The following is a 288,358-nucleotide window of genomic DNA, read 5'->3' as shown; positions in this document are numbered from 1 at the left end:
TGAGTGTCTGGAAAAAGTCTCTCAAGGCGGTCAATGTAGCGATCAGTAGGATGAAAAAGGACTTAGGTAGGCAACATGGTTTTCCAATAGTTGTGTTTGTCTTCAGGTTGAATCTACGGCAAAATATCATTCCCAGTTACCACCTGGAAAGAAGATAATGTGATTAAAACCGCAACTCCATTTTAATATACCCCCTACCACCCACTCAAGTTTAAAGATCTTTAAAAATAAGATCCCTTGACCCTACTGGGCGCTATGAGATGAGCAAGTGATGAGCCATGGTCCCATCCTGGGGGCTGCAAGGAGAAATGAAGTGACTCACTTATTCACTAAGTTCCATGGGGAGTCAGCAGGCACCTAGATGACCAGCCAGGAGCCCAGCACCTGGATGACCAGCCAGGCTGACCCCAGCTTGCCCTGCACCGTCTCGTGTCCATAGGTGTCATCCCATGGCTGCGGCTCTTTGCTGAGCAGCCTGGGCCACAGGAGGGGCCACGGGTTTAGAAGTGAAGGACTGAGTTTCTGGCACTTTCCTCCGGGAGGCCTCAGGGTGTCAAGACGGTTGTTGGAAGCAGCCAAACACGGTGGCCACATGGAAGACACATGGCCTGGTGTGTTCAATGTCTCTGAGAACTTTTCCTTTGGAATTCCTCTGGAGCCCGATGGCAAGCCACAGTTCTTTCATCTGACAGTTGTATCTCAGCTGGGATGAGAGAGGGGCCAGAGCCTATTAAACTAGGCAGCGTTTTCCCACGAGTCCTCATCAGAGAATAGAACCCCCGACCAACCTTCACGAAGCCTAGAGGAAGACACACATGTTGAGGGCCACAGCCGAGTCGGGGTGACGCATGGCATTGTTGCCAGAAGTAGTGGTTGAGAGGGGACGCCAGCGAGCCATGAAGATGATGACTTTTGAGTTCTCGCGGAGTTCCCGTGGAGTTCCGCTTGAGCTCTCGCGGGGATTCCTGAAGAGTTCCCATTGGTGGGGGAAGTGCAGGAGGAGGGATTTCCGGTTGGTGGCTCCTGGAGGAGCCCCGAGGCGTTCGGGAGAGTTCCCGGGGAGCGTGTGTGGAGTGTGCTGGTGGAGTTTGGAAATCAAGTTTGTTCCTGCTTGAGTGGCTCGTGATTTGTGCCCAGCCAGACTGCGGCACACACAGAACAGACTTTCCGTTTATAAGCACTTTCCACACACCAGGAAACATGTATTTAATCTTAATAACCCCTTCAAAAGTCGGCATGGTGTTTTCCCATTGTAAGATGAGAAACTGAGACTCCCCAGGGTGGTCCAGTAGTAATAGCCAAGGTGGAGTTTGAGCCAGGCCTCATACCCTTGCCCGTTGATCTTTACAGGGCCTCCAAAAGGCTGCGAGGGGGCCACCAGAAGCTCAGGTTTAGGAGGGTCCTTTGAGCTCCTGGATAAGACTGAGCACACAGAGCAGAGGGGAGTGGGCTGTGGTGTGGGCCCCAAGTCCCATACGAAGCACCATACCATTAGGGCCAAGAACCTTGACCCTGGTAGGAACTTGGCGGTCACTGAACCCCACATCCCTTGGAGGAATGAGGAAACTGATGTTCAGAGAGCTGACGTGCCGCTGACCAGGGTCCACCTGGGTCAGACAAGGTCTTGTGAATTCCAGGCAGGCCTCTGCTCCTGCCCCGCATCCTGTGGCCCCCTCTTTGCCAGTGTTCTGCAGTCGCGGGGACCCTGACTTGCTCCCTGCTTTCTCTCTTGCCTTCCTTGCAGCTGGGGAGGTGGGTCTGTGTGGGTGGAGGACACGCCGGGGCAGGTGGCCGCGGGGAAGGAGGCCACCCGGTGGAGCCAGGAAGGAGAGTGCGGGGGCCTGGAGACAGAGCCTCGCTGTTGTTCCTGGTGCTTCTGCTGGGTTTGGTTGACCCTGAGAGAGAGAGACCTGGGCATGGCCGTCCCCTGGCCTTTCCCTACACCAACACGGTGCCCGCTGCTAAGTAGAAAACACCTTCCTCCCTGTAAACATTCAGCAAATATTGTCCAAAGGAGAAGGACGCCGGGAGTCCTGGGTGGGAGGTAATCCCCTGAAGACTTTGGCCTGAGGATGAGATCATGGGCCTTGGAAGCAAATGTATTTTATAGCTCCAATAAATCAGACACAGCTGGCTATTACATACTGTCAGGTGTCATGGAACCCGGCCCCGAGCGCTCCCTTGGAGGAGGAAGCAGGAATAGAGGCAGAACTGGGTTTGGTGACCTGCCCAAGGTCACTAACCAGGTAGGAACAGTGTCAGGTGAGGACCCGCTGCACTGAGTCATCGGGCAGCCTCCCTCTCTGACACACGAGGACCTCTCAAGACTTCTCTCTCTTGCAGGCAGAGCTGGGGAGAGGGGGGACTGTCTCCCCAGTCTCCGGGGGCGTTGTTCCAGCAGAGAGGTCGCCACATCTGAGCTCTGATTGCATTATAATGACGGGCTCTTACAATGTCCCAACATATTTAGTGACATAATCCTCTCAGCTGCTCTGAAGCTACACACAGCTAGGTCCCCAAGCAGAGATGGTCAGCCATTCATTGCCCAAGTCATGCAAGTAATGAACGCCCAGGCTGGCGGGAGCCACAGCTGGTGGAGGCCGGTGCCCAGCTGTCCCTATTTCCAGTGCGGGAATGTGCAGGGCTCTTTGCAGATCATGGCACAGGGGTCGTGTGTGGAATGCGCAGTGGGGGCTCTTTCTTGCTTTCAGTCCTTGAGGTATGGCTTAGAGCTGTCTAGGACAGGTGAGGGCAGTCCCAGAGTGGGACTGTCACCACCCTGCAGCTGTATCTCAATGAGCCTGAGGGTTGGGGGTGACTGCTATGAGGCTCCCATCCCTCTCCAGGTGCCCTGGGCATTCAACACTTTTTTTTTTTTTTTTTTTTTTTTAATCTTGGCTCTCGTTCCTTTTCTGGTCTCCAAGGTCCCTCCTCTTCTGGAAGCCCTGGCTCCTTCCATGTGGCCCTAGATGGGAGCCCTAGGTGCTGCCCCTTTACCTACCAGGGCTAAGCCCAGACAGAGACACAGACCCCACAGTGCTGGGGCAGGGCCGTGGGTCCCTGATCTGTCTTCCTCTAGGATGCAGGTGATTCCAGAATCTTCCCTTCATCCCTCCGCTTCCATCAGCCCACATGTGCTGAATGCCCACGTGGTACTGGCCCTCACTGGGTCCTGGAGGGTTCCACACATGAAGAATCACTGCCCTGGATACACCCTGAAGGCCACAGCACACTCCAGCTGTTGGACAAGTCCAGCTGGGATCCGTGTGATGACCCTGGTGCTTCAAGAGCTCAGGGCAGGGCAAGATCAATTCCCAAGCTGGAGGTCAGAGGGGAGGAGACGGAGGGAACGCGGTATTTGAGCTGGGCCCACAGCATGGTTGGGATTCTGAGGAGCCCCTGGACAACACAGGCCTCACTACCCCATGTTAGAATCCCTCCAAACCCAGCTTCCCTGAGTCCCAAAGTTTTCTTAACTCCCACTGAGAGTCCATGGTAGGGTGACCGCCCTTGTGCTCCAGAGTCCTGCCGTATGGACAAATCCAAGAGGAACAGACACTGCAGACACCATTGAAGAAGTGTTTTTTGCTAGATATGGTGGCATATGCCTGTAATGCCAGCGATGTGGGAGGCTGAAGCAGGAGGATCGTAAGTTTGAGGCCAGCCTCAGCAACATAGCAAGGTCATCTTGCAATTTAGCAAGACCCTGTCTCAAAATAAAAAGAAATTTAAAAAAAGACTCGGGGTGTGGCCCAGTGGGTAAGCACCCCTGGGTTCAAACCCTGGTACCAAAAAAAAAAAAAAAAAAGTGCTTTTGGTGATAAGGATGATGGCCATGAGGCTTCTTCTCAGGACACATTAAGGAGCAGCTGACTCTCCCATGTCCCTGCATGGGAAAAATGGCCTTGGGGATTACTTGAGTGACTCAACAGCTGAGTCTGGGCCAGTCACCACAGGGCCAGAGTCTTCCAGTAGAAGAGAGATGGAGGCTCCAGCCCAGGGACGTGGGTGTGCGGCTGGTGTCCGCTCCTCCTGGGCCCGAGGACTAATCTCCCTTGTGCTTGGGTTTGGTTTTGGTGTATTTTGTTGTTGTTGTTGTCGTTGTTGTTGTTGGTTGGTTGGTCTCGGTGGTGCTGGGGATCACACCAGGGCCTTTTGCAGGGTAAGCATACACTGTCCCCCTGAGCCAGACCCTGGGCTCACCTTTGTGCTCTGGATGACACAGGATAAGATCAGCCCCACCACCAGGCCTTTCTGAGCCCTGGGTTTAAACCATCATGGCGGCCCCAGCTGCTCATCTGGAGCAGGTAGCCAGACCCTTGGCTTTTCCGGTCATTCTCTTCTGTCACAGTGCAGCTCATCAAGGTCCTTCCTGGAAAGTGGGTCCCAGGCCTGAGGACCCTGGACTGCCCCACTGGGCCTCATTTCAGTACCACGGTTCCAAGAAGGTGGCCAAAGATGGCGCTTTAGTAGCCATCTTTCTGGAATGAATTCCTCCATTGACAAGTGGGAATGACTTTTCGTTTCACCTCTCCCTTGTGGCTGAGACAACATGAGTGTGGTGACTGTCTCCAAAGCCATATTTTAGGAGAGAAGCTGTAGCCAGAGCTCAGCCCACCGTGAGCTGGGAGAACTGGCAAGGGTCTGGGAGGGGCTGCGAGCAGCAGGCACCTTCTGCAGCTGCTGACCCAGCCCCTGGCTTCTGTTGTACTGGGATCCATCTTGAATAGGCGTGGGGGAGGCTTCTTGGCTGTCTCTCAGCGGCAAAGAAGCAGCCCTTCGGGCAGCCCACCCCTTCCCTCTCCTCCCTGAGGATGAATCAGCTGCTGGGAACCGCAGGTGCCTTGGGAACAGGAGGCGCAGGTGACCAGAAAGCCACAGCTGAATGGAGCCACTGTTCTTTCTCTTGGGGCAGCTTCCAAAGCTGAACCATCACATTTTTATCCCAGCGTACTCAGACCCACATTTGCACTTGCCCAAACTGGCCAAATGGTTGTCTCTGAAAGCAGCAATCTTCTCAGACAGAGGGGCAGCCATGTAGGGCACGGAGGTGATAAAAACGTAAATGACTCTACGTCAACAGCTTGGGAAAGAAGTGGGCCCCATTCTCCTTCCAAGGAGGCCTTCCTTGTCCTAAAACAGGATGGGGGCTCTCTTCCCTGGTTGTCCACAGCCTGAATGCCAGGGTGAGCGGGCACCCATCTCCCTTTCTGCCCAGTCAGCACCCTGGAGAGCTGCACGCACCCCCTTTCTAACCAGGGAGGCCAGGGGCAAAGCCCGGACCTGGTTCCAAGCGTCTGGCATGAACCCATCAACGGGGACTCTGAGCAGCGTCCTCGCTGACGGGCGATGCCTTGATGCCGCAGGCTTGTGGCAGGGTGTGCCAAGCTCCTGGTGGCCCTGGTGAAGGGTCCCTGAATGAGCAGACTAGGAAGGCTGCCCAGGGCCATGACCCCTTTCGCAATGGAGTCCAGTTGTGCCACCCACCGACCAGGAAGCCAAAAGCCCCCTTTCAAAGCTCTGGCCCAGAAGACAGACATCCATTTTCTCCAACAGCAAGAATATTATTTTTGTTTTCACTTAGGTGACCCAGTGAGGCTTAGAGCAACTTCACTGGGAGACATTTGTGGATGAAAAAGGCCCAGGGAGAGGTCAACCCTGCCAACACCAAGTATGAGCTCCAGGTTATTGCCCCACAGATGCTGAGTAGGGGGACTGCAGACCCACTGTGCTCGCAGCCTAGTTTTAGACAGCACTTACTAAGTAACCAGGTGCATGTCAATTAATCACATTGGGGTTATATATTTGATGCTAGTAGGTGTTTGGGGACATAACACGCACACAAAGCTCTGGTATTTTTTGTAAGGTCTGAAGCATGAAATCAAAGTTTAATGAGAAAGTAAGAATGAGTTGAAATTTAATGGAAAATTCTTATCAACTCACCAAATGTCATCATTGTCAGAAGGGAGGTGGAAGGTGGAGGATACCAATGTTTGGAGGCAGACATTCATGAATTCGTGCACCTCAGAACATGAATTAAAAGTTCTATGGAAGCTGGGTGCAGTGGTACACGCCTATATTCCTAGTGGCTTTGGAGGCTGAGGCAGGAGGATCACAAATTCAAAGCCAGCCTCAGCAACTTAGCAAGAGCTTATGTCTAAATAAAAGATTAAAAAATGGGCTGGGGATATGGCTCAGTGATTTAGTGCTCCTTGTTTCAATCCTTGGTACAAAAAAAAAAAAAAAAAAGAAAGAAAAGAAAGAAAGAAAGAAAAAAAAAGTTCTATTGAAGTATTCCAGAACCTCTCCCCCAACCCCCCATAATACATGGATATGCAGAATCTCAAATGAATGGTTGGGAAACCAGCCATTTTTAATTGAATCTTTGGGAGGACAGCTGGAACTCAGGTTCCTTGCAAAGGCCAAGAAAAGGGCTGTGGGGCTGCAGGGGTGGGTTGTCAATCACTCTGGGCACAGCAGTGGTACAGAAAGGAGTTTGGCCTCCCAATCTGCTTATAACCCAAGCCAAACCAGGTTCTAAGTGTCCAGGGATCACGCAGCAACTCACAAACGCATCGCCTACTGTCTCACCTGCGGATGTCTGAGCAGGGGTGTTCATTCCTCCAACCCACTTTCGGGCAGAGCAGGAGGTCCTCTAGAACTAAAAGGTGGCATAAAACCCGAGTTTGAGGTATATCTTACCCGTGATCCCCTCCTTTAAAAATATGCACCAGCACTGCATTTCCAATGAAGCAACACCTCCCTCCCTCTCTGCTCATTCCTGAGCTAGCCACAGAGGTGAGCTGTGATTTCCCAATGGCTGTCCTGAGCCAACTTGCAGGAGGACACAGGAGCAGATCCAGACTTGCCGGCCCCACAGAGATTACACAAATCCTGGCCCAACGTGGACTAACGCAAGCCCGTAGGAGGCACAGAACATTCCATCGCTGATCTTTGGGTCAGACGCATGCAGCATCCCTACAGTCTGGCACAAAGCCCTCTTCCGGAGCCCTCCACTGCAGGCTTGATGCCTGCTACCTATACCAAGAAGACACGCTGCCAACAGCTTCATTTTGGCTCTCTTCATTTTGACTTTGGAGGAAAAGACTGCCCTCAACTCTGGCATCCCATCCCTCCAGGAAATTAAACATCTTCCCTGCGGGATTGTTGAGGACGTATGCATAGAAGAAGCTGAGATAAAACAACTCCCATAAACAGGAACTTTATTAAATTACCTATACATAAAAGCCCATGTAAACGGACCTTTAAATATATCCAAGTTCATCTTAAACAAATTTCTGTAGAAACGTATTTACATTTCTCCCCTGTATAAATCATCTTTCCAAGCTTACTGCTGACAAAAGGCCATCCGGTATCACCTGCTCACACAGATGCGCAGACCTCAAGGCTGAGGAGAACACTTCTTCTTAGGAAGCTCAGCCTGTCCCCTCTGACAGCACCTAAACATTCTGTGGAACTTTCTTCTCGCAGCCCTTGAGTGAGGTCTGTTTTAGGGAGGCTGGGGGTGGTTATTTCTGAGAGCTGATCCTGGGGCAGAGATGGGTCCTGGCTTGTTCATGTGACCAGACCCTTGAAGCTGGAAGGACCCCTAGAAACCATCAGGGAGGCCATGTCCCCACGTATATGGAGACATGCATGACAGATGCTCAGGAAGAAGCAGTGTCTTGCCACAGACACAGCATCAGGACAAAGCAGGGACAGGGACCCTGGGGGTCCTTCTGAAGGGTCCTGATACCCATCAGTTTACACGCTTATGACTTCCTTCATTGTTTCCCACCCACACATGGACCCCGTGTTTGGGATGTTTTGACTCTACCTGGTTAGAATGTGACATCTGAGTCTTTCTGAAACAGTGAGAAGCTGCTCTGGGCTCCCATCCACCTCTCCAGGAGCCCAGGACAATCTGCTCAGGGCTACCTTTACCAGAGGTCTGCGGTTGGAGCCCTAATTCTCCAACCATGACTTTCACCTTTGCAAATCAGTTTCCAGTTAATTTGGGTAAAAGGCAACATTCCCCAGGAGGGACCTGTAACATGAACCACAGGATTCAGCACAGATGCATCCATGTCCCCAAGTCCATCCAGCTGCCAATGCTGCATCTAAAAGGTTTCACCAAGCCACCCAAAGTGAAAGGAAGCAACTTTTAAAAAACAAAAATGTTCCAAGAATTCCCCTAGTTCCCAAATCTCAGAGAGGAGTGAGATAGACATGGGGTAGGAATGGAGCTTTCTTCAAAAGAAAGGAAGCCTGAGTTGTTGTTTTTTTTTTTTTAACTCCCAAGACTTGAAATCAATTTCATTTTTTTCTTTTTCTTTCTTCTTCTTTTTTTTTTTTTTTTTTAAATTTGGTCTGCTTAACAAATTAAAAAACTTGATTTGGGTTTCTCAGGACTTAAATACCACCCAGGAAGGAAGAGATGTCAACATTAGAAAGTATTAGAAGGAATCAAGAGGAGGAGCTGGGGAGAGTGGGGGGCTCAGGCTCCAGGTGACCTTAGAAATGACCCGAGGGCTATGAGCAGGCAAAGCGGAAGCGGGGTGGGGGAGCCCCGGGGGACACAGGGTTGGTTCTTCCCGGTAACCAGAGCGAACACAGGTGACAAGCAGGGGAACCAGGATGGGAAGGACCACCCTGGCAGAGCGATGCTCGGCTCTGCACCAGCCAGGATTCTCTCAGGGGCTGCACCTCGGCAGCTCCCCACCACAGTGCCCCCAACACACAAGAGCACCCCATTCCATCACCTAATGGTCCCACACAAACCACCAAGGTCACACAAGAAGGCAGAGGCCAGAAGGCCTTCCAGGAGACAGAGCCCATCGACAGCCAGGGCCTGCAGGCCAGCTGCCAGTGGGCACTGAGTGGTGCTCCAGGTGGAACCTGAGGGGACGCAGGAAGGGACAAATATTTTCATGTTAAAGATGAATTTTTACCCCCGGGAGGTATTTCACTCTGCAAAGGGAACCAACGAAAACATCATTTTATTTTTATATTAAAAAATAAGTCTTACATATATAAAAACTGGCCAGAAAAAAAATTCACTTGTTACATAAGAACGTCATCTTCTAGGTGGAGTCCATCCGTCAAGGAACCTCTGTCCTGGGGAAGGAGTCAGGAACAGGGTCCGGGTGTGGTCCCGCGCTGTACCTTTAGTGATTGGATCCTGCACAGTGGATGGCTCAACGTGTAACAAAGACATTCAGTGTTGGCCTCTTCCCAGCAGTCAGTCCTCACCCTCTGAGTCCCAGAGGCGACAGAGACAGACACCCGTCACTTGCGCAATGGATTCAGGACCCTCCCCAGTGTGGTCCGACCCGAATCCTTCAGTCTAAGGGAGGCCCTTTCCCCGAGCCCTCTGCCCTTCAGAGGGGCCTCCGCGTCGGCAGCGGGACTCTCGGCAGATTCGGGGCCCCTCTTGGGAGCCCGGGCGCTGCTGGCCCGCCTCAGGCTGCCGCTGTCCTTGGAGGCCGCGTCCTCAGGGCTGCCCTTGACCCTCAGCTGCCGCTGGGAGACCGTCCGAGTGATGCCGGGGCCTTTGGCCACGGCCGGGGGATCCGTCCTCTGGCACCGAGAGGAGGAGGCCACTGTGTTTCGGGCAAAGCTGGGGACAGGGGGTGGGACGCGGGGGACACTGGGGGCGGGCGGGGCCTTGGGCTCTTCCTCGGGGCTCTCGGGGACCTTACTCTCCTCGGGCTTCTGCCTGGGGAGGTTCCTGAGGGGTTTGGCGCTGGGCTTCTTGAGGGAGCCCCTGGGCTGCAGCGGGGGCTCCTTCCCCAGCCGGGTGCTGCTGCCCCGGGACAGTCTCTGCTCCTCGGCCACTGTGGCCCCGGCCCCCGTGGAGGCCCTCCTGGGCGACGTGTCTGAGGTCCCCTTCACGGAGCTGCGGCGCGACAGTGTGTCTGTGCTGCTGGGGGCGTCCCGCCGGGACGGCTGCTCGGGCCGCTTCCAGCCCCCGGGGGCCCTGCTGGCCCTGGAAATGGGCACCACCTTGCGCATGCTCTCGCTCTCCGAGGCCGTCAGGGTGCGCACGGGCTTGGGCGCGGCCCCCGGGCTCCGCCGGGCAGCTCCAGGCTTGGCGGCCCCCAGAGACGCCTCTTTGAGGGAGTTTCTCTTTGGTCCTGCAGCGTCCTTCCCTTTGCTAGGTCTGTCCCTGGGAAGGTCACCCTTGGAGCCCGGCTCGCTCTTCATGGAGAGGGGAGAAGGCGCCTCCCCCGGAGTGCTGGGAGCAGGGTTGGAGGACGCCTGGCTGCCCCCCATGTCCCCAAGTCCGGAGGACACAGAGCCGTCCCCTTCCCTCTCCTCCTCGGGCTCCCCCTGCCCGTGTCTGGAGTCGGCTCCCTCGGAGCAGTCCAGGGTCAGCGAGCAGTCGGTGGGGTCCGAGACACACAACGGCGGCCCGGGGTCCTTGCTCTCGGGGTCACTGCTGCCCACAGACGCCACAGCTGCGCCGCTGGGCTCCTCGGGGGCAGCCCGGTCATCCTCCGGGGCTGGGCGGGGTCCTTCCTGGGGACCTCTGCCCACAGGTGTCAAACTGTCACGGCCAGCACCGAGGGACGGCGGGTTCCCGTCACCCAAAGATGCGAGCTCCACGGGGCTGCAGTCACTCAGGGTCAAAGGGGATGTCTCCTCCGGGACCTTGGGACCCTGGAGGCTGAACTGGGCCAGCCCTGTCACCAGCTCATGCTCCTTAATGCCCAGAGCCAGTGGCGGGAGTAGAGGGGCCCAGGCCGGACCCAAGCCCACGGGCTCGCTGTTCCTCTTCCGGAGGAGGCCGGCCCCTGCGCGTGCGGCTCGGGGGAAAGCAGAGGCGGGCTCCTCGGGCTGCGGGGCTGGAGGCTGGCTCTGCCGAGCGGAGGGCAGCTCGGTGGCTTTCTCTTGGCCCTCTGGGGCCCGAGGTTCTTGTGCCCCACTGGGGCCTCCACCCCGTGGTTCTCCAGGCTCCATCCAGGCTACCAGGGGCCGGGGCTGCCGGGGGCTCCTCCGGGGCAAGCTGTTGAACTTGTTGAGCGCCTCGGGGCTGTCGGTGCCGCTCTCCAGGAAGGTCAGCAGCTCGCGGTCAGCAGAGGTGCCCAGGGAGAGGCGGGAGCGGCGCGTGTTGGGGGGCCGGTAGGAGGGACTGATGGGCCTGGGGTGCAGGAAAGGGCTCAGGTCCTCTGCACCCTTCTTGGTCAGCAGCTCCACGTCGTTCTCACTGCTGCTCCGGGCAAAGCCGAGCTCCCCGCTTGCCCAGGAACGCCTTTTCTGTTCCTGCTCCTTCAGCCGCTGCAGCTGCCTCAGCTCCTGCACCTCCCGGTCCTGGTTGTCCTGAAGGGAGGGAGGAGAAGGCAGCGTGAGACGCGGGGCCTCCTGCAATCGCCAAGCCACCTACCCTAAGACTCAAAGAGAGGGACTTGCGTGGAGGACAGCCCTGGGTCACATCCCACGCTGAGAAAGACTGTGCACTGCTTTGTGCATATGCAGGGGTGCAGGCGGGTTGTGCATATGCAGGGGTGCAGGCAGGTGGACGAGGACCTCCCAAAGAAACGCAGGGATCTGGCCCAGGGACTCGCCACCCTGCTCCAGCCATCTGTCTACAGGTCTCCTTCCTGGGTTCCACTTCCAGCTCTCCAGCCAATACACTGTCCCTTAAGCACAGGCTCCGATTCCACATATGGACGCCACCTCAACTCCAAAGAAAGCCAACTTGTTCCCACAATCAGGGAAGAGGAAGAGGAGTGCATAGGCTTTACAAATCCTTCCACCTTCCACCCGGCTGCAGGCCGCCCAGTCCCTTTCAGAGAAACTGAGTCAGAACCAAACACACCTCATCCGCCTGTGCAGTGCATCTCCAGCGGTCCCTCAGCATCTGCAGGGGACTGATTCCAGATCCCCATGGGGACACCCAAATCCTAGTTGTAGGGTTTGCACATAACCCATGCACATCCTCACATATACTTTAAGTCACCTCTAGACTAATTATAATGCTCAGTGCAACGGGGGCATTACGTAGGCAGTGGTTATGCTACGCTGTTTAGGGAGAAATGACAACAAAAGGGCCTGCACTCGTTTGGCACAGATGTGCCCTTCACAGGAAAATACTTCCAACTCGTGGTTGGTTGAACTTGCAGCGGGAGAACTGTGGAGTGGAGGGCTGGCTGCATCCGTGTCACAAATCATGGATCTCTTTTGGGTTGGGAAAGCCATGTAATCATGTAATTACACGGATCTCATGACCCAATTCTGTTATTGTTAGCAGTTTTTACTTGAAAATCAATTTCCTCCTACAGTGGACTTTCCAAGTTTCTGTGAGGTTCTGGCTGGAGACTCTTGGCTCCTCCTTCAGCTCTGGCCTAAGCCTCCCCCAGGGTCCTTAAGCCTGTCCAGCCTTCTCCAAGATAGTGCATGGTGAGGTGGGGCCAGGTCCTGGCTTTCAGGACAGCTGGGCGACAGCACCACGCAGGTGGCCTCACAGGCCTGTACAACTTGGCTACCGGCTGAGACTCCTTCTGGCTGGATAGAGGAAGGAGCTAAAGTAAAGCTGGGCTTGAGAGAAATGTGACCAGTTCCCCCAGGAAGCTGGCTGGGGACAGGTCTGCATGCAGGGTAGGAGCTCCAGGCTCTGGGTTCCACCCCCAGTACCAACTAAGTTAATCAAAATAAAATACAGGGCAAGAGATGACTCAGAAGTACCTGGCTCTCCATTGCCACCTAATAAGAAGGAATGTGGGATTCTGTTTTAATCAACATTTTGTTAAAAGCCTGACTTGCAACCAGGCATGGTATTGCATGCCTGTAATCCCAGTGGCTTTGGAGGTTGAGGCAGGAGGATGGCAAATTCAAAGCCAGCCTCAGCAACTTATCGAGGCCCTAAACAACTTAGCCAGACCCTGTTTCAAAATAAAAAATAAAAGCGATGGGGACGTGGCTCAGTGGTTAAGCACCCATGGGTTCAATCCCTGATACCAAAAAAGAAAGTCTGATTTGCACAGTCAAGCTACCCCGAGCATTTCCCGGCTTTCTATTTCACTGGAGATCACTGGAGTGGGTGGTTGAAGGGACCAAGTGTGGCCCTGTGCTCAGGGCAGCAGCAGCTCCTTATGGATCTAGGAGTGACCATAGGCTTCGCTGGCCTTCGTCATGACACCAGGCATCTTCCAATCATCCCACTGCAACAAAAGTGTCCCTGAGAGTGGAAATTCTCTTCTGGGGAGGGGCTGAGTAGGACATTAGGATCTTTGGTAGGAGTGTAAACGTGTGACCTCCATCATGAAGTTTGCTAACGAGATGCTTTTACTGCGGGTGTTGGTTAGGGGCCAGACACTTGGTGATATGGACCCTGCAGGTCTAGAAAGGCAGAGCCCGGCCCCAGCCAGCCCAGCCTGGGGCCTGTCCATGCTCCCGAAACCATGGAGATGCTGAACTCTCTTTCCACCACGGGCAGAGGACCAGGTCGGCAAGAAGAAAAATAAACATCCAAACCACTCTGGAAAGTGTGCAGTCGTCACCAGCCAGCCGTACCTTAACTGCTTTGTTGAATCTGGTACAGAAATCTCTGAATATCTGGAAGCACTCATCCAGTTTCATGGTTTCTTTGTCTTCACAGAAGAAATCTATAAGTGTGTGAGCCTCGCCCTGCAGCTCCTGTTTCCAGTGCTCCAGCTCTGTCAGCTTTTCCAGCGCAAACTGCAGAAAACAAACAGGAACGCACTGAAATAAACGGGTCAGCCGAAGAGGCGGGGCTCTGTCTGCTCCCAGGGCTCGACTTCAGGTCTTGGAGAAGGGAAGGCTTATTGTCAGGCCACCGCTCTCAGAGCCAAAAGGAAAGTAAGTCAACCCAAACAAAGCTGAGCAAGCAAGGTGACCTGCTGCCTGAGACCTAGGGGCACAGAGCAGACTGAAGCTAGGTGTGCGTGGGGTGCGCCTCCGGCCCCAGCTACCCAGGAGGCGGAGATGAGATCGCCTGACCCCAGAGTCTGAGGTCAGCCTGGGCAAGACAGTGAGTGAGATGCTGAAAAAAAAGAGAAAAAGAAAAAAAGACTGATTTAAGACCTTTACTCTGTAGAATGCCACTAACAAGTTTTCACTTTCAACGTTACTGAATAAATTCCTCAGGTGTACGGGTGGTTGTATTAGAAAAACTCGCAGTGACGTACATGTCTACAATCCTAGCAAATGGGGAGGCTGAGGCGGCAGGATCTCAAGTTCAAGGCTAGCCTAAGCAACTCAGTGAGAACTGTCTCAAAATTAAAAATAAAAAGGACTGGGGGTGTAGCCCAATTGTAAATCATCCCCGGGTTCAATCCCCAGTACAAAAAGCAAAGCAAAGAGAAACTCATTCTACACCAGTTCTTCCTTCTATGGAAACTGACTCGTGCTAGCCAAAGGTTTAAAGTGAATTTGTACTGACAAGGTGTCCCTTTTGCCCTGTCGAGAGGGAGTCTAAACTTAATTCCAAATAAGATCTGTGGGGTCTGTGTTGCAGGACTGAAGCCCTCGTGCCAAAACTAGGGGTGCCACCTGAGTCAGCTGGGAAGCTCTGCCAATCATCCAGGCTTGCACTCCATGTGTGGTTAATAGGTTTGGGGAGCACCCTGCACTGATGTTTTAGCAACAGTTGCCAGGAGATTCTGGAAGGTCTCAGGGCTAGGAATTAGTGTCCCATACAAACCCCCCTGCTCACTGATTTAGTTTTCCTTGTGTATGCTTCTACAATACCCAGGCTCCAAGGCCTAATTCCAGTGTGGCAGGAATGAAGGAAGCTTGCTTTTCCCAGGGAGGTCCCAAGCCTTTTAGGACAGGATCTGCCACATCAAAGGGTCACGGGGTGCAGCTCAGGGACCTCAGGTTGCGCTGTCATGAGAAGGCAGGGTGGTAAAGGGGAGTACTTGGAATCCCACTGAAGCCTTGTGATCCTTTCTTATTTACTGGGTGTGTATGTAAAGAAGGGATGTAGGAATCATGTTACTCCATGAAATCCCATGTATCATGCTTTGAAGACAGAGTCCCATTTGGGCAACATGTTTTGGAGTGTGGGGGCCACAGGCCTCGAGGAAGGCGGTCGCTGTCTGAGCACGCCTGGTGAGCTACAGACCCAAGAGACATTCCTTTACGGCTTGCCACTTCCCACCCGTTCTAACCACTTTATCTGCTCGAAGGCCCTTTTCTTAAACCAAACACATTCTAGAGGTAGTAGGAAACCAAAACTATTTAGGAAACCAAATACCAGAGAGAACAACCGTCTGAGTCAGTAGCTCAAGGCAGTGTGTCCCTTGTGCTGTGTTTTCCTTCATGGAGAGGAGGGTATTCATGCAGGGATAAATCTCTGCCTGTCATTCTTATGCAGAGGGGTAAAAGGGAGTCCCGCCAAGAACAGCTCAGCTGCAGAAGACAGGCTTCCCAACAGGAATCTACCCAGGGGCTCAGCTCCACAGGCTCATCTGCAGAGCCTGTGGGGATCCACGGACACTGGAAAGGGAAGGCCTCAAAGTGCCCACATCACCCCAGCCCTGGGCAAATGGACCACACAGAATGTAGACCTGAAAAATCACCGTGGCTGAGCTGCACACCATGAGTTCAACATGCTTGGGGCACAGTTCAAAGTTGTGCTGGCAGAGGACAATGACAAAGACATCAGCAGTTGGAGTGTCAACCAACTTTCCATCTCTAACTTGCCTGCTATGGACCAGAGTCCCACACCAGCCTGTCTCACCCAAGGGTCAAAATGCTGATGGGATCTGCAAAAAGACGCATCCCTGTCACCTTTCCACTCAGAAACCTTGACTGGTCCCTCTGCTTAGCCTCGCAAGAAGCCCAAGGTTCTCAGACTGGTGCTCAGAACCCTGCACAGTCCGACCCTGACCTACTTAAGAATTTTCATCTCACTCATCTAAGAAGTTGAGTTTAAGAATGAAAAATCCATGGCTATGTGCATTTTTTATTTAGAGATAAATACGGCTACCAGGCCAGGCGTAGTGGCATACACCTGTAATCCCATAGCCTTGGGAGGCTGAGACAGGAGGATTGTGAGTTCAAAGCCAGCCTTAGCAATGGCAAGGCACTAGCAACTCAGTGAGGCCCTGTCTTTAAATAAAATACAAAAATAGGGCTGGGGATGTGCTCAGTGGTCAAGTGCTCCAAGTTTAAACCAACTAAAAAAAAACGGCTACCAGGACTGGGGATGTAGCTCTGTGGTAAACACTCTACCTGGTGTGTGTGAGGCCCTGGGTTCAATCCCTAGAACTACAAATCAACACCACAAAAACTAAAACTAAAAACCCCCACAACCAGGAAGAAGAGTTTAACTAGTTAAAACAAGGTTGCCAGGAGATGACGAGAAGGAAGAGCCATACTTCCTTCTAGACCTTTCTACATCAGGATTTAGTATTAGACAGAAGCTAAGGATACAGTTCAAGAGAAAGCCTTGCCCTAGCATGCTCAAAGTCTTTGGTTTCACTCTCAGCATCACAAAAAATAGAAAAAAATTGGTGTATGATATTAATATTTAAGATAAGAACTTGGGGGAACAACCACACTTTTTATTTTGTTTATTTTTTGTGGTGCTGGGGATCAGACCCAGAGCTTTGTGCATGCCAGGGGAGGGTTGATCTACTAGACCACAACCTCAGCCCAACAACAGCCCACACCAGCACGTCTCACACAAGGGTCAAATCTTTCCTTCCTTCTTCTTTTTTTTTTTTTGGGGGGGGGGCAGATAGCAGAGATTGAACCCAGGGGTGCTTTATCACTTAGCCTTGTCCCCAGCCCTTTTTAATTTTGAGACAGGGTCTCCTAAGTTGCGATCCTCCTGCCTCAGCCTCCTGAATCACTGGGATTACAGGTGTGCACCACCAGGCCTGGCCCAACAACCAGAATCTTGATGGGTGAGGGTCTCATTCTTGGATTCCTAAGCTTATTCTATGCAGCTGACAGCACTTACTACTGCTCTGTCTCTCTGTGGTCCTGCTGCTGGTGGTGGTATTCCTTTTGTTTTTGCACTTTGAGAAAAATGTGAAGTAAGGGAAAATTAGCATTTGGTTATATTTGAAAGCAAATAGAGAGCACAGGTTGAGTGATAAAAAATAAGCTTGTAGGCCAGTGTTCGCCGACAGGAGCTGAAGCTCAGAACACTTTGACAAGACCCAATCAACAAGTGCAGGCCCTGGTGTCCGGCCTTGAAGCGAGCTGCTCCTGTCTGCTGCGGAGGAAGCCCAGCCGCAGGGATTCTGCCTTGTGCAACTCACAGCACCAACAACCTTTAAGGCAGCACCCCGGTTCAGAGAATGCAAAAGCGTGAGATGGTGCCACTTTTTTTTTTTTTAATGAGGAAGATAAAAGAAGTATGTCAGACTATGTGATTAGTGAGTCACAATGAGCTGTCACAAACATGTCCACTCGGCTGTTTTCTGTTGATGTTATTCGAACAGCTCCCGACACACCCTATGGGGTTGTTGTATTTGGGTGTTGATAGGCACGGGGACGGGCGCTCGAATATGTATGCTGCTCTCATTAGAAATCATGCCAATATGCAGCTTGTCTCTTCCATATAAACAAGGGAAGGAAGAAGAGCCTGAGTCCTAAGTGTCTGGTTGAGTTCTGCAGAACTCTGTGCTGTTGTTCAAAAGCTGATTGCTTTCGAACCCAGTCTCGAGATGCCAGGCACATTCCAAACATAAGTGCCCTAAGCTGATGCCCACTCACTACAGTCAGGAGCAAGGGGGTCACACACAATGAGCAGCCATAGCAAAAGCCACTTTTCTAAACTAATACCAAGCTTTAGACCACACCAACATCTTCTGTAAGATACCGGCGTGGAGAGATGCCGAGTTCCTGTACTAACTTGGGGGGAAACATGAACCTGCTGCTTCCACAAGTACACCACACAATCGTCAGCAGCCCTGGGGGGGAGATGAGATCTGAGGGCCTGGGGACTGCCTGCAGTCCTACAAACCTGGAGGAAGTCTTCCATCTGCTGCCGGAGCTCCGCGTCGCGCTGGATGTTTTCCTTCAGCGATCGAGTCCTGACAAAGATCGAGTGCAGTTCTGCCTCCGTGTTATCCAGAGACAATCTAAAGAAGAGAGTGAGAGTGGGCAGCGGGCACGAGGAAGCCCTGGGTCAATGGGAACATCAAACAGGACCCCCAGCCGGCCAGCCCTGGAAGCAGGAGGGGAGAGCCGCCCTGGGTGTAGGTCTGGGAGTCCCCAAGTGTTGTTTCAGGAGGCAAGTCCTTCCCAAGAGCACACCCCGGCTCAGAGGAGGCTGTCACTCTGCGCTTACAGGGGAGACAACCAAAACCATAGGCCTGTGAAGAGGCTCACGAGCTGATGTGAGCACGTTCACGCAACAAACGAGAAAAACTAAAAGCCACCGGGCTCTGGAGACGCTCGCTCTCCCGGGGATGGAAAGCTCTAACCCAAGAGGCCCAGCCACGGATGCTGACAGCCCCAACGTAACGCAGGGTCCCGTGAAGACACTAAGCCCACCTCTCCCCGCTTCACACAGCGAGGCTGCCCGAGCTCTGCTTCACGGAGAACTCAAACACAGCCAACAGCCCTGCAAGAAAGAGGTTACGTGGACTGCAATGCTTCGAATCCCTAGAGCGAATGAAGATTAGTGGAACATGAAACATGAAAGAGGGTCTTGCAACCTGGCAAAGTGAACAGGTGAAATTTATAAATGAGGATGCATTCATGCTTCCGTCGTCGACACTAACTTAACTTTGTGCAATGAAATTTTCCACCTTAATTGGTCCTGGGTGCCCATCTGAGATCCAGTTGTACTTCACCTGTGTATTCACCTTCCTTTTCATATAAACAAATCTCACTGAAAAGGAGTCTTCTACTACCATGTCTAGCTAAACTTCTGATCCAACTCAGACCAGAAATCCCCTTTCAGGAAAGGTGGCGCACACCTGTGATTCCAGTGATTCAGGAGGCTGAGGCAGGAGGATGGCAAGTTTGAGGACAGACTGGGTAACTCTGTGAGACCCTATCTCAAAATAAAAAAAAAAAAGAACTGGGATATGGTGTAGTGGTGCAGAGTACCCCTGAGTTCAGTCCCCAGTACGTAAAAAAAAAAAAAAAATAATGATGATAACTCCTTGTATTATCTTCTATAGAAGGTCTCTATAGTCAGAGTAAAAATATTCCCACGGATTTCTTCTAGTAATTAAAAAGCAAGACAGTTTGTGACTTCTAAGCTATCCATTCTTCTTGGAGAATAATCAGGTGATCTGTAAACATGAATTATGAACTGTTTACACCTTTGCACTGATAATCCCCCTTTGGGAAAGACATGTAATCTGTGGTGAGATGTTCACAGAGTCAATAACAGTGAGATACAGGCTGTGAACTATGGTTCACTTGTTTATATGCATATGGCCCGGCTCTGTCACAGCTGGCTCTAGTCACTCAGGTAATAAGCACACAGTATGAACGGGGCTGATACAAGGAGCGGTGCACTGAGCCAGCTCCTGAGAGCCAGTGTGGGTGTCTCTCCGCAGCTCTGCATTCAATGACTCTGTGTCAGCAGCCTGATATCTGCCAGGTCCCAGTATTCATGGCATGGAAACAAGCAAGTGCTACAAGCCAGGGCTTTTTTTTTTTTCCCCGTAGAGAACTAGTTATCAGAAGCATTTACCTTGGAATGACTATGTCCTATATGTTGAAAAACTCAGGACTCAAGATGGTACACACACAGAGATTAAGCCTGCATTAAAGAAAGCATGCTTCCATATTAGGGTTAGAAGCAAATTAGAGTGATGTAATTAGAGCTTTGTTTGGGAGATACTTTCTCTGTAAAGTTGAGTGACTAGTTTAAAATCAAATCCTTTCAGAGTTCTTGGTATGGTTCCAAGCCCTTTTAATGCAATAGAAAATAAATGTACCATGTTAGATTCTACAAGGAAACAGCGATGTATGGCCCTGAAAGTTTGACTGATACAAACCAACTCCCAGGGTAATAAGCTGTGTTGTTTGAACCCTATCTTTTGGGTGTGGAAAGATTTAAAGTTCTTAATCCATATATATTTTTTAAACTGATGACATTTCATTAGAATAGACTAAAAAACTTTTAAAAGATAAAGGTTAATTACTCAAAACCCCCAAATTCCAAGGCACACACACATCTCTGTTAAGCAAATAAAAAGAAGGCCTGCAAGTTTAACAAGGGAAAACTTTTAAAGTTCAAACTTGAATCCCAAAGTTGTAACTGCTCAGTAGTTTCCCCAGAAGGGAGCTAAGCCAAGCAGTTCTCCCAGCTCACTGCCTGCTCCCCACTTACCTAGCAGTCTCCTGAACATGATGCAGCTTTCCAGAAAAGTTTAGAAGGTTGGCATCTTTCTTCTGGGCTTCCTGAAACAAGAACAGATTTTTTTTTTTCTTTCCCTCATTGGATGGATAAAACTGGAAGGAAATCATCTTCTGAAGGCTTAAAGGAACTGTGAAATCACTGCTCATTTTCAGCTTGCAATGTTTAAAGCAATTCACTAACATATGAACTCCGATCCTCTTAGTAAGATTTTCCAGAAGTCTCAAGATACATTTAACTTCCCAGAGCAATCGATCGTTGACATGAAATGCAATTCATGTGCACGGGGACTCAATGGAAGGAGGTGGCAGCTTAGCAGGGCCCTTTGTTTTTCAGAGAACCCAATACCTCCTGCCTAAATACCACCATACCTACGAGTAGCCTTTCCATGACTGGGATGCCTCGGCTGCTAAACCAGTTTGCAAACTGAGTTTAGTCAGAAGGTACACAGTCCTGGAGGCATGTGGATTCTTCACCTGGGGAGAGGGTGAGCAGAAGGCAGGTGGGAAGGAAGCCATTACTGACCCAGGAGACTTGCCCTTGTGGGCAGCGACCTAAGTTAGTCAGAGCCATTGGATGCATGGATCTGACAGAGCTTGGGTGAAGCACCGTCTGCAATCCGTGCCAGAGAAGGAATAGTTTCTTCTTCTTTTTAAAAATAATATGAGATGAAATGCAGAGAATTTTTTTAATATTTATTTTTTAGTTTTAGGGGGACACAATATCTTTATTTTATTTTTATGTGGTGCTGAGGATGGAACCCAGTGCCCTCATGCACACTAGGCAAGTGCTCTACCACTGAGCCACAACCTCAGCCCCCAGTTTCTTCTCTTAATGCCCTGAACTTCTGAATCCTGTACTCAGGAGTAGGGGAGGCGCTCAGGGATATAGTGCTTGCCTAGCATGCACGATACCCTGGGTTTCCTCCCCAGTGCTGCAAAAAAAAAAAAAAAATTAGTATTGAGTTAAACATGGCCCTTTGTCCTCAGAAGAACATAGCAGCAGTATTGTATGTTATTTACAGTACTCGTGTTATTTATGGAGTGCTTACTATCTGCCAGATAGTCAGCCAGGCCCTCTATGAACCTAACCTCCTTGGGTCCTCTCAATTACATGTTTTTTTAAAAAATTTATCTTTTAGTTATAGATGGACGTAATACCTTTATTTTATTCTTACATGGTGCTGAGGATCAAACCCAGTGCCTCATGCTTGCTAGGCGAGTGCTCTCTCTCTGAGCCACAACCCTAGCCCTCAATTGCCTGGTTTTGCGGGCACTGTCACTAACCTCATCATAAGACTGAGGGTCTAAAGATTTAAGTAGCTTGTCTAAGGAGGTTTAAGTAGCTTGTCTGAGGCTATTAAAGGACAGTCAGAACCCCCCATCCTATCTGTTCTATCCTGTCCTGGAGCTCACACTGCAAACATGCACAGAGCTTCCTTTCCCAGATTAAAATTGTGTCGGAACAAGGGAATCAATGGAGGAAAACCAAATCATTACAGTTAGTTGAGATCATCTAACCAAAAAGAGAGAACTGACCATGGCTGAGATTCTACAATGCGCTTAGCTATTCTAACATCACAAAGACCCTGTCCAAACAAGAAGCCAGCACCGGGGTGTAGCTCGGTGGTGGCACAGCATGTGCTTAGCATGCAGGAGGTGCTGCGGGTTCCGTACTCAGCCCCCAGAGAAGCCACGGATGGGGTCAGTCCCCATACTCTGCATTGCAGGAGGGCACTCTAACACACAACTCACAGAAGAAAGGAAAAGGCAATCTCTTTAAACACAATTGGTGACAAATCTGGTCTAGTGCACATTGGGAGTGTGTGCATCTTCAGTCCTCTATTATCTATTCCTATGGCCACCATTGTCCCCAAATAACCAATTTCCACAAAGATGTACCCCTATTTCTAGTTCTCTCTCCTCTCCAACCCAGCCTTCACAGTACCTTTTGTCCTGAAAAACAAAAATCTGATCATGCCATTTTGGTGTGCACAAACCTCTGTTGGCTTCCCACTGCCAAAGCATGAAACCCAAATTCCCCATCTCTCACGCCTGACACCTGACACCTGACACCTTCATGACACGCTTCCCAGCTCCTGGCCTCACCTGTTCCACTTCCCTCCAGCCCTATAATCCTCAGCTGAGGAATCCACACATAAGCAAATAAGCCTCCTGCAAAGAGAACTCCCTTGGACCTCACCATGCCCTTCCCTAACTCAACACCATCTCACTGCCTGGGAAGACCTCCCAGCCTCCAGGGGGGCTTCATACCCGGTCCCTCTCCATATCTGTCATTTCCACATACCTGTGCGACAAAGTGCAGAAGATTCATCCCAGGTTTGTTGGATTTTGTGTCTGCCAATTTGAGCAAAGAAGATAGTTTGAATCCTACCGCATTGCCAGCATACCTTCCCTAAAGAAGGCGAAGCAAGAGAGAGAAACCAATTATGCCTGAAACCAACATGAAAACTGAGAATACAACATTTTAACTTTTTCTGGATCTTACTTACTGCATTCATGATGTTCCCAGCCTGGAGCACCAAGTGTAATATTGAGTGTAGCTCCTCACAGGACATCAGCTCTGTCAAAAAGAACACATCAGAGTGTCTCAGAGGACGCTTCCTCCCCACCAGCACAAGACAGTGGCCAGGTCCAAGTTCAAGTGTGCCTGGAGCAAGTGCTGACCTGCAACTGCATACAAGGACTGAACAAACAAACCAAGTAGCACATTCCACTCCAAACCAAAGGCACACTTGCTACTGGCAACCCATGTCATCCTGTTTGACTAGGGATCAGATATGCACGACAGTTAAACATCACAAAAGGGCTCACTAAGGAAAAACTTCAAGCAGTGGAAAAGACAGAAGCCTAAGGAAAGGCCGTCCTCGGTGTTACAGGAACTAACTTTCTTCTCCTCTTTAGTTAGTTAATTTTCTTTCCTTCATGTCAACTAGTTTTTGAGACTGTGTTTATGGAACATGAAAATAAACAGCAAGCAGCGTTTTGCTTACCAATGAGGTAAGAAGAGATAAAAAAAAAATAAACAAGCTGGGATGACATGTAAATGACTTGCAAAGCACCAACCCCTGGGGCCCTGGCTCTCAGGGCACCTTTCCATTTTATTCAAAGCTGTGCATTTAATTTGGACTGGATGAAGATTTTAAGAAGGAAGCTACCTCTGTAATACCCCGGCTAGAGAGCTCCCTATTACCACCAAATCTCTTGTATAGTTAGGGACAGAAACTCAACAACTAAATTTCTAAAATACATTTGAAAAGTTAAAGAGAAAACTTGATCCTCAAAATTATAGTATATACAGTCAGCCAAACGTTACCTATGATATTTTAAAGTTAATATTCTCCTGTACAAGCTACTTTTGGATCACTGCCTATATTTCGTTATCTAGGAAGGCCAGTTTGGGAAGGTCACCCAGATAAGAAGCATTTCTGCCGTGCCCACAAGTTTGCAACGTTTAATATGAAAACATGCTTTTCCATCACTATTTGAACAGAAAGAACAAGTTCCTGCAACAACCTTGGTATAGGGAGAAATTTTAAAAGTCCTCTGAACTGGAGGAAGAATAATAATTCTTTTTTTTTTTTCATTCTTAGCATCCTCTCTGAAATGAAGAAAATACTGTGGGCTGAAGAAAAACCTTTATCTTAACACAGGAAAGCCAAATAGGAATAGATAGCCCTACATCATCAACTAGTAACTCAGAAAACGAGATGGAGGAAATCAGGCTGGTGCTGAGGACACCAGGAAGCGGACAGCCAGGGAGGGCTGGAGGATGTGCCTGGAGCCGAGCAGGGGACAGCTACAGTGCTGTTGTGGGCAGTGTCCCCAGGGCCACACACACCAGAAATAAAGGCCCCAGTGCCCTGTGAGACATCAGAACAACTCCGAAAGGAGTCTGGACAGGCAATGATTTAGAGTTGTTCAAGAAGTGACAATGACCAACTTGCCCCTTTCAGACTTCAGTGGCCCGCCAGATGCTGGGTCTGGAGAGGGTGTGGGTGGGAAGAGACACCACAGACCAGCAACATCACGAACCAGAGGCCCAGAGAGAAAGTCTGCTTCTGGAATAGCTAGGGACAGACACCCACAGAAACCAGAGCAGGGAGGAGACACAGCTGGGCCAGGGTGCAGGCATGTGTGTGCCCAGAGACGCTGACCAAGGAGAGGGACAAGAGCCAGTGGCAATGAGTCAGGCTTATTCTGAAGCCGAAGATGGAACACATGTTCTTTAATGGGAAGATAATAGGCAAATTATTATTCATTAGGAGAAAAAAGGTAAATGGAAATGAACTTTAAATGTATCCCTCGTTAACAGCTCATTTCCCTTTTTAGGGTGTACCAGAAATGGGACTTTCCATTTCTAATTTCAAGTATAGCTTTCTAAAAAATAAACTACCAGCAAAATTAATAAAAACAGGTTGTATGCAGATTCATGTATTTACTTACCTTTTGTAGCAGTTCTTAAAATTGTTATATCTGTGTACAGGGAAGAACAGGAGGGTAAAAATTCCTTCTTTAGCACCATGGCTTCAATCCGAAGTGAATAGCTGAAAAATATAAAAGGTTGAACTGCTGAATTCGACATCGGTTTAAAAACCTTACTCTGCACAAAACAACCATCAGTGATTTCATCCTTACTTTGGCACCTGAATTAAGCAGTGCAGAAAGGAATCTGCCAGGGAGAGCTTGGACACGTCGCCACTGAATGTTTTCAGCTTCTTCACCTGAATGACAAATGGAAAGGGAGTCGAGGAAAAAAATCAGTTATAATTAAAAGTCAAGATTATTTTAAATTTCATCTTAGAATACTCCTAAGAAAACAGGATTTCAGTGCTAAATTCAAATTAATAAAAATGTAGACCTTAGGAAAGACAGAAAAGGCAATCATCTTGGTTACCACTTTGTTCTTTCTTTCTTTCATTTATTTTTTATTTTTTTGCATGCCAGGGATCCCAGGTTTTGTGCCTGCTAGGTGAGTCCTGCCCTACTTCTTTGGTTTTTAAAAGAAAAAAAAAATGAACTCACAGACTTGAAGGACATGAACTAGTGTTGCTCGTACGGATGCAGATAAACAGCGCCAAATGAAACACAGAGCTGAGGCGCCAGAGTCCTCAGGTCGGTTACTACAGGGACGCACTGGGAAGGGGGTCTGTTCTGAGGATGAACATTCCCTGGGAGTAATAATCTGGACGTGAGATCATTGTTTGAAAGAAGAAAGAAATGACTGGAGAGTCATTACAACATTTTAAATACTAAGTGGGAAAAAATCTTATTATCTTAAGTATTTTGGATAGAATACACTTGGCTGGTTGGGGAAAGTCTAACACAGATTGCTCCACGGGCCATTTCCACTTCACTTCTAATAGCTCATAGGAAGGGACGACTGCGTCTTTTTGTTTTGTGGTCCTGGGGCTGGAAGCCGGAGCCCGGAACAGGCTTGGCAAGGGCTCTGCCACAGAGAATCCAGCCTGGATCCTGGTATCCTGAGGCAAGGGGGTACCAGCTCTCCAGCAGGCAAGTAAAAAGGAAAACTGTTCCGACTGCTAAAAGATCAAGGTGAAGACTCCCCGCTATGATGGCCCTACTCACAACAGCTAGGACACAGAATCAGCTAGGTGCCATGGAGATGGAGGGATAAGAAAATCTGGTGGACATACACCATGGAGAACTATACTGCCTGAAAGAACAAAATCCTGTGCTTTGTAGCAAAATGGGTGGAACTGGAAGACGTGAAGTGAAACAGGCCAGAGAGGATGTCTGCTATCACGTGTGGAGGCTAAAATGGGAACCTGAACACATAACACTGATTAGCAGAGATTGGAAATTGAAACTTGGAAAGGGGGATAAAGGGAGCCTGGATTTGATTAGCTCATGCTGTATACACATATCACACTGAACACCACTGATACGTATAACTAACACATCTTAGTCAAAAATAAAACAAAATATTTAAAAAAGATTTCCCCCTATGAAAAGTCCAGTATGCACCGTGGCATTTCCATTTCAATAAATTTTAAAAAGGGTATCCGTGACCCCCAACGTCCCACGCACACACCCACTACCCACACAGGAAAAAGATGAAAGCCCCTCACACACTAGGCAGCAGCCCCCAGATGAATGCCACTTTCTTCTGCTGCTCATTTTTATTACCCAAAATATATATGCATTGCTCTTATAAAAAAATCATGCTAAATGAAAATTTTAAACACACAAATATTCCTCCCACCTTAATAAAACAAAGAAGAGGAGTTCTGACATAGGTATATAGCCCCACAGCTAGCAGGAGGAGGTGTAAGCAAAGAGAAAGTTCTCCAAATACATCACAGAGAAAAATCATGCCTTCCCCACACAGAAAACTGATTGAGCCAACGGTAAAACCACTTCTAAGGCCACTGTTAATAGAGCCTGCCAACAAAATTCTTTATGGTAAGTAGTACCTTAGTACTCTTAGTAAAGTATACAGTCTGTCTTTGTAGGTACCTGTTGCCTATAAGTACCTACTGCTTTAAAATTCTTTTTTTGTGTGTGCAGGATTGAACCCAGGACCTTGTGCACACTAACCATACTTTCTTACCAAGGAACTACACCCCCAGCCCTGTTATTCCTTATAAAGCTTACTCTCTTCCATTCCCTGAATTATGATTAATAATATGATTTTAAGTCCTTTCAAAAAATAGAAAAATAGGACATTCAAAAACAAACAAGTATTTTTCAAGCCAGGCACAGTGGTGCATACATATAATCCTAGAGACGCAGGAGGATTGCAAGTTCAAGGCTAGACTTTGTAACTTAGTGAGACCCTGTCTCAAAATTAAAAAAAAAAAAAAAAAAGGGGCTGGGGATATAGCTCAGTAGTTGAGCATCCCTGGGTTCAACCCCCGGTATCAAAAAAAAAAAAAAAATATATTTTCAAAGATCTACAAACTGAAACATCTACTTTAATCATTTGAAAATATAAAATGTAACAGTGCAAAGTCACATCCTAGTGTCATGTCTAATTCTTAAGACTTCTTTTTTTTTTTTTTCCAGTGGTACAGGGGATCCCAAGGCCTCATGAATGCTATGCAAACGCTTTATCACTGAGCTGCACCCTCCACCTTGATTTATTTTTATTATTTATGTATTTTTGCAGTACTGGGGACTGAACACAGGAGTACTTTACTACTGAGCTACATCCCCAGCTCTTTTTATTTCACCTTGAGAATAGGTCTCCCCAAGTTGCCCAGGCTGGCCTTGGACCTGAGGTCCTCCTGCCTCACGTTCCTAAACTGCTGGGATTACAGGCATGTTCCACCCACTACACCTCGCTTTTTTTTTTTTCTCCCAACGAGTAGAAAATACCCATTTGTAAAACTGCATCTGCCTTACCAACAGAGCTACAAAGTGGATTTACCATTTTTAGCCTTCACGAATGTCAGGGCACAGGCACTTCTGGTTTAGCTAAACCAAATCTGTGGCTGGTTTCTGAACTGAGAAATCCCTAGGATGAATTCTGATCCCTTCTGAAACAGAGTCTAACAAATTGCTATATATGGCCAGGGGCAGAAGGAGGCTGTGCCTTTTGCAAAGATCCTATATGCAGCACGTACGAAGCTTCTGGAAATAATGGCACAGATTTTAGTCTGAAGTGTAAGAACAGGTCATGCTAAGTAAACTTGGTAAATACTTCCATTAAACATGTGCTAAACTGTATCTGAGCAATGAGGAATCCCCATCACTCATGTCAAAGGCTAAAATGTTTATAGATTTCAAGAGAACGGTGACGGAAAGACAGTCTTATTTATGCCAGGTGTACAGTCCCTCCCTCTATTTCAAAAGGAGATTTATGTTCATTAAAGGGATTACTGCACCTTCCCAACGGTAGGGAAGTAAAAGAGAGGTGAACAAACCCTATAATTATTATGCATTCTCGTCATTATCAAAAAGCATTTATTAAACACTGTTAGGCATCATTTTGTTGGCTGGGCCAAGAGACTCTCATTAAGACCCTGGCTGGGCCCAGTTTCTGTCCTATTAGCCAGAGCACGCTCCTTATGTTCTCAAGCTTGAAGTGGCAGCACTCCCCACAAACACACCCACCTGACAGAAGACCCTCCGCTTCCCCCCTGCCATCCCCTCCTAACAGCAGCAGAGTAATAAAGAAAGAGCAAATGAGCACGTCCAGGTGCTGGGGTGTAGCTCAGTGGAAGAGCACGTGCTTGGCAAGAGCAAGGCCCTGGGTTCTATCCCTGGCACTGGGAGGGGGGACCGGGGAGGGGGAGACCAGAGGAGGCAACTCAGCATCTCCCAGAGAACACAGAAAGTTTCCAGCACCTTCCAGCTCTGGACGCCGACACTGAGGTGGCGGATGGGGTATTAGCCCCTTGGCCGAGGAAGGGCTCGCCAGGCTCGGTGGGGGTGCCCATGCCTCCTCCCACCCCCTCTGGGCAAGGGCACAGGTGGAGCAGAGCCCTCGGGTGCGTGCACTCCTGGACCCACCTTGCTCTGCAAGTGTTAACCACACACTGGAGGAAAGATGAACAGACACGTCAGAGAAAAGATTTGTGAAGGGCAGAGAAATTCCTGACAACAAATTAACCTTGGCTTGGCTGGCTGGCTCCTCCGCTGAGAAGGCAGGAGAGAAAAGGGCTGTTTCCGCTCATAATTTCCAGCCTGCTGATAAGATTATGGCATTATGCGAATGACACTCACACCAGGGCTCTGTGACAGCAGGTGATGAAGAGGCTGGGAGGCCACAGGGTGCAAGGCACAGCTTTGACAACCTTTGCTCTTCCTTCCTCAGGGAGGTGGTGGAGGGCCGCAGAAAGAACTGCCGCAGGGCCAGAGGGATCAGGGTTAAGTGCACCCCTCCTCTAGGGCCCAGCAGTCATGGGACACCATCTAGCCCGTGAGAGCCCTGGCTTCTCGTTTGTAAAATGAGGAAGGAGTCTGTTAAAATGTCATTGTAAGATTTAAATGAAAAGATATATAAAATAATCACAACTATAATTGATTGACCTCCTGTGTGTGCCAGGCACCGGGCTGAGCTGAGCACTTTAAATATACTGCCACTTCATTTCATTTTGCTATGTCTGAGCGGGGCGTGGTGATACATGGGGGGGTTGGGAGGCTGAGGCAGGAGGATCAAAGTCAGCCTCAGTAACTTAGCGAGGCTCTAAGCAACTTAGTGAGACCCTGTCTCTAATAAAAATATAAAAAAGGGCTGGGGATGTGGCTCAGTGGTTAAGCACCCCTGGATTCAATTCCTGGTACCCCTCTAAAAAAAATAATAATAATAATAATAATTATTATTATTATTATTATTATTATTATTTTGCTGTGCCTGTGCCTGGCACACAGGACATTCACTAGAGGTTCAGTCCTATTAGTGCTGAAAATGAGCCCAGAACGTCACCCTGCAGCCTTACTAAATGTGGTGACACGCACACTTATGCATTTATAAGCATATTTCTGCCACATTCCTAAACCGCCTTTGCTCGGCCTTGCCTCTTCCCTGGCCTCATCCTCATCCTCCAACATCCAGAGGACCAAAGACTTGGCTCTGAGTCTGGGTGGTGCCAGGGCCACAGAGTGTCTGCACCAAGGCAATTTGTCCTTGGTGGGGGCATCAGTCACCGGGTGGCTTCAGCTTTCTCTGACAGCACAGATCCCAGAGTGTTTAGGGAGGGGCGTCCTGGAGACTGTCAGGGTGGGGAGGAAGCTCCCAGCGGAGCGTGGAGGGTGTGGTGAGCCAAGCCAAGAGTCAGTGACATAAACAAGAAGTGGGGCTGAGGGTGGCCCTGCAGCAGGAGGGTGGGGGAGAGCCAGCTGAGGTCTGGTCCCTTGGCTGCAAAGATGGCTGGGGAGCCCCAGCCAGCGTCCTACTTCAGGTGGCTAAGTGTCAGGGCAAGAGGGCCTGGGGGACTCTGGCAGACCTGGGGTGGGTTTTCCTCATCTGGCCCTTAACATCCTTCCTTTCTAATTAGATCCTACATTCAACTAAAAAATGATTTTCTCAAAGTTTTAAAAAGAGTTCTTTAAAAATGCGAGGGGTTTGACAGCTCATCTGCTTCTTTGAAAAACCCCTTTGCATTTTCTAATCACTTTTTGAATTTTAAATGAGAGATGAAGGCAAAATCGGGTTCCACCTCCTACCTCTTCGTGGCAAGAAGGCGGTACCCTCCCTCACGCCCAACTTAATCATTTAGTTAGACATTTAGCTCGTTTCACAGGCACTGTCAAATTTGATTCTTGCTTAAAAAAAAAACAAAACCAAAAACCGATGAGGTCAGTTAGGAGGGGGTATAGAAAGCAGTCCTAAGGAGGAGTCAGGGAAGAAGCCCAAGCAGGAATAATATTTCGAAAGCAAATAAATCTCTTTTTGTTTTTCTTTTTGTTTTTCTTTTTTTTTTTTGCAGTGCTTGGGATCAAATTCAGGGCCTTCTGCATGCTAAGCAAGTGCTCTACCCCTGAGCTGCATCTCTGGCTGGAAAGCAAATAGATCATCTTAAAATTCACATTAATTAAGTTCTATTTTTCATCAAAAATAAAGGAAAATATCATCATGGATTTGGAAGTTTTTATAAAATTATTCTGTTTCTTCCTATCAAGCACCTAACAAAGAATTACTAAAAAAAAAAAAAAAAAAAAAAAAAAAAAAAAAAGAAAGAAAGAGAGAGAGAGAGAGAGAGAGAGAGATTAAGGTCTGTTGAGTGTGCCATGAATTAATCTGGAGTTAGGTTAATTATACTTAATTTGCAAACAAAAAACTTGAGGTAAAGAGAATGAGCCTCAGATTATTAGAGATACCCAGATAAAACTAGAATCTGGTTACCCACTAATCTACACTTGGCATTAACTGAACATCAACCAATGTAAAAGAAAAAGCACAGTTTTATCTCTTTTCTTGTTATTAATGACGTTAAAAGTCAAGCTCCATAAATCATGTCTGGGAAAAGGAGCTGGGGTGAGGGAGGGGGACCCAGCAGTCTGGGTGAAAAGGATAATTTATAGAAAAGTCATCTCTTTTCCTTATAAAAAACATCACCCTTCATTTTTACTTACATAGAAAATATATTTGTCAGATTCTATGCTGTTTTATTTAAATGTTTATGAGCACATGTGTAACTTCCTATTGAATTTTTCATCAAAAATAAAGGAAAGTGTCATCACGATTTTGGAAGGTTTTATATATAAAATTATTCTGTTTCTTCCTATCAAGCACCTACCCACTCAATAATTAAGTTAATTTGATACAAACAAAATAAATAACCTTTATATTATGGTACTTTTAGCTACCACAGCAATTTCTACTTTTCACTAAATTAGGTGACATGATGTACTAACAGTTCACACAGCTCTCCTAATTACAGAGCATCTTCCAGAAAGATTGTTTCCTTTTTCTCTTTTTAAAAAGTCTATGTATTATAAAATAGCCCAGGTTCACCCTAGGCAAAGGTCATCTTTAGACAATGGAAAAGAAAACTCAAAAATTTATTGAGCTCCCATGTGCCAAGCACCAAGCTGGGTTTAGTCATCTGGGCAGCCCAATGAGGGAAGGGTCATTATCCTCGTTCTACAGGTGAGGAGACTGAAGTTCACAGGAGTTATGGACCTTGCCCAAGGTTCTCCATAAGGTATGGCTTGATCTGAACCAAGAGACTCTGACTCTGTGGCCTGGCTGTTTCTATTGGGTCACCTTTTATGTTTATGGGGGAAAACTCCGGCTCTGGGCAGAAGAGTACCCTTCCCACGTGAGTTCTGACACACGCAGAAATGCCAAGATTTTCTCGTCATTCTTCACACCCAAAACACGCTAAATTCCTTACCTCTTCCAACTCTGGCAAAAGCTTCAGAAATTCTCGCAACGTCTCTGATCCGTAATGCTCACTCTTTCCTTGATGAATATCTTCCACAATGGACTGGGGAGACCTTGAAAAGATAATGAGTCACATTCCATGTCACGCGCTTGGAGTGTCAAGAGGGAACAGGCCTGTGGAAATTCAAACACCTCCAGCCTCCACCCTCCTTCCCATCCCAGCTCCCTCCCAGGTTCCTGGAGTCGTCTTTGGGGGAAGTAAAACAATCCCCTTTGGCTTCCCCAGAATTCCTACAGAGCCCCCTCCTTGTGAGTGCAACAGCAATTTGCCTCCTCAGTCCAGTCTCCACTGAAGGAGCAACACTAAAGATGGATCTAGAACTTCCATGACACAACTGGCCTGAACGGTCAGTCCTGGCAATTCTCCTGACTTCAAGCAACTGGATTACGCTCTGACAGATACTAGCGGGCTCATCAGGCACTGCGTCTAAAAAGGACCAGAAGGTGTGAGGAATGCCTTTCGCTCATATCGAAGTTGAACTTCAGCTGGGTCACACCCACAGACTTTGCTGTTGACAGCCTGGATACAGATGACTAAAGCTTGAATGTGCGCAAAGAAATCTTACTTCTTAAATTGCTTAAGAAATATCCCAATGTTCATGTTCCGTTTTGCATCTAAGATGGTAATCTGGAAAAAAAAAATAGAGACACAGAAGATTATTAAAGTACAAATAAAAAGAGGAAAGAAGAGAATCAAGATACAATACTAATAAAAGAATAATTATCAACTCATCAATCTAGTGATTAATAAACTTAATAATTTTATGAATATATTATTGATATTATCATCTTTCCAAACTTTCTACCCTATATTTTTAAAATACAATAATGATTTTAATATTACATAGTTTTTTAATATATGACATATCTCACAAGGTAGGGTACCTTTTGATATAAATAAAATATGAAAAAGCTATTCTAATGTATCAGATTTAGGCTGCAATATTTAAACTGTTCAAAATTAATAATACAGTAGGATGTTATCAGACTAGAAATTGGAATCTTTTTTTTTTTCTTCTTTTTGGTTGCTGAATACTGAACCTATTTCTATCTCTGGAGGTAAATGCATGGAGGAAAGATAATCTACAATGATGACAATTTTTTCCATTTGTTTTTTGGTAGAGGGAGACTAGTTAAAATAGGAATGTTGTTATAATCCTCTTCCTTTCCAAATGTATGTGATTCATTGTGAACAAAAGAGAGTCAGGTTTCAGACTAAATCTCTGGGTCTGCTTCTAAGTTTATAAGCAACAGCGAGACTGGAGACTGTTAACCTACGTTAATGTCACTTCCTGGCTATAAGGTTAAATTTTTACATGAGTATGGGTGCCTTCTTTTGAAGACTAATCTTAAACAATCACATTATTTACCAACCTACGGGGTTTATTTCGTGTTAACATGATCACCTGCCAGCCATAAAATAAACTCCTAAGTTAAAAGGACAGACTGCCTGGAATCCTACCCAGGGATCGCAGTTCAAGTTCAGTGTGAAGGGAGAGGACGGAAAGAGGGAGAATTTTTCCTGTCAGACTTAACAAGCTTTAAGGAGGAAAGTTGGTACCAAAGAGTGGAATTTCAATTTACAAAAACAGAAAATCATGCGTTTACTGTAGGTCATAAATTGAAAGATCACAAGTATGAGCACGCATATTGATATAATTATACACACATCTGAAAAACTTCTATGCATTCACTTCTACCTACAATGGAGAGAGAACTTGTTTTATATTTCTCTAATGAAATCAATGCCTCCTGCTATATATAACCCTTGCCTTAAGCATCCTCCCACCCCCACGGCTCCAAGCCCCACCCTCATCCTGTCCGCCCCTCAACACTCTGGGGCTCTGTACAGTTGGCTTAGGTCCATAACCATTGTTGCTGGAAAAGCGATGGAGAAAATTACTCGTATTATCCCTATTTGACAGATAAGGAAACTGAGCCTCAGAGATAACATTTTATAACTTCCCTAAAGCAGTACTGGCATAAGAGTGCTAGCCTGGGTCTCTCGGATTCCTTTTCACTGTAGTTTCTGTTTTAGTACCAGTGGGCTCCCTACATAGTCCCAGTCCCAATGGGAAGGTTTCCACAGAAATGGGGGCAAATTTGTAGAAATTTGCCATCCACAGTGCCTGGCGAAGTCCCCTGGTGACCCCAGAGTTGTATCTGTGGGATTGCTCAGATACACATTCTCAGCAGGTAAGACAGCCTCCAGGGGCGCAGCCCACCATGCTCCACCCAGGGTAGCCATGGCTTGGAGGAGCAGTTGACTCCACAGCGCTGGCTGTGTTTTCAGGAACCGGTCACCAGTTCCTAAGGAAAAACCCAGGCTGGCCTTGACCGAGTACCTTACAGAGAAAACAAAGCCTTGTGTGAAAATGAGACAACTGATAACATCCAGGGACAGTCCTGCTCTCTCCAGGCATCCTCAGGTTTGCCTAGTGCCTGAGAAGTCTCTTTCTCCTACCTTATCACTCCAGCCTTCTAAGCACTGTTGTAAAAGTGTTTGTTAAAAAGTCCTTAAAGACAGTCATCACGCCACGCCACGTGTAAATCAGCTTATCTCACTCCCCAAACACTGGCTGTCTCAGAGCTGGGCCATTCAGCAATGAATCCATTTGGGATTGGGTGATGATGTTTGGGAATCGTTCGGAGCGTGGAATCTGTACCCAGGATCCCACCTTGTTGGCTGTACAAATTGCCCCCAAATAAGGATGAGGCAACTCAGCCAAGGGCACTGTTGCCCATCCCTCCCACCAGCTCCAACTGGCTCATAATCTACTCTTCCGGACACACCAGGGCGTGTAGACGGGGCTGATGGCCCCAGAAGTCAGTGCTGCACCAGCAGGTTCAGGAGATGCACAACAGAGTCCACCAGCTCTTCCTGCAGAAGAGTGAGAACCCGGCAAGTGCCCCCGGCTCACTTCAAGGATCTCCCACTAGATGGTGAAGGGGACCTGGCTTTCAGTAACAGTGCCCCTGAAACTGCCAGGGTGGCCCGGGTTGTGGGACGTCCTCTGAGGCACTGAGTGAGCAGCGCATGCTGTGCAGGGCAGGGTGTATGCTGTCTGTGAGTGGCTTCATTCCACCTCTTGCTAAAGCTTTGGAATGAGATCACCCGGTTTCTTCTGCTGCCATTCTTGCAGCTTCACTGCCATCAATCCATTGCAAAATCTGTCTCCCATATCCTCCACAGGAAGAAGAACGTGTTTAAGTTGAAGTAAACGACAAATAACATTCTCTATTGAGAACTTTTTTTTTTTTGTACTGGGTATTGAACCCAGGGGCACTGGACCATTGATCCACATCCCAGCTTGCCCACCTTCCCTCTCCCCCTCACTCTTTCTTTTCTTTCTTTCTATAGAAACAGGTTCTTGTTAACTTGCTTAGGGCTTTGCAGAGTGTTGGGGCTGGCCTCAAATTTGTGCTTCTCCTGCCTCAGCTTCCTGAATTACTGGGATTACAGGGTGCACCACCGCACCCAGCTATTGCAACCAATTTTAAGTGCTATTAAGTACCCCCACCTTGTGCAACCATGACCAACATCCATATCCAGAACTTTCTCATCTTGCAAAACTGAAGCTCTGTGCCCATTAAAAACTTACTCCCCATTCCCCGCCCCAGCCCCTCTCTTTTCAATCTGAGTCTGAGTACTCTAGATGCCTCTTATATGCAGAATCATACTTTGCCTTTTTTTTTTTTTTTTGGTACCGGGATTGAACTCAGGGGAACTTGACCACCGCTGAGCCACATCCCCAGCCCTATTTTGTATTTTATTTAGAGACAGGGTCTCACTGAGTTATTTAGTGCCTCACTTTTGCTGAGGCTGGCTTTGAACTCATCATCCTCCTGCCTCAGCCTCTCAAGCTGCTGGGATTACAGGCGTGTGCCACAGCGCCCAGCTATACTTTGTCCTTTTATGACTAACTTATTTCACTCAGCATAATGCCCTCAAGGTAGAAAAAGAAACTTATAAAATTACTTCTGTTTCAATAATTCAAAGGTGGCTCCCTTATCCTAACACTAAATAGTGGCCACTTCAAATTCTGAAAGGCAAAAACTTTTAAAAAAAAGTTTTCCTCTATCCAGATATAGAACTAGCATTTGGTCTTTGATAGTTTTTTCCTTTCTTTCTTATTTTTGATACCAGGAATTGAACTTAGGGGCACTCAACCACTGAGCCACATCCCCAGCCCAATTCTGTATTTTATAAGAAAAAGGGTCTCACTGAGATGCTTAGCGCCTCGCCATTGCTGAGGCTGCCTTTGAACACACAATCCTCCTGCCTCAGCCTCCTGAGCCGCTGGGATTACAGGCGTATACCACTGTTCCCAGCGGTTTTTTATTTTCTTTGTGGCTGGCTGTCAACTAGAAACAGTTGCTCATCCCACTTTAGGAGACAAATTGAAACCCCTGTTGAAGCACATTAAAAAATAATAAAAATTTTGAATATTCTATGTCATTCTCCAGTTCTGGTTGAGAGCAGATCCCAGAACTTCAGAACACAGAGGGATCATCACAGCAGTTGAGGAGGAATGACGGATCCCTGAATCGCAGTGTAGGAGAATAAAACGTCACTGCTTATAAATTTACAGAAAGCAACCATCCTTCTGTCCTTCCCTCCTCCTCTTCTCTTATTCCAGCTGGAGATTTTATTATTTTCTATATGGTCCTCGTACGTTCAGTGTCATGCTCCTGACATCACAAGTGAATGACAGTAGGTTTCTCAATATTTGCTTTTACTTGGGGAATCCTCATTTTGATCTGCTGTCACCTCAGAAGTGTGTCTGCTCCCTTGGTCCAGCTGACTATTCCACTACCTTTTGTTTCCTTTGGAGGATACTAACTGGCCAAGACATCTATCCTTAAGAGGTGGTCAACTTGCAGAGGGAGACACAGTGCTATTAAGGGGACCAACCAAGGGACATCTGTGACAGATGGACAGGAATCTGGCAACTTCTCATGGGATAAGATCAGCAAACTCTGAAAAAAAGGTGAGTCTGAGACCTTTTATTATGATCCCCAGTAATATATCTGTGTTATCTTCAATTACTTTATTACAGTTTAATTACCATTGTACCATCACATCTGTAATCGGTCTCAGGTTAATTTTTAGGTAACAAAGATATAAGGATGGAACTATTTCATAACCTTCTTCCCCCTATTAAATGTTCTAATTTGCTACTGTAAGTGTAGTTCTATGTTCAGCCATTCCCAAACCCAAACCTTCCCTATCTTCCAGCAAAATCTCCTTCTGGGGTGGAATGGAACTTATTTGTAATGCTTTAGAAACCCTTTAAAGTATAAGCCAATTGCATAATGTCAGCTGTTTCTGTGGGAGGTCATTACCCTGTGAGGGGACATAATCTGATCCTCTGCACGTCTGAACCTCGAGAATTACGGCCTGTGTTGAAACGTGTTGATGCCTTGATCGTAGGCTCAGGACCCGTCCTCTGCTGAACACGCTGTTCAATGTTCTCCTGTTCGCCTGGACGGAGGGTGAGGACTGTTACTTTTGACCCTGGACTCCACTCACTGCAGGGTGAGTTGGAAGGTTTATTGCTGATCTGATGTCAGATTACAACCCTGTTGAGTTATAACTTCTCTAGAAGAAAATCTAATGAGAAAAATAACATGCATCCTGTTCTTTCACTGAAAAAAGTATCTCTAATACTTCCGGCTATATTGGAGAAAACACGAAAAATAGAAAATCATGCTGGATATCCTTCATGTGCCAATGTGACCTAGCATGAACTTAAATAGGTCAATCTAAACTACTTATACCTGCACACTAAAGGGCTGAGGAGTTAAGATTATCTTGTGACACTCAGTCATGCTGATTTAATTTTCCTTTATGGTCTGCTGCCACTCAGAGTTAAGACCAACAAGTGTTGCACGTACAGATCTTGCTGGGTGCAGTGGCACACGCCTGTAGTCCCAGCAGCTCAGGTGGCTCAGGCAGGAGGATCAAGAGTTCTATGTCAGTCTCAGCAATCTAGAAAGGCCCTAAGCAACGCAGCAAGACCCTGTCTCTAATAAAATATATATATTTTAAAGGGCTGAGGATGTGGCTCAGTGGTTAAGCACCCCTGGGTTCAATCCCCCAACCAAAAAAAAAAAAAATACAGATCACATACCTGTATGTACTTCAGTGTTATTCACACAAGGCAGAAGCAACCCAATTACCCACCAATGGATGAATGGATCAAGAAAGGTACAGGAGTACAATGAAATGCTATTTGGCCTTAAAATTCGGAAAAATGCAACAACATGGATGAAACCTGAGGACATCGTGCTAAGTGAAAGAAGGCAATTACAAAAAGATGACACTAAATGAGGTCCTGAGGGGAGTCAAACCCAGAGAGAGTGGAGTGGAGTTGCCAAGAGGGAGCGCAAGGCGGACCTGGGAAGCTTCTGTCTGACAGGAGCAGAGTTTCAGCTTTGCAGGTTGAAATAACACCGGAGACGGATGATGGTAAGGGACACACAATAGTGTGGATGTCCTTAAGGCCACTGAACTATAGGCTTACAACGGTTAAGGCGGCAAAGCTTCAATGTGTTTTGCAATTAAAAATATTTTAGGGCTGGTGCTGTAGCTCAGCGGCAGGGCACTTGCCTAGCATGTGTAAGGCAGGCCCTGGGTTTGAACTGCAGGACCACCAAAATAGATAAATAAAATTAAATTAAAATTAAACTATTTATAAAACCATTCTTAAAAACAGAAGGTCAAGAAAGAAATGGGGCTTAAAAAAAGAAAAGTAAAAACGTACATAGGGTCCAGGTGTGGAGGTAAGCAAAGAGAAAGATGTTTTTGCCTGAATTTTATATCTGGCCTGGAAATGGCCGTTTCTGCTCCTGCCACAGCTGGGGAAGGATCCGCACCTGTGTCTCTTTCCTTCACCTCTCAGCGGTTCTCAATCTCTCTTCAATTCACACACATAAAGCAGCATGTTCCCCTCCCTGGAGGACCTTGAAATGCTGCAGTCCACAAAGGGCGCCAGCTGCTCTTTGGTGGCTCCTCCCTAGGGACCTGGCGCTAAACCCTGGCGTCCAGGCTCTTAACTGAGATGCATCCCATCTCCACATGCAGCCCTCCAGTGGCTACTTCAGGATCATGGATCTCAGCAAGGACAGCCAGGACCACGTACAATAAAGAACCTCTGTTGGGGCTGGGGCAAAGGCCAGGGTACTAAGGAAGTGACTTCTTGCTCCTTCCAATGCTGAAAGGATACTTTAACAAATAAAGGGACTGTGCATAAGAGGAAGAGGCAGGAAGCACTGCTGGCACCACGGTTCTCCTGATGAGTTCCTTCTCCAGTTTATTTTACACCTAAAGCTCCTAATCCCAGCGTTCCCAGCCTTTCATAATAAACCAACTCTTGGAGACCTCAACAGGGGATCATGCAACCAGCTTTCAGAGGCCCCAGTGAGCCAAAAGGAGGAGTTATGCTCCTGAGCCAGAAAGAGAAAAGAGGCCAATAGTGTTGGCTCAAGAATTCAATAATGCATAGAGCGAATGCTTCATCGGGGCCCTGCCCACTCTCTTATCTAGTCACCTCCATTGCTGACCTATTTTTCTCTGCTCCTTTACAACAGATTGAACAATGAAGGATTTATGTTATGTTGCCTCTCTCTCCCCTCTTTCCTTTTCTCCCTCTCCCTCCACTTGCTCCTTCCTTCCTTCCTTCAAAGCCTTCTTTCCTTTTAATCTCTGACTTTCTAATTTCTCCTAGCAAGGAAAAGGATTGGCTTTCTTGTTTCAAAGCTAAGAGTACTGACAAATATAATTTTTGGTTGAGTTTCTATACTGAATGGCGGTGAGTTAATAATCTTATAATTTAATAGCTTTTATTTCCTCTCAAAGTAAGGCATTGAGTGTGAACTGGAAATACACTTTTTTACAAAATCTACCCGAAAAGAGCTTTATGCTTTGGCTCTCTGGAAATCTCTCTTCCACAATGGTCAGAATTTAATTCCGATATTTGAGGAATAATGACCATCCCAAACCATGTGTTGAGGGAAACTGCAGAGGAAAATCAGGGTAAAATGCTAGCAGTTGATGTCATTTAACAAAAGGCTCTTGATCCAGTCCATCCCAGATAACCAAGTTCAGGAGCCCATTTTTTTGTTTCAATGAAGACTAACAATCCTGGACTCTGGCAGAACTTCTCCACCCAGGAAACCATCCCAGATGTGCTAGAGACAGGGTAGTGCTCAGAGGCCAGAGACCAAGGCCCCTAACTAGCATGCTCTCTGCATGAGGTCACAGTCCCCGGGGATGTCTGGGAGGACGCAGCATGCACGCTCTCAACACTTTTCCACTGCTGGCTCAGAGTCCTCATATGAGGCTCTCTCCATCATCTCCAGGCCACACCCTTGCCTTCTCTTACTTCTTAGTGACATTTGGCAACTGTTTGAAACACGCAGGAATCATACCTCGAATGCAAACCAACTGGGCATGTGGAGGACTGCCCCCCGCCGCCCTTCTTACCTCTTCCCGAGCGTCCCTGAAGGATGAATTTAAAGGTCCTCCTCTCCTGGGGAGGCAAGACTTGGTGGTGTCTTCCTGCTGCCCAAAGAGCTCCTCGATCGTCCTGGCATCAATCTGGTAGTGATGCTGCTGCCTGGCGGCCAAGGTCCAGATGTTGGTCTTGCCACGAACTTGCTCCTCCGGAATGGTTTTCCAAAAAAAGCTTCTCATCCTCTTCTTACCCAGGGAACTGTAGCCATTCATGTGAGAAGTGGGGGGTGGCCCTGGAGGGGGAGGGGGGCCAGGAGGGCCCCCAGGGAGCGGAGGCGGTGGGGGAGGCGGCGGCGAGGGGGAAAGTCCTTCCCCTGAGTACAGACATGGTGGAGGCGGAGGGGGTGGAGGAGGAGGCGGAGGAGATGCTGGGGGTGACTCCTGCCCAATCATGAATCCAGCTGCCGTGGCGATATTCCCATTTTCTTTATCACTGGCCAGGGAGACACAATTCATAACATGCATAGTACTGTTGCCTTCTAAGGAGATAATTCCTTGACCTTGGAGAAGCAGACACAAACATCAACCTTGTGTCATGCTTTTTTGCCAGCAAGTTGGCGGCCAGGAAAAGAGGCAAGTGTGCGGCGTGTCATCTTCCAAACCTGCCAAGATAAAGCAAGTTTAAAAGCTGCGCTGGCAAACGCTTTCATACCAGTTATCCCCCGTAGAGGCCAGAACCAGTCCTCCTACATGGGTGGGCATTCACGTCAAGGAAGATATTCCAAGGGGCGTTAAGAGGAACTAATACTTCTCTGAATGTGAACCAAATTGTACCAGGAAACACTGCCAAAGTAGCATCAGTTAAGTCCAATTTGGAAACCTTCCATTAATCACTACAGCGTATGTGTATTGAGAGCCTCCTATAGGTTCAGCAAGTACTGCTCGCTCTGTGAATCACTACTTGTTCACCAACTAGTTCATTCTCTTTTGGGCAATGGATACCCAACCCCTAGGGAAACTGCCCAAATTGCTGAAGCATTAGGTGTGCAGTGACCCTGCCTTTTTCCAGTCTGGACCTGTCTCCTACCAATCAGTGGGCCAAAAGGCATCTTCCACCTTGAACACAACAGGTGGGGCAGTTGGAGATGATGAAATAATGGCCTAGCTCATTTCCCCGGAGTCAGGGTCACTATGTTCCTGCTCCACTGGGTGATGTGGCCTTCCCTCAGCTAGAGAAAAGAAGGCCAGGCGTGAGCATTGCACATTCTGGGTCTAAAGCAAGCCTGACTGCTTACATTACCAGACAGGTCCCTCCACCTGGCCAGAGTTCAGTGTTCTCATTTGTGAAATCAGGGGGATATGTCAAATGACCTCTAGCATCCCCATCAACGCTGTCATCTTGCATTTGTTAGGCCACTCTGTGGAAACCATTAGAACATGTCATCTTCCTGTTCTGCTTCATGATACTAGCAAAGAAGAGATACACACAAGGGCATGCTGTCCAAATCACATCTGCCCAATGTGTGTCCCTTATCCACATAACTCACTCCGCTGGGTCCTGATGGACCTTTAAATGTTTGCTCTGGGGTTGCTATTGACCTGAAACTGGGTCAAAACAACTACGGTTCTTCTAATACAAGGATGCGCGTGATGGAGTGGGGGGTGGGTGAAGGGAATAAGTGCAAGGTGTCAAGACAGCACCCCAACTATGGGAAGTGTGAGAAAAGGACAACCTCTTCCAGATCACAAAGGGCCAAACTTACACACAGGGCTCCTGGCTGCAATTATCCTTTTATAGCATCAGTTGTCGGAGCCCAGACTTGATGAACACAAGTTAGTCAAACAATGCTGGATTACCCAGGGGTAAACTGTGTGATAACACTAATCAAACATTACGAGATGTTTTACATACAGCCACATATATTTCAGCTAGGATTGGCTTGGAAGTGAGAGAGGAGACTCTAGAACCCAGGTCTGCTACTTCCTACATACTCAACCTGAGCAGAGATAGGTTACTTAACCTGCATTTTAGCATTTTTATCTACAAAATGAGGATGTACCTGTTTCACTGGCTTGTATAAGAAATGAGCTACTACATGCACAGTTCTTACCAAGATGCCTGGCACACAGCCAGCTATTATTAAAAACAATCACAAGCTGCCCATATGTATATATGATTTTCCTTTATTTTCACAGGCATTCCATTGGCTTTGAAATATGTTTGGGGTTTACAGATGAAATGCCAAGTTATCTCTGGCTGCTAAAAAATATATTTTTAATATTCCCATTTTTGTCTATCAAAGTTTGTGGTTTATGAGATTTGTTCTTTTTCAATACTTAGAGTGATTGCATATTAAACTATTTCTTCATTACAAGAACAAATATTTTTATGAAACATTTGAATATTTAAGGATGCTGGGAATTGAACTCAGGTATGCTGAGTATGGGCTCTATCACAAGCTACCCCCAAGGCCCCTGAAAATTTAAGTTTTGAAAATTTCTTATAATGTAAGTAGGAAATGTCATTTCCAACTATTCATAGGATACTCTAAAAAAGCTATTTTAGTCATTTTTAATAAAATTTGGTGGCATTAAGTACATTCACAGTATAATGCAGCTATCAGCCCTGGATAACTTCTAAATAAGAAAAGTATGTATCCAAGTTGACTTACAGTTCACTTGAGATGCAACTGGCTTTTAGAAGGAGTTTTCATAATTATCATTAGGAGCATAACTAGGCTGTTTTCATAGCTGGCATCCCTAAAGCAATGACTCATTGTCAATTACAGTTTATAGTTATATTTGAACTCTTCTTTTTTCAAGACTGTACAGGTAATTTTGGCAGTTTATCCTTATGCATTTTAAAATACTTCTGTACATAAAATATTTCATGTATAGAAAAACTGCAAATCCTCCAGTTCACCTCCAATTCCAGATATGCTGACATATTTATATTTTATCCCTCTAAGAATGGTAATAGCTATGGAGCAATTCAGTAGTAGAATGCCTGCCTAGCACCCTTCAGGCCCTAGGTTCCAGCCCCAGGTGACAAGTTAAAAAAGTCTCCAACCTAAAAAGTAATAAGTCATTCAGTGCTGTACACATATGTCATTAACCGCCCCCATGCAAATGTAGAAATACTGATAGTGAGAAAGACTATACACTCAAAGTTTGTACAACATCACTTTTAACACCAAAGCGCAAAAAGGTGCACATCTTTTGAGTATTGTGTTTTGCGCAGAGGAAGTACCGAATTAAAAAAAAAAATGTTGTTAGCTAAGAGTTGTCACACTTCAAACTACTGCCCCATCTCTTTCTTTTTAAAAGTTAAAAGAAGATATATCACATTGTTTCTAATAAGTTGCCTGGTTAATTTTTTCCCAGAGTAACACACAAGGGTCCTAGCCCCCCAACAGCTTCTCATGAATCAGTTCACCAGTAATGATCAGCTCTGATGCTAAAGCTTTTGATGCTAATGCTTTTACTACCCATTAACTTCAATAATGCTTTCCCTTCAGGCAGTATTTCCAATGTCAAAGAGGTGGTAGGCAAAGAGAGTGCAGACAGAATTCTAACTCTTTTTGCAGTCACATGAGTTAGGAGAAAGGATTCACAAAGAACAATACAGGTGCAGTGTACACTCTCAGGTACACCTGGAAAACGCAGGTGAAGCCACAGCCCTGACAGATGACGCTCGCCACCTGTTTCTCACATCTTGCAACTGCCAGTAGGGACAATGGGATTAGACCTGGTTCTGTCTGGGACATGCCAAGTATCCCATCAATCTCCCTAGGATAGGCAGAGACAGGCTAGTATTTAACATCTCACCTACAGTATGGGGACCTCAGCAGCAGGGAGGATGGTTGCTGATGCTGACAAAGAGACTGCCCCGAGTCAAATGCAGAGCTGTCATGATTAGGCTCTGAAGCTGATAACTTGATTTCAAGTCCTATAGAGTGCTAACCATGACCCAGCAGAGGTGGGCTTAAGTGATGGATGCTCCAGGGGTGGAGGGCTGTAGTTCAGCTGAGCATCTTTTAACCATGTAAAATTTCAATAAGGCAATACTATGATCATGCATTTAACCAGAAGCATTTAATCAGCAAGCAAAGGCTTAGAATGAGAATGTTGCCAGGGGTCTTCAGAGAAGCTCTCCGTGGCCTCATAACCGCTCTTTAGCACAAGCCTGCACTGCTCTGTCCTATGCTTAAGAAACATCCTGAGGTTCCATTCTTTTGAAGGGAGTGAGCAGGAGAGAAGAAAGTAGAGTATGGAAGCTTCCTCTCACTGTGCCTTTCCTGAAAGAGGGTCAGGCCAGCACTGTTGTTCAGCTTGACACTCATCCCCTTGGCCAACAATAATCAAAAGGAAAACCAGTGCCAGAAAAATCTTTCTCCTCGACTCCTGTGTCACAGATGATGTGGGGGCAGGAAGGACTGGCCCACATGCTTCTGAAGATGAACCTGGGCAGAGAGAGCCAGGTTTGGTGAGAACAATGCACACCTATTTTAGCTGGGAGAGAAGAAAGGATGGGGAAAGTTCAGATAATTCTAAAATGCAGAATTTTTGTTCTCACTGCACTTCTTCCTTAAGAAGTCTCCTTCACCAGGACATGTCTTTCAAACCCTTTCTTAATTACTAAACAGGCAATGTCAGTCTGAGCAACCACACAGCCGATCCCATTTAGAAAGTCCAATTTAGCACTCGGGCCAGCAGTGAAAGAAAGAAAGAGAAAGGATTTCCAAGACAGCGTATGTAATCCCTCGCATCACATAAACATTCACAGCTGCCCTGACAGCAACACCCCAGAGCACAAGAACGCCTTTTCTGAATGTGCACTTTCAGTTTCTTCTCTTACAGTCCCAAAACCGAGGTGGAGGGGGGGAGCACTTGAGTGCCAAAGGATGCTCTTGAGAGAGGGAAGGAAGCGCTAGCTACTGATTCCAGGAAGACAACTGTAGGTCAGCAAAGGGGGTCACAGACGGCCGAACTCAAGGAGTCATTTCTGTGCAAACAGATGTTTGAACACTGACACGACTTCTGGACTTCCCAAAGTCAATCTGGACACACGTTTCCTAGGTCTTTGCTTGGAGAGAGGTTCACCACTTCCTCAGTCTCCAACCCGGCGCCCCCTCCCCTGCCCGAATCACTCACCAAAATGCCAATGGCTCGGTCACCTCCCTGCACAACCTCGATTGGCAGGGGCCACCTAGCCGCGCTCGTCGGGATCCCGGGGGAGCAGGGCTCCGGGGCAGCGGGAGAAACGCGAGTGGGCGGTCCCGGGCCTCGCAAGCCCCAGCGACGTCCTTATCTGGGCCTGGCGGGAGCGCGTCGCGGTACTGATAACCGCCCACAAGGGCCGCCCAGGCTCCGCGGCCGCTGCCAGGGGCCCCGGAGCCCTGGAGAGGGGCGCGCTGGCATGGCGGGGACAGGGGGCCGGGAAGGGCTCGACCCTCGCCTCCCGGGGGCGCGAGCGGTCGTCTCCCCTCCTCCCGCAGAAGCCACTGCGACGGCCGCCCCGCCGGCTCCCTCCTCCCCAGGTCCCTCTGGTCGGGGCGGGCCAAGGGGTCGCTCCGCCTGGCCCGGCGCCCCCCACCCACGCTGACCCGAGTGCCCGCCCTCTGCGGGGGCCGCGGCCCCAAGGTCCCAGAGATGGGGGAGGGGGTCAACGGGGGAGGTGTCGGGGGCTTAAAGAGGGGTCTTCGGCTCCGCGGCCACCGCTCAGGGCTACGCCCCCTCCTCGGACCTCGGCGAGAACTCTTCCCGGGGAGAAAAACCTCGCGGTCGCGCTCCGCCCGGCCCAAAGGGAGCGGCGAAGAGCCGGCGAGGAAAACGCCTGAGGGAGGCCCCTGGCGGTTCCAGCCGGGGAGGGGGTCGGGGGTTAACCCGGAGCCCGCGTCCCAGACCTGGCGACGTCCCGCGTCTGGAGGGGGGCGACCCGCCAGCCCACCGGTCTCCTCCTCTCACTTGCCCCAGCCAGGGGCGCCACTGGGGACGTGAACTTCCAGGGCCAGCAAGCCGGAGCCAGAACCGCCGCTCCTCGGCCCGCGGCGCGGGACTCGGTCCCGCCAGCCCCGCACCCACGGTCGCAGGGGCGACTCGCGGCTGCAGGCTCTCCCCGACGAGCAGGGGCACCCTTCAGTCGTGGGGAAGCTCCCTCGGCCGGCCCGGATCCGACCCGCAGGCAGCCCGCAGGCGAGCCGGTTCTCCCGCTGCACGTCCAGACCCGCGCGTCTTCGCCTCCAGCAAAGGGTCGCCGCCCTCTGCGGCCAGGAAGGGGTGGCCACCAAAGTCACCCGGGGTCGGGGACGGAAGGAGCTCGAGCCTCCCCCGTCCCCTCCAGCCTTCGCGGGGAGGCAGGAGAAAGGCAGACCGCGCGCCCCCCGCCGCCCGTCGCGGCTCCGAGTCCCCGCGGCCCCAGCCCGCCCCCTGGCCCGGTGGGCTCGGCGCTCACTCACCGCGCCCGCGCCCGGCTCCCGCCGCAGCCTGCAGCCGCGGTCTCCCGACGCCGCCGACTCCCGCGGGTCACTGCAGGCCCCGCCGCCCCGGGACCGCGAGGGGGCAGGGCGAGGCGGAGCGGGGCGGGGCGGAGCCGCTGCCTCAGGTAACAATGCTGCGGACCGGGCTGCTCCCCGCGCCGGCCGCGAAGGGCAGCACGCCCTTTCCTGCTCGGCGGCCTCCCCCGCTCCCCTCCACCCTCCGGGCGCCGCCGACGCCGCCACCGCGCTCGCCTTCACCTGCCCCGGGCTCTCGGGTCCTGGAAGCCGCGCTCGCCAGCTGTTCCCGGGGCGCGAAGACGGATGCGGGCTGTGGAGGGAGGTCGGGGAGAGGGAGACGGAGATGGCGCGTCTTGGAGAGGAGCCGGGTGTCCTAGTGGAACGGGCGAAGGAGGCGCCACGCTGGCTTCTGAGCGGGCAAGCGGCTTCCACAAAGGAGCCTCTGCCGCAGCCTCCGGACACCCTCCCCTGCGCACACGCGCGCGCACACACCGCACACACTTCAGCCAGCACGCACACCCTCCAGCGCACTCACGCATCCCCGCGCGCCGCAGAGCCTCTTTCTCCCTGGAGCATGGGGCAGCACTCGGAGGACTGTCCCAGCCCGGTGGCCGAACTTTGGCGGGCCCGAGCTTCCCCAGCGGTCTGCCCCTTCCTGGGGCCTGCCAACCTGTAAGTTTGTATTTTTTTTTTTTTTAATCTCAATGATGGTAACAGAGGAAACTTTGCGTTTTATTAAAAACAGAGCAGAAAGCAAAAGTCTCTTCCAGGCCTGGCTGAACGGACTGACGCGGTCCGGGGAGCACTCCTCCTGCTCTTCACTGGAGGAAACAGAGAAATCAGTTTAATCTTTTTTTTTTTTTTTCCCCTCCAGTGACTTGTGACGCCAGGCAGGAGAAGCGAGTCGTCAAAGAAAACTCACCGGGCAGATCGGCTGGCGGAAGTCAGCCGCCGGGTGGGGAGGCGCCCTCTGCGGGGATGAGGTCATCGCCACCTTTGACTCGGTGATCCCAGATAACCGACCAGGCTTTTCCAGGCTCAGGTGCCTGGGGACTTCCTCCTTCTCCACCTGGTTCCCGGTGCCTGAACCCAAAGGACAGAATTCCTCGCATGCTCCTTGGATAGAAAAAGAGGAACTAGTAGTGTAAACCCAGCGACCAACCCACTAGACCCCAAACCTGCTCACCAGTAGCCCGTGTCTTGGTCATGGGTCAGGTGTACACTAGTAAGATCATGGAGAGGCTCGAGAGTCGGAAAAGGTGATTAAAGACAGCCTGTGTTTTATACTGATATTAATCCCAAATGAATATTGACTCGAGTGGCAAAAGTGGACTGACAGGGTGCCACAAGTGAGGGGCGGTTGGCATCCTCTACCTTTCTGTCCCTGCTGCGAGGGGGGTCCACACCTGCTGCCTCTTCCCACTCCTCCAGCCCTGGGAACTTAGCCGCCCAGCACTGTACTGATCATGCGCTCTGAATCAGTCACCTTAGCCCTGTGTAGAGGCTCACCTGTGATCCCAGCTGCTGCGAGGCAGGGGCTGGAGGATCACTTGAGCCGGGAGGTTAGGCCAACCTGGGCAACACAGCCAGACCCGTGTCTCAAAAAAAAAAAAAAAAAAAAAGATATCACTAAGTGGTCAAGTTGGGCGACCCACCCCTGCCTTTCCTCCCTCTGATCTCTGCAGGGTCCTGCCATCTGCTTTTCTGGCCCTCCCTGAGGACCCTTCTTTTCCTTTGAGGGTGGTCATAAGCCTCTTCCAAGTCTTGATCTCCCATCATCCATTATTATCCCAAGCCAATTGCCTTTCACTCCAACCTGGATGGTCCTGCTTTGGTGGGGCTTGAAGCCTACAACTGGTGAGGGAGGTTTTTAAAGCACAACAATAAAAACTTACAAACAAATGCTAGGTATCTGTCCTTGGAAGGGCCCAGGGAAAATGAGGGACATGGAAACGGAAAGGTCAAAGCAAATTCACTCCTTATTTTCCCACTGCCAGGGACTCTTGCTTCATATTCTATTAGTTCTAAAGTCTGAACTCAGTATATAAAGTGTACTCATCTTTCTGTCAGAACTGATCCTCTTCCCTCCGTGCTTTACCTAAGTGTTCTTTTGGGTTTTATGTCTTGTCTTGTTTCTGCGATTTGAACTCTGGGCCTTACTCTCTACTACTGAGCTATGTCAACCTAAAAGCTGGTTTTTAAAGGTCAAATGCCAGCTTTTCGTTTGGGGGTCTCTTTCTCTCTCTCAATTCCTTATATCCATGCAGTTGCCAAGTTTGCTGTTCTTTCCCAAGTGATATCTGTTAGTCTAAGCTTTATATCCACTGTCACCACACTCCCCCAATTAGAGGAAGGGGGAACTGAGGTGTTTTGGCCGTTGGCCATGTTTCAGGCATCTTGAGTCTTACAATCCTGGAAACCCCACTTCCTGTATTTTTTTAGCCTAGGGAAGTTAAATTGGATGTCTGCACCCACTACCTCAGTAGTGTTCTTTCCCCTTCCCCTCTCTCCTCCCTAAATCCATCTTGAAACTGCTCTCAGATTACTCTTTTGTAATTTCATCACATGACCTACATGTTCACATCACAACACGTTCTAGAGTTCACATGGCACCTTCAGGAAAAAGGCGGCGTTCTTCAGGCTGATGGTAGTGTTCTGCCTTCATCCCCCACAATCTGGTGGGTCCCCTTTTATACAAGCAGCATGGCATGCTGCCCCAGAAGGTGTCCTGCTTGGTTGGACTCCTTTTTTGTATTATACACGTTCGGAAGACAAAAGGTACTTGAATGAAGCAAACAAAGCACAACGAGTTCTTTTTTTTTTTTAATTATTTTTTAATTTTTAAAAAATTGAGACAGATTCCTTGCCATGTTGCAGAGACTGGTCTCCAATTTACAATCCTCCTGCCTCAGCCACCAGAGCTGCTGGGATCACAGGTGTGCACCACCACACCAGGCTAGAGTTCATATCTTGATGCGCTGGTTCTAAGGCTGCAAATCTAGAAAACAATTTATTCTTCATCTACTCGTCTGTTGATTGTTAACTGTACCCTCCTCTCACCTAAGTTTGCACCTGCCAGAAAAGAGCTTCTGTCCATTCACATCATTCACATCACAAAAATGTGCTAACCTGCCACGAGTGGTGGCGCCCACCTGTGATCCCAGCAGCTCGAGAGGTTGAGACAGGCAGACTGTGAGTTCAAAACCAGCTCAGCAATGGTGAGGCGCTAAGCAACTCCGTGAGACCCTGTCTCTAAATGAAATTCAGAAATAGGGCTGGGGATGTGGCTCAGTGGCCAAGTGCCCCTGAGATCAATCCCTGGTACCAAAAATAATAATAAAAAAATAAAGTGCCAACCAGCCTGAAAGCCAGAAGGCTCCTGAACGTGAGCCTGCCCGAAGCTGAGTGTGGTCGTGGGATTTACTTCCTGGCTTGGAGGTGGCTGCTGTTGCCAGTGCTCTTGAGCAGAGGGCCGTGTGGCAGCCCTCACTTTCCCAAGCAGGTCAAGCCTCTCCAAGTGTGTGTACTGGTTATGAGCGTGGCCCAGGCAACGCGGGCCTGCAGCACGTCTGTTCCCCTCCTCCCTGTGTGCTGCTCTTCCCTCCCCTGGCTCTCCTTTCCACAGCCTGTCTCCTTTCCCCGGTTCATTTTCTTTCTTCTTGCTTCCCTCAGTCCTGAGGAGCTCTGGGTTTCTGTTGCATCAAGTATTTTAGTGTTTCTTTTCCTTTTTAAATTTGATTTGATTTTTTCTTTTTAGTTATACATGACAGTATAATGTATTTTGACATATTGTACACACATGGAATATAACTTCCCATTCTTTTAAAAAAATATTTATTTTTTAGTTTTAGGTAGACACAATATCTTTGTTTTAAATTTATGTGGTGCTAAGGATCGAACCCAGTGCCTCACGCATGCCAGGTGAGCACTCTGCCACTGAGCCCCAGCCCCAGCCCCTAACTTCCCATTCTTGTGGTTGTACATGATGTGGAGTCACACTGGTCGTGTATTCATATATGAACATGGGAAAGTGATGTCCATTCATTCTACTGTCTTTCCTATTCCCATCCTTCCTCCCTTCCTTCCCTCCCCCCAATCCAATGAACCTCTACTCCTCCCTCCCCTTCCCTTCGCCTATTGTGAGTCAGCATCCACATATCAGAGAGAACATTCGGCCTTTCATATTTTGAGATTGCCTTATTTATTTTACTTAACATGATAGCCTACCCATTTACCGGCAAATGCCATCATTTCATTCTTTATGGCTGAGTAATAGTCCATTGTGTATATATATACCACATTTTCTTTATCCATTCATTTGTTGAAGGGCACCCAAGTTGGTTCCATAGCTTAGCTATTGTGAATTGAGCTGCTATAAACAGTGATGTAGCTGCTTCAGTATAGTATGCTGATTTTAAGTCTTCTGTGTGTATACCGAGGAGAGGGATAATTGGGTCCATGGTGGTTCCATTCCAAGTTTTCTGAGGAATCTCCATACTGCTTTCCAGAGTGGTTGCACCAGTGTGTCGTCCCACAAGTATTTTGTATTTGAAACTGTCGTTAGGAGCCACTAAACAAATCCTAAGCAGAAGAAATAGCTTTAACATACAACACAACAGCATATCACTTCTTTAGTTTAGCTATCATCAAAAACAATTGTGCAAAATGCATCAAATTTCAGGATCTATTCCAAAGAATCCCTTGGAGGTTTTCAACAGACTTACTTGCTGAAGGAGTAACTCTATGAATTCACTCCAATGTGTCCACACATTGAAACCAGTTCCTTGACTATAGGAGTGAAGCAACCAATTCGTTTTAAATCTTTCTCCTTCCCTGCCTCCCTTCCCTCCCCACTTCTTTCCTCCTTTGACCTCTTTTTAGGATACAGACTGAGATTTGCTTCACCTCATCTTTTCATGTTTATTCTTCTTAAAACATACATCTGACGAGGTCAGTTTGTCCAGTATTTAGATTATAGGTTGCATTACCTCTTAAAATTGGAAACTGCAGAAAGAAACCAACTGCCAACGCTACAGTTAACAGACTCTAAGACAAACGCAAAGGCTCATCAATCCACCTTCCAGCAACAGCCACTGCCTAGAGAAACTTCTAGACTCTGATTCCTTCAGAGGGTGGAAAGCATTCAATCAATAAATCAGAAAAACTGTTACTGTCACTAGTATTGGTGAGACTTATTGGCAGAATGCAAATGTCATATTCCTGTAGTTTTCCAAACCACTTTTGAACTGACAAAATGATATTTTATTTTTGCAGGCTAAGAAATTTAAATAATAAGTGGCCTTTAAATATAGTACACAATGACTAGGCTCTGATCACTAAGAGGGTAAGCCTTTTTTTTATTTTTTCCCCTGTATGCTAAGTAGTGGTTTCAGAAAGTTTTAAATAGAAAATGCTTTCACCCCAGATGGTAATATCCATGGCAGCAGCAATAGCATCTCTCTTGCCCTAAGTTCAAGTTCTTCTCAATAACAGGACCTGAAATCCAAGGCGAACCTCGGCAAATTAGTCACAAAAATGTAAAGGGCTGGGGATATAGCTCAGTGGTGGAGTGCCCCCAACTTCCATTCCATATATAAAGGTGCCTGGTTTGTTTGAGAGTGGGAGAGATGGGATGGGAATGGGACAGTGAGATCCCTGATGACCCTTTCCCCCACCTGTCTAAATTTATTTGGAACAAATTGTCCATTTTCTCTTTTAGGATGTGGGTATTGGGTGTTGGAACCTGGGGGTGGAAAAAGAGATAAAGGAAAGGAACACTATTTATAGCAGCGAGTTTTCATCCAGAAAACCTTCAGTTAGACCTCTTTGGTTTACCATCAGTTCAGCGCTTAGAAAACCACTGATTCAGTATTAGTCACCAATGTGGGGTCTGGCTGTCACACCACTGAGCAGAAGAATAGCTTTAACATGCAACACAACAGCTTACCGCTTCTTTTGTTTAGTCATCATCAAAAACAACTGTGCAAGTCTGAGGAAGAGGAATGAAGCTAAAGAGTAGGTCAGAAGCCAGTTTCTTTTGCTACTGGTTTTAACTGTTTTCAAGTTGTTTACCCTTCTAAGAAGTTAAAAGAGCAAACAGTAATTTGAAACCCTAACCCACACAGTATAAGCAGTCCCAAACAAACCCAATGAATCAACAATATTGGTGTGTGTGTCTCTCTCTCTCTCCCTGGAGGAAGGTGCAGGGCCTATGGAGGCAGGCGAAAGGACCTGTTGTGATTTTGCAACTTGGAAGTCCTTTTTGTGCCCTTGGGAATTGAGTGTGTACTTAGATCAGTGGAAAAGCTCCTGACAATTTGGTTGCACAAAGTTTCTATTTTTATTAAGCAGGTAAATACTTCAGGTATAATAGCAAAAAGTGAGGCCAGCCCATAATAGTTTTGTGGGTTTTTTTTCTAGTGCTGGGGATTGAACCCCGGGCCTTGTGCTTGCTGAGCAGCAATGAGAATCATAATATTTTTCAAGCAGATTTATAGAAATAATGAAAATGGACCATTTTTGGAGATAGTAAAAGGGGTAAGCTGTTTGCTGGAAATACTGTTCGTCAAGTTATGACTGGCCTTGGACATGAAGAGAATCCCTATTAAACACGGTGTTGCAATTAGCTCATGTTGCACCCTTTCGTGGGCCTGGCCAGACTAAAATTAAAGGCGATTCCATTGAGGTTAAACCTAGGACTCCTTTCATCTTCACTCCTAACTTTCTGACCTCCTGCTGACAAAAAGAGGTCCCGCATTTCATCTGAGAGGTTTGGTATTAAAAACTTGACTATTCAAATTTTAACCTGGATGAAAAAATAATTCCCTCATATTTCTAGATCCCTTTTATGTAGTGCTTTTGCACATATGATTGACTTTGGCCTGTTAGAAATTAAATTCATGTTCAGTAATAAAGTAGCCTAAAATTTCTGTACAAAATATTAGATTGGTGGTGATTTCTCAGGACTAAGCTAGAAAAAAAGAGCGAACAGTTTTACATTTAATTTTTTTGAAGTGTAGCTGGTTTTCTAAGCAATCTCCTAGGTTCCTACTCACTGCACCCAGCTGTTGAAGACAAAAGGTAAACAAATTTCTGAATTTTGGTTTTGAATATGCCAGGCTTCCTGTGAGATGCCTGATAGTGTCACTGAAGGGTAAATGGCTTTTGTTACATGGCTGGGGAGAGCAGGGGCTGCAGGGGGAACCACGGAAACACGGGACATTTCACTGACACTGTAAATGGAATTATTTTTATGCTGGAAATAGCTCCCTCCCTCTGACACACACACACACACACACACACACACACACTGCAGTTTCTCTTCCCGGGAGAATTGAAAACTCTGTTGTCATAGATCATTATTTACCCCAAATTAGGGGTCACAAAGGCCCATTCTGTTTGTAATTTTGAAAGGAGTCTGAGGAAAGAAAAGCAGAGAAAATTCTAAGTGCTCACACACACATCTTCCTTCCCACCCCCACGCTCTCCATCCTGAGGATTTGCACGTACCTTCCAGCTCCACATTCTTTCTTTTGCAAGTGTGCAGTCTTCACGGTTTGTCTCAATAAGAGACTGATTTCCAAGGGTGGCTACTTGCCCACTGGGCATAATCAGGTTCACCTTATCTCTGGTTGGAGGGGAAGGCAGAGAAATTAATTTTCCTGCAGCTGCTCCCCTCCACTGACCACGATCGCGAAGCCGGGGGAGGCCTGTGATCCCATACTTGTGGTACTGAGGCTAGGGAAGTCATCCAACCAACGTAGAGAGAAATCAGAGGGGCTAAATGAGGAGGCCTGGAGGGAAAAGGAACAATGGAGAGGGAGCTCATGACTCTTCCCCATTTTATTAGCATCCAGGTTTTTAACAAAAGTCACCCATTATTCTACATTTAACCAAACCTTTGGAGAAAACCAATAAATGCTCTGTGTGTGTGTGTGTGTGTGTGTGTATGTGTGTGTGTGGCACAACAAGCCAGTTTCTTCTGCATTGGGCTGCAAAATCGATGCTGCCATAAAGGATTGACTGCCAGAATTGTTTTCAAGTTCCAGAAAGCCGTTCCTCCAGATTCTAAGGCTCCTCTGGGTGGTCCTGACACACCCACACACCCGGGTCCTCACGTGCCTCTAGTTATAATCCACACTCTGGGTAACTAGTGATTACTTTCTTTTCCTTCTAGAATATAACAGTGCTTACTTAGGCTGACTTCCAGATCAAAATGAAGGTCATCTGTTAGACAGCAAAATCTTCTAACCAAGAGTTCTCCCCCAGGGAACCTAGAAGGTTCTGAATCATTCTGCCACTTCCACTGTCCAAATACATCCTAGTGCCACTAGGTAAAAAGGAGTGAAGCTTTCTACGTTGAATGACTGGTGGAAGGCGGGAATGTGGATTGAAAGTCTATGAAGAGATAATATTGTGCTATATTGTAAGATTTGATTTTTGAAAGGTTTAGTTTGGCAGCATGGATAGGACCATTGTGACAGATCAAGTTGCTATAGCAGAATGGTAAAATGAACCCCTTTGGCCATACACACACACATACACACACACACACACACACACACACACACACACCGAAACCCACATCTGTATAGAATCAAGACTTCCTATTGTTGAGAGCCACAGCCAGTCTGAATGGCCCCTGGCATTTTGCTAGAAGTAATGGTTGAGAGCCATTAAGATGATGCTGGATTGATTAAATTGTATATTAGACCTTTATTGTCGGTATAGGGCGGCTCTTGCTGCCTTGGGTGCCTGCTACTTTGGAGTTCCCGTTGAGTTCTCCCGGGGTTCCGAGAGTGAATGCCCGCGCAGCCCGGTGGTGTTCTGGGAGAGTTCCCAGGGGGAGTTCCGGTTGGTGTGTGGGGTGTTCATAGAGGAGCCGCGTGGGTGGCGTTGGGGAGAGTTCCCGGGGAGTGTGCGTGGAGTGCTGTGGGAATTCGGAAATAAAGTTTGTTCCTGCTTGAGTGGCTCGTGATTTGTGCCCAGCCAGACTGCAGCATCCTATCTGGAGTCAAAGCTTCCATAATCAACCAGAGTATGTTCTCCAGCCAGGCTTGGTGATACATGCCTGTAATTCCAGCGGCTCGGGAGGCTGAGGCAGGAGGATTGTGAGTTCAAAGCCAGCCTCAGAAAAAGCCAGGTGCTAAGCAACTCGGTGAGATTCTGTCTCTAAATAAAATACAAAATAGGGCTGGGAATGTGGCTCAGTGGTCAAGTGTCCCTGATTTCATTCCCTGGGAACCCCCTCCCCAAAACAAAACAAAAAAACGAGAGTATGTTCTTCATACTGCTACCTCTCTCCCCCATACCATTTATTCCTATGATTTGTGTCGACTTTCTCTCCAATAAACCAAAAAGTATGAGGGTGAGGCTGTCTTCTTTATCTTCAGATCTCAGCATCCAGGACTCTAAAAGTGGCCGAGAGTCAGTGTGTCTGACATCCAATCCTGAGATCCTCATCACTAGCAAAGGACACCAATGGACCCCGGAGTTAGTCTGGGCCTGAGGCCCCATTAGTGTGAGTCATTACTGAAAGCATGGAGTGCCTTTGACATGCCGGCCACAAAAGTGTTCCAAATGGTTCTTGCCCTCCATGAGCTTTTATGGTCCTGAAGGGACCAAAGATTCAAGCTCTTTGAAGCAGCAGGCAAGTGGTGAAGACAACAGCCAGGCGTGATCACATTTTATGGTGAATGAAGCAGCATTGACCTGTACAGGCCGGTTAAGTGAAGCCTTTCATAAGACGAGCTGATGCCTGACCCAAAGCAGTGCAGCCAGTGTGGCGCTGAAGACCAACCCCAGCCTGACACGGTTTGGGAAGTGAGTTTCCTCTCCTGAAACTCGATAAAAGAGGAGAAGCACTTCAGAACCAAAGCATGTTGCTGGAACCCTCCACTTTTTTTTAGGGCTACATAAGAGTTGGGGACCTGATTTTTAAACCAGGTGAGTCTACATATGCCCTTGATAAGACAGCTGTCCAGCTCTGTCACCCCTTGGGCTAAGCAGACTCCATAAGCCAAGTTTACAAATTCCAAATCCTGATGAAAAGACAGCAGACTCAGAATTAGTCATGAACGCAGTTTTGCTTATTAACTGGGAGATCCCACTTCAATGCTAGGGAACACGAATTCACATAAAAACGAACTCAAAGGGCCAAACGGGCAGAGTTCTTCCTAGAATAAGTCAAGGTCAATGCTGAGGTCAGCGGCAAGGAAGTCTGGAGTGGCCCAGACTGAGGCCGCTTGTTTTAGGGGAAAAAAAGGGCTTGTTTCCACGACTCCAGTCATGAGCACAAATCATGACTCCAAAAGCTCGAAAACCTCGACACAGCACAACAGCCTATTAGGTCACTGTATTTTTTTTTTAAAGGACAAAAGGGCAAGTTGGAACCAAAGCCTGCTATGAAGTTTTAATGTGTTACTTTTCCTTCCCTTGTGAGTTTAGGCAATATTTCCAAGACACAAAAAAGTTTCTTTTAGGTTTTTTTTTTTTTTTAAGACTACTAGCTCTTCATTTGCAATCTCTAACTAATTTCTCTTACTTTATGACTGGCTTAATTGGAGAATGCTAAGCGTCACAAAGAAAATATGGTCTTTATAGAGAAATAAAATTTTGAAAAAATAGACATTCAGATTGTATTTTTATTATTATTAGTGGTGATGGGGGATGGGACCCAGGGCCTGGCGCATGTCGGGTAAGTGCTCCGCCACGGGCACCTTACATGATTTTTTACGACTCACACCACAGGACATCTAAATGATGAATTAAGGGTCTATCCTCAGGTGGCCAACACCAGTTCAAGGAGAAACTGTTGATGCCCACTTGAGGAGTCATCTGGACCTCTCTGGGGCGTTAGTGGCATCAGGTGATGAGAATCAACATGGGAAGCTAACCAGTCACTCAGCAAATACTCATGACCGTTTAAATTTACATTCTTAAAGAAAAACACCTCACCTGATAAGCAGTGGTTATATAGTAACCATTGCCATGGTTAAAACTCAATTCTCAAAACACTGCCTGGGCCTTTGCTGCTTCTATTATGGATATAAACTCCTTAGGAAGTTTGAATTCATTGTACGGTCCTTGTTCTTCTCTGAGATAGGGGTAGGGAACAGGAAACAATTCACTTGGGGGCACTTTAAAGATCAAAGCTATTTTATTAATTTAAAAAGTACAAATTAGGTCAGGCGTGGTGGCTCATGCCCGTAACTCCAGCAGCTCAGGAGGCCAAGACAGGAGGATGGCAAGTTCAAAGCCAGCTTCAGCAATGGCAAGACGCTAAGCAACTCAGTGAGACCCTGTCTCTTAACTAAAATACAAAATAGGGCTGGGGATGTGGCTCAGTGGCCGAGTGCCCCTGGATTCAACTCTGGATCCCCCCTCCCCCCCAAAAAAGTGCAAATTAGGAAAAACTTAGCTGTCTCATAAATTTTTTTTTTTTTTTGTACTGGGGTTTGAACCCAGGGGTGCTTTACTACTGAGCTACATCCACAGTTCTATTTTTTTTGAGACAGGGTCTCATTAAATTGCTGATGCTGGCCTTGAACTTGCAATGCTCCTGCCTCAGCCTCCCAAACTGCTGAGATTACAGGTGTGTGCCACTCACTGAGCCTGGCCTAAAATCTTTTTATATTAAAAATGGTATTAAAATGACCAGTGTGCAAATGAAATTTATTTTAAGCAGGCTTTATATGAAGCTACAATTATTTCCAAGAAAAGGGTAAAAAATTGAGATACAAGAAATCTTAAACTAAAATACAGTGTTTTATTTTGGAGCTTAACTTCTTTGGTACTTTCTCACAGCTGCTGAGAAAACATCAATTTGGAAATGAGCGGAGGAGAGAAATGAAAAGGGAAAAACCCTGAGTTTGGTGAGCTCACCTATTCCTACATGGAATGTGCTCTTCAGTCTCATCCTGAACTCCTTCTGCTGTGTCATTTGCTGTTCCTGAAGTCTTTAACGACAAGCAGAAAATTGCCTAACTTCCTTGAGTCTGTTTCCAAACACAAACTGATGTCTTTCCCATGCCACAGGGGGATCCTGGTATGTGCAGGAGTGGAGCAGAGAGGCACAGGCTCTACCCCAAGAAGCCGACTGCCACTCTGGGGAAGATGGAGGAAATCCTTTTGCCTCTCTGAACCAAAGAGCCTTTTTTAAAAAATTAAAAATTTTATAAACATTTTTTAAAAAGATAAGACTATTATTTTGAAACACCACTTTATCTACCCACCTACTTCAACAATTGCTAACATTTTGCCATATTAAGGCATCTTTCTCTTTCCTTTTCTCCAGCTTTCTCTCCACATACAGCAGAGTGTATGTATGAATTGCGTATTTTGACTCAATCATTTAAAAGTAAATTGCCGACACCAGGACACTTTGCCTTTAAATTCTTCAGGAACACATCTAATGCAGTTTTTTCCTTTTATTACTATAATATACCGTCATAGCTTAAAAAATTAATGAGCTGGGTGCGGTGGCGCACACCTGTAATCACAGTGGCTCAGGACGCTGAGGCAGGAAGGTTGAGATTTCAAAACCAGCCTTAGCAACTTAGTGAGGCACTAAGCAACTCAGTGAGACCCTGTCTCTAAATAAAATACAAAAAGGGCTGGGGATATGGCTCAGTGGTTAAGTGTCCCTAGTAGCATCAAACATACTCAAAATTTTCAGTTGATCTTCAAATGTTTTATATAGCTATTTTTCAGAGTGTAAACTGAAGAGCAGTTCATTATTTTGTGACAGACTTATTGAAAAGGCCCAGCCAATTATCTTGCAGCATGTGCCAGATTCTGCATTTGTCCAGCTGGTTTCACATGGTGTAATTTAACTTGTTCCCTAGTCCCCCGTATTCTGTACCCTGGAATTTAAAGCAAAAGGTTCAGTTTGATCAAGATTAAGCAGTTCCATCAGTGTAACTCCAAAGTGATGTTGCATAATTTATATTGAATTGTATCTGGAGACACAAATCTCTTAGCATTTTCCTCTTCCATGATTAGTACTATGGAGAACAATTCTTTGGTATTATGGAAATATGGTTTTCCTTCAATCTTTCTCCTAATGAGTTTAGTACTTACTGGTGATGTCAGTGTAAATCAGTTATTTTAGTGGGGGTAGCAAAATAATGATTCTTCCAATTATTCCTTTTGTTTATTTATTTTTGGTACTGGGGATGAGGCCCAGAGCCTGTGCGTGCTAAGCTGAGCCCTACCATGAGCTATGCCACGCCCCCTTTTATAAAATATATTTTTAAACTGGCCACTCTCCCGTAAACATTCTATTGTCTTGGGTAACACCTGATGTTAATTTAGAGTAAGTGCCCTGCCTCTGTTGTAACGCATGGAAATGAGCTAGTGGTGCAACTGAGTACTCATCTGCGTTTGGATTTTGAGCTAAAAAATTGAGTATTTCTAAACTTTGTACTTGGCTCCTTTAAAAACTATGCAAGAAGCTGGGGATACAGGGTGAATAAAACAGCATCCAACACTATGCCTTTCTCAGAGCTTAGCGTCTAGCCATAGTAAGTATATACTGCTCAAAGGAAAGAATTGTAATTATCTGCTCAAAACTCTAGGTACTTTTTTTCATAAAAAGCTTCCTTGGGAAGAACCAGAAATCATGTAGAGGGCGAACACAAGCAAAACAGCATATATAAATAATTTATCAGGAATACTTTATTCCTTATGCTAAAAACTTTCTCAGGAAGACTAACAGGATTGAAAAGTTACTTTCCCTTTCTCTACTCCATGCTCTCCACCCACTTGAAAACAAAACCAAAAATCGTTTGTTTTGCTTGGGGCGGGGGTACGGGAATTGAACTCAGGGGCACTTGACCGCTGAGCCATCACCTCAGCCCTATTTTGTATTTTATTTAGAGCAACTCTCACTGAGTTGCTTAGCTGAGGCTGGCTTTGAACTCGCCACCCTCCTGTCTCAGCCTCCCAAGCCGCTGGGATTACAGGCTTGTGCCACTGGGCCCTGTGAGTTTGCTTTTCTTAGTGGAACTTCAGACACTAAACTCTAAGACAGGATGAAGAATCATATGGCTTACATTTTTCTTCCTTTGTGCCCCCATGCTGCCTAGGGGTACACTTCTCTCCTAAGTAATTTATATAAATGACACACACATGAACCAAAAGCAAAGCAATATGAAAGTCTAAGCCAAGGAAAGTTCAAGGCCAACAGAATGGTAGCCCGTTCCTTAAAAACTTCTAAAAATCAACAAACAATTCATTGGATCACAGGTGCAGAAAGCTCAGTCTTTTGACTTCATGGCAAACCTTTACTTGGGTCCAAACAAAACAAACTGTTTTGGGGTTTTGTGGCACATTTCATTTGTAAAAATGTCACTGAAATTCCCAGCATATTAATGAATTAACTGCACAGAAGGAATTACGGTTCTCAGGCTGGGTCTAATTTCCCTTCCTTAAATGAACAGTCTCTTTTTTCCCTATCAGGGTTAATACAGGAATAACAAGTAGTTGTCAATATACATAAACTCTATGAATCAACCTTTATTTTACACAAAGATGAACTTCAGTTTCCTGTACATTAGGCGGACGGACCACTTAGCAATTTATTAAAGAACGATTTGTGGTAGGAAACCTGTTGAACAGGAAATGTTCAAGTGGGAACACAGAATTTAATAAAAGTCCTCAAAAGAGAAAAGTTGTTTCTATCGTAGTTCTATTTTAATAAGTTTTTAAAAAATATTTTCTTAGTTGTTGATAGACCTTTATTTTATGTATTTATTTATATGTGGGGCTGAGAATCAAACCCAGTGCCTCATACTTGCCAGGCAAGTGCGTTACCGCTGAGCCCCAGCCCCAGCCCTGTTTTTTTTTGTGTGTGGTTTTTTTTTTTTTTGGTATTGAGGACTTAACCCAGGGGCACTTAACCACTGAGCCACATCCTCAGCCCTTTTTAATTCTTTCATTGTGAGACAGGGTCTTGCTAAACTGCTTAGGGCCTCACTAAGATGCTGAGGATGGCCTTGAACTTTTTATTCTCCTGCCTTAGCCTCCAGAGTTGTTGGGATTACAGGAGTGCACCACCACACCACACTTAATAGGTTTTGTTGCATTGTAAAAAATAGTTAAAGACCTGTGGCCTGATGCAAAATATTACTGGCCTTTAAATCAGAATATTGCCCACTTACCATGGGACAGCCTCAACCGACAAAAAAAAATTGTGATCTTAAAGGGGAATCAGGTTTTCTTAATGTCTACATTTGGTTAAAACAGTAAAGCAGGATTTCAGGTGGTCTCAACTTTTCCAGGCAACTGAACAAGTCAAGGAAAGAGCTACTGGCAAGACGTACTTAGGACTATTACAAAATATAGGCATTCTAAGTAATACTTCACAAATATTAGGAAAAAGTACACACACATGTTGTACTGAACTAGCACCTTGGATAATTTGCTTTTATTTTCCACACCTATGGTCATCTCCATCAAAAACTAAACGAGATGGCACATTTTGAGGTAGATAAATTATTCTTCAAATTAACAATTTCAGGATAAAAAGAAACTTCATAATTTACATAATTTTACTTTATATAACACTTTTCAGGCTCACATGATTTCTTTGAATTGTCAGAAAGGACAAACGTCTTATATACTTTATACTGTATCTAATATGAACCCGTGTGGAGGTGGATGGGTTACCTTTTTCAACAGGAAAGACATTTAACACATATACTTTCCTTTAGAAGGAACTTGACACAATGCTTTGGTTTAATTATGCAGGTGAAATAGCAGGACTTAAAGAAGCATTCATGTTTAGTTGCAAGCACTCATCCGACATTAGACTTGAGGATGGTGGGCTGGCTAATTTTATATATTCTGAGGCCTTTATCTGTAAAAAAGTGTTAGACAATCTCTGAGAAACATTTTCATTTCACACTCTATGGTATAATGTCATCAGTGTACTATGGATATTAAAAAAATGCTTAATAAAGTTTCTATTTCAGATAAATTATTTCTGCAAATCCAGGTCCTTCCTAGACCCAAGATTTAAAAGTATTTGAATGGACAATACAATTTCAAGGACTAGTTTTCTTGAATGTTTGTTTTTTCTTGAATATTTTCTATTTTTATGAGAAAAGTCAGCTACTTCCATCTATCTTTTGCTCCTATACCTCACATCTGAAAACTCCCCAAATCTTGATTGTTCAGGTCTTATCTGGCCGACGGTTTTTCCTTTCCACCTAAAACATTTATAAAGTGATGTCCTGTTGATTCTATGGATTTTTTTTTAAATTTTTTGCATACTGGCTTTAAATAAAAGCTAACCAGGCACATGTGGTATGCTCTGGGAGGTGTAAACTGGCATACTCTTTCTTGAAGGCAAACAGGCAAAATACAACACAGTCTTAGGAGTGTGCATATACTTTGAGGGTCCATCTTTACTTCCAGGAGTATAACTTAGGGAATAATTAGAAGAGTGCAAAGATGAACATATGCCTGTTAAAAGTTATCCAAACCTGAGATTATGATATAAAAAATTGGTAATTAAAACATCCAATTTCAGGAGGGTTAGGTGGTTCCATGCAGTACTTATTCACTTAAGAAAGTGGTTGTTATCTTTCATTTTATGAAACTTTTCTTATTTCTTTCTACAACAAATATGAATTACTTTCCTAACAAAGCAAATGTACCTCTGGCTAGCATGTTACTTTTCTTCTTTCTTTTGCACACGTACCCACTACTCAGAGTCACTGACATTTTCAGTTTATTCTGAAAAATCATTAATCCATATGAAACTAGTTAGCTGTTTTGCTAGTACATTGTTTACTGAGATGTGGTGAGACTGGACAGGTTCAGTTTCCAAAAGAGATTCAAAATGAAGGAAAAGAAAACTGAGCAAAACAATTATAAGTAACAGAAGCATTATTTCTTGTTGCTGTTTTTTTTTTTTTTCTTTTTTAAAGTTCAGGGGGAAAATGCTATGTTCTCAGAATTTCTAAATAGTTATTTCTTATTTAAAACTCTGAGGGCAAGAGAAACAAGATACTGCAGCAAACACTTTTAATAAGAATACAAAATTCACACCAGAGGCACGTTCTGGGGAATGTAAATGAACTATCACAAGTAAGTTATTCTGCTGGAAGAATAAAATAAGGCTCTCAAGAGTACAAATATACAGGAGGGAATGATTGAAAATAAGCTGATGATTTACAATCACATTACATTGTATTAAGCACTCAAAACAGGCATATTAATTAAAAAGCCAGCTAAAAGGCATTGAACGTATATAACAAATTTACAGTCCACAAAGTTCATGGATAACAATAATTTTAACTACTTCATTTCAACACAATAGAAATGAACAGGTGAGACACCTCTCAAAATATTACTTTAAGTCTATGACAAAAATCAAAAGAACTTTACATTTAAAGAGGATTACATTATTGAGGAACCATACAGTTGGACATGGGCCAACCACAAAGAACACAAAACCAAATATGCTGCACAGCTGAGACAGTACTGGCCTTCCCAATCATCATCCTCTCCTCTTACAGCCACACTACTGTTCCATGTCACCTTTTCATTACTCACATGAAAAAGTCCTTCTGCTGCTCATTCCTTAAAAGGACTCAAGAGAAACCAAACGGCAAACTCAAATGTTGATTCCACTGTAAACCTCAAATGTGGTTTAACGAGGCCAAAGAAACTCAATCTTTATACATGTGCTCCTTCCCAAGGAACAGACACATCAAACATTATCTGAAAGGGGTTTCTTCATGGATTATGTACATTGGTTGAACAAGAATTACTGTATCTGAGAAGGCACATATCTGTGATTTAAGGCTTAATCGGTATTGTTACATATGGAAGTCAATGAAAGCTCTCTAGGAATTTACGACTATCAAAATGAAATTTACCCAAAAACTAGTGTTCTAAGTACAGATTTCTACTCTAGAAACCATCATGAATTTCCATTCTCAAGTCCACCTGTTAAAAAAATCTCTTTTAACCAGGTTTCGTTATAAATCAAAAGAAATTGCTAATATAACTGCCCAGTGACTCTGGGTGATACAAATTCATAAGCTTAAGGACCCACCACAGAAATGACAAGTGTTATTCCTGTGTCTTTAAAATAAAGATGCTGAAGAAAATTATAATGGTAAAGATTCATTTTTAAAAAGGTGTTTACCACAACTCCATGAGCCAATCAATCATTCATTAGAACTGCCACCTCTGTGTGGATGCTGCAGGAACGCCATATAATTTACTTTGCAAAATAGTTTCTCTTCTCTTTAAGACAATACATGAAAATGAATCTCTTAAAGATGTTTAATATATTCATATATAAAATATCTGATGTCAATACAAATCATGTAAACCTCCCTCTGGAAAAGTTACAACTGGTCCTCGATTCCAGGACCAAAAACCTCAAATTTTTATCTTGTCAGTGCAAATCTATATTAGATGTTTTCAAACTACAGAAATAGCCATCAACCCTCACAATACAAAAGGATTTCTCAAAAAGGAAAATTACTGTGTTTGGATTAGAGAATTTATGTTTACATTAAAACTACCAACCTTCCCATCAAATTTAACAGTTCAATTGTTAAGGTATGAAAAGGGAAAAATTAAAGCTTTGTGCAAGAATCACTACAATGGTTGTTACCCCTCACCATGTCCCCCAACTCTGCTTAATTCTTATCAGATTAGGTTGGTTTAGAAATTCCTTTTTTTTTTTTTTTCCCTCTCCAGTTGAGATTTTACTGTTCTTCAAGCCAAGACGGGGCATCCACTCCAGGGGTTTTCAATTTGATATGGAACTGTTTCAGTGTCTGTTCAAGCTGCTTCTGATTCCCAGCAAAGTAGGCGGCGATGGCATTGTGGAAAAGGACCAGCTGATTGTGCAATACTTTAACCTGTGGACATGGCAGAAGGACAAGACCAAGCATTAACACCAAGGACACGAGATGGAAGGTGACATACTACATCCCTAATGAATCACCGTCTCTCTCCTCAAGAAAAGCCACTTTAATAGAGACAGCATTTCACACATACCAAGTATTATGGGTCACTGAGCCTTTGATAACTTTTTAATTACCCTAAAGGAAAAAAGTCAGTTTTAAGATGCTAAATATATACCCTGTAAATCTTCAATATACCTTCTAGGCAAGTGCTCTACCGTTGAGCTAAGTCCCAGCTCTGTTAATAATTTTCAAACATTATTGAGAGCAGTAATTTAAATATCACTAAATTTACCCTCAAACTAAGTATATTCAAAATCATGTGAGATACCTAAAAGGGAAATTATATAATTACTGTACAATAAATGCTATATAGCAGGTATGGACACACTGAAAGCTACGGTTTACATAAAACTGTGTAGGCTGGATACTTTAAAACACTGCATTTCGTTGTAAAGAATCAAGCAATGGGAGCAAACATTGTCCAGAAAGTCAATTTATTCAAAGTTCTTATGACTTGGTTATTTCCAATTGCTTTTTATTTTAGTGATATCAAGAGTAAGTTTTACCAAGTTAGATAAGTTTTAACTACTTCTATCTTAAAGAAATAAGCAGACCACCAGGCGCAGTGATGCACGCCTGTAATCCCAGCAGCTCGGGAGGCCGAGACAAAAGGGTCAAGAGTTCAAAGCCAACTTCAGCAAAAAGTGAGGTGCTAAACAACTCAGCGAGACCCTGTCTCTAAATAAAATGCAAAAAATAGGGCTGTGAATGTGGTTCAGTGGTTGAGTGCCCCTGAGTTCAATCCCCCCGGTACCCCTCCCCTCCCTAATCCCCCCAAAAAAGAAATGAGCAAACCATCAAAAAGATTTATGAATTACGGGCTGGGGTTGTGGCTCAGTGGTAGAGTGCTTGCCTAACATGTGTGAGGCACTGTGTTTATTCTCAGCACCACATATAAAAAAATAAAATAAAGTCCATTGACAACTAAAAAATATATATATTTAAAAAAGAATATATTAAAAAAATTTATGAATCGTTTCCTGAGGTCTTATTTATAATAACTGCAAAATAAAATTATTACTATTATAATTTTTTTGGTATTGGGATTTGAACCCAGGACTACTCTGCCATTGAGCCACATCCCTAGCCCTTTTTATTTTTGAGTCAGCGCCTCAATAAGATGTTGAGGCTGGCCTCAAACTTGAGATCCTTCTGCCTTAGCCTCCTGAGATGCTGGGATTACAGGTATGCACCACTGTGCAACTGCTAGGCAAGTGCTCTGCCATTGAGCTATGGTCCCAGCCCATAAAACTGAGCTTTAATAATTTTAATGATATAAAAAGTCTAAATGAAAAAAATATATAAAATTTTATACATGGTATGATATCTGAATTCACTACCTTTCTTTCTCAATTTCCAAAAATGTTTTCTAAAACCAAGCTGCTCTCAGTTGCTCTGACACTATGACTGGTTGCCAGGGAGGCTCAAAGGAAAGCACCAAGAGTAAAATGCTTCAACCAAGGGTGGAAAAACTCCTGTTATGTCCTTGAAGGCTAAAGCATTCCTTTTTTTGGTACCAGGGATTGAACCCAGAGGCACTTAACCACTGAGTCATACCTCTTGCCTTTTATTTTTTTATTTTGAGACAGGGTCTTGCTAAGATGCTTAGGTCCTCACTAAATTGCTGAGGTTGGATTTGAACTTGCGATCCTCTTGCATCAGCCTCCCAAGCCGCTGGGATTACAGGTGTGCACCACAGTGCCTGGCTAGATGCTAAAGCATTTCTTGAATGAGAATTTTAAAAAATCCTACATCATGAAGGAAAAGATCGATAAATTAAATTACATTAAAACTGAGTTTCTGTTCATCAAAAGGGAGTGAAAAGACAAGCTATAAACTGGGTAAAGGTGATCTGCGTTATATGTAACTGACAAAGGATATGTATCTAGAAAATGCGAAGAGCTCCCATAAACCCAAAATAGCCCCATTAAAAAAGATTAGGGTCGGGGATGTAGCTCAGTGGCAGAGCATTTGTTTAGTATATGCGAAGCTTTGGGTTCTACCCTCAGCTCTGTGAAAGAAAAGAAGGAAGGAAGGAAGAGATAGAGAAGGAAAGGGAGAGAGGGAGGGAGAAAGAGGTAGGTAGGTGGTGAAGAGGGAGATGGGGAGAGGGAGAGAAGGAAGGAGAGCATAACATTGTACAAAGGAGGAAACGGTAATGACCAACCACATCCAAAAAGACATCCAGCTTCATTAGGAAACAGGAAGATGCAAAACTAAAACTAACATGGAGTACCATTTTACACCCTCACCTCAGGAAAATGTAAAACAATAAAAACCCATATAAATATATTGCTGATCAGTGGTATTAATGATATATAATTACTTTTGAAAACAATTATTAACAGTAAAGCGAAAGAAACATGCTACAGAACACCAATTTAATTCCTAAAACTCTGCCCTAGAAAAACATACACAGGTACCCCATGACACATGCTAAGCATGAGTTCTCCCACTGGACCACATCCCCAGCCCTGTTTATTTTGACAGAGGATCCCACTAGGTTGCTGAGGCTGGACTTGAACTTGTGATCCACCTGCCTCAGCCTCCTGAGTAGCTGAGATCACAGGTGTATGCCACTGTGTCTGGCTGAATTTAACATTTTTTTTAATCATTAAAAGGAAAAGAGGGGCTGGGGATGTGGCTCAAGCGGTAGCGCGCTCGCCTGGCATGTGTGCGGCCCGGGTTCGTTCCTCAGCACCACATACCAACAAAGATGTTGTGTCCGCCGAGAACTAAAAAAATAAATATTAAAAATTCTCTCTCTCTCTCTCCCCTCTCTCACTCTCTCTTTAAAAAAAAAAAAAGGAAAAGATTATAAAAGATAAAGTCTGTCTATATCATAACTTTTCTGAGGACCTGGAAGGTTCACTACAGACAGCCCCACTAAAATATTACTTAAATTCATTCATCCAACAAATATTACTGAGGTTCTGTTAAACATCAGATGCTATTCCAGGGCTGGACATGCAAGCAATCAACAAAAGGACAAACATCTCCACTTGCAATAAGTTTATACTCTTTTAAGGAAAGAAAGAGAAACAAGATAGGTCAAATGTACAGTATGTTTCAGAGAAAAGTAAAGCAGCAATGGGAAATGTGAGATGCATATGTCAGTGAGCATGTCATCATTTAAAAAGGCAGGTGGCTAGGAGACTTCATGTGAGTGGCAGCTGAGAAGAGAGGGTTTGCTTCAGGATATCTGGAACAAGAAAATCTAGACAGAAAAAATATTATATACAAAGGCACTGGGGTGGGCAGTGTGCTTAGTATGCTTAAGAAAAGGCACTGAGGCCATCTGGGCAGAGCTGAATAAGGTCTGGTAAGAGATGTGGTTAGATAAGGAGTGGGACTAGATGGTGGAAGATCTTAGAATCCTTCTCTGAATGAAAGGAAAAGCCACTGGGAGATTCTTGGAGGGGGGGGGAATGACAACATCTGACTTAATTTAATAAATATGCAAGGGTGGAAGTAGAGAGGCCTGTTATTGCCACTGGGTGACGGATAAGGGTGGCAGAGGTGTGATTCCAACACGACAGGAAGGCGGAACCAGTGGGATTTGTTGCCAAAGATGTGGGGTGTGGGAGCAAGAGAACAGCCAAAAATTATGCCAAGACTTGGGCCCTAAGCAACTGAAAGGATGACGCTGCCATATATTGAAATGGGAAGATGGAGCGGGCAGGTGTGGCAGAGGGGAAGGGGACTATTGAGAGAGCCGGGTTCTAGATGAGCAGGGCGGGCTGGAGGTAACTCGAGAGTCACAACATACAGATGATATTTGAAGCCATGTGACTTATCAGAGAGTGCGTAGATTGAAAAGGGACCCGAGGACTAAGTCATCAGCAGCACGTACACTTACACCTCAACCCAAAATGGAGCACGGGTCTAAATGTCAGAACTAAAGCAACAAACTTACAGAAGAAAACACAGGAGAAAAATCTTAATAGTCTTGAGTTTGAGAAAGAATTTTAAATAGTACACACGAAGCATAAATTATAAAAAACCAAAATAGACTTCATAAAAATATTTTTTTCTCTTCAGAAGAATCTATTATAAAAATGAAAAGGTAAGCCATATACTGGGAGAAAATATGTATCAAAGAACTTGATTGTAGGACATATAAAGAATTCTTAGGGGCTGGGGATATAGCTTAGTGACAGAATGCATGTTTATCATGTCCAAGGCCTTGGACTAGATCCCCAGTACTTTAAAAAAGAAAGAATTCTTAGAATTGAATAAGATGACAACCCAATAAAAAATGAGCAAAAGATTTGAACAGGTAGTTCACCAAGGAAATATTCAGATGGCAAGCAAGCACATGAAAACATGCTCAAAATCTTTAGTTATTACAAAAATCCAAATTAAACCCACCATGAGATGCTACTGCACAACCACAGAATGACTAAAATTAAGAAGACTGACCATAACCTATTGGCAAGGACACAGAACATAAAATGTACAACCATCTTGAAAGTTTGTCAGTTTCTTACAAAGCTAAGCATATACCTATGATCTAATGCAACCATTCCACTTGGGATCTGAAGTGAGGGAATGAAGCCTATCCACAGACTGTACATCAATGGTCATAGTAGCTTTACTTGTGGCAGCTTAAAACTGGAAACAACTCAAATGTCAACCAAGAGTGAAGAGATGAACAAATCGGGGTTTTCCCATATAATGGAACACTACTCAGCAACGAATACACCCATACATGCAACACAGATGAATGATAAGAACACTCACTGTTCAGTGAAAGGAGGAAAAGAGAGAGTGTGAACTGTTTGGTTTCATTTATATGAAATTTAGAAGATGCAACATTTCCCCCTCTGTGAAGGCTTTCACACTAGTAACCTATTTAGGTCACAAAGTCATTTTCCACCTGTTCTAACAGTATTATTTGGCTAATTTTTGTTTTGCTATTTTGGATGATTCCTGGCTCATCCAAGAATTGTTCACTGTTTTCACACGCTAATTGTTTTCACATAGTAACTAAAGGACATCCTTATTTTTAGTGTGAAAGTTCAATTTTCATAAATAGACTCTGATCAGTTACTTTACTACTGAGTCACAAAAAATTTTTGTTTCAAATTTCAATTCCCAGTGCTTTATAATTACAGAACAAAAGCAGAGCATGTGATCACGTCACATATTAGACATGTAGACAATTACAGAGAAAGAAAGAAAGAAGAAAAGGCATCAGAAAATTTAACTCTGCAAATGTCTACACAAGTCAGTTTCTTTCCTCACCCACTGAGGTCTGTGGGGGCTGAACACAGGGGGCTGGGCCAGCTCCTCTGGTAACTAAGGAAGACTTGGAGCTCGGTAATGAAGCCTCACACTGGGTGTGTTACCTGCCCCCCCCCCCAAGGAAACTTAATCCATGGGACATCAAAGACAGGGTGCTTTTTAGGTCTGGGTTCTAGTTTTCACAACAAAATGATACAATACTCATATTCACCAAAACATCCTCCCAGTAACTGTGAGAAGGTTGGTGAGTAGAGCCTTTTGAAATACACACACACTCTAGAGCAGTCCTTGGTATTTAGACAGAACAACTAGTGATTCACAGCTTGCATTTAAAATGTAAAAACACAAGGAAAAAAACTCTAACTGTAAAGTATAAAATTTCATTCCCATTTTAATATCAGAAACTGTTTTCCTTTTAATATGCTAATAGTTTTCACTCTAACACTAAAATAGATAAATCAATTCATTTTTCTATTAGTACTGATTTTGTGAATACTTATATTTGGTTTTGATGGTAATGTTTTCAAAATCAGATACAAACTTAAATAAGAATGTTGACTCTTGTTCAGTCCAAATATTACTAAATAAAAAATAAAGGGAAATTAAAGTAAGTTAATAAGCCAATTTTCAGTATGAAAATACCTTTCAAACTTCATGAGTTACAAATTAGAATACTTTTTCTATTTTAAAAAAAATTTTAGTTGCACATGGACAAAGTACCTTTATTTCATGCAGTACTGGGGATTGAACCCTCATACATGTTAGACAAGTGCTCTACCACTGAGCCACAACCCCAGCCCTTCTGCCTAGTTTTGATTTACTAATTTGCTCTATGATGTACATCCATACAATGTCCTCAATGCAGTTCTGCCAGATATGTTACAGATAATTCTCAGGATGTTTTGGTTATTAAGTAAGTAGAAATCATTGCCACTTAAAAAGAGTAATTAAGTAATATTAGAAAAGCAGTTGCAAGACTCTTTTTAAAGCAATTAATTTTTACAATCTTGGTACAGGTCGAGCATCCCTAATATGAAAATCCCAAACCCAAAATGCTCCAAAATCCAAAGCCTTGAGTGCTAACACACTCAAAAAGTGTCAAATTCAAAATGAAAATTTCTACATCTGTCCTCATGTGATGGGTGACAGTCAAATGCAGGCACACTAAGACTACTTATGAAATTACCTCCAGACTATGTGTATAAGGTTATGTGAAACAAATGAATTCTGTGTTTAGATATGGGTGCCATCCTCCAAATATCTGGTTTATGCATATGCATATACTTCAAATCTGAGAAAATCTGAAATCTAAAAGGGTCAATCTAGGAAAGATTCTGAATTCTCAGTAGAATTGGTGTAGGGAGAGAGATGAAGAAAGTGAGGTGAGAAAGGTCAGATCCTACTTTAAGGAAAAAGGACAAAAGCCAAGAATGTTCTAGGAAACATTTAAGTTTTCAGACTATGAGAACTAAGGAGCACACATAATCAAGAAAAGAGCCACATATTTTTAGTAAACTATGCTTTAATAGGGTGGAGCAACACTAACTTTTGAGAAGCACTTTCTGTATCATAGATAAAATATTATTCTTGCTGGATGCAGTAGTGCACGCCTGTAATACAGCAGCTTGGGAGGCTGAGGCAGGAAGATCACGAGTTCAAAGCCAGTCTCAGCAACTCAGAGGTGCTAAGCAACTCAGTGAGACCCTGTCTCTAAATAAAATACAAAAAAGGGCTGGGGATGTGGTTCAGTGGCCAAGAGCCCCTGAGTTCTATCCCTGGTACCCTCCCCCTCAAAAAAAAAAAAAAAAAACCAAACATTATTCTTGAAATTAGGGCTGGACTGCAATAGTTTAAACAGGAGTGTCCATTGCTCAGAACCCAGGGAAGGACCTTGTAAGAAAGGGAAGACTAGACACACTCTCTTGGCTTGGTTTTCATCGTGTAGATACCGCTACTATAAATATGGTCAATGTACCTAAAACCTGAAGGACTTTGTAAAAAGTGTGGCAAGCACCAGCCTCACAAAGTGACCCAGTATGAGAAAGGTAAGGATTCCCTTTATACCCCAGGGAAGAGGCTCTACGATGGGAAGCAGAGAGGCTAAGGTGGGCAGACAAGGCCAATCTTCTGCAAGAAGCTAAAACCACGAAGAAGACTGTGCTAAGACTTGAATGTGATGAGCTAAACTGTAGATCCAAGAGGATGCTGGCCATCAAGAGACACAAGCATTTAGAACCGGGAGGAGACAAGAAGAGAAAAAAAGGTCAAGTGATCCAGTTTTAAACTTTTTGATTTTTTTTTTCATTTAATTTTGAGGGTAAAATACTAAAACTAGAAAAATTACCTGTAGGGAATTAGTCACCTACTATCACCTATAGTAATATAATCATAAAAACATTATTCTTATATCTACTTGGTATATAGTATATTATCTCCATAGTAGAGGGAGAGAGGGCAGAGTGAGAGAGAGAAAGGGAGGGAGGGAAGGAGGGAGAGAAAAGGAGGGCAGCAGATACGGAAGGAGGGACGAACCAGACTCAGCTGAATAACCTGTCCAAGGTTAGACTGCTAAGGAGGTAGACAGGATTTAGGAAATCTGGAAGTGTCTCATCTCAAGATGGGTTCACGCTCTTTCATCTACTCATGACTTGCTGCTATTCATAGGGCAGTAAGCATTTTTAAAAACTTAAAAAAAAAAAAAACGAACAAGGGCAGCAGAGCACTTACAGGAAGGGTAGTAATGTAGAGACAGACTCACTTTAACCTCATTCCTAATTTTGTCTAGCCTTAACGTTGCAACTTAACATCCTTGGAACAAGGATCTAACAAAGGGATGGGGTAGATGAAAGGAAAGTGAATTCTTTGTATATTTATGAAGAATAATACAATACTAGGCTTTCATATACTCTTCCATATATACAGAGTAGGGAAAAAACTTGACTAAACTATTAATATCCTGACTGGGAAAATTTAAAGTGGTTAAAAGTACAGATAAAACACAATAGCAAAGCAGAGATTTCAAACAGGAGCAAGAAAAGAGGTAACAATTACAGGCAAAAATGAGATGACGACAAATTTGACAAATTTTCAAAAGCTAACACCAGAAACAATTACAGTAATTTAGAAATACACTAAATCATTGTGAGCTCAATCACAAAGAACTTTCATAAAGATCTGCCAAACAATGAACAATCCAGATCAGATATAAGCAAAACCACTATAGCAACATCTGTTGAGTGACCTAAACATACTATACAATACCTTAATTGTTAAAGGGTAAAACAAACTCCAACACTGACTCCTAAGACAGAAAGACAAAACAGGTTTTAAACAGAAACTGGGTAAGAAGTTTAAAAGGAGGACTGACATACAGTGTCAAGTGGAAGACACTGAAAGCTTCCTTCTGCCTGCATGGCACCTATCATTAGAAGACAAACACCTTTTACAAAGTCACCAACTGAAAAACTTCAGAGATAAGTAGTATTCTGTTGACATAAAAAACATACGAAAGGTCCATTATTTTTCCAAATCAAATTTAGATTATATACATTCTTATTCAGAGAATTTAAAAAAAAAACACACATTTCCCAGTTAAAGTTATTAGTTTTAATATATTCACAACTGTTAAGTTCTTCAAAGTAATTACTGCCTCTCCCAATAATTCTATGAAATAGGGGTTTTTATTAAGTATAGCAAAATATTGGGGCAACAGGTTGATAAGCATGTGGGTAAGCATGTGAGGAAAATGTAAAACAAACGGTTCTTTGGTAAGAAGTCTCCCCCTATCAACAGTAAAGCTCAACTCCGTTCTTTACACCTATTTCAAAATTGACAGTTATGTGCTTCCCTGACCCCTGCTGATTCTTTTCCCAGGAAGCAAGAGGCTGGAGAATAATAAACAGAAAAGATACTTGCCTTGGTCTTTATTAGTTTGTGGAGTATCATTTTATTAGTTCAAAATAGCTTTGGAAATGCTTGTCATGTCAAAGCAGCTACTGGTTGAGAAAGAGAAACACTATCAAAAATATGGGTGTGGGCATTGGAAAGGCAACAAGAGAAGGAAAGACAAATAGGAACTGAAAGTGGAGGTGGAAGAATAGACTATTTTTCTGACTCAGTGGGATAGGTTTCAACAAATCACAGACAGGTAGAAAATTAAAAAAAAAAAAAAAAAAAAGTCCTGTTCCAGTCAAACCACCTAGCAGGTATTTTGGGACCACAGTAACATTTTTCTTCATTAAATTCTATATTTTTTCTTTTTCATGCTTAACTTAGCTTTTTATAATGATAGACAGGATTAGGCATAATGATATCCCTAAAACAAGTACCTTACACAATGAAATGAATAAAAAAAAATGTCTTGAAAATTTAAAGGAATAAGGATAGAAAATCAGAATACTACAAGTTTAAGAGGAACAAAGAAACCTTGTTATCAAATTTTAAACTTTTAATCAAATAAAGTATAGATGACTCATGGAAGATATGGGGGTCAACATGAAAGTGCTGAGTCACTATTGAGAGAATTTCCAGGAAAGGTTAAAAGGAATACTGCAAAGTCAAATTTTTCAACACTGTTATTGTCTTTGGAGGTTTTACTCAGAAATACTAATTAATGGTTTTACTTTTAGCAAGTAGAAGCAACTGTAACCTTAACTAAAAAATGTGCAGTAACAACACAGCCACAAGCTATGGCACTTCTGCAACAAACTCAACAAATATGCATGACAAGTGATCTGTTCAAATCTCATGCTGATGACTTAAAAACAAACCCACATCACAAAACATGTTCTGTTGCGGAACACACATAGCACAGCAATTGTGGTTAGGAAGTAAATTTTTGTTAAATGAATTCTTTTCAAAGTGAAAGGCGCACACAATCTCCTCCCTACTAACACACAACAGAAACCCGAAACTACAACCCTACCATGCATACAAGCTGTCCACTTCTGACCAAGGATCAGAAAACACTTAAGTACTTAATGATTGTAAAAAGCCCAGTCAAATGTAAGGACCACCAATTCATGATTATAAAGATATCATTCTGGAAGGCTTTTAAATCTTGCGTACAAAATAACTTCTTCAAAAGCACCTTGACAGAAATCTGAATAAGAAAACACTCTGAAGAGTCAGCAAGGCTCACTCCTCCCCAGCACCTTCTCTGACTTTCCTTCCTGCTCATCCTCAGATGACTTGCAAAGTACCCTGGTTTGGGATGGTATGGCTTGGAGGAGTCTAATTTCAAAATCAATCCACAACCTGAAATTCTCCCCTCTTCTCACCGTTCTTTTGGTTTATATACAGTTAATTTCTTCTTCCGTGTAGGTTTAGAAAAAAAGATTAAAAGTGGTAGATAAGTAGAAGACAAACCAGCAGCACAGTAAACACTGACCAAATGTGAAAACACTTTCTCACATAAACGAAGAGCACTATCTCATGTTATTTGTCATTTAAGAATGTCTTTTAATAATAATGTAGGTAGCTCATGTCCTAGAAAGTTAGCTATTTTTCTATTTTCTCCAGCACAGAATTGATCATTGGATTTTAAAGCAAAGAGGAAAATTACAGACTCTGACAATGTTTGAAAAATAGAAATTAATTCTGAGCCTCATTTTGGAAAAACGAATAGGCACACTATTTAAAAAACAAACACTTAAAAAAATTAAAAATAAAATAAAATAAAAAACACTTTTCAGCTGTACTTAGTTTCCTTTCTTTATAAAAAACTTATTTTTTAATAGGTGGAACATCACATGATCCCTGATTTTCCCTTTACAACATATACCATAGCCTGTTTGTATGTAATTGTTTGGTTTTATGTACTGTGTGTAATGCCTACTTGTATGTATGTAACATCTATTTTCCCTACTTGATTTTAGGCTCTATGAAGACAAGACAATTATACCTCTATTCCCTAACCTATGGCTGGCACATAAAAAGCAATAGACGAATATTTACAGAATAAAGAAAGAAAATGTCAAAGGTGCCCATAAAACACCAACCTGCTCCTACTACTTCACATATATTTTATTTTACCTGTTATCTATTTATCTCTTGAAACCTTTAGTTCATTCCATTTCTACTATTATCACCTTAATCCGCTCTGAGCTCTTTTCTAAACTACTATATTCATTCTTAGGTCCTACTATAATCTGTCCTCTGTATTTTAGAGCTAGCATATGCTAAGAATTCTTTCAAGGGCTTTCCACTGATAATAAACCTCTTAGTGTGTGTGGTTTTAAGTCCTGCATGGTCTGCCCTCACTTACTCCTCCAGCCTTGTCCCTATGAGCCAGATATATTCACTTTTGGAACCTAATAACGACCCTGCTACCACAGGACTGCTACACAGGCTATTCTTTCTATCTGGAATATTTTCTGCTTCTCACTTATCTAGTTAAGATGTTAATGTTCAACATCACTTCCTCATGGAAGACTTCTCTACTACTCTGAACTGACCACCAGTCATGGCTAAAATTTTATACAATTTTTTTTATGTGATTTAACTAAGACTGTTTCTCTTAGTAGGCTATCAGCTCTTCCAGGGTAGAATTTGTGTTTACTTTTGTTCACCAGGTATCATCAATATCCAGAATACTTCCTAGCACAAAATATAAGTAGATACTTTGTAAATGTTTGTTGAATGGATTAAAAGACAGAACAATAATAACATCAAATTACATGATGAAATAAATATACTCAGGAAGTAAAATTGCATGAATAAGGGAACATTTCCCAGGATCCAAACATGGATGATTATATTTGACACAGTGTTGACAGATGGTATTGCTGGACACAAAAGAAACTATCTCCATAGTTACCTATTGCACTTAGAAATTTCAATCCATTTTTTTTTAAATTTAAAACTAAATAGAGTCCTTTTACTACCTCTATAACTTAATTTCACTTGACCTATACAAGCAACTATACCAAGTACCACTGTTTGTGCCTCCAGTTATGGATATAAACATGACATTAAATCATTAATATGAATATTTTGAAAGCAATCAAAAAGTAAAAAGTTAGTTAGGCTTGTTTTCTTTTGACAATGGGGAAAATATTTTAAGAATGTATCTTCTTGTTCATATTAGGTAATGATTAACATGCTCCTTAAACTTTAGCATCAATTACCATTTTTTAAATTTTAGAGGTTTAGGCTGGGGGTATGGCTTTAGTGGTATAGTGGTTGCCCAAGCCCCCCATCACTGCAAAAATAAATAAATAAGATAAAAGTAAACAAATTCAGAGGCTTATATTTTTTCTTCTCAAAGACAACTATTAGTAAGAAAAGAATATCTCTGTCCTTCCTTCAAACTTTTCCAAACTTTTACAGTGTATTTTTCAAAAAAAAAAAATACTGGGCTTTGCACCATACTTCCTATTATGGTACTTATCTGAATAAAATCTTATACAACCGTATATTGCTAATTCACGTTACATCAATATGTTTACCCTTCTTGATTTTCTATTCTTTTTTCTCCTGTCTACCAACTATATTTAATTTACTGGAGTTTTCTCTGAAAAATTAAACTTATAATAAAATACACTAGAAATAAATATGTATTTTAAAAAGGAAATGATGTATAAAATGTTAGAAAAGAAATTACAGTGTTCAGGAATATTACGGTACTATGATTATATACAGGATATTGTGAGTGTAAACCACTCTTTTCATATCAACCTAAGATTCAAAATGACTTGAATTTTTAAGGAAAAAATGTTTTTAATTAAGTAACTATACTAATACAGAATAGATCCTATCTGTTCATGACAAAAGCAGATCCTAAGTCTGTTTTTGCCATCCATTAAGTTACTAAAATATCAAATAATGAAATAAGCCTCAACTTAATGGTTATAGCTAATTAAGAAAGATTACATTAGAGTATATTTTATCAGTAAAAATACACAAAAAAAATCATCACTTTTATTTATACCCAAACTACTTTATTGGCTCTTTTGAGGCACAGGTCCCCACTTTCCCAAGATACTTATAACCCTAAAAAGAGATTTATCATCCCCAATTAAAAGGCAGTAATCTTGAGGGGAATATTATTTTTTTTCCCCACATTCTAAGTAGTTTCAAACCATATAAAAATTGTTTTTAAAAAAATCAATACCAGGCTGGGCAAGGTGACACACACCTGTAATCCCAGGGGCTCAGGAGGCTGAGGCAGGAGGATTTCGAGTTCAAAGTCAGCCTTAGCAAAAGGGAGGTGAGAAGCAACTCAGTGAGACCCTGACTCTAAATAAAATACAAAATAGGGCTGGAGATGTGGCTCAGTCCACGAGTGCCCCTGAGTTCAATCCCTGGTACTGCCCCCACCCCCCAAAAATGAACACATTGCTTCCATTTTCTATGCAAACAGTAAACTGCTCCAGACAAAAGAAGCATTTCTGAGATACCAGTGAGGTAATCAGGATCCCCCCACTACCAGTCCTGAAGTTGACTCCCACTCACTTCCCCCGACCCTCAGGTTCTTGCAGCGCACTTCTAATCTGGGGAAGAACATCAATGTGCACCTGGCTGAATGACTACTACGATATACTTAGCACCACTGCCAGGCATCAGGAGGGCTGAAAAAGAAGGCATGATACCTATTCTCACAAAGTCTACAGAGCACCAGTAATGTCGGTCTTTGTCCTTACTAAAACAGACTTGAAAGGACAATAATAAGTAAACAAAGTGCCTTTACTCACAAAATAGCTGAAGTTACATTATTTAAAAGTCTTCAAAAGGAGAAAACTGATGAAAGGAGAAACATTAGATGAGTGTAATTAACCATTTCTTTATTGCTATACAACTCAATGCTGTGTAGTAAACAAATAAGAGAATTTCGGAGATTAATAAGGATTGTTTAGGGTAAAAGCAAACAACTATATAATGGGGTGAAGAGACAGAAAATACAGATTATAAATAGAAAAGTTTTTATTAAGGGTAAAGACAAATACAGATAAGTATATCACTCAGTATTAATACATGTACATTGACAGACACTTGTGTATCTTATATTCTATCCCTCTTTGTTTTGCCAGAGGGAAGGAAGGCCAGACTAAGTACATACTATAAACACCTCAATTTCTAAAACAGAGCTCAGAAGTTACCTTAGAAAGAGCTCCAGGAACCATGCTGGGAGAACCAACAGAGTACCCCTCCCCCTAACAAAGGCTATGAAAACCTGCAAAACTAGGTCTTTAGAACAACATCAAACATAAAACAGCATTCTCAACGATGTTCCAGTTTGTTTTTTAAAAAAATCAATATATAATACATAAGAAATAGGAAGAAAATATTGTTAAAATTTGAGTACTAAGTAGATTATCTGACATCTATGCAGAAGTGACATTAAGGTACACATTCAGCTATAGTTTAACAAAAGAAACAAAACAAAACCAAACCAGATTTGAGGTATTCCAAGCTTCCAAAGAAAGCAAATAGGGGCAATAGACAGTTCCTAAGCCTAAAGGCTTGCTCTTTCTTTAAACTATTAAAAATAAAAGGGTAAAAATTGCTCAATAACAATAGCCAAAACCAAAGTTCTCTTACAGTCTTCTACAAAGTTCTCTAAGTCTTCACCCAAATTATAGTTATTGCTTAAAAACAACGGATTGACAATATCTCTTTATAGTTTTGAAGAGTTAGATAAAAAATATAAAAGACCAAAGTTTCTCTACCGATTTTATTTTAGACATAGCTGATTACTGAGTTCAAACTGAAATGACAACTTGATGACAGCTGTGGAAAGCCTAAACAAAGGATATCTCTGGATATTTCCTGCTATGATCTGAGTGCTGTGTACCCCTCCTAAATTCCCATGTTGAAATCTTCACCTTCAAGGCAATGGCATTAGCAGGCGGGGCCTTTGGGAGGTGATCAGGTCCCACAGGACAGCCTCCTCATGAGTGAGAGTAGAGGCCTGAGAGAGACTGCTTCCTCCCTTCCAACATGTAAGGGCACAGCAGGAACAAGCCGGAAGGCAGCCCTCACTACACGCTAGATCTGCGATACCTTGGTCTCAGCCTTCTGTCTCCCTATAAGCTATGCAATTTATAGTGCTTTTTATAGAGCAGAACAATTGGATTACAGAAGCAATTTTCTATTTTATAGTCAAAAAGAAAATGTGATAATGACATTATTTTCAAAGCAATGACTCCCAAACCTTTATCTCCGAGACTCTGACCCTGCTTATCCAAACTCCCAAACACACATTGTCAACTTCCTACCAACTATTTTCACTTGAATATTTGTCACCATCTCAAATTAAACACTGGGTCAAAAAAAAAAAAATCCCTATCCTTCGTCCTTACTCCCTGCAAGCTGAACCAGCTTCCTATTTTGATTTTCCAATCCTGTCATTCTGCCTCAACTTCATATTTTTTCCATTCTGTTGTTATTGCAATGACCCATGCTGAGATGAGCCAGGCTTTACCTGTTGTCTTTTGATGTGTTCATGTTACATGAACACAATGTGGCAAATTCATTTCTTGTTTTATTCCTTCTAGTTTATGCTAACTACAGCCCTACACTGAACCTTTTAGCTATTCCTCATTCATCAGTTACTGGGGAGGATGCTGTAATTTCTCCTTGAAATCCATACCTAACATTAATGAAAAAGTTTCAAATTATTCAGAGGAGCATCTGTCATTACTTATTTAAATCACATGCTACTAACATCAATCTTAAAATTAAGGGTTGAACATCAAGTATTTTTTTGCCAATTGTTATATATGAAAAACTGGACAATATAGTTGATGACTCTTCTGACAGAAAAGTAATATTTTGTGTTCTTAACACTCAAAACAGGGCAGATGGCACATTCCTGTATTCCCAGTGGTTTGGGAGGCTGAGATAGGATTGCGAGTTCAAAGCCAGCCTCAGCAACAGCAACTCAGTGAGACCCTGTCTCTAAATAAAATACAAAATAAGGCTGGGGATGTGGCTCAGTGGCTGAGTGCCCCTAAGCTCAATGCCCAGTACCCCCCAAACAAAAAAACTCTCAAACTCTGATTTATATGGAATTCCTTCTTCTAGTTGTTACAATACAGAATTAATCCAAACAAAAATCTATATATCTCTTCAGGGTAACTTTATTTTAAACTCCACAGAAAGAAGTTGAAAGTAAAGAATAAATTTACCTTATTTTCTTCTAGAAATTTCAATTTGATGGAAACATCATTGCGCATTTTATCATATTTTTCCTTATGTGCTTGGAACAGATGTTGTGACTGCTCAATTTTTGGGAGGGTGTTTGCATCGCGTGGTCCAAGATTCAGTTCTTCCAAATCAGTGCGATAAGCATCATATTCGATCCTAGAAAGAAGAGAGTATGTGATGTATACAACAAAACAAAGAAAAATATGTTCAGGAGACGGGCTAGAAAACATAATATTTGGTCTCATTATGTGATGATATATAAAGTACTCATAAAGGTTCCATACCTTATGCTTTTGAAATTGTTACTCCTTAAAAACAAAGAGCTATTAAAGTAAGAATGCGGAGGCCTAGAGATATGGCTTAGTGGTAGAGTGCTTGCCTACTACATCAGAGGTCCTGGGGTCCACTCCAGCACCACACACACAAACAAAAAAGGAAAAAAGGAAGAAAAGGGAGGGGGAGAAAAAATACCAACAATGTGGGGAAAAGGCTGCTTCCTTCTTTTTTTGTACCAGGGATTTTTTTGTACCAGGATTGCTTAACCACTGAGCAATTATTTAGGGACAGGGTCTCACTGAGTCGCTTAGGTCCTGACTAAGTTGCTGAGGCTAGCTTTGAACTCGTGATCCTTTCTGCCTCAGCCTCCTGAGCCATGGCTTCCACCATGCCTAGCAGAAAAGCTGCTTAAACTCAAAAACTATTCCTCACAGAGTACACTATTAGCTAAACAAGTAATTTCCAAAATTTAAAAACCAGTTTAAAAATATAGATGTCAAAATCTAAAGACGTGGGGGGCTGGGGTTGTGGCTTAGTGGTAGAGTGCTTGCCTGGCACGTGCAAGGCCCGGGGTTCAATTCTCAGCACCACATAAAAATAAATAAATAAAAATAAAGGCATTGTGTACAACAAAAATAAATAAATATTTTAAAAAATCTAACAGATGTGAATACAGGATCAAGAGTAGAGATGGAGTCCCTATGTTAGTTGATTAATATTGATGAGGCATAGTAGGTGAGGAAAGTAGACACTAGAATGCTAAACTAAAACCAACAGACAAAAGAAAGTTATGCTGAGAGTCAGCAGACCTCAAAATGTGGTTTAGGTCAGCAATGCAAAACAGCAATATAATGGGAGCCATAACTGTAATTTAAACTTCTAGTAGCTAGCTACATTAAAATGATAAATTAATTACACCTGCTTTTAAACAATATATTCTATCCAATATATTTAAATTATTATCATTGGAAAATGTAATCAATTCAAGAAATTGTTAGTAAGCTACTTCACATTTCAGAACTGGGAACTAAGTCTTTGAAATCCATTATGTATCTTATACTTCCATAACATCAAAATTTAGCTATGTGTTTCGAGCTCTCAACAAACACATTGGGTACTATATATAACACAGCTCTAGCTAGATTTCTATAGTATTTCTATAGTATTAAGAATGTGACAATGCCATCTTACAGAGTACTTACCACCTGCATTCTGTGAAATGCCTTACCAAATATTCTACCACCATTAACTAAACTAGACCTACTACCATTACTCTGTGATCCACGGCAAGCACCTTATAATACCTCTATCACAGAACTCTTGTTAAATAGTGATTCATCTATCAGCATTGACTATTCAGTACTCAGCCAAGAAGTAGCAGAGAGACTTCTAGTTTAATCAAAATCAGAATCACAAAGCACATGCCCCCAAACTAAAGCTTTTTATTCAGATAGTATGAGTCACATCTCCAGTTTGGGAATTAGGAATACTTTAAAGATCACAAACTATATTGTATGCATCACTTGAGAAAATCTTTCTCACTAAGCCTAATTTATTCTGAACTCATACTGAACTTAAGAAACTTGATTTTTCAGGAATAAAGGAGGATCATTTATTCATTAGCTGATATGTTGATTCATTCAACAATTATCAGGTGAGCACCTTCTGTTTCACTCACTATGCTTTAATGTAGAGCTGAAAATTTGAGCAGTGAGTTTATCCCCAAGAAGCCTGCAGTCTAGAAAAGGACAAGATTGCACATGATTACAAAAAATACTACCATGAGGGAGTAAGGAGTAATGGAGGTCAAGAGGAAGAATTAAGTAAGTATCTGGAAAGGCATGTCAGAATAGAATTAAAATGCTATAATTAAAATCTGAAGGATGGTAAAAGCTTACTTGCTTGATTAGGGCAGGGAAACTGGTAGAGTATTCCAGGAAGAGAACAGCCATGTGCAAAGGCATAGACACCATTACACATTTAGGAATTAATTCAGCATGTTACATCCTGAAGTCAGAACATAATGAGAGGAACTAAAGTCAGTCAGGTAAGTAGGACTGAGATGAAGCAGCCCTATGACCCTGCTAAACAGTTCAGATTTAACTCAGTAGGACAGTTGATGGGAGGTCACTGACGGATTTTGATCTGACGTGAAAGGAACATGATTCTATTTGTTCAGCATAGAAAAATCACTCTAGTGGTAGTCTAAGGAATTCAGGATGGACGAGAATAGATGATTAAGAACAGAAGCAAGGAAACCAATTAGATGACCATGGACACGCAGTGAAGCTAAGAAGACAGCTACAATAGATTTAATTTAATTTGTTAAATCAATGGATTCAGCAGCCAAACTCTGCCCTTTAATTGCTCTAATGTCTTTAGCTAGTACTGCATATCTTTGCGTTCGAATTTTTCATCTATGAATGGGAATAAAAATCTCCACAAAACCATACATATACATGATTTTACATATATGTATGCATATGTATACGTGTGTGTGTGTGTATGTGTGTGTAAAGGACACTTGGTAATAACAAAAACCTTCAGAATGTTTATTATTATGGCAAATTAGAAGCAAGATAGCTATGGTATAGTCATTTAGTGACATGGGAAGGAAAATGTTTATAATTGACTATTAAATAAGAAGTGAGAATATAAATCTATAAACATGAAATTAAAAAGAGGGGTTATGACCAGGAGCAAACATACTAAAGACTAAGAAATAAAAGGAAAAGATGGAACTGAAATAAATGGTATTATGTGGTAATTTAATCTAAGAAGAAACATCCTTCAATAGCCTTGGAGCCTATATCTAAACAGCAGTGATTAATTCAAACATAATAAAAGTTAAATACTGACCTTATATTTCTTAATTTTTACATTCAGAGTTTGTAGAAGGTATCAAAGTAAAAGTTCCCATAAGAGCTTCTCTAACGGTATGCATTACCACCAAGAAGGGAAGGGCACTAACTTTTCAAAAAGCAACTCTTCAAGGCTGCCGGTCTGTACTGGGTCTGTATTGGCAGTTAGTGATGGTTACTCTATGGTTTATGTAAAACTTCTAGAGAACAGGTGTCAGCATCTGAAAAGTCTTGACTACAATTGACTCCCTTGTTGGTGCTGCTGTGGAGAAGGGTTGAATGGGCTGTTATAAGATTTTCTAACACGAAACACCAGAGGGCTAGGAAATACTTGTACACAATACATAATAGGGAGCATTAAAAAGCCACCCGGGCATTCGCCTAAATTACCATTTTTTGTGCTGATCAAATAGATGACCTTTGCCCTAGAAGTCAGTAAATTCTGGTTTTGACAGAGAAGAAAATTCAGATACTGAAAATTTTTAATCTTGGATTCTTTTTGAATATTATCCTTTGGTAACCAATGTTTTAGTGTTAAAAGTAGCCAATTCCTTGGTACTTCATAAAAAGTCAAATCCCAATAAGATCATATATTGTAATTTGAATTAAAAAAGGATAAATTATGAAGTGAGATTGCTATTAGTTTGTAAAGTATACAGAGAGGTTGTCGGAGGCTTCCTTTAAGTAATCGGCTATCAAGTACATAGAACTTGATTTATAATTTTGTTTAGAAAGTTTCAAACAAACCTAAATATTATAAATGCTCAGATCTTATACCATATTATACTTTAAGTTGGGCTTTTCATTATAAAATGTGAAAATCATTTTTCCTAATTATATGCAGAATTTTATTTTATTTTTTATTACTATCTTTTTGTTGCCACTGTTTTTTCTTTTTGCTATGTTGGGTATTAAAGCCAGGGCCTTGTGAATGCCAGGCAAGTGCTCTACCACTGAACTACACTCTCAGTCTAAAATTTTAGATTAATCTAGCTCAAGCTTAACATCTACTGATCAAACGTGAAAGAGTAAAATGGGTTCCTGTCTTGGCTTTGAAATTGACTACTGAGAGCAAAGCATGTAACCTGTAGCTCCTTACTTCTCTTCTGTAATAAAATATAAATTGTTTTATGTATAAACAGTGGCTTATCTGATAATTCTTGCTTTTTAAAATAGGGGCTAATATTTTTAAAGTCATACTAGAAATAAAGCTTGAAGAAAAAGTTAAAAATATATTTAAGGTTTGCAAAAAAGAAAAAAAAGGCTAAAGAGAAAAATACTATATGTTAAGTGACATATTTCAGTTACTATTTCAGAATAGGTAGACAGATAATTATGAAGTTGAAAAACTAATCAGATTCATATAATTCCTAAATGGGAGATGGTGGAGGTTACTTTTAGAATATTACAAAATAATTTTTTACCTTCAAAACTCATAAATATAAGAATAATCAAAAAGACTAGAAAATAAGCTTAAAATGATGAAAGCAATAAAAAATATTTTTATGAACAAATTAAGTCATTATGTAAGGAAAAGATAAACTTAGAATAACAAACAGAATTTATAGAACTGAAATGTTTCATTCATGTATACAATGTTTCCTTTGAAAAATAAAAAGTGCATGAAAGGATTTAGATGGAGACTGGAAAACCAATTACTAGGAATGTTACTAAAGGGGTTTCCATTAAAGGTATCTTCTTGATAAATTCCTTCAGGGTTAATGAAGGATAATAAATTCCTTCTTTTTCTTTTTTCCCACCTTTTAATTTTAATACCATGTTAGTAAATAATTCAAACAATAAAGAAAAGCAAAAACCCAAGACCTAAACCTAAATAAGCCACAAAGTTCTAACCAATCACATCTGTTTTTCTTCACTTATGTCTAAGTCAATAAGAACTTCCTATGTTAATGTTAAACTGAAAGTTACAGATACAGCATGGGACAGAAGAATTTCTTCTTGTGAAATGATCAAAAAGCAATATTAAAGTCTGCACCCTTCTTTAATTAGGCTATGAAAAGTATAACAGAAAATAATAATTTTAAGTGTTCAGGAAGCGGGTGAACTCAAAGGCGACTAGACTGATACTTAACATAAAAGTGACAAGGCATGTAGGGAAAAAACTGAGCCTGGAATTGAAAGCTGAAAAATACTATTACAAGTTTGCTACTTTTTTGGCATTAATAAATACTTATTAATATGCATGCTGTACACCTAACAAAATGGTTGATAGGGAAATTATATACATGCACATAAATGAAATGGAATGTTGCTCATTAATCATTATAAACAGTTATCAAAATATAAAATAAAACATGAAAAGGGTTTGAAGGTTGGTCAACCTGGATAAATGAAAATCAGGAGCAGGTATTCACAATGATATTCACAAAATCCTGGTGACAGAAATGAGCTTGTATATTCAGGAGGAACTGACAGTGCAGGTCTAGCTGCTGTGGAGGAGTGGGACTGCTTACTCACTGGGAAGCACAGGTAATGCAGGTGAAAGTGGTAATGAGGATAAAAGATAATCTTAGGCCATGCTTTAAGGGGTCCTGGAAGGACACAGGGCCTGTGCTCTTCTAAGGAAGGTGGAGCTGGGAGATCCTCCATTTCCTATTCCCTAGCAGGCAAGTTTAGACACACTACCAAGGCTCCACTGGACATTCCCAAGGCAATGAATCAAGTATTCAGAGGTCTATTGGAAAGTACTTCTGGTAGCTGTGGTACCATTAAGTAGCAGGGGCATAAAAATCAGGGTACTGATCAGATACTCGTAGGCATTATTTGGCTTTGGTTCTTGCCTATTTCCAGAATTTTGTTTTCCTCCCTTTATGATAGCTCTGTGTGTTATCTTATAATCTTCCAATATATTCCTTTTTTACCCTTATTAGACAGAGTTGGTTTCTGTTCTTTGCAACCAAAATTTTAACAGAATTATGTGCCATCTGTAAAATAGACAATATGGAGAAACTTTATACCTACCTGGCACTTTCATATTGTTTCACAGTCATTAATGTATCTTCAATTGTTTTATTCACCAATGTGTTCACACTAGCAATGAAAAAATTAATGGCCCCAAGAAGAGTCTCTCCATTTTTAGCCAGCAGCTTCTGGGTATCTGCATTATAGCCAAATTCTTCCTAAAATAAAGAAGTCATCTTAATTTACCGAGTGGTAAATGAGTAGACATGACTTTGAAAACACAAACATATCACTAATGAGAAAATATTTTCTTTAGAAATCTAGCGATGTAAGTTTTTCTTTCAGTCTTAAAATATATAAGAATTTACATCACAATTAGCTATTTCATTATCAAAAAAGTTTAATAAGCCAAAATTGTCATCAGCTTAGATGCATAGCTAAACATAAATGATTTTTAAAAGTTAAACTACTTTGTACTAGAATAAGCACAGCTGTTAGGAAGAAAAATATAGCAGATTATTAATCAAAGAAACTATAACTTTTACAACCAAATTAGGTAAAAATTGGTTAAAACTTTCAGACATAAAATATATTGTAATTTTTTATGTTTTGACTGAATCTCCTCAAAGTACAAATATTAACAAGACACATTTCTGTGTAAACTTAGCGACCAGTTGACTCCCAAGCTCAAGCCTATCTATGCATACAGCTGAGGAAGGATCACTCAACACCAGATTTAGTTCATTCTCTGAATAAACCACATCAGCTCAGCAAACATTACACACGACTCCTTCAGACACGGCAAAAACTAACCCTAAATATTTAGCAGAGGAAGCTTCCCAGTCCACGTTTCATTAAAACAGATTACTGAGGAACACACATCCGACCAAATTAAAATACTGATCATATATACATGTATATACACATATACATTCATATGTGTATGCGTACGTATTTTGTGATGCTGGGGCTCAAAACCAAGCCTCATACATGCTAGGCAAGCACTCTACCACTGAACTACACCCCCCAACTCCAAAAGATCATGTTTTATTGTATGATAAATCTTCATCTTGAGAATTCTCCAGTTAATTATAAAACATTTCTCAATTTCACCTGAAAAAAAAACTAACTAAAATTATTTTTCTTATGCGAAAAGTATTTTCTATTTAAACTAGATCCATGCAACTCTTTACACTGGGTTTGGTTTTCAAAACTGTATAGACTTTGATTGCAAATATTGGTAGATATAGGATTACATTAAAAGAATGACAATTAGTACATGTAAAAACTAAAATGAAAGGTAGGACAGCTGAAAATTTGTGACAAGTTTCTATAAGCTAGATTATACATAAAGTCTAAATAAATGTTACTGGAAATAGAAGAGTACAGGACAAAACAATTTTATAACTTTTAGAAAATATTAACATGCCAGAGACAGTGGCAGATATCAGTAATCCAAGCAACTCCTAGCAACTTGGGAAGCTGGGGCAGGAGAATGGTAAATTCAAGGTCAGCCTGGGCCATTCAGAGAGGCCCTAAATCAAAAAATAAAAAGGACTGGGAACTCAGAGATAAGTGCCCCTAATCTAATCCCTAGTACTGCCCTCCACAAAAAAGAAAATGTTAATAGAACATATTACAACTCTATTTCCTTTGATATTCATTAAAAAGGGCAAAATTCAAAAATCAACAAATAAAAGGATGAAAAATATGGAAGTTAGATAAATTCAATAGTGGATAAAAGGACCCTTTCTACTCACTGTACAACAAACTATGTATCATTACACGATACCCCTCCCTGTAGTACTGTGTTCATTTCTAAAAAGTTCTCAATACCCACAATTATACATTAAACCTTCAAAATGCCACAACCCCAATTTAACCACAGGAAGATGTATATAACCTAGAGAGCTATTCTTTTATAAACAAACAAACAAAATCATAGGAAGATGAAATTTCAGCAAATTGAAAAATTATATAATAGAATTTGGAATCCTAAATTTACACATGAGAACAATGGGCCTAAATACAAAGCAGGGAGGAAGAGTAGAGTGACACTGTTTTATTTCATGAATATAAATCCCACCTGTAATTCTGGGAAATGTGTTTATAACTTAAGATTTTAGAATTGCAGATGTAGCTAGTGGGAGAGCTCTTGCCTAGAGCATACAAGGCCTTGGGCTGAATCCCCACTACTATGAACAACAAAAACAAATACTTAAGATTTTAATGTATAATTTGAAAACTTCAACCGGCTAAAATAAAAAGCTAATTTTTTATAATAAGGCACATAAGCTATAGTAGTATATATATAGCAGTATAGTATTTATAAATTATATAAAATAATTAGAACACAATAATTAGAAAGAAATGAATATACTTATGTATATACATTATAAGTAAATAAACTTTTGGCACTGAAAATAAGAGTATGACTCAAACTTGAGTTGCTGACAATTCTTAGTATTCTCAGTTAGATAGGGATATTTTATATATTATTATAAGTTGTTTTAGCAATTACAAATAAACATAAAATAATCAAGCATATTTACATCAGGAGTAGGGCTGTAGTTCTAATCTGCTACTTAAGATAGAAGGTTAATGCAATTACTAGAATTAAAAATTTAATTTCTAAATACCATGTACCAGTATACAAACTGACACACAGACCAACAGAACTGAAGAACTAGAAATAAATCCATATATCTAAGCCAAATGATCATTGACAAAGGCCTCAAAAACATATTGGGAAAACATCAGTCTCCTCAATAAGTGGTACTGGAAAAACTGGATATCCATATGCAGAAGAATGAACCTAGACCTCTATCTCTTATCATATACAAAAATCAACTCAAAATGTATCAAAGACCTCCTGAAACTAAGAAACTACTAGCAGAAACTATAGGAGAAACACTTTTAAGACACCAGTATAGAAAATATTTTAAATAAGATCTGAAAAGCAAAATGAGACAAATGGCATTATATCAAATTAAAACACTAAGAAAAGGAAACCATCAACAAAAAGAAAACCTATAGAATAAGAGAAATTCTATATTTGCCAAGGGATTAAAATTCAGAATATATGAGGAACGTAAAACAATAACACCATCACCCAACTAATCCAATTAAAAAATGGCCAAACGATCTGAACAGACATTTCTCAAAAGACAAGATGCAAATGGCCAAGGAGTACATGGAAAAAATGGGCAACATCACTATCAAGGAGATGTAAATCAAAACCACGAGTTATCATCTCACCCCAGTTAGAAATACTATAAGCAAAAAACAAAACAAACAACCCCACACAGAAATGCTGGTAAGGATGTGGACAAAAGAGAGCTCTTATACACCACTGGTGGGAAGATAAATTACTATATCAACTATGGTATGTAGCATGGAGGTTCCTAGAAAAATGTAAAAAAAGAACTACCACATAACCCAGCAATTCCACGGGGGGGGGGGGGATAAAGAAAATAAAAGTTAGAATGTCAGACTCAAAAGGTTACATATTATATAATCCCATTTATATCAAATGTCCATAATATGTCATTCCACAGAGACATAAAATAGATTAATGCTTGTCAGGAACCAAAGGAAGTAAAGAATGGATGTGCATTTTCATTCTGGGATGAGAAAATGTTCTGGAATTTGATAGTGGTGATCGATGCACATCCTTTTGAATGTACTGAGCAGAAAAAACAAAAATCTCTTAAAGGACATAAAAATGATTTTTATAAATGCCTACTTTCTGAATGCAACTTTGTAAGGATAAACTATGGTACATGAATTACATCTAAATATATTATATTATAAAATTCTGGAACATATCTGTGGAACAGATATACTACATACAAATTTGCCTTCTCTGCATGCAATATCTGTGCCAAAATTACTTCCATGTAGCTAAATTACATAATATTCAAAACTTTTTTGATTTTGGGGAAGGGGATGTAGCTCTTTAAGTTCAGTGGTAAAGTGTTTGCTTTGCATGCATGAAGTCCTGGGTTTGAACCCTAGCACTGCAAAAAAAAAGATCTGGGAACATTTTGTATTTTACATTTTCAGATTAGGGATACTCAACTGGTACACTATGCATGTATTCCAAAAATCTGAAAAATTCCCAAATCTCAAATACTTCTGGTCCCATTTATTTCAGATACATGTAATAAATATAAAGTACCTAGTCTGTTCCATTTAAATCGTGTACTCAGTAATTGTAGCTGTTATTACATTCAGTTTCCCAAATACTATTTCTGTCTGTTTAATGGCTTAGTCAAAATTGAGTTTCAGTATTTTTCATTATTGTGATCTGAAGCCAAATTTTGTTGTCCAAGGTTTTAGGACAAAGGGATTTAATGTTTTAACTTATTGAATTCTTCAAGTTAGAAGTTTGTAGTTAAGGGATGTCTGTATCAGAAAGCTTCAAGTAAGAAACAAAAAAACAAAAACACCTAGACATAAAAGAGATCACAAGATATGCCCACACCGAAAAACAAAACAAAAACAACTACAACAAAACCAAAACACACATGACTTCTTTCTAGGCTGCTTGAATATCTTTCCTTCTCTCTTACCAAAGTTCCATTTTCCGAAAACCTCCAGCTGACATACAGTCTAGGTTACAAATGGATTACTATGTTGACTAAAGTTAGTTGGACAGTCTTAAAAAATTACATGAAATACCTTAAAAGAATGTCTCAAAATTTCAATTATATAAAGCTGGGGCTGTAGACCAGTGGTCTAGCATGCACAAGGCCCTAGGTTCAATCCCCAAAACCCAAACTCCAACTGTATTAAGAATTCAGCAAATCATAAATGTAACAAATCACCTCTTGGACTATTCCCATTAACATTTTCCTCCACCTCTAATAGCTATTTTAAATAATCTTACATGGAGTTCTAGAGACTTCAAACTCAGGTCAGCAAAAGCATCTCCAAGTTGCCTTTGGGTGTGCACCATCTGGAAAAGCTGGGTTGACAATGTCTGAGCCAGTCTTAGAATGTTTTCATATTTTTTCTTGTTATCTCTTAATATATCAATCTGAGCTTCAAGTTCAAGATCCACAGTTCTTGAGCCACGGCCTAGCTTCTCAGAGATAATTTGTCGAGTACACTAAAAATGGAAAGATGTACTTTGTTTAGGAGAGGGAGAGAGAAAAGGAAAAACAAATATAGCAATCCAAAATACAAATGCTAAACATGTAGCATAAGTCTTTTTGTTTTTGTTTTTGTAGTTGTAGATGGACATCATGACTTTATTTTATCTATTTATTTTTATGTGGTGCTGAGGATCGAACCCACATGCTGGGCAAACTCTCTGCCACTGACTTACAGCCCCAGCCCGTCTTTTGTATTTTTAATTTCAAGTAAACTAACCTAACAAACCGAAAGTTGCCAGCCGTTTAGCAATTTATCAGGACACAGAGCAAATTTACCAGACATGTCTAAAAACTATTACTAATCAGAAGAAGTTTTAAGATTCATCTAATTTATATACTGTCAGATGAATTCTCACATTTAAGTTTGGATAAATTATTGGACACAATAGAGATAGTTGGCATTGTTTTAAGAATAATACCAAAATTCTATGCTCTTATTGGGTTTCAAAGGCTTTGTTTTAGTCTGTCTTCCCCATATGTAGTTCTTGTGTATGAGTGTATAAAGTAGGAATGAAGGGAAAGAAGGAAGAATGAAAAGGGAAGGAAGCAGGAGGAGGGGAAAGAGAAAAAGAGGGAAATTACAGATTACTGAGTTCTCCTTTTACTTAGCATGATGTTTAATTATGTTATTCTATTCTACACTTGAAATAATAATACAGAAGATATAAAAACCTAAAATGTTTTAAAATGTATTTAATTTCAAAGCACATGAAAATAAGTTTCCAAGTAACAATTTTTTAAAAAATATTTTTTAGTTGTTGATGGACCTTTATTTTATTTATTTGTATGTGGTGCTGAGAATCGAACCCAGTACCTCACACATGCTAGGCAAGCGCTCTACCACTGGGCCACAACTCCAGCCCCTCCAAGTAACAATTTTTGATGGAAATAGAAAATTATGATAAGGCTTTCATCATTCAATAATACATTTTAAAGGTAACTGTGTAGCGTATCAACATATTCACCATTAAAACTTACCAAAAATATTCTAAAAATATAGTATCATAATTTAAAAATTTGCTCTTTATTATGTTTTTCAAAGGTTTGATTATAGAATTAATGTTTGTTTTAGAAATTAAAACAATGCATAAAATAAAAGGTAAATTCCCTTTTCCTTTAATCCCATTAAATAGGCATCTATCAATAGTTTTGAGTATTCTAAATTCTAAACTCAACTTTAAACATATAATCAAACATAAAATGTTTGGAATAAATATGAAATTATTCTGTTACATATAAAATACTCTGAATGTTTCTTTTCTATTAAAATATCTTAAGCCCTTTTGTCAATATACATAAACCTGCTAATCATATATTTTTCCATTTAAAATTAAAACTAATTTCCTGACACATTCTCTTTTTTCATCAACTAAGGATCTTTAGGAACAAACTTTTTTTTTTTAAAGGAATTCTTTTCTTAAAAAGTAGAAAAATTCTTAACTACATAGAAAAATTATAATAAAAAAGTATAATAACCAGGTATGGGGGAACATGCCTATAATCCCAGCTACCTCAGAGGCTGAGGAAGGAGGATCCCAAGATGAAGGCCAGTCTGAGCAACTCAGCAATACTGTATCTCAAAATGAAAAATCAAAAGGTCTAGGGATGTAGCTCAGTGCTAGAGTACCCCAGAACTAAAGGGAAGAAAAAAAGAAAAAGAAAAAAAAAGTACAGGTTAAGAATAGAAGAGAAATAACACTATTACTGGAAAAACATACAAAACTGTCCTATGAGATGAAAATCACATAAAGAGAAAAGTTTAATTGGAGGAGACATGATGATTTTAAGGAGGAAAAAAAATCAGCAAGAAATAATTGCTTGAAATGGTAATAACATAAAAGAGCTAGGTCACTCATTCTCACACTTTTCTTCTAGACCAGGATGTTCCCTATCAGAGACACTGAATTTATTCCCAAACCAAAGCATGTGGTTCCTTCCATAGCAGCCCAGATTAGTATCTGTTGAAAGTTAAGAAGCCAAAGTCCATTAAAGTAGATTCATAAACTGGGCAAAACCAAAGAAATGTCACCTGTTATTTTGAGTGGCCATTTTCTTCCCCCAGAAATAACAGTTACAGAAAGGTAGGAGGGCCAAAGGTTTAATGAGGAAATGTTTTTGTTTGCTTGTTTCCAGAAAGCTAGGGCAGTGAGATACTGATATGAGGCAAATTAAGGTAAATCTGGACACCTGAAACAAGTTTTGAAACTGACCTTACAGAACCTATATTCCAATAAAGGTAATCATATACTCTTTAAAAAATTAAATAATCTGGAAATAAGAATACTATACTGGCCTACAGGCAGCTTTGTGAAGAAAGTTGTAGTGAGAAGATATAAAGCTGTTAGGCATTGTGCCACTCATTAGGGTCTCAAAAGGAGTTTTTTACATAATCCCTAAAGAGTGAATTTTTATTTAAATCAATTTCTAATGTATACTGATATTAAAATGAAAATTTGTAGACTACTATATACTATGGAGGAAGTCTAAAATAAAACAAAATTAAGAATCTAAGTTCTCTATCCTTTGTTAAAGTCCTTGAAAATGGAGATTATTTGTAATGAGCTGGTAGTCCCATATAAATTAAGAATTCATTTTGAAGATAACAGCTTCCAAATGAAGCTAAGTTAAAGGGGTAGAAGAAAAGAGCAAAGTCAATTACTGACCCATGTAGATCTCCCAGTTGGAGCAGGACAGATGAAATAAAGTGACACATGGTGTGAAAATTACCCTGCATGTTACTGCATGAACTTACAAGATAGTGACTGTGCAAGAGTATTTAAATAGCACCAAGAGCTTTTTTCAAATGCTAAAAAATAAAGACATTTAAGTGCAAGCAAAAGAAGAAATACAGAGCAACAACAGATTTTAAGAAGGTTATTGCAATGAAATATAGCGAAGGGAGCATCAAAGGAACTTGAACAGGGAAAATAGGCCAACCAATAAATGAATGAATATGACAAGAAAAACAGGCAGTTTACAAGGGAGTTTAAAAGATACTGCCTTAAAGACAACAAAGATTAATTAATAAGAGTATGAATAAAAATGGAAAATTCTTAAATATCTTAAAAAAATTTTTAATATTTAGGAAAGAATCAAACAGCTCTAAATGCTGAAACTAAGATTAATGTTAAAAAAAGACTTCAAAAAGTACTCTATTGTAGACGAGGAAAAACAAAAGACGAAACAACATAAAATAGCTTATTATTTACAATTGTTTCTACAGATGAGAAGAATAAAATAAATTCTGGATTTGAATTTTATGAATAAAATCAGGTAGATTAAAATAATGCTTCAAAAGATGGGTTCAAGAGCTGAACTCAAAATTACTCCTATTACATTAGCTGGCTTTTAATTACCAGCCTGGTCTTGGGGCTGAAATTAACAATGAACAAATGAAGAACTAGATCTTCTTTTTGACAAAAGCCTTGGAGTATTTCTAAAGGACAGAAGAAATTAAAGACAGAAATCATGAAAGCACGAAGATCAAAGTCATGAACCGAATCAAGTTATTCAAGAATAATATACAGAGGCTGAGGTGGAAGCTCAGTGGTAGAGAGCTTGCCTAGCATGTGTGAGGCACTGGGTTTGATTCTCAGCACCGCATATAAATAAATAAAATAAAGATTCATTGACAACTAAAAAATATTTAAAAAAAGAAATAATATGGATAACAATCATTGTCCCAAATCCACCCAATCAGAACAAGTTCCTAAAGCATTATCCATAACAATGAATACCCAATAACAGGTACAATTTAGATCAAAAAGGTGTAAAAGAGAACAAAGAGAATCATATAGACCCAACAGGTCATTTTACCCTGAGCTTTGGTTGAGAGCTGTTTGTCAGCCTAGACACACGGGGCAACAAGCTCCAAAAAATCATTTGAGTTAGAACCCTCTTTTTCTCTTGTGACCTAAATTGGAATATCCAAATTAAGTTCTGATGAGAATTTTTCATTAAAAAAACACAACACCTCCTTCCCATAGTATACCATATGCACCACATTTTAAATACTGGTCATTTTCATTTATATAAATTTCAGGAAAGGATAAATGTAGAATCTACATAATATTAATATTATGAGACAAATGTAGAATCTTAATAACGATTCAACTCAGATTAGTGTAGAAGTAATAAATGGAAGAAAAGGAACACATAACATTCACAAATAGGAACAATTAGAAAAGGAACAAGAAAAAAAACAAATGAAATGAGAGGAGGGTTCAAAGGAACTATATTTAATAAATAAATGAATAAATAAATGGAGTTTAGTCTGGTATGAAAGAAACAAGTGAAATAAAGGGGAATCCCATGAAGTCAGCAGATAAGCATCATAAATGAAGTTACTCAAGTATTAGAAAGCATAGATTGCTTAAGGAAATCTTTGGGTAATTTGGTATGGATAGGATCCATAGACAGAAAAGAGGAGTAGAAAAAGTTGGAAAAGTAGACAGGGTCAGATTCATGCCATTCTGAAGACAACTGGGGATTGGCTGAAGGATGTTAAAGCAACAGTGACCACATTAGGCAGATGTAGTCCAAGAGAATTTGTTGAGAAGTTATTACAGGAAGGGTGGAGTGGGGGGATAGTTTGTGTAACAAAGACAAAACAATGGCTGTGAAGGCTGGGATGCAGAAAAGAGGAAAACATGATGGAAAACTAAGGAGGCAGAATCCATAGGATTTAATGGCCGACTGAATATGTGGGATCAGTAAGAAGATGGAGGAGACATCTGTGAATATTGGGTAAGCAGTTGTGATACGAAGGAATAGGGTAATTCCAATCTTTGAAAACAGAGCAATGACTTAAGAGAATGCCCTGCATAAGCAGGCATCACTGGCATTTCTCAGCTTCTACACTGTCCCAAGCTAAGTAACTTCTGGAAGTTATGGGTTAAACATAGCATGTTTCAGGGCACGTTTACCATCTGCAGAAAAACTGTATAATTTTGTTGAGGATTTCAAAACATTTAAAAAATAATTAACTGAAAAAATAAATTCACTGTTTTAAGAAGACACAGAGAAGAGATCAACTGTATAAAGAAACACATGATTCCTGAACTGCCAACCAACAGATTGACAAACAATTCACAACTCAGAGTGTGGCTCATGCTCCAACCTAAGTTGCTGGGGCTTTCAGCCACTTACCTGTTCCATGAATTTAGTACCCTATCCACGTTGAGTTTTCAAAATTACTAAGTGAATTTAGGGCTTGGGCTATTTATAATACATGAAATATATTATAGATTAAGTAATTTGCTTATTTATTTTATGGAGAACATAAGGAAAATAACCAAATACTCAAGCTATGCAATAACAATGTGGATAAAATTTTAAAACCTAATAAATTTACTGTGCTACCTATGGCTAACACTTAGTAATTATAAGAAGATACAAGAATTTCAAACCTTAGAGAATTAATATGCTTTCCCAATCTTTGGTTACTATAAAGTATTAAAAAAAAAAAAAAGGCCTGGCACATGCCTATAGTCAGCTACTCAGGAGGTTGAGGAAGGAGGAACACTTGATCTAGGAGCTGGGGGCCATCCTGGGCAGCACTGTCTCTTAAAATTAAAAATAAATAAAGTATCCAAAATAGAGGGGCGGGGAAGGCAGAGGGGGCAAATATATCTGTAATAGCTCTATGGCTAAATAATCCCAAGGCAGTAAGTATATTTCTTCAAATATGTACTATTTGGCAGTTAAGAATTTTAATAGCTTTTCACTATTTTTACTGACATTTTAAATTATATGTAAAGACCGATAATAAAACAAGCATTTAATTTTCTAATTGTACTTTCAAATTTAGATGGTTAAATTCTTTTCTATATATTCATATTCATAACATTGCAATATAATAATCTGAATAAACATAAATGAAGATTCTTAGACCTATTTAAGAAAAATTTAAAAATTACAAACCTTATAGGTGTTTAGACTCCATTTTCTAACAAGTTCTAACTTTTCCATTGCAGGATTTTTAATTTCATCTGCTAGAATTACTGGTCCACTTTTTGTCTGTGTTCGTTGGCCACCTGCATGATCATAACAAAAAGACAAAAGCACCATCCAGATAAAGACAAGTAGGGAAAGAAAGAAAACAAAATATTGATGCCATTCAACTAAAACTACTTTACAATTAAAAAATAAAAAGGTTCTCACAAATTGTAGAACTAGAAATTCCTGATCACTTAAAAACACCTCTGTCCATGAAACTTAAATGTATGTCATGTAGTCTGTCTGTCTGGGGTGTTTTTTTTTTTGTTGTTGTTGTTGTTTTTGGTACTAGGGATTGAAACCAGGGCACTTTACCACTGAGCCACATCCCCAGCCCTTTTTTATATTTAATTTAGAGACAGGGTCTTGCTGAGTTGCTTAGGGCCTGGCTAAGTTGCTGAGGCTGGCTTTGAACTTGTGATCCTCTTGCCTCAGCCTTGGGAGCTGCTGGGATTACAGGCATGCACTACCATGCCCAGCTGTTATCTTTTAAAAAAAACTCTGCTGCAATCAACCTTCTTTTCTATATTGTTGCTATTTTCTTCACATAAAATAAAATTTTCACAACTTATCTTATAACCTGCTGACCCTTTAAAGAAACTATTTTTGTCAATGAAAATCCTTAACAGTGACCTCCTTCCACTGCATATACTATTTAGACCAGTTGCTATGATTTTGGATAAATTTTAAAAAATGATTCAAAAAGTCATTAAAAAATTAATGTTTTCGCCATGAAGAACGATAAATGTTTAAGAACATATGTTTAATATGACTTAAACATTACACAATGAATACATATATCAAATCGATCACATGGTACCACCTTAAAATGCACAATTTTTATATCATCAGTAAAAAAAAAACACATTTCATTTAAATAATAATAAAAAAATCTCACCACCAGTGTAATATGCTGAGTTGAAAAAAGACCTACACTGTACCTTTTCCTCAAGAGCCTCTCCCACAAAAATCTTTAAAAAAAAGGGTATAATTAATAAAGGCATTGGAAAGTCCTGATGATATATTGTCCCAGCAATTGAGATTTTATGACAAAAAAGCAACTCTACCACTATACAATTTCTAATCACAAAATATTTTTCATAGTAGAAAAAAATGTTTTATAAACATTTACAATATAAATGACTTGGGATAGAAACTTTAAAATAATTTTTAAAAGCACAATGAAACACTAAGGAAAAAATTAAAACAAAAATGGTTTTAAAAAATTAAATTATTAAAAATTAGGATTAAGGCTGGGAGGTGGTGGGTATATTAGTGGTAGAACACCTGCCTGACCTGTGCAAAGTCTGGCGTTGGAGCCCTCTCTGAGAAATAAAACAATTTTCTTCTCTCTCTTCTTCCTATAGCCAGCCCACCTTTAACCCAGCTTTATCACAAGCTAAGACTGAGAAAAGTATATAAAATCAAGCACATTTAGGAATTTGCAAAATTCTCATAGAAACAAAATATTGTCAACATTCCATACCAAAAGAAACATGGAATTCATTTTTCCTGTTTCTATAGTCCAGCAACATTAAAGTGCGGAGCAAATTTAAAATGCAAAGATGTTAATCCTTCCCAAGGATTTTTTATTTAATTGGGCATAATTGGCAAATTGTATAGTATTTTATTGCAATCTGAAAACTATTTGTAAGTTGAGGAAGAAAATAAGACAAAATCTTTTCCACTTCCAATATTCTGTTCCCAATAATAACCACCCAACTGTTGAAACTTCCTTTTTTGTTTAACTGAAAACAGGACAGAGCTGCAAAGCTGGAAGGTTAGGATCCAGTCAGTGAACCTATATTGCCCAGAGCAAAGAAAGAATGATTTAAAGCAAATCACATTTTACTATGATTCTAACCTTTAAAAGGATTAAATTTCAGTGAGATGCAGCTTAATTACTTTGAAAAGCCAGAAAGATAGGCTATGGCTAGAAAGATTATTTCCCTATTGTTTTTAAAAAAGCAGCAGCCACCAAAAAAGCCAGAATAACACACACCTAAGAACACAAAGCAAGTGATTATGAAACTGAGTGAGTTTTAGCTTCAGCAGTAGCAAGGAGGCTTTATCCAATCAGTGCAGTGAATACCTGCAGGAACAATTAAATCACTTCCTTGTTGCGCCAGTCGACTAGCTGCAACCCTGCTAGGAGACAGAACAGATGGCAAAGGTGGTGCTGGGGAACCTGAAAAGGGCAGGGCAGACATTTAACCGTGAATATCCTTTTCCTCCTCCTCATACTATACATTTTGAAATTAGGTTTATTGCTATTTCCTTTAAAATACGAAAACACTGAGATTAATGACTGGAATTAATATATTTGCTTTCTTTCAGAAAAGAACTAATATTAAATGGAGTTCTTATATAAATTTTTCATCAAACTATAAAAAGCAAACAAAACACATACCTATATGAAGAAATTTGGCAAGATCATATCTAAACAAGATTATTTCACCTGGACTCTGCTATTTTCAAAACCAATTAATAGAAAGTGATTAAAGTTCCACAGCTGAATGATTTAAAGCTGAAGTAAATACTTCATAATGTGCTACTCTTTAAAATGAAGGAAAAACTTTTCAAGTAAATATCCGAAGGCACACAGGGATATGAAAGAATGCTTTAATATCTCTTACAGAAATGTGAATGAACTATGTCCTTCACTCGAGTCATGCAGGGCACCCACAGCAATTAAGTCACCTGGAAGCCTATCTAGAAACACAAAATCTCAAGCCCTGTCCCATATCTGCTGAACCAGAATCCCTATTATCACAAGATCCTCAGTACCTAGTTCCTTTGTAGGACTTGGAAGTTTCAGAAGTGCTGATGTATTTTCTGACTGATCACCACTTCCATAGTTTTTAAAACATTATCGGGATACTTTATAGATCTAGTGATCGTTATCATTAGTGAAACAGGCATATGTTGTTTTTTAAAAGCCAGTTGATTTTTAAACACAATCAAGTTTGATAACCAGAGGAAACAAACTGTTGAATGAAACACAGTTTTAAATTCTGACCCTCGGCATGAAATTCTGGCTGTTTACCACATAGTGCCAGGAACATATTAGTAGAAAATTATGTAATATCTATGAGCCTTGTCATCACAGCATAAGAAATACTGACTACTTAATATTATTGCTAATGCTAAGTAGCAAACCAAAGAAAAGGGAGTAATCATTTAAAAGATGTTTTAAAAAAATAGCTGAGAATATTTAATGTCTGTAAATGTTCTTCCCTAGTTCTCTGGAAAATACATAATATATCAAATTCATAACTAAATTTTCTTAAGAAAGAATCAATAACCACTTTCCTTACTTAAAATAGTGGTAACTACATATTTCAGACACAGTAAGTTCTTTTTCTTTTTTCTTTTTTTTTGGTATTGGGGCACCTAATCACTGAGCCATATCCCCACACCACCACCAATCCCTTTTTTTGGAGAAAAGGACTCACTAAGTTGATTAGGGCCTCACCAAGTTGCTGAGGCTGTCTTTGAACTTGCAGTCTTCCTGTTTCAGCTTCCAAACTGCTGGGATTATAAACATGCACTATTGTGCCTCGCAACAGAAACAGTTATCAATTCTAGTACCATTCTGAATTTGGACTAGATCTCACATTTTTGCAATAAGCCTACATATTGTCACTACATTTCAAAATGAGAGATATGTGTGCCCTAAAGTCTGTTGTACTATAACATTTAAAACTAGAAAGGGAGATGAAAATCAACTAGGCCAAATTGTCAAATTAAACTGTAAGAGAAATGGGGCTCAGAGAGATTAAAGCAGTTTCTTATTAGAGACTGAGATGTTCTGAATCCACACTATGATATCTTCATTATTAGATTCAATGCAGAAAACATTAATTATAAGTTACTTGCTGAGTTGGAGGACATTTTAATAGGTTATCAAATCTGACCACCATTTTAAACAAAGACTATATCACTACTATCCAAGGCACAAGGGTTCCTATTATAAGGAAGCATTAAATAAAAGAAGACTACCATAGTTCATGTCTTGATGATCCCAGGAACAGAGCTGTAGTTTTAGTTATTACAGTTTATTAATCTTGCACAAGAAATAGTACCATGACACAACATGATATGTGTAATATATATATGTAACTTTCCAAACTAAAATGGCAAACCATGGCGTTGTGCTAAGGTAATTGGGATTTCCGCTGTTTGCTTTACCTTCAAAGGTAATTATCACTCTTTGCATCTTTAGTATTCAGTATTCTAATCCTTTAAACTAGTTCAAACTAACCCAGAGTTACCAAACGGGTTACCAAAAGCATTCAGCAATACCCATTAAAAATAACAGCCGGCATGGTAGTGCATGCCTGTAATCCCAGCGGCTTGGGAGTCTGAGGCAGGAGGATTGCAAGTTAAAAGCCAGCCTCGGCAACTTATCGAGGCCCTAAGCAACTTAGTGAGATCCTGTCTCTAAGTAAAATATAAAAAGGAGCAGGGATGTGGCTCACTGGTTAAGTGCCCCTAAGTTCAATCAATCCCCAATATCAATAAAACAAAAGAAAATCTAGGATCTTATTAACTGACTAAATTTGGGGAATTAGCTCCATTTCATCTCAACAACAGAAATCTAAGAAAGGAATAAATGGATTCAATGATTGAAACCCCCATTAAAACAAAACCCAGAAACGATGCACAAGTCACTCTTAGGAGCTTTGATTTATTCATGAGTTCCACTATTACTAATTCTGCCACATCTTTGTTGTTAGGAAAATTTCAATAATAATTGTTGATTTTAAGCTAAATTTAAGTATAATTTCTTCTAAACTTTCTAAAGATAGTGATAAATGGGAAAGTACATTGTTAATATTCTTCTTTTTAAAAAATATTTTTATAGTAGATGGACACAATATCTTTATTTTATTTTTATATGGTGCTGAGGATCAAACCCAGTGCTTCACACGTGCTAAGCAGACACTCTACCAATTGAGCTACAGCCCCAGCCCTATTAACATTCTTCTTATAGTAACTGTTCTGCGTAATAGAGTCACTAAGTTATCTTTCATTCTTCCAGAGCTAACACAGCACTAAAATATCTAACATTTTTCATAAGACTTATTTTCTAAATTATAAGCATTATGTCGCTCTTTATCATATTCATATATAGAGAGAGTGTGTGTGAGACAGATATGTCTGTGTGTGTATGGAAGAGAGAGAGAAAGAGAGAAAGAGAGAAAGAGAGAGAGAGGCAGGCAAAGAGGCCCTCAAAACAACTACCACTTTCCAGTAAACACTCAACTGATCCACTTATCCCAGTATGGCAGCATGATATTCTTTCTCTCTCTCTCTCTCTCCAGAATCTTGATATGTTGTCCAGGCTGGCCTTCAAATTGCAATCCTCCTATTTAGTCTCCCTAGTAGCTGGGATTATAGGCATGTGCCACCACATCTTGCTCTGATTCTCTTTTTAACACTGATCAACAATGCAGTTTAGGTTAAGAAATGTTTTATAAACACAGTTCAAAGAGACAAATTACTGCCTTTATATGAAACACATTTTCCCAGTCCTTTTCATTTTTATTCTGAGACAGGGACCTGCTAAATTGCTTATGTCCTCATTAAGGTGCTGAGGCTGGCCTCAAACCTGCAATTCTCCTGCCTCAGTCTCACAAGCCACTGGGATTACAGGCATGTGCCACCATGCTCAGTGTGAAGCACGTTTTCAATTCCTATTTGAAGGATTGGGTATATCTATAAGTAAGTGAAACTGACTAGCATTTTAATGTTCATGCACTGCCAATTAGAATGGCCAGTTGATTTCAATTATTCAATAATCCTGTTTCACTTGAGGGGAAAAAGGTTAAATCAAATGTCAGCTAAATAATTTCATTGAAAACACTTAAAATATCTGAATATTAAATTAATTTTTATTCTATGCTGACATTTAAGTTTTGAAACTGGGGCTGCGGGTGGTAAAGCACTTGAATAGTATGCTAAAGGCCCTGAGTTCAATCCCCAATCCTGAGTTCAATCCCCAATACCACAAAGAAACAATAATTAATGTAAAGTAACCCTTGTACCTCTAAAGAGATAACAATGCCATTATGCTTAAAAATGCAGAGATGAATTTTTTTTTTTAAGACCGTGTCTACATATAGTATGCAGGGCTTATGTGTATACTGTGAAGATACTGATAAGCTTGTTCCCTTTTATAGCTTTATTTTTATAAACATTAAAAACAGAGAGAGAGGGGGAGAGGGGAGAGAGAGAGAGGGAGAGAGAGAGAGAGAGAGAGAGAGAGAAAGAGAGAGAGAGAAAGTGAAACCATGAGATAGTCTATTCACTTCACTAATCTAGGACAGGGGATATTATACTGGATTATCCTAAATGCCTATTTCTAGGACCCAGTAGCAAAGAATATATTTTAAAATCTAAACTGTTCTTGAATAAAGAATTGGCCAGTAATACACTAAAAATATAGCACATTACTATGTGCAAGAGGGCTAAGTATTGCAAAAGCATGGAGATTTTTTATCTCATGAAATTACAAGGTAGTATTAAAATTAGTGTACTTCATGAACATTGATTACTTTAACTACAGCTCTGTCAAGAAAACAATGTATTTTTTCACATTCAAATAGTGTGCATGGTTTTTCTTTTACTTACATGATAATTATTTTAGGTGAGAACTTTAATGTTTTGATATAGGAAATATGTACTCCTACAAACCAATATTTATAGTTATAAATTTTATGGTTACAAACTAAAGTAATCTAAATCTACATTTTTATATAATTTTGAGTTTTTCAGTATTTAAAAAACAATTTTTAACAGTGGAAATATGCACATTGACCAATTTATATAAGATTATTAAGACACAGCCTAAAATACTTAAGTTGAAGAGAAAAAGGATTGTGTTTATTAGTGTTTTATTACAGAATTAAAGGTCTCAAGTCTTGTTCTTTGTTAATGGAAGTGCAGTCAGTAATCTTCTCCCCTCCTCCATCCCAGCCATCTTTACAAATATATGGGCTCTTACCTTGATATGCTCCTGCTTCAATAACCCCCTCTTTGGTACTGTCAAAGCCATGAGATGTAATTTGAGTTTCTGAGAGACCAAGTCCAGATGGTAATGAACGCTTCAAATCCTTAGTAACATTTGAATAAAAGAAAAAAATCTTTGTAAAAAATCCCATACCACACAACACTTCAGAATTAATTGTGCCCTTTTAATCACATCTCAGACTATTTTTCTCTCTTCTATGTATTCCCTTATGCTGACGTGACATTCTATAATGATATATAATCAGCAGCAAATATAGCAAGATTTGCTATTAATTGGTACAGTGGACATCAAACATAACATACTTTCTTTATTCTGGAAGTAAGCAGCAGGCAGATATTAAAATTCAGCTTAAAATTTTAAAACTACCAATCTACCATGAATATTATTTTAAGGAACAGAATTAAGATGACTAACTAGGTGTGGTGGCACATTCCTATAATCTCAGCAGTTAGAAAGGCTGAGGCAGGAGGATTGCAAGTTTTAGGTCAGCCTCAGCAACTCAGTCAGGCTCTCAGCAACTTAGTGAGACTCTATCTCAAAATAAAAAATATTTTTTAAAAAAAGGACTGGAGACATAGCTCGGTGTAGAGCACCACTGGGTTCAATCCCCAGTACATCCCCCTCCCCCAAATCACTAAAATATGATGTCTAATTTTAGACACCCACCAGTGTATATATAAAAATATATCATTATTATAAGCTTAGTCAATGTCCAACATAAATAAATCATTCATGTGCAATGTTAATTTCCCCTCAATTCCAAGGTGAGTTAGGTAAATGGGGGTTTCTCTGATTTTAATCATGGCTAGGTAAAGGAAAGAAATTTCCTTTAATTCAGATATATATTATAAAAACTAATATCAGTCAACCTAAATATAAATTAGTTTAACTGTAATAAAAATGATATTCCACAGTGAGTTTTACAATTTAAAAAGAATAGAAAGCCAAGGAGCACAATGTTATTTAAAAGGCACAAACCAGGGGCTAGGATTAGCTCAGTGTTAGAATGCTTACCTAGCACTTATGCGGCACTGAGTTTGATCCTTAGCACCATATAAAAAACAAAGATATCTTTTAAAAAAGACACAAAGCAAGTTAGCTAGAAAAAATGTTGTCTAGACCTTGTAAATTAAATCTCAGGGCTTAGTAAATGTTAGGCAAACAGGTCAAGATAAAAGTGCCTAAAAGCACCAAAAACTAAAACTGAAGCTACAGTTTGCTAGCTCTATGGGAAGGAAATATATTAATAATGCAGATTAAAACCTAGCCAATCTACATGATTAGCACTTCAAAGCAATTAAACTGAAGTAAGGCATTAAATCTAAAAGAAAAAAAATCACTTTTCTATTTATTTTTGTTAAAATTTCACAGGAATTTGAAGACCATGACAAATTAAAATTAAATCTACCTAACGACTAAGCTAATTTTTATACAGATTTTAGACCCATCATATCTCTTTTAATGTAATGGTAAAGCACTGAGCCTACAGCAGGGTTGAGGATATTTCTCAAAGGGAGGAGTTACACTTTTTAATTAGAATGAGATATATTTGTGGAGGATTTGGAGTGTTGGAGAGAGGGAGGGGGCAAGAGAGAGGAAGAATACATTCTCACCCTATCATAAAAACTATTCCAGGAGAAGGCAGGAAGCTCAGAGCAGTCACTGCCACGTTACTGGCATAGCATGGAGGCCAGCAACCAGGCTCCCATGGTCAATGGGGGTAAAAGAATTAGGAGACCAGATAAAATACTAAGGTAGAAATTTTGACCCTGATTGAATTAGTAAATTCTAAATTTTGAGCAGCAATTTGCTTGACTTGGTGAAAGAACTGCTTTAAGAATACTAATTTGGAGCTGGGTATAGTGGCAAAACCTGTAATCAATCCCATCTACTTGGTAGGCTGAGGAGGATCACAAACTTTGGCCAGCCTTGGCAACTAAGTGTGGCCATGTCTCAACCTTAAAGCACACACAAAAAAACAAAACACTAGGAATGTAGGTCAGTGGAAGAGCATTTGTGGTGCCCTGGGTTTAATTTCCACTGCAGAAAAGGAAAGGAAAAAGAAAAAGTTAATTTGGGACACATGTAAGAATAACTTACAGAGAAACTTTTGTTACCATTTGGTTTGCTGCTATATGCCAACACCTGAATAGCAGGTGTGTACTAAATGTGCTGAATGAATGAACAAACTGGATTTGTTGAATGAACTAAAGGATTTATGACAACACCGTGTAGATTAAGAAGCTGCAATAGCAACTGGTTTATTTTTAAATGTAATAAGTATTTGTTTACTCTTAATATGTTAGATTTTCTGGGGAAAGAAAAAGATACAGTCATTGGCACCTCACTGGAGAAATGAGATATATATTAACATAAAAGCTGAACTTGGTGTCAAAATAAAGACAATAAGTATCAGAGGAATTCAGAATCCACCATAAGAATGACATAGGAAAGGCAAAAGCACTGTTTGAGCTCTGAAACAAAAGATTTATTTATTGAATCAGCATCTACTTAGAACTAACTTTAAGCCAGTCCCTGCTGCAAATACCACAGATACAGCAGTGAAGAAAACAGATCAAGTCTCTGCCCACATCGACTCACATCCTAGATGACAGGAGGGCAGAGGAAGGAGACTGACAGTAAAACATATGTAAGGCAGTAATAAGTGCTGCAGATAAGTAATAAGTAATAGGTAAACAAGTAATAAGTTCTTTTGGTTTTTTATTTCAAGGCAGTATAAAAGGGCTAGGGAGTGACAGGCCAAGGTTACTCTACATGTGAAGGAGTTAGCATGTGATCAGAGGACTAAACAGAGTGAGAAAGAGAGCTGTGCTGTTGGAGGACTGTGCTATTTATCTAAACTGTGCTAAATGAAACTGATGTATACTGAAACTATACAAAGCAAAAACTATATGTATACAACCTCATTTAATCACAACAGCAATATTTTGTAGACTGTTATTGCTCCCATTTCACTGGGACAAAGAAGTGTGTCATTTTATTACTAGCAATATGGTTAAGGCCAAGCTTCAAGAAACAACATTAACTATAAGGTATAGGAAATGTAAAGAGCTATAAGCAATTTATTAGCAATTTATAATTCATTTTAACAGTATGTTTTCTGAAATATTTGTTTAAAAAATACATCTCAAATATTTCAGAACTTGTTTAACAGAACTAAGTTCTCAACTTGTAACTTCCTATTAGAAAACAAATGAGCAGCCTTTATTCCATTCACTTGTTTCCTAATGTCACTTAAAACCTCTTGTCATAGCACATCCTTTTCAGCTATTGTTTTGAAGAGCACTTAGAATTAAAAAGAAGACATTCTTTACACTCAGTTTTATTTACTTCCTATTTTTAAATCAAGTCTCTGAGTCTGCTCACATGGCTGAATAAGACCTTGAATTTTGCCACTTTGTATTTTAATACCTAAGTCAATGTTTTTTAGCTTTAAATGTTAGTATTCCTTTTGTTCATATTTACATTTTAACTAGACAATCTCCTCTCACCAAAAGACAAACATTTATTACAAAATAAAATCCTGTCAAACTACTGAAGTATTTTTTAAACTTTCTAAGTTTGCTCACTGAGGTCAACTATTTTTGGACTGGCTGTTTCCATGGTTGTTACCTTGCTAACTCCTAACAGCTTCTCAGAAACTTATTGTCCAGTAAACACAATAGTTCTCCTTAAGAAAAAAGTATCAGAGACACCTCTCAAAATAGAAGAAATTAAAATAATAAACATTATCTAAACACACTCAAACTATGTTCACATGGTATCTTCGATAGTTGGGCTTGCTTTTTCTTGGAGCTTATTTGAAAGCACATTAGTCAGCTTGCACGTCTGTAATCCCAATGGCTCAGGAGGCTCAGGAAGGAGCCAGCCTTAGCAACTTAGTGAGACCCTGTCTCTAAATAAAATACAAAAAGGGCTGTGGATGTGGCTCAGTGGTTAAGCACCCCTGGGTTCAATCGCTGGTACAAAAAACATATATCTATATCTATCTATATATGTATATATATGTATGCATATAATTAGTCATCTGAATCATTTTCCTGTCACGGAACATTGTGTAAATTGTTGGAAAGAGAAGTATTGGGGAGGAGGGTAGCTAATAATGGGTTAAATAATAGATAAGATAGATATCTCTGGTTACATAAGTTCTAAGGAAGTTATGGGGACACCTTCCACCTTGTCACGCATGGCCCGTAGAGGAGACAACTGGAGTGTTGAGGGTATTATACCTCACTCAAAACCCTCCCACAGTCACCAGAGTTCCTTCACTCAACACACAAAAGTTCTTCCAGAAAAGTTCTGTCCTTAACATAAAGCAGCTGTAAAATGTGAGTAGCACCAAGGATTTCCTATACCTAATCTGCCTAACAGAAGGAGCCGGATCAAAAGGTGGTGCATTATATGAATTATACTGCATTCTGCTGTCATATGTAACAAATTAGAATGTGAAAAAAAGGGTGGTGCAAATTCTGAAGAGGATTATCATTTTGATAGGCAGCTAAGTGCAACACCAAATGATAGGGACCACGTATGAGAAATGGATGAATGATTTGTGACATTACACCCAGGATTCTAAAGTGTGTAGACTTTTTTCTCCTTTCTTGTATTACTTATTCCCTAAATCATGTAATATGGCTTCACAGTTCACAAAAAATTTAAATGTGCCTTCTTTACAAAACACTTAAAAAAATGTTAAAGTGTCTCAGTCATAAAGCTGTGTTTAGCTCATTATCTTTAAAAAATATGCTATTACATTTATTTCCACAGTTTCTGGAGTATATTTCAAAGACAATTAGCCCACTTATAATCTACAATATAAAATTTCTAATTTGCATTTTAAATTGCTGGCATTCAACTCAAACTTTAAGACTTTGCAAGGCCAAGCTTAATAACTGTCTAATAAAATGGAATAAACCTGAAGTCAACCTTCTATTATAGCTAGTAAGATAATGCTGGAGTATTCAGTATTTTTTAAAAACACATTTTCAAATGACTGGGTTAAAACAAAATATAACACTTTTGGAAGAAGCTCCAAATAAGTTTCATGTATACTTTCAGAACTCTTCAAAGAATACAAAAGAATATTCACAGTAATAACTTTCATAAAGCTGTGAAGGGGTCTCTCATTTCAAACAAAAGGAACTTGTTTCCATTTTGCATATTGTTTAGAATAAGAATGAGGTTAAAATATAAGTTTGGAATTTATAATTTAGTATGATAATTTACTTTCAAAGTAACATTATTCTGAAACCAACACATAAAGAATACAAAACATTCAGCAAATTTGCTTTAAAATACACATCTTTAGTAACACTCAGGATACTGGAAATTAGTTATTCTTCCCCTTTTACTTAGGGCTAGGGGGAGAAATCTCGAATAAGGGAGTGATTCTGAAAGCATATATTGTGACAACCCAGGATCCTCCAAGTCGTCTACAAACTATACCAACTCTCTTCTCCCTTAGCTGCCTAACTCTACATTCTCCCAGTTTTATTCCTACCCGTATCTTCCAACATAGCTTGGTGTGCTTCGCTAGGTCTTTCCTTGTTGACAATTCTGGTTTCCCTTCTCTAGTCCTGTCAGCTTTAGAACGGAATCTTCAAAGTGTAGCCAGAGATAACTTTCTAAAATGGGTATCTGAGTGAGACACCCCATTTTTATACCATTGCATTTTAGGTAAAGTCTAAGTTCCTCAATATGGTTTCGAGGTTTTGTGAAATCTACTCTCTACTTCTCTCTCTAGTCTCATTTCTCATATACTTGCCCCCCCCCCTTCTTCACTCCAGCAACATGAGTTTTCAATTCTGTGGTCCTGCACCTCCATCAGCTGCCTCTAGTGGGAACGTTCTTGATTCTTCACCTGGCCAGTTTATCCTTCAACTCTCGGGTCAGACAGAAATTCCCCAGGAAACTTTCCAAACTCCTAACCGTTCTCAGACCACGCTCTACTTGGCCTTGCATATCATTTCCCACACAGTACTCAAAATTAACTTGTCTGGGGCTGGGGTTGTGGCTCAGTGGTACAGTGCTTGCCAAGCATGTGTGAGGCACTGGGTTCAATCCCCAGCACCACATAAAAACAAACAAATAAGTAAAGGTATTGTGTCCATCTACAACTAAAACCAAAATATATTTGTTAAAAAATTAACTTGTCTGTAGTCTCCCCTCAAGACAATATGCTAAGACAGACCAGGAAACTTACGTGTTTGGTTCCCTTTTGTATTCCTGACATCTGACAGAGTGCTTATTACTTCATTTACTAAGAAAATTTCTCAATTTAAACATCTCACCTAATTCTTCAAACTGGACAAAACCTTCCAAAGCTGCTATATAATTTTTTAAAGAAACAAACTCAAAATTTTCTGTTAAATGCTCTACGAATTTTGGTAAACTAAAATCCACTTCTATCTTAACAGCTATCTATAAAGAACATCTGTCAGAGCAAAGCAATATTCAAACAGGCCTCCAGATCCCATTCCACTTGCTGATACACTGCAGCATCATTACCCCCACCCAGTGCCCCTCTGCTTCTCTCCAATTACCTGAGTCAAACTGACTGTGCTCCAACTTCCTACTTACCAATACTCTACTATTAGGAGTCTGGGTCAGCATTTTTTTCAGCTCTCCACTGGTACCTCTAAACTACCAGTTTTCAAACATTATTTTCAGTAAAAAATCATCTGAGGAGCCTGTTTGAAACACAAATTCCTCTTCAATGCCCCTTGTGATTCTCATGAAGTTCAAATTTGTAGTCCAGGAGTCAGAATTTCAAGCAAGCAAGTCAGTGACTCTGATGTGGGTGAACCTTGGCCTATTTTGAGGAACTCCTACAGAAAACCATTTTTCTGTCCTTGTACAGCATGGCTCCTCACCCCAACTCCCATTTTTTATGTGTCATTCCTCCCCCCCCCCCCCCCGACCCCGCGCCCCTCCAGGCTGGGGTCTCATTGCCATCTTGTCAACCTCAACATTGCCATCTACCTTCCTTTCAGTCAATCCCAAGTATTTGTTGAGGGCTTTGGCATAACTCACTCTTTTTAGTATTCTGGATGTTTCCAAGCTTTTGCAGGCTACTGGGCATACTTTCTGGGAAGCATTATGTATTCTTTTTTTTTTTTTTTAGAGAGAGACTTTTTAAATATTTATTTAGTTAGTTAGTTAGTTATCGGCGGATACAACATCTTTCTTTTGTATGTGGTGCTGAGGATCGAACCCGGGCCACACGCATGCCAGGCGAGCGCGCTACCGCTCGAGCCACATCCCCAGCCCCAGCATTATGTATTCTGTTAGCACTTTCTTCCAAGCTCTGAGCTAAAAATTTTTCAAAGATTATCAAAAATAAAGTTCACTAAAGGCAAAGTATATAGTATTTTGCTATATTTTTAACACACTGTATAATACTTAAAATAAAATTAAATCTATTGCATAAGCCTACCTATCTATGCTGAAGCAGAATGATGGAGTATAGTAATAAAATTAAAATTAAGTATAGGTATATAATTTTTTTTCTCAGAATATTTGTAGGTATGCCTAAAATTGGCAATGTGAATAGTTGCTCAGAGCTAAAAAAGGATAAGGGTAGATTTAAAAAAAAAAAAAAGTGTACTGGTCTAAATATAATATAACCCAAATTATACCTAGTCTCAGATGTGATTAACTCCTCATCTCCAATGCCGTTCATCTTTCAAACACCATTCCACTTAAGTATCCCAAACATCAATGGCCACTCTTTGGACTTTGTTATTTGACTCAGAAGCAACACTTCTTGAATCTCATTTTAAGTGAATAAGTCTAATAACATCACTTTATGACCACACTTCTTCTATACACTATTCTACCTGATCAAGATAATAAATTTGATTTCTCTATATTGTCACTATGTATATGCTGATAACACAGATGTATGATTTCAATATCTCTCCATCTCATTCATTCATTCATTTAATGAATTCAAAAACATATTAGCACTACCTTTTGGAGGTTCTATGCCAACCCTCTTGGCATCACCCACTCCTGCCCGCTTAGCTACATTCTAAATAGTACAAAATTTCAATAAGCATGAAATAACATAAAATTACATACCAATTTTGCACCAAATGAATGCTGAATTCATTCAAAGAGATAAAAATATCAGTATGTATCTACATTCAAAATAATTTCCCCTAGAGGTCAAAAACATTCATGATAGCTTTTGCTTATATAAGTAAGGGCACAAATTTACAGATTATAAAGATAGGGCTTTAGTCTTCCATTACAAATTATATATTTCTTCACAGTTTTCAACAGGAATCTCAATCCAGAATTAATTTAATGTATGTGCATATAATAAACACAGATTTAAAATTTTCACTGTGTTTTAGCTTAAAAGTAAATATTAAAATTAACCTAAAGATTGGTCAACTGGGTAGTAAGATAGGAGGAATAAGGTCTGTCGTGCTACCACCACAGTAAGGTAACTATAATGATAATGTATTGTACATTTTGAAAGCTAGAAAAAAGGAATTTGAATGTTTTTACCACAAATGAAGGATAATTGTTGGAGATGGATATGTGTGCCTTATTGTGAACATTAGACAATATATACACATATTGAAACATTATGATATCCTACGAATATGTACAATTTTTATGTATCAATTTTCAAAAGTGAATATAGATTTGAATAGGGTTAATGAACCTTTGAAAGACATTCTCCATACCTCTTAAAGTGTCCTAGATATATATTTGATCAGAACTGGTTTTCTGAAAAAGCTAATGTCAAATCAATGTTGCCACTGACTGAGCTACTGAATGTTTTAGGTATAGTATGGACACATAGTACTATATTTCTGTATGATATGGAGACAAAAACATCATTGCATACTACTCAAACTCTAGTGTAGGATGACAGAAATAGAACATATGTCAAATTTTAAGTCCATACACTTGAAATCATCATTTTTTTTAAGCAACTGCAGCGAACCATAAACTATGTTGTGTGCACACAGTCTATGCTTTAATAGTGATTCCAACTTCTTAGGAAAAGTAGATAAATAAATGATAAATGAATGAATGAATAATAAATGAATAAAAAGCAGATAAATAAATTATAACATTGGGTTGGTGAGGATTAGAGATGAAAGTATATCCAAACTGTTTCTTATCTGTATCCTTTTTCTTTCCCCAATCTCCAGGCTGGGAATGGAGAAATTGCTTAGGTACACAGAAGCCTTAAAAGATTAAAACAATAACATTAAGAGTGCATACACATCAAAGCAACAACTAATGCAGAGAAATCAAGGACACAACTTATACCACAAAGATTACAATCTCTCTTCCCTCTTTTCCCACAGAATCCTAGAAACCTTATTTTTAATCCAAGCCCTAGCATGAATAAACATTTACTAAAAACTGGTACTATATGCCAAGCACTGTTGGCCAGGCTCTGGAAATTAGGCAATGAACGATAGAGGCATTGCCCTCATCACAATTATAGTCAAATCACATAAGCTTTTGGTGTAGCTATGTAATGGTGGGTAATTCAATCATAACCTCCAGGGCCCTTTTCCTCTCTTGTAAAATAAAGCAGTGAGAGCCAGGGTACTCCTACAGAACCAGTACCCGTGATTTAACTCAAAACTTACAGACCAAGGGTTCTTAAGCCCCAGAAAATCTAAGAACCCAATGGTAGGTTCAGTAACTCCTAAGCTCCCTCAATTTAAATGCAAATTTTGGCAGTTCTGTTGAGGGGTGGGGAGAGAGTACCCTGTTTTTTGTTTCCCTAGAGAAAAACGTTCACAAATGGAAAAACACTAAAATTATGAATTTTTGTTTTGGGCTTCCCACAGGAAAAGTTCCATTTCAGCTATGTCTAATGAGGTAATTTCTCTAAATCTGACAACTATCCCTTAATTATAAGAAGTCTCAACCATGCAGAGCTAATACTTGCTTCTTCTTTTTAACTCATGGTGCAAATGGTAAATTTCTAATTTAATATTTTAACAAACACTATAACAGCATCCATTACAAATAGAATGCAGTTTATAAGTCAAAGAGAAATTTGAAGTTTTTGATGAAACTTTACTAATCTTTAAAATACAAGAATTATTTTTTATTTAGAAATAGAAATATCTTTGCTACAAAAAAACAAAACAAAACCCATCAATAAGAACAACAATAAAACCCCCAAGAAACCCTGAAACACTGGGCTGGGGTTGTGGCTCAGTGGTTGAGTGCTCACCTGGCACGAGTGAGGCACTGAGTTAGATCCTCAGCACTACATCAAAATAAATAAATAAATAAATAAATAAATAAATAAATAAATAAATAAAGTGAAGGTATCGATTGTGTCCATTTACAACTAAAAAAAAATATTAAAAAACAAAACACCACCTCATGTCCTCTCCTCATCTAGCTATTGCCCCTATCTTTTTTTTTCTGTTTTTTTTTTATTTTTTTATTTTTATTTTTTTATTGTTGGTCGTTCAAAACATTACATAGTTCTTAATACATCATATTTCACAATTTGATTCAAGTGGGTTATGAACTCCCAATTATACCCCATATACAAATTGCTGTATCACATCAGTTACCCTTCCATTGATTGACAAATTGCCTTTCTAGTGTCTGATGTATTCTGCTGTCTGTCCTATTCTCTACTATCCCCCCTCCCCTCCCCTCCCCTCCCCTTTTCTCTCTCTACCCCTTCTACTGTAAATCATTTCTTCCATTTGTATTATCTTGTCTTACTCCTCCTTTCCTCTTATATGTCCTTATGTATAACCCTGAGGATGGCCTTCCATTTCCATGCGATTTCCCTTCTCACTCCCTTTCCCTCCCACCTCTCATCCCTGTTTAATGTACATCTTCTTCTCAAGCTCTTCGTCCCTACCCTGTCCTTGTTTACTCCCCTTATATCAAAGGGGTCATTTGGTATTTGTTTTTTAAAGATTGACTAGCTTCACTTAGCATAATCTGCTCTAATGCCATCCATTTCCCTCCAAATTCTATGATTTTGTCATTTTTTAATGCAGAGTAATACTCCATTGTGTATAAATGCCACATTTTTTTTATCCATTCATCTATTGAAGGGCATCTAGGGTGATTCCACAATCTTGCTATCGTGAATTGTGCTGCTATGAACATCGATGTAGCAGTGTCCCTGTAGCATGCTCTTATTAGGTCTTTAGGGAATAGACCGAGAAGGGGAATAGCTGGGTCAAATGGTGGTTCCATTCCCAGCTTTCCAAGAAATCTCCATACTGCTTTCCAAATTGGCTGCACCAATTTGCAGTCCCACCAGCAATGAACAAGAGTGCCCCTTTCCCCGAATCCTCTCCAGCACTTATTGTTGTTTGACTTCCTAATGGCTGCCAATCTTACTGGAGTGAGATGGTATCTTAGGGTAGTTTTGATTTGCATTTCTCTGACTGCTAGAGATGGTGAGCATTTTTTCATGTACTTATTGATTGATTGCATGTCCTCCTCTGAGAAGTGTCTGTTCAGGTCCTTGGCCCATTTATTGATTGGGTTATTTGTTATCTTAATGTCTAATTTTTTGAGTTCTTTGTATATTCTGGTTATTAGGGCTCTATCTGAAGTGTGTGGAGTAAAGATTTGTTCCCAGGATGTAGGCTCCCTGTTTATCTCTCTTATTGTTTCTTTTGCTGAGAAAAAACTTTTTAGTTTGAGTAAGTCCCATTTGTTGATTCTAGTTGTTAACTCTTGCGCTATGGGTGTCCTATTGAGGAATTTGGGGCCCGATCCCACAGTATGTAGATCATAACCAACTTTTTTTTCTATCAGATGCCGTGTCTCTGATTTAATATCAAGCTCCTTGATCCATTTTGAGTTAACTTTTGTGCATGGCGAGAGATAGGGATTCAGATTTATTTTGATGCAAATGGATTTCCAGTTTTCCCAGCACCATTTGTTGAAGATGCTATCCTTCCTCCATTGCATGCTTTTAGCCCCTTTATCAAATATAAGATAGTTGTAGTTTTGTGGATTGGTTACTGTGTCCTCTATTCTGTACCATTGGTCCACCCGCCTGTTTTGGTACCAGTACCATGCTGTTTTTGTAACTATTGCTCTGTAGTATAGTTTGAAGTCTGGAATCGCTATACCGCCTGATTCACACTTCCTGCTTAGCATTGTTTTTGCTATTCTGGGTCTTTTATTATTCCATATGAATTTCATGATTCTTTTATCTATTTCTACAAGAAATGCTGTTGGGATTTTGATTGGCATTGCATTGAACTTATAGAGAACTTTTGGTAATATCGCCATTTTGATGATGTTGGTTCTGCCTATCCATGAGCAGGGTATATTTTTCCATCTTCTAAGGTCTTCTTCTATATCTTTCTTTAGTGTTCTGTAATTTTCATTGTATAAATCTTTCACCTCTTTTGTTAGGTTGATTCCCAAGTATTTTATTTTTTGGGGGGATATTGTGAACGGAGTAGTTTTCCTCATTTCCGTTTCAGAGGATTTGTCGCTGATATACAGGAATGCCTTTGATTTATGCGTGTTGATCTTATATCCGGCCACTTTGCTGAATTCATTTATTAGCTCTAATAGCTTCTTTGTAGACCCTTTTGGGTCTGCTAGGTATAGAATCATATCATCTGCAAATAGTGATAATTTAAGTTCTTCTTTTCCTATTTTTATGCCTTTAATTTCTTTCGTCTGTCTAATTGCTCTGGCCAGTGTTTCGAGGACTATGTTGAACAGAAGTGGTGTATTGCCCCTATCTTAATAAGAGAAACAAATCTAGAAATATTCATAGATGAGGCAATGGTCTGACTAAACTGCTGACAAGGCCATTTCTAGCATGAGCGCTTCCATTATAATTTCTATAAATATGAGTGTTGAGTATAAGTCTAACCAGTGCCTTGACTAAGAAAGGAAGTCAAATGAAAATCAAACATCTGCAATGAAAAACAAAAACAATTTTTTTTTTATAATTTCATTGCCTATGCCACAGTGACACCAGCTGGCCAACCAAGTTATGGCAACTTAATAAGTACCAATTTGATTTTGTGACTCTACTTTCAAAGTGCATTATACAGTATGCATCAAATAAATCATCTTCAGATTTTAAATCGAAATACATATAAAAGATATGCCAGTACATTTATAATGTATATAAGATAGATACATAATTTATGATCCACTTTTACATATAAGATCACTTTACCAGTCTATAGTCTACTGCTAAGTAATATATTTAATACTTATTTTCCTCAATGATTTTTTTATTTCTATTAAAATTCTAAAAATTGGATTTGAGGTTAAACACAATTTCCTGTTTACTGCTCAGAAAATTTCCTGTTTACTGCTCAGAAGTCAATGTCTAGGTAAACATGGCCAATGAATCTTAATATATACAAAACACTTGTAAATTTGATTTTAATTAAAGAGTATTAAATGTTTAAGAGACTCTCATGATATGCATTTTTCTAATAAAAAAAGGTACAACAAACAATTTTTTATACTGTTGAAAATTTCTATAGGGAGAAGAGTTGGGACATACTGGTTGAAGTGGATCATTGCTTCTTTGGGGGTTTCTCCCACTGATGAATTTCATATCCAACAAGAAGAGACCTCCAAGATAACATCCTTTTCTCCTTCTCTACTTCCCAACAGAAAGTGAAATAATATTGAGGTATAATTTCTAAAAGGAGAATTTGATATGAACTAGTGAGTAAATTCTCAGGGCAGCAAATATTGGCTGCACATAAGTAAATCACTTTTCCAGTGACACTTAAAGGCAAAGATTCTTTAAAAAAAAAAAAAAAGACTTATGAATAGGCTTAAGGTACAAGGTAAACTTGAAGAAGAAAAACGCTGAAGAAATTAGTTACCAGGTATCAACATTGGGGCTGATACCTGTTCCAGTCTTAATTATTATAGTAAGAAAAATACTGTGTGGTATTATTTCAAGGATACATAAAAAGACCAAGAAATAAAGCAGAGTTCAGAAATGGGCCCAAACATATCTAATTATTATAGAGCAAAAGCCCCCAAGGAAGGAAGGATGAACTTTTCTCTCCATTTTTAAAAAAATATCTTTTAATTTAGAGGCAGGGTCTCACTGAGTTGTTTAGGGCTTTGCTAAATTGCTGAGGCTTGCTTTGAACTTGCAATCCTTCTGCCTGAGCTGCTAGGATTATAGGCATGCATCACTGTACCCAGACTTTTTTTTTTTATCCCAGATTTACTGACATATAATTGACAAATTAACTGTAATGTGTACATTGTGATGTTTTAATTTGTGTATATACTGTTGAATAATTACCACAATCAAGCTAATTAAGATATTCATCACCTCACATAGTTACCATTTTTGTGTGTGGCGAGGATATCTAAGATGTACTCTCCTAGCAAATTTCCAGTACATAATACATTATTATTGACTATATCTACCCTGCTGTACTTTAGGTCTCCAGAACTACTTTATCCTATAACTAATTGCAGTCTTGATCAACATCTCCCTAACCCTCACCTCTACTTTGTTCTACTTTGTTTCGATGAGCTAGACTTCTAGATTCCATATCTAAATGAGAACACACAATATTTGTCCTCCTGTGCCTGGATTATTTCACGTAACATAATGTCCTCCAGCCCCATCTAAATTGTCAGAAATGGTAGAATTTTCTTCCTTTTTTTAAGGCTGAATAATAGTCTCATCAGTGTGTCTGTATAATCATTCTTTTTATCCATTCATCTGTCAATGGACATATATCTTGGCCATTGTGAAGAGTACTGCAATAAACTTGAGAGTGCGATGTCTCTTTTGATATAATGACTTTATTTCCTTTGAATATATACCCATAAGTGGGATTGCTTTTTCTCTATCTTTATTATCTTGTGGTAGTTCTAGTTTTAATTGTTTGAGGAATCTCCAAACTATTTTCTATAAAGGTTATTTACATTCCCACCAATAGTGTATAAGGGTTCCCTTTTTTCCACATCCCCACCTAAGCTATTGACTTTTTGATAATAGCTATTCCTAACAGATGTGAAGTAATATTTCACTCTGGTTTTGATTTGCATTTTTCCTGAGGATAAATTATATTGAGCACCTATTCACAACTGTTGACTATTTGTATTTCTTCTTTAGAAAAAAGTCTACTCAGTTTCCTTTGCTTCCCCCACCTGCAACTACTAGGGGATCGAATCCAGGGCCTGGTGCATGCTAATCAAGTGCTCTGCCACTGCTATATTCCCAGCCCTTTTTATTTTGAAACAGGATCTTGCCAAGTTGCTCAGGCTGGCCTCTAACTTGTAATTGTCCTGCCTCAGCCTCCTGAGTAAACGAGATATATGTGCCACTGTAGCCAGTTTTTGCTCATTTTTTAATTGGGTTGTTTATCTGCTACTGAGTTGTATGAATCCTTTATATATTTGGGATACTTATACCTTTCATTATATGATTTGTAAATATTTTCTTCATTCTTTGGACTTTTCATTTTGTTGACTGTTTCCTTTGCTTTTAGTTTGATGTAGTCCCAATTATTTGTGCATCTGATGTCATATTCAAAAAAATCATTTATGAGACCAATGTCATGGGGTTTTTCTTCTAGAAGTTTTTATAGTTTTAGATCTTATGTTTGGATCTTTAACCCATTTTATATTAACTAGATAGATATTTATGCAAGGGAGAAAAAACCCTACAACCTCTACACTTCATACCATACACAAAAATTAACTTAGGATGAATCACAGACCTAAGTAAGAGAAGCAAAACAACAAAACTTTGAGAAGAAACAGAATCAATATGCTGAACAGGCAAAGCTTTTTTAAAAAAACAGGACACAAAAATCACTAACTGGAGAAGGGAAGACTGATTAAACTGGAATTCATTAAAATTAACAATTTCTGGCCAGGTATGGTGATGCACAACTGTAATCCCAGCAACTCAGTAGAAATCAGCCTCAGTAACTTAGACCTTCTCTCAAAATAAAAAACAAAATGGGTTGAAGATATAGTGTGATGGTAAAGCACCCCTAGGTTTAACCCCCAGTAGCACACATACACACAAAACGAATAATTTCTGTTCACCAGATAGTATTAATAATAGAGTAAGTACAAAAGAAAGTCACAGGCTGGAAGATAATATTGTAATATATCCATTCAAATGACTTAAACCCAGAATATACAAAAAATACAAAAGAATTTTTAAAAAGCACACACCCAGTAGAAAAAATGAGCAAAAAACTTGGAAAGCTACTTCACAGAAGACATATCCAAATGACCACTAAAAATATGAAAACATGCCCAACATCATCAGTCATCAGGAAAATGCTTAGTAAAACCACAACAGGATACCATATGCCTCCATCAGAATGACTAAAATTGAAATGTAAACAACCAGAACTGCCATTGAATGCTGGTAAAATTGTCAACTGGTTCAACCACTTGCTAAATAGTTCAACCACTTGCTAAACTCATGACCCGGCCAGTTTCACTCTTGGGTACGCACCCAAAAGAAACAGGTAATTGTGTACACCCAAGGCCTGTGAAGGTAGTAACAGAAGCTTTATTTATAATGGTCAAGGACTGGAAACAGCCTATCAACCAAAAAATAGATACACAAATGGAAAACTAAAAAACAATTAAAGGAATAAAATACTGCCATAAGCAGCAATATGAATGAATCTCAGATACAACATTCAGTGAAAGCCTGTCAAAAAAGTACAGACTAGTTGGGCGCAGTGGCACACACCTGAAATCCCAGTGGCTCAGGAGGCTGAGAGAGGACGACTGCCAGCCAATTCAAAGCCAGCTTTAGCAACAGCGAGGCATTAATCAACTCAGTGAGACCCTGTCTCTAAAAAAAATACAAAACAGGGCCTGGGATGTGGCTCAGTGGTTGAGTGCCCCTGAGTTCAATCCCTGGTTCCCCCCAACCCTGCCAAAAAAAGTATAGACTGCATGATTCTAGTGATACACAGTTGAAGAACAGTCAAAAGCAATCTGTTGATGATAGTTAAGATCAGTGGTGGTTACCCTGGGAAGAATTAGATTTAATGCCCAGTAGAGGGCATCAGGGAGTCTTCAGAGGTCCTGGAAATGTTCTTCATCTTGATCTGGATGGTGTATACTTCACATCTGTGCTTTAACTGTGTATAAGCCATACTCCAACAATAAAGAGCAACAAGAAAAAAATAGGCTGAAGGTGGCAGGTGCCTTTCCCAACACTGACTACTACAATTTGCGGGGTGGGGAGGAGGTGGGGGTGATGGGGATTGAACCCAGGACCTGATGCATACACACGCTCTTAATACTGAGCTATAACCCCAACCCTTGCAGCATTTTGTATACATTGCATTTTTCTTGGATAAAGGTCCTTAGCTTTCACCAGATTGTCTTTTGGGATATCAGCTCCCTGATGGCAGGAATTTCTGTCCATTGTTATATCCCTAGTGCCTTGCCTGGTATATAGCAATACTAGAAACATTTGCCAAATACATTTGTAAAAGAGCAGTTACCAAAAATTAAATGAAGAAACCACTAATAAAAAGCTTGGAATAATGAGTATTTGACCAGAATTTTATAATAGGTAAAGGTAATGATGATAACTTGAGTTTCCTAATTATACACGTGTGTCTTAGACTAACACCTCAAGTGTTTGTACACTCAGAATTTAAGTCTCTTTCTTCTATGAATCACTGTTTTTTTTGTTTTGTTTTGTTTTTGTTTTTTGGTGGGGGGGTCCACAGATGTTTGCAAGTAAAATAAACCACTACGGTTTGGATGTGGTCTGTCCTTGCCAAAACTCATGGAAATGTGGTTGCCAAGGTACTCGTGCTAGAAAGTAGTGCCTATGATAGGGACTAAGGTCTTTCTCAAGAAACTGGATTAGTTCACTCAAGAGGAGGTTACTGTGAAGCATGTGGCTCCCTTTTTCCCATCCCTCTTCCATATGTGTTCACTTGCCACTCATGCACGTACTCCTGCCTTAGCCATCATCCATCATATTATGACATAACATAAGTTCCTTGACAGATGCAGCACCTTATCTTGAATTTCCCTGCTTTCAGGACTGTGAATAAGCCTCTTTTCTTTCTAAATTATCCAAGTCCTGGGTATTTTGTTATAGCAATAGAAAACAGACTAAAGCAAAAGCCTCAAGCTTGAAGAGGAAAAACAAAAGAAATTCAATGAAACTTTCTAATCTCAATTAAACTAATCTAAAACAGAGATAAATTTCTTCCATCCTTGGGGATATTTAGCAATACCTGAAAACATTTTTGCTTACCAACAGAAGAGTGCTACTACAATTCAGTAGGAAGAAGATAGAGATGTACTAAACAGCCTATAATGCACAGAACAACCTCTCAAACAGAGAATTGTCTGACTCAAGCTGTCAATGGTGCTGACATTGAGAAATCCTGAACTAAAGTATCACTTCCTGTTAAACTAAAGGATTTTATTCTTAAATATATAAAGCAAAGAGTCCTATCTAAACTATAAATTAAGAACCTTTCAACTACTACTTTAAGTATCTGAATATTATTATTTTTAAATTCGTACACATGTATCAAATGTCATTAAAAAGAATGTTTAGTGTAAATACTTACAGAAATAATAACTATCACTATCATTTCTAAGAGTGTATTATTATTATCTCATATAATATTAATATCCTAATGAAAGTAAATTAAGATTTTAATTGTAGAAAAAAAGTAGAACAGATTAAATAAATACTAGCTCAAGATGACACTGCTTGAAATGATAAAGCTGAAGTTTGAACCCAAATTATCTCCAAAGCCATGGTATTCCCATTAAGATATATTAAATTTAAATTTCAACTTAGAGGGAGATCAAAATAAAAAGCACTGGGCTAGGGAAGGGGGTACACAACTTAGGGGTAGAGTGTGTGCTTAGCATGCATATGGCCCTGGATTCAATACCTAATATCCCACCTCTAAAACAGTCAGATGAACAAACAAAAAATATCCAAAGTTTTAATTTGTCTGAGTCAAGGAAACCACTTTAGAAAGTGAACAGCAAAATCAGGAGCAGCTACTTAGGAATTAATGTATTAATGACATACAGAAAAGAAATTAAACAATGTCAAATTTTAAAAGGATAATATATATTTAATATTTTTCTTATGACAAATAAAATTAAGTAGTTTTATAAAGTTATATGTTAATCAAACACACGCTTTCATTCTGGTCAATTACTGAAATAAACATCAAAGCTTATGGCCCTGGAGCTTAACCATGACAAATCACACCATGGCCAACCTAGACACCCCTAAAATAAAATAAATTATTGATGGAAACCAATTTAAGAAAAATGCCTCTATTAGTTTTTGGGGGTTTTGTTTTGTTTTGGTTTGGTGGGGGAGCTGGATATAGGGGACTGAACCCTGGGGCATTCTACCAAGGAGTTGCACTACCAGCCCTTTTATTTTTTGTTTTGAGAAATGGCCTTGCTAATTGCTGAGGCTGGCCTGAAGGTTATGATCCCCTGGCCTCTGCCTCCAAGTTGCTGGGATTACAGGTATGTGCCACCATACTGGCTAAAGTTCTGTTACTTTTCATCGAAACGTTTAAAGACTTATCATGATTCTTTGCATTAACAGAAAGAAAAGTATTCTTACCCTATTAAAGCCATGTTCATGAGAATCATCAACTTCTCCATTACTGGTCACTGGAATTTCTGCTGCTGAATTTTTGGGAGACTCTTGAGCCATGGTAGACTCCTTTACAAAAAAAAAAAAAAAAAAAAGACATAATACCAAATCATAAAAGGTAAATATTCATAAGACAATATTCATGTTTATAGCATTTACTAGTCACAAGTTTATTAATTCATTTTTATAAATGCAATAATAATAAACATGACAGTAATACAATTAAAAATGCATGGGGCTGTTTTCATCCCAACCTAAATTTCTTGGGGCTGGGGATGTGGCTCAAGCGGTGGCTCAAGCGGTGGCTCAAGCGGTAGCGCGCTCGCCTGGCATGCGTGTGGCCCAGGTTTGATCCTCAGCACCACATACCAAAGATGTTGTGTCCGCTGAGAACTAAAAAAAATGTATTAAAAAATTCTCTCTCTCTCTCTCTCTCTCTCTCTCTCTCTCTCTCTCTCTTAAAAAAAAAAAAAAAAAAAGAATGAGTTACTTGCCACACCCAATGGCACACTCCTGTAATCCTACTGGCTTGGGAGTTCAAAACCAGCCTCAGCAACTCAAGTGACTTGGCAAGACTGTCTCTAAATTTAAAAATATTGAAAAAAGGGCTGGAGGTGTGGCTCAGTGTTAAGTGCCTCTGGGTTCAATCCCCAGTACCAAAAGAAAAAAAAAAAAAGAATTACTTGTTACAGTTACCAGGAGAGCAGGCACTATCTGTGTCTCTTAAATAGTGTTATAATAGACTACCACTTACAAGCTGATAAAATATTATACAAAGTTAAATTTGGTTGTTAACTCACCACAGTGGCTCTATTTTTTCTGTTGTTATCTAGAGGGCTTCTAAGTGAACTTTTGAGAAAAGAAAATAATCTTCCTGACATAACAAAAAAATTTTAAATCTCTGTATGTGGAGAATTAAGTTTTATACCAACTTTAAGTAACAAAATCAAAATATTCCTTAACTTTATAATTGCAGGAAATAAAAACTTCTTTCAGAGAATAACCAATAACAGAATATCAATTACAGTTGGTAATATTCTTTTGACCCAATTGTGATTTTTTAAAAAACTGTATGACTACAAATTATAGGGACAATTTCAGGTTTTTAAAGATCTTGAAAATTATTTTCTCCCACTAAAATTTTTAAAACTGAGTAAATAAACTAAGTCATTTATTCAACTTCTCACAGAGAACAAGCACCTCCTTCTCTCCCAACCCCGACCTTTTTTAAAAATCATAATGACTTTATACACATATACCCCCAATTTTAATCATAGTACTCACTAGAATAAAGGTCTTGATAGAAACATCTGTTAAGGAGAGAATCAGAAACTACCAGAATATGTTTGTTGTAATGCTCACATCTAAATCTAGCTGCTATCCCAACTGCACTGCACAGAATTGCCAAAACCAGGCTCAATAACTAAAATAAACGTGTGTGTGTGTGTGTGTGTGTGTGTGTGTATTTACCCTACAGACTAGAATCTACTGCCCAAAATATTAAGAGGTTCTTCAAGTATTCTCTGTAATATTTTTTTTTTAAGAGATTAACTGTTGGGACCTCAGTGAAAAGATCTGACTCCCCATGGTTCTCCCCAGTCTAAAAAATTCCCATCCCCTCTATTTCCAGAAGCCTGGGCAGGTGGAGATCTGACAGGACTTCAGTGTGAGACTCCCTGAAAAGACAGGTCCTGTGAGGTGGATGTCCCTTCCGCTCAGAACCAGCCAACCTCTTGCCAATAGGGAGACTGTGGCTCCTTCCAAATACCTCCTACTGCTCAACCACCCAGCCACTGCACACTGCAGTCTGTCACCCTCAGTAGGTCATGACCTGATATGACATGAACAGACAGCAGCTTCCTAGTCCTGAGCACTGATAGACAGTCCAAGAACACACCTCAGAATACCTCGGACAGCAACACCACAAGCTTTGACAGCCTCCCTTAATCCGCAGGAAAAGAATCCCTATGTCCTCACTACACAGCACCTCTACAGGGACACAATGTTCACAAGTACCTTCCAAAGGCCTCCCAACTTATGGGAGTCCTTTCCTCACATGACAAGGACTGCCCAAGGGAATAAATGGCCCTTACATCTCCAAACCTGTGCATCTCAAAATTAGACTGGCACGACCATGGAAGAGCAGGTTCTCAGGCCTGGAGGGCCAGCTTATCACCACAGCTCCCAGAAACAGGGTTCAGCTTCTCAGCCAGTGCATGGTGCTTCATCCAGAAACAGGACAGATCTATGTCTCTCTCTCCATTTGGTATGTGTTGGGGAGAGAGAGAGAGAGAGAGAGAGAGAGTGTGTGTGTGTGTGTGTATACACAAAATGTTACACAAAATAAAAATAATCCCATAGAATCTTAAACACACATTTGGACATTTCACCCTCAATTGGCTGCCAGGGGACAAGAATCACCACGGGAGACCATTGCCACTTCCAAAACCCCTAGGTTGAATGCCACAACATGGGCAGCTCTCCTTTTTTGCCACCAGGGGGGCTGGTGGAGCTGGTCTCTTCACCTTAACTTATGCACACAGGATCCTCTTTTTTGTAAAATCTAAGTGGGGGTACACATGGCAAGTATGGTTGGGTGGTGGGCTGGGGACTTCCCCCCTGCAAAAGTATACGAGATGTATGAGACCTGCTATATAACGGCAGAAGTAGTAAAGGCAGGGTAACAAGAAAAATGAAGATTAAAATAACAAAGATACAGTTGTTATATCCAGCTGAAGCATGATATGTTGTACTCTATGAAAAGATGCTGTAAAGTGTCAGAAGTTTTGACGGAAAATAATCTCAGCACTACATAGAAATAGCAATTCTCAAACTTTGGTCTCAAAATCCTCTTACATTCTTAAAAATCATTAAAGACCTCAAAAAACTTCTGTTTATGTGGATTATATCTATCAATATTTACTATCTAGCATTAATGCTGAGGACTTTATAAATATTTATTAATCCATTTAAAGAAACAATTATCAAACTATTATATGTTAATAAATCCTTTAATAAAAAATAACTGCTTTCCAAAACTACAAAAATTTAGTGAGACAAATAGCACTCTTTTATACTTTTGCAAATTAATATCTGCCTTTATAAGGAGACAGTTGGATTTTCATATCTACTTTTTCATTAAATTTGTTGCAGTATGTGTTTTGACAAAATTATGTGAATAAAAATCTGGTTCATGACTATGTCTCCTCAAAATAACTGGATATTCTTCTTTGATATTATACCAAAACTTTATAAGTGGTACTTTCTTAAACCTAAGCATAATATGAAATATAGAAGCATATCAAAGGACTTTTTATATTCTGCTACATTAAAATCCATTGGTCTTCTTTGTCTTCTGAATGAATCTTCCATATGTGCATAATTTGGTATCATCATACAATGGTCATTTTTGAAAATTCTGGTTCTGAGTTGTGCAGATCTTTCAAATACTGACACATTCCTTATATTAAAAAGTCCTATTTGTTATATATGCTCTCAAAAAAAAATCTTTAAGTAGAGGGAAACCAAACAAATTGCCCAAATTTTTGCTTGAAATCTTGAATTTGATCACTGTTAACACTGTCCATGATTTAACTTGAAGTAACAGGTTTTCCAAAATGTGTCTCTCAAACATCCAAATCTAAATATAGTCATAGTTTGCTTTTATGTTATTTTTCCAAGTAAAAAGATGATATTTCATTAAAAACAAAAACCCAGCTAGCTCAGAACATAATCACACATGTCTTCTAGGCAACTGCTGAGCTTTTGGCATGCAGCAGGAATGCTGTAAGGATACTTCTCATTTTGTCAAACAGAATATTTAAAAGACTTAATAAAAAGTTTTCTGCTCCATCCAAGTCATTCTTAAAGGGGACTGGTATTTTTCTTTACTGAAAGTTTATAATGGTGAAAAGAATATGACTAGTAATTCATCTTGGTCCAACTGCCTTGATTCCTGCTAAGACATGAGCAGTTTTACCTACCAATTCTTGGGCGCAGGGCCAGTGTGACAACAATGACAATGAAATAATGTCTTAATGTTATTAAAAAGTGGTGAAGAGACTGCTATGGCTTGGATATGAGATGTCCCCCCAAAGCTCCTGTGTTAATGCAGGAATGGCTGGAGGTAAAATGACTGAATGGTGACAGCTGAAACCTCATCAGTCAGTCCTAGTTTAAATGGACAGGTGACGGGGTGGTAACTGTAGGCAGGTGGGGTGTGGCTAGAGGTGGTAGGTCACTTGGGGTGTGCCCTGGAAGAATGTATCTTCCTTCAGGCCTCTTCCCCCCTTCTCCCTCTTCCTGCTTCTGGCTGCCACATTCTGAGCAACTTCCCTCTGGATGCCTTTCCAAAATTATCAACCTATTATATGTTAAATCCTATATGTTAATAAACCTATTATATGTTAATAAATCTCACCTTGGGCCCAGAGGAAGAGGGTCAGCGCACCATGCACCAAATCTTTGAAATCATGAGCCAAAATAAACTTTCCCTCCTCTTCAGTTGTTCTTGTCAGCTATACTGTCCCAGCAACCCAGAGCTGACTATCACTCTAACCTGCCTCACTTAACAGTCTTGGTTTTTTAGATTATTTTGATATTCTGACTTTCTTACTACTACTTCAGTCAGATTACTTGTGGTTACTGGAATTAAGTTTCTGTGCCTTGAAAATAAGAGATATACATTTGGTGTCTTCCCTCTCAAGCAGTGGCTTTTACAACATATGAACTTATGAAGCAGTTTTTTTCACCTCAACTGAAAAAAAAAATTGTGGTTTGTAATTTCTTTTCCTTAATAAACTCTGAGGGAAAAATAAAAATATTACTTTAATTGTGAAGCAAACATTACTCGAAGGGGAATATTTACCCTGTCACAGAACCACTGGCGCTAGTTCTAGATTTTTAATTTTTAATTCACAAATCAAAAGTGATTCCAACACATTTTTTGATGCCAATATCCTTTCTGATGCCAAACATTATAACTTTGAACACTGAAAAAATATCCCTAAGCTGATGACGGCAATCATAATCTGGTTATATGAGAACATTTTAAAGTGTTATTTGAAAGCAGAGATAACTTAAAATGGAGTTTAAGAGGTTGCCATTAGATTTATCATACTGTTCCAGTTCCAAACTTTTTTTTTTTTTTTTTTTTTTTGCAGTGCTAGAGTCAAAACCAGCACCTCACACATGGTAGGCAAGTGTTCTACCCCTAAGCTAAATTCCCAGCCTCCTGGTTCAAAGCTTTTAATTGTAATCATAATTTTTTTTGGGGGGGTGCTGGGGATTTAACCCAAGGCTTTGCACATGCTGATCATGTACTTGACCACTGAATGATACTCCAAGCCAAAGTCATCATCTTGTAAGACTCTCAACATTTTGTTTATATTATTAAATAAAAAGCTATAGCTATTTTAGTGATCTATTTATCTGCTGCAACTAAAAGACCTGACCAGAACAATTGTAGAGGAGGATAAGTTTATTCAAAGGCTCACGATTTCAGAGGTCGTAGTCCACGGAAAGTTGTCTCCATTCCTTGGGGCTCAAGGTGAGGCAGGACATCATGGTGCAAGAGTGTGGCAGAGAGACCCAGTTCACATGATGATCAGAAAGCAGAGGGAGACTCCACTGGCCAGATACAAAATATATACCCCAAAGCCATGCCCCCAATTCTCACCTCCTCCAGCCACACCCCACCACTTCAGTTACCACTGAATTAATCCCTACTAGGGGATTAATTCCCTACTAGGGGATTAACTCCCTGATTGGGTTAAGACTCTAACAACCCAATCATTTCTTCTCTGAACTTTCTTGCATGGTCCCACATGTGAGCTTTTGAGGGACACCTCACATACAAACATAACAACAGCAGAACAGTGAAAACTGAATTTTTAAGTTCTATAAAATATAATCAGCATTGAAGTATTATTATTTCTCTTCTCATAATTCTTCTTCACTGGATAAAAGAACACTTTTTATTTTTTCTTCATTTTGTAGTAAAATAAATGTTGTATTTAAAAGTAGAGAGTCACCAGGTACCGTGACTCACGACTATAATCCTAGTAGCTCCTGAGGCTGAGATGGGAGGATCACAAATTCAAAGCCAGCCTCAGCAATTTAGTAAGGCCCTAAGCAACTTAGCAAGACCCTGTCTCAAAATAAAAAATTAAAAGCTCTAGAGATGTGGCTCAGTCATTAAGCACCATTGGGTAGGTAGAGACTCAAGCTGGGTGTGTTGGCACATGCCTATAATCCCAGTGGCTCCAGAGGCTCAGGCAGGAGGATGGCAAGTTTGAGACCAGCCCTTGTAACTTAGGGAGATCCTATCTCTAAATAGCAAAAACAAGTCTGGGGATATGGCTCAGTGATAGCACATCCCTGGGGTCAATTCCCAATACATCCAAAGGCAGGGGGTAGGAGGGACTCTCAAAAAAATAAATGAAGAATCAACGTCAGGTACCATGAGTGATGTGTTTTTAAAATTCAGTGTATTTCCCAAAGGCAGTCATAATAAAACCTCAATATTTGCTCTTAAAAAGAGTAGTGCTATGTTATTAGATCATTTGATATCTACTAGAAAATTTATTTAAATGGACTGTGACATATACATTAAGGTAGATGTGAATATCAAAGAATGTGCCTAAGGTATTATGTCATGATGATACATCAAGTAGTTCTTTAATGTAATTTTAGTACAATATAAAGTAGAAAATTAATATATGAAGTGATTGTGGGGCTGGGGATGTGGCTCAAGCGGTAGCGCGCTCGCCTGGCATGCGTGCGGCCTGGGTTCGATCCTCAGCACCACATACAAACAAAGATGATGTGTCCGCCGAAAACTAAAAAATAAATATTAAAATTCTCTCTCTTTCTCTCTCTCAAAAAAAAAGAAGTTTAAAAAAAATTAGTGTATGGTAATAATAAATTTTTTAAAAAAATGAAGTGATTGTTATCTTTTATATGAAGAAAAAGTTTTAAATGTAATAATTCCATTAATTACACTTGGAGCACTTTTTATTGTAAGCATGACAGAAATGGGCAAGGAACAATTAAAATTCTATATTTAGAAATAGTCTATTATAGAATTAATGTGATTTTTAAGATATTAGAAAAGTTGAGGGTTATTTCTGCATCAATTTTTATTTTTTGCATAAAAGATTTCTTGTCATACTTTGGTAAAAATTTGATGAATTGGTTTCATTTTCAAGTCTTTATTTTAAAAATAAATATGTATCTTTGTGTGATTTGTAAGTATACCAGCCAGTAGAAATACATGTGTTTCTTTATAAAAAGAGAGAGGGGAGAAGGAGAAGGAAATGACACCAGTATTTGGTCTCTATTCCAATCAGAAAGATATCAAGCTATCAAGTTATCATCACTTTTTCAAACTGCAAAATTATTTTCTTTCATCCTTCTAAAAACAGTTGGTATTTCACTATGTGCTTACTACCTTCTAGACAATGTGCAGAAGATATAATAGAAATATAAATCAGTTCTCTGCCTTCAGGGAACTTAAAGTTTTGGCAGGTAAAAAATAATTATAATTCAGTATGGTGAGCTCTGAGAGGAAAGCATTTATATTAACAATGTGTTAATCAGTAAGAGGGAAACTAATCAGAGGTGACATTCAAGCTGAAAGTAATAGGCTGACACTGCTGCAGTGAATGAGAGACTCAACAGAAGGAATGAAGAGAGGGAGCAGAGTGGAAACAGTCCAGTGTACTCTGGAATTTTATTTTTTCTTTTAAAAAAATTTTTGAAACGGTATATTCTGGAAATTTTTAAGTAACTTGATTAGAACGGTGAATTATCATTCATAAATCTATTCAACTAATTTCTTGTGCTCTATAATGTGTTAGGCAGAATTTCAGACTCACAGGACAATGATGATCAAAATGAACAAAACCCCCTATACTCATAAAGCTTAAATCCTATTTGGGACTGGGCATGGTGATGCACACCTGTAATCCCAGCAACTTGGGAGGCTAAAGCAGGAGGATCCCAAGTTTGAGGCCAGCCTCAGCAATTCAGAGAGGCCCTACGCAACTTAATAAAATTGTGTCTGAAACATAAAAAATAAAAACGGCTGGGATGTGGCTCAGTGGTAAAGTGCCCCAGGGTTCAATCCCCAGTACCACCCTTCCACCCAATAAAAATCATATTTGGGGAAACAAACAAGCATATACATCAGTCATAAACGTTAATGGATGTGTGTGTGTATACAGATATGTGTACATACATATACACAGATAGAAGCACATACACACAAGCTCATGCTTGCTCTTGATAGGGTAATCAAGGAAAATCTCAGAAGTGGTATTATACTTTGTGAGACCTGAATAAAGTGGCGGAGTGAGTCATAAAGGCATGTAGGAATACAGCACTCCATGCAGAGGGAATAGTGGGTACAAATACCAAGAGATGGGATCATGCTCAACCTTTCATGGAAAGACAAGAAAGCTGTTTGGTTTGAGGGGAAGAATAGTATCAAATGTCAGAGACAGTCAGTAGGAAGAATACTGTAGGTTTAGAGACCATCAGAAGAACTGTGGATTTTATTCTGAGTGAAATGAGAAGCCATCTAAGTGTTCTGAATAGTAGGATAAAACAATCTGATTTGTGTTTCAAAAGGACTGTACTTTTGCTCCTGTGTTAAACAACAGTTGAACAAAGGCAGAAGGAAGGACAGCAATTAGGAAGCTATTGGAGTAATCTAGGTAAATGATTCTACTGGAGTAGAGTGACAGTGGCTGGAGATACACAGACTGATCTGATTCCAGATGCATGCTGAGGCTAGAGCCAATAGGAACTCCTTAAAAGAGATGTGAAATCTCTCTCTTAAAAACAAAACAAAATGAGGCCAAGAATAACTCTAGGGGTCTGGGCTGAAAAAGATGGAATTGCCATCAACAGACCCAGGTAAGACTCATGGAGGAGCACAATATAGGGGAAATATCAAGGATTTAATTCAGAACTTACTATGGTTTATAAGCCTACTGTACATTAAAGTGGAAAAGGTAAGTAAGCTATTGCACATAAAATCCCAGGGGGGGCGGGGAAAGCTTGAAGCTGGGAAAAAGAAATGTAAAAGACAACAGTGTATAAATGGCATTTAAATCTCTGACTGGACGAGATCACCTAGACCAAGAAGTCAACATGCTTTTTCTATGAAAGATCAAGGAGTAAATATCTTAGGCTCTATGTACCAAAGATTCTCTGTTGCAAAATTCTACTCGATTTTGCTGTTGTAGTCCAAAAGCAGCTGTAGACAATATGTAAATGTACTAGCATGTCTTTGGCCTGACCCTTGCCTTGAAGAATTGATATAGGTAGAAAGGGGGTCTGAAGACTGAGCTCTGGGATACCTCAAGCCCTAAGAAATGGGGAAATGAGGAAGAATTAGCAAAGGAATCTTAGGAGGAAAACCTCCAAAGTTAGGAGAAAAACCTTAACAGGAAGTTTCTGAGGACAGGTTTTAAAAAAAGGTTTCTGTTGCACACTAATGGACCAAGATACTACTAAATCTCCCCACCCTGCAAAAAAACAAAACCCAAACCAAAAAAAAAATAAAAAAATAAACAAAAACCATACAAACTTCACATACTTTTAAAAACAATTGCTTTAAGGCACTAAAAGGTAAAGGAAAGCAGCAACTCTGGTGGGAAGTGCATGCTCACTTGGAGGAGGGAGACAGGGAGCTATGAGAGTCAGTTTCAATCCTCTCGGCTTTTAGTCTAAAGCTAAATACTCTATGCTGTACACCCAGCAATAGTCAGGGAGTAAAAAGAATTAGCAAAAGTCTTCCTACAGGGGAGTCTGAGGAAAAGTTAAGTCAAGGAAAAGTGAAGGGAAAAGAGAATTCTGAGGATCCCAAACTGCCTACCCACATCTCTGACAACCCTTTAACTTGACTGGGTAGAACAGACTCAAATGACCTCAGCTAATGAGAAAAGATCTGAACTAAGACTAGATGTGCCATCAAGAAACAGTTTGTAATGTAAGCCCAGGTAAGAAAATTACCACTAAATCAAAGGAAACTATCATTTGGGAAAAACAACCAATCTACAATCTCCACACATTAATGTTCACAATGTTCAGAATACAATTAAAAACTGCTAGACATGTAATGAGACAAGAAAATAAAACACATAGAAAAACAAAATCAATCTAGGCTGATTCTGAGATGAACCGACATTGAAAACAACAAAGATTTTAAAGAAGCTATTTAACAACTTTCAACAAATAAAATGAAGTAGTTTCAACGAACAAAAATATCAGTGGGAAAAATATCTCAGGGCTGGGATATAGCTCAGTGGTAAAACACTTGCCTACCATGTGTGAGGCTTTGAGTTCAAATCCAAGCACTGAAGGAAAAGAAAAATTCAAGTACAGAAATATAACCAATAGAAATGATCCAAATAAAAATTCCAGGCCATGTGCAGTGGTACATGACTATAATCCCAGCAGCTTGGGAGGCTGAGGCAGGAGGATGCAAGATCAAAGCCAGCTTCAGCAACTTAGAGAAGTCCTAAGCAACTTCTCATGAACTGGTCTCAAAATAAAAGATAAATTAATTTTTTAAAAGGGATGAGGATATGGCTGTGCGGCAAAATGTCCTTGAATTCAATTTCTAGTACCGCCCCCCCAAAAAAGGAAATTCTAGAACTGAAAAATACAATTTAAAAAAATTACTAGGGAGCAGCCTGCAGCAGGGCCCCGGAGATCCAGGCCAACTGATTCGCGTAGCCTGCCCTGCGGCTACAGAAGGCGTGGCGCCTCAGTGAAGCCATTAATTAGCAAGCAGGGAGGTTAGGGAAGGCCATTAGGTGGAATCCCACCAGCCAAGCCCACACGGACCCTTGGGCCGAGCACGGGATCTCAGAAGGGGAAGGAAGCGGTACAGTCCCATCCCCCACAGCGGACACTCCACCGAGGCAGTCAGCGGCCACCATCCGGGAAAGCTGAAGGATACACCGCCACTCTCCTTCAGAGTGCAACATCAAAACAGCGGACACTCCATCCAGGCAGTCAGCGGCCACCATCCGGGAAAGCTGAAGAATACACCACCACTCTCCAACAGCTTGCAACATCAAAACAGCCAGCAGCAGGACCCCGGAGATCCAGGCCAACTGATTCGCGCGGCCTGCCCCGCAGCTACAGAAGGCGTGGCGCCTCAGAGAAGCCATTAATTAGCAAGCAGGGAGGTTAGGGACTGCCATTAGGTGGAATCCCGCCAGCCAAGCCCACCGCCCACGCCCGGAACAGGCCCAGCGACCTGCCAGCATTGTAGTCACGACACCCCAATTGGAATAGGGACAGAGCAGAGCCGCCTTCCACTCCCGGAACAGGCCCAGAGAGCCGCCAGCGTGGTAGACACGTCACCCCAATTGGAGTAGGGGCACAGCCGCCGCCCGCACCTGCAAGGGAGACTTTTCAAGTATACAAGAGCAACATAAATAAATAGGGGGTAAATTTCAAAACACAACAGTTGCACCAAGCAGAAAGAAACGCGAGCAGTATGAAAAGACAAGGAAAGAAAGGACCACAAGCAATGCAGGTCAACTCAACTTTAGAAGAGGTAATAGCTGCAACAGATGGAATATCAGATAAAGAGTTCAGGATATATATGCTTCAGATGATCTGGAGTCTCAAGGAAGACATGAGACAGCAAAATCAGACAATGAAAGATCACATTGACAAACAAATCCAGGAAGTAAAAGATCAATTTCACAGGGAGATAGAGGTAATAAAAAACAAACAAATAGAAATTCTAGAAATGCAGGAAACAATAAACCAACTTAAAAACTCAATTGAGAATACTACCAGCAGAGTAGATCACTTAGAAGAGAGAACATCAGACAATGAAGACAAAGTATTTCAACTGGAAAAGAACATAGACAGCTCAGCAAGTCTGCTAAGAAACCATGAGCAGAACATCCAAGAATTATGGGATAATATCAAAAGACCAAATTTAAGAGTCATTGGGATACAGGAAGGCACAGAGCTCCATTCCAAAGGAATAAACAGTCTATTCAGTGAAATAATACGAGAAAACTTCCCAGAATTGAAGATTGAGACAGAATCCCAAATCCTAGAAGCCTACAGGACGCCGAATGTGCAAAATCATAAGAGATCCACACCTAGACACATTATAATGAAGATGTCCAACATACAGAATAAGGAGAGAATTTTAAAAGCTGCAAGAGAAAGAAAGCAGATTACATTTAGGGGTAAACCAATCAGGATAACAGCTGATCTCTCAATACAGACTCTGAAAGCTAGAAGATCCTGGAATAACATATTTCAAACACTGAAAGACAATGGGCTCCAACCAAGAATCGTGTATCCGGCGAAATTAAGCTTCAGGTTAGAAGATGAAATTAAAACCTTCCACAATAAACAAAAGTTAAAAGAATTCGCAGCTAGAAAACCATCTCTTCAAAAAATCCTTGGCAAAACATTACAGGAAGAGGAAATGGAAAATAATATTGAAAACCAACAATGGGAGGTAGGACAGTAAAGGGGGGAAAGTAGTCAAAGAGGATAACAAATCAGGTTTAGTAACATCAATAAACAAATATGGATAGAAGAACAAACCATATCTCAATAATAACCCTAAATGTTAATGGCTTAAACTCACCAATTAAGAGACACAGGCTAGTAGAATGGATCAAAAAACAAGACCCAACAATATGCTGTCTACAGGAGACGCATTTGATAGGAAAAGATATACATAGACTGAAGGTGAAAGGTTGGGAAAAATCATATCACTCATATGGACCGCGGAAACAAGCAGGAGTGTCCATACTCATATCTAATAAAATAGATTTCAAGCCAAAGCTAATCAAAAGGGATATAGAAGGACACTTCATACTGCTCAAGGGAACCATACACCAACAAGACATAACAATCATAAATATATATGCCCCAAATAATGGTGCAGCTGTGTTCATCAAGCAAACTCTTCTCAAGTTCAAGAGTCTAATAGACCAACATACAATAATCATGGGAGACTTCAACACACCTCTCTCACCACTGGACAGATCTTCCAAACAAAAGTTAAATAAGGAAACTATAGAACTCAATAACACAATTAACAACCTAGACTTAATTGACATATATAGACTATACCACCCAACATCAAGTAGCTACACTTTTTTCTCAGCAGCACATGGAACCTTCTCAAAAATAGACCATATACTATGTCACAGGGCAACTCTTAGACAATACAAAGGGGTAGAGATAATACCATGCATCTTATCTGATCATAATGGAATGAAACTGAAAATCAATGATAAAAGAAGAAAGGAAAAATCAAGCATCACCTGGAGAATGAACAATAGGTTGCTGAGTGATCAATGGGTTTTAGAAGACATCAAGGAGGAAATTAAAAAATTCCTAGAGTTAAATGAAAACACAGACACAACATATCGGAATCTATGGGACACATTGAAAGCAGTTCTAAGAGGAAAATTCATTGCTTGGAGTTCATTCCTCAAAAAAAGAAAAAACCAAAAAATAAATGATCTCATACTTCATCTCAAAATCCTAGAAAAAGAAGAGCAAAACAACAGCAAAAGAAGTAGAAGGCAAGAAATAATTAAAATCAGAGCTGAAATTAATGAAATTGAAACAAAAGAAACAATTGAAAAAATTGACAAAACTAAAAGCTGGTTCTTTGAAAAAATAAATAAAATTGACAGACCCTTAGCCATGCTAACGAAGAGAAGAAGAGAGAGAACCCAAATTACTAGCATATGGGATGAAAAAGGCAATATCACAACAGACACTTCAGAAATACAGAAGATAATCAGAAATTACTTTGAATCCTTATACTCCAATAAAATAGAAGATAGTGAAGGCATAGATAAATTCCTTGAGTCCTATGATCTGCCCAGATTGAGCCAGGAGGATATAGACAACCTAAACAGACCAATAACAATAGAGGAAATAGAAGAAACCATCAAAAGACTACCAACTAAGAAAAGCCCAGGACCGGATGGGTATACAGCAGAGTTTTACAAAACCTTTAAAGAGGATCTAACACCAATACTTTTCAAGCTATTTCAGGAAATAGAAAAAGAGGGAGAACTTCCAAATTCATTCTATGAGGCCAACATCACCCTGATTCCGAAACCAGACAAAGACACATCAAAGAAGGAAAACTACAGACCAATATCTCTAATGAACCTTGACGCAAAAATCCTCAATAAAATTCTGGCGAATCGGATTCAAATACATATCAAAAAAATTATACATCATGATCAAGTAGGATTCATCCCTGGGATGCAAGGCTGGTTTAATATACGGAAATCAATAAATGTTATTCACCACATCAATAGACTTAAAAATAAGAACCATATGATCATCTCAATAGATGCAGAAAAAGCATTTGACAAAGTACAGCATCCCTTTATGTTCAAAACGCTAGAAAAATTAGGGATAACAGGATCATACCTCAACATTGTAAAAGCAATCTATGATAAGCCACAGGCCAGCATCATTCTGAATGGAGAAAAATTGAAGGCATTCCCTCTAAGATCTGGTACAAGACAGGGATGCCCTCTCTCACCACTTCTGTTCAACATAGTCCTCGAAACACTGGCCAGAGCAATTAGACAGTCAAAAGAAATTAAAGGCATAAAAATAGGAAAAGAAGAACTTAAATTATCACTATTTGCAGATGATATGATTCTATACCTAGCAGACCCAAAAGGGTCTACAAAGAAGCTATTAGAGCTAATAAATGAATTCAGCAAAGTGGCCGGATATAAGATCAACACGCATAAATCAAAGGCATTCCTGTATATCAGCGACAAATCCTCTGAAACGGAAATGAGGACAACTACTCCATTCACAATATCCCCCCAAAAAATAAAATACTTGGGAATCAACCTAACAAAAGAGGTGAAAGATTTATACAATGAAAATTACAGAACCCTAAAGAAAGACATAGAAGAAGACCTTAGAAGATGGAAAAACATACCCTGCTCATGGATAGGCAGAACTAACATCATCAAAATGGCGATATTACCAAAAGTTCTCTATAAGTTCAATGCAATGCCAATCAAAATCCCAACAGCATATCTTGTAGAAATAGATAAAAGAATCATGAAATTCATATGGAATAATAAAAGACCCAGAATAGCAAAAACAATACTAAGCAGGAAGTGTGAATCAGGCGGTATAGCGATACCAGACTTCAAACTATACTACAGAGCAATAGTAACAAAAACAGCATGGTACTGGTACCAAAACAGGCGGGTGGACCAGTGGTACAGAATAGAGGACACAGTAACCAATCCACAAAACTACAACTATCTTATATTTGATAAAGGGGCTAAAAGCATGCAATGGAGGAAGGATAGCATCTTCAACAAATGGTGCTGGGAAAACTGGAAATCCATTTGCACCAAAATGAATCTGAATCCCTATCTCTCGCCGTGCACAAAAGTTAACTCAAAATGGATCAAGGAGCTTGATATTAAATCAGAGACACGGCATCTGATAGAAGAAAAAGTTGGTTATGATCTACACGCTGTGGGATCGGGCTCCAAATTCCTCAATAGGACACCCATAGCGCTAGAGTTAACAAATAGAATCAACAAATGGGACTTACTCAAACTAAAAAGTTTTTTCTCAGCAAAAGAAACAATAAGAGAGATAAACAGGGAGCCTACATCCTGGGAACAAATCTTTACTCCACACACTTCAGATAGAGCCCTAATAACCAGAATATACAAAGAACTCAAAAAATTAGACAATAAGATAACAAATAACCCAATCAATAAATGGGCCAAGGACCTGAACAGACACTTCTCAGAGGAGGACATACAATCAATCAACAAGTACATGAAACAATGCTCACCATCGCTAGCAGTCAGAGAAATGCAAATCAAAACTACCCTAAGATACCATCTCACTCCAGTAAGACTGGCAGCCATTAGGAAGTCAAACAACAATAAGTGCTGGAGAGGATGCGGGGAAAAGGGCACTCTTGTTCATTGCTGGTGGGACTGCAAATTGGTGCAGCCAATTTGGAAAGCAGTATGGAGATTTCTCGGAAAGCTGGGAATGGAACCACCATTTGACCCAGCTATTCCCCTTCTCGGTCTATTCCCTAAAGCCCTAACAAGAGCATGCTACAGGGACACTGCTACATCGATGTTCATAGCAGCTCAATTCACGATAGCAAGACTGTGGAACCAGCCTAGATGCCCTTCAATAGATGAATGGATAAAAAAAATGTGGCATTTATACACTATGGAGTATTACTCTGCATTAAAAAATGACAAAATCATAGAATTTGGAGGGAAATGGATGGCATTAGAGCAGATTATGCTAACTGAAGCTAGTCAATCTTTAAAAAACAAATACCAAATGACTCCTTTGATATAAGGGGTGTAAACAAGGACAGGGTAGGGACGAAGAGCTTGAGAAGAATATTTACAGTAAACAGGGATGAGAGGTGGGAGGGAAAGGGAGTGAGAAGGGAAATTGCATGGAAATGGAAGGCGATCCTCAGGGTTATACAAAATGTCATATAAGAGGAAAGGAGGGGTAAGACAAGAGAATACAAATGGAAGAAATGATTTACAGTAGAAGGGGTAGAGAGAGAAAAGGGGAGGGGAGGGGAGGGGAGGGGAGGGGGGATAGTAGACAATAGGACAGACAGCAGAATACATCAGACACTAGAAAGGCAATATGTCAATCAATGGAAGGGTAACTGATGTGATACAGCAATTTGTATACGGGGTAAAAGCGGGAGTTCATAATCCACTTGAATCAAACCGTGTAATATGATGTATTAAGAACTATGTAATGTTATGAACGACCAATAAAAAAAAAAAAATTACTAGGGCTGGGGTTGTGGCTAATTGGTAGAATGCTCACCTAGCATGAGGCACTGGGTTCAATCCTTAGCACCACGTAAATGTAAAATAACGATATTGTGTCCACCTAAGACTTACGAATTAATATTTTAAAAAAATAACTAGACTTAACATCCAAATGGAAATGACAGAGGAAAGGGTAAAGACAAATCAAAACAAATTATCCAACATGAAGAACAAAGAGTAAAGTAGACTGAAGAAAAAAAGAGATTGAGAGACTTATTAGATGACATTAAATGGACCAACATATGTGTAACTGAAATATAAGAGGTGGAGGGAGTATAAGGCACAGAAAGATATTTGAAGAACTAATGACTAAAAATTTCCCAAAATTAGATGACAAAAGTTGGGGTCTGGGGTTGTGGCTCAGCAGTAGAGTGCTTACCTAGCATGTTCGAGGCGCTGGATTCGATCCTCAGCACCACATAAAGACAAATAAAATAAAGCTATTGTGTCTGACTACAACTAAAAAAAAAAAAAAAAAAAAGTTGGAAAAAAAGGTTGGAAGATACAAGATGCTAAAAAAACACAATGCAAAATAAAAACAAAGAAGTCTGTGCCAAGGCACATCAGAGTCAAAGACAGTCATATGCTGCTTATAATGGGGATACATTCTGAGAAATGAATCAGGCAATTCTGTCCTACCAACATTGTTAAGAGTGTACTTACACAAACTAAGCTACATTTTCACTAACAATATAATCTTATGGGACCACTGTTGTTGACTAAAATATGTAATATTGTGGGGTATTAATAAATTTAAAGCCAAAAAATGGAAAAAGCTAACTTTAAAAGCAGCAAGAGAAAAACATTATTATCTGGGAACAATTAATGGCTAACTTCTCACCAGAATTTACAAAAGCCAGAAGAGAACAGAACATTTTCTAAAGTGATGAAAAACAAAAAACTGTCCACCCAGAATACTATATCCAATAAAAATATCCTTCAAGAATAAAGGAGAAGCAGGTGTGATGGCCCAGTCTGCAATCTGAGGTAGAGTGTCCCTTTTTTCAATTCCCAGAACTGGGAAAAAATGAAAATGAAAAAAAAAAAAAATCAAACAAGGAAGGAAGGGAAAATAAAAATGTTTTCAGATAAAACTTAGATAATTCAGCAGCAGATTTGCATTGTAAGAAATGCTAAAGGAAGTTCTTCAGTCTGAAGGGAAATAAAATCAGACAGAAACATGGATCTTCAGAAAAGAATAAGGAAGAACCAAAAGGGCAAGACATGAGTTAACACAAAAGACTATTTTAAAAATTTTTCTTCTTTTTTGCCTTTTTCTCTCAATTTCTTTATAAACCATATAACCGCTTGAAACAGATATTGTAACATCTTCTGGGGCTCATAATTTACCTAGATTTATTATATATAACAACTATATTGAGAAACAAGGAGGGAAGAGACAAGGGAAAAATGGACATTAAAAACCTGCAAGACTTTCATATTGTAAATTAAGCAACACATTATTAATTATAAGTGGAATACGAAGAGTTTAGAATATATACCACAATCTTTATAGCAACCACTAAAAGTATAATGTAAAGAAGTACAGCCAAGTGGCCAGAAAAATGAAAATAGAATTCTAAAATATTTTCAAATAATAAATAAAAAGGTAAGAAAAGAGAATGGGAGGGGGGAAAAGGAGAGGAGTTTTTTAAAAAAAGAAACAAAACCTAAAAGGGATATAAAGACAAAGCAGTAGAAATGTCTAGAAAACAAATAGCCTAGTGGAAGGTTAGATTAAATTAAAAGGAGAAAAAACTGGTGGTAGAACACCTGTTTAGAAGAATATTTTGTAGTTCAAGGTAAGTTCGACCCCGTCCCACACAGGTGGTTGGAATGGGGTTCCCCACGGTGAAATGGGCTGGCTGAGAAATAAAAGCTATAAAAAATATAACAGTGGAAAAACCACAGAACACAGAAAGTAATTCCAAAAGTCAAGACAGAACCAGCAAGCTGATATGATGGATGGAGCTTCTAGACTTTGGCAAAATGGAGCCCGTGTCTGCTTTATTTATATAGGGAAACATCAAAGGCCTTCCATAGAATGATCTTCACCAAAAAAGGTTCAAGATGGGCTGTTCAGTTCCTAACAGGTTACACCCATCTCCAGAGCTACTAAGGGATTTTCCTAGCAGAGATAAAGGTCATGTGCACTAGGCAATCTATTGCAGTGGGAGAGTCATGGATAGTTCCCAAAGCCAAACCTAAATCTACCTGGCTTCATGTAAGAGAAGATTGTCACGTATTTCCCAGATGGCTTCCCACAGGTAAGTAATAAAAATCTGAACTAAGGGTGTAGGGATAGAAAAATACATATATTCAAGTGATACCAAGAAGGTAGAAGAGATAGAGATAACTAGACTGTGGGAGATAAAAAGGAATCTAGGATGACCTACCTCCTTCTCACCCCCAAATTTGTGGCTTGGGCACCTGGAAAGATGAACATGTCAATCACCAAAGTAGGAAAAGTAAAAGGTTCATTTGGCTTGAGAAGGACAGACAATGTGTTCAGTTGTAAATAACATGAATTTGAGAATGTCTGTGGAGTATCCAAGTCCATGAGAACACAAGGAATTACAAAATGCAGGTCTAGTACCCAGGCTAAGAGGTACCTGAGAGTTATCACTGTAAAGGATGGAGATGGCATGAAATAGAAGGCAAGAGGAGAACCCAAGAAAAGCATCCTATGGAACATTAAAAGCAGAGGACACTGCAAAAAAGTTGCAGGGGCAAGGGGATAAACAGCTTCATGATGCAAACACAGCAGAGAAAACCACAGCAGTGGAATTATTACATATTGTTCTAATTTGTGACTTTAAATAGGAAACAAATGTTCTGAAAATGAAAAATAAAATGATAAACCAATACTATTTTATGCCATAGGTAATAGGAATACTCAGTTGCCAAAAGATGTACAAACATTCTTATATTACCTATTTGTTATCTTAGATTCCCTACAACGAATGACCCATTTCGGGAAACACTACTTAATGACCATTACAGTACTGAATAAATTAACAGACAATATACAAATTAGCAGGATGGGGCTTAAAACCAAAGAGACTTCTGAGAGACTACAGTATAACAGGAAGGGTAAGGTCTTTGGAATATGAAAGATGGGTTAAAATCTCAGCTCAACAACATAGCAGCTGCAATGTGATCTTCTTAATCTGATTTTTCTCATCTATAAGTATGTTAAAATATATACATCTCGAATAACACTTGAGGAAATTAAGTGAACGTGTATCCAAAGCATTTATAAAGAGCAGCTAGCACACACACAGTAGGCATCCAATGAATAAATAATGATCCTTCCAGGGCAGTGGCTAGTAAGTGGTTAACAACGGATTCTCCAAATTAAAAAAAAAAAAAAAGAAAGAAAGAAAAGAAAAGTCCTGATCTTAGTTTTCACCTATTCTGCGTTGTCAACTGGGGCCAATTTCAAGCTTCCAACATGACCTCACTGAATCCAGAGGCAGAGAGAGATGTACTGTCACACCACATGTAGTAGTTTACCACAGAGCTACCATTAGACACAAATAACCTCAGGAGCACAGGAAGATACCATAAAATATTAAGAAGCTAGTACACTTTGAGTATGTCTTACTTTTATTTTAATATATATATTTAATCTAAGTTTATAAAATTTTTGTAAAAGAAGTAATGGCTGTGTTCAAAAGCTGGCTCACAAATTCCTGAAAATTAACAATCAGTGTTTGTAAGTCATTATAAGCCAGTTCTAGCCACAAATGAATTCTTCCAAGTTAGAAAATAAGTGTTAGGAATTCTATACAGATGAATCTTTGGAAATTATCTTTTAAAATCCAATACATAGATCTTACATTCTAGATTATATTACTTGTTTGGAAATTAATAAAAAAAAACTACACATGTTCACTTTTCATTTTATAAAGCAACAACCAAATTATGTCCTTCTTTCATGCCCTGTTAATTCCAAGTACATTCTAAATCCAGTCATGTGTAAGGAAAAGATCAAAATTGATCAACTACTCTATGTGACTGAATGTTGCTGTATGCCCTAATAGAAAAAAATGCACTTATTTTTATAGACAGCAAATTGTATTTATATGTAGTTGAGTGCACTTTAAAAGCAGACTTAACCTTGTAACATGAAGAGTGATGCAAAATCAAAAATATGAGCACAGAACTGGCTTGGAAACAATACTGTATATTGGAGAACCAAAAATGTGAAAGCCGGGGAACCTTTCAACAAGCCAAAGCTGGGGATAAATTAACAGTGCACAAACTTAATAGTGATTTTATGGTGGTATTTCATCCCTAAAGTGTATGTCAAGTTCTCAAGAGGCAATGGAATGTTTCACTCAGATATGCCAATGATTCTCAAGCTTCTGCATCTCAGAACTACCTGGGGAGCTTTTAACCACTCCACAGAGATCATGATTTAATGATGGCCTCCATTCATCCCTTGTGTGAGTGGCCAGCAAGCTTTAAACTATTTTAAAAACCTCACCACGTGATTCTAAAGTGCAGCTGAGTGACAAGCACTGCTATAAGCATACCCTAGACAGCAGAGGAAGGTGAACACAGCCAGATCAGCCATACAAATATCTATTACTGAAAAGTGCAGCATGCTACACGGGGTCCTTAACCATAACCTTTGCCACTCTTTAAAACAAACAGAAAATTTCAGTATTGGGAAGTATCTGCAAAGCCATTTAGTTCAACATGTCATGCTGAGTAAAACCACAAATAAGAAACCACTATATGCTCTTTAGAATAGCCAAAATTAAGTTAGCTGTAGTGATAAATGCTTGTCCAGCAACTCAGGAGGCTGAGGCAGAAAGATCACAAGTTCAAGGCCAGCCTGAACAATACAGTGAGACCCTGTCTTAAAATAGAAAAATAAAATGAAAAGGCTGAGGATGTAGCTCAGTGGTAGAGTATTTGCCTAGCAGGCATGGAGCCCTGGGTTCAATTCCCAGCACTGCAAAAGAAAAACAAAAAATGGGGAAAAGAAAAAAAAAAAAAAAGAAGAAGAAGAAGAATGGCCAAATTAGAAGAACTGACAAACCCAGTATCACCAAGTACGTGGAACAATGAGACTAATACATTGCTGATACTGATAAAATCACTTTAGAAAACTATTGAGCAATATTATTAAATATATGACTAGCCAATATCCCAGCAATTTTGCTCCTAGGAATACACCTAACAAAAATAAGTGCATCTGTCTATCAAAAGGTATGTATGCAGAGCAGCTTTATTTATAATAGCCAAAAATTGGTGACAATCCAAATGTTCACTGAATAAACTGTGGCATAGTCATACAATAGAACAATCTACAGGATGAACAGTGAGAAAAAACTTTATTCTCTGCATATGAAACCAGAACAAAAGAGTAATGTATGATTCAATTCAAAAAGAAAACAGGGCTGGGGATATAGCTCAGCTGGTAGAGTGCTTGACTTGCATGCACAAGGCCTTGGGTTCTATCCTCAGCACCACACAAAAAAAGAAGGAAAACCAGTAATTAATTATAATAGTAGGCAGAATAGTGGTTATCACAGAATGGGCAAGTACTGACGCATGTCTTTGGAGTAGGGAAACATTTCTTAGACATAAAAGTAAAAACAATAAAAGAAAAACACTGATAACCTGGACTGCATGAAAACTAAAACTTTCCAGCTGGGTACCGGAAAGAGAATCCAGAGGCTGAGGATCCAAGTACAGCTCAGCCTGGGCAATTTAGCAAGACCCTTTTCAAAGTAAAATAAAAAGGGATAGGGATGTAGCTCAGCAGTAGCATGCCCCTGGGTTCAACTCCCGACTGCCAAAAACAAAGCAAAACAAAACAAAACAACAACAACAACAAAAAAAAACCCACTAAAAACTTCCAAATGACATCATTAAAAAAAAATTGAAAAGGAAATTCACAGACTGGAATAAAACAGGTCACACCTACACACACACACACACACACACACACACACGTACGCATACACACACACACACACTCGTGTACACCTAAGACAACTCAAATATAAAATGGTCAAAACTTTTTTCAGAAGAAAACATAAATGGCAAATAAGTACATCAAGAAAATCCAAATAGCGCAGGACCCAGGCCCAGGACAGGTCTAAGTCCGCCACACACATGCCCTTCCCTCCCACCTGGGAGCCCAGGCCTAACCCAATTCCATCTTGGAACACTGCAGACATTACCATAACCTTCCCCATGCAAAATAGCCTCCACCTTTAGACAAAAACAGGGCCTAGAAGCAACCGCATCTCAGAGCAGGCATCCCAAAGTCAGTGTAAGGCCCACCCTTTCAGCCCCATCTCTGAAAGACATTGCATCCATCTTGGGGCACCTCCACTGCTATCTCGAGATACCTCCCCTATTGTCGCCACCATCTTTAGTTGCAGTAGCATATATCAAGGGACACCTGTAAGGTCTGGAAGCCCAACATCAAGTGAGGTACAGATAAACTGCACAGATACTATGAGATTACAGGGTAGAAACTGTAACATTTCAGATCCACACTGCAAGAAAGGAAGACACATAGACAACATGAAAAAACAAGGGAGGAAAGTGCCCCAAACCAACCAGGACACCATAATAACAGAAACCATGGACAGCACAGTTGATGAAATGTCAGAGAAGGAGTTCAGAATGTTCATAATTAAAATGCTCTAAAGAATGACCTAAATAAGCAAATACAGGCAAAAACTGATCACTCCAACAACAAGATAAGAGAGCAAATACAGGTAGCAAAAGATTACTTCAAGAAAGAGAGACTCTGAAGATAGAAAGAAACCATGAACAGAACATCCAACAATTATGGGATAGCATCAAAAGACAAAATCTAAGAGTTATTGGGACAGAGGAAGGCACAGAGATTCAAACCAAAGGAATGCACAATCTCTTCAATGAGATAATATCAGAAAATTTTCCAAGCATGAAGAATGAATTAGAAAATCAAATACAAGAGTCTTACAGGACACCAAATGTACAAAATTACAACAGATCTACACCAAGGCACATTACAATGAAAATGCCTTAGCATACAGAATAAGGATAGAATCTTAAAAGCCGAAAGAGAGGAATCAGATCACATATGGGGAGACCAATTATATCTCAGCAGATCTTTCAACCCAGACTCTCAAAGCCAGGAGATCATGGAACAACGTATACCAAGCTCTGAAAGAAAATGGATGCCAACCAAGAATCTTATATGTAGCAAAATTAAGTTTTAGATTTGATGATGAAATAAAAAGTTTCCACGATAAACAAAAGTTAAAAGAATTTACAACTACAAAGCTTGAACTACAGAACATCATTGGCAAAATATTCCATGAAGAGGAAATGAAAAACAATGATGAAAATCAGCAGGGGGAGTTATTACACTAAGGGAAAACCTAATCAAAGGAGAAACCAAGTCAAGTTAAATACCAAAAATAAACAAAAATGGCTGGGAATACAAATCATGTCTCAATAATAACCCTGAATAATAATGGCCTAAATCACCAATCAAAAAACATAGACTAGCAGATTGAATAAAAAAAAAAAAAAAAAAGACCCAACAATATGCTGCCTCCAAGAGACTCATCTCATAGGAAAAGACATCCTCAGATTGAAGGTGAAAGGTTGGGAAAAATCATACCACTCACATGGACTGTGGAAGTAAGCAGGGGTTTCCATCCTCATACCAAATAAAGTAGACGTCAAGCCAAAGTTAATCAAAAGGGATGAAGAAGGACACTACATACTGCTAAAGGAACCCACACACCAACAAGACATAACAATTATAAATATATATGTCCCAAACAATGGAGCATCTATGTTCATCAAACAAACTCTTCTCAAGTTCAAGAGTCAAACAGACCACAACATAATAAGTCTTGGTGACTTTAACATACCTCTTTCACCACTGGAATGATCTTCCAAACAAAAGCTGAACAAAGAAATTATAGAACTCAATAATACAATCAATAACTTAGACTTAACTGACCTTCAACAAGTGAAGAACAACACATTCTTCTCAGCAGCGCATGGATCCTTCTCTAAAATACACCATATATTATGCCACAAAGCAACTCTTAGCAAATATTAAATACTGGAGATTCTACCCTGCATTCTATGAGATCATAATGGAATGAAACTAGAAAACAATGATAAAATAAAAAATAAAAGCTACTCCAACAACTAGAGTCTAAATAATATGCTACTAAATGAACAATGGGTTGCAAAAGTCATCAAGGAGGCGGTTAAAAAATTCTTAGAGATAAATGAGAATACTGATACAACATATCAAAATCTCTGGGACACTATAAAGACAGTACTCACAGGAAGTTCATTGCATGGAGTTCATTCCTTAAAAGAAGAAAAAGTCAACAAATAAATGACATAATATTATATCTTAAAGCCCTAGAAAAAGAACAAACCAACCCCCATTTTAGTAGGAGACAGGAAATAATTAAAATCAGAGATGAAATTGAAACAAAAGAAACAACTGAAAAAATTGACGAAATGAAAAGTTGGTTCTTTGAGAAAATAAATAAAATTGACAAACCCTTAGCCATGCTAACAAAGAGAAGGAGAGAGAAAACTAAACTCACTAACAAACATGATTAAAAAGGAAATATCACAACAGACACTACAGAAATGCAGAAGATAATTAGAAATTATTCTGAAAACTTGTATTCCAATAAGATAGAAAATATCGAGGGCATCGAAAAATTCCTAGAGTCATATGATTTGCCCAAATTGAATCAGGATAATATACACAATTTAAACAGATCAATTTCAAGGAATGAAATAGAAGATGCCATTAGAAGTCTACCAACCAAGAAAAGTCCAGGACTGGATGATACACAGCTGAGTTCTACAAGACCTTTAAAGAAGAACTAACACCAATACTCCTCAAATTATTTCGTGAAATAGAAAAAGAGGGAGCACTTTGAAACTCATTCTATGAGGCCAGTATCACCTTGATTCCAAAGATAGGCAGGGACACATTAAAGAAAGAAAACTTCAGACCAATATTTCTAATGAATACAGAAACATATCAAAAAGATAGTGCACCATGATCAAGTAGGGTTCAACCAGGGATGCAAGGTTGGTTTAACATATGGAAATCAATACATGTAACTCATCACATCAATAAATTTAAAGATAAGAACCATATGATCATCTCAATAGATACAGAAAAAGCATTCAAGAAAATACAGCACCCCTTCATGTTCAAAACATTAGAAAATTTAGGGAAAACAGGAACATATCTCAACATGGTAAAAGCTATCTATGCTAAACCCCAGGCCAACATCATTCTAAATGGAGAAAAATTGAAAGCATTCCCTCCAAAAACTGAAACAAGACAGAGATGCCCTATTTCACCACTTTTATTTAACACAGTTCTTGAAACACTGGCCAGAGCAATTAGACAGACAAAAGAAATTAAAGGGATTCGGGTAGGAAAAGAACTCATATTAGCACTGTTTGCTGATGATATGATTCTATACCTAGAAGACCCCCAAAATTCCACCAGGTACCTTCTAGAACTAATAAATGATTTCAGCAAAGTAGCAGCATATAAAATTAACACCCATAAATCAAATGCATTTCTGTATATCAATGACAAATCATCTGAAAGGGATGAGGAAAACTACCCCATTTACAATAGCCTCAAATAAAATAAAATAAAATAAAATACTTGGGAATCAACTTAATGAAAGAGCTGAAGGATCTATATAATCAAAATTACAGAATCCTAAAGAAAGAAATTAAAGAAGACCTTAGAAGATGGAAAGATCTACCTTGTTCTTGGATAGGCAGAATTAATATTTGCAAAATGACCATATTACCAAAAGCACTATACAGATTTAATGCAATTCCAATCAAAATCCCAATGACATTCCTCATAGAAATAGAAAAAGCAGTCATGAAATTCATCTGGAAAAATAAGAGACATAGAATAGCTAAAGCAATCAATAGCAGAAAGAATGAAGCAGGTGGCATCACTATACTAGACCTTAAATTATACTACAGAGCAATAGAAACAAAAACAGCATGATATTGGCACCAAAACCGACTGGTAGACCAATAGTACAGAATAGAGGACACAGAGACAAACCCACATAACTACAGTTATCTTATATTAGACAAATGTGCAAAACACATACTGGAGAAAAAGATAGCCTCTTCAACAAAGGTTGCTGGGAAAACTGGAAATCCATATGCAACAAAATGAAATTAAACCCCTCTCTCTCACCATGCTCAAAGTGGATCAAGGACCTAGGAATTAAACCAGAGACACTGTGCTTAACAGAAGAAAACTTGGGCCCCAATCTCCATCGTCAGGTTAGGCCCCGACTTCCTTAATAAGATTCCTATAGTGCAAGAATTAAAATCAAGAATCAATAAATGGGATGGATTCAAACTAAAAAGCTTCTTCTCAGCAAAAGAAACAATCAATGGGTAATAGAGAACCTACATTGGGGAGCAAAAATCTCTAGGATATGTAAAGAACTCAAAAATCTTAACACCAAAAAATCAAATAACCCAATCAATCAATGGGCCAAGGAACTGAACAGACACTTCTCAGAAGATGATGTACAATCAATCAACAAATACACGAAAAAAGTGTTCAACACCTCTAGTAATTAGAGAAATGCAAATCAAAACTACTCTGGATTTCCTCTCACTCACTCCAGTCAGAATGGCAGCTGTTATGAAGACAAACAACAAAAGTGTTGGTGAGAATGTGGGGGGGAAAGGCACACTCATACATTGCTGGTGGAACTGCAAATTGGTGCAGCCAATACAGAAAGCAGTATGGAGATTCCTTGGAAAACTGGGAATGAAACCACCATTTGACCCAGCTATCCCACTCCTCCGTCTATACCCAAAGGACTTAAAAATAGCATACTACAGGGACACAGACACATCAATGTTTATAGAAGCATAATTCACAATAGCTAAACTGTGGAACCAACCTAGATGCCCTTCAGTTGATGAATGGATAATGAAAATGTGGTATATATACACAATGGAATACTATTCAGCATTAAAAGAGAATAAAATCATGGCATTTGCAGGTAAGGGATGGAATTGGAGAAGGTAATGCTAAGTGAAGTTAGTCAATCCCCAAAAAACAAATGCCGAATGTTTTCTGATATAAGGTGGACTGACTCATACTGAGGTAGGGAGGGGGAGCACAGGAGGATTAGATGAACTCTAAATAGAGCAAAGGGGAGGGAGGGAGACGAAAGGAGAGGGCAAGGGGCAGGAAAGACGGTAAAATGAGATGGACATCAGTACCCTAAATACATGTATGAAGACACGAATGGTGTGATTCTACTTTGTGTACAACCAGAGATATGAAAAATTGTGCTCTATATGTGTAATATGAATTGTAATGCATTCTGCTGCCATGCATAACAAATTAGAATTAAAAAAAAAAAGAAAACCCAAATAAAAACTACAATAAGATACCACTATAATGGCTCAAGATAAAATAACTGGTAATAACAAGTGTTAATACATTGCTGGAGGGGATGTAAAAATGTATTTCACTTTGAAGAATTGTTTAGCAATTTCCTATACAAGTAAATACACATTTGACCATATAACTTATTCTATACCTAAGCACTGATCAAAAAGAAATTAAAACTAATGTTCTGACTTGTATGAATGACAATGATTTTGAATCTCAGAAATACCTGGAACCCCAAACTAGAAAATAAAATATCCACTAAAAGCTTAATAAACAAACTACAGCATATCCACAATAATGGAATACTCCTGAGCAATAAAAAGGAAAGACTTACTGACACACGACAGGACTCTGATTAATCTCACAACATATTGCAGGCACAAAAGGATACAGACTATTTGATTCCATTTATATAGAATGTTAGAACATAGTAAACTAACCTGTCATGACAGATCAGTGGTTGCCTGGGACAGGAGTGGTAGGGGAGGGGCTCAAGAAACTTAAAGATGATAGAAACAATCTCTATCTATCTATCTATCTATCTATCTATCTATCTATCTATCTATTTTTGGGTCCTGGGGATTGAACTCAGGAGCACTCAATCACTAAGCCACACCCCCAGCACTATTTTGTATTTTATTTAGAGACAGGGTCTCACTGAGTTGCTTAGCACCTTGTTTTTGCTGAGACTGGCTTTGAACTGGAGATCTTCCTGTCTCAAACAATCTATATCCTCTTGATGATTATGGTTCCCAAGTTTATACATTTGTAAAAATGCATTGGGCTATACATATAAAATGGGTATGCTTTTATTCTACATAAATTTTATATCAATTAACTGTTTATTTTGAAAAAAAGGGTAAAATTCCATTATATCACCTCAAACAAAAAGGATTTTTCCTGCAAGCCCCAAATCCACCCCCAGAACAACCACACCAGTCTGGTGGGGTGGGGTGATTCAAATCACAGTGCCAATCTACAAGGAGGGTCTGATTTGCAGCTCTACAACTCAGAAGCAAAAGAAGTTCCATCATTTGCCAAAATATATCCAGCTACAAAAAATAAATTATGACAATACTCATTGCAAAAATGATTGCATCAACCTGTCATTTTACAAACAATATTGCCTGACCTAGAATCTTAAAAATGTAAGTACTGCCTCCAAAAGAATATCTAAGCAATGGCAAATATCTAAAGAACAGCAGAGCATGAAATGCAACCACTAAGAAAAAAATCCCTCTGTACTCGTCTTAGATCTTTTAAAACAGCAATAGAGGCATAACTGGTTTGCCAAGTCAGACTTCAGCCAAGTACTAAGTTTATGTTGTTCTTTTTGGCTACCCAGTCCCAGCCCTCTCTCAATGTTGGGAAAAGTCTCCATATTTTGAGCTCTGGAAAAAGGCACAGCCTGCTTCATATAATATAAAACTGAAAATACCAGATTATCAAGACAAATATCTGGAAAACTGCAAAGACCCTTGCTTGGGGTTCCATTCATGGCTCCTCTGTTTTGTAGCTATGAACCTTACTTAAGTAAGATTCATAGTACTCTTTTTCCTTAGATAAATAATAATAGTATCTTCCTCATAGCATTGTTGTAGCATAAAATACATTGTTGTAGCATAGGTGCAGTGGCGCAGGCCTGTAATCCCAGTGGCTCAGGAGGCTGAGACAGGAGGATCAAGGGTTCAAAGTCAGCCTTAGCAAATGCAAGGCACAAAGCAACTCAAGGAGACCCTGTCTCTATAAAATACAAATTAGGGCTGGGGATGTTGCTCAGTGGTTAAGTGCCCCTGAATTCAATACCCAATGCCACCCCTGCCCCCGCCAAAACAGAGCTGGAGATATAGCTCAGTGGTAAAGCATCCCTGGGTTAAATCCCCATTAAAAAAAAAAAAAAGAGAGAGAGAGAGAATAAAGACAGCAAAGAATTTGGGGAAAGCAATAACTGAAGCAAGACCTCATTCAGCCATTGCAACTTCCAGCTACCAGAGACAGAGGTACAAACAATACAAACTGCTACACCTGGAGCTAAACAATGGCAGCAATGGTGTCCTGAATGGACCAGTGCTCAATATTCCTAGTGTATAGCCAGGATTCTAGTTTCCCAAGCCTCATGACACTTCTATCCTCTTAGTAATCCTTTTTCTCAGTGGATGAGCTAAAGCTGATTTCATTTGCTGTCAACTTAAGACTGGGACACCAATCTTACAAACAAGAAGTAGATAAATTTTAAAATGGTCTTCTAATATCTTTATGAATAGTTTTGATTTATTAGATAATTCTGAAATAGTGTGGCAATTTTTCAGAATATCAGAATACTATGAAACTTGTTTGACAGCTTTATGGTTCCTTTCTCTAAAACTAACAGTAATGATTAAAAGGTTGACCTTTCCTGAATGTTTATTATAGGCTAAACAATGTGCTAAACATAGACTAAACAATGTGCTAAACATATTACATGAATTACTTCATTTAGCCCTCACACCTGCTCTGTGGGATAAATATAATTTTCCCAATTTTACAGATGAGGTGACTAAGGCCTAGAAAAGTTAAGAAATTTAAACAAATTAAAATATTGGACCTTCTTACAAAAGAAGTCCTAAGTGAATAATAAGAGGTAACATTTAGTGAGTACTTACATGACACACACACACACACACACACACACACACACACACATATATTCAGGCATTTATATGAATCAAACCCACTGCTTTCTTGACTCCTAACAAAGATCCCCACTGAAGAAAGAGAAAGAAGAAAGAAGCCACAAATTTTCAACTCTAATTGTTCTAGTTATGGCTTCAGACAATGAAAGCCACAATACTTAGCGAACTGATTATGCATCTCAACTGAGACCATATTTTGTTTCAATATCAAAAAGCACAAATGCCATCTGTAATGGATGAAATTATTCAGATTTTTGTTTGCCTACAAAAAGAGAAAGCAATTCTATTAAATTCATAATTCAAAGTCTTTGAAATTTCCTTCTGTATTAGCAAAAATACAGCCTTTTGGAATGGAGGAACTTTAGATAAGGCAAAGGGAAGGGAGGAGAAATGAGGAGTAGCAAGAGGATAGAAATGATGGTGAAATGAGTTAGACATCATCACCCTAAGTTTCACTGGTGTGAAACCAGTGTCTTGAAAAATTGTGCTCTATATGTGCATTCTGCCATCATGTATAACAAATCAGAATAAATTTTTTAAAGTAAATAAATAGATAAATTGTGCAAAAAAAAAACAGCTAATCTACTAAAAAGTCAACATAGTTCAAAAGTATTAGGTAAATAAGCCTATGCACAAAGTTACAGGAACTAGCCAAAGAGTTATTACAAGTAATGATTTAAGGTCCAGCTCTGCCCCTTTATATACTTTACATAAGTCACATTACTTCTGAAACTTTTGTTTTCCTCATTATAAAATAAGATTACTAATCTCGCTTATATAACTATTGTCAGACAAATGTGTAACTACTGTATAACATGAAAATACCATGTAAAGAAGCTACAAGTATAGTTAAGTTCAACAGGACAAATACTGGAATAATTTCCACCAACACTGGTACAGGCTGAGCATTCCCAATTCAAAATGCTCCAATCTGAAATCTTTTGAGTTCTGACATGATACCACAAATGGAAAGTTCTACACTTGACCTCATAAGACAGGTCACAGTCATGTGTAAAATATTGAACCAAACTAACTTCAGATTATGCATGTAAGATGTATATGAAACATGAATTAATTCTGTGTTTAGATTTGGGTCCTATCCCCAAGATACTCATTTACGTACATGCAAATATTCCAAAATCTGAAGAAAAAAAAAAGAGCCCAAATCCAAAACACGTCTGGAAACATTTCAGAAAAAGTGGATACTTGACATGCATTCCTTTCTTAACCAGCATAGCTGTTCCTCAAAACCATCACCATGGGTACTCTGTACTTTTCTAAAACAAATTACAATCAGGATGAAGTTGGAATATGATTATAAATGTACTTGTTGTATCCCAATTTCCCCTTTATGTTATCCTGACAATTTCATAGTTTTAAGAGGCAAATGACTCTCAAACCTATTAATAAAGGAATAAAGCAAATGTGATAAAATCCAAATAATTATTGAACCTGGATGATAAGTATATGGAAATTCATTAAATTTAAATTTTTTCATTTTTTCATTTTTCTTGCATGTCTCCATCCCTCCCTCCCTCCTTCTACCAGCAATGAACCCAGGGGCACACCCCAGACCCCTTTTTTATTTTTTTTATTGCGGGTGGGATACTGGGGATTGAACTCAGGGGCACTCAACCACTGAGCCACATCCCCAGCACAATTTTGTATTTTATTTAGAGACAGGGTCTCACTGAGTTGCTTAGCACCTAGCTTTTGCTGAGGCTGGTTTTTAAACTCATGATCCTCCTGCCTTTAGCCTCCTGAGCCTCTGGGATTACAGGCATGCGCCACTGAGCCCAGCCACCTCCCCTCCTTTTTTTTTTTTAATTTTTATTTTTTATTTTGAGACAGGTCTCACTAGGTTATCCAGGCTAGCTTTGAACTTACAATCCTCCTGCCTCAGCCTCCTGAATATCTGGGAGTACAAGAGTGTGCTGGTTGTTACACATATTTCTTTCTTTCTTTCTTTCTTTCTTTTTTAGTGCCAACCCCGAACTTGTCTTTATTTTTCAATTACTGCTAACTGCAAACTGCAATTCAAATCTTCTTTAAACTTTCTCATCTTCTGCCAGTTGTTCTCATTTCTATGCCACACACAACAATCTTAGCTGCTAGTTGCCTCTTGAGCCACATTCCTCATACCTTTTCCTGACTCTTGGTTCCAAGCCAGAGTCCTCTTCACCGTTGCTCTAACACACCAAACTTTTTTTCGCCCTTGCTGTTTCCTCTGTCCGGGAGATGACATTCATCTCATTCAAATATCTGTTCAAACATCATCTCAAAAGGGCCAGCTATGAACAACCTATGTAAATTAGCACTCTTCATTACTCTTTAGCTCCCCAACATGTTTTACAGCAGGAAATATTACTTTGCATTATAAAATAACATGCAGCTGGGCACGGTGGTGCACATCTGTAATCCCAGCAGCTTGGGAGGCTGAGGCAGGAGGATCACAAGTTCAAAGCCTGCCTCAGCAACTTCGTGAAGCCCTAAGCAACTCAGTGAGACTCTGTCTCTAAATAAATCCAAAAAACAGCTGGGGACATGGCTCAGTGGTAAGGCGCCCGTGGGTTCAATCCCTGGTACCAAAAATAAAAATAACATGTCTGTTTTCAAAATGCCTCCCACGCATATGTCTACAACATAAAAGCTAACTCCTCAGCATGAAAAATTCTCCCTGAGACCAGAACTATCTTCTTTCAGATTATACTTCGTCAGATAAATCAAATTTACTCACTCTTCCCAAACATGTTTCTAAATTTTCCTTCCCTCAGCCTTGGCTCAAGCAATAAGCATTATCACTCACATGCTCAAATTCTACCCAAGCTCTACGACAGCATAATGCCACCACTGCTGATATTCCTGGTTGATATTCCTGTGAATAATCTGTATCACTCAAAAGGCATTACTATCCTGCGTTTTATTTATTTATAAATTTCCTCTATTGATCAACATAAGCCTTGAATGCAGAATCTGTATCCAATTTATTTTTTCGATCCCTGAATTACACAAAAGAATGCAAATATTTACCTACATTTTTCCTCAGTATTAGAAATTGGCATATATACTAGTGTTACTATACTGAGGGACAGACAAAATAAGTCTATAATCCCAAGCCACACTGTCTTTGCTTTCTTTTGTTGTTGTTATTAAAAATATACTTACCTGCTTGTTTTCCCAATTTCTTGCTTCTACCTTTAAATAATGTTTTTCTACTTAGTAAATAATCTTTTTCACTTTCATTTGGGTTCAAGTCATAACTCTGGTTCCTTAATAGCTATGTTAACCTTTCCAGTCTCAACTAATCTGTAAAATGGGGAGAAAAACCTCAACTGCCAAAAGTGTTATAGAGGCACTGAGATTACAAATGTAAAACCTACTACAATGCCTGGCAACCAATAGGCTCTCAGTGAATGGCTCAATTAACCTACCTTCTCTTTCTACTTGTAAGCAATCTGATCCAGAGATTTGGAAAAGCAGATTCAAATCAGAAGACTAATAAGAGGGAAATTTATTTTTTATCTTTTAAGTGATAAAAACAAGAAGTGGTACACATTAATAGAGTACCACCTGATGTTTCAATACGTGTATATATTGTATGCTCAGTTTAAACATATCTATTTCCTCATTTGTTATTTTATGGCAAAAAAATTGAAAATCCTTTCTCCTAGTTTCTTTAGATATATAGTACATAATTATTACCCAGAATAGCACACTAGAACTTCTAACTCCTACCTCCCTGTGTCTTAGTACTCACTGAGCAACCTCTCCATCCCTCCCTCTCCCCTATTCCCTCTAGTCTCTGGTAACTAACATTGTACTCTCAACTTCTATGAGATCAACTTTTATATATTTTACATATGAGTGAGATTACCCAGTACTTGTTGTTCTGTGCTTGGTTAATTTCACTTAATAATCTACATGTTGTCTAAAATGACAATATTTCATTACAAATAGGAAAAAAATCACAAAGCATTCTTAAATCTTAACTTTGGTTAATTATATACTCCTATAATGCTTTGAATTGGGGCACAGATTCAGCTTATGCTCACATACCTGGTCTGCTGTTATTACTACTATTATTATTATAGCATTCCCTTTGGACATGACATATTTGGGTATAGTTAAAAACACAGGGAATGGGCTGGGGTTGTAGCTCAGTGGCAGAGCACTTACCTAGCACGAATGAGGCACAAGGTTCGATCCTCAGCACCACATAAAATTAAATGTAAGTAAATAAATAAAAGTATTGTGTCCATCTATAAGTTAAAAAAATTAAAACACATACACACACAGAGGGAATGCCTAACATGGATTTTATGTTAACTTATGGACAAATTTGAACAATTCATTAATTTGCAGTAGTTTCCTTCAGACCACTGTTAACCAAACCTCACTCTCTGCCAAGCAGGGAATTTCTAGTTTAACATTTATCAGAGGAACATTCACACAAACAAAAGTCACATAAACAGAATACTTGCACTTATTATTATTTATTATGAATTATGAGTCCCGTCACTGGCTGTGCTGCCACTCTTTCCTGAAGCTCACAAATAAACTTTCCCCCTGATCATCTCTCAAGAGTACAGATTCAGAGATTGGGTCACTGAAAATCAAATCTGTGAAGTAAGACAAATAAGTACACATAATTCTCTACTTTCTCAGGATTACATACATCTAACAACACTGCTTTTCCAAATGATAAACAGCCAAGTTGTCATAAATTACAAAGAATTCTGAATTGTCTACAAATAATACATACTTGCCAAACAGAACTCATCTTTGATTTTCAGACTAAAAGTAAATTACTTGGTGCTAAATTCCTCACTGAGGTTTGTCACACAGGCAGTATCTTGTTCAAATAAAGCAATAATGCGCCTAGTACATCACTAGCTATATAAGTTACAAATTGGTAAGAAACACAGCTGAAGTCAGAAGGCCCCATGTTGAAAGCTACCCTCATCCATTCCTCTAGATCAGTCACCACTGCTCTGAAAGTTAAATTTGTTCAACAACAACAACAACAACAACAACAACAACAACAAAAGAAAAAAGAACAGCTGTTCTACTTACCTAAATGAATTACAGTGAGTCAATGTGGGACACCATGAAAGTGCTATGTGGTAAAATATTTAAGCACTACAAATATAATAGGCAATTATGACTGTTTCACATTCTATTTGACTTGAGTTCAATATAAAATTAATATTTCATAATATTTCTCCTTTGTCTAATGAATTAGAACAGTGGTTCTTAGTTCTACAGGTGATTCTATCAGAAGAAAAAAACTACATAAGGTCTACTGTCTACCACTCAGGTTCAACGAATCTGAAATTTGGTTTGAAAACACTATACCTGGATTCTGACACATAGCAAACCAAAGTGCTCTTGCGCAAAATATGAACCTACTACAACTATTATTTCAAGAGTAACTTATAGCGATTGTCACATTTCCTTTTTAAATAAGAACTTATACAGCTTTTATGTTTATTATTATGTGACAAGCTGTGGTCTAAAAATTTCAGATGCCTGAAGGCAAGTGTGACTTACTTGCCATTATGAAGAAATCTCTCCCTCCTCTTACCCTTTGTGTAAAAGAGTTTATTTATAGAATGGCACAAGTTTGAACAAATTAAGTTAGTCTGAAACCTTGATTGAGATGGACTGACTTTACAAAACAATATAACACCATCCAATCACCTCAGAATTAGACTTGACTTCTTCTGTGGCTGGTTTAGATGCACCAAGAGTAGCTGTATCATTGCTGCAGTCAGACATACCTAAAAGTAAAATGTGTTAAGCACATATTAAATCATTTAGTTAAAAGAGCTTTATTAGCCCACTGATATTCTTTCAAATATTCTACAGCATAACTAATTTATTTATAGTGAGAATTTGCTTTTCAAATTATCTACAATAATAAAAGTATCTATGGATTACAAGAAATAAATAATTCTAAAAACAAAAATTCAGGAAAAAGCACTTATACAGAATGATTACAAATAATTTCATAAAAATCACTTAGATATGAAACAATTCAAAAGATAAGACTGCCAACCTGATTTGACAGATGGAAAAATTGAGATCCAAAGATGTCTAAAGTTAAAATATTACCTGTGGCCTACACAAAACAAAATTCCAAACCAGAACTCAGACCTTCCCTACCCTGGTGGAGAGTGGTCTTTAATATTAATAACAGTGGTGACTGTTCATTGTCTAAGTGTAACACAAAACTCAGATTTTATTCAGTAAAAGTTTAATGAGCTATTTCTGCTTCTAATTTACTCAATAGGGAGAACATCAACTACATATGAAGAACTCTGCTAGGCACTAAGGGAAAAGAAGAGTAAAATCTATTGCAGATTCTAAAAGCAATCTCACTCTAATCAGGGAGTCATACATAAAAAATTATAAGACAATTAAAGTTACATACTATAATGCAAAGAAACAAATTTTTACTCCTGAAATACACTAGAGGGAACAATTTACTGTTTTCAAACAAAATTCAAGACATTAAGAAAATAATACAACATGACCAAGTGGGATTTATCTCAGGAGTATAGAACTGGTTCAATTAGGGAATCTATTATAGATACTATATTCATAAACCTAAAGGGGGACATTGCTTTCTCCACAAACACTGAGATGGAGTAAATCTGACAAAATAAAACACCTATTCAAAATAAAATACTCAAGAAAATATGAATTTAAGAAATACTTTCTCGGGCTGGGGATGTGGCTCAAGCGGTAGCACACTCCTCTGGCATGCTTGCCGTCCAGGTTCGATCCTCAGCACCACATACAAACAAAGATGTTGTGTCCACCAAGAACTAAAAAATAAATATTAAAAAATTCTCTCTCTCAAAAAAAAAAATACTTTCTCGGGGCTGGGATGTGGCTTAAGCAGTAGCACGCTAGCCTGGCATGCGTGCGGCCCAGGTTCGATCCTCAGCACCACATACAAACAAAGATGTTGTGTCCGCTGAAAACTAAAAAAATAAATATTAAAAAAAAATTTTAAAAAATAAGAAATACTTTCTCAACATAAAATATTTATCCACTTTAGTTCTACAACCATTATCTCAATTAATAAATAAAACAGGCATTTCCACTAATATCAGGAATAAGACAAAAACACTCACTATCTCCACTACTATTCACATTGTATTACAGGTATTAACCAATCTGACTAGTTAAGAGAAATCCCAAAGGAAATAGATATAGGTAAAATTATCTCTCTTTGCAGAGGATATGATAGTATGCTTGAAAGACCCCAAGGAATCAATGATAAAACTAAAAAATAATTCATTGAAATAGTAAAATACAAAATTAACAGATAAAAATCAAAAGCCTTCATACAAAAACTATATTCAGGGGACATAATGGCAGGGAAAATTTCACTTACAATAACAACCAAGAAGAAATACTGGGGCTGGGGATATAGCTCAGTTGGTAGAGTATTTGCCTCACATGCACAAGGCCATGGGTTCAATCCCCAGCACCACACACACACACACACACACACACACACAAAACAAAAAAAAAAAAAAAGAAGAAGATGAAATACTTAGGAACAAAGTAAGCAATGTATAAAACTTATATGAGGAAAAAAATGTTTAAGCATGGCTGAAAAACACTGAAGACTTAAGCAAAGGGAAAGACATTCCCTATTCTTGAACAAGATGACCACATCCAATGATACAAAAATACATATATATTGCAGCATTCTTTGTAATTGTAATTTATGGGAAACCGCCTAAGGCGTCTACACGTAGGAAAGTGATTGAAAACTATAGTATATCTAAACTGTGTAACTGTAAAAGGAAAAAAAAAGAAAAAGAAAAAGAAGACAATCTTCATATGATATGGAGTGATTACCAGGTCATGTCCCCTCTTATCCAGTTTCATTTTCTATAGTCAACTGTGGTCTGAAAACTTAAATGAAATTTTCCAGAAAATGAATAATAGGATCCTAAGTTTTAAATTGCTGATATCATAAAGAACGTAATGACATATCATACCATCCTGCTCCATCCTACTCAGGATGAATCATCCCTTTGTGTAGCATAGCCACACTACATACAGTATCTGTCCTGTGTATGCTGCCTATCATTTAGTCACTCAATAGATGTCTGTTATCAGACTGCCTGTTGTGGTACCACAGTATTTGTGTTCAAATAACCCTTATTTTATTTAAAAAGGACTCCATACACAAGTCTTGCTACTAATTCAGATATGCCAAAGAGATGCCATAAAGTGCTTCCGTTAAGTGAAAATACTATAATATATTTTGAGAGATAAAGGCACCACTATCATATATCATTTATTATAGTACATTTTATTAGTCTATTTTATTAAAATAGTCTATTTTATTACTATTGCTATATCTCTTACTGTGCCTCATTTACAAATTAAATTTTATCATACACACACACACACACACACACACACAAACACAGAGGAAAAAATTTAGTAAATATAAGGTTCAGTACTATCCAAGGCTCTGGGAAGGGCAGGTAAGAAAGGGGTAGAAAGATGTAGGGAAATGAAAAGAATAGGCACAGGGTAACCGAGGAAAAGGAAAAGTGACATTTCTGGACACATTTTTTTCTTTTTAAAAATTAATTCTGCCAGGTACAGTGGTGCAAACCTATGATCCCAGTGGCTTGGGAGGCTGAGGCAGGAGGATCATGAGTTTAAAGCCAGCCTCAGTAAAAGTGAGGTGCTAAGCAACTCAGTGAGACCCTGTCTCTAAATAAAATACAAAATAGGGCTGGGGATGTGGCTCAGTGGTTGAGTGCCCCGAATTCAATCCCCGGTACCACCCCCCGCCCAAAATTAATTCTGACTGTTAGAGCTATAGCAATTTTCAAATATACTATAAAAAAGTTTTTAATTAAAAAACAAACAATTAGAACCAGCCAGCATGGGGTGGGAACTCAAAATAGTACAGAGACACCAACAAATTAACTAACTGTATTATAATGAATAACCAAAAGAAGAAAGGGAAGAAAAATAAAGAAAATTAGAAATGGGTTTCTTGGGGATAAAGAAGTTATAAATAGGGTTGGGATTGTGGCTCAGAGGTAGAGTGCTTGTCTCACACTTGTGAGGCACTGGATTCGATCCTCAGCACCACATAAAAATAAATCAATAAAATAAAGGTATAAAAAAAAGATATGTTTTGCCGGGTTTCTGTTCTTGTGACTAAAAGGCTCAGGGGGTCACTCTAGTTAAACTGGGCTAACTGGGCTGCACGAAATAACCACACAAGCGACACGAATACCTTTTCTTTGGGGTTGCTGTGATGGCTCCTCTGACCTTAAGGGTCGGAAGAAAGAGAGAGAGAGAGAGCATGCGCTGACCCCTTTTATTGAGGAGAAGCTACTCAAATGAGGCTAGGGGTCAGGTTTCAGGGGGCTGAGTCTATCTTCATGATGTCCACTGTCAGCAGGTTGACTGACACCTGGGTAGGCCACACCCAAGGACACAGTAAGAGGAAGGGACACACACAAGGCACTTCCATGGAAGATTCTATCCTAAACAGGGCAAGGGGTTCTATTACAAAGGAACAGGTGAGCGTAGCTCCACCCATGGGGCTGTAGCAAGACACACCCATTTCTGTGACTGAGCGCCTTAGCACCCAGCTGGGGAGTATAACTCAGTTACCTGTAAGGTTGGCCTCCCACAATGTTTGTTTAAAAAAAAGAAGTTATAAATAAAGAAAGAAGAAATGCTAAAATTAATTCTGTGGTATTGGACTGGAATCAGAGACATCAGTATAAATTCGTATTTATTATATTTGTAGTATATGCACATAAATATTTATGTGCATTAGTTTACTTTCCTAGCTCTGTTCACTAAGGAGCCTAGAAGCAAAGACTGTATAGTGATAATAAGTGTATCTAGTGCCCAGATTTTGGTTTCTAAATACTTCAATAAAAAGAATCAAGGCTCTTAGACAAAGTAGCTGATTCTAAGACTGAGGCAGGAAAATACAAAATGGGCTGGAACATCATCTTATGTCAGAAACTAAGAAAACTCTAAAAGAAAACAAAAAGGGTGAGGGGTTGTCCAAAGAACACAGGAGCCATTAGTGCTCCTTAAGAAACTGAGCAACAGGGGCTGGGGATGTGGCTCAAGCGGTAGCGCGCTCGCCTGGCATGCGTGTGACCCGGGTTCGATCCTCAGCACCACATACCAACAAAGATGTTGTGTCCATTGAGAACTAAAAAATAAATATTAAAAATTCTCTCTCTCTCTCTCCTCTCTCACTCTCTCTTTAAAAAAAAAAAAACTGAGCAACAAAATTTGAGGCTGGAGTTGTGGCTTAGTGATACAGCATGCATGAGGCACTGGGTTCAATCCTCAGCACTACATAAAAATAAAAGTATGGTGTCCATCCACAACTAAAAATATATTTTTTAAAAAAAGAAACTGAGCAATAAAATAAAGGATAGCACTGAATTTAAAAACACAGAACAAGCATTAAGGAGTCCATAATGACATAAACAAGTAAACAGGAGAAAAAGTGACTCTTCCTTACAAAGGAACCTCAATTAAAATATAGAAAGGAAATAAGAGCAAACAGAAACATTATCAGGCACATATCACAAATGTTGCCGACAAGATCCTCTCAGTAAATGCTAAAATGTTTTCATATGAAAGCACTGTACAAACACAAATTAAGAGACATGCTAAAAATTAACTGATCTATTCTCTTCAAAAGTATCATGTTTGTGTAAGACAAAGATAGAGTAAGATACTTACAAATTAAAGAAGACAATGGAGAAATTACTAAATTCAATATGAGTTCCTGGATAAAATCCCGGAACAGAAAAAGGGAGTAGTTGAAAATTTGGCTTAATTCTAATAAGGTCTGCAGTTTAATGAATAATATTATACCAATGTTACTTCCTACTCTTGATAATTACAGTTATGTAAGATATCAGCATCAGGGGAAATGGGGTGAGGAAACTTTTAATGAGTGAGAATTCTATATACCCTACAACTCTAAATGCACTTAGGGTCTAAGGCCCCTGGGAAGAATTCTCTGTACTCTTTCTGTAAATGTTCTATTTATAAGATTAATTTTTTTAAAATAACAAAAAATTTTGAACAAAGGTAAAGGAATTACCCTTAGATAAAAGGTGGCAATCTCTTTGACTATGGTATCTTGCCTCAAAAGAGGAAGGAATCTGTAGAGACAGTGAAGAGTAGAATGTCAAAAAAAAAAAAAGAACATTAAGGCAGTTCATTTTTGCAATCTTCTACTTTCTTTTAAAATAGAATTTATCATCTGCTCCCTAATATTAAAGTAATACCAATTAGGAAAATAGCTCTAGAAAAAACCAAATAACTTGAGGCAGACAGGGAAACAGCACAAAACTGAAAATTGGCTTGGGATGTGGCTTATTAGTAGAGCGCTTACCAGAGTATATGCAAAGCTTGGGTTGGATCCCTAGCAAATAAATAAATAAATAGATAGATAGATAGATAGATAGATAAATAAATAAATAAATAAATGGAGGAAAAAAATTTTCCAAGAATTGCAAGGAAATATACTAGATCTTACGTTATTAATATTTTAAATGCTTTGAATTACTTTACAATTATTTTGTAAAGATATGCTTGTTTATAAGTTTGATGACTAACAGAAATAAGAGTGAAAAGATTTAAAAGTTAATGACTTGTAATTTGTGCTGTTTAAGATATACATTTTAGGGTTATAGCTCAGTGGCTGAGCACTTGCTTAGTAAAAGCAGGGACCAGGGTTCAATCTCCAGCAACGTCCCTTCTCAAAAATATATATTTTCTGATATTTATATGAGTTCAGTTATCTTTAAAACAAAAAAAATTAATTACTACTATAAAACTACCACTTATATTCAAGCTCCACAGGTAGTTATACTAGAAGCCAAAAATGTCATTAAGTCATTTCCAGGGTTCATCTTCTATAATTAGCAGAGGTATTCGTGAAACAATGAGCATAAGGAGAAAAGCCTACAAAGAAAATTACTAATTAGCATCTGTAAAGATGTATACATAGTATCACCTGAAGTTTATAAGTCATCAAACTGGGGCTGTTTTGATTTTACTATGAAAAATCATCTTTCAATTTTGTAAGCTGAATAGAATAGGTCTATCCAGAGGGAAAACATATAAGAACTTTTAATGAGGAAAAATTCTATACCCTATAACTCTTAAATGCATTTAGGGTCTTAGAACCCTGGGAAGAAAGCAGGAAGCATGAATTCTGCCAGATCCCCAGAGACAAGAGCGTATGATGAAACAAAAGACAAAAACAAAAACCCACTCCATGTACAGTCAATGATGCCGCTGAACTCAGCTGTCTGATACTAAAATATCTATGGGATGAGAGTTGTTGAACAGAAATCATAATTTAAGTACTCATATACCATTAGAGGTCTAAAATAGTATGCCCAAGACACAGGGAGGCAGACACAAACAGGAAAAACATGGCAGATCACACTGGAATATGAATTTAGTAAAATAAGTATGTTAAGGAAACCAAAGCAAAATTCACTTGTAGGGGCTGGGGATGTGGCTCAAGCGGTAGCGTGCTTGCCTGGCGTGCGAGCGGCCCGGGTTCGATCCTCAGCACCACATACAAACAAAGATGTTGTGTCCGCCAAAAACTAAAAAATAAATATTAAAAATTCTCTCTCTCTCTCTCACCTCTCTCTTTAAAAAAAAAAAATCACTTGTACAAAACAGTACACATAAGTCTTCAGAGAAATTTACTGATTTTTTTAAAATAATAAATCTTCACAGAAATGTCTTGAGTTATTCTTTGAATAGTTAAAAAAAAGTTTGAGAAGTACTATAAATAACAACAACATATGGAATGAAGGAGTTCCAATTGGTGAGTCAAGGTTAAATACAGAACACTGAGCTGAAAGTAGCAAGACAGGCTTGCTTTGATCTAATCTTGCTGAGCTTCTTTGACTGTTCTGTGACATTCCGGAGTCTGGTTACCATGCTAAAGATTAAAGAAAGTGGCTCTATCTCTCTCATTCTCAACAGAATCTATTAGAATATGTCTACCCTTTCTCATTCATGAAGAAATGGTAAGAGAATACTAAGGTTTGTTTTGATTTCATAATTCAATATTAATTTTCAAGTTGAACTTACTTTTACAGCAAAAAAATTAGAATTAAAATATATAATGACTCAAATAAAAAAAACACGTTTAGAGTTGAAAATATCCAAAATACAGAAGTCTTCCGTTTCATCAAAACAACTTAAAATAATTTTGTTTTCTATAATGACAGCTCTCCTAAAAGAAAAAAAATACTTTCCCTACTGTCCAATTCAAATGATAGTGGGCTGAAAATGGCTTAACATGTAGTACGTTCAAAGCGTATTACATTTCCTTTCATAAACAGAATAACCAAATAAAAAGAAATAAGATAATACAGAATCACCTCATGTTTCTGTGTTTATATTAATTACTATAACTATGGTAACTATAAAAGCTGTTTTGACAGACATCTACAAGTCCTATAGTTCAAGTTGCTTATTAAGATTAACACAAAAGAGCTCATGGTAAAGCGCTTGCAAGCACAAATCCCTGGGTTCAATCCCCATCTCCAAAAAAGAAAAGAAAGGGGGGAAAACCCAAAAAAGATAAACACATAAGATAAATTCAGATACTTGGACCAAATACAGTTAATTCTTAATTACATTTAGTAAAGAGAAATAATTTAGCAGTCAATCTAACATATTCAATTATGCCCATCTCCACCATCATAATCAATTTCTAACTAAGTAACAAAATTAACTCTTTGGAGAAGACTTTTTCTTTTCCTCCTTCAGACTGTGTTACAGAGAAACTAAACGATAAGACTCTCCACGCCTATAATCCCAGGAGCTCAGGAGGCTGAGGCAAAAGGATTATGAATTGAAAGCCAGCCTCAGCAACTAAGAGAGGCACTTAGCAACTCAGGGAGACCCTGTCTCAAAATAAAATATTAAAAAAGGGCTGGGAATGTGGCTTAGCAGTTACACACCCCTGGGTTCAATCCCCGGGACCACAACAAAACTAAATTGCTCTCTGAAAAGAAAATTGGCTGTAAATAAACTAAATTATACAGTGAATGGTGGCTGAATTCTTCACACATGGCCAGCTGAGTTCCAGAATATAAGCAGTGAAGCCAACCCAAAGAGAACCACTGTTTTTAGTGTTTGTTATAACTGAATTCACTCAAAGACCAAATAGGTTATTGGGTATTATAAGTATGAATTGTTTTTCTCCCTTAGCAATGAATAATTGGAGAGTTACTTTATTAGAAAATTACCAAAACCATACCAAATAAATTCATTCAAAATTCATAGATAATTTTTAAAAATATTTATTTTTCAGTTGTAGTTGGACACAATACCTTTATTTTATTTATTTATTTTTATGTGGTGCTGAGGATCGAACCCAGGCCCTCGCACGTGCTAGGCAAATGCTCTATTGCTGAGCCACAATCCCAGCCCCATAGATAATTTTTTTCCAATGGAAAAAAATTCATGGTAAATAACCTGAATATCACTTAATAGATACAGATTATTACAAGCAATGTGCATATACATCAGTTAGTATACAACCATATATTTCCTTGTTCTGTCTGATGTGAGGGCCTAGAAACAATGACATCTCAGTAGTAATAAGCATACACAGAGCTCAGGTATTAGTTTCTATTCATTCTCTAAGAAAAGGAACCAGGGCTCCTTGGAGAAATGGCTGATTCTAGGACTGGGGCAGATAATATACACCAAGATGAGCCTGGGGCATGTTGTTGTGTCAGAAAATTAAAAAAAAAAAAAATGTTCAAAAGTCAAAAAGAAAATCACCATAAACCTCACAATGATGGGGGTATGTCACAGGAATGTAGCATTAACTAAAAGCACTCCAAATGGCCAAAGCTAGAACGATATGAGCAAAAAAATAAACTACCAGATTATAACTCAGAGTACAAAATAAATATCCATGAGTCAATACTTATTCAAATGAATAAATTAATAAATGGGAAGAAGAGATAAGTTTCCCTTATGGAATATTTCCCAAAAGTTTACATAAATACTTGACCCTAAGGAAATAGAACATAATTCCCCATTCTCCAACTGTGTACTTCACTAAGAGATTCTCTTCCAAGAAGTACAATTTACAAAGGAGAGGGAAAAACAGTAATTTCATAGTGGATAAACGTGACAAGCCAAGTGTTCAAGGTTTGACATCAGCAGTGCTGAAGAGTACTGCAGTAGGATACTCTCAATACATGATGGAAATGGCACTGTGGTCTTCTTCCCCCAAACACATTCATCAGTCTCATCATGAGAAAAACATCAAATAAATCCCAGTTGAGGGAAAGTGTACAAATATCTGACTCATAATCTTCAAACCTGTCTAAAACAAGGACACAAGATAAACTGTCAAACCAAAAGAACACATGACAACTAAATAGATTATACTACCCTAGACGAGACCGTGGAACAGAAAAAGGACATGAGGGGAAAACTAAGGCAATGTGAATAAAATACAGATTTAGTTAACAATAATGTGTTAATATTGGTTCATTAATTATAACAAATATATCATAATAATGAAATGTGTTAATAATGTTAAAATAGGAAACATAATTATATGTCAATAATCTAATATTATTTAGTAAGTATATTTATTAACAAATTTATTAATGAATATGTTCATAAAAGGTATGGGATACATACAACCTCTATACTACATTCACAATAAATCTGTTAAATTTAAAACCATCTAAAAATAAAAACTTACTATAAATAATCAAAGAACATGTTATATTTTATATAACTATTAATAATCTGGTTCCGCATATTTGAAAAGCTAGTTGGCAATTTAACTCTTTTATTTTTTGGTACTGGGGGTTTCAACCCCAACCCCCTTCCTCACACCTTTTTTTTTTTTGTATTGGGGATTGAACCCAGGGGCATTTAACCACTGAATCACATTTTTTGAGACAGTTTTGCTCAGTTGCTCAGGGCCTTACAAAATTGCTGAGGCTGGCTTTGAATTTTTGATCCTCCTGCCTCAGCCTCCAGAGCCACTGGGATTACAGGCATGCGCCACCATGCCCAGCCCAACCCTTTTTATTTTGCATTTTGAGGCAGGGTCCCACTAAGTTGCCCATGCTGGTCTCGACCTTTCAATCTTCCTGCATCAGCCTCCCAAGTTGCTGGGATTACAGGCATGTGCCACAGTATCCAGCTAGCTTCTACTATTTTAATGACTATGTTTATAAAAATTCACATTCAAAATCTTATATTACAGGGCTGGGGATGTGGCTCAAGCGGTAGCGCGCTAGCCTGGCATGCGCGGGGCGCTGGGTTCGATCCTCAACACCACATAAAAAAATAAAATAAAGATATTGTGTCCACCTAAAACTAAAAAATAAATATATTTTTTAAAATCTTATATTACAAAACTCCATTTGCTGAAATCTTTACAACATCAAATTAGAAAATTAATGAATTGATATTTAGGGGTCAAGTCCTGACCTAGGTTTTAGGAATCCAAAAATGGGTGAAAAAAAGACAACTAGATATTTAGATTTTGTTCCTACCTTCATAGGGTTTATAGGCCACTGAAGAGAAAGGCAACCTTATAATCAAATAAATAAATGTCATTTGTAGCTTTGGAAATGTATGATGTTATTACCTTATCTAGGAGGTTAGAGTATTCCCTAAAGAAGCAAAACTTTAGCTAAGATGTGAAACTGGCATGACCAGGAGTTAACAAGTGAAGTGAAAGAAAAAAAGAATGGTCCAGACAAAGAGAAAAGCATGTGCAAAAACCGTGCAAAAACAGGAGGGAGTAAACAAAATACAAAGGACTAAACTAGGCCAGCATGGGTGAAGTGGGGAGTTAGGCAGAACATGGCACTCCTGAGGCTGGGAAACTATGCATTGTTAGGGAGTTTTATTTTTACTCTAGAAGCAATGGAAAGCCATAGAACAATTGAGGAAGAGAATGAAAATCAGACATATTTCAAAATTAATTATTGTGCCTTCAGGATGGATAACAGATTAAAGAAGAGCCAAAAGTAGCCAAGAGGCTACTGAAATTTCAGTCAAGATAATGGTAACAAGCTTAAGTGGTGTTAGTGGGAATAGGAATAGATTCAAATGACATTTAGAAAGTAAGATTAATAAAACCTGTAGATGCATTTATTGTCTCAGAGAAAGGGATATAAGCATCACTCCTAATTTTCTTGATTATAAAATGAAAATATAGTGGCATCTTTCACTTAAAAAAAAGGAACAAAAATAGAGGACAAGTGTTTGGGGGGTTGGAGAAGAAGGAAGGGAAATCAATTTAGTTTGATACATACTAGATTTGGGATACCTTTAAGATATTTAAGAAGTTGTCAATCAGACAACAAGATATATAGATCTAGAGCTCAAAAGAGAAAACACGCAAGTCCTGAGAAAAGCTGACATCTTTATCCTAGAAAAGCAGCTAACTATAATCCCCATGTATCCAAGAAAAACATTAGACTTAGACTTTGGCCATCTGGATTTAGTTAAAAAGCTGAGAGAGAACATGGCAATAATATTTCATCAGCTAAAACAAAAACTGCAAGGCACCATGGAAAACACAGGGATTTTCAAAATCTTACTTCAGTAATATAATAATTATGTAAGGAATATATAGCATTTTAAAGTTTTAGCAGGCTGGCAAATGTTTTTGGTAATGTTCCAAACCTTCATTGTCCAATAAAGCAGCCACGAGGCAGCTACTGAGCACTGAAATGTGGCTGGTGCAACTAAGGAACTGAATTTTTTATTTTATTTTATTTCAACTAATTTAAACAGCCACATGTGGCTAGTTACTATCGTATTAGAGCAGGTTTAGGGCTTCCTCCTATATTTCATCTGATTCCTAACAGCTTCTTCTCAAATTAATTGGGAAGAGACATGAGGGTTAGAGGGACTGGGGAGTAGAAGAAACTTTTATTCTATCTGTGATTAGAATTTTTCTTTCAAGAACATACAGTAAGGGGCTGGGGATGTGGCTCAAGTGGTAGCGCGCTCGCCTGGCATGCGTGCGGCCCGGGTTCGATCCCCAGCACCACATACCAACAAAGATGTTGTGTCCGCGGAGAACTAAAAAAAAAAATAAATATTAAAAAAAAAAGTGGAGGGAACTTTATTATAAAAAAAAAAAAAAAAAAGAACATACAGTAATAGGGGCAGGGGATGAAGTTCAGCAGTAGAGTGTTGCCTAGCATGCACAAGGTCCTGGGTTTGATCCCCAGCACCAAAAGAACACAGAGTATATAGTACTTTCATTTTTATTTTTAATTTTAAAAGTAATCAAATGCTATATATAAAAGTAGAAAGTACAGAAAGAGAAAAATAAAAATCATCTATAAGCCCATCTTATACTATATTCACCAATTAAAAAAAAGAGAGAGAAAAGAAAAAGAAAAAAACAACAAGAGAAATAGTCTACAATTAACATTTAGCCATATATTAAGATGATCTACATTTTTAATCCTTTTGTTAGAATTACCTAAACACTAATGGCTCAATGGCCCAAGTTACTTTCTTTGAATTTTACTGCATTTCTCTTTTAATCCACTTTTACTCAAAAACCTTGGAAATCCTGCTAAACTGCCATCATCTCAAAACTGTGAAGATAAGCTCTTGACAGTCCACTTGACCATTTCCTTTACCAGCACCACCACCATCCCCTGCCATCAATGACACACTTTAACTGGAACCTGATCACCACTCTCAATGTCCTGGAATTATTTAATCACTATAGTGATTTAGAAAGCCAGAGTAACACTTAATAAATGATAACTATTATGGAGCTCTAAGTGCCTAGAGACTGACTCAGAAAATGGAAATAACAATCAAAGCAGATAGGGTCCTGGCCATCTTAGAGATTAAAGGTCCCTTCCTGAACCCCTAAGGATTCTTTCTACCTAGCACGTGAATTCTTGATCCATTGACCTTGTACAAAGCACTTTACCTAAATCTCAATTTCTTCATTTCTAACGTGGCTATGGTATTTGTTCCACTAAATGACATGGCTGGAATAAAAATAGAACATATATGAAAGTGTTTTATAAATTATTACATGCTAAACAAACAAAGGTATTAAACATGGAGTAACATTTTCTTCTCTAGTTGGTTTCCAACCAACATGCCAAGAATGGATTACAGATGTGCTAAAATACTGTCCCACTGTTTTATCCCCAAAAACTTTCAGAAAGCTAGGGAGGGCCTTGCTACACACATCACAAATGTAAATAATTTTGTATGTGTGCTATGATGCAGAAAAGTTTGGAAACCTTGCCCTAGAATTCTATCTCATGCTAGCAGAAATGGGGCTTGACCAACCGACTTTCCACTCTGCATGATTTTAGGCCTCACTCACAAATCTGTTGCTCTTACAGTACCGCTCCAAAATCTGTTATTGCTCCCCAAAGGATTAAAGAAAATCAATCATGAACATCTATTGCTGCTAGTCCAAAGCAATAGAGGATAAAAATGAAACCAAACAAAAACTCTTAGTTCAGAAAATAGCAATGATAAAACTGTATTTTCACAAAAGAATTGAGCAATTACTAGTTTTACAACTACCTTCAAAGCCCAAAACATTCTAAAAATTTAGTTTTGGTAACAAATCTTTGTCTTTTGAGAAAAGATATGATTTCTTCCAAATACTGAATCACTGTGGGCTAGGGATGTAGTTCAGTGGTAAAGAATTTCCCTAACATGCACAAGATTCTGGATTCTATTCCCAATACCACCAAAACAAACAAACAAAGCCCAATACCCAGTTATTCAGACTCTGGTGACTAAGGTGAAGTGACAAAGGTAGAAAAGAACTTTACCATATGTCTCAATATGAGTTAACAGTAGTATCAGAAGTGGATTTCAAAGCAGATTGCTTCTCAGAAGAACAGTATTCACTTAAATAGTATGTTTGTATCAGTGACCTGAAAAATTGTGCTCTATAAGTGTAATATGAAATGACTGGCATTCTGCCATCATGTATAATAAATTAGAATAAATTTTTTTAAAAAAGTATGTTTGTTAGGAGGAAAATAATTTATAAAAAGATCATATGTTCCTTTTTAGGAGTCAACTGCTAACAGAACTAAGCAACACCTGCCTATGACCATCTTAAGACAAAGGTTTAGAAGAGATAGATGAGAGGGGAATGAGAGGTAGGAGAAAGAACAGAAAATAAAGAGGGAAAAAATATATACATATACTTTTGTCTTACAGAAAATAGTTGAGAATCTGATAGAGATATTAAGTGGCTTCTATGACTGTGTAAATGTAGTAGAAACCATGTTAGATCCTTTGTTTTATAAAGCCTTTTTCATACATCCCAGAAGTAATGTTGGCATATATTTTTAGATTATCATGGACCTTAAGTCATTATCTTCCAAAGTATGTGGAAATAACTCACTTTTTTAGTCTGTTCATCTATAGGTATATTACCTTAAGTTCCCTGCTTAATATATACCTTTCTCTACCCCAAGAGAAAGGTATATACTAAGCAGGGAACTATACTGAAATTTGTTTATGCTTAAATATGGGTTTTGATGTAAAAAGGTTATTATTTATAACTTATTTTCACATTTCCCACCCCTGTATGTCATTAAGGAACACAACGCACCCATAGATTTATATCCATCTTCATGAGAAAACTCTATAGATGACCACTCTATAAGCCCTGTTCAAGTTCACTTCTTTTTGTCATACTTTTCAGTAGGACATTCAAGTAATTGTTCATCCACTGAAGAGCAATAAAAGAAAAGACCTTTTCTTAATGTCTGACAGAAAATCAGGTGACATATCCCCAATTCATTCCTGAAAGAATGTAATGGAAGTATAGTAGCTGTCTAAAGTAGTGTGCGCCAGACACCTAGGATCAAATGCTGGCTCTATCAGTATAATTCAGAACAGATTATTTTAGCTTCAGTTAGCCATTTGTATCAGTCTCTTCATCTATAAAAACAGGGGGGTTAGTCCCCTTACAAAGTTGCTAAGAGGATTAGATGAAATAACCATGTAAAGCACTTAGCATAAATTCTGGCACACAGGAGGCAAAACAAATGTAACTGTCACTATGGTGTTGGATATAATTTATCTTCTGAAATTGTCATTACCTTAGAAAGAAACTAATTTTAACATAACATTCTTTACAAAGTTATGTTAACTGCTCCTCCAAGTTAGGATGCTATATAAAAGGAAGATTATTTTGTGAGCAAAATGAAACCAGAAACTGGTTAGACAGATTCTGATAAGCTATATAAGTCCTCAAGTTCTAAAATTATATGACATAAGGTTCAAACCTTTAGAACTTTAACCTTCAATCAAAAAACATTTCATGGGTTGGGGAATATAGCTCAGTTGTAGAATACTTGCCTTGCATGCATAAGGTAAGCAACACACACACACACACACACACACACACACATTTACTTGACAATCAATCAGAAAGTATGCACTCTAAAACTTGAGTTTGGAAAGATTCTAACTTACTTAAAAGAAAGAAACAATCATTAAAATATCTAACCTAGGATGGAGGGAGAGAGTTTGTCAAGTTAAGCAGCAACTTAACAAAGGTTTAGGATCCACACCACTGAAATATCTTATTTTTTCTTCCTTGCAAAGCTAGAGCCCAAGGTAAATACAAAGTGGAAAAATAACAAATGAAAGAAAAGTACAACCAAAATTTAAATCTTTTACTCAGGTGAACCTAAGCACATCAGTTTATTCATCCCTTGGATCACCAAAGCACTGGCTATAGTGTGCTTAGAAACCTCAAACCACAAAGCAGGAACTAAATAAATAGACAGTGTCACTTCCTTCTGTAAGTCTAGGAAGGAATGTAGACACACTGAAGTTATGAAGTACTTGGAGATTTCAATATCAAGTTGGAATCCCTACATTCTACTCACCTTGGCCCCAAACAAGCCACTTACAGTTTGGGAAAATAACAGCTCCACCAAAAGCTCTGTTTTCACTGACTTCAGCAAGACACTAAGTAGTGGTTTTAATCTATTTAGACATATATCTCTTTTGAGAATTTGAGAAAAGGAATGGACATTCACTCCAGAGGGTGATTGGAAAAAGGCACTCAAACACCTGTCATATGATTTCAAGGACAGGGACCAAGAAGACCCCTGAAAATCCACAGACCCAATTCATAGCCCAGAATCAAGTCAAATCATAAACTAAGGAAAACTAATATACTGATTTAAAAAAGAACCAAAGTAACTGAGGCAGCGATCTTAACCCAGAAAATAAATTTAGAATAGAAATATTGTCTATTTTCCCAGATAATGTTGTTGGACTTTATGGCTGGGAAAGGGCGTTGGTTACGTTGAACAAGGAAAACAAAAACGGAAGAAAAGTATGATTAAAACAGTACTAAAATATAGTTGACTGTACTCACTCTGAAAGAGCAGTAATGAAGCGGCCAATCCCTGCAGCTGGCTAAACGTAACCCATAAAGGCCTGGATGAACATAACCAATCTGGTGCACCTTTCTGTCAACGAAGTTAATTAAATGGCAAACGTGAACACACCCTTCCAGGTGAAAGCACACGTTGAAAAGTCCTGCAGATCTTCCATTGTTTCCTTATCAATTAAGAACTGAGGAAGCATACTCTGGGAGAAAATAGACACAAGAAACAGAAATCCTAAAAGGGTGGTTAAAGGATCTGCTGGAAGTGTAAAGCACAAACTTTTTTGAGATCAAAGAGTTCAAGGGGAAGATAACAACAAAGCCAAGGAAGCAATAATAAAGAGAGGAAAAAGTCTAGAGTTTAGAAACTGTTCAAAAGAAAAACTTCCTTTCCTAGACACGTAAGCAGCAATAACTGGGCAAAGAGGGACGGACCAGAAGACAGGGCCACAAGTCCCTTTCTCAAACTCCAGCAATCCTTAGACGTCCTCACAAGCACAGTCAAGTCTTGGAACTTCCATGGGCAGGGCTCCTCCCTGCACCACTGCCAGGCGAACCTCTCCAAGGGACTATCACTATCTCCCTTCCTCTCAACTGGAGAGAGGAAGTGGGGAAATGCAAACTGGGGAGGAGAGAAATGAAAGTTGGACACCAAGCCTGAAGGTGGCCCACTCCGACACTTCATCACGATCTGGACCCTGCAGCCCTCTTCCACTCATTGCATGCAAACCGAGGGTGCCAACCCAAAGGGCCGTCCTGCTCCCTCAAGCGACTGTTTCTGGGATACACTCGGCAGGACTGCAGGAACCACGGGGCCGAAACCGAAGGCAGAATACTGGCCCGATAGTGTACAGACTAAGGATAGAAGTGCTCGGGGAAAAGTCCGGAGAAGTGAAGCCCGAGGCAACGTGTCCGCCCTCAAAGCATCTTTCCCCCGCCTTCCCCCCGCCTCTTCCCCGGCGGGCCCGCACCGCCCTCACCTGTCTGCTGGGAACCCGGCACCTCTCAAGTAGAAGATTATCCTGCGGCTGCTCTCTGGAATCGCCTCAACTCGAGCAAGAAGTGAGCGGAAACGCGACCCGGACCTTTTCCTTCTTCCCCTCCCCCACGCACCTCGGATCCTCGGGGGCGGGGAACAACTGCAGCTGTCACAGGCTCACACTGACCAACCGCCGAGGACACTCGGACCAGCGACCTCTCAACCCAGCCTCCAGAACCAGCACCAAGAGCAGCGAAGCCGGAAGTGAGAGGGCCGGAAGTGGTGTGGTCCTTCGCTCTGGACGGCCTCTCTCTCCCTAAATCGGGCACGGCGCCTCCACGTCTCGATGGTGCCAGCGCGTTTCTCACGAATTTCCCCCCGCCCCTCTCCAGAGGCTGGCCCCGCCTCTCCGGCTGCGGCCCTAGCAACCACATCCGGGACTCCACTGGTGCCGTTGCCCGGGTAATTTTCTGGCGGCGGCTAAATGGTCGTGGATTCTGCGCTCGGCTCCTGAGGCGTCAGCCAGCGCTGGGAGCTAGCGGAAGGGCGCGCCGGCCTGCCTTGAATGGTCTCTGGGCTCCAGGAGCCCTCAGCGTCCCTTCTTTCTCACTCACAGGCCCCGGCCTCACGCGTTAGGCGTCCCCCCAACAGACGGTGCGCCGGGAGGGTGGAGGTGGAAGTAGCTTACCGCCACGCTACCACCGAAGAGCCAAAGCTGCTCAGCCACCGAAGAGCACGAAGGTTATACCAGTTCCGCGGGCGGGATGGGGGAGGGATGGAGAGAATGTGGGGACAAGGGAACCGACGGGGTGCAGGCGTCTCCCCCTCGCTTCCCCCGTTCCCGGACAGGCCCCCTCCTGCCGCGCCCTCGCGCCCACTCCCTTTGGAAAGCCCAGATCCCCGACTCCCATCGTCTCTGAGCTCTTGCTACCTGCTCCGTCTTCGTGATCTGTAGCTACTCTGCTCGCGCCCTGAGAGTGCATCCCCAATAACCTTTCTTGGCTGCTCCTTTCTTTTGCCACATGACCGAGGTTTCCTTTCTTTGCTCGCCCCGTTAAAGTAGATCGCTGTCGCTGTCCTGTCTACAGAAACCGCGGAGCAATTCCTTCTTTCAGCCCTTAGTGGTCTCCTAAGTTGAAGCTCTAACCTGCACAGGCACTCTCCCCAACGCCCAGCACTAAAGGAGGGAAACTGTGACTCCGCGGTGGTGCTAGACCTTACCTGAAACTCATTTACACATTGTAGCTACCTTTGACCCTACACACTAATCTCCCTTCAGATATTTCCTGCAGCAGCTTTAGGTGCTCATTTTTATTCTCTTTTCGCTCGTAGAAATGCAAAGAGTAACTTTGCTCATGATGAAACTAAGCCTTTTTTAGACCACACTTCTCACTTTCCTTGTCACATTTGCTAACCGAGACTTTTTTAAACACTAAGTGACCAGAAGCATAACTCCCCCTCTACAGATTTCCAGAGAGCTTCAGAATAGTGAAATATTGCTGTACAGATATCTTCTCCAGATTCGTGTAAAATAAATACTTGTGACACCACAAGTGTTTCTCCACCTCTTAAAAAAACACTACTGAAATCCTAAAACAAATCTAGTGTCAAGGGACTTTCTGTATCTTAAATGATTCTCTTTTCAAGAAAACAGTAAATATAAATGCCAACTCACACAAACCATAACTTAAGTTCTTTGGCTTACTGTGGATTTTTTATACTCAAAGCCATCCTCTTCTCAACCATAAGAAAAGGATTCCAATCTAGAATAGTGACTACTCTTATTGTGTAGGAAAAAAGTAACCTCAAAACTTGAAGCTAAGTTCAAGTGTTATTCCCAAAGTATCCCAAGGATGACTTGGAAGAAGTGCATGGTAGTGCCAGGCTGGGCTTGAACAGTTTTGGCAATGGGTGCATTAATGTTTGAGCTGGCTGTATCCTTAAGCATTTCTGCTTTCTGTCTGTTGAGTTTGGGGATACTTAACTTTGCTAAAATCTGTTAGTCTGTTAGAGGTTTTTCTTATGCTAGGAGGGTGAACAGTTGCTTGGGTAATTTGCTGTTAGCAGGATAGTTTCCTTGGAAGCTGCTGATGATTTTGATAGAGATTCTCAAGAACTGGAACTGCTCAGAACTAATGCTAATTTATCCTTGTAGAAGATGCTATTTATTATGTCAGACACCCTTCAATACAGTGAGATTCTGGTACTGAGCATGAGTAATCCACATCCATGGTATTACAGTTCTGCAGGGCTATACACGGGGTTAATCTTTCCATGATTTCTTCTACCCCTAGGAAATTAGAATGCAGGTGGCCCTAAGAAAACACAGAAAGGTACTTCACCTGATGATGGAAAATTATGAAAGTGTGTATGTCCTTTGTAGTAAAGGAAGCAGCAGCTAGTGCTTTTGGGGGCTGGGGAAGTTTTTTTATTTGGTTTTGTTGTTGTTTGTTTGTTTGTTGATACTGAAAGACTTATTTTAACCTAGCCCTGCTTAGATAGAGACATATTTTCTCTTTCCTCCTTAATTTCCCTCCCTCCTTACCTTCCCTACTCCCTTCCTACCTTTCTTCCTTCTTGCTGTCTTTTGCTCTAGATTGGGAAATTCTGCCTATCTATTCTATTTGAAAAGAAAAGATTACTAGTTTTCTCTCAGTTGACCTGTTCAGAGAAGTAAGAAAAGGGGGAATAGCTACCTTCACTATGACATGGAGATTGTCCCCCATGAATATAGATACTGATATGAAGGTTTAGTTACATAGCATTTTATTCAGCTTTTGAAAAATTAGATCTTATATATTCAGTAGGCTTGTGGAGAACTCCAGTAGACTGTCTTTCATTAGTGACCAGTAGCCTACCTTTCATTTAGGAAAAGAGGCAACAAGTTAAATATTTTTTTTTGGTGGGGGGGAATACTAAGGATTAAACCCAGGGGCACTTAACCACTGAGCCATGTCTCCAGCCCTTTTTTATATTTTATTTAGAGACAGGGTCTCACTGAATTGCCCAGTGTCTAGCTAATCTGCTGCGGCTGGCTTTGAACTCATGATCCTCCTGAGTTGCTGGAATCACAGACGTGAAGAATATTATTTTTAATTTATTCTACATAAATGAAACACACAAGTGACCTTTTAACTCTAATTTAGATATTGAATACTGTATATTGTTTATCAATATGATTTACTGAAATTGCTACTTCAGATCTTTTATATAGGAATTCTGGGGATGTCTCAAAAGTTTCATTGTTCATCAGAGGCTCTTTTCAAATTTAGTTGATCACACAGTGTAATCCTTTGGAATGAAACCCCCCGTGAAGATGCTGAATAATGGAACTATTTAAGAAGCCCTAAAATAAGTAAGGTACAAAGTAAAGGTGTATGGTGTGAGTTACTAGGACTTATTACATTTTTAAAAAGTTTTATAGTAGGTATATGTACAACTTCATTCAATTATAAAAAGACTATACTTGTATACCTGATGAATTTATTGATGTTAAGGCTCTCAGTATCACTTTTTTCTAAAAGTAGGAGAGTTCTCTTATGCACTTATTACAACAGAGGAAAGTTTCTCAGGTGATCCTGTCACATGCTTCTACTCAAAAACCTTGAGTGACATTTGTGACATGCTGAATGAATTCCTTATCCTAGCATTCAGTTCTTACCAAGGTCTGACCCCAATCTTACTTTCCAGTATATAAGTATAGTTCATAGTCAACCAAATGAATATTCCTTTTTATACATCTAGAGGGAGAGTGTTTATTTAGCCAACTAATAGATACAGATATTAACATAGATATGAAGGTTTAGTTACATATAAAACTTCTATTTACTTATTGGCACTGGAATTCAACCCAGGTCCTCATGCATGCTAGACAGGCACTCTAACTTGAGCTACATGCCCAGCCCACATAAAACTGTTTAATATGCTTCAAACTGCCCTATAATTTCCTTCTTCCATGTTTCACTCTCTAGTCTTACCAACAAAAATGTTTTCTTATCTCTTCTTACCTGCCACATACTTTTTATTTGAACTCAGATGCTACTTTATATCTTTTATCATGGCCACATCCCCAGCCCTATTTTGTATTTTATTTAGAGACAGGTTCTTACTGAGTTGCTTAGCGCCTCACTGTTTCTGAGGCTGGCTTTGAACTTGGGATCCTTCTGCCTCAGTCTACAGAGTTGCTGGGATTACAGGTGCACACCACCGTGCCCAGCTTATAAATCCATTTTTTTTATCCTGCTTATAAGAGTTAATTTTCCCACTTGTTTTCTCCCACAGCCCTCAGTTTGGCCCGTTTTAGTCTTTCTTATACTAATGTCTCTGCATGTCTGTTTCCCATGATCCTTCTTGGGAGACTGAACTTTAGATTCATTTTGTTCTCTCACAGCACCAGGAATCTAACTCTGTTAAGTTCTAGAATACCAGCTGATATTTAGAATAATGCTATAGGCAGGATTAAGTGGACATAGTTGCTGTCTATTTGTGGAAGACAAAGAATGAGTGTTTTCTTCAGTTTGGAAAGTAGTTGATTTTCTGCAGAGGGCTATAAACTACTGATAAAAGGAGAGTAACTGGACAGTCATGGTGGCACATCTCCATAATCCCAGTGACTTGGGAGGCTAGCCTCAGCAATTTAGTGAGACCCTATCTCAATAAAAAATAAAAAGGACTGAGAATGTAGCTCAGTGATAAGCATCCCTGGGTTTAATCCCCAGTACAAAAAAGTGAGTAATTTACTACACCTAGAAATTCTGAATGAAAAGAATTTTCATTTATGTTTATGTTTAGGTTTATGTTTCTTCATACTGTTTTTTAATGATAACAAAAAGAACATTAGAATTGTAAAAAAAATTACATAAATAGAAAAAAACTGAATTTAGGTACAAGTCAATTATATTTAGGTATAAATTCAATTATCCAGGAACATTTGATATTTTGGTCAGTGTCTTTTTTTTCAAATATATATTTTTTTCCTTAATAATTTATTATTAAGAACCTGTGTTTTCTGGCATTGAACACTGTGGGAATAGCTATGAGCTTTTGTCCTTATGTAATTTTTAGTAGTTGATGATATATAGTTTTGTATTTTTATTTTTTAATTTATTTATTTTAATTAGGAATATATGATAACAGAATGCATTTTGATTCATTGTACACAACTACAGCACAATTTTTCATTTCTCTGGTTATATGTGATGTAGTGGTGCCCCATATGTAATGTACCTGGGTTAATAATAATGTGCATCTCATTCCACCATCTTTCCTTCCCCCATACCTGCTCCCCTCCCCTTTGCCCAATCAAAGTTCCTCCGTTTTTCCCATGATGCCCCTACCCCCGCCATTATGGATCAGTATCCACTTATCAGAGAGAACATTTGGCCTTTGGTTTTGGAGGGATTGACTTACTTTGCTTAGCATGATATTCTCCAGCTCCATCCATTTACCTGCAAATGACATAATTTTTATTCTCTTTTAAGGCTGAGTACTATTCCATTGTGTATATGTACCACAGTTTCTTTATCCATTCATCTATTGAAGGGCATCTAGGTTGGTTCCACAGTTTAGCTATTGTGAATTGAGCTGCTATAAACATTGATGTGGCTGTGTTACTATAGTAAGCTGATTTTAAGTCCTTTGGATATAGACCAAGGAGTGGGATAGCTGGGTCAAATGATGGTTCTATTCCAAGTTTTCTAAGGAATCTCCATTCTGCTTTCCAGAGTAGTTGCACTAATTTGCAGTCCCACCAGCAATGTATAAGTGTGCCTTTTCCCCCACATCCTCACCAACACTTATTGTTGCTTGTGTTCTTGATACCTGCCATTCTGACTGGCATGAGATGAAGTCTTAGAGTAGTTTTGATTTGCATTTCTCTAATTACTAGAGATGTTGAACATTTTTTCATATATTTCTTGATCGATTGTATATCTTCTTCTCAGAAGTGTCTGTTCAGCTCCTTAGCCCATTTATTGATTGAGTTGTTTGATTTTTTTTAATTTGTTTAAAATTTTTGAGTTCTTTATATATCCTGGAGATTAGCGTTCTATATGACGTGTGTGTGTGTGGCAAAAATTTGCTCCCCAAATGTAGGCTCTCTCTTCACCTCATTGATTGTTTCTTTTGCTGAAAAGCTTTTTAGTTTGAATCCATCCTATTTATCAATTCTTGATTTTATTTCTTGCACTTTAGGAGTCTCTTCAAGGAAGTCAGGGTCTAATTTAGTGTGATGAAGATTTGGGCCTCCTTTTTCCTCTATTAGGCACAGGGTCTCTGGTCTAATTCCTAGGTCCTTGATCCACTTTGAGTTGAGTTTTGTGGTGGTGAGAGATAGGGGTTTAGTTTCATTTTGTTGCATATGGATTTCCAGTTCTCCCAGCACCATTTGTTGAAGAGGCTATCTTTTCTCCAATATATGTTTTTGGCACCTTTGTCTAGTATTAGACAACTGTATTTATGTACCATTGGTCTACATGTCTATTTTGGTGCCAACACCATGCTGTTTTTGTTACTATAGATTTGTAGTACAATTTAAGGTCAGATATTGTGATGCTTCCTGCTTCACTCTTCTTGCTGAGGATTGCTTTGGCTATTCTGGGTCTCTTATTTTTCCAAATGAATTTCATGATTGCTTTTCCTATTTCTATAAGGAATGACATTGGTATTTTAATTGAATCTGTATAGTGCATTGGGTAGTATGGCCATTGTGACAATATTAATTTTGCCTGTCCAAGAGCATGGGAGCTCTTTCTATCTTTTAAGGTCTTCTTCAATTTCTTTCTTTAGTGTTCTATAGTTTTCATTGTAGTGTTTCACCTCTCTTGTTAAGTTGATTCCCAAGTATTTTATTTTTGCATTTTATAATTTTGAATTTTTTATTTTTAAAATATTTTTTAGTTGGTGATAGACCTTTATTTAATTAATTTGTTTATTTATATGTGGTACTGATAATCGAACCCAGTGCATCACACATGCTAGGCAAGAGCTCTACCACTGAGCCACAACCCCAGCCGTGTATTTTGATTTTTTAACTTAATGTATCGTGGAATTTTCCTTAAGTTATTAAATAATCATTGTCCTTTAGAGATTCATCATATGACAACATATAGATAGATATTCTTTATATTATATATTCTGTTGTACATTTAGGTCATTTCCAATTTTGTCTATGATTATATACCAACAATGTGAGGAATGTTTTTGTTTGATCTGGGAAACTCTAAGATGACCTTCAGTAACCCTTATCTTGTATTATGTAAACATGATAGGATAACACTCCCATGATTATGTTATGTTACACACAAGGGGATTTTGCAGATGGAATTAAGGTTACTAGTCAATTGACTGAGTTCTTAGAAAGGGAGATAATCTGAGTGGACCTAACCTAATCACAGGAGCCCTTTAGAAGCAGATAAGTTTGTCAAGAGAAGTCAGATTCAAAGTGTACAAAAGATGGGACAGGAAGACTGTTCTCCTATGTGAAATGAAAAGGGCCATGGACAAGGAACTGACAGGGTCCTAGGAGCTAAGAGTGCTCCAACAGCCGACAACAGCAACAACAAAAAAAGCAGTGGTCTCAGTTCTACAGTAAAGCAGATCAATTCTGCAGACAATCCTGATGAGCTTGGAAGCAGGTTCTTTCCCAGAGCCTAGCTGACTGACATCATGATTTCTACTTTTTGAGACCCTAAATAGAGGACCTAGTTGAGCCCACCTGGACTTCTGACCTACAGAAGTGTAAGATAATAAATGGTTGTTGTTTTAAGTCACTAAGTGTATGGTAATTTGTTACATAACAATAGAAAATTTAATACATTTGTAAGAAATTATTTTTATAGCTATAATTTCTTTAGGGATAAAATCCTAGATATATTCTGAATAAAAAGTTATGCATGTTTTGTAAGGTTTTTGAATCATATTACTAATTTGCCCTTCATAATCCTTATACCAATTTATGTGCCTCCTGACAACGAGTTACTAGACTATAGCAAACACCAGCCACTGCTATTCTGAGAAGCCAAAACAAAAAGAGTCTCCTTTTTTTAAAAGAAGATTTATATTTGTCTATTTCTAGTAGGGTTGGCCATTGTTTTCTTTACTGGAGTTCATTTGCTAAGTCTTTTGGTGAATTGCTTATTCTTCTTCTGTGGTTATCTTTATTAATATTGAGAAAATATTCCCTAACTTGTAGTACAGCATTTCTCTGCTGTTTTTTTTTTCCCAAGGGGACAATGATTAATGAGTTTGAGAGAATGTGTACTTCTGAGAAGTATTAGTCACTGCCATTAACCCCTAGGGGAGGAATATATATGCATATATTTATACATAAATATATATACACATATATACATTTACATATATAGATATATAGAGATATATTACTGAGGGAGATCAGAGAATACCCATTTTGTTGATTAGGCAGTACTTTTCTAGGGAAAAAGTCTAGTTTGTCTTGATTGGCATTAGAAACGTGATTGTTTTAGGAATATATTGTGTTTCACCATGTATTTGCTATTTTTTAAAATATTTGTAGATGGACACAATATCTTTATTTATTTATTTGTTTGTTTGTTTATTTATTTATTTATCTGGTGCTGAGGATCAAACCCACTGCCTCACAGTCGCTAGGCAAGCGCTCTACCACTGAGCCAGAAACTCATCCCCACAGCTTTGCTATTTTTGAAGGAAGTAACACTGTTAATTGGCCAGGGGGACTAATATCTTCCTAAAGATGTCATTCTTTTTTCTTTCTTTCTTTCTTTCTTTTTTCTTTTTAAAGAGAGAGGAGAGAGAGAGAGAAAGAGAGAGAGAGAGAGAGAGAGAGAATTTTAATATTTATTTTTTTTTTAGTTTTCTGCAGACACAACATCTTTGTTTGTATGTGGTGCTGAGGATCCAACCCGGGCCGCACGCATGCCAGGCGAGCACGCTACCACATGAGCCACATCCCCAGCCCAAGATGTCATTCTTTTTGATACGATCAAAATAACCCATAATCTCTGATTATATATACAGATTGAGTATTCTTTACCCAAAATTTTTTGGACCAGAAGTATTTCAAATTTTGGATTTTTTTCAAATTTGGAATATTTGCATGGACTCTATTGGTTCAACATCCCCAATCCATAAACCCACTGAATTTCAGATTCTTGGATTAGAGATAGTCAAGCTGTATTATATTGCTCTAACCAGGATGGGGTAAGAAGAAATTCAGATTACTTTTTCTGTAATCCTTCTTGTTTGAGATGATAGGATTTATTTCTGGCAAAATAAGGTGGAAGGGAAGGAGAGAGGAGTTGGGAGATGTCCTTTTTTCTCTTAGTAATTTTTGTCTTTTTTAAAAATACTGGTTATTGCTATCAGTTTCTGAACTTTGGTATCTTCCTAATAGGAGCAAAACATTGTTTTTATTTTGAAATATTTGCAGATTTACAGTAAAATATATCGTGAGAACCTATACTCAAGCAAGATTTTTCTTTTCTAGCCAAATGGTCAAGTCTTACTTAGAAAGGTTAGCTCTCCCTGTCAGTTGGATTGGTTGCTATTTGTGTTTACAGAATTCATAATGGCCTATATTTCCATGGAGGCCTGATGTTGATACACACACACACACACACACACACACACACACACCCCTATATATCTCATATATATATATGATAGTATTTCATAAATATGAGATATATATATAGATGTGTGTATGTGTGTGTATGGCCAGTTTTGTCTTTCTCATTGATTATCTGGAATAATATAGATACTGAAGCAATTTGGAATCCAAAACCCTAGGCTACCATTATTTTGAAGACCTTGTAGCAATTTAAAAAATAAAATAAAAGAGCTCCTTTGTTGTAATTCCTATGATAAAATTACTTCTTTGTGTTGGACAACAAAGGCAGAAGAACTTTGGCAAAAATAAAAAAAGGTAGACATGTCATCTGGGAAACCCAGAAGCCCAAGCAAGAAGAATGGGCTGCTCACTCTCTCCCACAACACAATACCCGCGTCGAGTTGGCTTCTTGTTATCTGGGCCACAGAAGGCGCAGAGCTGGTAGATTCTGGTGAGGGAGCTATTGACTGGGAAGAGAGAAGTGAGCCCATCGGGAGCCCTGTGACTATTCTCTCAGGACAACTGGGCTTAAGAAGTGCCCTGCTTTTGCTGTATATTCAAATTGGGATTCTTGCTTCCATTTACAAGTAGGATTTTATAAAATCCCTGAACCGTCACACAGCTGAAAAGACATAAGAAAGAAGATGATGATGAAATCATCACTCTACATTTGTTGTACTGGGCCCTTCCTTAAAGATCAAAAACTATATTAAGTGCAACCCTATGAGGTAGGTCCTGTGGTCATCGCCACATGACTGACAAGGAAGTTGAGACTCAGTGACCTAGGATTCTGTACTAAACAGTGGAATCACTTCTCAATTCACATCTGTCTGGTGCCAAATCCCATGTCCTTATATTATGAGAAATCCCTTTTTTTTACACTTAGGAAGTAGAGCTAGTAAGACCCCTAGTCATACTACTTCCTTCTCTTAGTCTAGGACTTTTTCTGCATTATGTCCTCTTAATAATTTGTTTATTCCTATGCCTTTTCTCCAGTATCTCTGGCCTACATACTTTCAACTCATGTGTCAAATTGATTCAAAAGTTACTGGATTTTTAAGCTTTTAGATAGAGCAAGCTTTTAGATAGATCTTTAAAAATGGAATTATCAATCCCTTAATTTTATTTATTTATTTATTTTTTAGTGAAGTGTTTCTACCAGACTCCTATAAAGGGGACACTGTCTCCCATGTGCTATTAAAAGTTGAGCCTTGTGACTACTGTCTGACTGTTCTTTTCTTTTAGAGAAGTCAGAGAGTGCAGTCTGTGACCTCATGTAAAAAATAGCCACCAAAGATCTATCCAGAATCATTTTTAGTTCTTTAATTTTGGTAAGCCCACATTTTCAAAACAGATTAAATTTGTCTGATTTCTTTCAGAAGTATATATTACAAAGGATTCAACAGCAAGTGAGAATTCAAATGCACGAAGCAGAGCCAGAGAGCTTTCTAAGGAGAAACTATTCAGGAGGTAAGCACTTCTCCTGGAAGCTTTGGTTATTGTATTTCAGAAACATCTTTCTATTCATTCCATTGTTATTAAGAGCATAATAATTTATACGAACATTCCTTTTGATATTCAATTGACATTGCTAAAATTTCTGCTTTTTTTTTTTTTTCACCCTCATTTTCCAGAGAGAGAAGATACACAGGCAAGTTCTGGAAGGATTTTCATTGCTACCCTTGAAGAGACTTGGAAATTAATGGGCAACATTTTACATGAAAATTTTTGAGCATTTTTTTCTTCTTATCTGGGAGGCCTTCTGCGGAGAATTAATAGGAGGTTGAATGCGCACATGGATAAAATGGATCATCTTAAAGGATTGCAGTTCCAAAAATATATCAGCAGGACTGGACAGGTTTGACATAATGAGATTTCTATTTTAGCTTGACTTCTGGAACTCTGAATAAACTATAAACTGAGCTACACAAGGTCTTGCAAAGGAAGTTTCTCTTCTAAAACATTCTAGTTGAGCATAACATTTTTCTTCTTCAGATCTTTTGAAAAGGGATTTTTAGTCACCAGTTTCCTAAGGGGCAAGACTATCAGACATTTACCACGTTTTAATATATGAAGTGGGGTAGAAAACAGCAATCTTTATACTACTGAAAGACAATAATTGAAAGAAATGGACAGCAGGAAGTAGAGGAGAGCTTTCTGTGTACGCACTGGCTGAGATGGCAGAAGCTCCTGTGGAAGCCTCAACTCTGCCTGTAACGGTGAAGAAAAAGAAGAGTCTATCCATCGAGGAAAAGATCGACATCATAAATGCAGTGGAAAGTGGCAAGAAAAAAGCAGAGATTGCAGCTGAATATGGAATAAAGAAAAATTCACTGTCTTCTATTATGAAGAATAAAGACAAAGTTCTAGAGGCCTTTGAATCTTTGAGATTTGATCCAAAGAGAAAAAGACTGAGAACTGCTTTTTATACAGACCTAGAAGAGGCATTAATGAGATGGTATCGAATTGCTCAGTGTCTAAATGTACCAGTTAATGGTCCAATGTTGCGTCTAAAAGCTAATGATTTTGCCCAGAAACTGGGACATAATGACTTTAAGTGCAGTAATGGCTGGCTGGATCGTTTTAAATCCAGGTATGGTTTAGTATTCAGAGCTCAACCTGCAGAAGCTTCAGGTGTATCAGTAGACCCTTCAACTGTGTGGTACCAAAATATACTTCCTTATTATTTAAATGATTATCATCCTAAAAATGTTTTTAATATAAAAGAGACTGGACTGCTTTATCGAATGTTACCTACAAATACATTTGCATTTAAAGGAGAAACATGTTCAGTTGGAAAGTTGTGCAAAGACAGGATAACTCTGGTGGTTGGTGCGAACATGGATGGCTCAGAAAAATTTCCTTTGCTTGTCATTGGAAAAAACAAAAATCCACATTGTTTCAAAGGTATAAAATCATTGCCTGTACATTATGAAGCTAACAGAATGGCCTGGATGACTTCAGACATATTTGAACAATGGATGCAGAAGCTTGATGAGAAATTTCAAGCCCAGCAACGAAGAGTGGTGATTTTTGTGGATTCTTCCCCTGCACATCCAGAGGTAAAGAACCTAAAGTCCATTGAGTTAGCATTCTTTCCATCATGTTTATCTTCCAAATTCGTAGCTATGAAGCAAGGTGTTATTAAAAGTCTTAAAATCAAATATCGACATTGTCTCATCAAGAAATTTTTAAGCTCTGTTGAAGATAGTAGGGAATTTACATTTTCATTACTAGATGCAGTTGATACGTTGCATCTATGTTGGAGTACAGTAACCCCAGAGACTATTATTAAAAGCTACGAAGAAGCAGGATTCAAATCTCAAAAGGAAGAAAATGACCCAGCCAATGCAGAGGGAGACCCTGGTCTTGATTTGGTCACCCATGCTCTGGGAGCAGGAGTGGAATTTCCTGAAGGTTTGTCTATAGAGGAGTATGCTGCACTGGATGATGACTTAGAGACGTGTGAAGCAGTACCAAACGATGAGTCAGAATGCACTGAAGAAAGTCAGCCAGATGAAACTGGATTTTATACTTCAGATGAAGAAGATGATGGTGGATCTTTAGAAACTGAACTTCCTTTACCATCAAGAAATGAAGCACTAACCGCTTTAGATACTCTTAAAAAATTTCTTAGAAGTCAAGACATGAATGATGGACTTCATAATTCTTTAGCAGAACTTGAAAATTTTATTAACCCTTTACCACCTAAGTAATTATTTTTTATATAACATCTGAAGACTAAAAGCTTTTCCTGATGTAATTTAATATATAAGGTATGTAAAGGAGAAATATCATTTAAAGATAAAATATGAAAACCTAGTGATTTTTGGTTTAATTGCAAAAACGTGTGAATAGCAAAGCTCCCTAGTAAATAATGATTAATTGAATAAAAATACTGAATTATATTCAGTAAGGTTTTAGGGAGTAGAAAATATTTCAGAGTTATATATGTCAAACATGAAAAGAATGCTTTAGCTCTAATTCACACACAATGGATCATCATTGCTATTTTTTTAAAATTCAGATCATGTTCTAGAAGATTTTAATTTATCTACCTAGTCTAAGATACAAAATAGCTTAGATATTTATTTTTATAGACATATGCCATATGTATTCTAAGTAGATTTTTAAGAATCAAATATTACAGTAGTTTTAATTTATTTTTCTTATATCTAGCTAACCTTTCTAAAAAGAAATTATGTAGAACTACTGAAAATAAATTCTGACATACCTATACACCAAAATGATTAAAAATATATCTTATTATTTTCAAGCTATAATAAGGGCAAATGAAATGACCATATCAGGTTTTGTCATCTATAATCAGAAGATATGGGTCTTTCTTAAATGTGTGTGTGTGTGTGTGTGTGTGTGTGTGTTTAATAGAAAAATCTTTGTTGAAACATTTATTAAACTCATGATTTTATATTTTAATAAGAATACTCTTAAAAAGTAAATGAGAAGATACATATGCACTACTAGGAAAAAATGTGGTGCTTAGATATTTTTCTAATGTTAATAGCTCAAGCTTTTAATTTATAATATTGAATTATTTTCTTGATTTTACTGAATCTTGTTGTCAGGAAAACTGAAATATTCTTTCAGCATATTTGATGTAATCAGTCCTTTTTTTTTCCTTCAAATTTAATGGATAACATTTTGGATTAAAATTTTGTTTGAAGAAGTTTTATCTACCAAATGTTTTTAAATACTGTGTAAAATTATTTAATCTCTATAAAATAGTCTTATAACAGTCAATAATTATAACAGTGTATCAGACTTTTTCTGTTATTAAATTTAAACACTATGCTTACTTATTACAGATAATTTAGTGTCCCTTTGGAAAGTATTTTGTAAAGATAAAACATACAGATTATTTTTGTTATGAATTATTAATCTGCCAACAGATGACACATTTGGAAGAAATTGTAGAAAGCATTTTTATTTTTCACTGTTGATTTACTCTGCTTTTGAGATTTACTAATAAGACTGACAAATGTTTTCGTATGTTTTAGAGTGAAATATCAATTGTTTAAATTAAAAAGATTTTATTTATGATTTACTTTAAAATTTTAATTTAGTAAAATTGTGGACTTAAAGGTGTTCTTAAGCCCCACTCATAACTATAATATGTCACATATTATGAGCCCTCAATCATTTTTTTCCTTCTCCACTTGATGCCTTTTGCTATTTGATTATTTCAGATATTCTGTAATATAAGAATTACCTCCATATTTACAGATGAGGAATTTAAAACTTGGAAAGATTAAATGATTTGTTTAAAATTTCAGAGCCCAAACTAAAATCCAGTAGTTCCTCATCACCCGGTCCTACATTCCCTCCCCTAACTATATACCACAATGTTCCTAACCTGTTCTCTTTAAAAGAAAATTCCATTATTTTACCCTTAATTTAGAAGATTAAAAAACAAAGTATTCCAGAGAATACACTAGATTCATGCTAATAGCACTGTTCGAAAGATCTCATCCGAATACACATAATAATGAAATACTGAGAGATATTCTGATTTGGTCATTCTATACCACTCTGTGTGGTTCTATTTAAATAAATAACAATTTCCAAAGTGCTGAAAGCACCCACTCTTTCTTTCCTATACGATATTATACATTTCTTATTGTAAATACTTCTGAGATGTAATAAATCTGAAGATGGTAAAGTTAGAAGTTACATAAAATTTGATTAAGAAAAAATGCCTGTGGGTTTAAATTCAAAGATAAGCTTTAAGTTGTTAACGTTGTTCACGCCTGTGTGGTTTATAAGATGTATACATTTAAACAATTTTTGGAACAAAAATTTTAGAAATTAACTTTTCCTAGGATGTAATCACTGCTACATACCTCACTCCTAATTTTTCTTCTCTATACATAGTCAGTACAAAGTAAGAATTAAATGTTTTTCCCCCCCCAAAAAAAACTCAATTTACAATTTGCCTGGTTTTAAAATGTGGTATTATTTTCATTGTTCTTGCATTATATTTTTACTATTTAACAATGTGTTTTTGATTCTACTTCATCAAGAACAAGTCTCTTGTTGAATTTGGGACATTATTTCACTACCTGTGGCTAATGAACTTCTAGTGAAAGGCTTAGTTCAGAATAAAGGAGGACAATGAGTAAATCAAAGCTTGTGGGTTTCCTGTTGTCTGCTTACCTTCTCACCTGGACCCGAGCTCAAATCTCAAACCTTCCTTTAGCTGTGTACAAGGCAGATTAATTGGGAGGCGTGGGGGGAGAGAAGGGAATGGAGGGAGCATTAAAACCAACACTTCAGATGTTAAGAGACACCCTGGGGCTCCAGCCCTGTAGGACTGGTGGAGAGGTTTGCCTGTAGGAGAGGCAGCACCACATCTGGTGCAGGTTCCCACTCCAGGGTTGGGCCTGATCTCTGGAGCTACCAGAGCTCAGCACAGCGTGGCAAAAGACAGCCCGGAAGCTGCAACAGTTGCTAAGGAAGATCCCACAACTTTTAAGACAGAAAGGCCTAGGTTGGAGGCCCCAGTGTGCACAAGAGATCTCAGAAAAGGTTTCTTTCGGTGAAATAAATCAAGCTTTAGCTCTACTTAATTGTGAAAGACACCCATTTGTCTGAATCTTAATTTTATCATCCATAAAATAAGAATCACAATACTTCATTTGTATTTATTTTGAGAATGAAAATTTTGCATGTGAGTGTATTTAGGAAACTCTAAAGGAATCAAGTATTCTACAATTCTAAGCAATAACCAGAAAAATGCTTCTATGCTACTACTTCCAAATATGCCCAGATATTACACAGTGGTGCTAAATTATTGATGACCGTGTTTTCTTTCTTTCTTTTTTTCTTTCTTTCTTTGGTGCTGTAGTCCTGGCACATGCTAAGCACTTACTCTACCATTGAGCTATGCTCCCCCAAACCCTAGTGATAGTTTTATTGACATATGAAATGAAATAAGGAAGCCAGCATTTTTAGAAATGTTCAGTTTAATTGAGAGTTCAGAAACGTCATTTTGGATGAGGAACAAAGATGACTTAGAAACCTTAATTTTTCCTGACTTGATCCTTCTGCGAAGCAATACAATAAGTGCTCATCACAGAGTAGCCCTTTCTGTTGCCACGTTAGCTAATTCAATTGTCCTGTCTGGGGGCTGTAACAAACTTGTGAAACCTAGGGTAACCCAGAGTCTGGAGACACACTAAATAATAAATACACCACTATATCAGTCTGCTCAGTCTTCCATGATGGTACTGGAGACAGAATTAAACAACCTAAATTTATTTTCTCACAGTCTGGAGACTGGAAGCCCAAGATCAGGATGCCAGAGTGTCCGTATCTAATGAGGGCTGTCCCCTTGGGTCTCGGGCCTTTTGACCCTATGCTCACATGACCTCTTTGTGTGAGTATGGAGAGAGACCAAGCTCTTTGATGTTCCTATTGTCATTTCTTGAGAACCACAAATAATCCTAATTACCTCCCCATCTTCAAATATTACTTTGGGGTTTAGGGTTTCGACATATGAATTTGGGGGGCGGGGCACAAACATTATAACAACCACCTAGTATAAGTAAATGTTTTCACATATTTAATTCCCATTTGCTAAAAGCTAAAAGGGCATGCATATTTTCAGAACTCATTAATCAGCTTTAGGAAACTCTAAAGGAATCAAGGTATTAGCAAGAACTTTAAGATTTATGAAACATATACCTTGAAGAAATGGAAACATTTTATGGCTTTGAATAATATGAAAATGTCAGTTTCCCCTAAATTAATCCCAATCAAAATCCCAATAATTTTGTTGAAAACTTTACAATTCAAATTTTCATTTGTAAGAATAAGTGTGCATCAATATCTAAAAAAAAAATTGGAAAAATAGAAGTAATGAGTAGTTGACTACCAGAAGCCAAAACAGATGGATTATTTAGTAACTATTATTGGGGAAACTGGCTAACTCTACAGAATTTTTTTGGAAGTTATACACCAAAATGAGTCCTGAAAGGATAAGATTCTTATTAAAGGAATAAAGGAAAGAAACAAACTTGTAAATACTAGGAAAAAAATCAATGTAATTATTTTAATAATCTTGTAATAAGGAAGATCTTTTGAAAAGTATGACACTCAAGGAAAATAGTCAAGGGTAAAAATACTAGTGGAGCCATACACAGTGGTTCTCATCTGTAACCCCAGGGACTGGGGAGAAACTGAGGCAGGAGGATTGCAAATTCAGCAAGACCCTGTGTCAAGGGCTGGGGATGTGGCTCAAGTGGTAGCGTGATCGCCTGGCATGCGTGCGGCCCGGGTTCGATCCTCAGCACCACATACCAACAAAGATGTTGTGTCCGCCGAGAACTAAAAAATAAATATTAAAAAAATTCTCTCCCTCTCTCTCATCTCTCTCTCTTAAAAAAAAAAAAAAAGATATTATTAAAAAAAAAAAAAAAAAAAAAAAAAGACCCTGTGTCAAATAAAAAGGATCCAGGCGTGTAGCTCAGTAGTTGAGTGCCCCTGGGTTCAATCCCCAGTTCCAAAAAACAAACAAATGGGCTAAGTGGGTGATATGTACCTGTAATCCCAGCTATTTGGGAGGCTGAGGCAGGAGGATAGCAAGTTGAGGTCAGCAGGTACAACTTAGCTAGACTTAGCTAAAATTTTTTTTAAGGGGCTGAAGGTCTAGCTCTGTGGTTGAGTGCTTGTCTAACATTTTTAAGGCCCTGGGTTCAATCCCCAGCAACTACCCACCCCTCCCCCCAAAAAACCCTAATGATTAATCAAAGTATGAAAATATTTTCAACATCACTAGAAATCAAAGATGTTTCGAGCAAAACAATGGAATATCTTTGTCTTCTTTTAGTTTTTTGAGAAAAGTTTGGCCTGTCAGACAAAAATTTAGAATAACAAATGAAGAGCATAGGAAAATGGGTGCACTGTTGTAAAGATAATCTATTATGAATAGGTGCATTCTTCTGTTATTATAGCTGACATATGTTAACTGTTTACCAATTGCCAGATATTGTTCCAAGTGTTTTGCATGTTACCTTATTTAATCCTCAGAATCTAACTCCAACAGTTATCATCACTATTTAATTGATAAGAAAATGTAAATATGTATAGCTACAGCTGATATGTAAGAGAACTAGGATTCAAACCTAGGATATAAATTTATACTAACCAAACAAAAGCGTTAAAGATATTTGTTGCAATGCATACAGTTCCATAGTCCCATATCCAAAATTTTGGCAGCATATGTGTGCCAGAATTACTCAGACCTGGATGGGTGAGGCTCAGTGGTAGAGTGGCTGCCTAACAAGGGTGTGGCCCTGGGTCCCACCTCAGCACTAAAGGAAGAAAAAAGGAATTTCTCAGATTTGAAGAAAAATCTGTCTATTCTATATAACACCCCCAGAGGGTATCAGGGCATGCCACAATAAAAATGAATAATTTTGTAGTGAATCATATAAAGACACATGAAGTCAAATATGTAAAGGTCATAAATAGCTTACTAGCTTCATAGGTTTTATTGCCAAATAAGTTCACATCAGGTCAGCTTTTACCATCAAATGGAGTGTAAAAAAAAAATTTGGAGCTTTTTGTATTTCAGAGCTGCAGATAAAAAATTGTGGTCCTTTAATAGCACAAAACAAAAACAAAATACTGAAAACTATATTTCTTTCGAACAGCAGGTTGGTTAAATGTATTTTATTGAATTTATTTATTGAATTTATATTGAATGAAACATCTGGGCTCAAACTTTTTGTTTGTTGTTTGGTTCTGGGGATTGAACCCCACACCTGGCATATGTTAAGCACACACTCTGTCTCTCGGCTGCATCCCCAGTTCCTAAGCTCAAACTTTTTAAAAAATTTCTCTTGCATGGGTATATATTCTAAGTTGAAGTTGCTGGCCTGAACTGAAGTGGATATTTTCTAAATTTGGCTTGCAAAGTGTGGAACTAAAATCTCCTCTTCCTATGATTCTCTGTGATGAATATCTTAAGTCACCACAAAGCTAGAAAATTCCTTGCCCGGTAATACAGGAATATAATATCAAATTTGTGAAAAACTATACCTGCTGGTTTAATGTACTATGAATTACAAGTTTATCTTCATTCATTAGCCTGATTTAAGTCCTAAGGAATCGTTTCCTTAATTAGAACAAAACTTAACTAATGTGTCAAGGAGAAAAATCAAAGGAAAATTTCCCCACTTCATTCCATATTTACTTTTTAATTTTTTTTCTATTTGTCAACACTTGATATGGTTGTGTGGCTTTTTAAGGGTTGGACTATTGTAGAATCCTTTTATATCTCCCCACAAATACCTATGAAACACATGGCCAGCTGCTGGTATGATTAAATATTTACCCAATGGAAGAACTAAATAAAAAGTTACAGATAGTCTTATTTTTGTATTAGGAATAAAGACCAACTTTTGTTTTGTTTTCTCCTCATTTCCTCTTTGTAAGCTTCCGAACTCTCCTTTGTTAATACAGTCACTGCTGTGTTCTTGGCTGGTACCACACCTTATTTTCTAAATTGCAAAATAACTAGCTCAGCACAGAGATAAGAACTATTTTCATGTTACCACCTGTCCAAATGAGGAACCATTGCCCAAAGTAGACCCAGAATTGAATTTCTCAATTCTTGGAATGCTTTGCAGAGAGAGAGATCTGCCCCACACTGTATATTGATTACTATTTTGTTATGCCTTTTCTATTAAAAACCAAGTCTTCGGCCTGTGCCCAAAGGTGATACTGGAAAAGACTTTAAATCCTATAGTGTCTGAATAGTTACCAAGAAAAAAGGTTTGAACCAAAAGAAAATTTAGTGGAAAGATTGTTGTTTATTTTTCTGTTGAATGAAAATGGGGGTTGGGGAGCAAGTAAAGTTTGTTTTAGTGGGTAAAGTGTAGAGCCAGCCTGAGGCAGGAGGATCAGGATTTCAAGGCAAGCCTCAGTAACTTAGCAAGACCCTGACTCAAAAGGTAATAATAATTTTTAAAAAAATGTGAAAAGGGCTGGGGATATAGTTCAGTGGCAGAGCATCTCTAGGCTCAACCCCTAGTACCAAAAAAAAAAAAAAAAAAATTGTTTTAAAAAGTATACTTCTTCATTCCTGAGTTGTGGTCTGTGCGTTTTAGATCTACCATAGGGCGAATAATTTCTATGACATCTGCTTATACTCAGGCTTTGGAATTTCAGCTTTGAGCCTTTTTCTCCCCCCAAATTTGATCACTGTCGTCCAGATTCAATTATTCTGTCAGAGAAATCATACTAAATCCTTAAGAAGTCCAGTTTGATCTTATTTAATGTATTTAGCTGTTCAGGGGGAGTTTACAAATAGAATTGGTTCAAGCCTAATGACTCTAATGACTAGAGTGACCGGAGGTGGGGGTGGGGTGGTCTGATTGTTCATCAAGGCCTTATCATGTTAATTATGCTAGGCACTAAGAATTTCAAAAGTGAGGGAGGAAAAAAAAATCCCTCCTGGCATCGGCAGTGGGCAGTGTAGGAGGAAAGCAGACAGGATTCAGCACAACAAACACAACTGGAATAAATACACGGAAGGAGTGTGCCCTCTCCTATCAAATTGTATAATATGGGAATTTGACCTTGTCTCAGGTCAGCAAAGGATTCATGGAACTGTCTCGAACTGAGACCTGAGATTTGGTTGATAAACAGGAGTTTACTAGGCAACAGAGACCAGGGGAAGGGGACTGTTCTGGGACAGGCCTCTGAGTCAGGTGCAAACCCATAGGAAAGCAGCCAGAGGAGGGGCAAGTGTGGCGAGGGAGGCAGAGGCTAGCCCATAGTTCAGACTGCATGAACATTAGCCGTCTTATTTATAGGAAAAGAATATAAGAAGAAAAGTAGTCCAGATTTCTTGGACTCCTGTTTTTTTTTTAATATTTTTTCGTTATGGGTGTACACAATATCTTTTTTATTTTATTTTTATGTGGTGCTAGGCAAGCTCTCTACCTCTGAGCCACAACCCCAGCCTCCCCATTTTTGTTTTTGAAAGCAGAATAGTGGGACTCAGAGACAAAATATTAGAGAAAAGGGGAAGTCTGAAGAAAGTGGAGTTTCCTCCTGGCATTAAAAAACATTCCCTCCAGGTGTGAGAAGAAAAATAGATGCAGGGAAAAGCATGCTGGGAGCAGAGAACCCAAGGGCCTGGCTGCACACTTGAAATTACTGTCTGCCAGAAGGCTCTCTGGCTCCACTAGGCCTTAGCCCACCAGTCAAGGTGCTCCTGTCAAGGAGCGTGTAGAGACACTTCATATATTCAGGAAGACTGCAGTCAAGGTCACTGAGAGGGACATTATCTGAAGGTCAAGGAGCTTCAGGAGCTGAGTGTCTCTGAGATGGCCAAGCCCCTCTTTGGTGAGCAGTGTCCATTGCCTGGGCCTGGGGCTGGCATGAATGTTCCCACCTCCAGCCACGTCCCCAGGGAGGACTTTCTTGATGGCAGCTTGTACTTTGCTTGTACATTTTAACTGCCCCAATAAAGGCAATAGAGCCTCCTTAAATACATTTTTATTTATTTAAAGAATAAATGATTATCTAACATCATTTAAACTCCTCACCCCCACCCCACCATTAGTATAGTACTGATGATTAGTAGAAATCCTTCCATACCTAATCTGGGAACAGAACTGTAACTGAGCCCATGTAAGATCACTCTAACTGCCCAGCCCCCAAAACTCATCCCCACAGCGTGAAACCACTTCCTTGATGCCAATAATGTGAATTATAACCTGGTAGGAATTTGTCTATATGGAACAAATATATAGTCATACTATAAAAGCCATACATCTTTATAAAAATAATAAAATTAATTTTAATAGTGACATATGAATCCCTTTCTGCCACTTCTTTATAAACTAATACGTATTTTGTATACAATAGGGAAGCACAAGCTAAATAATAACCGTGGTTCTCCTAATGGTTGAGGTATTTTTCACGAGGCAGCCTGAATTAGGTTAAGCCAGTGCTCCCGAATGACCTGCCTGGAAATCATCCTTCTTGAGGATGAAACATCTCCGAGGTTGGGCTGGGGATGTATCTCACTGGCACAGCGCTTATGGCCCTGGGTTTGACCCCCCTGCAACACATTAAAAAAAGACCTCCAGCTGATTCATGGTGGGATAGAGGGGAGCATGGGAGGAATAGACAACTCTAGATAGGGCAGAAGGGTGGAAGGGAAAGGGGGAGGCAGGGGGTTAGAAATGATGGTGGAATGTGATGATCTTTATTTTCCAAAGTACATGTATGATGACAGGAATTGGTGTGAATATACTTTGTATACAACTAGAGATACAAAAAATTGTGCTCTATATGTGTAATAAGAATTGTAATGCGTTCCGCTGTCATATATAAATTTAAAAAATAAAGTTAAAAAAAAGACCTCCAACAATCTGATAATCTACCTGCAAATACACACACACACACACACACACACACACACACAGGGTACTGGGGATTGAACCCAGGGGCACTCAACCACTGAGCCACATCTCCAGCCCCTTTTTGAATTTATTCAGAGACAGAGACAGGGTCTTGCTGAGATTCTTAGGGCCTTGCTGCTAAGGCTGGCTTTGAGCTCTGGATCCTCCTGCCTTATCCTCTAGAGCCTCTGGCGTTAGAGGCATGTGCCACTGCGCCCAGCTCAAAATATATATTTTAAGGTTCAAGCCTTAAAAAAAAAAAAAAATTGAAAACACTTAAGGAGGCAAAAAGTGACAAAAGGCGAATCAACAAAACGAATTTTTCTTTAGAGAATAAACGATTCTTTAATAAATCATTCCCCCCCCCATTAGTATAATAATGATGTGTTGTTCTAGAGGACAATCTGGAACTCAGGTATTAAGAAAGAAGAGTGAGCTGGGTGTGATGAGCATGCCTGTAATACCAGTGGCTCAGGAGGCTGAAGCAGGAGGATCACAAATTCAAGGCCAGTCTCAGCAATTTAAAGGCGCCAAGCAACTTAGTAAGACCACATCTTAAAATAAAAAATAAAAAAGGCTGAATATGTAGCTGGTGGTAAAGTACCCCCTCCACCCCCAAAAGAAAAGTAAAATAAAAGTCTATCTTTTAGGGCATATGAAGCATAAAAGATAAGTTTCTGTGATTTCTCTTTTTGGATATTTTCTTTATCATTTAAACCATATTCTGCAGATATCCTTAGCATACAAATGACCTCTTCAAATTGTATTATCCTGGGGGTGACCCCTGTTCTTGATTGGGGTGTCATTCAGTGCTTTATGATGGGTACATTCAACAGGGACAGTAGTCTTTAAAATTACTGTCACTGAAAGCTTGTTTTTCTTCTCATCCCACTCACTCTATTCTCACCCTATTTAATTAATGAGAAACCAGATTTCTTGAAAATTGTCTACTCCACATGATACCCCAAGTTAGAAGTAGTTCTTTTAATTTTTATTTTCTATAAGAACTTTCACCACAAGCTTGGGCTACTTTTTTTTTTTTTTTTCTATAATGTGTGTGACAGACACACACTCTGCTGAGCAGTTTGAAAACGTCTTTGAGTCTGGGAAAGGCCTGGTTCCTAATTAACTGCCCAGAGAATGGTTTTCACTGTGTGGGAACCAGTTAAGTGCTTCCGGTAGTTTTTGTGGGAGCTAAGGGAGATGATGCTACGTGTTTAATCAGGCAAACTAAAAAGCTAACACTTTTTAATGACTTGGCAGCTCTACTCCTATGAGGATTCCAGATGCTCAAAGCTCTCAAGAGCAATTTTGGAAATCATTGTCAAGTTCCACAGGCCCAAGGGAACATTGTATAACTTGAGCCTTTGAATACCACCTATGTGATTTCTTTGCTCTGTTTTTGTTTTTAGCTTTGAGATTGTTGAAGGTAGAGGGTTTTTGTTTTGTTTTGCTGACTTTGAAATAAATTTAAAAATTCATTGTAACGTGAGACATTTTTTTTTATTTTTTTATTTTTTTATTTTTTTATTATTGGTCTTTCAAAATATTACATAGTTCTTAATACATCATATTACACGGTTTGGTTCAAGTGGGTTATGAACTCCCAATTTTACCCCGTATACAGATTGCTGAATCACATCAGTTACCCTTCCATTGATTGACATATTGCCTTTCTAGTGTCTGATGTATTCTGCTGTCTGTCCTATTTTCTATTATCCCCCCTCCCCTCCCCTCCCCTCCCCTTTTCTCTCTCTACCCCTTCTACTGTAAATCATTTCTTCCATTTGTATTATCTTGTCTTACCACGTGAGACATTTTTAGAATCGAATTTGGGAGTATCTCCATCTCTCTTATTAAACTCAAAAAAGCAGGTGAGAAGAATGTAGTGTTTTAAATTTTTCTTTGAACAGTTCCCTTTGAGAATACAAATAAGCTTTGGGTTTTCCCCCCACAAAGTGTCCCGTATATAAAGTTAAATTTTCAAGTTTTTTTGTTTTTGTTTTTGTTGTTTGTTTGTTTTTGCATTCTATGAATCAAACCCGGGGCCTTGCGTGTGCACTTGACTACCGAGCTATACCCCTGGCCAAAGAGACTTACTATTAAGCAACTCTACTTCACTTTTTCACCATTTATACAATCTTCATTATTAAAAGCTATACAAAATATTTTAAAAAATAAAAAACCTAGGTGCAGAGGAGTTTGAGATAATATCCTGCCTCTGACCTCTTTTTTTTTTAAAAAAAAAACAACATTTCAGTGTTACTAGTAAATACTTAAGAAATTTTTAGAATCATTTTTCTAAACTTGTATATTAACTAAGCAATGTGAACTTCTTTTGCACATTATTTTTGTCTTTCTCCTTTGAATGCTATTTTTGATAACATTATTTTTAATAACTTGTTTGTTTATTTTTACAAAGAATTAACTCCTGTTGCCAAATCAAATTAATAGAACTATCTGAGGTCTGTGCCTCCTAGAAGCTGAACACAGAGTCTGGAATTAGTACCAGCTGAATCTCCATAATAAGAACTTGTTTATTGCAGCATTCTCTGATATTACCATGCTGTTCAGTGAAGCATAAGAAATATAGCATTCAAAAGCTGCAGACTACAGATCCCCGGCTAACCTCCTAGGAATGACATGTTTTCTGTTTTCAGTACAAAAGAGAAAAAAATTGTATTAGTATAGTAGCTATTTCTGAACTGGGAAGTGGACTGTCACATGAGTATAAAATATTACTCTGAGGACCTTCTCTATCAATGCATGGGTCAGGTAGTGAGCCAGCATACAGAGGAGATGCAATCTGGTGTCTACCTTGGATCTTACCGTATAATTGGGAAGACAGACAGAAGAAGTGTTCTCAAGGATAGTTCACTACATGGTAAGTTTCAAATCAATGTGACAAAAGAATTCTAAGAGCTGCTGTCAGGAAGCTCCATGCAGAGATCCCCAGGCCTGCACAGGAAAAATGCAGGGTAGTAAATTCAGGTAAGAAAAACTGGGTAAAAGACCTTAGGCAGGAACGAATAAGGCACTGTGGAAGAATTCCAAAAGTTTTTTATTTTATATTTTCTGTGTTGTATATGAAAATAGTTCACATTTGTGATATTTCCAAATAGATTAGAGAAGGTAAATCTGTGGTTTCACCTAGTGCTTTGAGTGTACTGCAGATAAATCTGCGAAACTCCATCTTTTATCATGTGAAGCTCCAACGAAAAAAACTTCCAAGTGTGCATATAATCTTCGCAAAGGAATTTTAAAATGATTAAATTAACAATTGCCACTATAAATATGAAATGAAAAGTGAATCCTGAGCTCATGCTTTTTAAAATATATCTGGGGTGGGGTTGGATAAAAGGATTAAGTGGGAAATACTAGAGCTCCAAAGAGTACTGAGGTCAAGAAAATTATTTTGGGAGCTAGAAGTTTATATTAAGCATTTTAAGAAGTAGCTGCAAAGTACTATGGTTCATGTTACTCTTGTTCCTTGTCCCAGCAGCAGGTTGACTTAGAAGGAGCAAACCTGTATCTATATGAAATGGCCTAGGAGAAAGCAAATCACCTCTCCACTAAATTGTTTGGTTTGCTTTTCAGTAATTCAGTTATACAGTAACTTGAATGTTAACCAACTTAAATATAAATATAATAGTTAGTCTAGAGCTGGGCATGGTGGCGCAAACCTATAATCCCAGCAGTTTGGGAGGCTGACACAGGAGGATCGTGAGTTCAAAGCCAGCCTCAGCAATGGCAAGGCCCTAAACAGTAGGGCTGGGGATGTGTCTCAGTTCATCCAAGCGGTATTTCCAAAACTTACTCCCACTCCCTACCCCTAAATCCAACCCATTAGAACTTAAGGCTCCACTTAAAACAGATTTCTGTTGTTAATAAGGTCTCATGTAAGTGAAAAATCAGTGAGTCACTGATACTCAAGACCTAGCTTGATTCCTGGATGGGATGAACTAGTTTTCCCATTACCCTCCAAACTTCTATTTCTGCCCTTAAACCAGGTACTTATAATGTGCCTGGCATTTTATGCTCATTATTTCACATAACAGCCTAAGAGCAATAACCCTGTGAGGCGGATTTTTAAAATTTATAGTGTAGGTATAATTGTACATGTTTATGTGGTACGGTGCAATGTTTCAATTCATGTACACATTGTATAATGATCATTCCAGAAAAACTCACTCCTAGCTTTGAGACTGGCCCCAAGTTCTCATGAGACCAAAGAAAAAGAGTCAGACAGATGTAGGATCTCAAACAGTGCGGTTTATTGACAGAAACATGGTCCTGGATGGCAGCAAGACCAGTTGGGTCCCTGAATTTGGGTCAGAAAGAGGGGTGTACTTTATGGGTTAGGACAAAAGTGACTTCATTCTGGCTGGAACGTACTTAGCTTATCTTCAGGTAATATCAAGGAGTCAGGCACGTTCCTGGCCAGAGTCTGGTTGTGAAGCTCCACTTAGGACTAATGGTTTCATCTATTCTAGTTTTCTGGGAAACAATACAGAAAACCCCAACAAGGGTTACTCAGGGCCATCGTGTGATTAGGACTCACAATGGCTGCAGTCATGTCAAGCTGTATCCATATGAAGATCAAGGCAGATTATTTTGATTTCACATGTGGGAAAATTATTAAATGGTCAAGCCAGAATCCAACCTTTTAGAAGATGTGTCAAGGGGCTGGGGATGTGGCTCAAGCGGTAGCGCGCTCACCTGGCATGCGTGCGGCCCGGGTTCGATCCTCAGCACCACATACCAACAAAGATGTTGTGTCCGCCAAGAAATAAATATTAAAGATTCTCTCTCTCTTCTCACTCTCTCTTTAAAATTAAAAAAAAAAGAAGATGTGTCAAAGGCCATCCATACCTATATATTGTCCCACTCTTCTCTGCCCATCCAAATTTAGTGAAAGCCCACCTTAAATCTTATATTCTCTAGAAAACTCTAATTGCCTACACTGATCTCTCTCACTCTGGAATTCTGACAGCATTTTTTTATTGAGCTCAGAAGAACATCACATTAGCAAAACGTGGGTTGGTGGTAGTTTCACAACCTAATCAGGGTTACTTTGTACATGGAATTGTTCCTAGAATTATATATAGATTAACTAATTTCATTCTCATAACCAAACTATGAAGTCAGTACTATTATTATTTCTATTTCACAAGTGAGCAAACTGAGAGAGAGGCTAAATCACTTTCCCAGGGTAAAGATTAGGCAGCTTTCTCAAGTTAGTCAATACTCTAGAACTTGAGGATTAAAGGACTTAATATATGTGAAGCATATAGAATGGTAAAATACATAGAATATTTCAGTGTTAATTATTATTACTATTTTACTCTATTCCCTCTTTGGAAACATTCTCTATCCCCATTCAGTTGATGCCTAGGAAAAAATGAATTCTTAAAATTCGCCTGATTCTGGGTTTGACAGTTCTGTAGTTATTTCATTCATTCATTCATCAAATATTCATTGAGTACCAACCATGTGCAGGTACTGTTCTAAGCATTGGGGATACAGCAATAAAACAAAACAAATAATCCTCAAAGAGGGGTTACTTAGTTCCATTATTACAAACGATAAGTCTGAGGCTCACACAGCTAGCCAGTTGAAGTATTAGGATTTAAATATAATTCTCTCAAACATTCCAGGTCTCTTCCTCATGCTACTTCTGCCTGTGATCCACCTAATATAAACTTTCTCCCCAATGGGACATAATACATTTTGGAAATTAGGAATCTGTTGTTTCCCCTTCTTATATTTAGGTTACAGTTTCTCAATAGTGTCACCATCCTCCCAGATAGTATTTATAGAATATACGTATGTTACGTCCTTGGCAAGGCTGCTCTCCCCACCCTGCCCAAAGCTCTCCAGCAAATGACCTATTCAGGAAAAAGTGGAGCTGCTCTGATGAGGGATGGGGATTGGGGAGGGTGGACAGCCCTTGAGGTCTACCTTCTTCTAGAGTCTCCAAAGTGACCCCCAATGAACCCCTGTGTTAGTCAGATTTTTGTTGCTGTGAACAAAGTACCTGATAAGAACAACTTAGAGGAGGATGGTTTTAGAGGTTAGGTCATGGTACCCTGAGTCTATTGCTGTGGGCCCAAGGAAAGGCAGAACATCATGGCAGAAAGAGTGCAAATCCACCCACGCAGCCAGGATTCAGAGAGAGGAAAGGACCACAGGGCAGACAACCCCTTCCAGGGCAGGCTCCCAGGGACCCATCTCTTCTGGCCACACCCTGCCTGTCTGTAATTGCCATCCATTAGCCCATTAAAGCTAGGGTGCATGGGTTAGGGTACAGTTCTCATAATCCAATCATTCATCTCCAAATGTTTCTGTAATAGCACAGAAATCTGGGTGTGTGGGAGAGGATATCTCATATCCAAACCATAACAACTCCCAAAGAACTCTATTGTTCCACAGGACACAGGGAAGCCATTGTGGTGGAGAGAAGTTGTTTTTGGAATTAGCCTTTTTAAGTAACATTTTGATTACTTATTTAACCAATACCCATATATCACTGTATGCCAGACATTGATGAAAGCATTTCACAAATACTAACCACTCTTAACTTTCAATTTGAGTCTCAATTTGCCACTTAAAAGCTATGTGATAATTGTCAAATCTGTTTACTTCTCTGAGCCTTCATTTCTTTACTAGTTATCTGTTATGAGAATAATAAATTCTACAAATTTCAAGAATCAAATAAAATGAGCCACATACCCAGTACTTTAGAAATAACAAATATTAGTTATCATTTTGGTCATTGTTGAGCTACCAAAGGGTTGGACGCTTCTCCACTGAGGAGCTGCCCATCTTTGGTGACTGGTGTAGACAAACCTGAGCTGGAAGGCCTTGGGCTGGAGAATCAGAAACTACATCTCAAGTTTTGGAAGAGCATGAAATATTAAGACTTCACGATAGTTTAGAATGGCTTGTGTGTGTGTCCATATGGACCAAAGAGGGGGGGAAGAACTTGGAGCTAGTATATTTATAGAGGGCTTCCAAGAAGTTGGAATATGTATATCTTTTCTTTTCCTTTCTTTCTTTTTTTTTTTTTTTTTTACCATTTTGTAGTTATAGATGGACACAATATATTTTATTTATTTTCTTTTTTATGTGGTGCTGAGGATCAAACACATGCTAGGCAAGTGCTCTACCACTGAGTCACAACCCCCCCCACTTCACCCCCATTATGTATATCTTGTCAGAAAATCCTCCTCTACTATAATGAATTTGTGTTCCTAAGGTGTCCTTGAGACCACTCCAGCATCCAAGGTCATACTGCAAGTGCTCAGAAAATGTCTGGGATTCCTGATTCCTAGATGACTTTTGCCCAATATCCCCCTTAAGGGTCGTTCATGCGACTGATTATCCTCAATAGCATGTTCACAATGAGGCCTAAGTCCAGTTTGGGGATTCAATCATTGGGGAGATAGATGATACTCCCTTTAAAAAACTCACCCTCTGAAGCACAGTCTAACTTGGGAGATACCAGAAAGGAAGCCAAGTGGAGTTGTATTTTTGAACTTGTTTGCGGCACACAAATATCCTTGTCAGTTTCCAAAGGGTCAGTGAGTATCCTGTTCCCTGAAAAATCTCATACATTGCAAGGAGATGAAATGGCACTGAGAATAAAATGAAATGTCATCGCAGTGAAATGAAATGCCTGGGAAAGAGGAAAGGAGACAGTCAAGGATGATAGAGGTGACAGTCACAGGCCGACGCCGTTTAGCATAAGTTAATTTACCAGTCGGCTCAGACCAAAGGGATGCTTATATAGGCTTACACGATGAAATATTAGACTCTGGTGCGGTGGTAGGAGGGCAGCGGGTTAAAAGGGCCATTTCCAAGGACGTAATATATCTTCTATGTGAATTGCAGACAAGACAGACCAAGAAGAAATTGACAAGTGTTTTTCATCTTTTTCAGGCGCCTGCTACCTTCCTGTCTATCGCAGCTCCTTCTCTGAAAGGCAGGACCCACGCAGTTTTGTTGCATCAAGTTCAACTCTGCATCTCCTCAAAGGCTTTCATTAGAACGAGTGAGAGATACGCATATAGCTGCATTCACACAGAATGTGGTTAAGGTCAACTATCTTAGGAACGTATCTCTTTCAACACGATTATATTGGATATTAGTAAATAAGGCCTCTGGCTATAATTCAAAGAACATCTGAAACGCAAAGATGGAACCAGAAGACCTTGTTTTTTAAAAATTGAAATATTCAGAATGACTAAGGGGCAACTGAAGTGCTTTTCTAATCATAAGCAGATGACATCATAATTCCTATTAAATAGGTGTCTGAAATTTTCACCATTTCTCCCTAAACATACAAGGAGGGAAGCCCCAAATTGCAATTGCACAAAAGAAACATAAAAGAATGTTTTAGTCAGCTTCTTTGCTGCTGTCAAAAGGAGCCAACCAGAACAACTGTAGAGGAGGAAAAGTTTATTTGAGGGCTCATGGCCTCAGAGGTCTCAATCCACAGACAGCTGGCTCCATTCCTCAGGTCTGCAGGTGAGGCAGAACAACAGGGCAGAGGGAAGCAGCTCCCAAGATGATCAGGAAGCAGAGAGAGCGACTCCAGATACAAAATCCATACACCAAAGCCACGCCCCCAATGCCCACCTCCTCCAGCTGCACCCCACCTGCCTCCAGCTGCACCCCACCTGCCTCCAGTTACCACTCAGTTAATCCCATTAGGGATTAATCCATGGACTAGTTCAAGGCTCTCACCACTTAACCATTCCCCTCTGAACCCTCCCACATAGTCTCACACGTGAGCTTTTGGAGACACCTCACATACAAACCATCACAAGGAGATAACTTCAAGGAGACACAAGAGTTGGACTATAAGCCATTCCCCCTGGAGCACCTTGAGCAGAGCAGATACTTAATTGCTTTAAAAGAGGAGTGGGATCTTCCATCTGAGGGAAGACAAGGACTTTTGACACTTGCCAGTGACTGTAATAATCGTCACTGGTGGTGACTGTGCTTTTGCTACCAGTTTTTGTCAAGTGGTGGTCAAGCAGGGTTAAGGCTCAGAGAAAAGAAAAACCAGTGTCCTGGGCAGAACGTCTGTGTCCAGTTTGGGTCCAGCTTTCACTGGCACAATTATCTGTTGGCCCAGCTGCAGTCTGTGTACCTGCTTGATGTCAAAGTGCCTGGTGGAAAGAGAGGCGAGGGCTGCAGTGGGAATATCTTGCCTGTTGACAGCTGCCTCTGGCAACAATAGAAAAAGGAGGTGTAACTTGATTTCTGTAGTCTTGAAATTTTGGATTTAAATATAATAAAATGGAATTGTATCATATATACACTGCATTTTATGAGGGAAATCCATGGTGTACCTTTGCTTCAGTGCAAAACTTATTACTTTAAAGCAAAACAATACAATCACATTTTAGCCCATATACCCTTTAAGCTTGACTTTTAAATGGCAGATTTTCTTATGGTGAAATACCTTCACATTCTGAAATTTATTTCCATAATCAGTTTATACTTGAAAGCTAAAAGAAAAACAAATCACTGAAATATGAAATGTATTCAGTAAAAATTTTTAGAAGGCACAGGGCCAACTAAAAGTTGCTTTCCATATTTTATAAGGTAAGAATCTATTTTTACTATTATTTCAGGTAAGAAATAATACTTTGACATTCATAAAAAGGACACAGCACAAAGAAGGACAGTTGGAACTCTGACAACAAACATAAAAGATAATTTTTAAACATATACATAATTATTGAATTTAGAAGAGTTACTGTAAGAAATTTTGTCATAAAATATTACACTGTTTGTAATTGTCAGTTTGTTATATACTTATCAGATTGTGGTTAGATAGGCAATAGGACCCCATAATGTAAAGCAGAAATGTTTAATTTATTCTCATATGTTATCTACATCATTCACTATTAAATCCAGCTTCTCATACGTTGGTTAATCAAAATGGAAGCAGACACGACTGTGCTAGAGCATATGTTTAGCCTGTGAGAGGAACTGGGTTTGATCCCCAGCACCAAAAAAGAGAGTAATATTCAAAATTGTATCTCCCTTGGTTTGGAAATGTTTTGTGTCCCCTGACAGCTCTGATGCCGCCTTTCATTCCTCTCTGGGCCCTGGGGAGTCTGGGGAGTGGAGCTCCCATCCGTGATCCCTCGTAGCTGAGGCCAGGCGACGGGAGGCGCTGGGGCTTCAACTGAGAACACACATGGTTTATGGGGAAGATAACTTGGCCGACAAAAACTCCCCTTTGGGCCAGAGCTGTTCTGCTGCCCAGCGTTTAGGAACCTCTATCCCCACAGGATATAGATAAAGGTCTAGTTCAGTTTTGATTGCTACTGTTCATTAGATAGTTGACCCATAAAGAGTAAATCAATTTCCTTTCTTCTAAATGCATGATCTTCTCCTTTTGTCCATCTTCTGTGACACATTTTGTTTTACACACATTGACGTGAGTTGAATAAGGTCCTCTCAAAACATATGTCCATCCAGAACTCCAGAGTGTGACCTTATCTGAAAATAGTGTCTGTAAAGAGGTAATTGGTTGTAATTACTTAAGAATCTCAAGATAAAGTCACCTCAGATGGAGAGTTAGTCCTAAATCCAATAGACTGGGGTCCTTATAAAGAAAGAAAGGACACAAAAAACAACTCAGGGAAGAGCGAGTAAAGACAGAGACAGAAAAAGATTAAAAATAAAGAAAAAAAAGGAAAAAGGGTGTAGGGTATAACTTAGTGGTAGAGCATGCCTAGTGTGTGCAAGGCCCTGGGTTCTGTCCTCGGCACTGAAGAAAAACATTTTAAAAAGTGAAGGACAAAGGCAGAGATCTGTAGCTGTGCTGTCTCAAGTCAAGAACTCCAGGAGCTACAAGACGCTGGAAGAGGCCAGAAGGATCCTCCCCAAGAGCCTTCAGTAGTGCAGCCCTGCAGACACCCTGATTTTAAACGTGTGGCCTCCAGAATTCTGTGAGAATAAACTCCTGTGGTTTTAAGTCACCTGTTTCAGCTGCCCTAAGAAATGAATACAAACATCGTCTGCTATTTATGATTCAGTTCTCTTTCTTCTATATCCTTTGCAAGAATGAAATTTTTAAACTGAGCAATAGATTTTTTTTTAATAGAATCTCTGCTGACTCAGTAGCACTCCCCATTGCACAAACTCCTTGCTTATCTACAGGCTCCGTCAGTTGGTCACAGTTAATCATCTTGACTTCTCACAATGTGCCATTTATCTTGTTTTGTGCTTGTGTTTGTCCTCTTCCTAGTGCCCTCAGAAGTCCTGGAGTGTGCTTGTGTAGAAGGATGGGTATCTGGTCTCTGGTCTCTTTTCCACTTAATGCCTGAGTAGACTCAGGACTAATTCAGTGGATTTACATTTAGAAAAATCAGTTCTGCTGGGGTCTTTTCTAAGCTGGTCTTATTTTACTTTTTGTTTTCTTACATCAGAGCCCAGGCATTGGCCTTTAGTATTTATAACGACTGTCCCATTTCAGAGATTCTTTTTTACCAAAACAATGTCCCCTTATTTGGTAACTGTCCCTGGCCCCTGAATGTCTGCTCTTGTGCTGTAGTAATCCCCTGCTAAATTCAAGGCTGACAGCAACTCCCACCGCTCTTTTTTAAACAGTTCACTTCAGAACTTAATCCAACAAGAAAAGCACACATTTATTGAGTAGTAGGTAAGGGCCTGACCCTGGATGACAGGATTTCATGTGCATCTGTTTTCATGTACACAACAAATAGAACAGAGAAAAAATCCCTTAGTCTTCATTTCTAGCTCTCTAATTCTCTCTCCTCGAATGCTAGCCCTCTGTCTCCTAAGTCCCCCCAACCTTGGGGCACCATTGCACCAAAGAGAGGGTTGTTTCTTTGCTTAGGCACCAAGAGTTTCTCTAGCTAATGTGAAAACAAAGGAGAAGATGTTTTCTGTACTCTCCCTGAGTTTTATTGCTGTGTTGGGGTAATAAAGCAGAGAGGAAGGGTGAAACCAACTGTGCAGCAAATACCCCTGGGCTGCCCTCTCTCCTATTACCTCCTGCCCCCGCCTCCTATATCCTTCTCCCTCTATATCCCCCACCCAGTTCCCAAAGGTAGCCTGACAGAGCTGAGTGCAAACGTCACCGGAGCAGAAAACCCTGGAGTTGTCAGTCTATGGGGTGATCCAGGGGGCTCACAGTGGTTGTGGTGGGTGCTGGAGGACTTAGGGTGGCACTTCTCACTAACCTGTACAGAAATATTGAACACTGTATCAACTGATATGGCCATGGTGATGGATACCTGTTAGTAACAAACCTGCCTCACTGTGTGACCAGCATTGAATAACTCAGCCCCATGAGACCCACTTTCCCCATGCCTTCAAGGAGTCATATTTGTCCAGTCCAGCTTATAGTATTATAATGAGTCATCATGATTAATACCTACTACTTAATAATCCAGATGCAGAATGTAGAGGGCCTTTTAATTAAGCTTTATGTTTACTAGGGCTAACTGTATGACTTTGGGCAATTTAGTTAATGTACCTGTGCCTGTTTCCTCATCTGTAAAATGAGAGATCACAGTAACACCTACCTCATAGAATTGTTGGAAAGAAGTGAGTTAATACATGAGCAGTGGTGGGAGCAGTGCCTGGCACCAAATAATAATTTGGTGGCACCGACTGGGCAGCTACCTAAGCCTTCCTAGTTGAAGTAAAGTCTCTGTGCTCTGTTATGAAAAACGAAAGCCCGAGGGTGATGAGAAAGGTTGGTTCTGCTTTCATTTGCTAGGTACTTACATTTCTAGATATTGACAGCCACCAAAAACATGCACAAGAGCAAAAATGATTACTTATTAACCCTTCCATGCCCTTCAAAAACTTCTGATTTTTGAGAGTCATCCCCTTCCTTGACAAGGAAAGAGGGTGTTCTGTTTTATTGTTTGTTTCTTAGTACTGAGTTACCTGCATTCCCAGCCCTTTTATTTATTTATTTTTATTTTGAGACAAGGTCTTGCTAAGTTGCTTAGGGCCTTGCTAAATTGCTGAGGTTGACCTCAAACTTGCAATCCTCCTGCCACAGCCTCCTGAGTCACTGGTATAACATGCGTCACCACCAAGCCCAATGACAATCTTTTTTTTATACTATTCCCTTATGTGACCTTTGACAAATCATTTAATTTCTTTGAGTCCGATTTTCTCTTCAGTTAAACAGAGTCAAACATAGGAGAATCAAGAAAGACAAGGCATAGGAAAGCATTTTTACAAACCAGAAACATTGTTTTAACTATTATTGGAAGAAGGCATTTTTATGATTTATTAATTACCAAAGCACAAACTTTTCTTTAGGATTAGAAAAACTTCCATAAGGTGTGTTAATGTCACACACACACACAAAAAAAAAACTTATGGAGACATTTGAAAAGATGAAAAACTATGTAGCTTCAAGGTAGGTAGACCAGATGCCTGGAAAGATTTAATAGTGCTTATATGTAGAAAAGGTTGGGGAGGATTATGTCCAACTGTTTTCCATCTTCACTGATGACAGGATAAATAAAAATGGGCATCAATAGAAGAGATTTAGTAAAACATAAAGAAATTCTGTTATTGAAGATTTTTATATATTCATTTATTTCTGGTGCTGGGCATAGAACCTAGGGCTCTAGAGCCTCTAGTAAGGGGTTCCATTTTTTAAAATTGAAATGCACTGCTCTAAAGGTCCATAGATTTGATATGTAATAAGGACATGGGAATGAGCGTACGGGGCCAGGTAGAGGAATTTACCTGAAACCATCCCAGACATTCTCAAACTGCCACTTTTCTTGAGAAACTTATATATATATTTTTAGCCATTGTCAATTTAATGACTCGTGTGTCTTCTTCATCTACATTAGTATCCGCATGTGTTAAAGGGCTGTTGTATTGAGATCAGAAGCACTTAGGAGCCAAAAAACCTCAGTTGCCATTCTGAATTTGCCCCCTGGGTCACCTTGATTGCTATACCTTGGTTTCCTTCTCTTTAAAATGGAGATTAATAATGGTCCTTACATCAGGAGTGGTTGTAAGCATGTCTCCATGGAACAAATTCTCAAAAATCAGAGCCAGTGTTAGACTAAAGCAACCTCTTCATAGATTCAAAGAGGTACTTCTTCGTTCTAGGACTTAGAGATTTGTTAGTTCTATCATCTCATGTTTTATGTGTCTGGCTTGTAATTTCTTCTCATCTCTCCTCTTTCTCTCCCTCTTCCTCTTCAGTACATCTCCCTCCTTGGTCATGCTCGTTGCCATTCTCTGAGCTCTCTCCAACTCCATTACCTCTGCCTTGAAGGGAAGTGACCTGGAGTTGTTCAAGTGTGATCTCCCTAAAGGGGAGAGATGGACTGAATAATGTATGAGGCTATCTTTGGCCAATATGAATCTCTGCAATGACTCAGGTGAAGGGAATTTTCTTTTTCAGACGGCCTCATCAGTTAGCAGAGACCTCTTTATAACACTAGAGGTCACTGTTAAAGCAATATTTCAAGAGAAGACGACTAACCAGCAATACAATTGAGAAAGAGTCCTTCAGAGCTCGATCTGTGCAGAGATATTATGCGGGTAGTTTGAGGGCAACAGCTGGGATCTTATCAGGTTCCTGAATTGAAATTCACTTCTAATCTCTTCTTGTTTCTCACCTCTGGAAAACAATTCCACTTTCCCTGAGTGGCAAGATCCACCTGGGAAGTACCGGAGCTCAAAGGCCTGCTCTGTCTTGATCTGCTGACTTCCAAATCAACTTCTCTAGATCTGACACCTAAGTCAAGCCTGTTTCTTAATTTTTGACCATCTTCAACCAATTTCAATTTGGTGACTTCCCTCCTCCGCCTGTACCTTTCATTCAAAATATGTTAAACCAGAATCCACTTCCCAGTTCCTTCTTCCCCTCTTTCATACCCAGACCACCCCCCTGCTTAGGGCTTCATTCACCAAGTCCTGTTGATTTTTCTTCCTAATTGTTTTCTGAATACATCTTCTTTTGCAAAACTGGAATAACCATAGTTATGGGGGGATAAAATAGACTATGAACTCCTGCCTCCTCCTTTAAAAACTCAGCTTTGATCATCTCATTATGCGACTATATCAGGTACTCTCCAGTCTTTTTTAAAAAATCAGTTTTGGATTATTTTATTACTCGTCTCACCTCACTCTAATATTAACCCTGTCATGATTGTTAGCAATTTCATGTTACACCCAGGTGATCTTCCCAACTCTGCTGTCTCTCCCTTAATGATCCTGTCCTCCACCTGACCTCAGCTACTACTCCCATTGTTATTCATAGCACAGGCTACCACAGCCCAAAAGAACTTTATAGCTGGGCACTGTGGCCATGCCTACCTATAATCGCAGCCACTCAGGAGGTTGAGGAAGTCAGGATAGCAAATTTGAGACCAGCCTCAGCAATTTAGGGAGATCCTGTCTCAAAATAAAAATAAAAAGACTCAGTGGTACAGCACTTGCCTAGCATATTCAAGGCCGTGGGTTCAATCCCCAGTTTTGCAAACTACAAACAAACAGAATCTTTCTGTGATGATGCTTTTAACTTTTTAATGTTAATTTTTAAATTTTTGGTACCAGGGATTGAACCCAGGGGTGCTTAACCACTAAGCCACATCCCCAGCCCTTTTTATTTTTCATCTTGAGACAGGGTCTAAGTTGCTTAAGGCCTTGCTAAATTGCTGAGGCTGGCTTTGAACTTGCGATCCTCCTGCCTCAACTTCTCAAGTCCCTGGGATTACAGGTGGGTGCCATCCCCCCCCCCCCCCCCGATTGGTGATGATTTTATGTCTGTTCTGTCTAATCGGTAGCCTGGGTCATATGGTGCTTCCAAGCACATGAAATGTCACTAATGTGAACCAGGAATTGAATTTTAAATTCTATTTAATGTTTATTTAATTTAAATGTAAAGCTTCTATCTGGCTTACACTCTTTCTTCTTGTTCTCCCTCCTTGTTTCTTTTTCTTTCTATCTTTTTGTACAAGGGATTGAACCCACTTGAACCACTTACTTTTTTGGTACCAAAAAATGAAACAAACAAAAACACCAGTGACCTCCATAGTTCCAAACCTCTGAGTGTTGGAATGCCCGGGACTTTGTCCTTGTGCTCTTTCTTTTTTCTATTGACTCACTCCCTGGTTGATTTCTCTTAGACTTAGAGCTTTACACATCATTTATTTGTGGACCATTCCTACATTATTATCTGCAGTGGAGACTGCTCCCCTGAAGTCAAGGCCAATATGTCCAATTGGCTCCTGGACACCATCTGAGGTCCCCAGTTGAATGCTGACATTCCTGTCCCCGTCTATATGACTGGCTTCCTGTACAGTCTTCTCCAACTCAGGGAAGGGCAATTCCATTCCTCCCAGCTACTCAAACAAAACCTTAGACTTATTCTCGTATTCTCTCCCTCTCTTTCTCTCCCTCTCTCATAGTATCCAATCTATCAGCAAATTTTATCAACTCTATTTCAAATTATAATCAGAAATTGGTCATTTCTCACCCCTCCCATGGCATCTATCTCATTCCGAGCCGCCATCATTACCCCTTTTCTCTTGGATTATCCCAGTAGTGGTTTTTCAATCCTGCCCTTTTCTCCCCGCAATCTATTCTCAGAAGTCAGCTGGGGTGATCTTGTTAAAAATTGAAGTTGCATCATGTCACTCTTCTGCTCAAGATGCTCTGGGGGCTGGATCCGTTCTCACCTGAAACAAAAAAATCCTATTATGATCTTAGAGGTCCAAAAAGATGGGGACTCCATTACCTTTTTTAATTTTTTATTTCTTATTTTTTTTTTAAAGAGAGAGAGAGAGAGAGAGAGAGAGAGAGAGAGAGAGAGAGAGAGAACATTTGGAAGTGGGCTTTTATTGGGAGAATCCTCATTCTTAGAAAGTTCCATCCAAAAAAGGTAAGAAGGGGTGGAGTTACAAGGGACATGTGAGTGTAATTCGACCCCAGGGCTGTAGGGCCCCACCTATGTCTGAAGATGCATCCTCAAATGTCCTCAGACAGGGGACAAGGCAATATCCAAGTCACTACAAGATGTAGAGACATCAAAGCCTCTTGGCTCCAAGATGGAATATGTGAATCATTCAGAGTGGCTCTCCACATCACCTAATACTTTTATTTGCCATTTAGCACCCAAGAGCTAGGCTAGGTGTCCATGGCATGGTAAGGCTTAATAAAGATGAGGGCTACTGTTTTAGGGGTTCTGTTACTCTGTAACTGATATTTTTTAGTACCTACAGCACAGATTAACAGTGCATAAGCTTTAGGACCAGACTGATCCAGATTCTATCTAGTTCTGTGCTTAATGATCAGACTGAATGACGTAAGTTTGTGGAGCCTGTTTCTTGACTTGGGCTAATGGAGAAAATACCTAAAACGTGGTTGTGTGAGCATTAGCAGTATTAATAGATAAAGCCCAAGGTTCTCAGTATGATTTTACATTCTTCATCCTTTGCCTAAGGTGGCTCTCAAGAGATATCTGAGAATCATTTTCTTTAAACAAAATCAAATAAAGAGGGTTTCACAATCTCCCTATTGACACTTTGGGTCCAATAACTTCTGTTTATGGGAGACTGTCCTGTGCATGCTAGGGTGTTTAGCAGCATCCCGAGCACTGGCCTTTTAAGCTAGATTCCAGTAGCAATCCCCATTCTGAAATCCTTACTCCCACCCATTCTCAACAAACAAAAATGTCTCCAGACACTGCCAAATGTCCCTTAGGGAACAAGAGGGCCCTAGTTGAAAACCACCAAGTTAAGGGATATGAAAACATTCTGTTAGACATACAGCTTATGAAAATTTACCAGTCTATGTACAATTTTTTTTTTCAACTGAAAGTGACCTATTTATAGTTTAGATAAGTAGACAAAAGCATCCAGGTCAAGAAGAGGAAACAGCGTGGATAAAGAAAGCTTTATTTCTCCTTGAGGCAGTGTTATGGTTTGAATCTTAAATGTTCCCAAAGGTCTTGTGTTTCCAGTCTGTAGTGCTTTGGGAGGTGGTGGAACCTTTAAGAGGCGGAGTCTAGTGGGAGGAAGTTAGGACATTGTGGGTGTGTCCTTGAAAGGAACATTGGGAGGGCTGGGTTGTAGCTCAGTGGTAAAGTGCTTGCCCAGCATGCATGAGGCACTGGGTTTGATCCTCAGAATGACATAAAAAAATAAAATAGAGGTATTAAAGAAAGGTAGATAAAGAAAGGAATATTTATAACCTGGCCTTTTCTGTTTCTTTCTTTTTGTTTTCTGGTCACCATGAAATGAGCATTTCCCTCCACCATATGCTCCCACCATGAGGTGTTGCAGGCCCATAGGCAACAGGGTCAACTGACCATGAACTAAAACCTCTGGAACCAGGAGCCAAAATAAACTTTCCCTCCTTTAGTTAATTTTCTTGGGTGTTTTGTCACAGTAATGGAAAGTGGGCTAACACAGGAAGGAAATCCTTTCAATTTTTGCCTAGAACTATCAGGTGCCTCCCACAGCAGGGCCAACTGGAGAGGGCAGGGGTAGGCAGGATCAAACACACTCAGTTCTTATGAGATAGGGTCAGAGCAGATAAACTGCCCTAAAAGTTGAATATATTTTTCTCTTCCTATGTAAATTTTTAATTTATTTTTAATTTTAATTTTGTTTAAAGAGAGATAATTTTTTAATATTTATTTTTTAGTTTTCAGTGGACACATCTTTATTTTACTTTTATGTGGTGCTGAGGATCGAAGCCAGAGCCCCAGGCATGCCAGGCGAGCACGCTACTGCCTGAGCCACATCCCCAGCCCTCCTATGTGAATTTGAGTCAAGATATTTTTTTAAATGGAGGGAAATCTTTTCTACTTTTTTTTTTAACTGCAAAACAACACAGAAATTCTTGTTCGTAACTTGCTATATCTTGGTAAATGTTAAAAACAAAACAAAACAAAAAACAACCACCTGGTTTGATTAGTTTTAATCAGCTATTGAAATCATTCATAGAGACCCTGACCAGATTTCTAAGACGAGCATTTTGAAGAAAAGGGTAGCAGAAAGCTTTGATTACTAGTGTTATTTCTTGAGATGTCAAAGGATATTTTCTTTTCTTTTTTTTATTAATTAAAAAAATGATGGTGGAATGCATTAAAATTATTATTACACATATATACCACAATTTTTCATATCTCTGTTTGTATATAAAGTATTTTGACATCCAATTTATGTCTTCATACATGTACTTTGGATAATAATGTCCATCACATTTCCCCATCCTTGCCAATCCCCTGCCCCTTCCCTTTCCCTCCCACGCCTCTTCCCTATCTAGAATTCATCAAAGGATATTTTCAAAATTTCTGAATTCTGTTTAAAATTTCTTATTACAAGAAAAGGATGTGAATTTATAGTTGAAAGTTTATTCCTACACATAGCTGCATTCATCCATTTACAAACATTTGTTTTTCTTTTGATCCCTTTTCTTTTTTTAATATGACTTTTTAAGTATCTTTATTTTATTTACTTATTTTTATGTGGTGCTGAGGAACTGAACCCAGGGCCTCACACGTGCTAGGCGAGCGCTCTACCACTAAGCCACAACTCCAGGCCCTCTCTTGCTTGCTTTTCTATTTCAGTGCATTTGAGCATTTCAGAACTAAAAAACACTTTTGAGACTTTTAAAGGGTTTATATCCCATGGACTCCTTTGACATTCTGCTGAAGTCTGCAAACCCTTTTCAGAAGAATTTTTTCAATGCATAAAATTCCAAAAATGTCAATCATGTTGAAATACTGTTTTCATATATATTTTTATTATTAGTTTAAGTCATGATAAAATACACATAAGATAAAGTTTGCCTCCTTGACTATCTTTAAGTGCACCATTCAGTGGCATTAAATACAGCCTTAGTATCATGTGACTGTCACCACCTTCCATTTCTAGAACTCTTTTCATCCTGTGAAACTGAAACTTGATTCCTATTAAATGATAATTCCCCATTCTTTCCCTGCTGGTCCCTGGCGAGCACCTTCCCATTTCTTCCTCTACAAGTCTGACGGTGAAGTATGTCATATACATGGAATCAGAGAGTATTTGCCTTCTGGGAGCTTTCTTTTTTCCCCTCAGGCTGGGAATTGAACCCAGGGCCCCACACCTGGTAGGCAAGTGAACTCCCACTGAGCTCCATCCCCAGCCCCTGTGACTTGCTTATTTCACTTTGTATAATGACTCTAAGCCTCATCCATATTGTAGCATAGATCAGAATTTCCTTCCTTTTTAAGACTGAATGATATTCCACTGTATGTATATAATACATTTTGTTCAGCCCTTCATCCATCCATTCATGCTTTCATCTGTCTAAGGTCCATATTTTTTGGCAATTATGAATAATGTTGCTATGAATGTGGGTGTACAAATAACTGCTCAACAGCTCAATCTGTGATAGCTCAACTGTGGAACCAAGCTAGGTGCCCTTCAACAGATGAATGGATAAAGAAACTGGTATATATACACAATGAAATATTATTCCGACTTAAAGGAGAATGAAATTATGGCATTACCCAGTAAATAGATAGAACTGGAGAATATTATACTAAACCAAATAAGCCAATCCCAAAGAACCAAAGGCCAAATGTTTTCTCTGATATGTGGATGCTAATTCACAATAAGGTGTGTGTGTAGCGGGGAAACAGAGGCACTCTGGATCAGACAGAGGGACATGAAGGGAGAGGAAGGGGCATGGGAGAGGAATGATAGTAGAATGAATCAGACATTATTACCTTATGTGCTTATATGATTACATGACCTGTGTAACTCTACAGCATGTACAAGAATGAAAAGTTACACTCCATGTTTGTATGTCAAAAGGCATTCTACTGTCAAGTATAAATGATTAGTATATATATATATATATATATATATATACCATTTTATTGTATGCATCATATGACATCATGTTGTATCTATCCTTAGATATATACAATAAGGTTTATTTAAAGCAAAACAACAAACAAAAACAAAAAAACAGACAAAAAAACTGCTGAAGTCCCTGCCTTCAATTCTTTTGGTTGTGTTCCCAGAAGTGGGATTATTGAGTCAAATGGTAATTCTATATTTCATATTTTGAAGAACCCCATGCCGTTTTCCACAGTGACTGCACTATTTTACATTCCCACCAACAGTGTGTGATGATGCCAATTTCTCCACACTCTCATCAACACTTGTTATTTTCTATTTTTTGGATTTTTAAATAGTAACTATTCTAATAAATATGAGGTAGGATGTTCAATATATTCTCAAAAACCTACTTGTAGCTGGCAGTGTGGTTCAGTGGTAGAATATGTATTTAGTATTCAAGAGGCTCTGGTTCAATCCCTAGCACACAAAACGAACAAACGAGATAATTTGTAATATAGAAGTTTTTTATTAACATATTACATTCTGATGGTAGGACTGATAACTACCATAACTTCAAAGTAATGAACTAAAAAATATTTCAAGATACCTGCACCAACTGCCCTCAATATGAAGACACCTGTGATGACTGTTAGTGATGTGGCACAGCTAACCCAGCGTACTACAGCTGTGGTTTATGGCCTACATTTGCAATGGAAGGAAGTGCGTATTTTCAGTTAGAGATTAGTGAAAATAAAGTGCAATTTTTTCTCATACAAGTCAAGGCCCTGAATATCTTCCTTGGATAATTTGGGGTAATATGGATCCTAGGTTAAGAACTACTGATCTAGTTCCTCCCTCATTTTGTTGGTGGGAAAAGTGAAATCTCCAGGGGTTAAGTGTTTTTCCCGAGTCACGTAACTGGTGTCAGAGCCAGAACTAGAACTCAATCTTCCAATCCTAATCTTTTTTTATTTTTTAATTTTTTTGTACTAGAATTGAACCCAGGTGCGCTTAACCACTGAGCCACATCCCCAACCCATTTTTGTATTTTATTTAGAGACAGGGCCTCACTGAGTTGCTTAGGGCCTTGCTACATTGCTGAAGCTGGCTTTGAATTCATGATCCTCCTGCTTCAACCTCCCCAGCTGCTGGGATTACAGATGTGTGCCACTGTACCCAGCTCCAATTCTAATCGTGTGTGCAGGATCATTCACATTTGAGCCATCTCTGTGTACACCAAAGCCCTTGGCTCATTCCCTTATACATATGAAGTCTCAGTAAATATAGAGAATGAATAGGATCATGGAAGAGAAAGACCAAAGCTATATATGAGATCAGCTCCATTTGCTGTGAATCTTAGTGTGGAGATATTTTTTTTTTCCTATGAGGCCATAACAAGATAGAAATTGTTATTTTGTCAGATGAATAAAGAAAAAGGGATTAAAAATTAAAGATGTTGTTTTGATCCCAACATACATGAAACAAGTGTATGTCGAACTGAATTCATGAAAACCTGGTCTTCCAGGAAGTCATCTGACTGTATAATATTTAGACATAGGTCTTAGTAAAGTGTCTCAAATTTGGAACTGTTTTTTATAATATCTGTAAGTTTTGTGTTTTGGAAGACATCTCAACATTTTGCATGTACTCCCATATCTGTTCTTACCCATTCTTTACAGCCTCAGACTTTAGCTGAGCACTCTTAAGAAAGGAATGGCTTCAGCCAGGAAGCAAAAGACACTGAAGTAAACACCCAGAGAAAAAGGGCTGGAGGTGGAGTTTAGTGGGAGAGAGCACGCCTAGCTCGGGTAAGGCCCTGGGTCCCCTGTCCTGCATCAAATCCCCAAAACTAAAACCAAAAGCAACCAACCAACAAAAAAAAAAAAAAAAAAAAAAAAAACAAAGGAGAAGAAACCAAACCTACAGAGAAAACAACAGACTCAAACCTTATGATCTTTAGACAGTTAAAAAAAAAAAAAAAAAAAAAAAAAATATATATATATATATATATATATATATATATATATATATGTTATAGATGAACACAATACTTTTATTTTGTTTATTTATTTGTATGTGGTGCTGAGGATCAAACCCAGTGCCTCACATGTGCCAGGCAAGCGCTCTGCCACTGAGCCACAACCCAGCCCCTCTTTAGACCCTTTTGAACCAACTAAAATAATTTATCTTTAAATTTGGTCCTAAAACATATGATGAATTATGCTGAAATTGAAAAGTTATCAGTTCTCTAAAGCAGATGCCTATTAATAGGCCTATTAATTGATACATGTGTTAGATTTATCATTTGTATGATACAAACTCTGCTGCAGTTGAACACTTACTGCCGGGTTTATCTTCCACATTGGGCTGGTATATCTGCCCTTCTCTTTCTTGCATTGTGAGGGAAACTACAGAAACTTTATGGTTTGTTTGATTGTGTGTTGGTTTTGTCAGTACTGGGAATGGAACCCAGGGCCTCTCACATGCTAGGCAAGTGCTCTACCACTGAGCTACGCCCCAAGTCCTCTAGAAACTTTTACTCTATTTACCTCGGTTTATATCTCTGCCAACACGGAGAGGCTTCCCCATTTGCTGGCCAAATGTGTAGACTGATATTTGGTTCTAGAAATGAATTACCACTATTTTTGGTAAGTCTGTAGCTTTGGTGTGGCTAGTTTTTCTCTGAGGTAAAAGGCCAATCTCTTAAGAATTTTTACCCATGTCAAGGCCAAGCAACTGGAGTTCTTTTGCCTGAACAGGTAGACTGTTCCATAGAAAGATTTAAACTCACTGGCAGGGAGAAATCTTGGAATAATTTGGCATCATTTTTTATCTTGTTTCCTTGGCTTTGGGGAATAATAATCCTTTAAATTTTTAGGCTTTAAGCTCCTTGGATACTTCTAATGGTTCGCTCCCTGGTCTCCAAGTCATATCTAATTCACAAATTCTATTTATCTGGCATGACAAGTCCTATTTCTACTTGTTAATATTTGACAATCTCAAGGTGTTTTAAGATGAATAAATGCACACGTTTTCACCAGGCAGAGAAGTGACCTCCTGGGTTTGCCCAAGCCACAGGTGGCAAGGTGCTTAAGCAACCTGCGGTCCCTGCAACATGTTCCACAAGAGCACTGAGCCCTCGGGCATGTACTCAGCTCTGATTTTTAAGGTCTGGAATTATCATTTTATTTGATCTCCCTCCTCATTATTTTCTTTTTCTTTCTTGGCAGCAGAAGAGGCCTGCCTGCTAAAAATGACAAAATATCTATATGGCCCTGAACTCCTCTATGTTCTGCCAGATCATCATTATTCTGAGCAGGTGGATGTAAATCTCCCTTTTAAATCAGGCCGGCGGCTCTGTATTTCCAGATTGAAAAACAATAATCATAAAATCAGTAGGTGGGTTATGTCTAAACATTAGGAAATTGATTCCAACAGGTTGTGAAGCCTGCTGGGGAGCCTGGGGAGAGGTCTTAGTGGCATTTTAACCCTTGTAGCTTTGAGTTTCTGTTTCTGATGAGAGAGAGCGTTGCTGACCAAAGAGCAAATACCCAGCTGCATCTCCCCCACCTGTAGACAGGACCACAAATGGGAAGAGAGGGAATCACCCAAACCCTATTTATGCAGAATAATTTGAAAAGTGGAGAAGTTTTATCCTCCTTCACCACCCCAATCATCTCTTCCACAGATGTTTGCCATCCTAGTGTGATAGGACTGTCCTCCACCTTTGTCTTTGAAATGACCCCTATTCCTCAGATCTGATCCATCAGTGTGATCCGTGTCCTCACGTGCAAGAGAACAAGGGAAACAGACCCTACAGATGATTTTGGGTGCAGTCATTCATCCATCCAGTGCCAGCCAGTCAAGAGATACTCATTGAGCACCTCATACTGCAGCAGTATTCCAGGTGCCAGGCTGCATGGTGTGGGTGAAGACAAGGAGGCTCATTCTCTAAAGGAGTTCACTTACAGTGAGCAGAAACACATCAGCTTTAGAGTGTGTATAGTGATGAACACCATAAGGAAAGAAAATGGCATCTGGGAGGGATTCCCATCTGGGGCAGGCTCTGCCACTCTGGCCTAGAGCACTGTGATCAAGACCTTGTTCCCCTGGTTCTCTTTTTTCCCCATGGTTTCCAAAGTGGCTCACTCCTGGAGAGGCCTTCCCTGACTGCCCTATTTAAGAATGCAGCTTTGACTTCCTATTTTGATTTATTTTTCTGTCACCTTTTAACAGATACTATGTCACCTTTTTATTTTTTATTTTTTAGTACTAGGGATTAAACCCAGGTGCACCTAACCACTGAGCCACATCCCCAGCCCCTTGAGGCTGGCTTTGAACTTGGGATCTCTGCTCTCAGCCTCCCAAGATGTTGGGATTATAGGCATGCTCCACTGCACCTGGCTCCCAACCCTTTTTATATTTTATTTAGAGACAGGGTCTCGCTGAGTTGCTCAGGACCTCACCAAGTTGTTGAGGTTGGCTCTGAACTCGAGATCCTCCTGCCTCAGCCTTCCTGAGCTACTGGGATTGCAGACATGTGCCATTGTGCCCTGCCTATTATATCACCTTCTAACATGCACTATGGGCTGCATGCTTGTGTCCCCTGGACATTCATATGTTGGGACTCAATCCCCAAGGTGATGGTATTCAGAGACGAGACTTTGGAGGTGAGATTTGTTTTTATGGTTTTAGCTGTGATCATTTCTTTGTCTGTTTTTAAGAGATATATAAAGAATTATAAAGATACATACAGAAATGATATGCTTGTAGCAGAATTGCCTGTGGCATAAATGTTATTGGACTAGGTGGTTGGCACTTGAGGGTTTATTACATCATTTTAACTACTTTCGTATATGTTCAAAATTGTTCATCATAAAAAAGTTTATTAAACTATTGGCTAAGATTGTATTGGATTATAACCTAAAGTATAAGATAAATATCCATGAGTCAATAGTGATACAAATAATAAAGTAGGAGACACAAATCTCCCATGTGGAACTCAAAATAATTAATGTTAGGTGGTCACCCTTAGGGAAGTGGAGCATAAATCTCATTTCAGTGTGAGCTGCACAGAATGACTTCCCTCTAAGGAGGATAATGAAAAGGGTGAGAAAAAAAGAGTAACTCTGCAGTGGAGAAACCTGACAAATATTACCTGAGCCAGGTGATCAAGGTCAGTGTCAACAGTGTGTCATATTAACAGCATGTATCCTTGACACAATGGGATGAGGATGGCTCTATGATTTCCCTCCTAAAAACATACCAACCCAGTTTAATCTCGAGAAAAATATTAGACAAACCCAAACTGAAGAACATTCTACAAAATGCCTAACCTATACACCTCAAAACTGTCAAGGTCATAAGAAACAAGTGAAGCCTGAGAAATTGTCACAGCCACAGGGAAGCGAAGGAGACATGACAAATAAATGAAATGTACCCTGGAGGAGATCTTGGAAGAGGACATTAGGTAAAAGCTGAGAGAATGTGAATCATATACGGAGGTCAGTTAATAACAATGCGTAAGTATGAATATGGACTCTCCAATAGTGAAAAAATGTTAGATAATAATAGGAGATAAGGCTGGGGAGGGGTGGCAGATAGCTTAGAGGTGGAGCACTTGCCTAGCCTGTGTGACGCCCTGGATTCTATCCCTAGCATCACAAAAAATAAATAAGTAAAACCAATAATAAGAGAAACAATCTTCACAGTAGTTCTGTAAATCTAAAATTGTCCTAAAATAGTCTATATTAAAAAAAAAATCCACCCACCTACTTGGTATATATAGTATGATGTATTGAAGTTCTGAGAATCCTTCAATTCTACTTTTGATGTTATTTCTGCCCACCCCATCCCCAGTAATTCTGACAAAGGCTTTTTTATTTTGTTCATTTTATTTTTTTATGTGGTGCTGAGGATCGAACCTGGTGCCTCACACGTGTAAGGCAAACACTCTGCCACTGAGCTACCACCTCTGTCCCAAAGACTTTTTAAAAGTCTGATTGTGTGAGAGAGATTAAAAAGAGGAAGGTAGCGGAAAGGGTCAAAAGTAGGTATTTGGTAGTGATTCCCGTCTTCCTCAGTTTGGAGCCCCTCTGTTTCTGGATAAGGAAGAGGTTGGTGGCTGCAAGCCTCAGCTTCTCTTGATTTCTACCGCAGGGTTGCAGATAGGCCTGGGGCCTGCTCCCTTCTCACAGAGCAAGTCCACAGGGAACCCCCTGTGTTACTGATACAGTAACATCTCTTTCTAAGAATCTAAGCCTTGTCCCTTCTCCCCTGTCTCAGAAGCTCCTTCCACTTAAAACTGTTGTCACTGTGAAAAGAAAACATTCTCTTGGAGGCTTCTTTTGAAGGATCTTGGCAGTAATTTTAATAGGGGGAGAAAAAAAAAGATAGTAACAGATAAAACCATATTGTGTGAAGGAAACATTTTTTCTTTACTTTTCCTCACAATAGGGAAGGAGAAGCATCACAAGACCGGAGAACTCACAGCTCTTCAGTTTGGCATGGCTCCGCATGCTTGAAGGTCAGCTTCTTGCTCAGGCATTTGGGATTACCCAACTTGGTAAAGTTTGTTCAGAAAGAAACTGTGCTCTCGACGTGTGACTCTCATACACTGACACTACCTTTTTCTCCCTTCTGTGGCAGTGGGAGAATGCAGCTCAACATCTCGAGTCTTCCTGTCACTCAGCAAGAATCCTGGTGGGGCTTCAAAAATAACTTGACTGCCTTAGGATCACAGCCAGGTAGAGTGTGGTCCCCGGGAGGGTCGTTCCTGAAGGGGTCAGCAAACTTATACAAAGCTAATGGTTTTTTTTTTTTTTTTAAGAAAGGAAATGTAGGAGTTGTTGAATCAACTTTTCAATGTGTTTGAAAGTTCCAGGTGTTAGTTTTCCCTGAATATATATTTTTTGGAGAAGCATGGAAAGTCAAGAGAAGCAGTCCAAGTGCACACAGATTGAAAACCCCCAGCTCCCATTAATGGAAGCAAAGAAATCATCTTGCCTCCAGCAGGCAACCTCAGAGATAGGAAGAGGAGCCCTGGATGTCCCTGAGTCACAATGATCTGCCACTGCTAGGAGACCCGCAAAATGGAACTGTGTCCTGTCTCCTCAAGGCGACATTTCTCAAATGGCATCAGAGTAGACATTGGGCTGGGCAATACATCAAGTCATCGCTAAGGTTTTTTTTTTTTTCTTTTTAGTTATACATGACAGTAAAATACATGAAGTAGTTATACATGGAGTATAACTCCCCATTCTTGTGGTTGTACATGATGTGGAGTTACACTGGTCGTGTATTCATATATGAAAACACAGGAAAGTTAAGTTGTTTTGATTTTCTGCAATTTTCCTCATTTGATCAGAAAGTCATTAAATGACATTGTTTGGAAAGAACTACAAGCAAATGAGTGAGGTAGGAAATGTCTTCCCAAGCCTGACATTGGAAATAAGAAAATATCAATGAATTTGACAAAGGAAAAACCAAAAATGTCTGTAGATTTTTAAAAACTGCTATAAACAATACTAAAAGGCAAATAAATGACAGCCTTCAATAACGTTTAATACACCCAACAGACAAAAAAATTTAAAATATTAAGAACTCTTATAAATAAAAGAGAACACCTAATAGAACAATAGGTAAACAAATGAACTATTTATAAACAAAAATTCAAATAGCCAATGATTTTATGAAAAAATTGTATAAAACTAATAAATAAGGAAATGTATATGAAAACAATAACAAGGAGCTATTTTCACCAAATAAGTCACAAAGGAAAAAAATACCAGCATTGGTAAAGTTTACCAGCATTGGTAAAGTTAAAGAGCAACGCTTCCACATATGCAGAACATAATTTGGTATTTCTGAGATTTGGTAATGCTATCAAAAGACTTAAAAGCAAGTTTTCCCTTTGGCCTAGGAAGCATCCTAAGGAAATCATTAAATAGGTGGACCAGGGCTGGGGATGTGGCTCAAGCGGTAGCGCGCTCGCCTGGCATGCGTGCAGCCCGGGTTCGATCCTCAGCACCATATACCAACAAGGATGTTGTGTCCGCCGAGAGCTAAATAAATAAATAAATATTGAAAATTCTCTCTCTCTCTCTCTCTCTCTCTCTCTCTCTCTCTCTCTCTCCCCTCTCTCACTCTCTCTTTAAAAAAAAAAAAAAAAATAGGTGGACCAAAGTGTATTCAGGGATGTTCCACTCAGGATTGTTTATGATAGCAAAAAACCCTGAGTCAGGATGATATCCAACAATAGGGAGTTGATTAAGTAAATTATATTATAGCATGGATTAAGGGTTGAGACATGGACACCGAGACTGCTTGGTTTCAAATAGCGTGTGACTCCTCTGTGCTTCGGTTTTCTCATTTGTAAAGTGAAGATAATTACATTATTGTGAGAAGTGGGTTACTCAGTATAAAGTGCCTCGTATATTCTGTTAACTCTTAATATTTTTATTCTTTCTGTGGATATGCCTTTACCATTAACTATGTTGTAACAGAACATCTAGAAACATGGGGAAATGGATGTGATATATTAAGTGAAATAAAAAATAGATTACAAAGAGTATCTGTAATATGATTAAACATTTTAAATGCATAAAAATTATAGGCAAATTAAAAAGGCTGGCAAGGGGCTGGGGTTGTAGCTCAGTGGTAGAGCGCTCTCCTCACACGTATGAGGCACTGGGTTCAATCCTCAGCACCACATAAAAATAAAATAAAGGTATTATGTCCATCTACAACTAAAAAATATTTTTTTAAAAAAAAAGCTTTGCAAAACTAATTGTTAACAGTGTTTATATCTGGCTAATAGAATTTGGGATGATTTTTATTTTTTCTTAATCCTTTTCAGTATTTTATAAATTTCTACCATTACAATATTTTTTATTTTAATCAGAAATGTTAAGTAAACAAATAAAAAGAAAGAAATAAAGAAAGAAGGAAAGAAAGAAAGAAAGAAAGAAAGAAAGAAAGAAAGAAAGAAAGAAAAAAAGAAAGAAAAAGCTGGATGTGGTGGTGTATGGCTGTATGCTGTAATCCCAGCAGCTCAGGAGGCTAAGGCAGGAGGATCTAGAGTTCAAAGCCAACCTCAGCAACTTAGTGAGGCTCTAAGCAACTCAGTGAGACCCTGTCTCCAAATAAAATATAAAATAGGGCTGGGGATGTGGCTCAGTGGTTAAGTGCCCCTGAGTTCAATCCTCAAAGAAAGAAAAAACCTTTTTTCTTTTCAGCAGTAGGGATTGAACCCAGGGGTGCCACTGAGCTACATTCCCAGTACTATTTTTTTTTTTTTTTTTTGAGACAGGGTCTCACCAAGTAATTGAGGCTGGCCTTGAACTTGCAATCCTCCTGCTTCAGGCTCCAAAGTCACTGAGATTCCAGGCACATGCCATTGCTCAGCACAAATCCATTTTTAAATACGCATGACTTAGTGGTCGGCCTGTTGCTCATTCTCTTGTCTGACAGTGTTAGAATGAGATGGGACCTTTCTTCTACCCATTCTTTAAAGTCTTTCATTTCACTACATCTTTTAGTTGATAGCCCTGCCTCTTCCTTTCCCTGGACAAAGGTTGGGCTCTGCTTTGTCCTGAAGCAGTTGATGAAGGTAATGGGATTCTGGGTCTTGCTACAAGCACATACAAGGAAATGGCATCAAGGACTACTGTCTCCAGGGTGGAACTGGAACAAGTGGGGGCCACTGCTGGGTATGCAACTGCTGAGCAATAGAAGGTTGCAATGCCTTGGCAGTGGGTCCCTGCTGGAGCAGGGCCTGATGTATGATTCAGGTTAGAATGTTCTAGAGCCCTCGTTTTCCTCTTATCATGCATACTGAGAATATTTACAGGCTGACTGCTGTGGCACACACCTTTAATCCCAGCTACTCCAGGGGCTGAGGATGAAGGATTGCAAGTTTGATGCCAGCCTAGCCAATTTAGTAAGACCCTGTCTCAAAATAAAATAAAAAAGGGCTGCTGGTATAGCTCAGTGGTAGAATGCGTGCCTGCTAAACACCTGGCTCTGGGTTCAATCCCCGGTATCAAAACCAAATAAATAAAAGGACAAGTCTACAGGTAGCATCCATCTTCACTTCTGCATTTGGCAACCTTGGGAAAAGTCTTTAAATGACTTGGTATCCTGTACTTATTGCCCAGAATTCCTAAATGAGGATTTTACTCAGATCTCCGAGGGGGAGAACAGGAGGGGAGAGAGGCCTGAGATTTCACTTGGTTAAAGGAAGCCCTGACAGTGAGTTGTGCAAATAAAACAAGTTTTTCCGTCTCTTTGGCTGAAAGCAAGAGAAGAACTTAGGTGTGTCTGAGTCTCTGAGTCACAGATGGGTTAGTTTCAGCCTCTCCTGAAGCTCTCTGGGTGTTTTGTTTTGGGAGGCTGGCATGCTGTGGGTACTCCACAAATTCTGTTGACTGGATGAACAGATCGATGATCAATTGAGAGGGGGAATTAATGAGTGGATAGTTGGATGTATGATAGGAGAATGAGGAGCTAGAAGTTGATTGGGTGAATTCCCTCATCTTTCCCCTCTTTTAAACTTGCCAGGGGAAGGGGGTGTGCCACCCACCACCCACTTGCACACGCCGCTGGTCACAATCTCTCCTGCTCTCAACGCTGAAGCAGAGGCAGCCACTGACTAAACCAAACTGGAGAAGGTCATTTGGTGCAGATAAGGCAGAGGTTGTTTGTTTGATTGATTTTTAAATAGTTGTGAGTTTAAAAGAAGTTTTCCATGTCAAGTCTCTGAGAAGATGGACAACTAGCAAAATTTCCCAATCAAATCTCAAATCCTGGGTGTGGATGTAAACCAAGCTGGAGTGCAGCAGCAGAAATCTAGACAGACAAGTGGTCAGCAATCAGAGGAACCAGGGCTATCAGGGGTTCTGGTGTTCAGGACTAGGGCAACCAGTTTCTTGAGATCTCGGGTTCTGCCTGATAATTTACTTACAAGCCAGAACACAGAAATATGCCACCGAGAAACTGGGCGTAGGCCACTGATTCACTCTTGGGAAATGGAGCTTACAGAGAAAACCCTGGTCACAGCTGGGAAGGCTCCAGGAGAAGTAGGGTTCACCAGAGAGCCAACTGAGAGCCAAGGGCTCGCTGCAGGCAGAGCAGGTGGGCAGCGTGGGGTGCCCGTGTCCTGTCCCCCTGCGCCCCTCCCCCCCTCCCCCCCTCCCTGCCTGTCACTGGAAGATAGATTCCAGAGTCCCCTGTGAACGCACTCTACCAGAGAGCTACACCCACATTGCCTCCCAGCGATCTTTGACCATTCCCATTCCACAGGTCCCAAATACCAACTTCTCCAGTTTCTCTCCCCTGGGTGTGTGGAATGTAAACATTTCTGAGCCACACAGTGCAGCATGTGGGCCCTAATCTCTGCCTCCCATCGCTCATTACAGTGACTGGCACGTTATAAGCATTTTTAAAAACTCTGCTTATTTGAAAAGTGCCTTGTTAAAAAGGCACCCCTCCACTCCCTGTTCTTCTCACTCCTCTCATCCACTCCAAGAACTTCCCCGCTATTCAATAAAATTTGAGGGAGGCCATGAATTTGAACTGGGCACCTGTACTAACTGGGTCTAACAAACCAAACCAATATAAAATATAAAATTGGTAACTGAGCTCTGGTGGCTTGCGCAAGGCCCGGTAGCCAGTTAGCCAAGTTGTGACCAACTAACTGGTTGCTTGACTCAGCTGTCGTCATTAGTTTTCTATGCCTTCTGTCCCTTTTTCAGTAAATGATCATATTGTTGGTTGGAGTTCTCAGAACCGTTCTGGTTCTGAGAGCTGTTTGTTTCATGAATCAGTTTTCTTTCTTTGCTCAAATAAACTCTATTTGACATGATGGGCCTAAGAGATTTTCCACTTTAACACCAGCACCACTGCCTGCAGACACCCCAGTACAGCCCTGGGATTGGAACAGTGACGGTCCACTTTGAATATAACCCCTGCTCCCCTTTCACTGTGACCTCGTTTTAAAAGAACATATTTCTTTCTCTTCCTCCTTTATCTCTCCCCTTCCTAATCTTGAGGAAAATAGGATTACCTTTCTTCCCCATCCTAGGCAGGGCATCTGTCCTTGAGCCCTTGTGTACCCACCGCTGGGACAAACTAATCCAGACTCTGGGGATGGCATCAGAAGACCTCAGAAATGACTATCTCCCAAGTTAACAAGAGAATGACAACTCCAACAGGGAACACGTGGAATGGAGTCTTGGATCACTTCTTTACAAGTCCCTTGCTCCCTGTGTTTCTCCTTTGCTAGTAAAGCAATAAAACTTCTTTTTCATTTTCCCAAAACTGCATCCTTGTTATTTGATTAGCATTGGGGGGGGACAAGGACCAAACTTTTGGTAACAGAATCTGCTCAAGCAGGAGGGGCCTGTGTTTTAGTCAGCTTTTTCGCAGTTGTGACTAAAAGAACAGCCAGAACAACTTTAGAGGAGGAAAAGTTCCTTTGGGGGCTCATGGTTTCAGAGACCTCGGTCCAGCAGGCTCCATTCCTGGGACCTTGAGGTAAAGCAGAACGTCCTGGAGGGAGAGTGTGGCAGAGGGAAGCAGCTCACGGGATGATCAGGAAGCAGAGACTGGGACTCCATTCACCAGACACAAAATACACACCCCAGAGCCACGCCCCCAACGCCTACCTCCTCCAGCTACCCCCCATCTGCCTATGAGGTGGTCAATTCACTGACTGGATTAAGGCTCTCATCACCCAATCATGTCTCCTCTGAACACATGAGCTTTTGGGGACACCTCACATCCAAACCACAACAGCCTGTTTCCTCCAGAATCCTGAGAACTTAGTAGAAGGGGACAGGGAGGGACCTGTCCCTCCCACTCTTGTAGCCCCAGAGAGTAGTACAGGGTGGAGTACGACAGTCTCAGGTTTCTCTTTGCAGGACAAACGAAGGAACCTGCTGTGGGTGACCTGGACTGTGTCCTTCTCCATGAAGAAGGGCTGCCGACATTTTCACAGAAGTGGCTCAGCTTAACCAAAGCCAAGCTCATGGCTGGGAACTGTCATTCATTCTTCCAGGAAGTCTCCAATGGAGGCACAGCCTCTGCTGTCTTCCTATCACCCCTAAGGTACAGTCACCCCATCCTGGGAGTCTTCCTTCCCTGCTCCCTCACCCAGCTCCCTTTCCTGTTCCTGGAACCCTACCTTGGCTCAGGCTGTCACACCCAGATTGACACAGTGGCCTCCTAGCGGCTGTTCTCCTTACCTTAGAACTTGCCCTTTCTGTTCCTTCAAAGCACATTGTAACTGAATCAGCCTTAAAATACCATCTTAGATCTTTCTTTCTTTCTTTGGTGATACTGGGGATTGAACCCAGGGGTTCTCTGCCACAGAGCTACATCCCCAGCCCTTTTTATTTTTTATTGTTTTTAATTTTGAGACAGGTTCTCGCCCAGAGGCTGGAGGTAGCCTTGAACTTGCGATCCTCCAATTCAGCTTCTTGAGTTGATGGGGTTATAGGCGTGAGCCACTGTGCCTAGCTCTATCTTGATTCTGTCAATTCAGAGCCCTCAATTAACTACCAACGTAGTTCAAATAGTACTAGGGTCAAGGCAGGCCTCTGGCACCACCCCACCCCACCCACCACGCCTTTACCTCTCCTGTTCACTCCTTCAGTCAGGGTCACGGAGCAACTTCCTTTTTCAAAGCCACATTGGGTACTCCCTCCCTTGTGTCTGTCTGGACATCTCTTTCACTGGGATTACCTTCTCCCCCGCAGCTGCCACTCAGATGTCATTAGCACCACCTGCTGCTGGCCGCCTTCTGCGGTGGTTAGCAGTGACCCTTCTATTCTCTGATCTCCTAAAACAGTTCGTTTGTAGTTCCCAATGTGAATGAGGGGACATATCAGCTTATGTCTTGTCCTCCCTCAAGGGAAGGGACTGTGTCCTGACAGACTGTATCCTGACAGTACCTGACAGATGATAAGAGATAAACTTTCATTTGCAGGATGGAATGAATGACATTATCAAAACTTTACAGCCAGAAATCTGTGATTCCCACAGAAGCCATTACCAGCTCATGTTCACCCTTGACAGCTCCGTGACGGTCCCTATGGGAAAAAGATGGTACTGGAGTTAGGCTCTAGGTGAACGGTGCACACAGCGTCAAGAGTGAGCCCAGTGAGCGCCGCCTTTCCTCCATCACAGGAGTTATCACGGGTGATGGACACCAGTTCTTGAAAATCAGGATTGGCTCCTGTTCCCCTGGTATTGAAGACTGAACACCCGAGAAACACGGAGGCAAGAGCAAAATATTTTATTTAAAGGATAGAACAGAGATAGAGAGAGAGAAAGAGAGAGAGAGAGAGAGAGAGAGAGAGAGAGAGAGAGAGGAGAGAGAGAGAGAGAGAGAGAGAGAGGGTGTCCTGGCCCTTTTATAGATTTCAAATTTCCTTTCTTATGCCTTCTCCTCCTCTTATCTTTCCTATGTGACCAAAAGTGACTAAAGGGCAAGAAGAGAGTTGTCCAGGGGGCTCATTAACACCTCCTTGTTGAGAGGAGCAATTCCCTGGAGGCAGGTAACCTTGGCAACAGGATGGAGGGGGGGAAGTGCTCTGGAGGTATTTGCATTTTATTTCCTTTGAATCAGCCCCATCTTCCTGACCCCATCATTAGTCATCCACAGCTGACTGTTCTTTTGCCTTGTCTCATAATGAAAGGAAGGATGAGGGAGGGCATTGAGTGAGGACAGTGAACCAAGTGAGGCTTCTTTGGAAGTATTTTCTTCTTTAGCATCTAAGTTGTAAACTCTAGCCCACCTCAGATTTGCCATTCACTCCTTGGGCCCCTGGTAGCACCAACCTTGGTCATACCATTAGGAATTCTCTGCTCTTTCTTACAGTACTCATGTTTCCCTTCCCTTCTATCTGGTGTCCAACTAACTGGTTGCTTTACTCAGCTGCTTTAGTTTTCTATGCTTTATGTCCATTTTTCAGTTAAATGATCATATTGCTGGTTGGAGTTCTCAGAACCATGGAGTCCCGAGCTCTGCAGTCTTAGTTCCAGAGCACAATATTCCTGGAACCAAAGTATAAGGTAGAAAACAAGAGAAGCAGTAGACATTTCACCTGGTGGAGGTGGTGTTCTTGACACACTAAAATCTGACACCATGCAGCTCTAGTGCCAGCTCTGGGCTTCAGAGGAGCACTGTGGTATCCCTGGCTGGTTTGGAATAGCTGCAGGGGCTCTCCAGGAGAGAGGAAGGCTTGCATTAGTCTGTACTTGGTAGAATTTTATAGGTAGTGGTTAAACGCTTGTTAAAAAGCAATTATGATCCAGAAGCAGGGGCACACGCCTGTCATCCCAGGAGCTCAGGAGGCTGAGGCAGGAGGATTGCGAGTTCAGAGCCAGCCTCAGCAGTTTAGTGAGGTCTTAAGTAACTCAGTCAGGCCCTGTCTTTAAATAAAGTACAAAAATGGGTTGGAGATGTGGCTTAGTGTTTAAGTACTCCAGATACAAAAAAAAAAAAAAAAAAGCAATTATGAAATGATTGACACATGTGATGGGCCCCTTGAAGAGTGTTATAGAAGACCAACAGCATCAAATCATCTGGGAGTTTGCTAGGAATGCAGACTCTCAGGCCTCCCGCCTCTTCTATTGAATCAGAATCTGCATTTTACATGATTTGAATCACATCAAAGTTTAAGAAGCACTGCCCAAGCATTCTACATCTGCCTCTTTCTTTCTTTCTTTCTTCTTCTTTTTTTTTTCTACTGGGGATTAAACCCAAGGGTGCTTAACCACTGACCATATCCCCATCCCTTTTCTATATTCTTCTAGAGACAGGGTCTCCCTGAGTTGCTTAGGGCCTTGCTAAATTGCTGAGGCTGGTTTTGAATTCTCAATCCTCCTACCTCAGCCTCCTGAGCCGCTGGGGTTACAGATGTGCACCACTGCTCCCTGCTCTAAATTTGCCTCTTAAAAGCATATTCCAAGGACAGTTTATAAATACTGTCAGTGAGCTACCTCTGCAGGGACATGGCTTCTTCTCAAGGGTGAATAGTGCAAGATGCAAAGAAAATGGTATCACCACTGAATGGTCCCATTCCTCCCGTCCTTGTCTGGTCCCCTCTCTTCCTAGCTCTTGTCAAGAGATGATTATTATCTGAGAGACCACTGGGGTGGAAGTGGTGGGGAAGAAGGGCCAGGAAGTGGGTGGGCTTATGGAGATGCAATGCCAGTTCTCCCCCAACCCTTCCCTAACTCTGCAAATGACTTCCTGCCGCTCTCCCTGCAGCAGAACAGGGGCCATCAGAGCCATAAGCCTTGGCAGCAAGAAGTTCTGGGTGTTTTCTGAAGGAGTGCCAGCCTGTGTGCTTTAAGTGAAAGTCTTCCCCAAGCTTGGGACAATTTAATTATTAACCAACAGATGAAAGGATAAAAAAAAATTGTGGCACATGATGGAATAGTACTCAGCAATAAAAAGAAATGGAATTGCCAGGTACAATAGTACACGCCTGTCATCCTAGTGACTGGTGAGCCTGAGGCAGGAGGATCATGAATTCAAAGCCAGCCTCAGCAACTTAGAAAGGACCTAAGCAACTTAGTTGCTATCTCTAAACTTAAAAAAAACATGAAGAGGGCTGGGTATGTGGCTCAGTAAGCACCCCTGGGTTCAATCCCTGGGACCCAAAACATTTTTTTTTATACATCCAACCATATAGATAAATTTCAGCATATTTTTTCCAAGTAAAAGCAGAGAGGCCAATAAATAAATAAATAAATAAATAAATAAACATTTTATAAGACTGCATTCATATAAAATTCTAGAAAACACAAACAAACCTATATAGTGATAGACAACTATCAGTGATTCTTAGGAACTGGGGACAGATAAGGGTTGGAGGGCTGGATTGCCAAGGGGCATGGGAGACTTTGGGATGCTGGATATTTTCTCTATCTTGATTCTGGAGCTGATGGTTTCCTAAATGTATATGCACGTCAAAATTTATAAAACTGTATAGTTTAAAATGTGCAGTTTATAGCAATTAGAGAAATGCAAATTAAAACTACACTGAGATTCCATCTCACTTCAGTGAGAATGGCAATTATCAAGAATACAAGTAACAATAAACATTGGTGACAATGTAGCAGAAAAGGTTCACTTATACATTCCTGGTGGGACTGCAAATTGGTACAACCACTCTGGAAAACAATATGGAGATTCTGTGGAGAACTTAGAATGGAACCATCATTTGACCCAGTTATCGAACTCCTTGGTATATACCCAAAGGACTTAAAATCAGCATACTATAGTGACACTGCCACATCAACGTTTATAGCAACTCAATTCACAATAGGTAAGCTATGGAACCAACCCAGGTGCCCTTCAACAGATGAATGGATAAAGAAAATGTGGTACATACACACAATGGAGTGAATATTACTTAGCCTTAAAGAAGAATGAAATGATGGCATTTTCAGGTAAATGGATGGAACTGCAGACTGTCACGATTCATGCTAAGTGAAATCAGCCAATCCCCCAAAACCAAAGGTTAAATATTCTCTCTGATATGCAGATGCTGACTCACAATGGAGGGGAAGGAAATGGAGGTTCACCAGATTGCACAGCGGGTAGTGGAAGGCAGGGAGCGGGTATGGGAATGAAAGACAGGAGAATGAATCAGACACAACTTTCCTATGTTCATTATGAATACACGACCAGGGGAACTCCCCATCATGTTCAACCACAAGAATGGGAAGTTATATTCTGTGTGTGCATGATATGTCAAAATACACTCTACTGTCATGTATAACTAAAAAGAACAACAACAACAAAATCTACACTCATAATACCTCCCAAAATAAAACGTGCAGTTTATTTTATTTTGATTATACTTTAATAAAGCTGTCTACAAAAACAGAGAGAGTGCTTAAATTGGAATGACACAGGAAAGATTAGCATGACCCCTGCACCAAGGATAACATGCAAATTGGTGAAGCATTCTATTAAAAGAAAAACAAAAACAAAAACAACCCAGGGGAGAAGTGGGGTGGGGTGGGGAGAAAGCTGTTGGTCCAAATAACCAAGAGCCAGAAAAGAACCACAAGAGAAGAATAATGGGCAGAAGCCTGAAGCTAAAGCAAGGAGAAACCAAAAGCAAGAGGACTATCCTGGCACCATCTGGCCTCTGTGCAGGGGGCAGGCAGCTGCCTTGGCAGGGGCAGACCAGAGAGAGGCACCTAGACTCTAGTCCTCCCTGGCCCCAGGATTCTTTCCACACCCAGCGGCAGGCCGGCTCCGGGACCTTCTGGTCTGGAGAGAAGCCACGTTCCCAGGCTGGCTCTGATAGGAGCCTTGCTTATCAGAGAAACAAGGGCCGCTGGGGCTGGTGCATTTTGAGCCACATCCAGCTCTCTCTTTCCTAAGCCAAAGTCAGATGGCTCTGAATGACATCTGAAGCACTGCTTGCAAGAAGGGTGACCCCACAGCACTCAGAAATTTTTCTAGGGGGGATCGCAGGAGGAATGGTGGATAACCTGAGCATTGGGACTTGCTTCAACTTGTGCATTGAACCACAAGAAAGGCGGGTCTGCCTCCAATGATTTCACCATGGGTGTAAAATGGCTTATGGTGACCAGTGACTACCATGTCCTATGTGACACAGATTATATGACATTGTTTTTAAAGGGCATCCCTGGCAGAGCATCTTCTACTGGAATTTCACCAGCCACATGAGCTGACATTTTTTTTTTTTTTTACATTAATGTCACCTCTACTAACTAAGCAGTAATCGCAGTTTCCTCCAGAGCTAGAAGCCACAGGAAAACTGTATTTATCTTCAGTGGCTTTGAGATGACCTTGCTCCTATAGAAAGGGAGAGAAGCAGTGACATTCCCCATCAGGGAAGGTTGAATAGAGACAGCCTCCTGGGAATTAGACAGCATGCCTGAAGACAGGCTCTGAACTCTGGCACCATAGTTTTATGGTTAAGATATAATTTATGTGTGATAAAATTCAACCTTAGTGAGTCTTCTTAAAAATTTTAGTTCAGTAAGCTTGGCGAATGTGTAGTGTAACCATCATCACAACTAAAATACAGAACAGCTACCAGGATTTCTCTACAGCTCTCATCTTGCTGTAGTCAACCTTCTCCACCCTGAGACCCAGGCAACCATTGATCTGTCTCCTGTCCCTAAAGGTTCGCCTTTGCTAGAGCATCAGTAGGTAGACTTTTGAGCCCCTGGCTGCATTCATTTAGCAAGTGTTTCCAAGGTTCGTGAAGGTTGTAGCATGTGGCAGTCATTCTTTTATTTTTATTTTTTTAATTGCTGGATAATATTTCATGGTATAGACAGACGTACCACAGTTGGTTTGTCCATTCCCAAGTGAAGAACACTCGTCTTGTTTCCCACTTTGGGCTCTTTTGAATAAAGCCACTGCTGCAGTTTGGAGCTAGAATGTTCCCCAAAGACCCATGTGCTAAAGGCTTGGCCCTCAGATTGGAGCTCTTGTAAGATGGTAGATTTTTCTTTTGGAGGGGGCATGTTGCTGGGGATTGAACTCAAGGGCACTCAACCACTGAGCCACACCCCCAGCCCTATTTTGTATTTTATTTGGAGACAGGGTCTCACTGAGTTGCTTAGCGCCTCACTTTTGCTGAGGCTGGCTTTGAACTCGAGATCCTCCTGCCTCAGCCTCCTGAGCTGCTGGGATTACAAGCACACCACCGCACCCAGCTAGATGATGGAAATTTTAAGAGGTGGAGGCTAGTGGGAGGTCTTTAGGTCTTTGGGGGTGTGTTTTAAGGGGACTGTGGGACCCTAGTCTCTTCTCTCTTTTGCTTCTCTGTCAGCAGGAGGGAGTGTTGATCCACCATGGACTTCAGCCATGATGGGCTGCCTTACCCAAAGGCCCATCTGACCGTGGACTGGGACTTCTAAAACTTTGAGCCAAAATTAACCTTTTCTCTTTTTATAAGCTGATTATCTCCGTTTTTTTATTAGGTTGGCAGAGAGCTGATTGCCACGGCCACCATTAGCATTCATGTGGAGATTGTTCTGTGAATCTAGATTTTGATTCCAATTAGGAGTGGGGTTCTTGGATCACATGGTCAGTGTTTGCTTTCCTGTGGAGAGGATGCCAAACTATTTTTCAAAATGATTGGACCATTTCACGTTCCCATCTGTCATACAAGAGAATTCCAGTTGCTTTGCATCTTGGCCAGCAGGTGTTATTTATTGTTAGTTGGGTTTTTTTTTTTCTTTAAGCCATTCTAATAGACATGGGGCAGCTTCTCATTGTGGTGGTTTTATTTTGCAGTACTCTAATGGCAAAATTTTTGCAAGTCTTCTTTTTTAAATATTTATTTTTTAGTTGTAGTTGGATACAACACCTTTACTTTATGTATGTAGGTATGTATGTATGTGGTGTTGAGGATCGAACTCAGGGCCTTGAACATGCTAGGCAAGCGCTCTGCTGCTGAGCCACAACCCCAGCCCCTGTTGAAGTCTTTTTGTGCTTGTTTGCTTGTTGGGGGAGAGGTTTGTTTGGACTCTTGCTGCAGTGGCTGAGGTTGAGGTTCTCCACACAGTAGGGCTATTTCTCTGGTACCTGCCTGAACAAGTGGTCTTAGAAACTCAAAGTAAGACAGTGTACACTGAGAAATCAGGGAGGAGGAGGAGGGAGATGACAGAGACCCATGGAAGGCTCCTAAAAGAGAGAGGGTCCAATTACAGTGTGGATAGTCAGCTTGACCGTGTTCTTAGATGAATCTACAAGACCCAGGAGCACAAGGAAGCCCTGACTGAATCCCCAGAGAAGCAAAGGTGTGGTCCGCTTGGCACTCGGGAGGTGAGACACATTCTGCTACTCCAGAAGACAACTCAGAAAGGGAGGAAGCCAAGGGACGCACAGCCTGGTCAGGAGTCATGGAACATATCAAATAGGGAACCGTGACCAGAAGACGACACCATGCCTCCCTGTGTCTAGCTCCTGTCCAGGGCCTGAAGACTGGGCACCCTCCATCTTCCTGAGCCCATTTCCCCAGTGGGCAGGATCTGATGGTTTTGCTCCCCTCTGCTCACACAGATGATCTCTGGTTTTATTAGGTTGACAGAGAGCTGACTGACACTTCTAAAGACAGCTGTGCATTCACTTTTTAAAAAAATATTTTGAGTTGTAGATGGACGTCATGATACCTTTTTTATTTATTTATGTGGTGCTGAGAATTGAACCCAGTGCCTCACACGTGCTGGGCAGGTGCCCCTCCACCCAGCCACAGCCCCGTGTTGGTCCCACAGACATTGACAGAACTGTTAGTAGACACAGGAGCCGTGCCAAGGGCTGGGTGTGGGAATGCTGACCAGAGTCACCCTTCTGGTCAGGCCATGTCACCATCCTGCCCTGCCCTCCTTCCTGTGGCCTCCGTCCACACAGACCCTCTGAGGAAGAAAGGAAGTGGCAAGCCCCATGTTTTGTGTCTTCTATGTGCAGTAAGATGCGACTACCACAGGAGACCAGGGGAGGCACGAGAAAGCTGGGCACAGGAGGTGCAGTCGCTGTGCAGGCCACAGGGGAAGGTCACTGTGGTGGCCAGGAGGCAGCAGACAGGAGCCAGGGGAAGCATCAGGCCAGTGGTTTCTGGGGCAGGGCAGGGCAGTGTAACCCTTTTAGGGTGGTCCACTTTGAATGGTTTCAGTGGGCTTTAAGGTCTAGGGGGGTTCCTCGTTGCCTGCTACCTGACCCTGGGTTGACTAAAGCCCAGGACTGTGGCCTCCTGGGAGGCAGGGGCTGGTGACGGAGTCTGGCCCTGGATTGGTTAGCGGCATTTGAAAGGCATGCTCCCTCCTGACTGGTTCCTTCCTACCTCCAGGAAAAGGCTCGCCCTAGAGGGGCTCTCTCCCCAGGCAGAAAGATTAAGATGTCTAAAGCTCATAATACACAGAAATAGTTTTAAATATTTACAACACACCGTGGAAAACCCGCTTCACTGCCAAAGACTTGAAACTGAATATGAATTTAATTCCCACTGAGAAGGGAGGCTGGCAGGAGGGCGGGCAACTTGCACAAGCAGAGGAAGGGCATCTGAGAAGAGCAGCTCAGACAGGGCCAGGGGACAGGGCGGGGTAAATATCTTCGACAAGCATCCGAGGGGAAGGCAGCCACGCGGCCATCCTGTTGGCCACCAGGTGCCCTGTGACAATAGATGCGGCGCTCCTGAACCTGCAGGGCAGGTGCTTAAATCATCCTTCTTTGTCAACTCCACTCCCACAAGACAGTCTGATGGTGACAGATCTGGCTCTGGAGAAGAGCTCAGAGCGCCAGAGGCTGACTCTCCCAGAGAAAGAACATGAACCAGTTTCATTCCTTTTACTCTGGCTGAGAGCTCTTTAGAAAACAATCATCCATTTAAGCCACCAGCTCCAGGCTGACCCAGCAGGCCTGGACAAAGGGCGACTCCTTTGTTCCCCTCAGGACGGTTGTCTGGGTGAAGCACTTCAGGGTTGGGACCTGGGCCATGAGCTTTCAATCTCATGGGCCTCTTCTGAAGATTCATGGAATTTTATTTGCAGGCTTAGAGATGTTCAGGTTTCCAATAGTTCTCTTTGCCAAAATGACTCCCTTCCCCTCTGCTCTCCATATATTTGCAGAGAAGAAGACACATTCCTTCTCTTTCGGGTTCCAGTGGCATTAGAGGTCACAGGCCGGTCTGTTCTTGGGGATACCCGAAAAGCCACTTGCTCCCTTGAATCTGGGTGTGACAGAGTTCAGGCTGACCCTGGACCTCACCTGAGGAGGAAATTTCACTGGACAAAGATCTCATGTGGAAGAGCCTGGATCTGAGTCTTGTTTCTAGAGAAATCCTGGCTTGACATTGCAGAATCTTTCTCCTTTGAACCTGCACAGCTTTGAGCCTCCACCACACAGGGTCTCTGGCAGACTTTCCTGGGTAGAGAATTGCTAGAGAATTTACCACTCTCTTGAGGGCTTCCAACTCCAGCTATTAATTTGTGAATGTTGTTTCTGCACTGCTGCAACATAGGAGTTTTGTTCATTGATTTCTTTAAGTTTTTATTATGCAATGCATGCTGTTGTCATCAATCATTTAGATTTAGGAGTTGGTGTATTCCATTCTGCAATCCTGCAGAGCCCCAGAATCTTGAAGAAATCATTATTATATATGTTTCGTTCTCAGATGTCCTTGAATAGGGTTCTCACTGGGCATACAAAATATGAGCCCCAGTCGGGGGCTTGGAGCCAATTTTGTTTTCTCCTTGAAATGGACGTAGGTAGGAAGCTGGGTTTCCCCCACTCCCTTTCTTTCTGCTCCCAAAGAACTCTTATTTTCTGGCATAGAGAAGAATATAGAACTAAATATTTAATTAGGAGAATAAAACACCAGGGCCATGTAAAGAACTTGGTGTGAAAAAGAGAAAAAAAATTGAGGATGGGTGAAGAAAGCTTTTTTATATAAGGTAATACACTCTCATGAAGAACACATCATACAATTTAGAAAAGCAAAATGGAAAAAAAATAGCTACCCATAATGCCACCACCACTGTATAAATCACAGTTAACATTTCAATGTATGTTTTTCTAGAGCATGTATGTTATATAGGTAATCATATAAAAATGATATACTATGCATATTCATAATTTTCTTTTTAAAATTCAAATATATAACCTTTTTTGGAGGGGGACCTGGAACTTGAACCCAGGGTACTTTACTGCAGAAAAAAAGTTCTTTTTAAAAAAATTATTATTTTTATTTATATATGACGGGGAATGTATTACAATCCTTATTACACATATAGAGCACAATTTTTTATATCTCTGGTTGTATACATAGTATATTCACACCAATTTGTGTCTTTGTACATGTACTTTGGATAATAATGATCTTCACAGTCCATCATCATTTATAACTCCATGTCCCCTCCCTTCTGCTCCCACTCCTCTGCCCTATCTAGAGTTTGTCTAATCTTCCCACGCTCCCCCTCCCTACCCCACTTATATCAGAGAAAACTTTCGGCCTTTGGTTTTTTGGGATTGGCTAACTTCACTTAGCATTATCTTCTCCAACTCCATCCATTTATCTGCAAATGCCATGATTTTATTCTCTTTTATTGCTGAGTAATATTTCCCTGTGTATATATGACCCATTTTTTAATCCATTCATCTACTGAAGGGCATCTAGGTTGGTTGCACAGTTTAGCTATTGTGAATTGTGCTGCTATAAACATTGATGTGGCTGTGTCCCTTTAGTATGCTGTTTTTAAGTCCTTTGGGTATAGACCAAGGAGAGGGATGGCTGGGTCAAATGGTGGTTCCATTCCCAATTTTCCAAGGAATCTCCATACTGCTTTCCATAGTGGCTGCACCAATTGGCAGTCCCGCCAACAACGTATGAGTGTACCTTTCTCCTCACATCCTCGCCAGCACTTATTGTTGTTTGTCTTCATAATAGCTGCCATTCTGACTGGAGTGAGATGAAATCTTAGAGCAGTTTTGATTTGCATTTCTCTAATTGCTAGCGATAATGAGCATTTTTTTTCATATATTTGTTGATTGATTTTTTTTATCCTCTTCTGAGAAGTGTCTGTTCAGGTCCTTGGCCCATTTATTGATTACGTTATTTGTTTTTTTGGGTTATTTGTTTTTTTGGTGTTTAGCTTTTTGAGTTCTTTATATACCCTAGAGATTAGTGCTCTATCTGATGTGGGAAGGGTAAAGGTTTGCTCCCATTCTGTGGGCTCTCTATTCACCTCACAGATTGTTTCCTTTGCTGAGAAGAAACTTTTTAGTTTGAATCCATGTTTATTAGAGACATTGGTCTGAAGTTTTCTTTTTTTGATGCATCTCTGCCTGGTTTTGGAATTAGAGTGATATTGGCCTCATAGAATGAGTTTGGAAGTGCTCCCTCTTTTTCTATTTTATTTCCTGAAATAAATTGAAGAGGATTGGTATTAGTTCTTCTTTAAAGGTCTTGTAGAACTCAGCTGTGTATCCATCCAGACCTGGACTTTTATTTTTAATTTTTATTTTATTATTATTATTATTATTATTAGTAGTAGTAGTAGTAGTAGTAGTACCAGGGATTGATCCCAGGGATGCTTAAGCACTGAGCCACATGCGAGACCTTTTTATTTTTTATTTTGAGAGGGGGTTTCAATAAGTTGCTTAGGGCCTCACTAAATTGCTGAGGCTGGCTTTGATCTTGCGCTCCTCCTGCCTCAGCCTCTCCAGCTGCTAGAATTTCATGTTGGTGCCACCATAAACCTTTAATTCCAGCAGTTTTTTTAAAATTTTATTTTGAGACAGGGTCTCACTAAGATGCCCAGGCTGACCTTGAATTTGTGAACCTCCTGCCTCAGCCTCTGGAGTTGCTGGAATTACAGGCTATGACAACATGCTCAGCTTCAGAACAATTTTTTGTGTCAATATATACCTCAGCACATGCATGTATCACAATCTACCCAGTGAATTTCCTTCTACTTGAGTCTTTGTACCAAATTAACCAGCTAACTAATAAGGCCGAAGTTCTTCTGGTATCAAGGTTCAGAAAAGATCATAATGAATTAAAAGAAATCACAGACTGCACGAGTGGCAGGGTGGGAAAACTTATCAGGAAGAATGGGGAAGAAACCCACTAGTATGTCAAGGGCTCAGCAAAAATTTGGGCGAGTTTAATGAAAATCAGATAATGGGATCTACAATAGTTGAATCTATAATGTCAACAAATAATATAATTTTGAAGCTGGCTATTCTTTTTTTCTTTTTTTTGTGGTGGTGGGGATTGAACCCAGGGCCTTGTGCATATGAGGCAAGCCCTCTACCAACTGAGCTGTATCCCCAGCCCTGAAGCTGGCTATTATAATTCTTTTTTAAAAAAAAAATTATTTATTTACTTTTTTAGTTTTTGGCCGACACAACATCTTTGTTTGTATGTGGTGCTGAGGATCGAACCTGGGCCACACACATGCCAGGCGAGCGCGCTACCACTTGAGCCACATCCCCAGCCCTATTATAATTCTTTTCTTTGGAAAGTTGTGGAATTTTTTGAGCCTCAGTTTCTTAGTCTATAAAATGGGAACCATTGTTTCTATATTAGAGTGACTACAACATTTTAAAAAAATTATTAAAGTCTCTGAATTGTGTTTGTCATGGAATAGATGGTCAGTATTTCTTGGTATCCCTGCTCCATTTCTACCTCTTTGGGTTGAGTTGTTCTGGAGAAGGGAAAATGGATCTTCGTCAAGTTACTTTCCTTCTCAAAAATCTCCTTTTCCTCATCTGGAAAATGGGAAGACAATGTCTTCCTGAGACCTCAAATGATTGTTTTAAAAACCAGATACATTTAGGAAGGTGAAAGATTTAAATAACAAATTATGTAAATTCAAGGCAAGGGCCTAACAGAAGTTAGGGTGAGAATGATGGAAATTGGGTATTGGATCTAATGATTGAATCTATGATGTCAAAGAAAGATAAAAATTAGAAGCTGAATAATTTTATTTAGAAAATTATTTTTTGTTTTTGTTTTTGGTACTAAGAATTAAACCCATGGATGCTTAACCATAGAGCATCCCCAGCACTTTTTATATTTTATTTAGAGACAGGTTCTCACTAAATTGCTCTGGACCTCACTAAACTGCTGAGGCTGGATTTACATTTGCAATCCTTCTATTTTAGCTTCCTAAGCTGCTGGGATTACATATACACCACTGCACTTGATTCCTAATTCAGAATATTCTAGCAGGTAGTAGGGTGATGTATAAAGAATCCATGTTAAATAAAAATGAGGATTGTTTTTATTGATCCTTGAAAAGAGTCTCCCTTTGGGTGTTGTAAATCTAAAATCCCCAAGCAAGTACTATCAGTGTCTTAAAGATGTAAAGACAGAATCAGCCAATGGAAGAGAAAAAATTCTCTTGAATTGAGAAGCACTTATGAATGTGGGGTGCTAACAGTTTTGATCTGGAATGTCCTCCAAAGACCCATATGTTAAAGGCTTGGTCATCAAAAGGTGGTGCTATTTGGAGATTGTGTAACTTGTAGGAGGTGGGGCCTAGGGAGAGGAAGTTAGATCATTAGGGGCGTGTCCTTGAAAGGATATTGGGACCCTGGTTCCTTCCTCTTTGTTTTTCAGACACTTTGAGGTGAAGACCCCGTCTGCCACATGCTCCTGTCATAATGTACACAGGCCCAGGCAACAGGGCCAAGTGACTGTGGACAGAACCTCTGAAACCATGAGTCAAAATGAACTCTTTAGAAGTTTATTATCTCAGGTATTTTGTCACAGTGACAGAAAGCTAACACTATTATTTGTTCTCCTTTTTTGGTCCTTAGTCCAAACTAAGAGCAGGTCACCCACCCTGTGCGTGCACACTCCTCATCTACAGGAGGACTATTATTAAGTTGTCTCAGCCTTCTAGGCTGAATAACTCCGCTTCCTTTCCCCTCCACTCAAAGGCCTCATTGTACTGCCCTTTAGTCATCTTTGTTTCTCTTCTCTGAACCTTTTCCAGATTCCTCAGGCACAGCCTCTGGTGACATCCAGTCCTCTTGGTTCTGCATTACAGTACTGAACTTGGAACCCGAGTCACCATCAGAGATCTCAGAGAGGGCGCTGGGAGAGGGACCTCATGGCTCCTATGCCCCTCACTGTACACTTCACAACAAAGCACTGCTCTGGCAAAGCTCAGATGTTTTCCCATTTTATACCAACTTCCCTGGTTATTTGTGTGTGTGTGTGTGTGTGTGTGTGTGTGTGTGTGTGTGTTTCATTTCCCTCGGTATACCATTCTTTATTTGTGCCTAATGATCTTTTCTATTCACTCAACTTCTTCAGTTTCTCTAATAGAAAGTAAATTTAACATAGTTATATAGGCCACAGAAATTTAGAACATACATGCATAAAGAGATTGGAAGGAGAAACACACCCAGAATCACATTAATAATTTTCTCTAGGAAGTGAGATTAGAAGTGATTTCATTTATTTTCTCTGTGCTTCTCTGAATAGTTCAGTTTGCTATGATTGACACATCTATTGTTTTTTTTCTTTTTCAAAAGTAAAATTGAAAAAATTAACTCTCTGCAAGCTCACTGGTCAACACAGGATGGACAGGAAAAATGACATGCTGGTGCCCCGAGTAAGACTGTCCATCCTGGAAGGATCCAAAGCTGCGCTTGGCTGTGGGGTTGATCCAGGGTTGTCCCACTCTGAGCACTGAAACGAGGCCATCCAGAACAGTTGGTCACCCTGCCTCCCGGCCCTCCCCGTTCTCTTCTTCTAAGAGCCACCAGGTCTGCTCTTGGTGTCTGTCATGGCATCTTGCTTGGTCATTTCTCAGGAAATTCAGCTCAGTTGACCTTGGTGATAAGAAGACACCTAGGAACATCCTTTGTGTCATTTGTTTCAAACGAGGCCTAGGGCTCCTCAAAAGGCAATTGTGGAGGTCCAACTGAGCAGATCTGCCTCCCCGGGGAGGGGAAGGAGAGCAAAGCCTTGGGGAGACCATGAAAAGAGGGCGGACATGGGAGAGCTGGTGTTGCTCAAGGAGCTACCAACAGTGCTGGGCGGAGTGCTTTTCAAGAGGGGCAAAGAGAGGAGGGCAAACACAGTCCTGGCTTGGACAGTGATTATTTGGGGACTTTTGTTTACTGTGCCTCTCCCTTTTCTTAATTACTTATTAGTTCCATCTGTAAATCGAGGTTGATACCTCCTAAATGGGCTCCTGCACAAGGCACTTGAGGACAGTCTCCTCCTTCCTTAGCAGGACATCAAGGGCTCCAGACATCATGAAAGTTTCTCTTTTAATTTTACCACAGGAATCCAGAGCAGTGCCATATGGAAACCCCTCTGGGTAGCACAGAAAGTGAATACCTGATGGAAACACGATGTCCTCACCGTCTCCTGGATCTGTCCTCCACCGAGGGGGCAATCTCAATTTTAAATATAAATATACATAAACACACGGTGTAATTATAACATATATATTATTTATATATAAATTACATATAATATGCAGTTACTACATAGGTATGTGCATGCATACACATATGTGTATGTGTGTAAATTCTTCTTACACACACACACAAGGATTCTCTCTAGACATCTGGTTTAAACGTTAGGGCTTGAGCATTTTTTTATCTTATTTATTTTAAAATTGTACTTATTTATTTATTTTGATACTGGGGATTGAATCCAGAGATGCTTATCCTCTGAGTAACATCCCCAGCCTTTTTAAGATATTTTATTTAGAGACAGTGTCTCACTGAGTTGCTTAGGGCCTTACTAATTTGCGGAGGCTGGCTTTGAACTTTCAATCCTCCTGCCTCAGCCTCCTAAGCCCCTGGGATTACAGGAATGTGCCACTGCGCCGGCTCCCTTTTACTTCAAATGAAATATTTGTCTTATCTGGAGATTTGAGTTTATGAATGTTTCATTCTAAATCAGTGATTTCTCAACCTACTGTGGTGGTGCACATCTGTAGTTCCAGTGACTCCAAAAGCTGAAGCAGGAGGATTGCTTGAGCCCATGAGTTCCAGGTCTGTTTGGGCAACGTAGCGAGATCCTGTCTCTCTCTCTCTCTCTCTCACACACACACACACACACACACACACACACACACACAAAGCTAAGGCCTAAATCAATGAGTCTCTATTGTGGCTCTTCAGGAAAATCACCTAAGGAACTTCTAAAATGCTTGAGCCTTGCCACTTAAATCAGATGTCTTGAGAGAAACCTCCTATGTGGGTATGTGTGTAAAGAAGGATTTATGCACATACTCATACGTATACATATGCACACCCCTATGTAATAATTGCATATTATATGTAGTTTATATATAAAATAATATATATGTTATAATTACACTGTGTGTTTATGTATTATTTAAAATTGGAATTGCCCCCTTGGTGGAGGACAGATCCAGGAGAAGATGAGGACATCATGTTTCCATCAGGTATTCAGAAAGCCCAAGAGACATCAATCAAGGGTGTCAACCCTGGCCTGTGTGGCCCACAAGAGGCAATTTGGCATCCAAGTGGAGGTGACTCAAGGGTTACATGCTGCAAGATGGAGCAGGTATGTGACCTGCCAGAGAAAAGAAAAGAGCTGTACGGGTGTTTTCTCCATCATTTCTCAAAGATTCAGAGCCAGGTCACTGGGGACATGAGCCACAAACAGCCAGAGGCCTCTCTGGCCCTCAGCTGTCAGCCCACAGGCTCCAGGCTAATGGTCCAATCAGATGCCAGTTCCCTTCCTCCTGGGATTCTGATGGAATTGGTTTGTGGTAGGGTCTAATGTTTCCACATTATTTAAATGTTTTCTAGGTGATTCTAGAGTGCAACCACCAATTTTTAGCTCTGATGGGACAACCGAACTGCTGGGGAGTAGAGAGTGGTAAAGGTGTTACCGTCCAGGGGTGCGGTGTTCACTTCTCCATTCAGCAAAGAATTGAAGAACAGCACACAGAGATGGCGAGCAAGAAGCAGGTTGACTGCAAGAGCAGCAGGGATACAGAGGAGACTTCTCTGAAGAGAAGGGCCCTGGAGCTGGGAATCCAGTTGGGAGTTGGGCTTGTTCTTTTTGTGGTCTCTGGAATTTCCTCCTTCCCTCCTCTCCTCCCGGTCCATGTCTCCTCACTATTGCTGATTGGTGCCCCCTTTGTCCGTGGGTCTGTCTTAGCTTTTCCTATTGGCTCACACGTTTAGACGCATGAGTACAGAGTGTCTGTCTGACTGGTCCCCAGCTTGTGTCCAGGAGCACTTTGGTCAAGCAGGAAGTTGACCTCCTCAGAAGACCCTCCCCATGCTCCCTGTCCTGGCCCTGCCCTGAGTTCCTCAGCCACCTTGCCCTGGCTGCCTAGGCCCTGCTACGTCTCCCTCAAAGGGACTCAGGGGTACCTGTGTTTCGTCCAGCAAAAGGGAATGGAATGCTCCAGGTGCCATTTTTGTTGTTTGTCCTTTTTGCTCATGGATTTTTCTCAGTTTTACACTTTTTCATGTTTTGAAATGTATACATATTTTTTTTCCCAATTCTTAAGCTTTAGCTACACCAAAATTGCCAGGAGAACTTATTAAAACAGGTTGCTGGGCCCATCCCCAAGTATTCTGATGCAGTAGCCCTGGCATTGGGGTCAACTGTATGCATTTCTAGCAAGTACCCAGGTTATGGTGGTGGACTCTTTGGGAAAAACTGGCCTGGGCTTATTTTTTCCTTTCATCTTCTCAGGATTTGTTTCCTGGATTTAATGTTTCAGTCAGATTTCAGTTTTCCTCAGATTTTGGTTTCCTCTCCTTATTAATCTAGATTTTTCTTATCACCTTTAGCTCTGATTCTTATTCCATTTTATTTTACCAGTCTCCCCCTCCCCCACCCAACTTTTTAAAGTGGTTCTCAAGAATACAGTGCATTGTTATTAACTGTAGCCACCATGGTGTACAATAGCTCTCAGACTCATTCCTTCCAGCTAACTGAAATTTGGTAGACTTTGACCAAATATCTTGCCAATAAAAAAAACCCACCAGTCGTTTTTTAAAAATTTGCCCTTTTTGCCCTTTTTTAAAAAATTTGCCCTTTTTGACCAAGGTAGACATTCTTGGTTGTCCACTCCAAAAAAAAATGACAGAACAGGAATCCACATGCCCAATGATGTTGTTCTGCTGCTGGACCAGTTCTGCTGCTTAGAACTGCCTCATCTCTAGGCTTTTTGTTATGTGAGTTTTGCTTCATTGTTTATGCATTTAAAGTCAGGTCTTTTACTACTTCAAGGCCAAAACATCCTAAATGATATTGTGGTCCTGGGGATTGAACCCAGGGCCTTGTACATGCAAGGCAAGCACTCTACCAACGGAGCTATATCTCCAGCCCTACTTTTGACCTTCTTGAAACTTCTTTTTACTTGTAGATATTTGTGGGCATATCTCCCAATAGATTCCTTGAGATCAGGAATCTTTAAATCTTGTCTGAAATTTTCCTAAGATCTTAAATATCCTGTTGTTTGAGAGAATAAATGAATTAATTCATTTCCTTGAAGACTTGTTTGGGTTGTTTTTTGCTAATGACTGAAATGGAATAGATCATGTAGCACTTCTGATTGTCCTAAGCAAAACAGAGTGTCCGACTATCTTAAGTGGAGTGGCTTCATTGTAAGGATTCATGTGGATGGAACTTGTACCCTCACAGCCTGGGACATGTTCCCTCCTTGTCACCCTCTCATCCAACCCAGGTGTCCTCTCTCATGGACCTCTCCCCCTTTCTCTATGCTTTTAATTTCTGTGGTTTTTTTTTTCCTACCAACTGGTCAAATGGCTGCAAATCCTTTAGCTCAGATTTCAGAAGGCAAGTCAAAAGGTTCATTATTAGCCTTCTAAGGTCAAAGCCCTCAGGTTCACTTCTTGTGGGTCACTAGACAGCTTTAGGACAAGTGCCACCTTTGGTCCAACCAAGGGCCACTTCAGGACAACAGAATATCCTGAAACATCTTCCCTGAAACCATCAGAAGTTAGGAATAAAAGGCACCATGCAAGCAGGTTGACAAGAATGATTTAGAAAAAACTCCAAAAGGAAATACATCATGGTGAGATAGGAGATGGGGCTTTTATTTTCAGCCCTTTACTTTCTTTGCATTTTCTATTATTTTTTTTTTTTTGTACCAGGGGTGCTTAACCACTGAGCCACATCCCCAGCCCTTTTTTTTAAATACTTGGTTTAGAGACAGGATCTCGCTAAGTTACTTCAGGGCCTCACTAAGTTGCTGAGGCTGGCTTTGATCTCACCATCCTCCTGCCTTTGTCTTTCCAGCTGCTGGGATTATAGTTGTGTGCCACTGTACCCGGCTTTCTGTTTGTTTGTTTTTTTTTTCTGGGAACATGTAGTACCCGAAAAATATTAAAATGTCATATTAAAACAAGAATTGTGCTGGGGGTAAAGATCTGTAGTAGAGTGTTTGCCTAGCATGTGTAAGGCCCTGGGTTCCATGCCAGCACTGGGAAAAAAAAGTATAAATAAAATAAAATATGAATTGCAAGTAATTAGAAGGGAAGGACAGCCACTTACTGGGTGTAGCACCCAGTGTTGTGCATGTGTAATTGGATGCCTTCCTTTCTCGTCCATGCCTTTTAGGGCCATGATCTCCATTCCAGAGTTGGCAGATATAAATGGCGCCAGATAGCCTGTGTACACACTGTAGCCTATTTTGGTCCATTCAAATGTGGAACTGTAGTAATAAACCTATTTGGGTTAGTGTCAGGTGACAACTACTCATATGAGTATTTGTGCTATGACTTCACTTACTATGTACTGAAATAGGCGCCCACAGGACAGCCTGTGCGAGATGCTATTTTCATCTGTTTCTATTTCCTCAGTAGGTCGCGTCATCCAAATTGTAGCCAAGCACTCAATCCTCAATGAAGATCCACCAGCTTTAAAGGCAGTACTTTTAAAAGCAATGTGTTTCATAATCTGGGCAGGGGGAATAAATGGTGTTTGAAAGAGAATGTCCTTCATGGAGTGGACGTCCTAAAATACTGATCAGGTCAGGTTGCTACTGCCCTTAAAAATGTCCAGAGCTGCTCATTTCTCCCTCCACCTCCAGGACCTTGCTCCCAACTTCCTTTTCAGCCTTGTTGTCTACCTTATCTTGTTCCACAGCCCACCTTCTAGCCACCTGGGGATGAACTTCCCTGGGCAAACCAAGCACTTTCATGTCTTTGTATATCAAAAATTCCTCCAGTGAGTGTGTGACTAAATGTGACCAAGAACTACTACCAAAAAGAAAACACTGTAGTTGTTTACTGATAATTGGATAATTTCCCATCAGTTTCTTCCAGTTGCTACACCCTGGAGCTGTGACTTTTCTACTTTAGCTTCCATGCACCTTCTGCAGTAGATCCCACATTCACCCCACCATCTAGTTCCAACATGGCGTCCAACATGGCAGTCATGTGCCACGTGGGGATTCTGCAGGACCATTGGCAGAACACAGAGCTAGGGCCTATGACCTGGATTTCACACTGTGAACCCTTGGGCTAGACTGGGCCTCTTCTTCCTCAGCAGTCTCTGGGAAATAAAGATATCTGCCCACCAACCTCAAGGTTGGCAAAATGAGGAGCAGGTGGGTGGGGAAACATCTTGTCTCCTGTAAAGTACACACAGTGGGAAGTGTTAGCCTCTCCGTAACTGTCATTATTTGCTTGTGCTTAGCACAGAGATTCTTCTGTTGACACTTCTGGCTGAGATTACAGTTGTGCGCTACTGCACACAGGCTGGATAGTTCTTTGTCCTGAGGAGCTGGTCTTTGTGGGAAAGGGTGTCTACCCTCTGAATGGTAGAGCACCACCAAGTCCTGAAAACTGAAATTGTGCCCAGGCCTTACCAGACGTCCCCTGGAGGTCAAATGCCCTGCTGAGAACCATGGCCTACTGTAGCTTTTAGAGCTTTTCTCTGGTCACCCTTCCATCTCTTTCCTCCAACTATTTCCTGTAACCCAATCCACTGTCTCTTCTGGTCCTTAAATAAGCAAGGCTTCTTTTGATTCCATATTAGGCATACCTTCCTCTGCCCCTGCCAACATTTTATAAAGGTGGGTTTGCAGTTGATGCATGGATTTAGGAGCTTCTCTGGACTCTGTGCACAAAATCTCCTGCAACAGTGCTTCATGTTCTAACACTGAACTCAAAAAAAATATTTCCTCTTTTCTAAAGCCTCTCTTCCATCTTTGCTTATTCGATAACCCTACTTTTGACATGCAATTTGGAAATATAGATTCTCTTAAAAATCCAAGCTCTTTGTAGCCAGGTGTGGTGGCACACACCTGTAATCTCTGTGGCTTGGGAGGCTGAGGCAGGAGGATTGAGTTCAAAGCCAGCCTCAGCAATTTATTGAGGTCCTAAGCAACCCAGAAGACCCTAAATAAAATATGAAAAAAGGGCTGGAAATACGGCTCAGTGGAAAAGCACTCCTGAGTTCAATCTCTAGTACAAAAAAAAAAAAAAAAAAAAAGAAAGAAAAGAAAAAGAAAAAAAATCCAAGCTTTTTCATTGAGTTACCTTCTCTCTTCACTGCTGGTACCACCAACTACCTGCAGGCCTGAAAAATCATTCCATAATTGAAAGTTTCCTTTTCTCTTCATACATTTTTGTTTGATCTTGTTTCTTTTTTTGTGCCTGGCCCTTTTGTTTGATTTTTAACATTAAGAAGATAGGGGTTGGGATGTAGCTCAGTGGTAGAGCGCTTGCACGCATGAGGCCCTGGGTTCACTCCCCAGTACCCCCTCCACAAAAACAAAACAAACAAACAAACAAAAAAGAAGAAGGTAATACATAGTTTTTGTTGTTGTTGTTTTTTGTTTTTGTTTTTTTCCTCCAAATAGTACAGAAATACATTAAGGACAACACTGTTTTTTTTTTTTTTTTTTTTATTCCTCTCCTTGGCCTCTCTCCCCCTTTCCCACCCAACTTTCAATCTCTCTCTCCAGAGATGCACCTTCATGCCTGGTGAGTGTCATTCCTCAGTTTTCTATGCACTGGCAAGCATAATTTTTCTCATTGCTTTTTCAGCATGCTAATGTTTGTATGGGAAGACGAAGCTTTGCTTATTTCGTCCCTAGCCAGAACAACACTCAGTCCCTAAAGATGGTGGAAGAGGAGGTTTAATTGGTACTCTGCAAGTATCTAAAACAGGCTCCCTCTCCTGCCAAAGCTCTGCAGAAGCGTGGTGCATGCTGGAAAGAAAGACAGCCTGCTCAGCCTTCAGACACCTCCAGACCAACCCCTCCAGGTGTTCACACACAAACCCCACATTCAAGCCTCAATCCTATTGTGTCTGACTTTTTTCTTTCTTTCTTTTTTTAAGGAGGTAAGTGTTTTGCAAAGAACCCTGAGGAGAGAAGACAGACAGGTTTATGCAGTGGAAAGAAACAACTCTACACCAGGGGAGGAGAATTAGGGAGTGTGTGTATTGGGCTCATTCTACTGAATGTTTCCCCTTGGCCAGGTTCAGAATTAAATTCTTGACAGGGAGATATAAGAATTATTTTAATTGTGATTGATTCAGGAACTTATGACCATTTACAAATGCATGTGCCCAGGTACAAACAAGATAATTTTTTTAAAATTTCATTTGAATGAAGGTCATTCTTTCTTTCTTTTTTTTTTTTTGGTACTAGGGATTGAACTCAGGGGCCCTCGACCACTGAACCACATCCCCAGCCCTATTTTGCATTTCATTTAGAGACAGGGGCTCACTGAGTTGCTTAGCGCCTCACTAAATTGCTAAGGCTGGCTTTGAACTTGTGATCCTCCTGCCTCAGCCTCCCAGGCCACTGGGATTACCTGCATGTGCCACTGTGCCAGGCTTCTTTCTTTAATTCTTTTGTTCACTAGTTCTAGGCTGTCCTGCAGGCAGTGCTTCTAGGAGAAGAAGTCATAAAGTGAACTTGGACACACACTCTGCTTTGTAGAAGCATATAGCCAATTAGTGCAGAAAGAGCTTGTCCAATTTATGTCATCAGAATATAAAGCGCTAAAGGTCATGAGGACAAGATAGCACTTAAATTGTCCAAGTGCTATCATTATTTTTCCCTCCAGTGGACACCTCTGTGAACACAGGCTCTCACACACCCACGCACTGACTCGGCAATCCTCACCTGTCATGGCGTTGGCCTAGCATGACCAGGCCGTATGTAACTGCTGGCTTGGACTGAGTGGGCGTCCCTGCAGGAGGGACAATGTTAAGTGACTCCTTCCCTGGGCTTCAGGATGACCTTCCCCAGGGCTTCAAAGCTGGCAATGTTTATTTCCCTGTCTTACTGATGTGGGGCCAAGCTACATAACACTTGCTCTGACCAAAGATACATGGATGGAAGGACAGCGTGGCCCGTGTGGGCAAAGCCTCTGAGAATCGTCACAGGCCTTGGCTTGCTTCTGTCGTGCTCCTGAGATCTTCGTCTTCTGTGCTCTACCTACATGGACCCCATGATGTGAAGCCAATTCCAATAAGATCAGAGGACTGGGATCCAGCTGAGTACAGCCTAGATCAGCCAAACCTCAGCAGATCTTCGACCCACCCTCAAGATGGGTCTTTTCTAGACCTCTTAGTCTATGATTGTCTGCCATGGAGGTGTTCAGGATTATCCGTTGTATAGCATTAGTGCAGCAATAGCAGACTGATGTGTCTCTTAGGGTTATTCATTCAGGAGTGGCAAACCTGAATGGAGAAAATCAGAGAAGAAAAGAACTGTTTTTGATCTCAGGAGACGGGAAGGCTCAAGAACCTGGCTGGGTTGTCTGTAGCAAGTCTGTGTTTCTAGAAGCTGAGATTTACCTCTCTGAAAATCGTTATATGAACCTACTCCCTAAGGAAGAGGCCTAGAACCTGAGTTCTGTGCCTAAGAGATCATCTAGCCGGCCTCACTGCTTTACAGATGGGGCAAATGAGGCCAAGAGACTCGATGGTGGACTCACTAAGACTGGGGCGGCCTTGGTCAGCTTTTCACCACTATAAAATACCCAACAAGAACAAATTAAAGGAGGACATTTTATTTTGGACTCACGGTTTCAGAGGTCTCAGTCCATGGTTGGCCAACTCCATGGCTCTGGGCCAGAGGTGAACCAGAACATCATGGCGGAAGGGGAGCCATGGAGGAAAGCTGCTTCGAAAGTGGGGGGACAGGGGCTCAGGAAAGATGCACCCTTCCAGGGCACACCCCAGGGACCCCCCTTCTCCAGCCAGGTCCCACCTACCCACAGTTACCATCTAGTCAGTCCGTTCAAATTAGGATGGACTGATCTGCCTACAGCTCTCGCAACTCAACCACTTCACTTCTTAATATTCCTGCATAAACACAGGAGCTTCAGGTCCAAACCACAACAGGGACTTTTACTTTTGATTCTCAGTCTGGTGAACCCACAGTCTCTCACCATATCTGTCCTTTCCTGGGAGAAGTTTATATATTGTTACTGAAGCTATTGTGACCATATGTGGCAAGATAGTAGAAGAAATTCAGTAAATATGATACGTATTTAGGGGCCCTGGACTTACCTAAGCCCACCATCAAATTAGACCATTTGGTCTAGAAAAAGGAAGACACCACTAAAATGCAAAAATACCATCAAGAGTTAATACTTAACTTTTGATCTAAGGGCCAGAGCTGCCTTTTAGAGACAACCCTTCCGGCCAATTCTTTGGCATTCCCAAGGCCAATCCTAGAGGAAAACTGTAGAACCTACAGGGGTGGGGAGGGGGCGTGAGAAGACTGAGGTTCATCTGAGTAAGTGGGAGTTACTCAACTGTGGTGTTTATAAGTGACTATATTCGGTTTGCTAACCCAGGACCTTCTGCATGCTAGGCCAATGCTCTACTACTGAGTTACACCCCCAATCCCACCTTAATAAAAACTAATCACCTTTAATAGAAAATAAGCACTGGAATTCAAAATTGATGCCATAATAGAAAAATAGAGTAAGTTATCATTTCTCCATACCTGACTTTGTGACCTGTGAACTTTTTAACTAGAATGTGTTAGCAGGATTGTAATACCAACTGCTAGTACTGGGAAGAAAGCAGGAATAATACTGCTAGCCATTATATATAGAAAAAAATCTAGAAGGATTAAGCATAAAAAGGTCTTGGTTTGCTTTCTTTTTCTTTTTTTCAGTATTCAATCCAGGGCCTCCTGCTTATCAGGCAAGTTCTCTACCACTGAGCTACATCTCCAGTCCTTTTTATTTTGTTTTCAAACAAGGTTTCCTGAAGTTGGCTAACCTGGCCTCCAACTTGTGATCCTCCCACCTCAGTCTCCCAAGTAGTGGGGATTACAGATATGTACCACTGTACCCAGATTGCTTTTGGTGCATTTTGAATATTTGTGTTATAAATGTCGAGTGTTTATAATATGAAAAAATATGTATTTCTGTGTGTGTGGTGCTGGGGATTAAACGCAGAACCTTTTATGCACTAAAACTACCACTGAGCTACACCCTCAATCCTACTTTAATAAAAAAAATAATCACCTCTCACTTTCTATTGTCCTCTCTCTCCTGATACAAAGTCCTTTCAAGTTTCTCTTATTTGTCGCACTACCCATATGTATACCCTGGCACTGGAATTGTTATTCCTACCATTTTTCCTAATTCTTTTTTTTTTATGATTCAAGAATTTATTAAGTCATTCATGCAAAAGATACTGATAATTACATTAGCAAAAGATCAATATAAAAGCAACCCCACAATTCTGTACCTGTCCATTTAAAAATTTTTGTTCTACTAGTTTAAAGGTAATTTTTTTCCTAATTATTTTATATTTTGCTATATCCTCCAAGCCTCTGTGCCTTTGTATTTTCTAGTATTGTTGTTTGAGAGTTAAGGTGGCCAGGACGCCACCAACTATGATTCTAGAAAGTGTAATTAAACAGAAAACAACAGAGAAACCATTGAGATCACTAGTCTGCATTCATGATTCTGGAGGGGACTTTGGTATAGATCTATGTATTTACTAATGATTTGGATGTCTTACTTGCAAAAGTATTTTTTTTTAAATTTGAAGTTGTAGATGGACAGTATGCCTTTATTTTATTTGTTTATTTTTATGCAGTAACCAGGATAAAACCCACATGTGCTAGGCCAATGCTCTGACACCTGAGACAGCCCCAGCCCCTTGTAAAAGTATTTGAAAGCATTATGGGGGAAGAGGCAGTGTGATATGATCAAAACCGAAACAGCTGTACAAGGAAGTTTAGTTCCTTTTAACAGGTGTGGGAGGCCACAGATGAGTAAGGCTGGGCAATCAGGGTGGGGAGTCAGAGATGCAGCCAGATCTTCTTGGTACGTTCTGATGGGTGCTGTGTGGGACCCCCGTGGAGCAAGGGTACTCACCCCAGCCTGTGGGTGGAGCAAAGGAACTTCTTAGAAGGTCTCTTGAGCTAAGTCCTGAAGACCAGTCAGAGTCAGTCAAGGGAAGAAATGTTCCTCAAAGTAATGAAGAAACATGAGCAAGTGAAAATTACACAGCCAGGCTTTATTGTTCATTCAAAGCTCCCTGGAAGCCAAGGCAAAAAGTGAAAATGTGACATGCTATGTGTTTCTTACTGTTTTAGTCAGCTTCTGAGTTGCTGGGACCGAAACACCCAACAAGAACAACTTCGAGGGGGAAAAGTTTATTTGGGGCTCGTGGTTTCAGAGGTTTCAGTACAGATTCCATTGCTTTGAGCCCAAGGTGAGGCAGTAAGTCATGGGGACAGTGCCCAGCAGAGGAAAGCTACTCAGCTCCTGGCAGGGTCAGGAGAGGGTAGGAGGAGGAAGGGTCTGCAGGAAAGGCACACCCTTTCAGGGCAAGCCCCAGTGACCCACCTCCTCCAGCCATGCCCCACCTGCCTGTAGTTACCACCCAGTCATTCAAACGAGGATGGACCAATCAGGTTACAGCTCTCATAATCTAATCACTCTATTTCTGAACAGTCCTCGTTAACAGGAGCTTTCCAGGGACACCTCATATCCAAACCATAACACTTACTTTTTGAGAAAAGGAACATACTATTCCAGGAGCTAAAAGTACAACTCTTGAACGGTGATTTTTCAGGTTTAATTGTGTATAAAAATCTACTTGAGTATTATTAAAAATGCAGAGTTCTGGGCCTCAGCCTCAGGGATTCTGACCCACTAGTTCTGGGGTAGAGTCCAGGCCTCTGCATTTTAATAAGGTCTCCCAAATAACTCTGATGCAGGTGCCCCTCCTAAAGTCCACTTAAAAAAAATACTGCCATGGGGGTAGGGTAGCTCAATGGTAGAGCATTTGGTCAGCATGAGTGAGGCCCCGGGTTCAATCCCTGGTACCACACACACACAGCAAAACAAAAATTGCCCTTAAATGAATTTTATTCACTTATTCATTTGTTTCTTAAGCATTATCTTAAATGCTGAGGGTAGACTAGAGAACAAGTCACTGAAGCCACCTGCCTCAGGGAGACCCGTCACCAGAGGAGGCCAAGAACCAGGAGCTGACATTGGGCTTCTTCCCAGGTCCCGCCCAAAGGGCCTTGTAGACCAGGCCTTCTGCACTTCCACCTCATGCCTAGTGCCACCTTAGCTCCTAGTGACAATGCTTTCCATTCTGTGGTGGGGCAGGCCACCTGCAGATACCTTGGAGGCCTCAGGATGGAGGAGGTGCAGGCTGGGGCCTGTGGAGGAAGCCCTCAGGATTCTCCCAACTTGGTAGCAGTTTCTCTGAATGAAGAGCTAAAGAATATGTGAGGGGGGCGGGCAGCCAGGAGGCAGGGACAGACTCCAGGGGGCGCAGATGGGCTGAATCTGGCAGTGGAGGCTCAGCTGCTCAGCTTGAAAGGCAGTGAAATGTCTGTCCACCCCTCTCCCAGATGCAGCTTCCTGTACTCTGTGGGGTTCACTCTCACCCTGCCATGCCAGTGCTCCCTCTGGGCAGTCCTTCGGTCCCTGGGACCTTTGTTTGCCTCCCCTTTCCTTCCTATGACTTCAGAATGATTTTCGGGTGCCACCTGGAGTTCTCATTACCTTGTCAGAGGGGACTCCTTCCCGTTAATCAAATCCCAAGGGGCTGTCGGGCACCGCCAGCTGCCATTTAGTCAGTGAAAGAAGCCCTAGAGTGTGTGTGGGTGGGTGTGGGAGGATGTGTGCCCATTTTATGAGTGAGTGTGCATGAGGGTGGATGTGGAGTGACTGCATTACACATGGCCAGTGGCCAGCTCCTACATAAACAGTCCAACATGGACCCATGATCTGCAGTAGCCTGGAGCCCAGGAAGCCGATCCTGGAAGACAGGAATCGGCTCACTCTCCGACAGCTTCCCTGGTTTCCATCCCCACTTCTAATTTGAGAGAAGCCAAATACAGTTACTGGAACCCACAGGCAAACTTGCTGCTAGTTCCCCGCTGATGGGTGACTGTCAGGGCCCAGCTGAAGCCTCCCCATGGATCTACTGTGAGTCCTGCCTGCCTTTGGGTCTCTGCAAAATGCAAGTGATGGCAGCTGTGTCCCACCCTGGAGAGAGCCCTGAATTAAACAGCCTTTGCTCATCCTCATTTATTCCCACAGTGTGCATGAATGAGAGGGGAAGCTGCCTGTGCGCATGTGTGGGAGTGGGCACCCGCGGCTCAGCGCTGGCGATGGGAAGTGGAATGGAGGGACGGGAGTTCGCATCCGCTGTGAGATCCTATGACGTCTGAGTGTGCTCCTCTAGGGTCCGTGGAGCCCGGGGAGCAGAGGGGACAAGAGCGAAGGGAGAAGGAGTCGGATGACAGAGTCGTGGATTAAAACTTAGCCATATCACTTCTGCATAGGTTATCTGCCTCTCAATGCTACCTTAGGAGCTGGGGACTCCCCTGGGAGTAATATTTAACCCTGAGTATTTTCTTTTATTATTTACTTACTTATTTATGTACCAGGAATTGAACCCAGGCGTGCTCAACCCTGAGCCAGTATGGACAGTGATGGTAAAACCATTCTCCTCCCGATAAAGTGATAAATGCCCCTAGAACTGGTTTCTCTCCCTGTCCTCCCTCCTGAGCAGATGAGGCCTCAGAGCATTTCCATATGCCTTTCCTGCTGTCAGGAAGCCACTGGCAAGCACCAAGGAGATCTTCCCCTGGCTCTGTGCAGGTCCGTGGCTCCGAGACTCCTGGTGCCTCCCTGTGGCACCAAGGCTCTGACTTCCTGCCACAAGTGTTTCAGGATTTCATATGAAGTCGACCAGCCACTTGCCAAAATTGATGGTTGGTAAAATTAGAACAAACAGAGGTAAATAGCCCTTTCCCTGCCACACAGTCTCCCTGTGATTTTAACTGCAGCAGAGAGATCGCTGGGGTGTTACCGTTTTCTGATCAATGATGGTAATTTTTTTCCCCTTAAGATCAGCTTTATCAAGCTAAGGGGCTTAGCAAACACTGGGGTCAAAAGAAAATTACATGCCTGTGCAGGATTTCTCTGTGGCTTCAGTTTATTTTGTACACCATTCTTACTGATTTAGGGTTGTGCTGCTTAGAAGCAACGCAAAGCACACTTGTTGAAACTCCAACGAGCTGTTTGGCCATTCCCTGGGGCTCAGAGGGAGGACTGCACAATAAGACAGGCTGAGGTCCAGCCCCAGATACCTGACTGCAAAACTTCCCCAGCAAGCTGTAGTTTTAACAAGGAAGAACTCAAAGCTGGCAACCTTCCTTTTGCCAAATACATGTCTCAAGCCTTGAAGCAACAATGCTTTAATAGTTTGGAAATGGTAAAAGGAAAGAACTCCTAGGCCCTGGGCCTTCTGTCTTGCACGCGTGTGGAGAAATGCTTGCTGCTGCAGGAGTAACTGCCTCCTGAGCTGAGTGCTAGAGGGTCTGGAAGCCAGTGGTGTATTCACATGCTCCGCAAGAGTTCAGTGAATAGTTCTTTCCCTGTTGTTTTCTCTATTTCCTTCTGCTGTTCTGTGTTATCTTCTAAAGTGAAAAAAGCATAGTTTATCAGGAGTTCACTTAATTGCCAATTTAAAACATTAAATGCATACTGTAAATCCATGAACAAACTGATCATTACATGAATCACCAACCTATTTCCTGTAGATAAGAACTAAGATAAACATGACTATGACATTGAAAAACAGCCATACACTAAAGAAAAAGTTCTTGGCTGTGACCCTGGCTGAGGAATTCCAGTTATCTTCTGCATTTACACCATTCAGATCACTGAAGATAAAGTGACTCTCTGGGTGTGCCCCTCCAGGTGTGATGGTGCAAGCCTATAATCCCAGTGGCTCTGGAGGCTGAGGCAAGAGGATCACAAATTCAAGGCCAGTCAAATCAATTTAGCAAGGCCCTAAGCAACTTTTTGAGATCCTGTATCAAAAAATAAGAAGGGTTGGGGATGTGGCTCAGTGGGTAAGCACTAGGGTTCAATTCCAGTGCGAAAGAAAGAAAGAAGGAAGGAAGGAAAGGAGGGCAGGAGGGAGGGGAGGAGGGAGGGAGGGAAGGAAAAGAAAAGAAAAGAAAAAGAAAGAGGAGGGAAGGAAGGAAGGAAGGAAGGAAGGAAGGAAGGAAGGAAGGAAGGAAGGAAGGAAGGAAGGAAGAATCCAGATGGTAATCTGCATGGTGCATGGAAGAGTTCATAGGTGAGATGAGTCCCAGGCCTTGACCTTGACCCTACTCCTTTCTCTCAGCACAGCAGCAAACATGATTAGGAGACTGTAGTCAGTGATGCTTAGGCCCTAAACCTGAACCATGAGAAAGACTTCAGATAGCATACAAAAACCTAGTACATGCTGGGCACACTGGTGCACGTCTGTAATCCCAGGTACTTGAGAGGCTGAAGCAGGAGGATTGCAAGTTTGAGGCCAGCCTCAGCAATTTAGTGAGACCCTGTCTCAAAAAAAAAAAAAAAAAAAAGGCTGGGGATGTAGCACAGTGGTAGAGCACATTGGGTTCAGTCTCCACTACCACAAAACAATAACTACAACAACAAAAACTTGAACAAACTTGAACGTACTCTGATCTCTACAGTGTAGGCAACAGACATTGCTTCCTGCTTCGTTTCTGTGGGGTGGGATTTCCATTCTCATTCTAATCTGATCCAGTCCCATTTTGCTTGATGTGAACAACTTCTGAGAAATTTATAGTGAATGCAAGAAGGAAGAAGGGTGATATGCAGATTCCCTTTCCTGCCCGACATTATCTTGGCCTCTGGAAGTAGATCCTCTGAATGATGGGTTAGCCCCAGCCAGCAGAGTACTACCTTGAGTGATCGAGTACTACCTTGAGCGAGCAGAGTACTACCTTGAGCGTGCCTGTAGCGTCATATCTTGCCTCCAGATGGGCTTGAGAGCAGAGGGAGAGAGATGAGCTGGTAGAGAATCTGTGTGGCAGTTTTCTAATGGTGAAATGGTCCCTGTCCTCTGGGCCTATGCTCTCCAACACGGAAACCACTGAGTTGTTTAAATTAATTTAAAAGTAAATAAAATAGTGCTGGGGCGGTAGCTCAGTGGTAGAGTTCTTGCCTTGCACATGTGAGGCATTGGGTTTGACCCTCAGCACCACATAAAAATAAACAAATAAAACAAAGCCATGCTGTCCATCTAAAACTACAAAAATATTAAATAAATTAAAATAAAAAATTCAGTTTGCATTAGGCTCATTTCAAGCGCTCAGTAGCAGCGCAGTGCGGCTGGTGACTACTGACCTGGACAGCGCCGGGTTTGCATTTCCACCAGCGCAGTTTCACTGGACAGAGCTGTCCTAGGTTCTAGGCAGTCCCAAAGACTCCCAGGCGGGATATGGAAAAATCACAAACCCAGAAGGCACGTGGTCCAGGTCCCCCAGTCCCAGATCCTGAAGGACATCTAAGCCACAGGACACCGTTCCCAAGGGGGCATTTTCAAAAGTGGAAAACGGGGACTCGGAAGGGCCGGGGAGGGGTGCTCACTGAATCAGTGCTGGGTGAGCAACTTCTCTTTTGCAATCCTTGCTGGTCCGACAGGCTCCTGCAGTTACATCACTTCCTAAAAAACAGGCAAACACCTCTCCTTCAAGTGAGCACCGACCCAAACAAGCAGGAAACAGGAAATGTGCGCGCTGGAGGGAGGTCGGGGCGCAGCGCCGCATCCTGACCGCACCGAGGCTCGCTGACATGACCGCTGCCCGCGCCGCCCTGGTCTTCGCCCTGGGACTCGTCCCAGTCCGCCCGGGTAAGCGACCTCCAGCAGGGAAGGAGGATCGGAAGGGCTTGTGGGTGCCGGCAGCTACTGGACTCTGCAGGGGTGGGTCACGCCCAGAAAATCGAATCCTTTCTGTTACCAAAGTGGAGAAAATTAACTGTCCCGCGCGGGGCTGGGGGTGGAGGGTGGACTTCGCTGTCACTGCAGCAGTCAGATCGCGCCCCAGTCCTCACTGGATCCAAGCCTCTTGCGAGATGGGTGGGTCCCTGTAATTGACCGACTTTAATGGGCATATTAAGAAAACCATAAACTTTTTGGCAGTTCGTGGAAAAGAACGTTTCAGTCGGCTGCAACCCAGGAAAAGTGAATTGGCTTTTTGTAGCGTTGGGCTGAGAGGTCTGCAGGTTCCAATCGCTCTTGGAAAAAACGGGGCTATGGAAATGTATTACTGGAAAGCATACCAAAAGTTGGGAAAAAAATGTAAACAGGAAATTATCTGAGGACTTATCATGCACCCACTCTCTAACACATGGAGAAAGTTCTTTCATCTGCTTTTCTTTGAACTTGTTACTTCCGGGGATATTTTCTTGCATTGATGGTTACTAATGATGGTTTGTTTGAAAAAGTAATGATTGTAGCCAAGTAAAAGAATTGGAAAAGGTAAAATATTAAATCTCAATATGTTATGCTAAAAGTAGCTATTGATGTACTCTTGACAGTTGCTACAACAGGCAAGATCAGTCTCCGTTGCTTCTTAAGGTTCTGTTTGACCCGCCCTTGGTACATAAGGTGGCTGCCCAGGGTTTCTGTCAATGGATACCGACTGCTGCTAGAGTACAGTAGTGTTTGAAGCAGAAGGAAAGTTCTCAAGCTATCATTCTTTAAATAGGACCAGGGACATCAGCCACTGACTTTGAGGCTAACTGTCAGACCCCCTCCTTCCCAGCCCCACAACTGGGTGCTTTCCAGGTGTGTCCCCAGACATCTGAGGCGGAAGGCTGCCAGCAAAGGCTCACCGTGTGCACTGGAAGGATGTTTGGTTGGGACTGGCATAAGTGGCTCAAAATGAGTGTGGGATCAAGGTGTTGTTTTACACACAAGATTTTGAGGCTGCAGGGGAACATGAAGGAGCCCTGGGCACCTCTAGGAGTGAACTAAAGGGGAAACCCTCTTTAGTTCATCTTTGACTTCCTCAAACTCTGTAAGGGCTCAGCCTAAATAAGGAACTCAATAATTGTTGCTAAACACTAAATCATCCCTGGAAAGGGTATGAGGCTGATCAGTAGTAGCAAGATCAAGCCATACTGTGGGGACAGAGAGCAACCAAGTGACAGAAGGTGAGATGACTAAGTCCCGCTACCAGTCAACGCTTCTGACTTCTACCCCAGCGTTCTTTTCACTTCCTCCAGAGACCAATCACTCTCTCTGCTGCCGAGACCTGTGGACCAGTTCCTAGGAGACTGTTGCTCATTGCTTAAAGGAGCAGAACTTAGCCGAGCAGAATTTAGCCATGCCACCTCTGCATATTTATGTGCCTCTCAATGCTCCCCTGCGAGTAATATTTAGCCTTGCCTGAGTATTTTCCATTATTATTAGTATTAGTAGTAGTAGTAGCAGTAGTACCAGAAATTGAACTCAGGGGTGCTCAATCACTGAGCCACATCACATCCCCAGCCCTTTTTATTTTAAGACAGGGTCTCACTGAGTTGTTTAGCACTTCGCTTTTTGTTGAGGCTGGCTTTGAACTCGTGATCTTCCTGCCTCAGCTTCCCAAGCCTCTGAAATTACAGGCATGAGCCACTGTGCTTGGCTATGCCTGAGTATTTTCTTGAGCTCTTGAAAAATGATTGAATGGAGGTGTCTGTAGTTCAGGAGATGCTAAAAGAGGAGCACAATTACTCTATAACTTTAAAAGGCTCAGATTAAATATGACCTTTTTTTTTTTTTTTTTTGGACCAAGAATTGAACCCAGGGGCTCCTAACCACTGAGCCTCATCCCCAGCCCTTTTTATTTTGAGACATTGAGACAGGGCCTCCCTTAGTTGCTGAGGCTGGCTTTGAACTTGGGATCCTCCTGCCCCAGCCTCCATAGCCTTTGGGATTACACGCCCTGCTATGACCTCCTTCTCGATGTCTCTGTTCACAGTCCCTGCCCTGGAGCTCTGTTTTATCCCCGGTCACATTTCCATGGTCCTGAACTTCTGTTAACACAGATAATTGCTTGGAACCTTAATTGTGTACATATCCATATATCCTTCCACCAGATGGGGAGCACCTTCAAGGAAAATCCTCTTTAGTTCATGTCTTTAAAAATGATTACTATTGTTATTAGTATAACTTGGTGCTGGGCATCAAATCCAAGGCCTCTCCTGTGCTAAGCTTGAGCTCCACCACTGAGCTGTTCCTTCAGACCCTTTATTTTTGGCTGTCCCTAAGTCCTACAAGAGCTTGACATAAATTAGGAACTCAATAATTGCTGTAAATGCTAACATCATCCGTAGACTGGATATGAAGCAGATCAATGAAAACTGATGAGTTCTTGAAAACAGGTAGTGTTGGAATACGAGAAGTCAAAGATGAAATCTGCATTTCAGTAGACAGCAGGGATTGGCCACATAATTGAATATGCTAACTGGCCCTGCCTGGATGCGCCGTGTGTGAAAAATGCAAAAACGCCCGCTTGAAAAAGCTGCTTAATAAAAGCTTATTATTTTGACATTAATCAAAGGAAAGGCTATTCCAAACTAAGGCTTAATTTTAAAATTAATTAGTGTATATGCTTGAGAGCTAATGGTGCCTGAGACTTCAGGATATGAGTCAGTTTATAAGTGTCACAAGAAGTCATCTGGGGATTTTTGGTAGAAGAAACCAATCTACTGACCAGCCAGAGTCTCACCTTGCATCTGTATTTTGAGATATATCCCAAGTTCAGCATTTGTGAACAACAAACAGGCCACATTATATGACACTGCAGTTGCATGAGACCAGCATGAGACCTTGGAGTCCATATCTCTTCTCTTTGTGTGGACAGACAGCCCGATGCAGGAATTGAGTGCTATCCCAAGTGAAATAATCCACTTGGAGCTCACCAGAAGACAAATAAGGAAACAGCTTTTCTGGGATTTTGACCAAATAGATGATCATGGTTTAAAAAGCTCTGGGCCATCACGTCTTGGCCAGCGAAGGATCCTCAGGAAGTTCAAGCTCAGGGCCACACTCTGCCGTGCAGTGGAGGGAAGTGCTTCTATCTCTGTTCTTTATGCTGTGCCCTGTCCATGTCAGCTTCACAGGGTCAGCAAACTGAAGGAACTTCCCAGACACCAAACACATGGGACTTATTAGCTGCCACAAGCAGAGGTGGTTACAGAAAGGAGAGCTAAAGAGCACCAGGCAGAAACAAGGTGTCAGTGACTGTTCTGATGGCCAGAGGCAAACACTGGAAGGACTGGAAGATTCTCTGTTCTGTTTCAGAAGAGTAAGATCCATACAATTACTGCATGAACCTTGAGAAGGAGAGAAAAGTATAAGAACATACCAGCCGCATAACTGAAGCTGCAGTTTCTTACACCGTAGAATCTGATATCTCACATCAATGATTAGGACTGCCATCTGCTATTTCCTGAGACAGTCCCAATTTCAAGAGTTAATAAGACTGATAGGTAACATTACAGTGCTTGTTATATGTCAGATGCTGTTCTAAACACTACATAAACTAACTCATTTAATTCTCAAACAACCTTATAAGGTGGACTCTGTTATCCCTGTTTTACATAGGAGAAAGTAGAGGCACGGAGAGGCTGAGTGACTTGCCCAAGATCACACAGCTAAGTAGTGGACCTAAGTAAAATTCTTCCTCAGAAATCCCTGCTCTAGCCACATACCATACTACTTTGGGGTTTTCCTGTTCTGCCAGGCTTGATGTCTAGTGGATTTGGGAAACCATGGCTCTGGTACTTTCCTTGCTATAGATGTATCACCTAGCTGTTGGCCCAGTTTCACAGTTACGGCATTTTAATAATAGGGTTCCATTTGTTTGCATTGGGTTGGGGACTGATTGACAGGGAAAGGGATGGTGAACGCTGGGTTAAACCTTGAGCAGCCAACCGGGAAGGGAGGAGCCCAGAGAGTGCAGAGTGAGCAATCGGAGAATCTGGGGATTAGTTTAGGGAAGACCAGAAGCAGGAAAAGCAGATTGCCAAAGCCACTAGGTCAGAGGCTTCAAAGGGTGGGGACCAGGGAGAGAGAGAGTGGCTATGTCAAGCAGAGCTACTGTGGGAACTGACCCCAAGGACCAAGTGCACTCAGGGACAAAGACGGAAGAAACCACACAGAACGCTGAAACAACCTGTCAAAAAACAAGACAGAATAATACGAATAATAAAAATAAAAGTCACAAGAAAAACAGAGGTAGAGAGGGAGTGAGGTTTAAAGTCCTCCTGTGTCTACAATTCTGAATCCCAGGAACAGAGAAGAGGCGCCCTGTTGGATGGATGAGCTCAGTTCTGTACGCAACCTACAACTCGCCTGCCTGTGTATCATTTGCATCACCCTCAAATGTTGGCAAAGGTGTGGAGAAACAGGAACTGCAGCCGGGGTGGAGGGGGTGGGGGGTGATTCAGTGCAATCCTGCTGCTTAACCCATCCATTGGCCTTTGGATGTTGATGATCCTATTTTGCATTTCTAGAAAGTCTATCCTTTTAAAAAATAAAGTTCAGCTTTGTTTTTTAACCTTGGTTATTTATTCCTTTTAAAAAAATGTATTTTAAGCTCTTGTCATCTCATTGATGACTTTCTTTTTTTTTTTTTTTTATACCAAGGATTGAACCCAGGGGGTGCTTGACCACTCAGCCACATCCCAGCCCTATTTTGTATTTTATTTAAAGACAGGGTCTCACTGAGTTGCTTAGTGCCTCTATTTTGCTGAGGCTGGCTTTGAATTTGTGATCCTCCTGCCTCAACCTCCTGAGCTTCTGGGATTACAGGCGTGCACCACCGCGCCTGGCACTTTGATGACTTTCCTCTGCAGTGTGTGTAGACCTAACCTTGCTGCTTGTTGTCTCTGTTCACGTGCACTCATGGAATCTTTGGGGGCACCGAGGGCAAAACCTGGCACACAGAAGATGGCTCATCCTATCTCCTTGAACCCCAAGCCCTCTGATCCCACCACTGAGCTATTGTTAAGTGCTCTCAGCTCCAATTCTTGTCTAGTAGAACTCCTATCTTGCCACCGTGAACGAGGATTTGGAAGAAGTGGTGACAGGGAAGTGCCAGGCTTGAGGAGAGCTCATGACTGAAGCTTAGGCTTAACCTCAGCCAAGAGCGGGACTGGGAAGGGGGAAGGCATCAGGGATCAGCCTCCAAGGGCTGCATGAGGAGGTACCAGAGCCTCAGCATGAGTGTGAGCAGAACTAGACCCAGCAATGGAGCCAACCCGGTAACCAGAGGTGGGACCGAGGAGACTGGAGCCATTGCCAATGACAAGGAGACAGCAGAATAGGGAAAATCAGAGTGAGTCAAGGTCATAGCTCAGTGGGAGAGAGCTGGCCCAGCAGGCATGAGGCCCTGGGTCCCATCCCCATCTCTGAGAAGGGAAAGAGGAAGAAAATAAAAGAAACGGCCACAGAGGGCCCAGGGTGGGTTCCACAGGTGGCAAGATCACCTCCCCTAGCTTTGACCTTTGCCAAGGCCATTGTAGCAGCTTTAAAAATAAAACACATGACCTGGGGCTTTAACTTTAGCTTTTCACCTGTTGGATGAATAGGAGCCTCCCAAAAGCATTATGGGATCTCTTAGGGCCCCTGGCGGCCCAAATCTTTATTTTGGGAAATCCCCACTAGGCGATATGGCTTTTCATTTCCTCTACAACCTTCTTTTGATTTCTCTCCCCCCCCCCATTTTCTGGGCCATTTCCTGGCTTTCTTGTGATTTCTTAATGCATTTAAAAGGTCACTTCTTATTTTCAAGCAATGTTTCTAGGTGTAGCACACTGGGAGAAGTTTCAGGCTCTCAAGTATATCAGATTACTGAAAAAGGAAATTTTTCTATACAACTATTTTGGAGCATGATTTAGAAATATGTAGTGACCCGAAGACAGTTTCACTCCACAATCCCAAGAATTGACTCCTGGATCACTCAAAAATGTACAGCAAAGAGACGTGGCCAAGAACGTTGATTATAGCATCATTTGTAAAAACGAGGGATGGGGAGAGAAAGCAACCTAAATGTCCATTCACAGAAGGAGGAAAAATAAGACTTTGTACACTTATAGAATGAGACACCAAAGCAGGTAAAAAAGATTTTTTTTTTTGGCAGTTGATGTATATATTTTCACAAAACAGCATGTAGCACATGCACACCACTGTGCAATATGCTCATCCATATGTCATGATTTTGGGTATTATATAAGAATTATGCATGTATTTATGGTTAAAAAAGACTTCTAGATACATTGAACAAAATGAAAAAATAACACCCTGAGTGTTATTGATGTGATCTTCTCTCTTCTTTCTGGAAAAGATTCAACATGGGATCAGGAACACATCAGTGACCCTGGGCATAATTTCAACGACTTCAAACCCAAGTTTTCCATCTGTAAAATGGAAACAAAATCAAATTTTAGAATTTATATAGTCTATGCAATTACTCTTATAAGAGCTTTTTTATTCATTTTAAAAGTCGTAGGTAGCATCAGCGTTCATTTATGTAATTATATAAGCAGGGAATGCAATTTGCTCTAAGTCAGGCCCCGGTACTTTCCCTTCTCCTTCCCTCCTTCCTTCCCTGTTCCCTTCCCTCTGTTCTACTAATCTTCTATTTAGTGTTTTTTAGTTGTTGTTGTTGTTGTTTTCTATCAGTGCCTTGTGGATGTACATGAGGTGAGATTCCCTGTGGTATATTCATATATGTAACAGGACATTTTGTTGAGGTTCATGCCACTATTCTTCCCTTTTCCCATCCCTCCTCCATCTCCCTCTTATCCCCCCGCCCTGCCCCACTTTGGTCTAAGAGCAGGTAAAATTGATGAGCTAGAGCCACATGTATCAAGATGGATCAGTCTCAAAAATAATATTGACAAAAAAGTCGTTGGAAAATAATTATACACAAGCAGGAAATGATAGCACACTCCTGTGGTCCCAGATGCTTAGGAGGCTGAGGCTGGAGGACCACTTAAAGCTCAGGAGTTTGAGACCAACTTGGGCAATATAGCAAGACCCTTACCTCAAAAAATACTTTTTAAAGAGATTATTATGCACAGAATCGTTATATTTATTTTAAAAGGATTTTTGTTTTGTTTTGTACTAGGATTGAACCCAGAGTGCTTCATCACTGAGCACATCCCCAGGCCTTTTTATATATTTTTAAATTTTGAGACAAAGTCTTGCTAATTTCCAAAGTCTTGCTAATTTCACTAAGTTGCTGAGGCTGGCTTTGTACTTGAAATCCTTTCAGAAAAAAAGGTTGTAGTCCAAGCTTTAGCCATCTAAGACCCAGTAGCCAAACCCAGCCAGCTTCTGTTTTTTTCTTGTTCTGCATAAAGTCATGAATATTCTTTACATTTGTAAATGGTTATAATTTTATAGTTATATAAGTAAATACTTGCATCCTGGCTTGTATTTTGCTTCTTGACCCCACAAAATCTGACCCCACTCTCTGGCCCTTTAAGAAAAAGTTTGCCAATGCTTCTCTAATCAATATGGAAAACTTACGATATTTAGGTGGTGGGTCCCCTGCTAATTGTTGTGTGTGTGTGTGTGTGTGTGTGTGTGTGTTATTTTGTACTGGGGACTCAACCCAGGGGTTCTTAATCACTGAGCCATATGCCTAGTCCTTTTTACTTGTTTATATTTAGAGACAGAGTCTCACTGAATTGCTTAGGGCCTCTCTAAATTGTCGAGGCTGGCTTTGAACTTGCAATCCTCTTGCCTCAGCCTCTCGAGCTACTGGGATTACAGACTGCACCTCCATGCCTGGCTCTGTCCATCTCTAAATCCATTGCAATGTGGTTCCTGCCTCAGGTGCAGCACCCAGATTGCTCCATCTGGGGCATGATGCCTCCTGACAGCTACACCCGAAGGAGCCATCTCTGTCCTTTTCTGCGTTTCCCTGTAGCACTGACCAGATTGAATCAATCATTGCCATTCTCCTCTTCCTTGGGCCTGACGTGTCATTTTCTCCTAGGTCTCCTCTGATGACTCTGGTTGCTCCTTTTCAGCTTGGGGCTGTGAAGGATTTTCTTCAGCTGCTCATTTCATGTTCCTCTTTTCTTTCTCATTCCTTCTGCTATTCCCGGGCCCTTCTATCCACTTTATGGCTTTAATCTCACACTTGGGCTGACAGTTCCCAAATCATCACCTCCAGTCAGCTTTCTCCACCCAGCTCTCCTGGGCTCTATCACAGGACTCTGAAGCTGAGCGTGTCCAACACAGAGTTCATTCTCTGCTCCCTCACGTTTAGACCCTCCTTACCTTCACCTGGGCTAACTTCTTAACCCACGTCTTTGCCGCCAATTTTACCTCCATTTCACCCAACTTCCAGGGCGGTCTTGCTGTAGGACCAATGACATCCTTTTCCTCCTATACTTATCCCTTTAGGGTTTTTTATTTTCTTAGGACAGATTCCAAACCCCTTGGCATCATGACCACCCTCTTACCAGCTGGAGCTGAGTTCCTGTCTCTCTTAACCATGGCCACGTCCCATTATGTGCCCTACGATGTGACAGCTTGAACATACCAGGCCGTCAGGCCCCTGGGTCCCCAACTGCAGCACTCGTCCCTGTCATCTTTGCTTGATGCACCCCTGAGATCCAGTTCAGTGGTCCACTCCTCTGTGAAGACTTCCTGAATCCCAGCCCCAGATGCGGCAGGTTCTCTTCCACACCCTCATGATGCTCCGTGCACATAAATATTATGGCTTTTATTAGTCTGTGTTGTATTTATTGATTTACATGCCATCGTCCTGACTTAGTCATTTCCCTGGGAGCCAGGGGCCTGGTCCCATTCACCCCTCTATCTCAGGATTTAGAATAATGCTGGCATGCCATTGGTCCCCACACAAGAGGGGTGACTAACTGGCACAATAAACAAATGACATGAAATTCATCTTATCTTCAAGACAAGATTATATTTGTTGAAATAATGAAATCAAATTATAGTAATACCTGAATCAATGTGATATTTACTTAATCCACTTTTATAATTTCATTTCAAGATGTGAACTAATTCCAGATTTTTTTATTTTTTAAATATTTTTTAGTTGCAGATGGACACATACCTTTATTTATTTATTTTTATGTGGTGCTGAGGATCAAACCCATTACCTCACACCCTCAAGGCAAGTGCTCTACCACTGACTGAGCCACAATCCCAGCCCCCAAATATTTTAATGTATGAATTAAAGGTGGTTCACTTCTGTCTCTTCAAATGAAAACAATTATCCTTCCCTCCACTTTCCTGTAGAAAAATACTGTGTAGCTTCAGAGAAAGCATCCTTACACACCTTCTTCTCAAAATATGGAAGACCCAGAAATATGCGTTCAATGGCAGGATGACTTGCAGAAGGGACAGAAATTTACAAGCATTTGGGGAGAATTGTTGAAGGGAAACAAAGGGACTCCAAGTTCCATAGACACTAGTTTTCAAGCCAGTCAAAGCTGATTTAATAACTTGAAGTACATCCCATGCAAGTCAGTATACCTCTGGGACCCACACAGGTAATGCACGAGACATACTTACACTAAAAATCACTCATTGCTTGTCTGATGTTCAAATTTAACTGAACATCTTGTATTTAATTTAGTAACTCCATTTAGGATTATGATTATCTTTTCTCAAGCAAAGATCATCTCTCTATTTATCCATGAATAAGATCATAGACCTACTGACTATAGACCTGTTGATTACGTAGCTGGGTACATATGAATTAGACAAATATTTAGGTTGAGTTCTAGATCAACAACTCAAAATAATAAGCAAAGAAACTATCACTGAAAAAAATTAGATTAAAGTAGATTAAAGAAAAATAAAAGTAGATTAAAGAATCTATTAGTGTAATGAATCACAATAAAAACTCAATGAGCAGAATCGTAAGAGGGAATTCATAAATACAAAGAAGAGGTTGACAGAGTGAGAACAGCGCAAGGGCAGTAGCTCAAGCAGCAGCAGTGAACTTCAGAGCACTGGAGGCCTGTTCTCCCGTCCAGGTGGAAGGGCAGGACTGATTCTCCTTAAAGGTTAAGCAGGATCAGAAGCCAGCCCACCTTAGGGACCTGGGCAGGTCTTTGGTGAGTGATCTAATATACCCCTTTAGCTCCTCTTAGGCTACTTTTTTTTTTTTCTCTTTTTGGTACCAGGGATTGAACCCAGGGATGTTTAAATACTAAGCCACATCCCCAGACCTTTTTGTATTTTACTTAGAGATAGGGCCTCACTAAGTTGCTGAGGCTGGCTTTGAACTTGTGATCCTCCTGCCTCAGCTTCCAGAGCGGCTGGGATTACAGGCGTGCACCACCTTAAGACCTCAGCAACTTCTTTCCTTCTTAAGCCTCTTGTAAGAAAACTTCAAACCATAAACTAACTCTTGTCCTCTGCTACCGCAGAGGCTGGTGCTGCAGCCCTGGGGTCACGGGGACCTTGGGGGACAGGTGTGCCTCCACCCTCTCCCTGGTTCCTCCTGAGCTCAGGGTGGGGTTTGTGGCGGACCTCATCTCTTTCGGCTCTCCTGTTCTCACAGTTCATCCCACACACCTGCCATTTCCTGCTGTGCTGTCCTAGAGTTGTTTTTTTCTGGAAAAGCTGAGCCTCTGCTGAGCTGACTGAGGACTGTGACGTGGGGACAGAAGTTCCCTGATTTCTAGAATGAGGTGGGCAGTGTCTCCCTCTGCCAGTGTCTCCTGGCAGGCCAGGCCCAGCTAGGGCGTGGCCGGGAGCACTTGTTTTCAAGTTCTTCTGAAGTTGGCCAGCTTTCCACACCTGGACCGACTGCCTGAGACAATCAGCTTATAAAGATCAAGGTCTACTTGGACTCAGGATATGAAAGTCTCAGTCCAGGAGCACTTGGCCTCTGTCGTGGGGGGCCTGTGGGAGGCAGCTCATCATGGCAGGAAGTATGAGGAAGAGCGAAGTCACTCACTTCATGGCCGGGAACTGAAGGAGGAAAAGAAGTGACCGGGGTCCCACAAGTCCCTTCAAAGACACCCCCTCAGTGACCTAAAGACCTCCCCCTAGGCCCCACCTCTTAAGTCCACCACCCTCCTATAGCGCCACAGGCTAGAGACCAAATTAACACATGGGCCTTGGGGGGATATTCTGGAGTCATTTTGAAATTGGTTATTCAAATAAAAGATAGAAATATACAAAAAGTAGAAAAGTACTCAGGTAATTAAATGATAACTATCATTTAATGACCCCGGCTCCATTTCAAAGTACTTATTATTATTCTACCGATGGTGGGAACAATTTTAAGGTTTTAAAATGTGTATGTGCTCTGACCCATAAAAATACTTGTGTTTTTTAAACTGTCAAGTCTACGAGCTAGGATTCCAGTGCAGGAAAGGTGAAGTCAAAGGGCCCAAAATGCAGCTTCCCCACATCAATAACTTCCAACAAGAGACATCTTAGGATCTGGAAAAATCTGATTAAAATTGAGCAAGCTTTCCCTATAAGTAAATAAATAATAAGTAAGTATAAAATGTTTAAAGAAATAAACAACATCTCCTTTGTGGCAGAACAAGATTTGTTGTTGTTGTTGTTGTGTTTTATGTATTTTTTTTTGGGGGGGGGAACGGGTACCAGGTATTGGACCCAGGGGCATTTAACCCCTGAGCCAGGTCCCCAGCCCTTTTTATTTTGAGACAGGGTTTCACTAAGTTGTTCAGGGGTTAAGTTGCTGAGGCTAAGTTGCTGAGGCTGGCTTTGAACTCCTGATCCTCTGCCTCAGCCTCATGAGCAGCTGGAATGACAGACATGTGTCACTGTGCAAGGCCAGAACATGTGAACTGCAATTACAGGGCGCTTTTCAACACACGGAGATAAAAATATATATAATATAAAGCATCACAGGTAAATCCCCAGAACCCACTGCTGCATGAAGGTGCTTTTCCAGAGAACCCTCCTCAAAATGAGCAAAAAAGAAACATTTTTAAATGTTCTTTTGTCATAAGGCATTGTCTCCTGTAGGTGTCTGATGGCTGTAGAGAAAGGGTCTAAGCACCCTCTCGGCCATTAACCTGCACTGCTTTCCTCTGGCAATTTTTCTGACCATTTCTTCTTCAAGGAAATATGTCAGGACAAACAAATTAGGTGACTGTTTTCCCTTATTAAAACCTGTCACATACATAGAGCACTGAGCTTCCAGTGAAAACAGCAGCCGCTTCACTTCCCAGTCCTGCTCCCAGGGGGGATCAAGTGGCCTGAGCTTCACGTGTGGGCAGGCCTGTGAAATGCCCCGTGCCCCCCACTAAGGAACTCTAAACATGACATCTCATCACTAGAGACTCATAACTTTGCATTTCGCAATTTCTTTAATTACCCAGGATTTTTTTTTTTGGGGGGGGGGAGAGGGCCTGTATTTCCTGGAAGGTGAGGAGGGTATCAGATTCTTTTATTTATTTACTTAGGTACCAGAAATTGAACCCAGGGGCACTAAACACTGAGCCACATCACCAGCCCCTTTTTTAAAAATTTATTTTATTTAGAGACAAGGTCTTGCTGAGTTGCTTAGGGCCTCCCTAAGTTGCTGAGGGTGGCTTTGAACTCAAGATCCTTCTGCCTCAGCCTCCTGAGTCACTGGGATTACAGGTGTGCACCACAGCACCTGGCTCAGATCTTGATTAGAGGGTGAGAGGAGTGATACCAATGTTACCTGACCCACCTCCCCCTTCCACATTTCCTTCAGTCGTTCACTCCACAGACAGCTGTGACCTGAAGGACTACTGAAATGAAAGAGGGGGATCGGATTGAACTTGGTAGGCTGGGTTCCAGATGCTCGGGACAGAGTCCAGGACAGTGGAGGAGACGCACAGAGAGAAGTCCATGATGGAGGCGACTTCAAACAACAAATGATAGGTTAGTGCTGTTTTGAAGCCAGGTGGTCTAGAGAAAGAGCAGAGCACTTCCGAGTGCCATCTGGGGTCCATGAGCCAGGGTGTCCCAGAGGTGTCACCCTTCTACCTTGTCCGTCAAACAGTCCTCCCTCGACAGGCGGGTGCCTGGTGAGTCTGGTAAGGCCATTTGTTCCTGTTTTGTCCTGACCACATCAAAGCCAGTTTCCAAAATGCTACTGGGGAGAAGGAAGAGTAGGCAGCCTTCTTGGATTTGGTTCCTGAGTCTCCTGAAATTCATAGATGGTCCCTTGTTCCACAGAGCAGGAGAGGACAATTAACACCTGCCACGATCTGTTTCATTTCACCATCTAAATTATCAGTGTTTCCATAATTTGTGTACAGAGTTCATATAATTAACACATGAAAGATGGGGTATCTGATTGAGGTTCCACATTCATCCTGACATCCTGTTTAGTAATATTCTCTCACCTTGGTTTAATTTCATGTTGCATTAGCAGCCTGACAGTCCGGCCGTTAGTATATAACACTCTGTCTAATTTTAAAAATTAGAATAACTGGGAGTGTAGCTCTGTGGTAGCATATGTGAGGCCCTGGGTTTCATCCCCAGCAACCCCCAAAACAAACAAACAAATATTTTTCATTCCTAGGTTTCGGCACCAAAAAGTACAAGCCCAAAAATGAAACATAAAACCAGATGTCCAAAAACAAAACAAAACAAAATAACAACCTTGGTTACACATTGCCACTTAAAAAAAAAAAAAAAAAAAAAAAGAGAAGTGAGCCTGTTTGCGTCACAAAGAAGCAAAGTCATTTCCACGCAGTGATGATGCTCAGATCAGTGATAAGGGGGCTCTGTGTGGCTGGGCTGCTGGAACCCCTGGGCCTCAGGGGTCCTCACCAGATGTATGAGCTACGAGACCCAGATGTGTTTGCATGAATATTGTAAATAAGCATTTGTAAATGCCTTGTACACGGTGCAGTTTTTATTTTCCAGGGACTTTAGGATTTACAGTCCGGGGAGGTATTGAAGGTTGTTTGCAAGGTCACATGACCGTTTCCATTATCTCTTAGTAATGCTAATAATAGTCCTGGGAGAGTCTGTGTTGAGGTCACTTGAGATAACCAGGGCCACCCAAAAGAGAGACAATGTGTTGGATCTGCACCTTTGGGGCCACCAGCCTTGAGCCTTCACACCTGACTTGGCAGGTGGGTCACATGCAGGGTTCAGGGGCACGAATGCCAAGCTTTGCAAGGTCTTTCTGCTTTTCGAGGGCTGTGTTTGGGTTTCTTCTTCTCCCCTGCACTTGTGTTTGCTAAAGTCCCTCTCTCCACCCTCCGTCTCTCTCTCTCTCTTTAGCAGTGTCACCAGTGTCACCCCAGGCCCCACCCCTTGTGCCCTGAAATACATCCAAATTTAGATAAGAAGATTCAAACATAAAATAAGGAAGTAGAACCAGGCAGATGAACCTTCCGGGGAACAACTGAAACAGACACGTACAGAGATGGGGAAAGAAAAAGAGTAAGAGACAAAAATAACAAATTGACCAGCACCTGGCCTGTGCATGCCCCTTTAAGACTTTGGAAGCATCTTCACATTCATTATTACATGGTCTGGGATGTAGTTCAACGGAGAATTCTTGCCTAACGTTTATTATTTCTTTTGCTTTCATGCTAACACTGTGGGAGAGGCAGATCAGCAGGCTTACTTTTGGGTCTTTTAAGGAATGGAAGGTTCTAGAAGGAAAGGACTCTTCCCTGGTCTCCCAGCTAGAGACTGACAGCAGGTCTCAAGCCCAGCTCTTCTGAATTCAGATCTTATCTCCCTTCAGTGATAACATGGCTGTGTCCAAGGGGCCCTGGATCAACACAAGAAATGTCCCTGCAACTCCCACGGGGTCCATCACTAGAGGAATCCTGCTTTCCTCCACAGTGCTGCTGGACCCCGGGGCTGGAAGAAGCCTTGTACCCAGGAAGCAGAAGGAGCCTCCCACAGGAAGTCACCATGGACTAAATGGGCCTTGGCAAATGTTTACTAGAAAAGGCTGGAGCCCTGAGGGCTACGGGAGGCTGCACGGTGGTTTCAGGGGAACCCATGTCCACTGGGTTAAAAGTTGCTGTGACCCTGCTGGTCACGGGAGAACAGCTACAATACTTCAGGAGAGTCTCCTGAGCTGCTGTCTGTTCCACTCACGTCCACTGGTGTGACCCCTGGCTCTTCCTTTGGTTTCCATCTTGATTTCATCCACTTCTGATTTCTTTCCTAAATCTCACCTCTGGCGCTTTGCTGACCCACCCACTCCTGGTTACTAATTTCATTCTGTGACACTCCCGGGGACCCTTTTCCGACTCCCCTGTCTATGACTCTTAGGGCTGATCCCCAGTGGTTTCCACTTTCCTCTGACCTCACAGATCCTTGGACTTCTGGCCTTTCCCTGGCTGAATCCTGCCAGTTCCCCCGAGTGAGCACTGGGTGAGGGTTGTCTTGGAGAAGCCTTGAGGTCAGACTACGGAGGGTAGTGTGATGCTGTGCCCAGCTCTGCCTCTCCTGCCTCCCCCCTTCTGAGGTACCCTGTACTTGCCCTTGTGCAAACCTGGAAGGAACCACAGTGATATTGTAGCAGGCTTGGAAATACAAAAAGAACAATCTAGATTTCCATCAAAAAAGAATTCCAAACAATGGGGAGGGGGCAAAGAAAGCTCTCTGTATACACTCATGAAATAATTTCAAGATGAAATTGGAAGAGAAAAAAGTAAGATTCAGGACAGTATATAAATTTTGCTACCATTTGTGTTAAAAAAAGAAAGAAAAGAAAACAGGAAATAATACTTACTAGTGTGATAGGGTTTCTCTGGAAGGTAGCAGGAAGAACAATTATCTCTGGGGAAGGAAACCAAGGGACTTGGGGAAAAAGGATGATAGAGAAACTTCCTTTTTGAGCTTAGTACCATGGGTATATTACATGTCCAAAATTTTAGATTAAAAACAAGGTTAGGCTGGGGATGTGGCTCAAGCGGTAGCGCGGTCGCCTGGCATGTGTGCGGCCTGGGTTCGATCCTCAGCACCACATAGAAACAAAGATGTTGTGCCCGCCGAAAACTGAAAAATAAATATTTAAAAAATTCCCTCTCTCTCTCTCTCTCTCTCTCTCTCTCTCTCTCTCTCTCTCTCTCACTCTCTTTAAAAAAAAAAACAAGCTAAATGTTTTGGAAACAACAGAGATATAGGACTACATGGAAACTGGGGACCCAAGGGGTGATATTTTTGTTGTTGTTGTTGTACGGAACAGAGCATTAAGTCATTAAGGGATTAAAGAATTTTTCCAAATTCCTACAACTAAGTGACAGAGCTATGACCAGAGCCCTCATTTGACTCTTGGCACCCTATTCGAGGTGGACAATAAAGTTGTGAAGATCAAATCAACCAACACACCTTTATCCTAGTACCTATCACGAAGTAAGCAATCAATCAATGCCAGGTGCTGTTATTCATTATTTTGAGACTCTCACGGAGTTCAGGTTGATGGGGCAGGGAGAACTGTGAAGGAGGTTGTCATAGGAGTCCCTGGAAATTAAGACTTGTAAGAAAAATAAAAATAAAATGAGGGTATGGGAGAGACTGGTATGAACCGTTGATTCTTATTTATTTAAATAGACACTAGAAGCGGGGCGTGTAGCTCTAGCTGCTCAGGAGGTGTTTGATGGCTTGGGCAACATAGTGAGACCTCATCTCAAAAAAAAAAAAAAAGAAAAGAAAAGGAAAAATTCACTAGAAAATAATCTCAGAGCACAAGGGGTGCTTCATGTAGAAAACATGTGAGGATGTGCATTATGGAGAAAACCTCTGGCTCCTTTACACAATTCCAGGAAGGGCCACCTGTGACCATCATGGTCTCATGCTGGAAAACACATGTACCCAACCCAGGACCATGAGGGGCCCTTCTTTCCATTTCTCTTTCATTTCCAATTGTTGAAATGTCCTCATTATTCCTGCTAACTTATTTTCTTCCCTATTTTCTCTTTTCCTGTGGCTATAGGTCAAGTGGGGACTCAAAGAGGGTTGAGTGTTCCACTGGGAGCGTCATCTGTCTCCCCTGGAGAGGTACAGAAAAGATCTTATCATTCTGGGAAGCTTTGTTTGCAGTGCATCTGGGGTGAGAGCCTCAGCAAGAGCCCTGGCAAAGCTGAGGCTTCTGGAAATCTTTTGCTCATGTTGCCCTAGTGCCAGAAAGTTACCTCCTAGGCTCCCTCTCTTGCTCTCCACCTTATTGCCAAACTTCATGATTTGCAAGCATTCCTTTCCTCCTCGATTCAAGGAAAAATATAGTGTGAAGGGAATCAACCAGATGCCTGTCAATAGATGAAAGCATTAAGAAATGGTGTGTGTGTGTGTTTGTGTGTGTGTGTGTACATACACAATGGAGTTTTACTCAGCCACAAAGAAGAATAAAATTATGGCATTTGCTGGTAAATGGATAGAAATGGAGAACATCATGCTAAGTGAAGTAAGCCAGACACAGAAAATCAAGGGTTGAATGTTTTCTCTCATATGTGGAAGCTAGAGCAAATTGAAGGAAAGGAGGAGAAGGTTGGTATCATAAAGATATAGGGGACATCAGTAGAGTAGAAGCAGGAGATTGAGAGGCAGAGTGGAGACATGGGAAAGGGAAGGAAATGCTGAAAGAATTCTTTAAAAAGCATGCTATGTGCATACGTAAATATGCCACAGGGAATTCAGTCTCCCACAGGATCAGGGGATCCATTTGATAATCACTTTGGTAAATGCCACCCAAAACTCTCAAT

General features: G+C 40.4%; 3 protein-coding genes and 2 pseudogenes across 9 annotated transcripts; 3 read left to right on the top strand and 2 right to left on the bottom strand.

Annotated features, from left to right (window-relative positions):
• Positions 1–9,288: 9,288 nt before the first annotated feature.
• On the bottom strand, positions 9,289–41,162 carry Fhdc1 (FH2 domain containing 1). The gene is made up of 11 exons (XM_026384750.2): positions 40,668–41,162; positions 32,746–32,807; positions 32,130–32,232; positions 24,961–25,046; positions 24,769–24,869; positions 22,815–22,885; positions 22,610–22,717; positions 20,276–20,346; positions 17,945–18,062; positions 13,516–13,680; positions 9,289–11,322 (listed from the first exon to the last, which is right to left on the bottom strand). Exons 1-11 carry the CDS (start codon positions 41,160–41,162, stop codon positions 9,289–9,291), a joined length of 3,414 nt encoding a protein of 1,137 aa, XP_026240535.2.
• Positions 41,163–62,302: 21,140 nt separating this feature from the next.
• Positions 62,303–181,179, bottom strand: Arfip1 (ARF interacting protein 1). 7 transcript variants are annotated; one of them, XM_026384716.2, is made up of 11 exons: positions 180,936–181,179; positions 151,653–151,679; positions 128,520–128,683; positions 126,394–126,495; positions 106,749–106,857; positions 101,832–101,927; positions 99,665–99,777; positions 93,475–93,696; positions 88,644–88,801; positions 82,506–82,680; positions 62,303–66,021 (listed from the first exon to the last, which is right to left on the bottom strand). In XM_026384716.2, exons 3-11 carry the CDS (start codon positions 128,535–128,537, stop codon positions 65,866–65,868), a joined length of 1,149 nt encoding a protein of 382 aa, XP_026240501.1. In that variant the 5' UTR covers positions 128,538–128,683; positions 151,653–151,679; positions 180,936–181,179; the 3' UTR covers positions 62,303–65,865. The 7 variants fall into 7 exon arrangements, with proteins under 7 accessions (XP_026240501.1, XP_026240500.1, XP_026240504.1 ...); XM_026384715.2 differs by lacking the exons at positions 128,520–128,683; positions 151,653–151,679 and adding an exon at positions 163,173–163,252; XM_026384719.2 differs by lacking the exon at positions 128,520–128,683.
• On the top strand, positions 73,339–73,659 carry LOC113179942 (large ribosomal subunit protein eL42-like; annotated as a pseudogene).
• Positions 181,180–191,867: 10,688 nt separating the features above from the next.
• On the top strand, positions 191,868–194,678 carry Tigd4 (tigger transposable element derived 4). Its single transcript, XM_026384732.2, has 2 exons — positions 191,868–192,011; positions 192,176–194,678. Exon 2 carries the CDS (start codon positions 192,719–192,721, stop codon positions 194,255–194,257), a length of 1,539 nt encoding a protein of 512 aa, XP_026240517.1. The 5' UTR covers positions 191,868–192,011; positions 192,176–192,718; the 3' UTR covers positions 194,258–194,678.
• A 48,068-nt stretch (positions 194,679–242,746) lies between these two features.
• Positions 242,747–242,846, top strand: LOC113179982 (U6 spliceosomal RNA; annotated as a pseudogene).
• The last annotated feature ends 45,512 nt before the right edge of the window (positions 242,847–288,358 follow it).

Source organism: Urocitellus parryii, chromosome 10, assembly GCF_045843805.1.
Source record: "Urocitellus parryii isolate mUroPar1 chromosome 10, mUroPar1.hap1, whole genome shotgun sequence".
Taxonomy (NCBI): domain Eukaryota; kingdom Metazoa; phylum Chordata; class Mammalia; order Rodentia; family Sciuridae; genus Urocitellus; species Urocitellus parryii.
This window is presented reverse-complemented; position numbering and strand designations above follow the sequence as displayed.

Bases quoted from the DNA above. Each gene is read 5' to 3' on its own strand.
- Fhdc1 (XM_026384750.2), bottom strand. From the start codon at position 41,162: ATGCATGTTATGAATTGTGTCTCCCTGGCCAGTGATAAAGAAAATGGG. The intron at 32,233-32,745 runs GTAAGATTTCTT...TATCTTTTCAAG, and splicing joins TTTCTTAAGCAATTTAAGAA to GTCTCCCCAGTCCATTGTGG. The intron at 20,347-22,609 runs GTATGTGGAAAT...TTCTTGTTTCAG, and splicing joins TTCTGCACTTTGTCGCACAG to GAAGCCCAGAAGAAAGATGC.
- Arfip1 (XM_026384715.2), bottom strand. From the start codon at position 163,250: ATGTCTGACTGCAGCAATGATACAGCTACTCTTGGTGCATCTAAACCA. The intron at 106,858-126,393 runs GTAAGAATACTT...AATGTTACTAAG, and splicing joins ATGAACATGGCTTTAATAGG to GATTTGAAGCGTTCATTACC. The intron at 82,681-88,643 runs GTAGGTATAAAG...TCTTCTTTCTAG, and splicing joins AAACAATATGAAAGTGCCAG to GATCGAATATGATGCTTATC.
- Tigd4 (XM_026384732.2), top strand. From the start codon at position 192,719: ATGGCAGAAGCTCCTGTGGAAGCCTCAACTCTGCCTGTAACGGTGAAG.